The 288,358-nt window shown below is 52.0% G+C and overlaps 1 protein-coding gene and 1 long non-coding RNA gene across 9 annotated transcripts; one reads left to right on the top strand and one right to left on the bottom strand.

The window, feature by feature from the left end:
- Positions 1–121,861: 121,861 nt before the first annotated feature.
- Arhgef10l (Rho guanine nucleotide exchange factor 10 like) lies at positions 121,862–256,037 on the bottom strand. Of its 8 annotated transcripts, none has more exons than XM_029475994.2 (29): positions 256,019–256,037; positions 223,722–223,801; positions 217,852–218,037; positions 217,180–217,213; positions 201,227–201,318; positions 200,197–200,280; positions 198,903–199,072; positions 194,054–194,170; positions 191,134–191,242; positions 188,119–188,225; positions 187,688–187,765; positions 186,530–186,709; positions 185,494–185,610; positions 184,309–184,401; positions 182,594–182,767; positions 177,399–177,544; positions 175,821–175,835; positions 175,404–175,585; positions 172,213–172,328; positions 171,333–171,460; positions 169,899–169,999; positions 160,425–160,546; positions 154,942–155,028; positions 152,423–152,646; positions 151,284–151,438; positions 145,400–145,548; positions 129,434–129,608; positions 124,115–124,237; positions 121,862–122,908 (listed from the first exon to the last, which is right to left on the bottom strand). In XM_029475994.2, the coding sequence occupies exons 2-29, from the start codon at positions 223,756–223,758 to the stop codon at positions 122,367–122,369; spliced, it is 3,843 nt and encodes a 1,280-aa protein (XP_029331854.1). In that variant the 5' UTR covers positions 223,759–223,801; positions 256,019–256,037; the 3' UTR covers positions 121,862–122,366. The 8 variants fall into 8 exon arrangements, with proteins under 8 accessions (XP_029331854.1, XP_021015171.1, XP_085694883.1 ...); XM_021159512.3 differs by lacking the exon at positions 256,019–256,037 and adding an exon at positions 255,681–255,779; XM_085838757.1 differs by lacking the exon at positions 256,019–256,037 and adding an exon at positions 223,884–223,998.
- Positions 124,246–133,497, top strand: LOC110292281 (uncharacterized). The gene is made up of 3 exons (XR_003836431.2): positions 124,246–124,540; positions 125,632–125,798; positions 133,406–133,497. It is a non-coding gene; the product is annotated as an uncharacterized LOC110292281 (long non-coding RNA).
- Positions 256,038–288,358: the final 32,321 nt, after the last annotated feature.

Raw genomic sequence — 288,358 nt, 5'->3', positions numbered from 1 at the left:
TTTAAAGAAATAAGAAAAAGAAAGAAAATATATGTAATGAGCTGAGGAGATGGTTTAGTCCATTGCCATGCTCCCCGGGAACCTGGGTTCTGTCCCCAGCCTTCAGGTAAAAAGCTGGGTGTGAGGACAGAATTAGTCACAACCACCCAGACTGCTTGTCAAGCTCCTGACCAATGAAAGATGCTCAAAAAACAAGGCGGAGAGCTCCTGAGGCGAGATGCCTGAAGCTGACCTGTGCTTCCCTTATGCATGCACACACATGAACATGTATGCACACACATGAACATGCATGCACACACATGAACATGCACTCATATACATGAACACACATGAGCACACACGAACACTCATGCATACAATGAACATGCATATACACACATGAACACACATGCACACACATGAATATGCATATACACACATGAACATGCATGCACACACATGAACACATGCATACAATGAACCTATGTTTCAAGAACAGAAAAAGGCCTTGGAGAGCACCAGCTGCTGTCTTCAGAAAGCAGACCGATCGTTCAGCCCTTCCTGTCTCTGTTTTCTTGGTATAATCTTGGAGAAAGAACTATACCCAAGGGGAAGGTGACTCCCAGACACTTTTCCAAATGCCCTTCTGAGGGTTGGAGGTAAGCCAGACAGCAGATCCCGTGTTTGTGAAATGGATACTCCACACCGAGTAGGTAGAGTTTGGGGGTGACCTGGAGGCTGGGATACTGGGGAAGGCCCAGTTCAGCAGGAGACCTGGGCATGACCAGGTACAGGCAGTGCTGGCTGCCCGAGAGGAACATAGAGAGGAAGGTGCCAGCCATACCAGAGCTAGCTGAGACTGTACACCCTGGGCTTTGCTGGAGAGGCCTCTCCATTTGGCTTTGCAGCAACCTGCTAGGGGCAGCCTTGGGGTGGTTGTGGGGGACATAGGGAGGCACTGAGATGGCTCCTCAAGGAACCATCTTCAGGCTGTGGTGATCCTGACTGGGAATTCAGACAATCCCGTGGGAAGCCACCAGAGCCGTGGTCTTTGTTCTATTTCTCCTTTGACCTCACTGGGTGCTGGTACGCAGCCCACTGGTCAATTCTATTTTTGAGACAGCGCCCAGCTTGTCCTCTGGATGTACCTGTAACAGTGTGGAGGCTAACCCCCTCACACCGCAGAGACAGTCAACTGATGCATGTTCATAGAATTGGCATGTTTTATGCCCCTGCCTCAGCTGTCCATACAGAGGCAGGTACATGGGGATGGGAGTGATAAAAGGTTAAGGGACTCACCCAAGGAAACCAACTCTAACAGTGCTGTTGGCAGTCACCAGAGCCAGCCGAAGCTTCCCCAAGCCTTATTCCGGAGTCTAAAGAACTCTGATCGAAACCTCTTTTCTTTACTTTTGCCCTCGGGTGTTTTGTTATAGCAGTTCAAAATACACAAAGACCTGGGTCTTTGTGTCACGTGACCTGGGACTTGTTCTCCCTCCTCAGTTCCGTGTCTACACACCTCACCTCTACCTCACACCGAGCCTGTCCCCAGCTCCCATAGACTCCAGGAGGCCCCATGAGGGAAAAGAAAAATACTTTAGGACTTGAGAACTCTTCCATTCTAAGAGGCTCTGGGATTCAAACCAGACACAATAACTCCGGAGAAAATGAGTGTCTAGGAACTGTCAGGTGCAGGGCAGCTGATGCCCGTGGGTGGGTACCTGTGGACAGGTGCTTGTGGGGTAGGTTCTGTGGGTGGGCGAGCACATGTAGACAGATGAATGTGGGTGGCTGGGAAGAAACAGGCAAGGACAAGGTGGTCTGCCTGGTCTCAGAGGGGGATCTTTGATGGTTTTAGGGGCTTCAAGTTCAGTGGGTCAACGGGGAAGCTACCGTCAGGGGCAGAAGTGAGGGAGGAATGTTCAAAACAAGACCGTAGCAGTACTGGGGAGGATGCTGGGGTGGCCGACGGTGTTTGTGGAATTTTCATGCATGATGCTAGACTTGAGATGACCAGACAGGGCAGATGAGTAACGAGAGAAGCAGATGCTATTAGGGCAGGTGGGCCTTAACCTTCTCCATCCTCCCTATAGGAAGTGCTGGGCTCTACCAGACATGGAAGGAGGACGCCCCACCCCCCTCCGCCCGCCCTCCTCCCCTCTGGAGAAGGACAGAGTCACCATCATAGCCTTGCTGGTGTTCACCCACTCACCCCAGCCTCATCCTGCTAACCCATCTCCCTAACCCACATTTTATGCACCATCATCTTTATAGACAAAAGCTGCACAGACACAGCTTAACCCCTATGGGCTTGGGCGTAAGAGCTGGACCGGAAGTGCGGTTGGGAAGTGACCGGAAGTGCCTGTATTCAGAGACAAGAGGAGCCTGGGAAGGCAGGAGTGTGGGGAAGGACCCAAAGTTGTTTCTAAACCTGGGGTGATCTGCAGCTGATCCTGGTGACTCCCAGCATGAAGAATGCAGAGCTCAAGGGGAGGGACGCTAAGGTACCAGATGATGGCTCCTCTCCACACTGTCCCCGTGATGGACCAGGCTGCCAGTGGGGGCTCTTAGTCCAGGATAGAGTTCTATGTAAGTGCTCAGTAGAAGTGAGGGGCTATCTCTGACAGTTGAGAAAGGTAGGGCCCAACACCAGGAGGGTAATGAGAGCTAAGAGCCAACTAAAAATACCTGATCAAGGCCCAGATAGAAGGACCTTGGCCAAAGTCATGTTATAGTCAGGCTGCTGTAGAGTTCAGAGACCAAAGCAGGTCACTGTGCCCAGGATAAGGGCAGCCCGCAGTCAGCACCGGCAGCTTTTCTAGGGGTGATTCATTCTTTCCTCTGGCCCCTCCTCCCTAAGACCAACCTTGGCTGTCCCTGGCAGCTGGGAGCAGCGACAGGTGAAGGAGCAGAGGTGATAAACATGTCCCCTGACTTCCGTGAACCTCCATCCAATTTGCTGCCTGCAAGCTGTGCCAAGAGTGTTTGCTAATAAGCCAAATGGACTTCCCAGAGTCCACTTGAAGTGACTGACGGCCTGGGTTGTGAAATCCTGGAGGCGCTCGGTCAGCTTCCCTCCAAGCTCACTGCAGCTGGAGGGAGGGGCACAGAGGAGACACAGACCTCAGCTTCCAGTCTCAGCCTCTGGAAGCATCCTGGCTCCAGGGATCCTCCAAGGTCATCTCATCCAATGCTATCAAGGTATGAATGGGGAAGCTGAGGCAGGGCATTTCGGGTTCCTAGTTCCATCTGGGGGTACATTAGGCCCAGGGTCTGCCGCGAGTGGTAGTGTTTTAATGAGTCCAAGACCACTAGGGAAGTGGGTCAAAAGAGGGGTTACGGTGGGGTCCGAGACTTGGAAGCCTGACATTTCTCAGGGAAGGTACAATGAGATGCAGTCTATCCTCCAAACCAGACCCCAAAGAACAGATCCCACTTTGGGGTAGGTCGAATCCTTTGTCTCAAATGATGCACCCCAAAGCTATCAGAATCTCTGGAGGGACTGAAACCCTGAGCAGCCCTCTTTGACCCTCTGACACCCACACCGAAGCCCCCTCCCTTTTCTCAGAGCATATGTCCCTTTTCCTGAGCCCCTGAGGTCTTTTCTTGATTTTACCCCTTGTCCCGAGACCCAGTGACATGGTCCTCCATGGCAGCACAGAGGACTCTCCATCAACAGCCTAAAATCACCTAGACTTGGGGGATCACTAGCAACACGAGAGCCAGGTCCCCAGCTGTGCCTGAGACAGCTCTCCACAACTCTAGCCATGCCGGTGCCTCCCAAAGCCTGCCCAGCCTCTCTCTGAGCACATCCCAGTCTGTGCTGAGCCATGTGCAGACTCTGGATGCAAATTGCAGGACTAGCTGCAGAATTCAGGTCCTCCCCTGTTCCTCCCAGCCTGTAGTCAAAGGAGAGAGCAAAGGGCAAGTCTCTCCCCACCCGTTCTGGAGGGCGTTGTCTGAAGAGACCCAGGCTGGGTAACACAGGGCTGGAGAGGCATCCAGTAACAGGTATAGCCTGATCCACATGCTGTCTTGGAAACCCAGCAAAATCCAGGTAAGGGAATGGACTTAGTAAATATCAGGTAACCGGGGTCCTCCAAGTGACCTCAACGGGCCTGGGTAATCATATCCCTTAGGATGAGCATCACCCTCTAAGGGACCCCAGACCCCAGAATTTTCCACGTACAGAAGAGGAGAATGGGAAGGGCTCACCAGCCCCTCCTTCTCGCCCACCCACCCCGGCTCCAGCTTCAGTCTGCTTTTATCTGCGTTCTACTGAGAGTTTCCGCGTATGACTCTGTTTGAACAAAGCCGCTCTCTACTACAAACATTTTACAAACCTCTGATCTAGCCCAGCCCCTCATGTTATGCAGCAGGGACTCTCAGACCGACAGCCTGGGGCTAAATCCTATTTTTAGTGCCTCCTAGTGGGATCTCTCCTGTCTGAGCCTCCTCTCCAGGTCTGTGTGACAGAGAGCCTGGAACAGTATGAAGGAGACACACAGTGCACAGTGGGCTCACTGATTGGCTGGCTGGTGGCAGTGTCCTGGGGAGTGGGACAGTGCACTTTGCCAGGGCCATCAAAGGTCTCAGAGTCTTGACTCTGTACAAATGGGGCTGTATGGGCTACTGCACTTGGATGGGGGATCCACATAGGGAACACATGTGCCTGTGTGGATGACTGAAGGATGGATGAACACATGGATGAATTCACGGGTGGATAGATATGTGTCATGCATCCATCATCTATCCATCCTTCCATCAGTCATCCATACAGGCATGCATGCATATATCCATGGACACATATATATCTGTCCATTAATCCATGAATCCAGCCAATCAACCAACCACCCATTCATGCATCCACCCAGCTATTCATCCATCACCCATGTACCCATCCATCATCCATTCATCATCCATCCATCCATCATCCATCTATCCATCCATCATCCATCTATCCATCCACCCATCCATCCATCCATCCATCCATCCACCCATTATCCATCCATCCACCACCCATGCATCATCCATGCATACATACATTCATACATACACATATATACCCACCTATGCATTCCCTGTCCTCCAGAAAGATGTGGTCTACATGCGATCAGTGTGATTGTTGTACTTAGAAGAAGCACAGGAGGGTGAGATAATAGGGAGACTTCCTGGAAGAAATGATTTCTGAGTAGAAAACTAAGTCAGAGCTGCCAGTGAGAGAAGAAGAAGAAGAAAGGGTGCTCTAGGCCTAGGGAACAGCTTGTGCAAAGAGAGTGTGTGCAGCTCTTTGAGAGGACCTGACAGTGGCCCAGTGAGGCTAGACCCTCCATGTGAAGGAACAGGAGTAAGATAAGTCCAGAGGAGAGTGGACAGGAGTCTGCATGGGGGCATCTTGGGCTTTGTAAAAGAGTTGAATCCTATCCCAGTGGCCATGGATAGAGTCTGCCCAATTTTAAAGAACAGAGCATCCAGGATTCTCATCTCCAAGCCTAGAGGAGCCTGGCTTTTCTCCTTGGCACTCAGCCTGGATCAGATGGCTGTAGAGGTTGCCTCTCCTCATCCTTTGCACACACACGCACATGCACACAGGCACACACACTCACACAGGCACACACACACATGTGCACTCACCCTCTCCTCGCACCTGCCATGATGACAGCGGTGCCTGAACTTGAGAAAGGGTAACTGAGAGGCAGCACTTGAAGTTCCCACTGAGGGTCAAGCTATGTATGTCCCAGGAGGGATCTGGGTCCGGTCAGGGGAAGGGGACGTATCCCCCATAAGAGACGCATGATGTGGACCAGTTCTGTCTGCTTTGTCAAGCCCCAAACCCCAGGACACAGCACAGGGCCACACTTGGTAAATAGGCTTGGAATGAACGGACGGTCGCCAGGTTTTACTACTGTCCAATCCCTGGCTAGGGGAAGCCGGGGTCCATGAGCCAACTCTCTTGGAACGATCATGGCGCATCTCTTAGACATCCCTAGTGCCAGGGCACTGAACAAAAAGTGCAGAGCCCACTTGGCAATCAGACTGTCATCTTGGTTTTCTAGTCCTTGGCCTGTTCCTGCCTCCCAGGTCTCCAGCTGGGCTTCTTAGAGAGTGGGAAAGCAGTATCATTCTTCCTTCATGTCTAGCCCATCCACTGTCCCCACCCATGCCTCCACCTCAGGGCCGATCAAGTTAGGTGTCTCTGGACCATCTTTGTTCCCGTGGAACCGGCTGTGTAGTCAGTGTTACCACCACCATCACTGTCATCACTATCACCACCATCACCATCATCACCATCACCAATGTCATCACCATCACATCTGTCACTGCCACCCTAATTGCCACCACAGCTACTAACCATCAAGCTATACAGAGTGCAGTTCAAGGCAGCTCACACGCCTATCTCCTTTAACCTTTGTGACATCTCATAAAGATGAGAGTCCTCCAGCCATGTCCATTCTGGGTAGATGAAGAAACTGGGGCTCATAAAGACCCAGTCGCTGGCCAAGCCGCTTCTACCTCACTAGGAACAGGGAAAGAGTCTGGATAATGGAAAATTTCTGTAACACAACCTTAGCTCTGCTTGACCTTGGCGTGTCTGGCCCCAGAGGTACCGGTATCTTCACACTCCAGCATTTGATCCTGAAGGTGGGTGCACTGAGCTGCCACTTGCCCCTCACTCCTGCTTCCACCCCAGTCCTGGGCCCAGGGAAAACTCTAGGCCAGCTGAGCTGTCGGGTCCCTCACAAGGAATCCTCCTGCCTCTGCCCTGCTGGGCTATGGGCACTCCTCCTCAGAGGAAAGAAAAGCCTGGAGCCAGCTCAAGGCCATGGAGCGATGGGGGCTCCAGACGGCAGCTCCCTGTAATTGTCCCCTCCCTGGCTCCTAGCACAGCCCAAACCAAAACACAGAAGAGAGCAGCTAGGGGCTGACAGCCTCGCTGGTATCATGCAGTCATTTCTGAGGGATGGGAGGGTCCTGTGTCAACACAAGACAGTTTAACCACCTGTGTGCCCTTCCTCTGGCCCTAAGAACTACACAGATGCACTGGACGATGATAAGCAGAAGCCTAAACAGGTCAAGTTGTGACTTCCAGTCAGACACAGTTCAGCACTTCCTGGGAGGAAACCATCCCTCCTCACACATAGGCTATGAGCCACGGTCCCTCAGCACTTCCAGCTCCAAGAGGAAACTGAGGCCCAGAGAAGCCAAGACTTGGCGACAGATCCCATAGCTTGAAAGTGCTAACGAGCGTCGGGTCAGGCTGCAGTTACACAGCTGGGGGGGGCACCTTATGAAGGTTCTTATCCAGGCCCCCACAACACACACATACACAATCACACACACTCACACTTCACTGTCACCGTCCTACCACCAACTTCTCACACACTCACACATTCACACATACTCCAATGTCACTGCCCCACCAACTTCTCACACATATGACACACTCACACACACACTCATACATACACTCACATACATGCTCATGCTCACACACTTATACACACACATTCACACACTCACATATATGCTCAGACTCACACACTTATACACACACACCACACAATACTCACACATGACACACCCATACTCACACACACTCACATACACTTATACACACCACACACATATGCACTCACACACATGGCACATTCACACACACATTCCACTGTCACTGCCCCATCGACAACTTCTCACACATGCACACTCACACACATACATACACCCACATACATGCTCACACACACACACATACACACACAAACATCACATACATCCCACACACACTACACACACACACTCACCCCTGTTACTGCCCCACTGACGAATCCTCACCTTCCCCAGCCTCTGGTGGGTGAGTCTAGAAGGGGCTCCAAGAACAACACACTTCACCTTCCCTGCCTGCAGAGAACGCTCCCTGGGCCAGGAGGATGACAGGCCGGGAAAAGCTCTGCCCAGGGACTAACCATCAGGCCACACCTTCGGACAGCTTCATCTGCAGTCAGGATGACATCTGCCCTCCTTCTGACCGATCCTGACACCAGCTCCTCTCTGGGTTCCAACCCTATTATCCCTTAAGCCCCAGTAATTACAAATGCATAAATAAATGAATACATTTGCTTTGCCTATTGGAATCCGTTACCTGCTAAATATATCCCATTACAAAAGCAAACACTGCTATCCACCCACACTCGCCTCATGTCCATTTAATGACAGAGAGAACAGCGTACAAAATCGCTGCTCTGTTTGCAGTTGGCACACCGCCAATGCCCAATGTGTGAGTTACGCTTGTCCCAAGTCTCACGCTCATGGGCCCTCACAACTCCAACATGGCCAGGAAAGCCATCAGTGCCAGCAAGGTAAAATGTCTTTCTAAACACACACCTGACTAGGGGTGGGTTAGCACCTGTGTGGCTCAGTGCACCCAGTCCCCCCACCCCTGCAACCAATATCCATCGGGAGCCTCAGAATGCAGCCTATTTGACAACCTGAATTGCCAGAAACCCAGGTGAGAAGCCAGGAACAGCGATGCTCATCTGTAATCCCAGTGGTGTCAAGATGGTGGAGAAACTGTATAGGAACGGGATGGTACCCCTGCCAGCCAGCCAGCCCCAAAGATTGCCAGGCAACCAACAGTGGGTAGAGCAGGTAGGTCTGTCCCCTAGAGGCCCTGGAGAGAGTTCAGACATGTTAAGGAGATGGAGGAGCTAGTTTGTGTCATTTGAAGCCCTCCAGTCGGCCACCATGTTAGGGAGGCCTCAGGAAACCTGGAGACTCAAGATTAGCCACACCCTGCCACCTCCAGGCAAACTTCTCTGCCCACAATTTGGGTTAGAGTCTACCTCTTTGTGGGGGCTACAGGAAGAGGTGCGGGGTGTCAGACATTATTGGCTGACAGTCAGTGGGCATCAGGGGACACAGAGAACACTCCTGGCTTGCCCAGCCCGGCAGTAAGAGTGCAGTTGACGATGACAGGGATCTTGCTCTGAAATCTTGACACCACAGCCTCAGCCTGTGCGACCAAAGGCCAGTTCCAGCTCACATCCCTGAGCCAGTGAGATGGGGTCCTCACAATGAGTGGCCCTCTTCAAATCCAGTGATGTTTGTGCCCACGCAGAGGTGTGAGTGCCTCTGCACCTCTGAAATGTCAGACAGCTGCTTACTGGGAAGGAAGCATGGCTTCTGCAGCATCCATCTCTGTGTCACTCCCTGCTCACTCACAGGGATAAAGTATTCTAAATCAAAAGCTACTTAAAGGAGAAAGGGTTTGTGTTGCGTGTAATTTTTAAAAAGCACAATACCTCCTTGCCCAGTGCTGTGGCCAGCACTCTGACCTCTCCCGGCTCCCTGTCCCCCAACCTGAGTCGGCTGGGAGTTGCTGTCTTCGCTCCACCAGCTACCTTTTCCTCCCAGCTCGCTTCACCAAGCCGCGATCAACCACCGTTTCTTCTCTCTTTCTCCTGCCAGAAGAAAAACACTATAGACAGTTTTATTATTTTAAAAGTAGCCAGATAACACAGTTGCTGGGTGAAGAATCTCCAGCCCTAATCTTAGCAGCTAACAACTAGCTCCTGCCAACCTCCTTGTACGCTGCCAGAGACAAAGGCTGCATGCCCTAGGTGCCCAGAGGGCTTACATGGTTGTTCAAGCCTCTCCTTCCAAAGCCTGGCAAAAGCCTCTCTCTCCATCCTCGAGTCCTTTCTCTCCCTCCCGAGACCCAGAAATCCCACCTTTACCCTTTGCCCAGCAACTGCCTCTCACCTTCTTTATTGACACCACAGCTACAGGTTTACTTCGGCTTATGTTTCCAGAAGGTTGAGTTCCTTGTGGCAGAGAAAGCATGGCATTGGGTGGCCCGAGCGGGAAGTGACTTGACCACTTCCCAGCTGTACCTAGGAAGCAGAGAGCAAACAGTAGATAAAGTGAAGGGACTAGAGAGGGTGGCTCAGTGGTTAAGAGCACTGACTGCTCTTCCAGAGGTCCTGAGTTCAAATCCCAGCAACCACATGGTGGCTCACAACCATCCATAATGAGATCTGACGCCCTCTTCTGGTGCGTCTGAAGTCAGCTATGTATACGTATGAATAATAAATAAATCTTTGGGCCAGAGCAAGCAGGGACTGAGCAAACGGGGTTAGGAGAGGTCCTAAAAATTCAATCCCCAACAACCACATGAGAGTTCACAACCATCTGTACAGCTACAGTGTACTCACATAAATAAGTAAATAAATAAATAAATAAATCCCTTTTTTTAAAAAAAAGAAAAGAAAGTGAAGCTATAAACCCTCAAAGTCCATCCCCAATGACGTACTTCATCCAATAAGCTTCCACCCACTTAAGGCTCCATACACTCCCAAAACAACACCCCCAGCTGGGGACCAAGTGTTCAGAGCCTGTGGAGAACATTTCTCAAACCACCATGCTATCCTGCCCCTCTCTCTCTCTCTCTCTCTCTCTCTCTCTCTCTCTCTCTCTCTCTCTCTCAAGTATTTTTTAATTTATTTTTTATTTTATGTACGTTGGTGTTTTGCCTGCATGGATGTCTGTGTAAGAGCGTCAGACCACCTAGAACAGGAGTTACAGACATCTGTGAGCTGCCATGTGGGTGCTGGGAATCGAACCTGGGTCCTCTAGGAGAGCAGCCAGTGCTCTTACCACTGAGCCATCTCTCCAGCCCCTATTTTTTTTTTAAGACCTGGTCTCTTGGCAGGCTGGCCTCTAGCTCTCTATGTACCTGCATTGGTTACCTTGTGTCACTTTGATGAAACACCATAACCAAGGCAGTTTATAAGAGAAAGGTTTTATTTGGCCTCGCAGTTCCAGAGAGAAGAGTCTGTGGGGGTTTGAATATGTTTGACCTAGGGAGTAGCACTATTGGGAGGTGGGACATTGTGGGGGTGGGCTTTGAGACCCTCCTCCTAGCCATGTGGGAGACAGCCTTTTCCTGGATGCAGTTGGATCAAGATGTAGAACTCTCACCTCCTCCTGCACCATGCCTGCCTGGAGGCTGCCATGCTTTCTGCCTTGAGGATAATGGATTGAACCTCTGAACCTGTAAGCCAGCCCCAATTAAATGTTGTCCTTTATAAGAGTTGCCATGGTCATGGTGTCTCTTCACTCTAATACAGAGCCCATCACCATCATGGGGAAGTGGAGGGCATGCAGCAGGCTTGTCTGGGGCAGGAAGCTCAGAGCCCACGTCTTGTAACACAAGCAGAAAGCAGAGAGCGCACCCTCAAAATTCTGCAAGTCTTTGAACTCTCAAAGCTCTCTTGCATTGACACATGCCCTCTGACAAGGCTGCTGGTCCCCACACTGCCACCACCTGGGGGGGGGGGAGTAATGTCCTAGTCTCTGGGGTCATCTCATTCAAACCATCACACAAGCCAAAGAAGACTCTGCCTTCCTCCACCTCCCAAATGCTGGGATCACGGGTGTGCACCACCCCACCTGGAGGCATGTGCACCAGGCAAGCAGTCTACCGACTCAGCCGCATCCCCAGCTCCCATGCCTTTCTGTGTGCAGAAATAGTTCCTATAAAACTGTGAGAGGCAGAGAAGAGAGGGTGCATGGCAGTTAAGGGCAGGAAGGCACCGCCCTGGAACCCAGACAGACCCCAGCTTCTTTGAGGACACAGAATCCTCCTCAAAGGGTATCTTGACTTTCAAACAGCTAGAGACACAAAGGAGAAAAAGGCACAAAGGACGAAGATGCTTTTGGATCTGGTCTGGAAAACCTCACCACCCTGAGCTAGCAGATAGCTTCCTCCACCTCGGCTGCCAGCCTGGGCCATGCCAGGGATGGCTCGACAATGCAGAGACTTGTCTGAGGTGCTCTACCGATGCCCCTACCTGCCTCCTCAAATAGAGTGTGGAAGAGACCTATGAGACCAAATAAGAAACATTTGAAATCTGTTCAGGTGCCTGAGCCTTTGGGCTACCGAGAGAAAGGAGGAAGAGAGACCTACCAAGCACAGAACTGAGCAGAGCACCCGGCTAGAACCCATGGGTCACACTGGGCAGCCCTATCTCCAGGACAGGGCCAGGAGTGGCTCCCAAAGTCTCCCTCCTGGGAGCACGACTTCACTATGAGTCAGAGTACAGGGGAAAGATGGATATGGTTGGATATGGTTGCAGTGGTCCCTCAGGGACTCAGGGGAGCCCACCCCTGTGGGTCCGGTACTACTTGCCTGGGTGGTTTCATTCAGTCAACCCTATCACCATTTATCAAGTACACAATAAGCAGGGCAGAGCGTTAAAGCCAGGGGTATGGAGCCAGGCAGAATAGTCTGGACCTCAATAGCACTGAGCCTCTGTTCCCTCCTGTCAAATAGAAGTAATAAAACAATTGCCTTAATTCAAAGAGGGCTGGGCCAGCAGCAATGCCGGTCATACACGGAAGCACTCTGAAGGGCCTCAGTCTACAGTAGGTGCTCTGTAAGTACAACATGAGGCTTTAGAAGAGGGCCGAATGGAGCAACGGCTGGTATCCTAACATCTGCCCACATAGTCAGTCATAGCCAGAAAGACAGGAAAAGCCTTAGGCACGGCATACAGCCTAAATGCTGGTGTAGATCCGAAGCCCCAGAGCTAAATTCCAGAGTCATTTTGCCCTTAATCATGATGTGGAGACACTGACACACAGCTCCACCCTGTCCCTCCTACCCCCACTTCCAACAGCCAGGAATCCAGCCCATAGCTTGGTAGATACTGAATGAAGGTCAGGCGGTGGTAAGCACGCCTCAGATCCCAGCATTCAGGAGGCAGAAGCAGGAGAGCATCCGAATTCGAGACCAGCCTGGTCTACATATATTGAGTTCCAGGCTACCAGGGGCTACACAGTGAGACCCAGGCTCAACTAATTATCTAATTAATTAAAAAGAAATAAATAGAAACACATTCCCGGGCTCAGTGGGTAAAGTGATTGCAAGCAAGTATCAGGACCTGAGTTCGAATCCCCAAAGAGGGGCGTGCAGGCATAGGGGCACTGTGGTGCCTGTCTGTAAGTCCAGCACTGCTATGAGGAGGGAGAGACACCTCTGGAAGCACTTAGGCCATGCAGCCATGAACAACAAAGAGACCCTGCCATGACCAAGATGGAAGCCGTGGACTGATACCCGAGGTTGACTTCTGACCTCCACTGTGGCGCCTGCACACCAACAGGCATGCACAGACTCACACACATAGACCCAGAAGATTTTTAAAGTTACAGATAGATGCTAGACGGTTGTGAGCACAAAGATAACAGTTGAAATTCCACCCTTGTGTTCCTCCTTGTATGACCTTGGTCTTGGGACGCTGTCTGTCGTGTGTCAGTTTCTTTATGTGCAAAAGTGTGGGTCCAGTTATTCCATTCTCAGGGCCGCTTGGTGAAAAGCAAATTAGACTGAACTGCCAACGGCCACAGCGGGGTACCTGCCGGTTAGCCCACATTAAATAAATGTCATCTTGATTTGATTTGATTTCCTAGACTCTGCTCGGCTCTACCCAAGGACCTGTGGGGAACGCTGGAGCAGACTACGCATTCTTGCTCTGAAGGACTTAACATGAGTCAGAGGAGGAAGAAATGGTTCTCTTACAGAACCAAACGCAATTAGCTACAGCAGCAGGAGTCATCCCAGAGCCCAGTGTGACCCAGACAGCTTGGAGGGCATCGAGGAGGAGGCTTGTGTGACAGAGCTCTGGTGACCCTCCACACTCAGGGCACTTTATGGGAGTATTCCCGTGAGGCGAGGCTGGACCAGTTTCTTGGTGAAGATGTGGAAACTTTGCTTCGGGGTTTGAAGCAGCGGCCCGGAAGCAGGAGCGGTAGGCTCTGATCAAAGGGTCAGCATGGCTGCCGAACTAACCTGAATACCGGCAGCAGGCGAGACGGAAAAGCAACGTTCAAAACCCCTCGTGTCGGGCCCTAGCATTGATGTCTTTCCAGGAGATGTCACGCACAGATGTGAGAGAGAACAAAAGAAGAGGCAAGCAAGATGCTCCGAAGAGAGAGCCAACCCAGAGCCCAGGTTAGCAGACACCACATGGAAGCCTGAGCCCGACCAGATCTCAGATCCGGGCAACAGTCCAAGGTCACTTCTCATTAGAAACCCCTCCCACAACCCCCATATGCCCAATCCCCTCGTTGAATATCAAAGGACTCGGTAGCCAGGGAGATGATGAGAACCCGACACATGAAAGGTGATAGGCTGATGCCCGACACCCAGCCCCGCCCCCTCCCACCACCTGGGCATATGGAACCAGGCAGGTGCTGCTGGCTGACCCTGGTGTTCCCCGTCACATCTGGGCACAGTTGCTCATTTTGGAGGACATCCTCACAAGTAGGCAGCCTGGAGCTTTGGTTAAACTATTACTTAAATTTTTATCACATTAATTTACTTATTTATGGTGGGGGGCAGGCACGTGCTGCAGTTCATGTGTGACGGTCAGAAGACAGCTTGCAAAGACCAATTCTCTCCTTCCCCTTCCCCTGTGTGATCTCCAGGGGTTTGTCCTGAAGCTTGGTGGCAGGCACCTTTCCTAATGAGCCATCTCCCTCATTGCCCCTTATCAAACAATTAAAAGAGGGCTACATAGTCCCGCTCTGTTGAACATGAGCCTGGGACCCTCTGGCATGCTTCTTGGTCTAGCGTTGCCTGTAGACATTCTGTGTAAAGGAGGGATGTTGTCCACAGAGAATAGAGTAGAGGAGGTGGCTAGAAAGAGTGGGCCCAGGAACAATTAGTTAAGGCCACTGTAAAACAAAGGACCCCAGATGTCAGTAGGGGGGTTCCCAAATGCGTTTCTTGTTCTTCAAGAGGTCTGACATGGGTCTTTCCGGTGACTCAGGACCCAAGATCCTTTTATCTGGGCTGCTTCACACTTAATGTCCTAGGATGGTCCTTACAGGAATGCGAAGGGAGGTGATCTCCCTCTTGGTTCGATCCCATTCCATTGGTGAAAGCTGGCTACACTTAAACGCAAAGGATCCTGGAAATGTAGTCTCTGACTGGGAGGGCTGAAAATCCAGGGAACCTGAACCCTGTGTGGCCAGCCAGCTACCTCCATCTCTGTTTCATGGATGGTCACCTGCAGATCTGTAAAGCTGGTCTACCCACCAATCTTTTTAATTAATGTAAAATTTCAAATACATTAAATTTCTCTCTTTGTCTCCAGTTAGGTTTTTTATTAATTCTTTGAGAACTCCATATTCATCCCCAACTCCTCCCAAACCCACTCTCCTCACCCACCAACTCAATTTTGTGTACTTTTTTTTTCAACCATCAAGTCTGATTTGTACTGCCTATATACTCTGGGATATGTGGCCTTCCACTGGAGCATGGTAAACTTACCAGGGCCTACACTCTTTTATTTTTTTTTTTTGGATTTTCGAGACAGGGTTTCTCTGTATAGCCCTGCCTGTCCTGGAACTCACTCTGTAGACCAGGCTGGCCTCGAACTCAGAAATCCACCTGCCTCTGCCTCCCGAGTGCTGGGATTAAAAGCGTGCACCACCATGCCCGGCTCAGGGCCTACACTCTTAAGGACAACTGAGCAGGGCAGTGGTGGTGCTCACCTTTAATCCCAGCACTTGGGAGGTAGAGGCAGGCAAATCTCTGAGTCTGAGGCAAGCTTGGTCTATGGGGCTACAGAGAGAAGCCCTGTCTTGAAAACACCACAAATGGATGGATGGATGAATGGATGGATGGATGGATGGATGGATGGATGGATGGATGGATGGATAGATGGGTGGATAGATGGATGGATGGATGGGTGGATAGATGGATGGATGGATGGATGGATGGATGGATGGATGGATGGATGGATGGAGGATGGATAGATAGATGGGTGGATGGATGGATGGATGGATGGATGGATGGAGGATGGATGGAGGATGGATGGATGGATGAAGAAAAGTGACTCTCCCTCTCCCAGAATCTATCAATTTGCAATAGCTCCTCAGGAACTCTCTGTTCAATTCCCCTTTCCATACTAGGATTTGGAATTTGGTCTTATTTGTGTATGTTGTTCACAACCACTGTGAGCTAGAGTGCTTGTGCATGTGTGTGTGTGGGGGGGGTGTCTGTGTGTGTCTGTCTGTGTGTGTGTGTAATGTCTACTTCCACTTCTGATGTCTTCCTCCACCTCCATCTTTGTTTTTGTTTTTTTAAGACAGGGTCTTTGGCTGAATCTGAAGGCTGGCTAACGAGCTTCAGGAATCCTCCTGTCTCCATCTCCCCAGTCCGGAGGTTATAGATACACTCCACCATGCCTGGCCTTTACATGGGAACTGGGGACTCAAACCCAGGTTCTCACGCTTTGGCATAGGGCACCTCCCCACAGGGGCTTTCCGCCAGGCCCCGGAAATTTGTGATTTCAAGACAGCAAATGCTGGGTCTCTTGTTACACAGTATCTAGTGCTAATGCTGAGGCAAGGCCCTCTGCCCAGGTGGCACCTTGGAGCCCGTGGGTGTGGCTTGTGTAGAAAAAAGAACAGACTGTATTGGTTACTTTTAAGTTATATAGAAACACATAGTTCAGCAGGCAGAAGAGTTTATTGGCTCGAGGCTGCAGAAGGTAAGAGTCCATCGTGGCTGACGGGCAGGATTCTGAGAGCTCACGTCTCCATCAGGAGCCAGATGGAGCCAGATGTGGGGAGAGACCGCATGCGCTCAAACTCCACCCCATGACTGCTTTCTCCCCCATATGATCTTGTGGACGGACAGTCTCATCCAAACAGCTACGAGTTCTCGCCTCCAAGAACAGGAAGGCATAGTTTAATTCTGCAAACAAATCTGAGGGATCAGGGCCTGGCAGCTCAGGGTTAGGTTACCTCAAACTTTCCCTGTTCCAATGAGGTCGCAGTTTCATAAATGTTTATAGTCACAGAAGAAAGCAAGCCATAAAACAACACTCACTTTGCACACACTGGTTGGTACCTGAGGTAGGTGAGTTACTGAAACATGGAGAGACTCAGTTATTGGCTTTAGATGCTGTCTGACATATTCACAGTCCTCTGGTGAGAACCAGGGGTCTCTTCATACATTCCAAAGGATTTTCCTAACAGTCATAAAAGATGCCAAGTCCCAGCAGGAGCCTAAGAGGTGGGCCTGTGCTGAGCCCCAGCCAGAGGCTAGCCTTCTGAGCTGAAGCCAGATAAGTCAATCCCCAACCAGCAAGCCTGGCATCGTGAAGATAGGCACTCATTAGCTGCTGTCTGACTTTCCACATGACCTCTTTGGAGGCCTAGTGATGACACTAGTCGGTGACTTAGTGTCAGCAAGATATAGCACCTCAACCGACAGAACTATCTGGAATCCTCTACCCTCTGCCATACTCAGTGGCCATGCCCAACAGTCTGTAGGTGCCAAGCAACTGGGCATACACTTTCCAGTCTGAAGGAGAAGACAAAGTCTAAGCCACCAGGCAAGGTTGAGCTTCATTGAGAGCCCGGCTCCCTGTCATCTCCCACAAACCCTCATCTCAGCTCATCTCTGAGCTGAGGATCTCCCCTTTGATACCATCCAAAGGATGAGACGCCTCTGGGACGCTGGTGGCTTGGTCTGGAGCACCCATGGGAGCCTCCCTCTGAGAACATGGCCTCCTCTGCTCCCGGGGTGTCAGCCCCTTATGCGAGGACGAGTCTGTGTGAGGTAAGCAAACAAACCTAGCAGGCCACTCCTCAGACATGGACGGGGGAGCTCAGTGGAACAGGATTTGCTCAGCAGGTGAGGTGCCCAGGTGCCATTAGCAGCACCACAAGAGCAAAGGAAGACAGCCTGATGCGTAGCTTGTGGCTCCACACATGTTCTGTGACCAAAGGAGAAAGAGACAAAAGAGAGTACCATGCAAACCTGGCCTAGGAGGCTCTTCTGTAGAAACTGGATGCAGAACAGCCCAAATGACTCCAAAATGAAGTAGACTTGGAAGAGACGCCAAAACAGAGGTGGAACGTGTGATGCCTGGCTTCATGGTCAGCGTGACTGGATTTACAAACACATAGGAGACACAGCTCCTGGATATGTCTCTGAAGGAGCTTTTGGAGAGATGAAAATGAGCAATGATAACCCATCCTGAATGGGCAGCACCATCCCAGGAACCAGACCTGGGCTGGGTGAAAGGGAACAACCAAGCTGAGCATTAGCGTCCCTCTCTCCACCCCCATTCCGACCATGGATGAGCTGCGACCAGCCACCTCCCACTCCCGCCGCCATGCCCTTACCCACCATGACAGACTGATCCTCAAATGGAGATGCAAGAGAAGTCCTCCCTCCTCGGGTTGTTTGTGCTTTGTCACGGCTGTGAGAACAAACAGTGACCAGTCCAGAGCAGTCCTGATGTAGTGTGACATCAGAACGAGATTGGGATCCCCAGAACGCAATGGAAAGATCAGAAGTGAATGGTGACATTCATGGTCAACTGGCAAAGGTTTAGCAAAGGTCCTATAGCAGTCATCTGAGCGACAGTGACGGTGTCAACTACCAGTTCAAGGAAAACTGGAGATCCATATACTAAAAAAAAAAAAAGAAAGAAAAGAAAAACTAGTTAGACTTGCATAAAATAAATCACTTGAAATGGACACACACACACAGCAAAACTGAAACTATAAATCTTTAGGGGAAGAAATGTAAACGAACTCTCCCTAACCTTGGGTTGACAAGGATGTGTGTCTATGACAGCCACAGCATGGTTGATGGAAAGAAAATATTGATAAATTTAACTTCATCAAAATTCAAAAACTTTTACACCTTAGGGAACATTGTTAAGAAGCCACAGTGACAAGCCACAGACAGGGAGAGGGTATTTGTAAATTACACTCTTGGTGATAGGCTCGTACACCAAATACAAAAAAGCTTAGACGACCCACAAGACAAGCCATTGGAAGATGGGTCAGAGAGACACTATGCTAGCGAGCATAGAAAACATGAGAAAATCTCAGGGCTGACAGTGAGAGAGGCTCCCCTCAAAGGCAGACACTGCCTCGGGCTAAGGATGCAGAGGAGCTGGAGCCCTGGGGCTCTGGTAATGGAAACTGGAAACTGTGGGCAGTGTGTTACAGAGAGAAACACACTCATCAAGACTCAGGCAGCCTGCTCCAAGGAAACTGCGTAAGAGGAAAGAAGATGTGTCCAGGCGAAGATGCACACATGCCCAAACATTACCGGTCATAGACCAAAACTGGAAACTCTCTAAAAGCCCATCAACAAACAAATGGTGTGGTACACCCATACAGGGGAGTGCTACTAAGCAACCAAAAAGGAAGGACCACTTGGTTAAGAGCATAGCATAGCGTTAAGTGGAAGAACCCAAGAGAAGCTGTAAGTATTCTATAATGTAAATGAGCTCACAAGGAGATTAGTAAAAGGCAGATTGTGCTTGCCTGATAGTGGGTGGGATGTTAAGTCAAACTGGACACGAGGAAATTTAGGGGATGATAAAGTGGTCTGAAGTTGTACCATAGGCAGAGGTGACGAGATCGTCCAGTGGGTAAAGGCGCTTGCAGCCATGACTGATGTCCTGAGTTCAATTCCCTGGTCTGTCCCAGTGGAAGAAGAGAAGACAACCCCTCAAGCTGTTCGCTGACCGTTACACATTACGTAATTAAGATTTTTAAAACTGTATTACGGAGTTTGCTGGATATGTCAATATCTTTATTAAAACCACCAAGGCATGGCTCAGCTGTGCATTTTCCTTTTGGAGTTTGCTCTCCAAAACTCAGGTAAAAAACTTTCAGGGGTGGTGCACAACTGTCCTCCTGGCACTTTTTTTTTTTTTTTTAGTTTTTTGAGACAGGGTTTCTCTGTATAGCTCTGGCTATCCTGAAACTCACTCTTGTTGACCAGGCTGGCCCCGAACTCAGAAATCCACCTGCCTCTGCCTCCCAAATGCTGGGATTAAAGGCATGTGCCACCACTGCCCGGCCCTCCCGGCACTTTTTATAATGAGATCAGAGACAGACCCAGGAGAGCGGCCCAGAAGCTCGGGGGCCAGATAGATGGCAGTATAAAGAACAGCAGAAAGGACAAGAGCAACTCTCCCCCAACAATATAAGAGCGACCTCCTCACCTCCGCACACACACCCTTTGCAATAATCCCAAATCAGGTGAAAATAGACAAATAAAAAAGACCCTATGCAGATCTGTCCAGATGTGGTGCCATCTTAACCACACTTTCTTAACTGATCCACTCTGTCTACCAGGTCACCACCTGCCCAGTGGACACAAAGCCTCTGCACCAGCCAGTGAGGAAACGAGGAGGTGTGGTGACCGAGCAGGAGATCTCCCAGGCCCAGGCGAGTGATGACATACGGCAGCTGACATCTTGACTCAGACAGTTCGTGATGAACTAAATCACACTGATAAACTGCTCCTGTGCCCCCCGCCTCAGGAACAGCACAAACTGTTGAAGCATTGATCGTTTCCTTAGAGGCGTTCATTTTAGAGTCATTTGCTCCACAGCCACAGCTAAGCAATGCATGTTATCTCGTGGCGATCATCAAGACCAAAGTTTTGAGCAAATATCTGAGACCCCACGTAGAGGTGTGGAGACCCAGAGTCTGGTGCATAATTTGGAAGCTATTGAGAGCGACATTGGGCCTAGCACTCAGTATGACTCAGAACCATGCCTTTCTATGTCACTTGGCACCTGAACCACGAATTGTGGGAGACACCAAGGAGGGAGAGGAGTTATCCCTCAGCTTTCAGGAGCTCCTAGTCTCACACACACACACACACACACACACACACACACACACACACACACACGACACCTCATGGGTTTCCCTGCAGCCCCACAGCTGCTGAAGTCTTTCCGTTCAGTTCTGCCGTGAGCCCGGCTGGGGGCTCACGCTGCCATCTGCAGCGGAGAGCAGCAAAATTGGACAGTAATGTGTTGTCGTTCAAATGCTTCGGCTGCAGCCTGGGTGAATTATGACGCCGTCCCACTTTATCCCGAGGAACATCTTTCATAAGAGCCATGCCTCAGAAGCACTTTGCGGAAGGAAATAGTAAATAATTGCCAGGGGGAGCCAAATGGGAGATGAAAAGCTTGAGGCTGGAAGGGAGGAGGACGAAGAATGGAGCTAGCTGCACTGCTACGGTGTGACAGAGGAGGGCCGGCAGAGTCTCGGGCGGGAGGGCTGGGGCGTAGATACTCCTGGCACCTGGGAAGGAAGCCACAGGGTCATGATGACCCTGAACTGTGTCTCTCCAGAGGAAAATGAGCCACTGGGGAGGGATTCCGGGCCCCCTTCCATTCAGATAGGCCCTAAATGGGCAGCCCTGACTTCAGGGGTCCTTACTCTCTCTGCTCTGAGCCCTCAAGAGTCCTAGTCCTGTTAACACGCACGTTCAAGGACTAGGATACATGAGCCAGATTCACTAGTGACATAAGTCGGTCCAGCTTCCTGGGGCCGAGTTCAGGAAAGTAAGGATTAAATAACTGAAATATGAGAGAAGAAAGCTCTGAGATTGGTGACACACATCTCCTGGGGTTGGGAGTGGGTGGATGGATGGATGGATAAATGGACAGATGGATGGACAGATGGATGAGTGAATAGGTAGGTGAGTGGAGAGATGAATGGATGGACAGATGGATGGATGGATGGATGGATGGATGGATGGATGGATGGATGGATGGACGGACGTGTGGACAGATGGACGGATGGACAGACGGATGGGTGGACAGATGGATGGATGGATGAGTGTCCACCGGTGGACAGGACGGATGAGTGGATAGGTCATTAATGAACAAATATTGTGAGCTCCAGGTAAGATGTACCAGACTAAGGCACAGAATCAATTTCAATTTAAAAGACAACAGGCACCCACCCCTTATAATGAAACAAAAGACTGTGCTTTTATAGCACGTGTCCTTGTCTAGAAGATCATCGGCGTCAGAGCTGCCGTTCCCCATCCAACCCCTGCAGTGCAGAAAGCAGCTGTATCCAGACAATGAAGATGATGGGAGCCACTGAGAAAATGCCAACTGGCTGCAATTCCGGCACCGGAAACTGAGGCTGGAGAATAGTAAATAAATAAATAATAAAATCTGAGACTAGCCTGAGCTACATATGAAGTTATAGATGAGCCTCAGCTACATAGCAATACTCAGGGGGCAGGGAGAAGAGGAGAGGGGAGGGGAAGAGGTGAGAGGGGAGGAGAAGGAAGGGAAGGGGCCTACCGTTTGACAAGTGTCATGTCAGAACAACACACATAAAGTCTTCAGCAGAGAAACATTTTTTTGGTGTGGTCTCATTTACTCTGGCATATAGCAGGTGCTCAATAAATGTCTACTGGCTAAATAGATTCATTATCTCCAAAGGCTCAGAAAGGCTGAGGCATACTGCTCAGAGTCACTTCATTACCAAGTGGTGAAATCTGAATTGGAACTCAAGTCAGACTGTGCAAAGCAATTCTCCTGCCTCCCTCCCACCTGAGCCATTCGGGAAAGCCCCGCTTTTCCAGCTCTCCGGGATGGTGGTGACTCTGTCAGCCCTGCAGGTCACTTGCCTTAGAAAATGTCCATCCTAAACTAAGTTCAGTCAAGATGGCCTCTTGTTTTCCCAGCTCCCCTTTCTGCACCAGACTCTTCCACACCTCTGCAGATATGTGCCGTGGCAACAAATGTATCTGAACCACATGAAGAGGTTTGCTGAGCTGGCCCGAAAATGTTTAAATCTCAGGATATTTGTAAGTTGGTGTTTAAAGACAGCCGTTATTAGTAAGGTGTAGTAACTTCCCAAGGGAAAAAAATAACAATAAGAACAAAGATGGTAAGCATAGAAAACCAATCTCTGAGAATCCATGTCTTCCTGTTCACTCTACAGTTTGTCTGCCCAGATCTCCATGATGGCATCTTCCAGCATCCTTGCCTAACCAAGCCCATGGGTAATGTCATCACCTTGGTGAGCTGGTATCACCTACAGTGGAGGCATTTACATCAGGGCAATGGACAAATGCTAGAAGCCAGGAGCTGCTTTAAAGATCTCCCCAGAGAGGATACCATAGCCATCCCGGATCGTCAGCTCTCAAGCAGTTTATGCCCCAGGATAGGATCACAAATCAGAGAGCCTGATGGTACGGCTCTCCACTGTGGGCTCAGTTGGTAGAGCGCTTGCCTGTAATCCTAGTGTTTCAGATCTTTATCCTAGAGGGCTCCCGCTAGAGTTTCCAGGCTCTTTGTTCCAGAGCAGAGAACTGGATCAGAAACGTGCTTAGAAATAGAAATAAGGAGCCAGCGAGAGGGCTCAGTGGATGAAGGTGCTTGCTGCCAAACCTGATGACCCAAGTTCAATCCTCAGGGCCAGCCGTGGTAGAAAGTGAGAACTGACGACTTCGAGTTGTCTTCTGAGCTCTACATGTGTGCTGGGGCATGTGCATGACACCCCCCCAACACACACACACACACACACACACACACACACACACACACACCACAAGAAGGTAAATAAATAATTGTAACTTTTTTAAAAGGAAAAGGAAATAGAAATACAAATGGTTATTTACACACTCCTGAGGAGCAGAGTGGGGTAGGAGCTGGGGAGAAGCTCCGAGACTGCTGGGCCGTGAGCCCCATGGACATTACATTTATCTGCCTCCTGTGTGCTTGTTGCTTTTTTCAGCATGCTCTGTTTGTTGTGCGAAGCCCAGGTGGGAAAGTCTCCCAGTCTTCCTGTGTACGCTGGCTTCTTTCCCCTATTGGTCTGCATCTCTGTCAGTCCCTAGGCTCCTTTCCATGCCGGCTTTGATTCCCCAGCACCTCATGAACTGGACCTGGTGGTTCAGGTAATCCCAGCATTTGGCGGGTGGAGGCAGAAGGATCCAAAGATCAAGGTTATCTTGGGCTAGATTGACAAGTTGGGGGCCAGGCTGGGCTACACAAAACTGTCTCAAATAAAACAAAACAAAACAAATAAAGGAACCAAAGGATTCCCCACCAGGCCCCCATCCTGCAGAGAATAGTTATCCCGTCAAATCATCCATCCCACTGGAAAGGACATCACATTACAGATGGCAGTGCTGGCGTTGAGCCTGACACAGCATTCTATGTCAGTGCTGTCCTGTGGGACAGAGACTTGTCTCTGGGGAGATCCCCTTTGAGACCTGGTGCCCTGTTCCTCAGCAGGGAGCCCCTGTGACCACAGACTCTGCTCAGGCCTACATATGCCAGAGCAGGTCTCCTGCTGCTAATGAGCAGTTAGATGCCAGCAGTCAGGTCCTAGGTCCCTGCTGGGATAGAGTTGGTTTAACCATGTCCTGCTGTCTACACTGCCTGTCCTCGGATTTGCTTTTAATATCTCCGAAGTATGTGACAGTGGTTATAATGGAGGTCCTGCCATTTAAAACAAAAAAACAAAGCACAATATGCCATCCCCAGAAGCTAGTCTGTCCCCACCGCTGACCTTATCAGTGTCCCTCACCCATACTAGGGAGCTCTCATCCACTCTTCATGTCCTCTTCAGTTGAGCTTCCCATGAGTTGAGTTTACCTGGATGCCGTGTGTGCTGCCAGACACTGGATAGGCAATCCCACTTCACCCTGCACCCACCACAGACAGAGACGCTATTAATCCTTGAATAGGAAGAAGTCTCCCCTGTACACCTGAGGACCTACCCTGACTCTGCTGGAACTCCCATCCTCCGGTTGAAGACTTGTGTCTATGTATGGTATAGATAGCTTGCTAGAAGCAGAGATCCTAAAATACACCTCAAAGAAGGACAGACATCAACAGGTAAGTTTCAGCTGGACCCTGGGAGCAAAGGAGAGGGCAGAGGCAACGTGATGGGCTGTCTTAGGGTTTCATTGCTGTGAACAGTCACCATGACCAAGGCAACTCTTATAAAGGCAAACATTGCATTAGGTCTGGCTTACAGTTTCAGAGGATTAGTATATTAACATCATGGTGGGAAGCATGACAGCATGCAGGCAGACATGGTGCTGAACGAGCTGAGAGTTCTACATCTTGATCCAAAGGCAGCCAAGAGGAGATGGTCTTCTGCAGGCAGCCAGGAAGGGACTCCATTCCACACTAGGTGGGACTTGAGCACTAGGAGACATCAAAGCTTGCCTACACAATGACATGCTTCCTCCAGCAAGGCCACACCTATTTAGCAAGGCCACACCTCCTAATAGTGCCACTTCCCATGGGCCAAGCATATTCCGACCACCACATGGGTCCAGGAAAGATAGGGTTTGTGGGAGCAGTGAGAGGGAAGGACCACATGGGAACCATGGCCTTTCATGGATAGAAGGGCACAGAGACCAGAAGTGAGTGCCAAGGAGAAAGTAGGAGGGGAGAGAACCAGGAGGAGTGGGTGGAAGAGTGGACAGGCAGAGGCTGAGCATGAAGTACTGATGGGAAAACAAGTGGAAGAGATGAAGGTGGAGATGCAAAGAGCTGGGAGAGGAATGTGTAGAAGGGAAGGGGTGGGTGGGTTGGCTAGTGATAAATAGGTAGATGGGGGGATAGGTGGAAGAAAGGCTGAGCGGTAGAGGAAAGGTAACACGTAGGTAAGTGATAGGTGGATGAGTGATGAGCCAATAGGTGGTATGTGATGAGGAAAAGGAAAGGTGATGGGTAAATTGTCAAAGGATGAATGGTGGGGATGAGTAGATGAGCAGGAAGTGGGTTGATGATGGATAGATGGATGGATGATGGATGGATGGATGGATGGATGGATGGATGATGGATGGATGGATGGGTGATGGATGGGTGATGGATGGGTGATGGATGGATTGATAATGGATGGACGACAGATGGATGATGGGTAGATGACAGGTGGATGGATGATAGATGGGTGACAGACAGATGGGTGATGGATGGATGGATGAATGGATGGATGATAGATGGGGATGGATGGATGATAGATGGATGATGGATGGATGGATGGATGGATGGATGGATGGATGGATAATGGATGGATGACAGATGGATGATGGGTAGATAACAGGTGGATGGATGATGGATGGGTGACAGACAAATGGGGGATTGATGGATGGATGATGGATGGGGATGGATGGATGATAGATGGATGGATGACTGTTCTGTGATGGTGGGTTGGTGATAGCTGATAGCTGATGTGTAGATAGATGTCTGATGGGTAATGAGTCATCGGTTAAAGTGGATAAATGATGGAGATGGATGATAGACAATGTTTGATAGGTGCACAGTAGACAGTGGTGAGTGACATGTGGGCAGATGGCTTGCAGTCAATCATAAGGCTGAAAATGAGAGTGCATGAGTAAAGAAGGGGGAAAAGGAAGGGAAGTGAGTGAAGACATACTGCACAAATGGCTCCCTGAAAAGGCAGCGAGCACATCCGGTCCCGGAGAGGAAGGTGGAGAGTAATGGGATGGGTGGATGAAGAAACACGGGAGGTGGCATCGGGAGGTGGCATGCAAGGCTGAAGAGAACCCTGTTGGAGGTTCTCCTAGGGTTCTAGATCCTAGTGGTAGACTAAAAGATGGATCCCACACAGTGATGGGGGGGGAGTGGAGGGTCATGGGTAGGCAGGTATGTGACACAGTGGATGGCCGTGAGCATGTGAAGCCATGGCATTGGGAGGAGAGAAGAGACAGGGAGAGGAGAGGAGAGATGACCGGGCTGCCAAGGACGAGGCCCCCACCACATTCCCTGCAGAGACACAACATAAAATCTGGCCAAGAAACCACCAGAGACAGGGCTTCCTGGGTGGCTTGGGGACCAGCGGCAAACCTTTCTCCAGGGACACAAGCCTTGGGTGGTCCCAGAGGAGTCACTACTACAGAGCTAGGTGATGCCTGGGTCGCCCTCAGCTTCTCCTGTTCTTTCTACCTGTGGTAGCGGCTACTCAGCAGTTGGTTGCTGAGGATCAGTGGGATTCACCATGGCCTTCTCTGTACTCAGATGTGATTACTGTTGTCCCAGATAATCACTCGGAAATCGTTGTGTCATTAGGAATCTTTCTGCCACTTTACCCATTTGGCTGTGAGCAGCCTATTCCTGGGAGCTGAGCCTGAGGCTTGGAAGGATCTCTCTCTCTCTCTCTCTCTCTCTCTCTCTCTCTCTCTCTCTCTCTCTCTCTCTCTCTCTCTCTCTCCCTCCCTCCCTCCCTCCCTCCCTCCCTCCCTCTCTCCTTCCCTCCCTTTCTCCCTTCCTTCCTCTCTGTCCCATGTGAAGATATTCTACCATGTATGTTGTGTCTTTCCTGGCCACTGCTCTAGTCAACACAGAGTCCAAAAATTAGGACACCTAGGCCCTAGGGTTCCATGAAATCTGGTACTGTAGTGGGCAGGATATTTATTCTCGGGTTCTGGGGTGAGAACGGGTGGGGAAGGCATCTATGGTCAAAGGGAACAGAGGGGAAATCAAATCTAGGCCCAGGAGGGAGGCCCAGAGACAAGTCTCACATCAAGGATGCTTGTAGGGCTGAGCCACTGGGGACCCTATGCTGGATGGTGGAGGAGGCACTGGTTGGGTTCCTCCTCCTGGCCTTCAGAACTGGTCAGGTCTGGAGCACTCGGAAGCACAGAGCCAAGGCCGATAGACAGAAGAATGAGCTGGACCTGGAAGGTTTTTCTGGGAGACAAAGGGTGACATCTGCCAACTAGATGACCTCATCAGCGGTGTTAGAATTAGATCTGCCGGAGTGAAGATATTATCCTTATAAACCCTGCCCGAGGAGAACACTCTTTCCCTGGGTCTGGCCTCTAGATCATGAGCAATGACGTTTTTCTGGGAGCGATAGCCCCACCCTGCCCTGCCTGTGGGGTGCTCCTGGATCCTGCTCCCTAATACACCCCTTTCCTCATGACGACCTGGCATGTGCCCGATTGTAACGGGGCTGCACCGCAGAGCGGCTAAGGAGTGTGACTCAGCCTCTGAGAGCCCTGGGTCCCTCAGCTCAAGTGGAGATCTGATTACACCCTCACCTAGGGTGGCTGGGAAGACGCCATGTGATGGTGCTCACAGAGAGATGCTAGGGACAGCACACTAGGTGACACCCCCACCTACAGCTCCCACTCCTGGGACTTCCCTCCTGCAGCACAGAGCTTGGGTCACTCCAAACTCCCGCTGGTTTCCACTTGACTCCATTTGTCCCACAATCAACATCGTGTATAGGGCAGGGAAGAGGGGTGTGTGTGAAGTTCTAACTAACCAGAGGGAAGGAGAGGCCGGAGGTTCAGGCAGAGGTCAAAGCTGGAGGAGCCACTGGGGGAGGTGACCCAGCATTGCCAGCCACACTCGGAGACCCAGAGATTCATGAGCTCCACCCTCCAAGTTCCCACCCACCACTCTCTCAGTGCGGGCTGTGAACACACTTGTCTGTATTGTGAGACAGGTCCCTGGAGAGGTGAGTGTGGCTATCAGTGTTCAGGACTGAGGAGAACAGAGTCACTTGTTCACTACAAACACAAACTGGAGCCTCCAGGCTCCCCTCGCCCTCCCTCTCCCATCTCACCCAGCCCAGCAGGCACTGCGTATTCCTTGTCCAATCCCCGACTCCTTCCCAGACAGTTTGGCTCTGCTCTCCAGGACAGATATAAGAAGAGTATGTGAGGCCTGTGGTGACCGAGGCCACCCCCAGGGAATCTGGGAAGAGACTCCAAGATGTGATCCAGGCTCAGGCTCTCCTGCAGTAATCATCTGGCTTCAGACCTACCCAAGTTCAATTAGTCTAGGGAGTGGGTGTACCATTCCACAAACTATAAAACCTGTACTTAGTAACTGGGCTCAGAGAAGCAAAGAAAAGCAGACAAAGTCCCACAGCTTGCTGGACAGGGATTCTAATCCCTGTGACTGCGGGTGAGGTTTTCCATTGTGCCACGCTGCTTGTCACTTCAGGTCACTCCTGGGTGCCGTGGCCACTCTTAGTATTTCAAGCATGACTTTATCCTTATCTTCCCCACAAGACCTGGAGGTCCCAAGGACCAGAAATGCCAAGCGACAGTCACTTCAGACTCCAAGTTCCTTGGGGTTGAGGCTGAAACCGCCTCCTCCCTCAGACTGGCAGGTCCTTGTGCCTCTTCCATCAGACTAGAATTCTCTTCTGTTCCTGTGTTGTGCCTTCCTTGCTGTACCTCGGTCTATCAGCTGCATCTTTGCTGGGTCCCTTCTCGTCCAGGCATATGACCCTGCACTGTTTCCCCAGTCTCCTCCCATGGCTCTGTCCCCTCCTGGCAAAGAGTAAATCCATCATGGCCTTAATGGGCACCCTTCAAGATCCACTCTCTTCTTGACTACAGGAGCAACCAGGAGAGAAGGGAAAGAGGGACAGAGGGACAGCTCAGCTGACCTCTCCTATTGCAAGATCTGCCCCAGGCCTCGGACAGAGTAGAGAGGTTTCCTATATCTGCTCCATCCTCAAAAATGCCTGGAGTCTTCACTCTTTGTGCACCGTGACCTCCGATGTCAGACTCATCCCAGGTCTCCGTCACCAGTGACCTGGGATTCCTGTCCTCCCTACCTAGAAGGTGTCCACTGTGGATGGACAGAGGCCAGGGTCCCGTCACCATCATCTGTCTGATCTTTCTGGGGCTTTCTGGGGCTTTGGAGTCAGACATATTTAGATTCCAACCCCGCTTCTGGTATTTATGAAAACACAAGTCATTTGTGACCCCTGACCCACAGCCCTGCTTCCAGAATCGATCCTCGGATGGAAAGGTACCGTTACCCAGGGACCTTCACGCTGCAGAGGCTGTGGAGGCGTTGTAAGAACAGAAACCTTGAAATCCGAGAGGCATGCATCAAAGGGGGTCAGGCTGAATACGCAGAGCACCCAGCTACAGAAACTAGAGAGCCATTAGCAGAAAAAACTCACATCGGTCTTGTTGGCCTGAAACACTCACAGTGGAGAGGAGAGTGCAGCGGACACCGGGCAGGAGGGGGAAGCTGCCAGAGTGTGGCAGTCCCCATGTCTCTCCATCATGTGTCTCTGTGTATCTATCTATATATGTGGCTATCTGAGGAAGGGGCAGTGTGGGGACAGGGAGCCTTTACCCCTGCAGCTGGCACTAACTCCTATCAATCAGATTCTCCCTGCATATAGCCACCGAGGCCTCCGTCCTCCCTTCCCCAGCACCTCGGGGTGCTGGCTGCCTTCCATTGCTCTGCACTCTGAACAGTCTTCACAAATGCTCCCTTCTCTCTGAGCCTTGTTTATCCCTCCTGGGAAAAAGCTGGTGCCTGTCTGGTCAAGTCACCAGGCCAGCCCGGGCAGGGCTTCTTCAGAACCCCTAGATGTGGAGGGTGTGTTGGCAGAGGCAGAGTTCTTGGGTATGATGCAAAGGCTGGAGCTCTGGCCTGCAAAGTTCACCCTTGAAGTCTGAAGCCAGCAGAGGGATCTGATGCTGTCTGCAAACACAGCTTGAGCAATGCTGCCCCTTGGGAATTGGGGTCAAAGTCTGGGCTTCTGCACCAGAGTGAGAGATTTGCTGGATTCTAACAGAACTGGGGGGGGGGAGCAAGGGGAGGAGGGAGGGGAAAAAGGTGAAAGGAGAGAGGAAAAGAAGATGAAAAGGAGGAAGGAGGAGAGAGAGGAGGGGGAGAGAGGAGAAAAGGAGGAAGCAGAGGTCGTGGGGCAAAGGTAAGAGGAGACTAGGGGGAAGGGAGGAGGGAGGGGAGGAGGATAAAAAGAATGGGAGCAACTAGAGGGGAGGAGAAGAGTGGAAAGGGAGAACAAAGAGGGGAGGGAAGAGAGGAAGCAGAGAGGAGATACAAGGAGCTGGAAGGGGAGGAGAAAGATGAAAGGGGTAGGAAAGAAGATGAGCAAGGAAGAAGGGAGAAGAAATGGAGGAAGAGAAGGAAGGGGAGGAGGAAGAGAAAGAGGAGGAGGAAGGGAAGGAGGAAGAGGAAGAAGGGGAGGAGGAAGAGGAGGATGAAAATGAAGGAGATAAAGGATGGAGAGGAAGGAAGAAGTAGGGGAGGAGGGTATGGAGGAAGAAGAACAGAGAAAAGGTGGTGCAGGTGAGGAGGACCAAGGGAAGGAGGGACTGTAGAGGTGGGGGAGGAGGGACTGTAGAGGTGGGGGAGGAGGGACTGTAGAGGTGGGGGAGGAGGGACTGTAGAGGTGGGGAGGAGGGACTGTAGAGGTGGGGGAGGAGGGACTGTAGAGGTGGGGAGGAGAGAATGTAGAGGTGGGGGAGGAGGGACTGTAGAGGTGAGGGTGGAGGGACTGTAAAGGTGGGGGAGGAGGGACTGTAGAGGTGGGGGAGGAGGTGATGGAGAGGTGGGGGAGGAGGTGATGGAGAGGTGGGGGAGGAGGTGATGGAGAGGTGGGGGAGGAGGGACTGTAGAGGTGGGGGAGGAGGTGATGGAGAGGTGGGGGAGGAGGGACTGTAGAGGTGAGGGAGGAGGGACTGTAGAGGTGGAGGAGGAGGGACTGTAGAGGTGAGGGTGGAGGGACTGTAAAGGTGGGGGAGGAGGGACTGTAGAGGTGGGGGAGGAGGTGATGGAGAGGTGGGGGAGGAGGTGATGGAGAGGTGGGGGAGGAGGTGATGGAGAGGTGGGGGAGGAAGCCTCCTCTAGTCTTAGTCCTGAGAGACAGACATAAAGCACACCCTAACTCCAGGAGACCAGAGAGGCACCTTAGGGAGGAGCTGGCTTGGCTTCTGTCCATCTGCAGAGGCTCATGGGACACAGGCTGAGGTTGACAGGTAGGTGCACTCCCTGCAGGTGTGGGGCTTTCTTGGACTTGCCCACCCCCACAGCTGAAGGGAGGGAACTCCAAGTCCGCCTGGACTGAGCTTATGCTGACATGACTGAGCTCTGCTGGAATTGTGTGAGATTACATTTCCTGCCCTCGGGCGGAAAGGGAGCTGGAGACAGAAATTCAAACTCCCGGGTAGCAAAATGAAGTCACAACGCTTGACACTCCCGAGTACGTGGTGGGAACGTTCATGCTGACTAGATCCAAAGACCCCGAGCAAGAAAATAATACAATGAGCCTGTGGGGGTGGGAGTGCCCTGGACACCATCTACAGAGCCTCCCGGTGTCCCACCACAGGACACCCAGGATCCCTGCTGAGGACAGGACCCCCACACACCCCCTCCCGGGTGGCTTCTCTCCCCAAGTCTAAGGTATAAGCAAGAGGAGACCAAGCCTGGAGACAGGTTTGGGAAGTCATATCCACAAAGAGCCTTGTGGATCTCCAAGACCTGGAACAGAGGCACTGGGCCTCCTCAGAGAGCTTCCCAGCCTGGCACACTGTGGGGCTCAGGACAGGGTGGCTCTTTGTGGTGGTGGTGATGGGGTGCATCCTATGCCTTGTATGGCTTAGCAGCTTTCCTGGCTTCAACTCACAAAAGGACAGACGCTACATCTTATTCCTAACTATAGGGCACAAAAATGTCTCCACCACTGTCAAATGTCTCCTGAGGCTCTGTTGCTGGGGTTTCCTCCCTTCGAGATAGTATCTGAAGGCTCTCCAGGCCCAGCTGTGACACATGCGTGGGCGGGCGGGCGGGCTTTTCTCTGCCAGCAGTGGTGAGGATGCGCCCACCTGGCCTAGACATCTGTTATGATGGTTAATCTTGTCAGCTGGCAAGATTTTAGAATCACCATAGAAACAAGCCCCTGGGCCTGCCTGAGAGGGAGTTTCTACATGAAGTTAACAGAGATAGTAAGTTCTGCCCGGAATGTGGGCGGCGCTATTCCCTAGGCTGGGGTCCAGGACTGGACAGAAAGGAGGAAGTGAGCTAAGCACGTGAGACCGCCACGTGACGGGCCGCCTCTGCCTCATATCCCGGCAACCACACGTCCCTGCCAGGATGAACTGTGCCACCCTCCGACTGTGAGCCAGAATAAACTCTTCCTCCCTTTAGCTGCTCTTGCCCGGTGTTCTGTTACAGAAACAATGAAATAAGCTAATAACTTTATTCTGGGATCCTTACATGAAACGCCGGGATCTGAGCCCAGAGTGACAGAAGTGGTTAAAGGCAGAGGAGACAAACACAACTTAGTGGGGGGGGGGGGGGGGGGAGGATGCAAAGAGCCCTCGCCAGGATGCCTGTGACTTCTCAGCCTTGGTTATGTGCCATGATCCTGGTAAATACTCATCTAACAATTGGCTAGACCTGGGGTCACCGGGTGAGAGGAGGGACAGGGAGCTGTTGGTGAGAGGACAGCGCCAAGTCTATCTCAGTCTTGATTCGTCGGGTCTATCTCAGTTCTTTGGGCATGCTCCCTCTAGGCTGTACCTCAGTCTCAAGACTATCTGCTGACCTTGCTGGGTCACCACTGTGGGCCAAACCGTGTGCACTCGATACTTGGAGACTAGACATCACAAGGTAGGACTGTAATGGGAGTGGGGGCACCACCCACTTGACCACAGCCATCCATTCTGTGCCGTGAGACAGAACAGCTTCAAAGCTGGCAAGGGACCACAGCAGCAGAATCAATTAAAGACAGAGGGGACAGATACCAAAGTGCCCCAAAAGTGGCTACCCCAGCTCAGGGGAACCACCTTCCACCCTGGGCTCACAGCAACAATGATTCCTCCCCTCCCTGTGCTCACCCCGGCACCTGGCTCTCCACCCACCTCTTCTTCTCTCTTCCTATGCCTACCGGGAGTCCAGGACGCTGCAGACCTCACATCTCCCTCCAGAGATCTAGGGCAACTGCTCCACTGCACCTGACCTGTTAGCAGTGTGAGATGGAGCCGGGTTTTCTGTCCTTCTCAATTTTCTTATCTTTGAAATTAGCATAATGATAGTATGACCTGTAGGGAGGACTCAGTGAGTTATTGTGGAACTGCCCTTGGCCCTGAGCCTCCGATGCAGTAAAGGAACAAGCAATTGGTAATTGAGCTTCTCCTCAGCCCCCACACTCTCCTGGTGATATGCCTTTCCAAACCACCAGCTTGACCTTCAGCTCCAAGGTCAAGGCACCCACCAGGACTCTCTTTTCCCCACAACCAGCTCAGCAAAGGCTTGTCTCTGTCATCAAGTGCTGCATGACAAATGACACGGTCACGGCGCTAGCTTAAAACCAGAAATCCCGCCTGCCTCGCTGAGGTGTGAGTTAGGACACAGAGAACAGCCTGTCCGGGTGACTATGTCCCAGCCATAGCTGTTTCCAGACTGGCTTAGAGCTGAAAGAGCAGCTTCTAAGATGGCTCACTCGTGTGGCCTTTGGCAGGAGACCTCAGAGCCCCACTGATGCTGCCAGCAGGCCTCAGTTTCTCCCACAGTTCTTCCACAGTGTGATCTAGCATAGCATCTGGCTCCCTCAGAGACCCCTGATCCAAGTGAGGAGCAAGCCTCAGGGCTTTGTCGAAGCTAGTTTTAGAAGAGACAATCCATCCGGTTTCTTGTCATTGCTTTCCTTGAGCTCATGTAGCCCAGGCTAGCCCTGAACCCATTATGACCTTGAACTCTTGATCCTTCTGCCTCTGCCTCCAGAGTATTGAGTATTGAGATTCATATGAACCATAGCAGGAGGGGTCTACATAAGACATAATGCCATTATGGTGGGTGACTGCCACACTTTCCCAGGCCAAAGCTATGCCCACCTCATGACCATTCAGTTAAGGGTGTTTGGACAATGGGCATCTGTAGTCATCTGAGGCAAGCCTTTGAGCCTTTGCACACACTGTTCCCTCACATGCCAGAATGTCCTTCCCCACATCCCAGAATGCCCCTCCCCACATCCCAGAATGCTCCTCCCCACATCCCAGAATGTTCCTCCCCACATCCCAGAATGCCCCTCCCCACATCCCAGAATACCCCTCCCCACATCCCAGAATGCCCCTCCTCACATCCCTTCCTACCTGTGTGTGAGGCTGAGGAGGGTCTGCAAAGCTTCTCCAGCCCTGATGGAGCTGAGGTGTGCGCGTCCCTTGCCCAGGCAGTCACAGCCACCGAGCAGCCTACAAGGCGATGACAGTCGTGACTGCTACCCAGAAATTCAGTCATGTGTTTCTGAAGGCCTTGGGCTGCCCCTGTAGCTCCCCAGTCACCGCCCTTCAGGATGGAAGGAACCCAGAGAGCTCCTGAAGAAAACTTCCTGAGCCGCTGAGGAGGGACATCTGACAGCCTCGCTCCGGGTTCAGGGGAGACCCTGTGTCAAGGCAATAAGACATGGACATGTGCAGCACACACACATGCACACTGCATACACACACACATGCACACTGCACACATACACATGCACACACACATGCACACTGCACACATACACATGCACACACACATGCACACTGCACACACACACCATTCACTCACATACATACACATCATACACACATACTGCACACTCATACCACATACACATCACACACAATCACTCATATGTGCATACTACACATGCACACATGAATGAACACATCACCTACACACACACACGTGCACACAACACACACTATACATATACCACCCACATACACATGCCCTCTGCACATATACACACACACACCATTCACTCACACACATACACATCATATACACATACCCCACACACACATCACACACAATCGCACACACTCAAGTGCCCAGACACATGCAAACACACATACACACAAACAGGCACACATGCACAGCCAAAGTCAGCCCCAGCTGGCTCTCATAAATACATACAGTGCTAGGTCTCTTGGACCATAAATTCCTCTCCTGTTCCTAGTTCCAGGGGCAGCCTGGTCCATGGGGAAGAGATGAACAGTAAGAAAGTGGGGTTGGGAGGGAGCACCAACCTGAGGCTGGCCCACCAGGTCTGCCACAGTCAGGCCTTCAGCCTGTTCACTGAGCGCCTCCTCTGGCCAGAAAGGGAAGCGCACCCTGCCTCACTCACCCATGGCACAGGGTTCCTGCAGCCTTGGGGCACAGGCCTTTAATTTTTATGTGTGCTTAGCCACTTGTCCTAGTGAGGAAATAATTTAATTAACTCTGAGAACTGTAATTAATTTTAATTGTTCATGGTAATTCATTGCTGAATAGTCTATTAATAATTATTAAAATCTCAATGCCCAGTTACTGTCCTGTGATAGAATAATTAAACGCTTGTGTGGGGGACACTTCATTTCAAGTACCTCCTGTCCCTCCATCCTCCAGAGCTAAGTTTTCTACCCTCAGCCAAGTCCCCTGGGGGCTCCCAAAGGTGGTGGCTTCTCTCAGGCCTCTGGGAAGGATGCTGTGGTCATCCACTCTGCAGCAGGCAGAGGAGAGAGTAACCACCACCACAGCACAGCTGCCACCGGAAGTCCTGTGTACTTGTCTCTTCTGACCTGACCTCAAAGTGACCTTGAGAATGGAGGTTAGTTAGGTCATCACATTAGTCGACATTCACCACATCCTCTGCCCACACTAACTGCTGACGCAGGAGCCATTCTGGAGACACGGACAAAGTGCTGACCCCCAAAGGTAAATGCTAGTACTTGGAGTTAAGCCATGGGTGAGTGGGTGGATGGAAATATAGATTGACAGGTGGAATAAAGATGAATGGTGGATGAATGATGGATGGATGGGTGATGGATGAATGATGAATGGATGCATGGATAGATGGATGGATGCATGGATAGATGGATGGGTGGGTGGTGGATGGGTGATGGATGGATGGATGCATGGATGGATGCATGGATGGATGGATGCATGGACAGGTAGATAAATGGATGGATGGATAGGTGGGTAGACCCAGGTTCAGTTCTCTGTAACCACATGGCAGCTTACAACTGTCTATAACTCCAGTTTTAAGGGATCTAATTCTCTCTTCTGGTCTACATGGGCACAGCGCACACACACACACACACACACTAACACACACACACACATACACACACTGCACATATATAAAGGCAAACAAACACGCCACACATAAGATAAAAATAAATCTTTTTTAAAAGTTGGAGAGTGGCCTGTGTGAAGGGAGACTGTATGATGAGCTTCAAGAGCCTCTCACAGACGAGTGAGGCACTGAGCTGACTGCCTCAGTGACACAGTGCTACCTCAGCAAACATGAGGACCTGGCTTCGATCCCAGAGAAGGTGGGAAGAGAAGGTGTCGGAGGCCGGACACCACTAGAGCTGTGCGGCAGGAACGTCAGAAAGCCTTCCTGGAAGGCGGATGCCTGAGCTGGCATTACACAGAGTTTTAAAACTTGAACAGGAGAGAAAAATGGTCTCCAGACTGAGTGTATCATGTGCAAAAGTCCCTGGGACAGGAGGGAGTATGTCGTGGTTTGAATGAGAATGGCCGCCCTAGACTCATATATTTGAATACTTAGTCAACAGTTAGTGGAACAGTTTGGGGATGACTAGGAGGAGTAGCCTTACTGGAGAATGTGTGTCAGCAGGGGTTGGGCTTTAAGGTTTTAAAAGCCCACACCAGGCCTAATCTTTCTCTGTCTCTGTCTCTCTCTATCTCTCTCTTTCTCTGTGTGTGTGAGTCTGTGTGTCTGTCTCTGTGTGTGTGTGTGTGTGTGTGTGTGTCCTCTCTCTGTATTTCTGTCTGTCAGGATGTAATGCTCTCAGCTATTGGCTATTGTATTGGCTCAGTCCCATGCCTGTCTGTTTCCTGCCATGATGAAAATGGCCTCAGCTTCTGAAACTGTAAGCAAGCCCCCAGTTAAATGATTTCTTCTATAAGAGTTGCCGTGGTCATGGCGTGTCTTCATAGGAAAAGAACAGTGACCAAGACAAAGTGTGAGACACAGGGCAGGAGGTGGTCCAGGAGAGCAGTGGGACATAGATCCAGCAGGCAGGGAAGGGTTGACCCTCACACAGAGGGAGCCATGTCCTACAGTGTGAGCCAAGTTGTACTACATAGGACAGAAGTCCATCCGAGGTTGGCTGTGTGAATGGGTGGCACTGTCTCTGACTGCCTCAGACACCATAGCTCGCTGGCCAAATCTCAATCTTAAATCTGGGAGCTGAGCACACTAGGAGCAAACCAGAAGAACTAGGCAGGGGGCAGCTTGAAGAAAGGCATCCAGAAGCAGCTGGAACTGTGGTGAAGTCGGGGAGGAGGGCAAGTCAGAAGGAGCAGAAATCTCCGTGGGCCTCTCAGCTCTGAAGACATCCCTAGAACACTCGCTCAGACATTCCAGTCACATCTACTGAATAGCTAAGGCATGTACAGCAGCTGTTAGAAGAGAGACCTCCCTGTGGGGCGTTTATTCCACTCAAATGTGCTGAGCCTCCAGTGCTCCAAGAGTGTGGGCTGCAGCAGAGAACTTAACAGGTGGCCTCAGTTTCGTCACCTGCTCAACACCTGGAAAGCAGAGCACAGCTGGAGCAAAGGTCAGGTTACTCTCAGATTGTGTCACCTGTGATAACTGACTTTAGCTGTCACCGTGACCAGGCTGTGGGTCCAGGTGTTGCGACAGTATTATATCCAATAGTGCTCTGTTACTGTAAGAAAACACCTGAGACAGTCAACTTAAAGAGATGAAAGGTTGTTTTTTTTTTTTTAGTGCACAGTCTCGTAGCTTTCAGTTGTTTGTTTGGAGACCGTCACAAAACAGCCCATCGCGGCATGGCAGAGGCATACATCAGAGGAAAGATGGTTCACATCATAGGATGTGAAACATCATAGACAGGATGAGAAACAGGAAGGAGGAGCAGATCCAACAACCCATGACCCTCTTGAGGACACACCCTCCATAACTAAAATCCACCACCACCTCCCAAGAGTGTTGGACAAAGCCCTTATAACATGAGCAGGAAGGGTACAGAGAAGGTCCAAACAGCAGTAGGCGTTCAGGGAGCCCTGCTTCGGGAAGATCTGTGGGCCCAGAACATCCCATGAGCAGACAGCACTGCAGCTCCCCACCCCGACTTCCTCCTGGACTCCTCCCCACCCCCAGAGCCTCCACTGCAGCCCCCAGAAGAGCTGCCAGTATTCTGCTCATAGCTCTGCTCCCTGGGCCTGGTCCCTGGCAGGGCTGAAAATGGCTTCTATTTCCCACAACCTTGGTGAAGGCCTTTTGGCACTGCAGACAGCAAAAGAAGAGTGTGGAGCACCTGGGGCCCCGGCTCCAGAAAGAAAACCACAGAAGGCAAGGCCCTCACTCTGCCTGCTCAGCAACAGTGAGGCAGGTCTCAGTCTAGGGCCAGGAAGCAGCTGGGAAATTTAGAGGGGTGAGATACCTGTGTGCCCAGCCCAGGAGAGGCCAACTGTGAAGTTCTCAGGACAAATGTTCTTGCCCAACCCCCTGAGAGGCACAGGGACAGCCCAGCTTCAGAGAAGAACACTGCAGGATACATACATGTGCATAACTACATACATGTATACATGCACCCACACACATATACACATGTAATTACATGCACAATTAATAGACATACATGTATACAAAGACATAGTCTATGGGTGTACATGTGTGTATTTATGTACATGTGCACACATGTGACTACCCATCCACATACATGTACATGCACATGTGAGCATACACTCAAGCATGCACATATATGCACATATGTATACATGCATGTGCACACAGAATGCATGCTAGTCAGCTTCACTAAGAGGTCCAGCTTCTTACACATTTTCCCAGGGGACAAGGATGGGTCCACAGAGATGACAACTCCATCTGTTGCCACCACCCACCACTGAGACAGTTCAGTCCCATGAACTCTACATGTGGCTCCCGCATTCTGTTGCAGTGACATGGGGACAGGGTGGCTGTCAGGGTGTAGGTTGCAGGTAGGGAACTAGGTTACAGATGAACTGAAAACTCTATCCTGTGGCTCCCAGAATCCAGAATACACAGACAGACAGACAGACAGACAGACAGACACACACACACACACACACACACACACACACACACACATGCATGCACGCCATAGGCTCTAAGCAGACAGGCTGGGAGAGTGGACTGCAGGCCCCTGGGCTTCCACCAGGATGGACACCATCTCCCTAGACCCCAGACAAAGGAGCCAGGCATCCTCCTACTTAACAGTACCCCCCCTAGAGGAAGTAAAGAGAATCTGCAGCTTGACTCAGCGGGGTTCACACCTATGGAGCTTGTTCATGAACAAGACAGGTATGGCTCAGCCCTTATGGAGATCCATAAATGCCTAATAATGCGCTTTTCTATCCTGCATGCACAGCAGTTATAATAGGTGGCGAGTCCTGAGGGTACCTGGGGAAAAGAGGATGCAGGTCCACCCTCCCTCTGGTCTTGGCCTTTGGAGTCAGGCCAGGAGAGGTAACTGAGGACTGCCCTCTGCTGCCCTCCCTAGCTTGAAGCATGAGGGAAGGGAAGGGAAGGGGAGGGGAGGGGAGGAAAGGGGAGAGGAGAGGAGGGAGCACAGCACATGACACTGAGTGCCCTCCTATCCCTTCTTGCTCTTCTCCCCTCCAGCAGGAGCTGCAGACCCGAAGCCCGGCCCCAGCACCCACAGAGAATTGCCGCCGCCCCTGGACCCTCAGTATTTAAATCACCCATTGACTTAAACAATCATACCCTGCCTGGGCTTTGAGAATAAAGTCCCCCACCACCATCCTTCCTTCCACTGTGGGTCTTCCCAGCCTCTGAGTGCATCCTCTTTGTGAAAGACAGGAGCCCCTGGAACCCCAGCAGGCTGGGCCCCTAACTCTGGTGCAGATGGTGCAAGCAGCTGTCCTTGAGCAAGCCACACTTTATGCCCTGGACTTTTCCTCAATACACATGGTCCCAAACCCTCAGTCCTTCAGGATTTCCGATCTGTCTCTTCTGAATTCGGCATCCTGCAGAATCTTCTAGAAGCCGCACTAAAAGTAACTTCCAGAGGCTGTTTGTCCTTGGGGAACACAGCCCCCTTCTGTTGACTCCAGTGTAGAACAACATTCAGTTCTTCTTTCCCTGCGCATGGCCTGGGCCAGCTGATCCAGGTTCTGAGCCAGGCCCCTCCCCTCTTGACTGGGTCACTCGGGGATGGTCACTTAACTTCTCGGAACTCACGGTAGGAAGCATATGCAACTTCTATGCCCCGCCCCACACATCCTTCTGTCCTTCTGCTCTCTCCCTCCCTCCCTCCCCCTCCCCCTCCCCCTCCCCCTCCCCCTCCCCCTCCCCCTCCCCTCCCCCTCCCCCTCCCCCTCCCCCTCCCCTCCCCCTCCCCCTCCCCCTCCCCCTCCCCTCTCCCTCTCCCTCTCCCTCTCCCTCTCCCTCTCCCTCTCCCTCTCCCTCTCACACACACACACCTGGTTTTAAAATATTCAGTGCAGAAATGAGGGAAGGGAGACTGCCTGTGTTCTGAGAGTCTCCCCATCAGGACAGATGGGTGGGTGGGGTGTCATCCCCTCCCTCCAGCTGTCAAAGGACTTCCATGCAATTCCTTACAGAACTAGATCTGCATTCTGCTGGACACTTGGTGGTCAAGCAGAACAGGGAAGGGTATAAATCAGGGCAGAGTGGCCCAGGATCAAAGAGAAGTGGGGAGTGCTGAGAGGATCCCAGTGGGACCTCGGAGACCTCAGCCGCAGAAAGGCAGCAGAGGAAGCCCCTAAAAAGAGCTGGGCTCTGAGGAGAATGTGAGAGACCCCCCAACCTGTGCTAAGCCGGAGAACAAGCGTGGCCTTTCCACCGAGCAGATCTCCTCAGGCTCTGCCAGCTTCCAGCTTCTGGCTTTCCCACCCCCAAAACCCCAAGGGCAGGACACTGGGAACTATTGCTGAAGGAGGCTGGCAGAGTAAGCTGGGAAACTGAGTCCCAGGCCCTGCCCTCGCAGCTTCCACCTCAGACTCAGAGATGGGGCAGCCGAGAATGGGAAGAAAGAGGCAAATGTCCCTGCGTGTCAATGTGGCCAGAGCACTCCAGTACCCAAGGAAGCCGCGGGACATGCTCTAGACATCCGAATGGCAAAGACTGGGCAGCATCTAGAGCCTGTGGGAACAAGACAGGGGTGGGAAGCCCGTGTGTGACTACTGACCCCATCCATCCAAATCCCCACCAATGGGGCACAAGAGCCCGGATCATGGTCAAGGCTGATGCATGGCTAAAGCACAGCCACATGAGATATTGCCTGTCAATCCTGGGTGTCTGTGAACTACCCAGGGCTCCCTGTCGGCTGGAGCCTCCATCTCCATGAGGCAGATAAGACTTGCCAGCAGGAGTCATGTGGAGGGCTAGGAAAAGGACTTCTGCAGGAGCATTTACATTCAAGGCTAGCCTGGGCTACAGGTGACAAGGTAAGACCTAGGAATAGAGGTCAGCGGTAGAGCGCTTGCTTAGTGTGTGCTAGCCCAAGATTTGGTTCTCAGTATCAAAAGAGAAAAGGTGCCCTTGACTCCTTCAAACCTCTTCAGTAGCAGACAGAGCCTCTGCCTTGGAGGAAAGGGGCTGAAAACTGGGCTGGGAACAAAGAAAGGGGGAGGGGGTGATGCATGGGTCCTGGGGCACAGCCCTGGGGCACAGCCCTGGGGCACAGCCCTGGGCAACAGTTGTCAGAGGCAGTTGTCACTCCTGGGAAACACAGCCACTCATCGCCAATCGCAAGCCTGGCACAGGCCAGGACCTTCCAGGGTACTTGGACACCTCTCCAGGGAACGGCCCCGTAGGTGCTAGGACTGCAGCTGATTCAGCAGGAGCTACATTCGGCCGGCAGTGCTGGGCCCGCAGCTATACCAGCTGCCCACACAACAGTCTTTGACACTGGCTGGTTCTGGCTGGGGCAGGTCAGGCTCCTGCCAGTGCTGTGAAGCCAGGCACTGAGATTTTGGCCACCTGCTGCTGTCTCTGGCTCCTTCTCCCCAGGGAGCATCCATGCGTGAATCGCCACAGCTGCCCATGGGTAAGAGGGACCTTCTTGCAGGAAACACATCTGGAGCTGAGATGATCCTCAGAGCAGAGCCAAGGCACAGCCTACCTCACAGGAAGCTCACTGGGGCTCTCTGAAAGGCAAATGGCTGCTCTGTGGCCACTGGCTGGCAAGGCCCATGCAGAGCAGAAAGGAAAGCAGAAAGAGTGTTTGTCCTTGGCTGCTCTCAGGCAGGGGTGGGTGGGTGAGGGAGTGTTGAGCTGAGCTCTTGACCTGCTGGCTGGCTAATTGACTCATGTCCTAAGACTAGCTGAACCCAGCTGCTGCTGTGGCTGTTGGCTCTGACTTCCCTGCTAGACCAGAAGCTCTGCCCCATCTGGCTGGAACGTTTTATTCACAGAAATCTCCCTCTTGGAGGTCCAGGCCTGACCTCTGTGTGTTTGGACTAGGTTCTATGTATGTGTCCATGTGGCATAGGTCAGCGTGCACACACGTGTGTGTGTGTGTGTGTGTGTGTGTGTGTATGTGTGTGTGTGTGTGTGTGTGTGTGTGTGTGTGTACATGTGTGAGTATGTGCCTCTGCCTGCCTGTTACCAGAGGTTAATACCGAGTCTATTCCTAGATTGCCCGATTGCTCTTCTCTTGTTTTTTGAGACAGTCTCTTGCTGGCCTGGAGCTCACATATTGCCAAGGCTGGTTGACCAGGAAGCCCCTGGGACCCTCCTCCCTCTACTTCCCCAGCTCTGGGATTACAGGCAAGTACCATCTTTTTACTTGGGTGCTGGGGACCAGAGCTCAGGTCCTCCTGCTTGGATATCAGGCCCTTTACCCACTGAGCCCTCTCCTCAGTTCCTACCTCTGTCATTTTTTCTCCCCTAGGTTGTGACACCCAGAGGGCTGAGGCTGGCAGGGAGCACTTGGAACTGGGTGAACAGACAAAAGCAAGGAGCCACAGGGGTCTCAGCTGCAGCTTCAAGAGGCCCAGGTTGAGAGGGGGACACAGTCTGGCATCCCTGGGACTCCAGCATCTCAGCACACGCTCCTTGAGCTATTCTTGGTGGTTTGGCCAGCCCCTCCCTGCCCCCCTTGACAAGTGGAGTTTAATTATTTACAACAGCACTTTACCACCGTGGCTGAACCCACCGGAACGTATTTTGTGAGAGTAATGAAGGCTCAGTAATGCGAGACCTCTCCGCAGCTCCTGTCACTAAATCAGGGTCCCGAGTCCCCTGGACTGCACAGGCGTCTTCCCACCCTCCCTCTCAGAATCCAGGGCTGGCAGGCAGGGGGAGGGGACTGCACAGGTGCGTCTGAGACATTTTTCCTCATTTGGGGGAGAAGGACGAGGTAGGTTTCGTGAAAAAGGAGTTCCAGTCTTCCAAGACGGGACCAGAGGGTGCCACACAGCCCCGAGGCAGGTAGGACATGACCGGTGGTGTTCGCTGCCACCACCCCCACCTCCAGAGGGCACAATGACCTGAGAGAAAGTATGCCTGGGAGTCATCAACTCATGTCTCTGCAGGGGTGCTCTGTGCCTCAGTTTCCCCATCTGTAAGCTAGGGAAATTGGAGATCTTTCGCCTCTATTTCTTCCTACAACCTCTCTGTGTCCCTTGCAGCAGCAGCAGCAATGAGTCACACTGTGTCTCACACTTGCCCTTGAGCCCCTGGATTCCCCACAGCCCATGAGCCAGGAAGAGAGCCTGTGGCTCCAGGTGACACCTGTCACCTGTCCTTACTAAGGACAGGAGCTTGGATGGGCCTCCACATCTGTGCCTCCTCCTCTCCTCAACCCCACTCATTAATAAGACCCTGAGGATCCAAGTGAGCCCGGCTTTGTCCAGGGCACCTGCTGCCAAGACTGGAGGGAGACTCTTATAGCCATGGTCAAGTGGAGGGAGACCAGGTACGGGCATACACACACACACACACACACACACACACACACACACACACACACACACACACGCCAAGGCTGGAGACATGCTGGATCTGAGAGAGCAGATGGGGGAGGTGACCTCCAGGTGCTGAAGGAAGGAGACCGTTGCAAGGAGCACATGCCTGGGACGTCCCAGCACAAGGGGATCCGGTTACCCAGGATGCACTTGGGTTGATGAGATCAAGGACAGACAGGGCTGCGGTGCAGCAGTAGAACACCAATGCCTTGGTAAATGAGAGCGAGGTGTAAGGTGAGCCAACACTGGAAGCTGTGGATGACCTTGAGGCATTCCCCTGACTTCCAGCTTCTCCCTTCTCTACATTCAGAGGTCTGCACACAACCAAGGACTCTATCAGGCATCAGGTGACAGCCTGGAAACCTCCCTGGGCATCAGCTCAGTCAATGTAAACACAAGACCCTGCTGGGCTCCAACCAACAACCTGGAAAGTCCTACAGGAGCTAACCTCGATATACACTGCTGTGTGGAGGAGCTTCGAGCTTCTGACGGGCCCTCAGAAAGGGCTGGCTGCCCAATTTCTAGATAGAGACCTACTCTGGGGAGAAGAAAGAGTCCATCATTCAGTCACTCAGCAAACGTATCCCAACAGGCCCTGGACTTGAAGAGCAGGCACAGCCAAGCGCTGTTTTCAGAGAGCTTACGTTCTAGCGGAGAGATTACTCATAGACAAGAAGAAATGAAGCTGAGGGAGGGGGAGTAGATGTGAGGCCGTAGCTTTACAGTGGGGTAAAAGGACCAGGGGGGTCCCCTCTAGGAAGACCAAGCATGATGACACAAATTTGTAATCTCAACTACTCTGGAGGCTGAGGCAGGAGGATCACAAGCCTGAGCAAGTTAGTGAGACCCAATCTCAGAAAGTAAAAACTGAGGGTGGGGCTGTGGGTGAATCTCTGGGGCAGAGCGCTCTAGAGGCCTGGCTTACTAGGAGTCCTGTGTTCAATACCCAGCACTAGAAAAAAAATTACTTTTTAGAAAATGATGTGTGTATGATGTGTGTGCATTTGTGTGGTGTGTCTATGTATGTCTCTGTGGTGTCTGTGTGTGTGTGTAATGTGTGCATGTCTGTGTGTGTGTGTGTGTGTATGTATTGTGTGTGTGTGTATCATGCCTGTGTATGGGTATGATGTGTGTGCGTGGTGTACATGTGTTTGTGTATGGTATGTTTGTGTGTGTGTGTGTGTGTGTGTGTGTAATGTGGGGAGGTATGATATGTGTGTCTGTGTGTTGGGGCAGTGTGTGGTGCATATGTATGTGTGTTTGTCTGTGGTGTCTCTGTGTCTCTGTGTGTGATGTGTGTGCCTGTGTATGTGTGATGCCTGTGTGTATATATATGATGTGTGTGTGTGTGTGTGTGTGCGCACGCGTGCGCGAACGCATGTTTGTCTGAGTGTGAATGTGGACATGCTACCCAACTGGAGTGTGGAAGAACTTTCTAGAGTTTCTCCTCTCCTCCCACCGTGGGTTCCAGAACTCAAACTGAGCTCCTCAGCCTGTGCAGCTACACACACACACACACACACACACACACACACACACACACACACACGCCATTTCACCAACACAGACATTTTATTAAAGACTGACCCAGCTGAGATCAGAGAGTAGAGGGAGAGGGAGAAGAAACGGAGTGGAGCTAACAAAACAGAACACACACACCCCGGGGTGCAGGACCCTCCCACAGGACCCCCTCCCCAGCACGGCTGCAGCATTGGCATTGGTGAGGTGTAGTGGATCCAAGAGTCACTCCAAGCTCAGGAACCACCAAGGTGCCATGTGGCTTTTCCCAGGCCCTCTGTGACCTGTGCATTGAGAACACTGAGCAGGATAGTCAGGCAGGAGATCCTTGCAGCCCCCAGAGAGAGGTGGTGGCCTGGCCTGCAGAGCAGAGGGAGGTGGGGTCAGCTGGAAGGATGGGTCTCTGAAGGTCTGGATTTCCCAAGGCATCACTGACAGTCAGGGTCCTGGTCAGCATGTCAATGGCTGTACAAGAGTCTGGCTGACACAGGCGTCTAGCTGTCCTCCAAAGCCAGCAAGGACGTGGCTCCCACATGGGCCCCAGAGCCTCGGGTCAGGGGAGCTAACTCTGCAGAGCCCCATCTGAGGTATGCTGTGCAGCTCCTGGGGGTGTCAGGCCTTCCTCAGTGGGGTCTTATTACATTTGCAGCACAGTTAGCACCCTTGCCAGCCTCCAGGCAGCCCATAGTAAACACTGCAGGGCTAATGCTGGCTGGCGCCCACACTGGAAAGAAAAGGGTAATGCAATCACCGCCAGCCACACCCCGAGGAGTAACTCCATCAGCCAGACAGCTCCAAGGGCTCCTCAAGACAGGCTCAGTGCTCAGCATCCTGTGTGCAGCAGCTTTTAAAAAAGAAAAAAAAATGGTATTATGATTGTTGTTGTTTTTATCATTGGGGGTGGCGTCTAGTCAAGACCACTTTGCCAACATGGAAACCAGGGCTCAAAAGGGTTAAGGAACCCGATTATAGGTTGCACAGCCTGGGGAAGGAGCCATCTCTGCAGCCTGTTCTTTGGACCTCCAGTGGCTTGGAGACAGACAGTGACATTTGAAATGACAGTCTCTTAGCAGGTCAAACATCACCTGCAATTTTGCTGTGGTCTCCTTCACAAACCTGGTTCTTTCTCCATAAAGGACACAGCATCCCTTCCTTATCAGGATCATCAATGGCCCAGTTAACCCTGAACAAGCTGCCCCCAGATTCAGAGCACTTCCTGCAGAAGAGCCATCATGAATCCAGCAGTGCTGTGGGGGAGGGGAAGCACACATGCCCCAGAAACACACACACACACACAGACACACACGCAAAGACACACATACAAAGACAGACAAACACACAAATACACACATACAAAGACACACAAACACACAAAGACACACATACAAAGACACACAAACACACAAAGACACACACATACACACAAACATACACATATACACACATACATATACACAGAGACACACAAAGACACATACATACACACATACACACAAAGACACACACATACACACAAACATACATATACACGCACTTGCACACACACATACATACACATATACATAGACACACACATATACACAGACACACACAGACACATATACACAGACACACACATACATACATATACACACATACAAACACACACACACACACACACCACCACCACCACCACCACCACCACCACCACCATCACCACTAGCAGCAGCAGCAGCAGCTAAATGCCCTCTGCCAGGTCTTTATTAGCAGCAATAAAAGACAGAGAAAGCAGTGAAGGGCTTTCTACTCCCAGGTGGGGGCTGCGGTCCCAGGATTTGTCATGTTTTGACTGCTAGAGTTATAGAATTTATAATGCAGGCCCTGGAGAAATTAAAGGCGGATTATGGCCAGCCCTCCCCTTGTTGAATGTCTCCATGGGGAGCAGGGCTGCAGGGTACATCCAGAGGCTTATAGTTTTCTGGGTGACCCTCAACACAGGGGGTCAGAGGAGAAGGGTCCCCTGTCTGCCCTCTTCCAGGTCACCTCACTCCCAGCCTGCCCCTTCCTGGGGTCATCTCACTCCTAGAGGCCTCTATGTCCCCACAACACCTCGCTTGCGTTCACAGGGTTCATGCCTGGTCCCCTGCCATCATTCTGGGCTGATCATGGCTCCCTCTCTGGAGGGAAGTGACATTTTGGAGGTGAACCATGGAAGAGGGCAGGATATGACCTGAGTTGGCCAAATGCAACAACTTCATCTTAATGAGCTTCTCTGCTGCTCTGATTTCAGGGCCTCTCTAAAGTCTATTGGTCATGTCCATGGTCATATCTCAGGACCCTGGTGCCTCCTGAGAAAGTCAAGTGTGAGGGCAGAGCGGGTGGAAGCCATGCTACCTGCCTCCCTGAGCTTGGAGTCCCAGAACCTCAGGGAGCCTTACAACTCTCAAGAAAAAATTAACTGTAACTGAGCACTGGCTCTGTGTTAAGAAACTCCCTAGACTGGAACCTGATATAGAACCCAGAGCAGAGGGAATGCAGGCTGAATATTGAGAAACAATAGGGCCTTCATTCCCAGAGTACCCTCAGGAGAGAAGAAGTGCAATCCACGTTAGAAAAGCGACAGAACCAGACAGGGGCAGTTCACCACCCTAGGTAACAGGGATGCTCCCAGATCTAGCTGAGTTCAGCACCACAGCTCTGTCCCCTTGCCAGCCAGAACTCTGCCATGAGTGAATGGGCCAGGTGGGAAGGCTGGGAGCTGTCCCAGTGCCGGGGTTCTGAAAAACGAGCCCAAGAGATGTTGCTGAACACAGCTGTGACAGGGGCAGGGCTGGCCTTCTACCTCCCTTCACCTGACTACAGTGGTCCCCAGCTCCGCTCTCTCACCCATCTCCTGGCATCACTCGGACCCCATGCACACCACAGCCACTGGCAGAAAGATCTACTGGTCCCTCCCATTCACTCTGGACCCTAAACACCATCAGCACCAAAGTCTTAATCTACTGATAAGAACCGAATAGAATGTTATGTTTAGCTTTCATCTGTGGGAACAGCTGTCCCCCTTGCACCATCAATGACTGGCCCAGGCCCACTGTCAGCCATTCTCCAACTAGACCTGGACCCTGGTTCCTCCAGTTTGTGGTTGTGACAGGTCTCCCTACAACCGTGGAGACAGAGGTCCCCACACCTTGGTGTAACACTCGAGGTCCTTCAGGGATCATAGGTGCCAACCTCCACCTTCACCTCTCCTTGTTTTCTTAATCTTAATCATTCTATCTAACGGCAGTCCTGGGATGGGGCAAGGACAAGCATCTCACACAAGAGGAACAGCATGGGCAAAGTGCCACTCACTGTCCAAAGCCGTCTTGGGCATCACCTTCTACAAGGACACCTCTGCTCTCCACCTCCCTATGCAGCCAGACACTATCCAGCCCTGCTTGGATATAAAACATGATTCTTCTCAGTCAGTCAGATAAGGAGGAATCGCTCCACAGGGCCGAAGCAAGACTTCAGCACACAGCTCTTTCACGTTTTTCTTTCATGAGCACCTAGCTGCCTGTGAGCTGGGAGCAGAACTGAGAAAAGAGTGCTAGATACAGACACCAGGTGTGTTAACACACAACTGTGATCCCAGCATGCGGAAGATCACGGGTTCAGGGCCAGCCTAGGCTGCATAACAAGTTCCATTGCAGGCCAGCCTGAGCTATACAATGATACGATCCTTTATTTTTCTATTTTTATTTGTGTGTGAATATATGTCACATGTGTGCAGTACTCTTGGAGGCCAGAAGGGAACAACAGATCCTCCCAGAGCTAGAGAGCTACAGCCCGTTGTAAGCCTGTGCCGTGGGCTACACACTGGGAAACAGACTCTGGTTCTCTGTGAGGGTGGTGTGTGGCCTTAACTGCTAAGCCATCTCTCCAGCCCCAAGGCTACCTTGTTTTTCTTAAAAGTGTGCAAAGGAACCCAGGCACGATGCTCCAGGAACTCAGATAGACCTGGGAACATCCCTGGAGAGACTGAGGCAGGAGGATTGTGGGATCAAGGCCAGCTTGGAGTACATCACAGGTTCTATGCAAGGCCAGCCTGAGCTTCAAAGGGAGATGGTCTAGAAAACACATTAAGTCAATAGCTTATATGCTGCCGCCCAGGCACTCAAGGGGATGTGAGTTTGAAACCAGCCTCTGCTTCTACAAAGACCCTTGCTGTACCCAGCACTGGCTAAGTGCTTTATAAAGTGTGGACTCATTAAAGACCATAAAGGAGGCACCCTTAGGACACTCCTGTTGCAGATGGGGAAACTGAGGCACTGGGAGGCTAGCAGAGATGAAGCAGAGAGGCAGGGATTCCAACCCAGGAGCTGGCTTAGAGCCTGGGCACTTCCTCACCTGTCCATCTGCAAATCTGCTAGCTCAGTACTCAGCATCAACAAAACCAGGGACATCTCTGGATCCTGAGTCTCCAAACCCATTAATTACAAGTGCCAGGGTGCCCACCGCCTGGCCTTGCCCATGAGAACCAGAAGTGCCAACTTCATACAACCTGGGCTGGCCTGCCCAAGGCACCCCTATTTATCCTCCTTTCAGCCCTATGCCATCCCCCTCCGGCTGCCAGGACCCCGCCTCCTACCCCTGCACCTGGCTGCCCTGGCAGACAGCCCCGAGCCCCCATGGAGCATGAACCTCCCCCAGTTCGAAGCAGCTGCCAGGCATTGCTGGAGCTGGCAGACATGTTCTGGGCATCGCATACCGCCTGCCCCACCAGGATGGGTGGTGGAAGCTCGGCAGAGGTTGATGGCCCTGCATAGCCCTGCGTTGTTGCTATTTTTAATTTAATTGGAGAGTCGGAGGAGAGAGATGGTAACCAGGCCAGGGAGGTTTAAAAGCTTTCTGGGAGCAGGCATAGGAAAGTTGGTAATTGCACTCCAGGCAGCAGCGTGAATGCTTGAACAGAAAGGTTAAATGTTATACTGTGGATCAAATGAGAAAACGGGTTCTGTCGGCAGGTGCCCAGAGATAAATAAGAAAAACACCCCCCTATCCATTTCTTCCAGACCCTCCTCTCCCACCACTCACGTCTGAGTTTCTTGCATTCCGCCCTTGGAGGCTCAGGGGCACAACAAATACAGTTGAGGGTGACATCCCTGCTTACAAGGTCAAGGCGTGTCTAGGGGGCTTTAATTGTCAACTTGGCACAGCTTAGGGTTACCTGAGTCTAAGACTGTTTGAGGAGTCGTGCAGATCAGACTGGCCTGGGGGTGTGTCTGTGGAGTAGGCATACCTCGTCCCTGTTGCCAAGGAAGAGGTACGCCCACTATGGGTGGTGCCACTCCCTAGGCCAGCAGTCCTGGGCTGTATAAGAGAGCCAGCTGGGCGAGAGCCTGTCAGCAAATGAAAAGCAGCAGTCCTACCTTGAGTTCTACTCTGACTTCCCTGGGCGATGGACCATGGCCTGGAATATAAATCCAAATAAATACTTCCCTCCTTTAACTGCTTTAGACCAGAGTACCTTATCACAGCAACAGAAATGAAACTATAACATCTCAACTACCACCCAAAGCAGCGTTTAGACAAGCCTTGGAAAACATCATGTCTCCCTCTCTCAGGCCCCTAAAGAATTGAAGGGCCCATGAACAAACACTGAAAACCAACTCCCTCAAGACCTGTAGACCTCCTCTTCGCTCAGGGAATGAAACCCAGTGACACCCGGTGACACACTCCTTCTGAGAGACCAAATCTTGGGTTCAGACTCCATCTTAGGAAACCTGACCTAAGGTTGAACTCGAGTTAACCAGCAAGCCTGCATCTAGCACCAGTTTCCAGGCTACTCCCAAGCAAACCTGCGCCTGGCCGTTCACTTCCTCTTAACCACCAATCAGGAGGAAAGCAGAATTAAGTTCATGGTTTGCCTCCTGGCACCAGCCAATTATTTTAAAGGGCAGCATAATTCCATAATAGCCCCCTAATCAGATGTGTGCCAGGCTGGAAACCCCCTTGTTTGTTTGCTTGTCTCCATAAATGCTTGCGTGAAACTGGGCTCGGGGCCTCATCTTTCTGGCAGCTCCATCAAGGTCGGCTGTGAGCCCAAAGCCCTAGTGTGATTGCATCAGAATCGGCTCCTTGGTGGTCTTTTGAGGCTCGTGAACTGGCACACTTCCACCCTTCATGATCCTTCAGGGAGTATAGAGGTGACGTGTGGAACTTCCGCAGCTATTTCTAGACAATGTCTAGAGCATCTACTAGGCTAAAGGAAAGACAGGAGGGTTCCTCTGAGGTACAGGACCATCATCCGGGACATGATTCTGTTGCAGCATTGTGGGGCCAGCTTTCTAGGAACACCAAGACCATTACTAAGAAACTATTTATGCTTGACTTCAGGCTTGGGTGTTACAGCTTTCTTGTTTGAAAATGAGGATAAATGTCACTCATTTCAGAGCATATGCTAGCCCACAGATCTCGCTCTCCCTGCAATCCTGGCCAGGCAGCGACAACCACAATTGATATTAATCACTCCTAATTAACAAGGGCTGTCATCACACTGTCACACTTGCAGTCATGGTTTTCTGAGGCAGGGTCTCACATAGCCCAGGCTGGCCTCGAACTCATGTAGCTGAGAATTATCTTGAGCTCCTGATCCTCCTAGCTCCACCTGCTGAGTGCTGGGATGACAGGTATGGAACACCACACCCAGTTTATGCAGCACTGGGGATTGAACCCAGAGCTTTGAGCATGCTAGGCAGGCACTCTACTAACCGAGCTACATCCCAGCCCCATGTGGGCACATGTAGGTAACTGTTTTCAGAAGGAGCGTTCTCTTCCCCACTTCCCCATATCACAAGCCCAGGCTCTGAGAGGGGAGTTACTCTCTCACCCCAATAGCTTGCCTATATGACCTAAGCGAACTACGGGCTGATATGGAGCTTGAGACCATGGCCTGTGCCAGGCTAGTGCTACCCAAGAGTCAATGTCTTAGGCTCCCTCTCCTTCCCCCAGGGCTCAAGTTTGGAGGTAAAGTCGCAGCTAAGCAATAATGCCTCATGCATTCAAAGACAAGCTGAATGAAGCTCTCTTGCCCGCAAGCTCTCCCACCCGCTCCTGAAGCTTCCTTGAGATTCCATCAGAACTATTGCATGAGTTATTCAGCACTAATTCTTAATGCTAGCAATTGAAAGCCCCTTCCAGAAAGGGTCAGATTCAAGGGCTAAACAATCCAGGCTGGGTTCAAGCACAGGGCTGCCCTCTCAGCAGGAAAAAAAAAATACTTATAGCTTCTGACTCTGTATTGGTCAGTAAGCAAAATGACTGCTGTAACAAGCACCCCCAAACTCCATGGCTGGATGCAATGGAGTAAGAACATAGATTCTACCAGCACCTCCTCTTCCTCCCCGTTTGCCACCTCTGTGGTGTGTGCGTAAGTGTGCAGGTGTGTGCATGTCTGTGCAGGCATTCAAGTGTGTATGCAGGTGTGTGTGACCATGAGTGCATGTGTGTGGACCTCAGACTGATGTTGGATATCTTCCTCTATTGCACAGAGCCTAAAGTTCACCATGGCTGGCCAGCCAGCTCCTGGGGTCTGCCTGTCTCTGCATCCCACCCCTGGGGCCACAAGCATGTGCCACCATCATGGTTCTAGGAATCACACTCCGGTCCCCACGCTTGCAGCTTCAGCTACCCTGCCATCCTTAAGAAATCCCAGCTTCCTGTGGGACTTCTGATGCCCACGGGCTCATTAGGGATGGGTTAACACTCAGAGCACACTGAACTGGCCAGAAGTCCATACAGTATACAGTAACCCCTGTATACTGCCAAGGCACAGTGTGAGGAAAAGGAGAATCTTTTCCTCACAGTGTGTAGGCGTCTCTGCCCAGCCCAGCCCACCCCACCAGAGGTAGCCACTATGCTTCCAGCCCAGGTCACGCCATCCTGTTACACGAATCTATTTCATCTTCCATAGTGTGAGATACCTGTGGTCCCTATATCCTAGGTTCCCCTCTTCCATGGACTCAGAAAATTCTTAGAGTTGTTTTTTATGGGCAACATAGGCAGACGTCTTTCTTGCTTCCTAAACAGTACAGCTACTCACGCCGCATTATCAGTCATCGGAGATTATTTTTAACTTCTCGGGAGGATGGAGCTCGCATGCATGAGGTGAGGTATGCCATGCCACTTCATCTAAGGGACTCAAATACTCTCAGATGCGAACACCCTTGGAGCGCCTGGAATTTACCCACCAGGAACCCATCTTTTATTTCAAAGCCCAGTGCCTGTCATGCTGCCTAACACACCGTGCCCATTCACAGCACAGCTTCTCTCCATAGCCCCGGGCGCCTCAGAAACAACTGAAGTCCCACACCCAAGCTTGGATGCTGCCACCCAACCCATCATCCACCAGAGGAGTCAGCAAGGCTTCTAGAATGACTGGTTTATTTGAATGTATAAAAATATGAAACAAGTTCCAACATGAATGCAGGCCTTGCTTGTCCCAGGGAGAGACATCCTGGCCAGAGAGTATGCAGAAGTGGTGAGCCTGCATCCACTCTGGCACATAGCATGGATGCTTCAGTATCTCAGCAGCCACCTTCATCTAGTACAGGTTGGCAGAGTCCTGGATCCCAGGGCATGAGCTCTTCGAGGGAAAGATGAGAGATCCTGCCTGGTAAACTCCAGGGTCTTTCTGCAGGAGGGCAGGGAACAGCCCAGACAGGAGGACTGTGCATGAGTCAGGCCAAAGCCAGAGTCCGGAACCATTCGATTTACATGCCCAAAACATACAGGGTCATCTCCAGCTGGTGACAGAAGCACCAAGGACATGTACAGTGACTCAGACACAATCTGCACAGGGAGATGACACACCAATTGCCAGCCCCAAACCAGGCCCTCTTCCCCTGTGTCTCTCTAGAACAAACTACATTCTTGACCCCCACAAGTGGCTCAGTGAATGCTCAGGCTGGGTTCTTGGAGGACACTCTCAGGATACCGGGGGACACTAGCACAGACCTGTGGGGTTCACACTATAAGGGTGAGCTAGGGAAGGGTCTAGAATGCCCCAATAGGCGCTGAAGCTGTTCTCAGAGCCTGTCCCACCCTGGTGATGGGTGGAAAGACCTGTGGTCCAGGTGCTGGGACTGTCAGCCCTGTGTGCACCTGGGGGATGTAACCAAGTGGAATGTAGCCAGTGCGGTCCATGCAGCGTCCCTTCCACTGCCATCGTAGCTGGAAGAACACCTTCCAAGAAGGAACAGGTGTAGGGCAGTCATCACTGTACCAATGAGTGGAGGAAGCGAGAAGGGAGCCTGTCTGGATGCCGAGCCCCCCTCCTTTCTTTAGATGCCTGCTAAATACCAAGGCAGAGCTGTAAGGCTGACATTTCCAAGTTTGGCAAACTCACTGGGACCATTTTTAAACCCAGTTTAAAACCAGTTTAAACCCTTCCCACATCCCTAGCTAGGGTATGGCCCTGGGTCATGACACACAGAGATAAAGACACTGTCCCAGGTCTCTCAGGCAGAGGTGCTGCCCAGGCCTGGGTGTGACTCCTCTCACTCCCCTGCTGATTGGGACAGTGGTCACATCTCACTCCCTACCCTCCCCCACTCTCACCCATCACACCCCCAGCTTAGCCCACATCATCTGCTGGCAAACAGAAGCTCAGATATGACTTCCCTGGTGACTCAGCGGGTACTCCCAAGAGCCTCGAGTTCAGTCCAGCTGGGGTTTGCAAGCATTTGCCGTAAAAGTCCAACCGTGAGGACAGCTGTGCTAACCAGCACAGACTGGATGAAGCAAATGCACGCTAGGCACTGTCTGAGACACAGAGGTGCTAAGGTACTGTATATGTGTGTATGTGTGTGTACAGATGTATGGGTGTGTGTATGTGTGTACGTGCTGTATGTGTATGTATGTGTATGCATGTGCATGTGTGCACATGCATGTGGAGCCTACAGGACCTCAGGTTTCATCCAATTGGTTCAGTTAGTTTGTTTGAGCTTTGTATGTATATGCACTGCATGCGTATGTGTGTCTGTGTATGAGGGCATGGAGGGCAGAGGCCGACATCTTCCTCTATTCCTCTACTGTATGTTTTGAGATAGTCTTTCATTGACTGTGAGGATCACCAGCCACCTAGAGCGGGTGGCCATCAAGCCCACGCAGTGATTAGTGGAGTCTTCCTTGATCATGCCAGCCTGCTTCACACCCTCTACCTCAGACTCAAACCTTGGGCTTCATTCCAGGCTTGTCTGTCCCATAGGCCCCTGTGTAGTCCTGATCTATGCTACCCACCCCAGGCCTGCCCTCGAGGCTCTTTCTTCACACTGTATGCATGCTTAACATGACATCCTCATATCAGCTCCACACCAGCAAAGCCTGAGGCACATCGCCTTTGCAAATCCTTCAAGATGTTTGTCACACAGAAGTGCCTGGCTAGCACCAACTGTCTGACCACAGAACACTGGGCACCTGAAACAGCAGCCTGGAGGATGATGTCATAGTGAGAGCAGCCTGGAGGATGATGTCATAGTGAGAGCAGCCTGGAGGATGATGTCATAGTGAGAGCAGCCTGGAGGATGATGTCACAGTGACAGCAGCCAGGTGATGATGAACAGAAAGGAGAAGAGGAGGAGGAAGCACAGGAGGAAGATGAGGAGGAGCATTAAGAAAAGGAGAGAGGAAGAGAAGGAATGGAGGAAGAGATAGAAGAGGAGAAGGAAGAAGAGATGGAGGAGGAGATGAAGATGGTGATTAAGAGGAGGATGAGATGAAGGATAGGATGTAGAAAGAGGAGAAGAAAGAAGAGATGGAATGGAGGGAGAAGGGGCAGAAGAGTTGGGGAGGGCACAAAGCAGGGTGCAAGAAGGAAGAGGGAGAAGAGGGGCGAGGAGGGGTGTGGAGGGGAGGAGAGGGGTGTGGCATTTGGGTCCCCAGCACATTAGGAAAAACCTAGATATAGAACTCAATGTCTTTATTATCTGAAAAGGTGGAGGCAGGGGGATCCCAGGAACTCAGGGGACAGGCAGTCTAATTGGTTAGCTCCTGGTGCAGTGAGAAACCCTGCTTCAAAAAGTAAAGCAGAGAATGACTGAGGAGCAGTTCATGTTGACCTCTGGTCTGAATGCACCTATGTATACACATGCACACACATGCAGACATACAGACTTACAGACAGACTGACAGGCACACACACACACACACAAATGCACACACGCATGCACTCACACACAAGTGATTCAGAAAAATCAAAGTAGATATAGGGACACCCATGAATGGAAAAGGGGCTGTCACGGGGAATAGTGACTTAAGCTTGGACACAGGCACTTCCAACAGGGGATGCTGCCAGGAAGTCAAAACAGCAGAGGGCTGGGCTCTAGGCTGTAGCCTACCAGCTACACAATCAACTTTCTTCTCAGAAGTTGTCACCTCTGCCAATCATCTCCCAGTGCACAGCCATTGTCAGGCTCTAGTCAGTGGCTCCTGCTGTCACCACCTTCAGGTAGACAGGAGGTTTCCCTGCCACTAACGAGCTCTAACATGATAGGCAGAGCCAGGAGGAGGACAGGGGATGGCCTGTCTTCATCTACCGGCAGGCTGAGTGATGGAGTCCCAAGTGGAGTCAGCCATGACAACAGTCATCAGCGGGGTGCCAGCATGACATCCTATGAGTTCTGCTATTGCCACCCTCCTGCGCACAGCAGAAGCGGGATGCCTGATAAACTCCTTCCCCAGCCTGACGCGTGGGTTCCTAGAAGAGGCTGGCAGAGTGAACGCGGCCTTGGCTGTCCATCAAAATCCTTACTGGGCACTTGCCAGCCAAGACAGAGCGGGATCGGTAACTCAAAGCCAGCCTCAGCTACATAGCAAGGTTGAGGCCAGCCTGGGTTACATGAACCTATCTCAAGACTAGGAAAGGGTGTTTGATGGGGTTGACAAGGAAATGGGGCATCCAGGCTGGTGGCCTGAAGACAGAGGAGAGAGGCAGGGACACCCCCAATAAAACTGTGACCATAAGAACATTCAGCTGTATCCACAGAGCTACATCTAGACAGGGACACAGCCCAGACTTTCACACAAGATTTTTTCTGGCAAAGCCCTAAGGAACCGCTGTCCCTAAGTATCTATTCCAATAGGCCACCAGACAATCCATACCATGGGTACTTCACTTCACAGTGGTGTGATGCCCAGGAGGAGGCCAGGAAATAGCGAATGCAGGTGTTACCACAAGACGCCTCTCTGAAGGGTGATGGCTAAGCAGACCTGGAACAGCTTTCTATGTTAAAGAAACCACAAAGGAAGCCGGGCGTGGTGGCGTACGCCTTTAATCCCAGCACTCGGGAGGCAGAGGCAGGCGGATTTCTGAGTTCGAGGCCAGCCTGGTCTACAAAGTGAGTGCCAGGACAGCCAGGGCTACACAGAGAAACCCTGTCTCGAAAAACCAAAAAAAAAAAAAAAAAAAAAAAAGAAACCACAAAGGAAAGGCGGTGGGGGGGGGGGGGCGTTCCAGGACAGCTGAAGCCACAGCATGAGGGAGGGGACGTTGATAACTTAGCAGGGTTTGAGAGCCTCTAAGGAGACAGTCTTTAAAGATCTCCAGTGGGAACCAATGGGAAGTGAGCTGAGATCTGACAAGAGTCACATCACAGTCAGCTGGAGAAAGCAGGGCAGATGGAGCAGGACACAAGTGAATGGGGAGGTGTGTAGGGAAGGTGGCCTCAGTCAGTGACTGTCACCTGAGGAGGTCACTGATGGTGATCTGAGGTCATCCAGGAGACATCTCAGTGGGTGGGAGCACTTTCTGCTCAAGCATGAGGTCCTGAGTTCAAATCTCCAGTTGCCGCATAGAAAGGCAGGCATGGTCACACATACAGCTGTAACCTCAGTCCAGTAGGGGCATGGAGACGGGAGGGTCGCTGAGGCTGAGTGGCCGTCATCTCACCATCTAGGCTCAGCAAGAGATGTTGTTGCAGGGGGGATGCAGAGAGTGACAGACAAGACACACTGTCCTCCTCTGACCTCCCTGTGCACACCCACACATACACAGGTGTACACAACCCAAAGTGGGGGAAAAATGACAAGATCGTTTCAACAGAAGCAGTCCCGTCAATATAGCCAAAAGCTGACTCAGACAAGATCAACAAAACAAAGAACATGCCCAAGAAAGAGGCGAGCCACAGGGCTAACAAAGGACTGCACAGGTAGGAAGAGGTAAACTCAGTGGGGCGCCTGTTTGCCTGACCACGAGGGCCAAGCTGATCATTTCCTTCGGAGCTCCCAAACTCCAACCCGAGGGATTTCTCTGGATAATTCCCTACTAAACATTGAAAGAAGAAATAATGCAGCTATCGAGACCCTTAGCCAGAAATCAGAAGTGGGGTGTGTGTGAGTGTGTGTGTGTGTGTGTGAGTGTGAGTGTGTGTGTGTGAGTGTGTGTGTGTGTGAGTGTGTGTGTGTGAGTGTGTGTGTGTGTGAGTGTGTGTGTGTGTGAGTGTGTGAGTGTGTGTGTGTGTGAGTGTGTGTGTGAGAGTGTGTGTGTGTGTGAGTGTGAGTGTGTGTGTGTGTGAGTGTGTGTGTGTGTGAGTGTGAGTGTGTGTGTGAGAGTGTGTGTGTGTGAGTGTGAGTGTGTGTGTGTGTGAGTGTGTGTGTGTGTGTGAGTGTGTGTGTGTGTGTGAGTGTGAGTGTGTGTGTGTGTGAGTGTGTGAGTGTGTGTGTGTGTGAGTGTGTGTGTGTGTGTGAGTGTGTGTGTGTGTGAGTGTGTGTGTGTGTGAGTGTGTGTGTGTGAGTGTGTGTGTGTGTGTGAGTGTGTGAGTGTGTGTTTGTGTGAGTGTGAGTGTGTGTGTGAGAGTGTGTGTGTGTGTGTGAGTGTGAGTGTGTGTGTGTGTGAGTGTGTGTGTGTGTGTGAGTGTGTGTGAGTGTGAGTGTGAGTGTGTGTGTGTGTGAGTGTGTGAGTGTGTGTGTGTGTGTGTGAGTGTGTGTGTGTGTGTGTGTGTGTGAGTGTGTGTGTGTGTGTGTGTGTGTGTGTGTGTGTGACATAGTCCAACTACTCTGTGAGGCCATCATCATCCTGACCTAAATTTAAAGGAAAAGGGAAAAACGGGAGAAAAATAAAGAAAACCACAGGCTGGGGGCATTAGTGAGGATGGTTATAAACTAACATCTGATAAAATTTTAGCAAACACAGAAGTAAACTAAGGTACAATTGTAGCAAGTGGAGCATTTATCCCAGGCATTCAAGACTGGTTCAACCTCCCAAATCAATATAAACCAACCCATTAACAGGAAGGAAGGAGAAAAAAATCACATAAGCATCCCCCAAAGATACAAACGATCAATAGATAAAGTTCAAGATGCAGGGAATTTTCTTTACTCAATAACTAGAATCTACAAAACTGGACAGCCAACATGTCCTAGTAGAAAAAAAGGAAGGTTTCCCTCCTCTGAATGGGAACAAAATAAGAAGGTGAACACAGGGTATCCCACACAGGCTCTGCAGCAGATGCCCAGTCAGCTCTGGCTGTGTGTCCCTCATCATCCTGCAAACGAGTTCTCACCAACCAGAACCTGCCCCATGCTCCACTGAAGTCAGAGCACTGGGCAGAGGTGTCCCACCCTCTGATTCCCTTCCCAGTTGATTGTCACCACAGAGCTACGGAGTCCCCGCACCACACAGCCCCCCCCCCATGACTTCCCCAGCATACCTCTGCAAGGGACCCCAATCTGGCTAATACCTAGGGGAAACGGGCCATGGTATGAACCCAAGAGCCTGGCCACACCATCCACCTCTTATTGATGGTGTGAAAGTGCTTGGAGCCCAAACCCTGGAACCCTTGACTGTGCTGGGTCACATGACCAGAGGAATGGCACTTGCAGGTTCACAGGTGGCAACATCAGATTCAGAAAAGCCCAGTGGAAAAGGCGGACTGGGGACCAAGGGATGCCGCCATCCACTGGAAGCTAGGGCAGGTAAAGAAAGGACATCTTCCCACCTACCCCCCTCACCAGGAACAAATCCGTGGGGCTCTAGGGCCTGGAGGCAAAGCCCCTCCGCAGGCCTTCCCTAGGGAGTCCCTGGGGCCTCCTGGGTATTGTCCTCCAAAGTGTAACTAGGTATTTTGTCCTGAGGCGAGACTGGATGTAGCCCCTTGAAAACCAGGAGCCAAGACAAGGATCAGAGAAGCCAGAGCCCAGCAGTCAGCCTCCTGAGTGCCACAGTCCTCCTGACAGCTCAGTGGATCTTCTCCCAGCCCTGGGGAGCGCACAACAGGGCTTTTCTACCAGTGAAGGCCCAGGTGGGATGGAGCCTCCTGGAAGTACCTGCCTTCAAAAGGAGGAGAGAGAAAAGAGGAGCAAAGCTGGGAGGGGGAGGGGGCGATTGCAAGTGTGTCATCAAATTTGCATGAGGGAATGGGTTTTAATTACTCTCTTCTTTAACCTCATTGTGCCTGGGGTGCTTTACCCTCGACTCTCCCTGGCAGAAAGGATGGATTGATTGTCTTCTGGCATTCAGAAACCCTGATTAATGTAAAACTAACCAGTCATTCTGAACTCTAGGGGATTAATCACTTAGATGTGGGAATTACTCAATAAACCGTTCAAACATCCAATAAACCAAGCCATTAAAAATTAATCGCTCGACATCCTGGCCGTGTAAACAGGGCTAATAAGAACCTGGCAGCCTTGGATGAGGAGAAAAGGAGGTGGAGTTCAACGGCCTTTAGCCAGCTGCTCGGGAGGCCAGAGTGGACACACCAAAGTCAAAGGCACGCGTCGTAATCGGTAGGGCAGAGCCATCTGGAACCTTGGCCCAGGAAAGGGCTAGCGAGGGACAGGATGCCTCACTGAGCTTGGAGGAGGAGGTGGCCAGCAGGGTTCATGATTAAAGCGGTAGCTGGTGAGAATGCAAACTTGTGAAGCCACCACGGAAATCAGCATGGCGGTTCCGCAAAAGAAAAAGGAAAGAAAGAAAGAAAACCCAACTACAACAGCTACACAACTCTACAGCTCCAAAGGACTGAGACCGCTTACCACAGAGAGACCTGAACATCTGTGATCATTGCTATATTCACAATAGCTAGCGAATGGAACCAGCCTGGACAGCCATCGACAGACGAACGGTTAAAGAAATCCTGGTATGCTTATGCAATGGAATGCTATGTCGGCCATAAAGTAAAGTGAAGTCACGGCATTCTCAGGGAAATGGATGCACGAGAGATCTTTATGTAGATTAAGTCAGACTCAGAAAGACAAATGTCACGAGCTCTCTCTCTGACCTGAAGCCCAGATTTAAATGTGTGTGTATCTAGGTCATGGAAGGAGAAAGGAGTTAGGACAGAGAAAGAGGGAGGGGCGAGGGAGTGAGCTGTAGGGGAGTAGAAACGGACTGGGAGAAGGGCACAAGTCAGGGAGGGGGACTGACAAGAAGCAGCCAGTTCACAGACATTCACACTTGGGGTGCAGGGGAAGGCTTTGGTGTTCCCATGAGTCTGAGGCACAACGAATGTGCTCATGTCAGTGATACACATTCACACAGGACTTCATCCACTCCCTACAGTGGCACCTGTCTACCCCCCCACACACACACACCTATACACACACTAAATCAATAATAGATAGATAGATAGATAGATAGATAGATAGATAGATAGATAGATAGATAGATAGATAGATATAGACAGATGTAACTTAAATAAATAAAAAGGAAGGTGAAAATCCACAGGAGTCTAGCAGAGCTGAACTCTGACCTTGAGCATTGTCAATCCCAAAGCCTTGATCTGCGTTATATTAATTATATTATCACTCGCCCTCCCTCTCTGGTAGCTGTAAAGTCCTGGGGACTTGTAAAGTCTCCGGGTAAGCCATCTGAGAACAAGTGTGGCTCATTCCCTGTGAGCCCTAGCAGACAGCCTTGTTTTGTTTTGGTGGTGTGGGATGCAGGGAGGCCATCAGGTATCTTTACCTTACTCTCTGAGACAGGGACTGGAGCTCACTCATTGAGAAAGGTGGGCTGACTAGCCAGCCCCAGCCAGCCCCAGCCAGCCCCAGCCAGCCCCAGCCAGCCCCAGCCAGCCCCAGGCATTCTCCTGACCTTCCCTCCCCTGCCCTGCCCTTACCAGAGCAGAGTTACAGACACATACCACTATGCTCAGCGTTTAACAAGGATGCTGGAGGTGTGAGTGCAGAGCCCCACCTTTATGTACCAAGCACTTTACCTGCTAAGCCATCTCCCTAATCCCTTGGTAGGGTTTCTGAAACCGAGTCTCACTACACACCCCAGGGTAGCCTCGAACTCACAATACTCTTGACTCTGCTTCCAAATGCTAGGTTTCAAGGCGTGTGCCCCCTCTACCCAGCTTTTAGCCACTGCTACTTGAGAAACCCATGCCTGTAATGCTAAGAATTGGTGTGCAGGACTGGAGAGATGGCTCAGTGGTTAAGAGCACTGACTACTATTCCAGAGGTTCTGAGTTCAATTCCTAGCAACCACATGGTGGTCAACAACCATCTGAAATGGGATCTGATGCCCTCTTCTGGTGTGTCTGAAGATAGTTACAGTGTACACATATAAATAAAATAAATAAACCTTTAAAAAAAAAAGAAGTGATGTGCAAATCTCTTCATACTCTTCTGGACAATTCTAACATGGGTGGCCACTAATTCCTACCACACTAGGGCAGTGAGGCACATGGGTGATGAGTCACTGTCCCCTACCTGCCCTGCACTGCTTCCCCAAGTGTCTCTCAAAGGTCCACGTGTTTAAGTCTGGTCTTCCCACTCACACTGCAATGCCCTTTAAGGCTGGTGGAGTCCCTAGGAGTCAGGGCCCAGCTGTGCATTCTTTGGCCACTGGGGTGTGTCCTTGGAGGAGATCATGGGACCCTGGTCTCTCCTTTTCTCCTCTCTGCTCCCTGACGTCCCCTGAAGTGAGCACCTTCTTCTACAGCACACTCAATACCACAACACCAGAGTACTGGCTACATGGTGACCTCCCCCTTAGAGGTCCAGAGTGACAGAAAGCTACCTGACACAGAGATAAGGCAGGAGTCACCAGAGAGGTAGAGGGCAGTTGGGCCCCATGGTAGCAACCCAGACAAGCCTTCCAGGACCATGGACAGCACAGGGGTCATTTGACAACCCAGAGAAGCCTTCCAGGACCATGGACAGCACAGGGGTCATTTGACAACCCAATACAGTAGTGCAGGAAATATACTAAATACCAGTGTTGCAGAGGGTTTGTTTTGTTTGGGGTTTTTGGCTGAGGGGCTGTCTGTCTCTCTGTCTGTCTGTTGTTTGTGTGATCCAGAGTGGGAAAACCGGCTCCATGGTTAAGAACACCTTCTACTCATGCAGAGAGCCCTGGGGTTCATTTCCCAGCAGCACACAGAGCAGGGGACTCACACTTGCCTGTAATTCCAGCTCCACGCAATTACAGGGCCTCTTCTGTCCTCTACACTCATGCAAACACACCCACACACAGACCCACACGGTTACATAGAAATTAAACATACAACAATACATTAAAACAGTTGCATAAATTGAAATGGTTTTCAAAGCCACCACTACCTTGGAGGCTGGTGGCTTCATAGGCAGATGGCAAGCATGAAATAGATTCATCGTAAATTAAACAATGAGAAAAGACACTCACAAACCCATTTCAGAGCTGAATCCAGAAACAAGTAAGATAGGCAATCACAGACCTACGCCACGGAGGAGTGTACTTGTGAGCTGTCAGGTGGCCAGGCAGAAGAGTCAATTAAGACAATGTGTAGGGGTGGGGAGATGGCCCAAAAAACACTTACTCCAGGGCCAGGGAGAGACCCTGACCCAAAGGAACAGGCAAAGAGTGGCAGAGGACACTTGACATGCACGGCTATGTGTACCTATATATACATGCATGTGTACACATGTGTGCACAGACATGTCTCTGTCTCTCTGTCTCTGTCTCTCTCTGTCTCTCTCTCTGTACACACACACACACACACACACACACACACAGAGTTAAATTTTGGCTTTTCTTTCTTGTTTATGTTTTGAACCAGATCTAACTATATAGCACTGGCTAGCCTGAAACTTGCTGTGTAGACCAGGTTGGCCTCCCACTCAAAGAGATCCACCTGCCTCTGGGCCCCGAGTGCTGGGACTAAAGGTATGTGTCACCATACCAGGCTTACAAAGTTAAATTTTTTTTCAGTGAAAAATTAGAGAGGGCCCTTGGCCAAAACAAAATGTCAGAATGACACGAGCTGTCACTGGTGACAGAAACGTAGAGGGTTTGTAAAGGACAGCTGCTTCAAGTTGGAAAAACATGTACAAAATGAGTTCCATCTTGCTGGGAGAAGTTAGGACTTCATGAAGCCAACTGGATGCCAGAGGAACTCCTCGGGCCTCCTCCCTGCCCTCTTGGTGTGCTGGGGATCAAAGCTAAGACTTACACAAGCCAAGAAAGTGCTCCACCCCAGAGTCACACACCTCTATTTCCATCTTGCAGCTGGTTCCTGCAGAACATTCTGGGGGAGGCCTCGGAGCTGATGTGCTCAGGAGAGGGGTGCTTAGCCCCGGGCAGCCGTGGTCTCCTAGGAGACACATTCCTCCTATCGCAGCAAATAGCTACTAGGTGCCAAAAGCTGTTGTCACCTCACCCCTAACTGTCACAGTGGCTTAGGAGGAGGCAGTGCAACCTGCCTGGAGAGGACCAGAGCCTCAAAGGCTGTGAGGGCTGTGTCCACCTGCTGGGGAGGGGGCCCCAGGGCATCTTTCCCTCACTGCCTGGTGGGAAGTCTGTGCTTCCTCCATGAACCAAAGGCTCCCTAGAAACAGACATTCCACATCTGGCCAGGAGCACAGGGCAGGGAAGACGGCTGCCCAGGTTCCAGAGCTAGCCTGAGCACAGGGAGCTCGGTTCTGCTCCACCACCTCAGACCTCAGGGCTGGGTCTGGTGCTGCATCAGTGCACGGGTCTGCAGATGCCATTCTGTAAAGCCCCAGCTCCAAACCTGCAGAATCCAAACTCAGCCAAGTCCGCTCCAGCATGTGGCCCTGGACTCTCTCTCTTCACTGAACACACGCTTTTTTTTAATTAGCATATATTAATTATACATAATAATGCATTTTATGACATTTTCATGCATGTCCATACTTAATAGGTTTCTATCACTGTTACCTCTCTTGGCCTCTCCACTCCAATTGGTCTCCTTTTGTTACCATTAAGTCCTATTTCTGTTTTTTGTCTTTATACAAGAGACAAAGCCTATAGCTTTTGTGTAGGCTGTGTGTGTGTTTGTGTGTGTGGAATTCCATGTGTAATATGTGTAGTGTGTGCATGTGTGTGTGCATTTCTGTGTATGTATGTGTAGTGTGTGTATGTGTGTGCACATGTGTGTGGCATATGTTGTGTGAGTATAGTGTATTATGTGTATATGTAGTATGTGTATAGTGTGTGCATGTGTGTGAGATGTGGATAGTGTATGTAGTGTGTGTATATGTGTGCATATGTATACATGTGTGTGCACATGTGTGCGGTATATGTGTTGTGTGTGTAGTGTGCATGTGTGTGTACAATATGTGTTGTGTGTGTAATGTGTGCATGTGTGTGTGGTATGTGTGGTTTTTGTGTGTGCATGTATGTGGTATATGTGTTGTGTATGTAGTATGTGCATGTGTGTGTGGTATGTGTGTGTATAGTGTGTACATGTATAGGATGTGTGTGCATGTCTGTGGTATATGTATAGTTATGTACATGTGTGTACATATGTGTGGTATCTGTATAATGTATATAGTGTGTGCATGTGTGTATGAATATATGTATGGTATGTGTAGTGCGTATAGTGTGTGCACATGTATGGTATATGTGGAGTACATGCAGGTGTGTGCAGGTATGTGGTATCTGTGTAGTGTGTGCATGTGTGTGGTGTGTGTAGTGAATGCATGTATGTGTGGTATGTGTAGAATGTGTGTGGTATATGTATAGTGTTTGCATCTGTGTACATGTATGTGTGTAGCATATATGTAGTTTGTATAGTGAGCTCATGTTTGTCTGAATGCATGTGTGTGTGTTGTATATATGTGTGACCCAATTGGTTTCGCTTGGAATGCTTACAGGAGTAGTGGCTACATCACTGAGGAAAACGCCCTCCAACATCAACTGCCTAAAGGTGGAGGAGGAGTGAGCACCTCTCTACTCTCCATGGGTCATGTTCCAAGCTAGAACACAGCATCACAGGTTGGGATGACATGGGCTCTAAGAGATCTCACAGCACAGGAGCTGGGGTCCTGGCTCGGGAGGCAGGAACTTGACAGTTCCAGGATTCATTATGGCAGGATTTGCACACAAGTGCATACATACAGGCATGCACACACATATGACCTTCCCCTACCTTTCACGGAATCAAAGCCAACCTGAAGCCATCCCTCCCCTAATTAAACCTTACCCACAAAGAACCAAATCATACCCAGTGCAATTCATCTGAGCATGCTCAGTTACCAGATGGCTTGGGGGGGGGGGGCGGGGACGGCAGAAGCCCCACAGCTCCACTGCTGACTTCAGCATGTACACCCCAGGAGACCCCAGGAGATATCATCTCCCTCCAGTCCCCACAGAGCACAGTGAGCCTCCTGCTGGGCTCCTCCTGCACCAGCTCAGCTTTTGAAAGCCCCAGAGGGGTTTTGGGGGGTTCAGCTCTGGCAGGAAGGGGTGTCAGGGGAATGAAATGCAGCGCAAAGATGCAGCACAGGCTGCACCCCATGCTGGGTTTCCTGCCAGCAAACAGGGTCAGAATTGCCCGGGTTCATCTGGAGGGTGGAGACAGCCGCTGTGAAACCATCTCTCCATGTATGTATCTATCGGGTGAGGCACCTTGAACTTGGCAAACACCATCACCGAAAAAGCTTGCAGTCGAAGGTCAGCGGGGTCCTTAAGAGGGCTCATGGGCCAAGAGTACACGCACCTCTGACACTAAGGGCAGCAACGCCCCTTTTTCATTTCTGCTTTGCAGGGAGCTGAAGGGATCGTGGGCCCCCGCTTTCTGTGTCCTCAGTGTTCATTCTCAGAGCATTCGTGTTTATTGTTTCCAAATCTTTCCTAGAGTCACTAAAACTCCCCATCCTGGTCCCAAGTAAGGCAGGGAAGGGAAAGCTAAAAATAGAAGGAGATTTACACGTGTGAACACCTGTTATGTTCTACTACATTTTTATTTAATCCTCACGAGGGCCCTAAGAGGTGGTTCAGAGAATAGGTGCAAGCACACAAAACGGCAACTGTCCCCTGCCTCCCTCAAAGCAAGCCCTGGAGTATGACCCTAGAGTGTGACCGTAGCTCATGGGGACTGAGGAGGACCTGGAGGGGAACAGAGCCTTTCTCTGCTCCCCACCCCTGGCCCTAGGCTGTCTGAAATGCAGGCATGATGGGAGTTGTCAGGGATCATCTGAGAACACTGGTCTTTTTATTTGGGACTGGAAGCTATTACACAGTCATAAAGAGAGCAACACCAGGCTTCCAAGACCAGGAAGCCAGGGCAGACCCTTCTCCAAGCAATTGGCTGTGCTCGGCTCTTCTACCAACCAGGACCCATCCACAGGAAGTGATCAGGACAATCCCCCACAGACACGCCCAGAAGCTTGCCTTCTGTATGTTTCTACATTGTGTCAAGTAGAGTATCAGAAGTAACCATTACTGGGGCTGATGAGATGGCTCAGTGGTTAGGAGCACTGACTGCTGTTCCAGAGGTCCTGAGTTCAAATCCCAGCAACCAGATGGTGATTTGTAACAGGACCAGATGCCCTCTTCTGGTGTGTCTGAACACAGCAACAGTGTACTCACATACAAATAAATAAGTAACCATTACAGAAACATACTGCCCAGAGTTCAAGGCCAAGGACCAGAAACTGAGCATTGTCTGTTGGCCCACCTGGAACTCTCTGTAAATGGAGGTTTGCATACATCAGCTGAAACCAGACATGGACTAGAAAACACAATACATCCTATAAGTCAGCCACAGCGGGTACCTCATTGACTATAATCCCAGCACTCAGGAGGCTGAAGCAGGGGGATTACCCTGATTACAGAGTAAAACTTGTCTCCACAAACAAAACCAAATGACTTAAAATGTGAACAGAGAAATACCCATGATGCCCTGTTTAAAAAGGAGGGGCCAGACTTCCCAGAGGGAGCTTGTGTATACAGTAGGGGCCTGACTACTTTTCTGTTGCTGTTATAAACCACAGCAACAGATGCCAATGACCTACAGATACAGGAGTTTATTTTGGCTTAGGATTGCTTGAGGTTACACGTTTTTCACGGCTGCAAGGACAGCAAACGGCAAGCCTGGTGCAGGAACAGACAGCTGAGCATTCACATCACAACCACAAGCAGGAAGCAGAGAGCCAGCAGGAAGCTGGGTGAGGCCATGGCCTCTCAAAGCCCAGCCCTCGTGATGGACTTCCTCCTGCCAGACCCCACCTCCTAAACCATCCTCCAGCAGCCATCAAGGGAGAACCAAGTGCTCGAGTGTCCTACAGAGGACATTTCTCACTCATGCCACTGCAGGCCTGAGAAGTGCTCGCCTCGCCCCTTTCTTGAGCTACCAAACACCACACCAGCTGTCCTTCCTGGCTGAGCTGCCTGGGCTCCCTGCCATCCGATGAGATTTTCATCCCCACTTTCAACGTAAGTATATTAAGAATCACCATAGAAGCACACCTCTGGGCGTGTCTTCGGCAATGTCCCCGGAAAGGGAGAGGGAAGGCAGATATCGGCAGTACCATGCTCCAGGATGGGATGTCATCTGGGACTAAATTAAGAAGAGACAAAGTGAGCTGAGCAGTAGCACCCTTCCTCTGCTTCCTGGCTGCAGACGCAACGTGACCAGCTGCCATGCCCCTGCCTCCACGCCTTCCCGCCACGAGAGACTGTGCACCCTCCAACCGTGAGCCACAAGCCTCCCTTCTTTAAGCTGTCACAGCAATGACAATAACAAACACAAGGAGGTATAAGACACCGAGTGGGGGCTGGCTACAACAGCAGGCCCTGACTCCGGTGACACCGAGGCAGCAATGAGGTGTCATGGGGGCAGGAACTCTGGGTCAAAGCAGCTAGGAGCCTCTGGCTTCTCAATGGCATGGCAGAGACAGGAGAGGATGAGAGAGACACATTCAGGGGGAAGGACTTAGTCGGGCTGGTGTGCACTAGTTTTTCCTCGTGCCTCAAGCTCATGACAGTAATCAGAGATCCGTCCCCTGGGAGCTAGCAATAATGATTAATAGGGTTAAATATAGCCAGAGACTGCCGGGGCAAAATTAGGAACCATGCATAAAACATCACCTCCTCCTCGGGCAGACAGAGCCACTGGGCTGGTACCCAAGGAAGACGCCCGCCTACCCTTGGGCGGCCCCATCCACCCTCCTCGCCACACCGCCTGTCTGCACGTGGGTGCGTGCCAGGGATGCGTCCCCTTCTGTTTGTGCCTACGCATACCCCTGGATGCCAGAGCCATTATGGGGTCCCTGAGCCGACCCAGGAGGAAAGCAGGGTTGGTGAGGCGGTAAGAGGAGGTGCTGCACAGGGCTCACCCAGGCCTAAGCCTCCCGCTCAGCTTTTCTATCCTCTGCTGGGTGGCCAGGGGCAGGTCACCGCCTACCTCCGGACTTCTGTTTCCTCTCCCATCATCCGACTTGGTCCTCAAAGCTGATGGGATGATATCAAGGAACAGTAAGGGCCAGCAGTTGGTGAACATTCAGAAAAACCTCAGCTCCTTTCCCCACCCCCACCGCCCAAGAGCCTTGTGACCTGGAACAAATCGTCCTCCTCTCTGAACCCAAATCTCTTGCCTAAAAGATGTAGATATTAATGTCTGCTAGAGGAGATAAAAATAAACAGCATAGGAACATTGCCTAGCATCGTTATCCCATCCCATGTACATGACACTGTGGACGGGCGGCACTGACCAACTTCATGCTGGATGCCAGAGAGATGCTGGGACGGTGCAGACACTGGGCCTCTGGTCCCGGTTCTTAACGGTGTCTTCAGTCTCGCAAGCAACACAGGAAAGATAAGCAGATGAAAAAGCTATGCAGTTTAAGCTGATTTTTAATAAAGAAAACAGGGGTCTGGTGATAAGGAGGGATTTTTCCAAGGAAGTGGCGAGAGTCAGAGCCCCTGAGGCTAAGGGTCCCTAGCAGCCATGCCTTTCCCTGGTTCCCCCCCCCCCCCCACATCTTGGTCAATCCCTCCCTCACTGGGCTGGCTGCAGGTACCAGAGGGAAGTAGACCAGGATGAGAGCAGTAAGCTCATCCCAAGAGCCCAAGAGCCATGTCCCCATGTGCATGTTGTTTATGTATCTCTTGATAATCAGGAGTGAGCCACCTCCCTCGCAAGGTGCACCCTATCAGGAGAATGGAAATCTGCCCTGGGGGAGGGGCAGGACTGAAATAGACTCATGAGTCTGATTCTGCATACACCCCTGGGAACAAAAACACCCCATCCTCAACACCGAGTCAAAAGAACCCAGCAGCCCCAGACACCCCTACAAACCACAGAAGGCCACAGGGTCCCACCTCACCGAACAAACAGGGACATGTATCAAGTCCATTGGTCCATGCGGCAAGGTCGTACACCTCCCCGGTCCCACCTCTTCCTGTGGCCATGTTGGGATTCGTCTGCTAGGACAGGCTACCAGCCACCATCCTGTGGGTCTCTTTGCCAGGACCTGCGCCAGCACACACGCCTGGCACATCTGGCTCAGGCCTAATGTTTGGAGGACATAAGCCATCCCCTGGGTACGGTGTATAGACTCCGAGGGGTACTGTGATCTGGTATGCGCCCCTCATCCCACTCTGTGATGTTTGTGGTCCACCCTGACCACCAGCTCCTAATCCCTAGCCCTACCCAAACCCTGCAATCCCGGCTGTCTGAGCTGATCAAGTTAGCTCTAAGAACCCAGGAGAGCCAAGCTCATTGAGGTCCCCAGTGTACCCCAAGCTGTAGTGTCTATTACAGGGCCTACCATGAGTTCTAGAAAATGAAGAGTTAAGTCAGTCCTCAGCTAACACAGGGCTCTCCCAACAATGGAAAAGATGGGGCTTTCAACCACATAATGAGCCAGAACTTTGTACAGCCAAGGGTACCACCAACAAGTTAGTAGGGGGCTCATTGCCTGGGCTACATAACTTCTGGGCAGAAAGCAAGAAGGGGGTTAATGTCTGTGCTGGGGAGAGAATAGGGAGGGAGGGCAACAAGGGACAAATTACCCCCGTGGGGAAAGCTCAGAATGGCAGAGACAGCAGTGAGAGTGAGCCCCACCGGCCTTCAGATGACAAGCTGCGCAGGGTGACACTCAGGGAAATGCAAATTAAAGTAATGAGGAGCCTCACTTTAGATCCCCTGCCCACCAATAGGATCACTCGCTAGCAGCTAGAGACTGGGAAGCGGATTCTCTAATTACTGAGGCAAAGGTGAGAGCCCTGTCCTCGAGGGAAATCAAGCTGACAGTAGCTATTAATTAAAATTAAAATACACAAACCTCTTGACCCGACAACTCAACTCCTCTATTATCCCCAGAGAAATAAGTGACTGGTACCTAAGGATACCTGTGTGGGTGAGGAGGATATGTGTGTGCAAGGAGAATGTGTGTGTGCAAGAAGGGCATGTGTGTGCGATATATATGTGCAAAAAGGATACGTGTGTGCAAGGTGGATATGTGTGTGTGAAGAGGATATGTGTGTGAGAAGAGGATGGGTGTGTGCTAGGAGGATGTGTGTGTGCCAGGAGGTGAATCTTCATCCTATTTCTGTAGTTTAAAGCAGGGGGTGGGCTGGGGAGAGAAAATGAATGTCAATCAGTACGGAAAACTTCAGCTTAATTATGGTACAAACATGCTCTGAAATACTATACAGTTGTGAAAAATAATGTACCAGGATTGACAAGATGCTGTAAGGGGCCAAAGTGCTTGCCATGGAAGCCTGATGGCTAGGGGTTCACGCCTGGGAACCCACGTAATGGTGGAAGGAGAGCACCAACACCGCAAAGCTGTCCTCTGGGCTCCACAAGTATGACATAGTATGGGCACAGGCATGGAAATGGGCATGCACATGCCACCCCCACACCCTGCTCACACCCTGTCTCTGTCTCTCTCCATGTCTCTGTTTCTGTGTCTCTTTCTCTGTCTCTCTCTGTCTGTCTGTCTCTCTCTCTCACACACACACACGCACACACACACACACACACACCAGACTCTCCTTACTGGTGCGCCTTTTCATACTACGTAACCCACTGAGAAAGACCCAGACATATTAAAACAGTCACTTGTTTGTGTTTGGCCCTAGGATCCACAGAGGACGGTGTCTGGACTCTCTCCTCCAGATGCTCAAATTTCAGGATGTCACGTCCCTTGCATAAAAGTGCCCATGGATACCCAGAATAATCCCCAAATACACCTCAGAGCATCTCTAGAGCCGCAGAGGCCACCATAGGCGCATCTGCCATCCCTGAAGAGGATGCTTTGAACACGGGACTCCCGTTTCCATGGTTTAAGTTATTAGACTCCAGGCTGGACCGCCCAGTTGATAGAATGCTTGCCCAGCAAGCACCAAGCCCTTAGCTCGGTCCTACTGCCCAATCAGGTGTGGCGGCACGTGCAAGGAATCCCAGCACTCAAGAGGTGGAAGCAGGAGGATTAAAAGGTCAAGTCATCCTCAGCTATATAGTGAGTTTGAGGCCAGAGTGGGTTGCATAAGATCCTGACTCAGAATTAAATTAATTAAACTCACTATGATCGACATACTTAAGAGGAAGCCCTTCCCCCTCATCTCTCATGGTGGAACCCTCTCCAGAAGTCACAGAGAAACAAAGCATAATACTAGAGACTTTGCAGCGCTCCCACCCTCAGTCTCTCATCCTGTGGAATGGGAGAGAACGGGTGTTTATCTAATGAATGAGTTCATGTCTGTGCAGCCTTCCCACAGCGCCTAAAAAGGGCCATTCAGGAAACTTCCCTAATGCCAGAAGAGGGCATTGGGTATCCTCTAGCACTCCCTGCCTTGTTACTTTGAGGCAGGGTCTCTCACTGAACCTGGAGCTCATGTTTATCCTCTAGGCTGGCTGCCAGCAAGCCCCAGCAGTCCTCTGGTCTCCACCGTCCTCGAGCTGGGGTTTCAGGCATTTGGGGAGACCACTCCCAGCTTCAAGCAGGGGCTCAAATCTGAGCTCTGTTCCTCACACTTAAGCGCATACACTCTTGAGCTCTGTGTGCCTTCTCTCCAGCCCCTGGGAAAGTCAGACTTAAAGGTGCCTATGACCCCTGGGAGGCTGAAACCTCTGTCCCATGTCTTCTGTTCCTTCAGGTTCCTTCATGGGCAGCCCACCCTCCAGACCCTTTTTATCTGTGCTCCGTGGAACTGTCATCCAGGTCCTAGAGTCTCAATGTGTCCCGAGTTGGGTAGGCTCCCCACTCCCACCCCTGTCTATCTCTAACACTAACTCAGGCCTGACAACACCGCCCAAGCCCTGAGCCTCTCCATCTTTCTCCCCTCCCACGCTCTATTAAGAAAACAAAGCAAAAATTAAATTACTCCTAACACACCCCCCAGTCTGCTTTCAAGAGGGTTGGATGGTTTGAAATTCTAATTTGTTTTTACAAGGTCTTAAAATAATCTCACCAGAACCCAAGAGACACCGCCTCCCCCACTCCATCCCTGCCCACGTGCCAGAGAGGGAGACCAGGCTGCGGGATGGCTGCCTGGCGGAAGGACCAGCTTTTCCTGTGGGTCAGATTCCATCCTGAACCTCAGCTTCACTAAAATGTCTATGCAACCTGAGGCTGGTCAGTTGTCTGGACTCACAAGCTGGGGTACAGTCCCTTACCTGTATGCATGCAATCACCCCAGCTCTAGATGGGCCAATGAAGCCCTTCCTGGCTAGTTCCAACCCATATGAGCAAGAAGGGACCTTTCCGAACTAACACTTCATTAAAGGTCAGTTGCTATTTCACACTCTGCAGCTTTCAGCCCCCTGCTGGGAGGCTGAAGCCCTGATCAAAGCTTCTCTGAGCCCTGAAGCCATCCTGGAGAGTCCCAAGAGCCTTCAGGCTGTGCTTGATATGGTATTGTCACAGCAGTGTATAGCTGTCCTACCAATGGCAAAGATCAGGTCTATTTGAGGGTCTCATGATGGGGGCTTCGGCCACAAAGACCAATTCACATGATACAAATGGTGAGGCAGACACTAAACCCAGAAAGTGGGGCAGGAACCAGATGGCCTCTAAACACAGGTGCAAGCTCAAGAGAGAGATCAGAGAGGCTTGCACACAACAGTGCTGCTGGAGACAAGAGGCTAAGACACAGAGCGCCATCACAGGGCAGAACCAGGAAGCAGCGGGTCCCTCAGCTGGGAGGAGGGACTGGGGAGGTAGAGACCAGCCAGGGATGGCACCTAACCTGGAGGCTACTGATCCACCTCCCAGCCCAGCATGCCCTGTACAGATTGGCGGATCATCTGCCCCTCTCGGTTCCTGGGCACTCTACCCACCACCTTGTGTGCCAGTCCCCAACCACAGCTCTCCAGGCTCTGGAACATTCCACCCCTGCAAGGCTCCAGCCAATCAGATACAACACAGCAGAAAGGATCCCTAGACCTCCCCCTCACTGCCTCTCCTTGCACAGAGAAGGGAAATGGGCCCAGAGTAGGGAAGAGCTTGCCCAAAACTACCAGGTAGCTTCCCTACCCTGTCCCAGCCGTAGGACCCTACCCAACTCGGAGTTCATAGTAGAGACTCTGAAATTCTGCCCTGACCTCCACATGTGTGCTGTGGTACCCACCCATATACTAATAATAGTAAGTATAATGTTTATGAAAAAGGATGCTGCCCAAGCCCACATAGCTCACACAAGGTCAGCCGCACCATTACAGCCCCACCTCTTCTTGTGGCCAGTCTGCCCCTCCTCCACTTCTATAAAGTAACTGGGAAGGAGCCTGGAACTCTAGAAGCCTGTTCCAGAACCAAAGTGGCTCAACTCAGCCTGCCCTGAGGGTATTCACAAGAAGGAAGCTAAGTTGTTAGCCCCTGCCTGGAACCAGTTGTTTCTGAAACCTCATCTCTCCCTGCGTCCCTACTCCGAGCAGCCTCACCCCCACGACCACCACCAGGTCACCACACCAGTGGCCCTCTCTCTCATTCTGATCCAGCAGGGACCAGAGGAGCAGGCAGCAAGCCTATGCTCACACAGCAAGGCACGGTGAGGGGCAGGAGACACCTGGAGATGCAGTCTGGAGTCCTGACTCCCATCCCAGCACTCCCCGACTTCAGCACAGTGATACCCACGTGCCCTCCTGAACAAAGAGAAGTTCTGCCTTCCCCAACCGCATAAACCAAGACTCTAATCCGTGTTATTAATGTAAATAATATTTCCGCAAAGCCAGCAAGCACCCTGCTTTCCCCCGGGGCCGTAGGCTTAGGTCTGCAGTGTCCCACACAGCAAGGACAATAACCAATTGACTCTTATTAAAACTCCAATAACGCTGGCACGATGGCAGCTTTGATAAGCGCACCCCTGCGAGCGGGGGGTCAACCGTATTAGGAAAATGTAATTAGACTAATAAATTCCAGGCAATCCTATTTCCTCCTCTTTTTTCCTCTGTTGCTCCAAGGAGGGGTGCCACACGTAAGACCTCATTACCCAGGCAGTGGCCCTGTCGTGGGCTCTGCTGTAGAGGGAAATAGGTTCTTAGTCCAGCTCTCTGCAGTCCTAGAAGACCACACACACACACAAACACACACACACACACACACACACACACACATGTCCTAGAGCATGCAGAACTCGATGGCCAGGGAGTGGAGGCTCCAGCAAGCTGGGACATCAATGAACACCACTGTTCTAGGTCCCCCCAAATGGGGCCCTAAGATCCCACCCCAAAGTTGGTTACCCATAGCTGCAAACTCCTCATAGGCTGCTATTGGGTGAGGATACAGGATCCCATGTGAATTGATGGGGGCGGGGAGGCAGGGTGACAATCCTGGACTGTGTTGTCCCAGCCCTCCTGTTATTCTACCTGGCCAAGGGACAGAGGGCAGCACCCATGTCTGCAGGAAAGTAAGTTACTTCCAACTCTGGGAACAACAGACTTCCCTGCCTGGTGTTTCCAGGCACCAGGATGAAGCCCTGACCCAAGGATGTCTGAGCAGGCTGGGCTCCTCCCTCAAATTCTCCACTCCATACATAAGAAGACCAAGGCTTCAGAGAGATCAGGGACTTGTGTGACCCAAGTCACAGAAGCACCAATAACAGAGTAAGGATGTGCTCTGTGTGTATGTGTGTGTGTGTGTAGGACAGGGTCTCTTGTAGCCCAGGCTAGTCTCAAACTCCACATGTAAATGAAGGTAAGGTTGAACTTCTGATCTTCCTGTCTCTGCCTCCCAAGTCCTGGGACTATAGGCAGGCTTCACCGTGACCCACCATGCCTAGATCATCCAGTGCCGGAGATGGAAGCCATAATTTTATGGATGCTAGATGTACTGGCTGGTTTTATGTGTCAACTTGACACAGGCTGGGGTTATCACAGAGAAAGGAGCTTACGTTGGGGAAGTGCCTCCATGAGATCCAGCTGTAAGGCATTTTCTCAATTAGTGAGGGGGAAAGGCCCCTTGTGGGTGGGACCATCTTTGGGCTGGTAGTCTTGGGTTCTATAAGAGAGCAGGCTGAGCAAGCCAGGGGAAGCAAGCCAGTAAGGAACATCTCTCCATGGCCTCTGTATCAGCTCCTGCTCCCTGCCCTGCTTGAGTTCCAGTCCTGACTTCCTTGGTGATGAACAGCAGTATGGAAGTGTAAGCCGAATAAACCCTTTCCTCCCCAACTTGCTTCTTGGTCATGATGTTTGTGTAGGAATAGAAACCCTGACTAAGACACTAGACAAGCGCTCTACTGACTGAGCCACATCCTCAGACCCCAGCGCTGGGATCTGAATGGCAGCGAGCTATCCCCCAAGCCAAAGCTACCTCCCTAAGGCAGGCCCAGCTCGCCGTTGGCCTCAGCTGCAGTGTGGGATAACATGATGGCACACATCCCTGGACTTCCTGAGATGCCAGGCAGAGGTGAATTTCCATGAATAGGAAAGAGATCATGGAGGACAGGAAGCTACCCTCCTGCTGTGACTGGGGCCATATACTGTAGACCCAGAGAGGAAATCTTGCCTTCTCCAGTCCCCAGCCAGAAAGCAGCCCCTGCACCATCTCTCTCAAGCATGCTCGTTCAATGCTCATAGCCACAATGGCAGCCTGTTCAGCTAGAGGGCTACCCCAGGCCTCTGCCAAGATTTCTGTCGCTCAGTTTGAGAGGAAAGGAAACTCTTCAGACATCAGGTCATCCCCAAGTCCCCTGCCCAGCTGCCTCTCTTGCATCCAAGCCTTGGGTTTCTGGATTAAATAGTTCACAGCCTTCAGCCCATCCTCTGGATGAACAGAACACACTAGAAAGTAGAGGCCCGGAGACCCAGGAAAGGACTCTCACGCCTGGGGGAATCCACGCCCTGCCTGCGCTCACACAGCCCGAGAGCCAGGAATCACTCTGCAAGCAGTTACACATAACTAGAAAAGGAACAGAAAAAGACAGATCTGGTGACATCTGAAATGGAGACGAAATTCAAATCCCAGCATCTATAAATAAAGATTTATTGGCACACGGCCACACCCACTCATTGACATATCGGCTAAAGTTGGTTATAGCAGCCAAGCTGAAGAGTTCCCAAGGAAGCAGCCCACGGGCATCAGGGTGGGAGATCTGGTCTCTACAGAACACTTTGTTGTTGCAGGAATCTTTCCAATAACCTTTACAGGCCACTATGACCTCTATTCTCCCTTTTCAGGGTCTGTAAACCCCATGTGCTCTAGATACGAAAGAAATGCGCCCACAGCGCCCCCCAGAGGGGACAATTAAGAGAACAACAAATTCAGAACAGTCACTAAACCCTGCTCTGGCTTCAGTCCAGCCTGGGGGGCCAAATGACTAATGCTGACTTAAAACTGGAAGGACCCTGGATGGCTAGCAAGTTATGAAAACATTATGGCCACGCCCTCCCCCTCGCTCTCCTCTCTGCATATAAGGCACAAGAGGATCATGCTCTGTTGCCATAGAAACAAGACTAGGCTAAGTCTGCAGCAGGAAGGATTAAAGGTAGACTTTGGAAGATATAAGTAAGCCGGCAGGAGAGACCGAGGCACACAGATTGCTAATCCTTGGTTAAGGCTCAGCTAAGAGCTTCCAACCCGCTCTTTATTAATATTGAGTGTGGGTGTATGGCATTAAAACACAGACCTCATCAATAAATACCAATCAATGTACCCAGAAGACAAACCCTTGATTGCATTTATACACATATTAAGTGTGGCTGCATCTTACCTACAGACTTGGATCCAGACATTGTGAACTAGAAGAACCTTGGGCCAGTTTGAGTCTGGGGACTCAAACAGTTAGTGGCCAGACACTTCTTCCAGATATTTTATGGAGGTGGAAGGGTTAGTATATTGTGAGGGGTGGGTATGGGGGCGTGTGTGGGTGGGGGGAGGGAGAGTACATGTGTGTGCAAGTGCTGGTGTCTATAGATGCACATGCGTGTTCATGCATGTGGTATCAGGGGTCTTCCTTCCATCTCTCTCCAATTTATATTTATTTCACATATATGGATGTTTTGCCTGCATGCATGTCTGCACACCCTGTTTGCTTGTCCACAAAAGATACCAGACACCCAGGAACTGGAGTTAAGGATGGCTGTGAGCCACCATGTGGTTGCTGGGAATTGAACCTGGGTCCTCTGGGAGAGCAGCCAGTGCTCTTGACCACTGAGCCATCTCTCCAGCTTCCACCTTACCTCTGTAGACTGAGTCTCTGACTGAGCTCTGAGATCACCCACTGGACTAGACTAACTAGCTAGCAAGCTCCAGGGAGCCTCCTGTCTCTGTTCCACCATGCCCAGCTTTTACATAGGTGCCTGGTCTCAAACTCCGCAAGCCCTCCACAGACAGCCATCTCAATAGCTGACACTCCATTTTGAATATTTTAGCTTTCTGTAAAAGCAGCTGCTGGCCCAAGCAGAGTCTGGCCCTGCCACAGTGTCTGGCCAGCATTAGGCCAGCATTCCCCATACCCCATGCCTGACCCCTGTCACACCTCTGCCTTCCTAGGGGAGCAGGCATGAGAGATGGCCGTGCCCAGGAGAAGAACGTGAGGCTTATAGCATCTGGAGACATTCTATCTTGGATGTGACAGGTTTCCCAGCAGAGGTTTTCAGATACCCAGAGCAGGACGCAGCGCAGGGCTGTCTAGAAGGAAGGCCTGGAAGCTGGGTGCGTATCAGTCAGACACAAATGTGTCCAAGGTGAAAATTAGATTTTTTTTCTGCTGACTCCTATTTTGCCAGCTTTGCTCCAGCTCTTTTCAGGGAGGGCAGGCCACAAAAGGAAAAGATACAGAGCCAAGGAGAGAGCATCCTCACCGTATCCTCACATACCTGATGTGCCCACCAAATTACCTCCCTCTTCCAATGTCTACCTTTAATCCTTGCTGCTGCCATCTTAGCCTAACCTAGGCATCACACCTGCCTGGTTCTGTATAAAACTTCAGAGAAGCAAAGGCTGAGAGCCATTGCCAGCAGGCTGCTCTTGTCTCTCCTCAGCTGAGAACTCAGGACCCAGATGAAAGGAAAACAAAGACCAGACTTGGGGGAGGGGGTCCCATCTCTTCACTACTACAGGTTGCCTTGTGACCCTGGCCAAGTCACTTTACCTCTCTGAGTCCAGCTCATCATTTGTATGGCAGAGGTAACCAAAGCATCTCCCTGGTGGCACTACTATAAAGATTAAATCGGCTATCTCGAAGCACTTAGTATGGCATCAGGCACATAGTGGGTGCTCATCAATGCATGCCTCTACTCTGGCTTTGCTCACCTTTAGGCTTTGGTAGGCAAACACACCTCTCTCTGCTGCCTGGCATTCAGCTGGCCTCCAGCCTGCAGCTGCAGCCACAGGCCTGCTCATCACCTACAAGCCAACAGCTGGTCCCTCACCTGCATCAAATCCATCCTCTGGCTCTCTGTCTGGACAGAGAGCTCCCAAGCACTCCACCCCATATTCTGCTCCTTCTTGATGCAAGGACACCCAGCCCCCAGGGCGTCCTGCACTTCCCCAAGCTCAGGACCTTTTCTTCACTGGGAACCCAGCTCCTTCAGTCTCTCAGAGGAACATAGCTCTGTTCTCCAATGTACAGTCTGGTCACTCAGCACTCTACAGGGTCAGAGGCAGCCCGGGCATCTTGGAGTCTCTCTGGGAACGTGGGTCTTAGAAGTTAAGCGCCTTACTCCGTTTCCTCGGATGCTGACACACTGACCTGTCCAGGAGTGATTGTCCCACTCCCCCACCTCCAAGCACAGGACGTCAGAACAGGAGACCCTGAGCCAAGGCCAATGCGACCATCAGGTCTCCTCCCCTGGAACAGCATAGATTCTCTCTCTCAAGAGAGAGCCTTTGGGGCTGGGGCTGGGCTCCTTCCTGGTCTGTCAAGCTAACCTTGGGACTCCAGGGGATCTATGCAAGCCAGGCTTCTGAGGCTGGCTAGAGCAGAACAATGGAGAATTGTAGAGATTTAGAGACCCACAACCAGCCCCCTCCCACTCTCCACCCCAACCCCAGCACCCAACCTCCCAACACCTGCTGGGGGAAAAAAGTCCCAGCTCCCTGCAGTGAACAGGCAGCTGCTGAAACCCCCATCCCCCTGTTGACAAGAAGCAAGCTGAGCAGCCAACTGGGGGGTGTCGCATCTCATTCAAAACAAATAACTGATGGGAACAATGAGATGTAATTGAGCCGATTACGGAGAGAGCAGGTATGTCTGCAGATGCCAAAAATAAGAATAAACCAGGGAGAGGATCTACGCTCATCTTCATCCGTCACCCCAGAAGTCACAGGTGGGGAGAGGCAGAGACAAGACCCCGCAGAGTGACACAATGCACGGAACAGAGCAAGCCAAACCCTCTCCCCGGGGAGCATAGAAAATGGGGGCTCAGAATCAGCAGTCCTGAAAGAGAAGAGGCTCAGCTGCCAGGAGCCCTCTGACCTGCCCTAGTCTGCACAAGGGAGCTGAGTCACATCTTCCACCCGGGACCCTGCTTTCTCCCCACCCACAGTGGCCTGCCCCCCTCGGTGGAAGTTAGATAGAGTCCCCTCTCCTCACTCACGCCCCGCCCCTTATCATTCCAATGCCATCTCCACCCGACTCCCCGCTGCGTCCATGCCTGGCACATTCCACCACAGGAAGAGGGTGATGGAGCCCAGGAACGCAGAACCCCATGATGCCCTTGTGGCTTGCCCTTCTTGTTTCCCCTCTGTATTAAATGGTACCTAAGTGCTATAGCCAACACCACCTCCTTCCACATCCACATCGCTCACACTCTCTATCCACAGAGTGCTCTCAACATAGGCTGCAGGGCTGTCTAGGGTTTGTCTTCCCCAACTAAATGAAGTCCGGTGGGGCAAGAACTGGGTCCGATTTGCCCAGAACTGAATCCCCAGCTCCTAGAGATGCTAAGCACATGACAGGGAGCTATGACCTAGGAGGTGGGCCTATGGGGGTGTCTGTGGGCAATTACCTAGGTTACATTAACTATGTGGGAAGACTCATCTTCAGTGTGGGCAGACCCATTCCCTAGGCAAGGGTTCTGTGGGCGGACCCATCCCCTAGGCTAGGGCTCTGTGGGCGGACCCATTCCCTAGGCAAGGGCTCTGTGGGCGGACCCATTCCCTAGGCAAGGGCTCTGTTCTGTACAACATAGAGAAAGCAAGCTGACCACTCCACTTGCATGCATTCACGTCTCTCTGATTTTTCACGTGGATGCCATGTGACCAGCAACATCAAGCTCCTGCTGCTGCGACTTGTCTGCCGTGATGGACTGCACCCCGAAACTGTGAAGCAAATAGACACTGAAAAAGTTAAGGAGAACCTTAAGGTGCTCTTGCTGGGGTGTTTATCACAGCCACGAGGCAGTAAAGACACTGGCTTTCTGAGCAGTTCCCATGGGAATGCTCTCAGCCTGGCCTCCAGAGCCAACCTGAATGCCTGGCACTCCGGGGCCCAACGGGGACACCAGCTGACAATGAAGTGTGTGAAATGGGATCCAGAGCTGGGTGATTGTGTCCCTGTCACTCATGCATGCAGCTTGAGGGAGCGCCTCACCTCTGTTGACTACGTCAGGGCCTAACCTGAGCCCAGCCCCAGGCAACAGAGTTAGTGAAAATGACCAGAAATGGAACACAGCTTTGATGGCTGCAGGGTGAGCCACAGTCGCTGTCAGAAGTCACTGTTGTTTATGACACAGCCACAAAGCCACACAGCTGGGTTCAGAGGTGGTGCCCCCCAACCCCCGCTGCCCAGCACCCCGACTCCCTTTGTGGGTGGTGCCTGTGCTTTTGAAGTGTCACTTACAACAGCCCAGATTGTCACAGCTCCTTGCATTTTGGTCACAGTATCATTCAAAGCCCAGGTCACGTGGAAGAAATTATAGTCATTACCCCACAGAGGGCGGACTACGTGACTTGGCTGCTCCAGAGAGGGGTGTGTCCCTCCCGGGAGTGAGGAGATCTTTGGGAATCTCAGCCTCACCCAGACTTGGCAAAATGATACCAATACTGGAGTGGGGACGTCAGGGCACTGTGGAGCCAAGCAACAGTAACATGGCCACACAGGTGTCCCAGGAGCCATTCTGATGCCCCGCGCCTACCAGAGCCCACACTGCCTTCAGTGCCTGGCTCCAGCATCAGACAGCTCATGTGTGGAGGTCCAGGGCCTGGGCTCCGGGCTTAGTCTTCTGGGAACTCCAGCAGATAAGCTTGCTTGGAGTCAAGGAGCAGAACAAGCCGTCCTCCCCTCCCCAGGCTCCCACACCCCACTCAGTGCCTGGTGTGCCCCTTGATGCTTGATAGAAGGAAACCCTCATGGCTGGCACTCTTTGTATTAAGTGCCCAAGGTACAGTTCAGGGGCCCTGGGCAGAGCTCTGCCTCCATTCCCAAACACTGCAAGGACAGGAGGAATCCCACACCTCTGTCCTCTCCTCTTACACTTACCTGGTGGCCTGGTCACACCCACCCTCTCTGCCCACAGAGGTTTGGAGACCAGAAGCAAGTCCCAGTAAAGCCACTGAGAGCAGAATGACCTGCCAGAGTATGACACACAGTAGGTGCTCACCAGAGACTAGGCTCGCACAGTAGGTGCCCAGCAGAGCAGAGAACAAGCTGCCAGCTTAAGGCCTGCTGGGTCTCCTCCCTAAGGTCACCCATGCACCATCAGCTGCCACCAAGCAAAACATGAATGAATGTCTCCCAACCTAGCCACCTACATGACATGGGAGACAGGAAGGTCCAGAGATGTGGGCGCAGACCAGCTTGTCCCTGATGCTCACTGGAGTGTCCCCATCCTCTACCGCAGACTCAGAAGAGCCAAGGTTAGAGAGGATAGGGACCTCAAAGATAAGACACTCAGGGACTATCTGGCCCAGAGCCTAATACATTGACCACCAACATCCTGCAAGGGCATGCCGAGGGGTTGCTCATGCCCCATTAGAAACTGTACCGCCCCACAAGGCCAACACACCCATTATGAGGTGCTTGCTTTTCAGGCCAGCTCTGTCCTTTTACTTCACAGAGAAAGGCATGTGTTTCCTGTGATCAAGGAAGGGTCACGGGAAATCAGTGGGAAGTGACAGGAAGATGGCTCCGTGGGTACCAACCCCAGTGTGGGCACCTCCGGAGTGTGACCTTGGCCTGGTGACCCCTCAAATATGACCTTCTCCATTGTAAAGTGAGGGAGGTGGGAGCCCCATCCCCCGCCCCGCTACCCCCCTCCAGCAGCTAAGGACGTGTGGAAGAAATGAGAAACTCAAGGCCCGGAACACACTGTGTCCTGAGGGATGTCGCTCTGTCGCGGAGAGACAACCAGCTACATGCAAAACTGAGAGCTACCAGTAGACAGACATGGAGCCCCTGGGAGGCTGGGGCCAGGGCGCTGTCTCCCCCTTCCCTCATAGCATAGAGTCAGGCACAAATGAGAATGCACTTCAGCTTTGCAGTCCTGCTGCTAAGGGCCACTGTCAACAGCACAGGAGCCCACACAAGATGGCTTCTCCCAGGGAAACCCACCACCTGACATCTAGCCAGATACAGGGTGATGGGTCAAGGACCACCTAGGGCTGTGGGACAAGTGTGGAGTGTGAGCACAGAGGCCATGTTCTCCATGGAGGAGGCTGAACGGGGTGAGGGAGACACTGCAAGCCATCAGCACTGTGCCATATTAACTCCACATGACTCCCTCAGAGCTGCAGGCAGATCACAGGCGTGAAGACCTCAAGGCCTGCGGAAATCTTTACAGATAGGTTCAGGGGGCTGGAGAAATGGCTCAGTGGTTAAGAGCACTGACTGCTCTCCCAGAGGTCCTGAGTTCAATTCCCAGGAACCACATGGTGACTCACAACCATCTGTAATGGGATCCAATGCCCTCCCCCTTCTGGTGTGTCTGAAGACAGCTATAGTGTATTCGTATACATAAAATAAATGATTCCTTTTTTAAAAAAAAATAAAAAGCACATTCAGCTATGAGAACCCAAACTCTGTGTGGCTTGGTGGTCCAGGAGGCCTGCAACTCAGCTATCTGACGCAGGAAGGTAATGTGTTCAAGGGGATACCAATTAAGTCCAAGGTTCCTTTTCTCTGCTTATACCAAAACACCTGCAGAAGCAACCTGAGGAAGGAAGGTTTGTCCTGGCTCACAGTTTGAGGGCGCACAGTCGTCATGATAGGAACGGCTTGGTGACAGCAGAGTGAGGCAGCAGGTCACGTGGCATCGGCACACAGGAAGCAGAGAGAGACGGATGCTGCTGCTCTCTCCTTTTGACTCCCCAGAGCCCTATGAAGGGATGCCATCCAAACTTAGGTTAGGTCTTTCCACCTCCGATGACCTTCAATTTGAAACTCCTTTACACGTGGCCAGAGCTATGCTCTGGTCCAATGGGAAGCTCTCATAGTGGTCACTTGGTTCAATGGAAAGTTCTCCTCATCAACTTGAAACTGCCTCCCCAACTTAACACAGACTCTCACATTTACTGAGAGCCACCAAGTGCTATGCATGGGGTTTCTCAGACCGGCACTGTGGGCTTCAAGGCCAATTTCTATGGTGGATGGTGCTTTAAGGACCCTCAGCAGTTTCTCTGGCCTCAGCTCACCAGACCCCAGCAGCATCCACACCCCTACAGCATCCCTCCACATCCCCAATGCTCCCAGAAACAGAACATCTGGGCTAAGAGATGATAGCAATGACCCTCCAACCTCCTACAGCACCTATGTCCCGTGGTGTGGAGTCTAAGTCTAAACACTCAGGACCAACATCCCACGACTCTACCATCTCAGCATCCCTTAGTCCCGACCCACGCTCAGCCTTCTAGGCACAAGGATCAGGTGAGCCCTTTCTCAGAGGAATCTCTGTCTCCTTGCTTGTCCTTCTGCCAACTCCATCCTTCCCTGGCTACTGTCCATACTGCTGCAATGTCACCTCCTCCAGGAAGACCTCCTGACTGTTCCTCAGCCCCTAGGGTCAGCCCAGGGTCCTATACTTGCAGGCCCCAAGGCTGACTATCATGGGGAACATGTAGACAGGATCATACCCCAGTCATCCAGGTCCTATGCCATCTTCCTTCTCAATGTCACAGTTAATACTTATTGTCAATTTGATAGGACATGGAATTTTCTAGAAGACAAACCTCTGGGTATGTCTGAGAGGGCATTTCTAGACTGGGGAAACTCACCGTGGAGGGCTCCATCCCATGGACTGGAGCCCTAGACTCCAGAGTAAAATGGAGAAAGTGATCTTAAAGCAGCGTCCATCTCTGTCTGCTTCCTACTGTGGACAGCGTGACCAGCCACCTCGCACTCCAGTGATCACGCCGCAGTGTCATGATGGGCTGCACCTCAGAGGGTGAGCCACATAGAGCCTTTCCTAAGTTGCCTTTGTCACATCAATGACAAACTCAACTAACACCCTCAGAAATGTCACCACCAATGTGACTCGGGAAGCCTTCCCAAGGCCACCCTAATTCTTCCCTTACAGCAGCCTGTTTGAGCATTTGCCGTGTCTCTCATAAGCCAGGCTGTGAGCTGGCTGCCCATGTCCACGTCTCTGGGTCAGCACCTGGCACAGAGGGTCCCAGAACAAGCGACCACGTCACTCCACACACCAGATGGTGATGCTTTGCCCACCTAACTCTGAATGCTGTGGCTTGCTGGCAGACACAAAACCACTGACCTAATGGAGCCTCATGGGAACAGAAGCTGCCTCGCCTCTGCCTTGCCCCAGCAGCCTGGCCATCCCGGTGAATGTTCTGGAAGCTGGGCTCACTGCCTGGGCACCTCCCCTCAACAAAGCTCTCAACCCAGAAAAGCAGGCTTAAATACCCAGGACTTGGCTGTCAGCAGCCAGTAAAGTAGGGGCTTGCTTGAATTGTGGACACACACACAGTGTAAGCTCCTTTAAGCATTACTGGAACCATGCAAGCCCATTGACAAGGAGGAAAACTGGGGCCCTGGAGCTCCAAACAGCCCCAAAGCTGGATCCCTGAGGACAGATCCGTCCTCCATAACTACTTTCCACACAGACATGACACTGAGGAACCACAGACCTGAAGGACATGGGACCTCCCTCACAGCTTGAGGGCAAAGGGGTCATGTGAGGTGGGCTCATTTCATCTCTACCCTGCTCCAAAAGCCTGTTGTATATTCCGGCAAGGATCCCTCCCATCAGGCTGGCCCCAGCTGCCATGTTTGCCTCAGCCACCCACAGCTTTGTTCTGGGGGTGGGGAGGCAGGGTGGGGTAAGGGAATGGGGAGGGCAGGCTTTTGAAACCACATCCTTCCAAGAAAGTGGAGCATCAGGACAAAAGGGGCTTCAGAGGTGCCTCTCCGACCTCTCTGGGGGTACAACCTCTGCCCCCAGGTGTGATGGCAGCAGATCCAGCCAGCTGAGCATAGGACCCAGACAGAGGCTCAGAGCAGAGCAAGGTCTGGCCTCCTGCTTGACCCTCCCACATGGTCCTCTGGGGATGGATGCTTCGTACAGAAAAATCTGTAGAGGTTCTGACAGTCACACCACACATAAAGGCCACAAGGACAGAAGCCTGCAGCTAAGACTGTCACCTTGCCTGCATGCAGCAGCCTGGCTTAGTCCCCAGAAGAAGGGAGGAAAAGCAGAAACATTCATTCATTAAGCTCCACAGCTTGCAAAGTTCCAGATAGCTGCCCCCCACCCCACTCCATCCCACCTCCCACAGCCACTTCCTGGTCCCAGGCACCAGCAGGGACCCTGTGACCTGATATTGAAGGCGCTGCTGCCCAGCTCAGCACCGGGGTTCTCAGCCTTTAGATCCATCCTTCTCCTCGGGTCGGTTTTATAGACAGTAATAACGCTCGTAAATTCCCCCGCAGATGGGATTTTTATCTGCTAATCATGGCAATTTGGCTCGCTTCGGTATCGCCACTCCGGCCCTGGATTGGCAGGGGCCCAGCAGAGGTGACTGTCGAGGGACCAGGCAAGGAGCCCAGAGCCCACCACCACCCTAAGACTGCATTCCTCATGGGGATGTCGCACGAAGGGATTAGAATGGAGCCCCTGTTGCATTCCCAGAGCCACTAGGCTGAGAAGCCCCTCTTCTAAAACACAGTACACTGATGTCTCTCCTCTTCCTCCTCTCCCTCCCACAGCTGACAACTCACACAGAATCCTACCAGCCAGGAAAACACCGACCCCGTCCTCCCCACATCCATCTTCTCTTCAGTGCCCTCCCACATTCGAGGGACCTAAAGCCCTGGAACGGATGTACCCAAGAGGGGCAGACATATAACAACACCACAGAGCTGTCACTCAGGGCTGTGCAGGCCAGGGGCCCCCTGACAGTTCAGATTAGGAAGAGAATCATGAACTGTGGCTACCATACGAAGACATCGTCCTTCCAGGAGGGAGAACCACACAAGGACCTCTCCAGGATGGATGAGCAGAAAGCCACCCCACAGAAGGATGCCTGCTCAGGACACTCAGAGGGCACAGCAGGGTCAGGGTGGGGTCTCTTTCTTATTCGTTAGTGATAGGTGCTCTTGCTTTAGGAATTTGGCTTCTGGTGTTTTGAGAAAGGGGTTCCTGTAGCTCAGACTGGCCTCAAATCCACTAGGTAGCTGTCTTAGTTAGTTGTACTGCTGTGAACAGACACCGTGACCAACTCTTATAAGGACAACATTTAACTGGGGCTGGCTTACAGGTTCAGAGGTTCAGTCTGTTATCATCAAGGCAGGAACATGGCAGAGTCCAGGCAGGCATGGTGCAGGAGGAGCTGAGAGTGTAGAACTTCATCTGAAGGCTGTTAGTGGAAGACTGACTCCCAGGCAACTAGGATGAGGGTCTTAAAGCCCACACCCACAGTGACACATCTACTCCAACAGAGCCACACCTTCTAATAGTGCCACTCCCTGGGCTGAACATATATAATCCATCATAGCATGTGTACACACGGATACATGTGTGGGTGTGAACATCTGTGCATGTGGGTGAGTGTGCGTGTGTGAACATGTGTGCATGTGGGTGCATGTGTGGGTGTGAACATCTGTGCATGTGGGTGTGTGTGGGTGCATTGTGAACATGTGTGCATGTACATGCAGAAGGAAATGTTGGCTATCTTCTCTGCCTGCTTTCTACCTTATTTTTTGAGACACGTCTGACATGGAACCTGGTGCTCACTGACTTAGCCTCTGCTTTGAGGAATATTTACAGGAAGTTCCCACAGCCATGACACAGGCTTTATTATCCAAGCGCCCCGGCTTCTTCAGAGTCCCCAGGTCTGGAAACCAGCTGAAGGCTGAAAGTCCACAGTGGTGACTCAAGTCAGGTTTGGGACCAGCTTGAGACTTCCCGTGTCATAGGAAGCCCTCTCCTGCTGCGTGCGTACCCAGCAGATGCATGTCCACATCTCAAAGCACAAAGATCAGTTCTGGGGGATGTGCTTCGGTGGGTTGAAAGCTCACCTAGCATGCAGGAAGTCCTAAGTTCAAGCCCCAGGGCTGCACACAGTAGGTGTACTGATGCAGGTCTGTAATCCCAGCACTTGGGAAGCAGAGGCAGGAGGACCAAGAGTTCAAGGTCATCTCCTGCTTCCTTTGACTTGGTGGTCAGACCTTGCTTGAAAACACAAAATGGAACAAAATCCCCACAGGTTTGAAACAAACAAACAAACAAGCAACAACAACACACTCATCCTTACTGAACACTCCGATTCTGTTTCTGTCACTGACTCCTGGGCTGTAGAATGAATAACCCCTGTGACAGTCACACACTGGGTTTGGCTATTGTGAGCCGTCTAGAGTTGATTCGGCCTTTCGAGAGGATGTAGGTGGGTTCTATACAAATTCCAGGCTGTTTTGGAGCACCAGCTTGGATGTTTAGAGATTCTGAAACTCTCAGGGGGTCCAGGAGCCCCTCTCCTGGAGATTATAGTAGGAGCTACCAGGAATCTTGCAATTCTTTGGGGCTCTGCTACTAACTGTTCTCCAGGGGTCCAGAGAGCTCAAAGCCCCGGAAGTCCTCTGTGAGCCACGATGTCCTTTCTGCCTGTGTATTCCCAACTGCCTCCTCCCACCCTGTGCACCTTGACCTTGGCAGGGAATGGCTGCCTCTTGTCCACAGAACTTTTCAGGTTAAGACAGGACTCCTGCACTCACGATCACTATATGCCTGTGCTCTTTGGGCAAGGGAACATAGCTAGGCTCAGGGGAACGGACAGCACGCTGTATAGCCCAAAACTTCCATCTCCCGGAACCTTCACTTCCTTCGATCCCATCCTGACACCAAAGCCTCATTAACTTGGGGGTCATGGTCAAGTCCAAGATTCAGCTGACCTGCTGAGCAAGTGGCGAACCACTCCAGCTGGGCCACCGACGGTCAGACGCAACCCCTAAGCCCACTCCAGCCTGCACCTCTCTCCACAAGCTCTGCCAGATAATGTTCCCCCGTGTACCCTGGAATTCTGCCCACACAGATGAACAGAGGCTTGCCCTTCTGCCTGTTTCCTCCTGGGTCCTCAGGTGGAATCAGCACCAGGCAACACGAGAAAAGCGGAGTCTAGGGAGTGCAAGGGAAAGCAGGGGATTGTGGGAGGCCCTAGGCAGTCTGTTTCACAGCACATGCGCATGTGCTGCACCGCTCACCGCTAATGGGACATTCTTAACAAAGGAGTGGAGTCTCGGGCCACGAGGCAGGAACTTCCTAAGAGCCAGACTCAGGCCATTTGAGGCACTGGAGGCATTTCACCTGTGTCCCCATGTTCCAGGACCCCATTCAATCCCAACCCTTTTACCACGGTATAAATTCAATTCTCATCAGAATGCAGCCAACAGCACCATTTTTAAAACTGTTTCTGCAGTGCGAGGGATGGAGCCCAGGCTTGACCGGAAGGAGGCAAGCCCTCTTTGCCCAAGCTCCATCTGCAACTCAGAAGCATTCTACTGGAGTGTGGTCTGCAACCCGCACAGCCCTGTGGCACAGATACAAGGCCTTCCTTATCAGCTGACCCACTGACCCGAAGTTAGAGTGTCATTTGCTCTCAGTAAGTGCTGGAGAGACCTCTATCCACCCATCACCCAGCTCTGGGCCTTAAGGACCTGTGTTGCTGTCAGGGTCAGGCGCATCATCTCATCACAAAGTGTCCTCGGGGTGTGTCTCAGCGTGTGCCTCAGTCTCCCCTCCCTGCAGGGTGTGCCTCACAGTACCCTCCCCTTGCCAGCTACAAGTGAGAGCCAATCCTGGTTTTCCTTCTGCTGCTGTGAGAAAAATTAAAACCAAAAGCAACTTGAGAAGAAATGGGTTTATTTGGATTGCAGGTTACAGTCCATCTTCTAGAGAAATCAAGGCCAGAACTGGAAGGCAGGAGCTGAAGCAGAGGCCATGGAGGGGTGCTGCTCACTGGCTTGCTTAGTCTACATTCTTATGGAACCTAGGACCACCTGCCCAAGGGCGGCAGCACCTACAGTGAGCTGGGGCTGCCCACAGCAATTGTCAGTAGGTGGTTGAAAATGGTCCCACAGGCTTGTCTGCAGGCCAATCTAATAGGGGCAGTTCCTCAATGGAAGGTTCTTCTTCTCAGGTGACTAGATTGTGGGAAATTGACAATAAATAATTAAATGATTGATTGATTGATTGATACATAGATACATTGACAGATAGATGATTGATTGATAGATGGATAGGTAGATAGATAGATGGACAGACAAATAATAGATAGACAGACAGATGATAGATAGATAGATAGATAGATAGATAGATAGATAGATAGATAGATAGATAGATAGATAGAAGGAAGGAAGAAGAGGGAGAGAGAGGAAGGAAGGAAGGAAGGAAGGAAGGAAGGAAGGAAGGAAGGAAGGAAACCAGAGCAGGGCCTGCCTGGCTATTGTGCCACCACAGGCCTCTAGTTACTAGACACCCACTTCCCATTGGTAAGGAACTTGAACACCACACTGAGGTCCAAAGTTACCAAAAAACTTGTCCCCAAGGTCCCCAGGTGCCACCTTTGCAGGCTTGAATCCAGCATCATTGTGACACGGGTTCTGTGTCAGCCACAGTTCTAAGCAGTCCACATAACAAGGCCACTAGAAAAGTTGCTTTGGTGTTTGTTTGTTTGTTTGTTTGTTTGTTTTGAAAATGTTAAGACAAGATCTTACAACCTGGGCTGGACTTGAACTTTGGTCATCAGGCTTGTGTGACAGTACCTGTACCCTTGAACCACCTCAGCAGCCCACAAGTGGATAAATCTTTAAAGGCGTCACTCTGAGGGAAAGAAAACAGAAATAAATGCCCCACCGGCCCCCCTCCTAAGTGTTCCTCCAGGAATGCTCAAGAACAGATGATGGTATGTATCAACCAAAATCAAAGCCACAAGCCAGGGTAAAGGACAGGTTAAGTGGAGGGGCATAATAGAATTTGGGGTGTGTGTGAAAGTGTTCTCCATTGTAGTGGAAACTACAGAGGAACACCCTACTTCAAAAAGGAAAGAAAGGAAAAGACATAGTAAAAAAATAAAATACCACGAGCCAAAATCCATGTGCTCTTTGATTTCCTACCACAGAAATCAAAGTCTTCATCAAGGTATGTCAATTCCAAGTCACACCTCGCGGTGGCTAATATTGTCAATTTGACAAGATCTAGAATCACCTTGGAGATACATCTGCGGGCAAGTCAATGAGGCAGCTTCCAGACCAAATTAACCCGAGGTGAGAAGATTGATTCCAGATGTGGGCAACACCATCCCACGGACTGGAATCAAAGGGAGAAAGCCAGCAGGGCCCCAGCATCCATCCCTCTCTGCTTCCTGACTGTGGATGCCATGTGACCAGATGTCTCACAACCCTGCCCACCATGCCCGTCTTTCTTCATTGCTGAGACAAAATTCACGACAAAAGCCACTTAGGGAGAGAAGGGATTACGGGGCTCACAGTTTGAGGGAACAACACACTGTGGTGGAGAAAGCTCGCAGCAGGAGTGTGAGGTGGCATCACATCTGCCATCGGGAAGCAGAGAGGTGGACACTGGTGCTCAGCTCCCCTCTACCTTTTTGCAGGGAGGTGTTTGGTCGTTTGTTGGTTTGCTTGTTTTGCTTTGAGAGTTTCATGCTTCCCAGTTGGCCTTGAACTCTTGAAGTAGCCAAGGATGGCTTTGATCCTCCTGGCTTGTCAGTGCTATGATTACACACTCAGTTTATGTGGTCCTATGGAATGAACTCAGGACTCTGTCCATGCTAAGCACTCACTCTAACAATTGAGCTACATCTCAACCTCCCTTCTTCCTTTCTATTCAGTCTGGACCCAGGCCCATGATGTGGTGTCACCCCATATTCAGGCTGGGTCTTCCTGCCTCATTTAGACCTCTCTGGGAACACCATCTCAGACATGGAGGTGTGTCTCCATGGAGATTATCAAACAAGACCAGTTGACAACCAAGGTTGATCATCACACTGACCCGGGTGTGCTGGCAGAAGATCCTTTACCCAGAGGATCCCACACACAAGAATATTCTGGCCTGTCTTTCATGGGTTCCCAAGTGCACAGTAAGGACACATAGGTTCCATCCCTACCTCTGCCACCATGTGCTATGTGGTCTACACTGTTCCCAGAAGCTCTCTGTGCCCCCATTTCCACATTTCTGTAAAGAACAATCCATGAACCATCGCCACGGCTCGAGGCATGGACTTCCTGAGAAGGTTAGGAAAAGTCTGTGGGTAAGCTTACAGGAACAAGTTCAGTCTGCAGGGCCCAGCAAACCTGCTCTTCCTGCAGCAATGGGGCTGAAGGTTCAAAACCTGACCTCACCCCTAGGCCTTTCCTAATATTCTAAAATAATTAAATGTGCTCAGAGAGAAACCTTTCAAAGGACCTGCCCCCTAATCTTCTCTCTATGTGGCCTTGGGGACACGAGGTGTCTGGGTTACTCCAGCCCACTCATTAACCGTCCCTTTGTTGCTATGGCTTTCCCGAGTCTCTCGTGAGCATCATCCAGAAAGAGAGAGCAACTAGGCTAGAAGGGTCTTGAGAGGTGGCAGAGCCTTGTATCACATGTACCTCAGCCTTGTCCTTCATCCCCTAAAACACTAGCTAGTCCCCATCCCCATCACACCCTCCTCTGCCCTCTGCCTCTGCCTCTGCCTCTCCATTTCCAACAAGGCTTTCTGTACGCACCGAAGCCAGGAAGGCTTGGGGGACAGGAAGGATAAAAACTCGGCTGCTGGGCCAGTGAGTAAAGGCGCTTGCCACCAGTCCTGACAACCTGGATTTGATCCCAGGGATCTTTGTGGTAGACAGAGAAAGGGACTTTTACAACCTGTCCTCTGGCCGACACACAGGCAACATAGCACACACAATAGATAGATGTTAGAAAGATAGATAGATAGATAGATAGATAGATAGATAGATAGATAGATGATAGATAGATAGATAGAGATAGAAAGATGGATACATACATACATATATAGATCAGTAGATACATACATAGGTAGATACATAGATATATTCAGATACATAGATATATAGATACATACATACCTAGCTACATAGACAGATACATAGGTAGATGGATAGATACATAGATAAATACATGAATAGATACCTAGATAGATGGATACATACATACATATATAGATCAGTAGATACATACATAGGTAGATACATAAATAGATACATAGATATATTCAGATACATAGATATATAGATACATACATACCTAGCTACATAGACAGATACATAGGTAGATGGATAGATACATAGATAAATACATGAATAGATACCTAGATAGATGGATACATACATACATATATAGATCAGTAGATACATACATAGGTAGATACATAAATAGATACATAGATATATTCAGATACATAGATATATAGATACATACATACCTAGATACATAGACAGATACATAGGTAGATGGATAGATACATAGATAAATACATGAATAGATACCTAGATAGATGGATACATACATACATACACACAGATAGATGATTGATACATACGCACATAGACAGGCAGACAGACAGATAATTCCAGGCAGTTGAAAGTGACAAACCCACCAACCCCTCTGAGCATGGGTCCCCAGGGCCACATGATCATTATTTGATGCGCTCATGTCTGTTTCATTTCACAAAGCCTTTAACATGCACTGTGACCCACAGAGGGTTAACACAAATTCAATCCTAACTCAGACCTCCAAAGAGATGACCTGTCCACGCTGCATCCCTCCCGTGTAGCGCATCCCTGGGCACAGCCGCTGGGATCAGCAGCTGCCTGGGCTGGGGAGTCAGAATGAACTGCTGAGCAGCCTGGGTATGCCTGGGAGACGCTGCTTGGGCGGGGCTACCCATGGGCGGGGCTCACATGCAATAGGAATGTGGCCTTCCAAGTGATCACTGAGCAGCTGCACGTGGCTCCTCTGCAGGCAGGCCTCTGTGAACTGCTGTGGGACTCAGAGGGCAGCAGTTGACCTCAGTGAGCAGCATCAGTTCCATCGCTGTGACTCTGAAAGATTAGGCGGTTCACGCAAGATCACACAGCCAACGGAGATAACAGAGAGATTTGAACTCAAGACTGTCCAACTCCAACAAAATCTCCCCACACATTAGAGAGAGGAATTAGATGGGGAAAAAAATGTTGTGTTGTTAGGTTTTCAGTGTTTTGAGACTGGGTCTTGCTGTGTAGCCCAGGCTAGCCCAGGACTTTAGTTCTTCCTGCCTCACACTCTTCAGGGTACATACTACTATACACAACCTAAATGGCATAATCTTTGCTTTTCTTTAGAGTGTTCTGAGACATGATGAGTAGGGCCTGACTTTTGGACATGGGAGACTGCCTCCTGGCCATCGGCCACCACACCCTGTACATAGCCACACAGGAGTTTCAGTCTGGCTGGTCCGTTTTACACGTGTAAAAGTAGTAAGTGTGAGTCTAAATCTCAGTAACTTCCAAGAGTGGGAGTGGCAGAAGGGTAGACAAGGCCTGACCATGATGGAGAAGATGTTGATAAAGATGATGTTGATGCCAAATGATGGAGACGAAATGATTGGTGATGATGATGATGGTGGTGGTGGTGACAAGGATGATGGTGATGATGGCGGTGATGTTGGTGATTGTCGTATTGTTGTTGATGGTGGTGGTAATACAGATGGAAGTCATACACACACACACACACACATACACACACACTGAGACCTTCCCACCATGGCAAGAGCTGACCTGGTACTCTGCCCTCAGCACCTTGCCCTCCAACCTGATGTCCGTGCATCAACCTTGTGGTTGTCACCTGACCTGCTGGGAATATAGTCACTCCTGTCCCTGAGTGACCTCTGACTCCTGTCCCTGGGTGACGGAGAGGCCAATGGTGGCTGCTCACCACCATCTGGAAAGGGAAGTGGTTTCTGAGTTAGGGAAGCTGAGAGGCATAGAGATGTATTGCAGCCAGCAGGGAAAGCGTATGCACTCACCTGGACCCCAGCTCTGCCCGTCCTGAGGACAGGGTGGCTGCTCCCCTGCTCCTGTGGCCTCCCACTTCAGACATCATCATCCTGCTACCAAGGCTCAGAGGCCACCTGGAGAACAGTGACCTTGTTGCCAATTACTCCAGGGGAAGGACACTCCAAATCAAGAAACAGCACTCTGTACCGCAGCGCGCAAACATTCCCGAAAGAGGGGGAAATTAAGTCTTTGAAATAACATTAATCATGATAACTCTGGGTTGGTTTGCTCCTCCAGCCTGCTTGCTACATTTCCTCGACGTTGGCTTAACCCTCCATAGCCCAGACGCTTGAGACGTGCCCAGAACCACTGCTCCCTCTCCCTCCGTCCAGGCTGGTACCGCAGACTGGAGGCTGTCTTCTCTCCCAACAAGCTGACCCCATCCTGGCATCGTTCTGTAGCATGGAGACATGGACGCCAAGTGACAAAACAATCCAGGAAGGACTGAGAATGCAGGCAGGATGAGAGCGATCCACTGTCCCTCTTTGCCATTCTCAAAACCAAAAGTCACTGAGTGTGGTGGCACACACCTGAACCCCAGCACTTAAAAGGCTGAGGCAGAGGATAGGGAATTTGAGGCTAGCCTGGACTACATACTGAGACAAAAGTATACTGGATGGATGGATGGATGGATGGATAGATAGATAGATAGATAGATAGATAGATAGATAGATAGATAGATAGATGATAGGTATATAGATACATAGACATATACTTAGATAGACATAAATATATAGATAGATATAGATAGATAGATAGATAGATAGATAGATGATAGATAGATAGATAGATAGATAGATAGATAGATAGATAGATAGATAGATAGATACATAGTTACATAGATAGATACATAGATAGATAGATACATAGATAGATAGATACATAGATAGATAGATACATAGATAGATAGATACATAGATAGATAGATACATAGATAGATAGATAGATACATACATACATACATACATACATACATACATACATACATACATAGATAGATACATACATAGATACATAAATAATAAATACTGCCCTTCCCACATCCCAAGAGCTCTCTTCATGCTCAGGGCATGAGGCCTGGCATTAGGGCTAGGTGGTATCTTGGCAGTAGAACACTTGCCTGACATATGTAAGGCCCTAGGTCCAAACACTACTATCAGTGCACACGGTGGGGGGAGGGGGTGCAGAGGGTGAGACCTGGAGTGGGAAGTGGGTAAGCTCTGAGCTGGTGATGTGACTCAGTTGGTACAGTGTTTGACGGGGATGCAGGAAGCCCTAGGTTCAACCCCCCAGATCGCAGACACCAGATGTGATAGTGCACACCTGGGATCCCGGCGCTGAGGAGGTGGAGGTAGGAATTCAAGGTCATCCTTAGCTACATAGGGAATTTGAAGCCAGCCTGGGCTACATAAGACTCTGCCTAAAAGAAAAAGAAGAGCCAGGCTTTGGCCTTGGATTGTAAGGCTAGAGGTAAAGCTACCGCTCTGAGCATGGGATCCTGTCGCCGCCCGCCTTTCCACTTTCCCAGGAAATTGAAAAATCACCTGTTTTCAAATACTGACTGCTAATTAAGACAAAAATAATATTTATGGGCACGCACCACAGGCTCCTTCTAGCTCCCAGCCTGGAAATGTTTGCTCTTAGAGAGCTGCCACAGATCTACTTCAGTTTCTCCCGTGCCAGTCACCGCTGGCCAGTCTTCCCTCACAACCTCAGGCTTCGGAGATGTGGTCAAAAGGCAGAGAACATGGAAGCCCAGCAGGGATTTGGAGGCTGGCGTGCAGGCACTCACTCCACAGACAGCACCATATACTCAGAGAGGCTCAGCGCACAGCCAAAATCACACAGCAAGCTGCATCAGAGCCTCCTGGACGCCCCCCGCGTGCCCCCCCCCGTCATCCATCACAGTAAAGTCCTGGCTGGGAGCCTGTTAGGCCTGTCCCTCCCCCCACCCTGCCCAGCACCCCACCTCACCCCCGGCCAGCCAGGTTCAAGGCTTGCCCTGGTGCTGCAGGTGTGGGGCTTGCCTTGTCTTTTCTGTGCTCCTGGATGTAGTGTGGCGGCCTTCACAGCTGAACCCACCTATAACATTTTGAAGTCCCCCCACCCCCAGCCCCACCCCTTGGTGAAGCCTCAATTTCTTCATCTTCAAAGAGATGAGGCACAGCCGGGCATGGTGGCTCTCGCCTTTAATCCCAGCACTTGGGAGGCAGAGGCAGGTGGATTTCTGAGTTCGAGGCCAGCCTGGTCTACAAAGTGAGTTCCAGGACAGCCAGGACTATACAGAGAAACCCTGTCTCGAAAAACCAAAAAAAAAAAAAAAAGAGAGAGATGAGGCACAAGCATCCCCACTCCAGACGGCTGTTGGAAAGAGAAGCTGCCCACAGACAGTAGGCTCTGTATATAGGCTCTGTATATCTAGAAGGTCCCTTCTAGCCCCACATTGCCAGTTCTGTACTCGCCAAGAGATACATAGCACACACAGAAGCCTCTGTGAAGGAAAGGGGTGGGGGTGGGGGTTTCAGTGGGTTCCAGACGGAGACAGAGAAGATGCGGCTGCAGGAACACACTGGAGATGAAACATCACAGAAGGCAGAAGGACCAGGGACAACGAAAGAAACAAGAACTGTCCTAAGATGGGCGCTCTGGGGCCCCCTCGTGGCCTCAGCATTCCTCCTGGGATGGTAAATGAGCGGGTAGGCAGGCTAGCCCACCCACTCCTGCCTGGCACACCTTCAATAGCACTCAAGGCTGTGTGCGCTCCCATTACAAGCCCCTTGACAAAACCACTGTGATAGGAACTTCTGACCCAGTGTTGTTATTGTTTTTTAATTACACTTTTTTTTTAACTCCAGAACCAAATTGGATCCAACCAACCTGAAATTAATCTGGGGCAGGACAGGGAGCTGTAGGAAACGGGCCAGCGCTGCTGTGGAGAGGTGAAGAACACCAGTCAGAGAAGCGTTGGGGCTCATCCGTCTGCGCAGCTAGTCTGCCCGTGCGTGTGCACAGGAGCTGCCCTTCATTAAAGGCCCTCTATACACTGGATCTTCCCACTACTGCTTCTGAGCACCAACTGGATACAGGGGGTGCTGGGCGGCATGACCACAGGCAAGATACAAGCTAGTGAAGGTGCCTGGCTGAAAAGCTCTCAGCTTGCCTCACTGTGATACAAAGTAGCAAGTCCCCAGAATCCTTGTTATGAAAAGAGCAGGAACAGGACTAGGACATGGCTCAGCTAGTAACTAGACGCTGTGCAAGCATGAGGCCCTGGGTTCAAAGCCTGGAACCCTCACTTAACAAACAAACAGCCACACCTATAATCCCAGTGCTGAGAGGCAGAGATAGGTGGCTTCCTGGAGCTCAGTGGCTCAAAGTTGAGCTCTGAATTCTCATGAATGTACATACATATGTGCATGCACGCACACGTCACATGGATATATGCACACACTCAAGTCTCATGTGTACACGGGCACACACACACACACAAGCATATAAATTAAAAATGACCACATAGTTCTCATTGGGTCCAGCACATTGTAAATTGTCTCTGGCAATATTTAGCCAATATTTGGCCATTTTGCATGTGGCATGGTTCCAAAGGGCCAGGTCTTGACTGTGAGTAGGAAGAGGTGAAGTGTGGCACAGATTTGGGTGGGTGACACTCCCACTCCGGTGCCCAAACCTCCACCCCTGGGTAATGCTCCTACCCCTGGGTGATGCTCCTACCCCTGGGTGATGCTCCTACTCCTGGGTGATGCTCCCACCCCTGGGTGATGTTCCCACTCCGGTGCCAGAGCCTCCACCCTGACTTCATCTCCAGACTGCTCTCCCTGCCTCTTCCCTCTTCCTTCTGACTGACCACATTGCTGTTGGGAGCAGACCCTTCTCCCAGGAACCAGGGCTGAAGAAATAGCTGTTACTTTGGGAAGCACACCCTTATCTCAGGGTATCACTAAGTCACTACGTTTTAAGGGGCAGAGGAAGGACCAGTGCCCCCTCCCTCGTGCGTTTGAGGCTGTTTCTATAAATGACAGATCTGAGGCCCAGGTAGAGGGATTCCCTAAGAGCCAGGACCCTGACTCCTACCCCCAGCTGGGTTCAATGTAATATCTGCATCCGCCTGACCACGATGCATTCAGCCAGGCACTCCTCTCCCCAGCTCCTCTCCTCTTTCCCAACATCCACATGCCCATCTCTGCCTGGCACCTGCCTCTCTGAAAACCCACCTAGGAGAAAGAAGTCCTCCATCCATCGCCAGCCCTCTGGGCTTCAGCCACTTCGCATGCCCTGAGCCTGATTTCTCAACGGCCTCCAGATTTCCTCCAAGCCAGAGTCAATTTACCACTCAAAACCTAACAGCCTCGGTAAACACAGTCCGCAACGAGATGGCCTTTAAAAGGAACACCACGTCAGCAATGAAGTGGACGCAGCCGTTAAGCTGTGAACTGGGAGACGGGAGAGATGGCCACACACGACTGTCCCTTTCTGCCCTGATATGGAATTCTAATTTCTGAGCTACAAGCAAACATGACTTTCCTAATCAGGGGAAGGAAATTGAGTTGGTTTAAAAACAGATGAGAGCCAAGAATATGGAGTCCTCTACAAAACCCGAGTCTGCAGCCACTGCCAGCGGGCGAGGTCCCCTCACACCCTGCTCTGCAGAAGGCACATCCACCCGCTCATGTGGCATCTTCCGGAGTCAAGCCTATGGGACAGAATCCTAGGGTGAATCGCAGACCTCATTTCCTTTTGGGCCCTGGACATAATGCTATGAAGGGAATCCCTAATGCTATGAATGAAATGTTAGCAGCCCAGCCCAGGCCAGAATCTTCCAGTATGTGAACAGAGTAAGAATCTGGATTACGAAGAACTCAGTGACAATTCAGTCCATCCCCTGCCTCTGCTTCCAACAGAAGCTTATCTCTCTATCTCTGTTTCTCTGTCTCTGTCTCTGTCTCTGTCTCTGTCTCTGTCTCTCTCTCTGTCTCTCTCTCTCTCTCTCTCTCTCTCTCTCTTTCACACACACAAACGCACAAACACACACCCTGAAGAACAGTGTAATAGCTGGCTTCTAATTGAGAAAATCCTTCATTAAATCTAACACCCTCTAACCTTCAAGGCTCAGGTCTCAGACCCTGGGTCCCAGCCAGCTACTGTGTCAGGAGCTTTCTCAGTGTCCCGACAAGGGCACTACAGGACCTCAGCCATCTGGAGGGTAGGTGGCACCCAGATGAGCAGTGGACACCCAGCCCCCATGTCCCTTTCCTGGACTGCGCCCATGCAGAGGTTGGCCCTCAGAGTCACCACACCAGCATTAAGAGAGAGTCAATGGCTTTAAAGGCGATTGGCACCACTTCTGGAAGAAATGGCAACTTCCAAGCTGCATAAGCACTCGTCCAGACCGTTCCGCAGGGTAAATGAAAATACAGAGTTCCTGGCTTGATTTATGTCATCCAGGGGAAGCGGGAGGAATTCATTTCCCTCCAAACGATCTTCTCCGTCTCCTAAATATTCAATAATTCTCTAGCTGGGAAATGGATTTCTACCCTGGCCCTTACAGAGGCTGGCGGTCCTGAGCGACACCTGTGGGCATGAAGGCGAAAACTCCAAAGCAGCCACCATCCTGCCCCTGAAAGACAGAGCAAGAGAACAGCACCGCTTGTGTGGTCCCCTTCCCAGCAAGACCTAGTCACCCACATCATCAGTCACTGCTTGATTGGTCCAGGGCTGGACAAGGGCTTCATGATGCTCTGGCCCCATGATGGCACCAAGCCAGCTGAGAAGGCAGGCCTGCCCTTGTGCCATTGCTGGTTGTCTCCTTCTTGACCATGGTGATTTTTTTTTTTTGAGGCAGAAACTGTCTCTAGTTAATCTGCATGTTCCCAGGCCAGAGTCTGTGCTGATGAATGAATAGACATAGAAGGTATGCTGAAGTGACCAATGAATGAATGAGTGAATGAGTGAGTGAATGAATGAGTGAATGAATGAATGAACAAGTGAATGAATGAATAAATGAGTGAATGAATGAATGGGTGGATGAACAAGTGAATGAGTGAGTGAGTTAATGAATGAGTGAATGAATGAACAAGTGAATGAATGAATAAATGAGTGAATGAATGAATGGATGGATGAACAAGTGAATGAGTGAGTGAGTGAATAAATGAGTGAATGAATGAATGAACAAGTGAATGAATGAATAAATGAGTGAGTGAATGAATGTGTGGGTGAACAAGTGAATGAGTGAGTGAGTGAATGAATGAGTGAATGAATGAATGAATGAATACATGAACAAGTGAATGAATGAATGAATAAATGAGTGAACAAGTGAATGGATGGATGAACAAGTGAATGAGTGAGTGAGAGTGAGTGAGTGAGTGAGTGAGTGAGTGAGTGGATGAATGAATGGATAGAATTATGGATGACTGCATCTTAAATGCTGCTTGTTTGGCGGCCATATCACTGTCCAGTCATGCCTGAGGTGTAGAGGCTCCCAGGGTGGGGGCGGGAACAGGGAGGGGGGAGAGGAGGCTGCTCATTCAGTCACTGAGCCCTCATCAGTGGCTCTCCTCAAGTGGAATCATGCAGACAAGAGGCTGATGGAAGGACAGACAGACCTCGTCCCAGACTGGGTCCTGGAACTGAGGCCCAAGTGCAGCCAGTAGCAGAAGCTTGAGGCTTCTGGGGGACATTCCAGACCTGTTGGGAGTTGGGAGGGTGTCTCCCAAGCTGGGTGGCTCCTTGTTATGCACATGGGCCTGAGTGTCAGGCTGGCAGGCCCAGTGTCTGCAGCAAAGATGCAGAATGCTATGCATCTTAGGACAGACCAGCACCCTGACTGTGAGTCCTATGGCTGCCCCAGAAAGGGGCCCTGCGGTCAGCACTTAACAGCTTCCAGGGCACTGAGGGCTTGAAACCTCATCTCCAGCCCCACTGACTGTAGGGAGAAGACTTCAGATGAGGGCCAATTGCAAATGCAAAATGCACGGGTTTGGGAACCCCCCCCCCCCCACAGGGCACCCTGAGGGCTGCAAAGGGAGGCCTGTGCCTTTAAGGGCCATATGGCGATTATAGAGGAACGAGAGTTCCGGCTGGACACAGGACCCAGAGGGAAAGGTGTGGGCAAAGCTGAGGTGGGCCCTGGAGGAGGAGGACCACGCTGTCCTGTGAGCTATGAGGCTGTCTGTCTGTCTGGTCTGTCTGACTGCCTGTCTGGACAGCAATGGGGTGACACGGTGGAGAATGGCTTCATCCGACTCCTGGATTCTCAAGGAGCCTGGCTCAGCCTTGCAGAAGATTCATGGCACTACTGAAAGACCCACAGGACAGAGCTGTCCCCTGCTGCTCACCCAGGCATCAAAGTAGGAATCAGAGGTGAGAGGCACAGTCACAGTGACAGAGGGAACTTAACCCAATAAGGCAGATGACAAAGGGCCAGAAACCTCACAGCCCACCTCTGTGACACCGGCTCCTCCAACAAAGTCACACCCCCTAATCCTTCTCAAACAGCCCCACTCCCTGTTGATTAAGCATTCAAGTATATGAGTTTATGGGGGCCATTCTTATTCAAACCACACCTACTGTCCCTCGTGGACCAGCCTGCTGCCTAAGTGCTTCATCGGGGCTGGTAATGTGCAGTGATGGACCGTGAGTAGAAAGCCATTTAGGTCAAGTTCCTGGGCTGAGCTTACTGAACTGTGGACTTTTAGGAGGAGCCTCCACAAACCCTCAAACCCCCCTCCATCCCTGAGGTGTGATTCAGATGGCTACAATCCGTGGGTGTTCAATAGGGGTTTGTGGCACCTCCTGGAGCTCCGTTGTATCCAGGCCCAGGGAGCCGGGTGCGCTCCGGGCAGAGCACAGCCTCACGCGTGACTTGTTTGCTCAGGCATCTGTCTAGTCTGTGACTTCTTTCATGTTGCCAGGTCCTCCGCTGGCCTCCGGGTCCAAATGGAGCGTCCACAGCCACAAAGGCCCCATTTATCAGGCGTGTTTGATGGAATGTTCTTCCTGGAGGAATGGCACTCCAGACACTCTTCCAGCCAGTGAGAGTCTTTGAAACTTAACAGCGTGTTCTTTAAAGGGACTGCAGAGGCCCGCCGCATCCGGAATACGCGGCTTTGAACACGTCAACATTAATGGAGGTCACCGTCACAGGGGGACACGGGCCTTTCCCAGAAATAAATCAACAGCCTGTGCCTCAGGCTAACGATTCGTTTTACTTGAATTTCTTCCTAGATGATCCACTGGTGCTAAGGAGGGGCTGGGTTTTGGAGGCAGGGGTAACCGAGCCTGGGGACAGGTGGGGAGAAGGTCCTGCCTGAAAGGGCATCTGGCCTCCCATCTATGCCGGATGGTGACCCCCAACTGCACGTGACTGCCTGTCAGTAAAGTGTGGGGCCAACTGGAAGGAGATGTGGATTTCTGACCTGTAGACTTATTGGTCTGAGCAGCCTCCGCTCCAACCCATCCTCCCAGGGCAGGGCCATTGCTCTATGACCTAAATACATATTGTGGAGTTTGTGACCAGGCTGCCTGGTTCTAATCTGAGCTTTGCTGCTTGCTAGCTCTGCAGCCTCAGGCGAGCAACTTGACCTCTCTGAACCTTGGCTTGGAAACATTCTTTGTTGATGGTTGGAAAATAAGCCCCCCTCCAGAAGGCATTCTTCGCATTGTCATGGGAAGGGTCACAATCCTTCCCTTCCCCCTCCTCACAGTCCCAGCCCCTCTGAGTTCCCAACTCTTCACTGTGTGTGTGCACCAACCAGGCCCAGAAGGGCTTGGCCCCACCCCACACGCAAAGGACCTGCCATCCCTGATATTCATCTGACCACCCAGCTACCATAAGATGCTTTCTTTCCATCATTACTCAGTTACTAATTGTTTTATCAATAGTGTTACTCTGTGGGAGACCAGTGATTTATCTGGCTCTGCCCCCGCATCGCTGGGTGGCCCTGGGCAGGCCATTCATCCTCACAGGGCCCAGAAGATGCAGGGAGGGGCCTTGAAGCACATCCATCCCTGTTGTTCAGTTCAGATATTGACAGCGGGAAAAGTCCCAGTAACAACTAGAGCAACCTGGGGGAGACTCCTCATACCACACAACAGACCCACACCCCACAGCAGAGCCTCTGCACCAGACAGCCCTAGTGACCCAAGATTCCTTCCCACTTAACCTCTGATTGAGCAGGTCACAGGCTCTGGCCAGCAGGACCTTAGCCAGCTGAAGCCAAAAGGAATTCTACAGATGCTTGCTGGGGGAAGGAGGGGGGCAACGTCTTTCAAACAATCCCTCTCAGACAGGACTTTTATCTCTGGGATTGCAAGGAAGAAGAGCTATAGAGAACTTGAGAGAGAGCCCTAGTTGAACCCTCAGACTCTGGTCTATACCAACTGCCAGAAATGGAGTAGAGCAGATGGTCCACCTACCCACCACTACCAGTGCAACCCATCCAGATTACAACCAAGATGACCACCTCCACACACTTGGGATAATCACTTTGGGAAGTCTCTTTGGCGTCTGGGTATGACACACCCTGATCTCCACTAAGCACAGAGGAAAGTCAACCCACAGAGATGAGCATGCATGGCAGTACACATCTGCAATGCCAGTACTTGGGAGACCAAGGCAGGAGGATCAGGAGTTCAAGTACAATCTTGGCTACCTAATGATACTACCTCTACATATGAACGAACACACAGTCGGCTCATGGACTGGGAAGACACAGATCACAGGCTCCATGTTTGTCCAGCACTCGAAGAAGCCCTCAGATCATTTCCAGTGCCGCCAAAATGTCACACACAAAGAAAGAAAACTGGCCAGCCCGTGTAAGAACACCGGGAAGAACATCTGCCCGGGATGTTCTGTTATGCAGCTGCCGCTAGCTAAGACAAGTCTCCAGAATGTAGCACACCCAGGATTCATCCTATATGGAAGAATTTTATATCCACCCAACTGTCCTGGAAGAGAGTTTTATTCCCCAGTGAGGGAAAAAATGAAGCTGTAAAGGGCAAGAGCTGCTGGACTGGGCTGGACTCTGCACGTGGAGCGAGCAGAGGCTGGAATGTGCTGTAGGAGAGCCCTAGTGTGTTCGAGGCCCTGGGATCCTCTCCAAAGTAGCTGTGAATTGACTCTTTTGGGGTGTCTGCATCAGTGACTGAGTGTCCTCTTTAATACTGTGTGACAAACACCTCCAAACGAGTGTCGTGTGTGTGTGTGTGTGTGTGTGTGTGTGTGTGTGTGTGTGTTTATGTGCCTGTCCATGTGTCTTCATGTGTGTGCAAGTTCACGTGTCCACATGTATGTACATGTAAGCAGAGGCCAGAGGCCCTTGGGCATCATTCCTCAGGTTCCATCAACATTTCTTTTTGAGATGCAGTCTCTCCCAAGCCTAGAGTTCTCCAAAGACTCTCCATAGGCTCGCCGGCCTGGCCAGTGAACCCTAAGAATCCACCCTTCATCTCCCCCTAGTGGAACCTAGTGGAACAAGCAGGAACCATCACAATTCCTTTCTTCTTAAAGACTCTGGAGTGCAATCCATGGCCTTGGGCAAGCGCTTTACTAACAGCCATCTCCCCAGCCCCAAGTGATCTTAAAAGAATCTAGTGTGGATCCGAGGATGGTTCCGGATGGGTGGCCAGACCAGTTACAAAGGATAGGGAGTGACTCCTGCCTATTGACTAACAGCAGCCACCGGATCGCACGGCAGAGTCTGGAGGAGGGATGGTCACGTGATCCGTTTATCCCAACAGTCTTCTGGGAAGATTGCTGACAAGTGATTTCTCTAACCAGCCTTACATTAAATGACACACACTATTATCAGTGTATTATTCAGGGTTCTCTAGAGTCACAGAATTTATGGAATGTCTCTCTATCTTGAGGGAATTTATTGTGACAACTTACAGTCTGTAGTCCAACTAACCCAGCCATGGGCAGCTGTGAATGGGAAGTCCAAGGATCTAGGAGTTGCTCAGTCCCACGAGGCTAGGTGTTTCAGCTGCTCTTCTGTAGAAGTAAGTTCCGACAGGTGGGCTGGCCAGTAAGTGCAAGCAGTCGAAGAAGAGTGAGTCTTCCTTCTTCCAGTGTCCTTATATAGGTCTCCAGCAGAAGGTGTGGCCCAGATTAAAGGTGCCTAGATCTGGGACTTGCTCTGTCCCAGGCTGACTTTGAACTCACAGATCTCCTTACCTCAGTCTCCTGGGATTACAGAAATGTACTACCTTCCTGGGTCTAAGATTTTCGTGGCCACTATGCCTCAAGGTCTCCATGCCAAGATCCAGGTCAGAAACTTATGTCTTCCAGCCTCAAGATTTGGATCACAGGTGAGCCCTCCAATTCTGGATTGTAGTTCATTCCAGATATAGTCAAGTTGACAACCAGGAATAGCCATTAACAATGAGTCTCTGCATCCCAGTTAGGGACACTGAGTCCCACATACCTTAACTGACCAACTCAAGGTCACAGGGAATGGAGCCAGAGTTTAAGGCCAAGGCTGGTTTACTCCAAGCCTATGTCTTTAACCACTGAGCCACCTCAGTGGCTGAGCCTGGTTCCAGCCCTGACATTCTAGGTCTCCAGAGGCTCCACGGGCATTGGGAACCTGATTCCTCCCTATCTGGATGTTTCTGCTGATGCTGCAGGAAGTCTCACGCACAAAGATGAAAGCCCCTTTGTTGGGAGAGGCAGCTCTGCTGACAAAGAACATGGCTCCTTTTGAGTGAGTCATCCCAGAGGAGAACGGACAGGATGCAGGGAAGAGTCCCATCCCCACCCACAAGCCTGCAGATGCGAATCCACAGGCTCATCTGCAGGAACAGACCCAAGGCCAAAGAAGCACAGAGTCACCAGGCTTCTCAGGCGGGTTGATGGCATCTCATGGGTACACTGAGGTCCAGAGAGGGACAGAGACTTGGCCAGGTCTCAGCCAAGTGGAAACTTTGGGGCTTTCAGAAAGGGGGGCTCTGCCTCCCGCCTGGGGCCACACAGGTGATTCTTCAATGCAGGGAGGCTTCCCAGACACCCCCAGACACTCCCAGAAACATCATCAAGGACAACTGCCACCAATCAAATCTCACCTCTGCCTGTGACACCCCGGGTGATCTTGAACACAGCACATGACCTCACTCAGTCCACCAAGAAAGAACATGGACTTGATTAGAGCTGTTTAAAGTATGTTTCTGAGATTCTGGGATTTCTCACTGTCACCCTAGAGGCGCCTTGAAGGAGAAGGGACAGGAAGTGGCTCTCGGGCTCCAGCTGCCACAAAACTAACTAGTCCTGCTTTGATCTGAGCGACATGCCCAGAGCCTGTGTCAGATGACATTCCAACAAAGGCTCTGGCTGCTTTTAAAGAGTCTACACCAGAGGACGGGGCATCTTCTGGGATCTGGGGGTGAGGGAGGGGTTGGGGAGACAAGATTCGGGGGGCTTCTAGCTACTGGTGGGGAAGGGCAGGGTCAGGACCCAGCTGGAGCACAGACCTGCCTGGCACAGTGCCAGTCCCCAGCCACTCCCGGACACTCACTAACCATCGATCAGTCTTCCTCACCCAGGTTTCTCTCTCTGGAAAACTCCTTATTTGGTCCTCAAGGAGAAACACTGGCTGGAGGGCATCAAGAAACAGGAGCTGGGATGCAGAACCTGGAGGACCTTAAAGCTGGGACAGAAGTGAGGGACAATGCCCCCAGCCCCCAAGCCCCATTTGTGATCATTTCATTTGAAACAACCAGAAACACAGGAACACCTCCAGACCACAGCACGAGAGAATGGGATCCAAGGTGCTGATTCTCCTTCAGAAAGAAACCGGCCAGACTGTGGGTCAGTAGTGTGGTACCTGTTTAGCATGTGGAAGCCCTAGGTTCAACCCCCAGTTGCTTCCCAAAGAAAAATAAATAAATAAGAAAGAACAAAAAGAATTAACCTCCTTCTGTAAGGGGGGGTGGGGGGAAGTGGCGCAGGAGAACCTGGAGGAGAAGCTGTTTCTCGGTAGAGGTAGAGGACATCGGTAGAGGACAATCACTTGGCACTGTGAAGACACCACCAAGCAGAGAGGGGGTCTCGCATCCCGAGCCCTGCAGGATGACACCTTAAATAACATTCAATGGAGCCCTAGGTCTCCTGAGCCCTAGGGTGGGAGGTGTTCACTGCTGACTGAGGGTCCCATCTCCATCAGCAAATGCTCCGCCTCCCTCATTCCTCCTGCCTCCTTCTGCTGCAGGCCAGGAAGCTATGCTGCCACCTCACCCATGAAAGGCATCCCACCCACACGCAGCATGGCTTTATGATGCTGTGGCCCATGAGTCGAGGATGGGGCTAGGTGGGGGCTCTGCAGCCACAGCCCTAATCAAGTGCTACCTCTAACTTTGCTAGCTGTTCGCTCCTGGGTAACACGCTTGGGTTTGCTGAGCTGCCGTTCTAGCTCCTTAAAACAGACACAGTGACAGGACAGTGCCTGCTGGGCTAGAGTTGTTGGGAAGGGTGTGGCCCCATCCTGAGCCCTCTACCATGAGCTCACAGTTATTGATGTGTCTGTAATTGTTACTCCCTTTTCACGGGTAAAGAAAACAGTTCCGCACCCATAGAGGCACACCCTGAGCTTTGGGAGCAGGGATGCATGCATTCACTGACATTAGACTAAGACAGGAGAAGCAGCCAATGAGATTAAAGCAGAAGCTGGGCTTGTCACAATGACACAGGGGAAGCAAGGCCTTGAGGACTTAAGAACAGAAAGAGAACAGGGTGGTCACAGAGTCAGGTGGAGACTGTGTGACCTCTATCCATTGAGAGGAGGTCAAAGACCTTGCAACGTGGGAAGGGGTTTCTCTTGCAACACCACATGTATGCAAAGACCTCCTGGAAAGGACCCCACTTTGTGAGATGAAGGAAATTGCAGAGGAAGGGAGAGGTGTCTGCTGGGCCTGGGCTAGATCCGGGCCTCCATCTCTTAGAGGCTACATGTACGGTACATGTACTTGGTCAAAGGAACCGACCTTCCCTAGGGCTCCAACAGCATCAGAGTAGGGACAATCACGAAGCCACCAAACCAACTGGGCTAAGACGTGAAGTCAGCTCTCACTGAATCCACATTATCACCCACATTATCACCCATGTTATCATCACCCACATTATCACAAGTGAATAAAGAACCTCTGACTTTTTGAGCCTGGCTCAAGGTTTGATGGATCTCGATGTAAACAAGCGTGGAACTAAATCCCAAGGAGGCTGACTGCTTGCTCTGTGGGAACATAGGTGAGGTCTGCTTGTGCAGGCGTTTATTCCCTGTATAGGGCAGTGTGTGCACAGAAGTGTATGTACCATGTGTTGGATGAATGGGTGGGCAGATGGATCAATGGGTACATAGATACATACATGCATAGACGGATGCATGAGTGCTTGAATGGATGAGTGGGTAGGTCGATGGGCAAGTTCGCAGACGGGAGAATGGATAGATACGCCAATGGAGGGGTACATTGATCTGTCAGTCAATTTTTCAATCAATGAATATGTGGGTGGGTGAGTGGATGGATGGGTAAATGGATCAATCTATGAATTGATCAATGGATCCTTGGGTAGATAAGGAATGAATGGATGAGTGGGTGGGTGGATGGAGGAATAGATGGCTGGATTGATTGATGGATTTATGGATGTATGCGTGTGTGGGTGAATGGATGGATGAATGTGTGGTTAGATAGGTGGGTGGGAGAATGGGGGAATGGATGGATGAAGGGATTGTAGATGGATGGGTGGAAGGATGAATGAAGGGATTGTGGATGGATGGATGGATGGATGGATGGATGGATGGATGGATGGTGGATTGCAGATGGATGGATGGGTGGGTGAATGGGTGGAAGGATGGATGAAGGGATTGTAGATGGATGGATGCATGCATACATGGATAGGTTGCAGATGGATGGCTAGGAAGTGGAGGGGTGGAGGATAGGCAAAGCTAACTATCTCTGTCTCATGTACAAACCAGAGACAAGGAAGCCATCCCTGACTCTGCCTCACTGACCAGACACATACTCCCTTAATGAGAGCCTCTGCCTTCTTCCCTGTTGGAGGCCATCTTCACTGGCTTGCAGAGCTGCCCAGCCCCTAATTGGCCTCCTAACTTCCAACCCCAATCCCCTGACTAAAAACAATAAAAAAAAAATCTAACTTACAGAAACCAAGTTCACCCTCCAAATTGAGAGCATCCTGCCTCAGGACTGGATCATTTGCAGGTATGGAGATCTCCATAGCTTACAGAATTAACAAGAGGACGGACCCCAAAACATGGGTTCCATCTGACAGCCTGGGGCACAGGGCCAGGGCCCGTCATTGTCCATACCCCCTTCCCTGCCGTCTGCAGCAGGCTCAGGCTCAGTGTGGGGTGTGCAGGCAATTACCCCCTGGTCATGCTCTGACACCTCTAATCCCTCCTCACCCCAGGGCACAGGGAACCCAAGTCCAGCAGCTCTGCCTCATTAAGCAGCCAACACAGGGCCCTGGGAAATGTCTTAATTAGGTGGCCATAGTAGCTGCTGTAAACTAATTTGATAAAGATAACAAAACTCAGTGAGCAGAGCGGCTTGTGTGTACAGGAACAGCTGCCCTGAGACGGGAGCTCTGGGAGATAGACCCGGGAGGAGACTGAGATTGCAAGCTGTACCTTCGGGTGCAGCAAGCTCCAGTTAGCGGCATTTCCTGGTGAGGCAGAAGGACCTACAGACCTCTTATAAGCTTTGGCCATGTGTCAAGGGAGTCTGGTTAGCAGGCTGCTAAGATCCTCAGTTTCAAAAGCTGTGAAATGGGTTGTCAGCTGACACCCTGCTTCCTAGCACTGGTTAAATGCATAGAGCAGAGTGTGGGGTACCCCTCCCTCCCAGCAAGAAGCAGCAGGCTTTGGAGGGAGAGGATACTGGAGATTAGATTCACATCCTCACACAAGCTAGGCACGCGCTCTGCATCCCAGCTCTCTTGTCTCTTTTTTTTTCCTTCTCTCTCTCTCTCTCTCTCTCTCTCTCTCTCTCTCTCTCTCTCTCTCTCTGTGTGTGTGTGTGTGTCTGTCTGTCTGTCTGTCTGTCTGTCCATCTGTCTGTCTGTCCGTCCATCCGTCTGTCTGTCCATGAAGGATCCCAGCCTCGGCCATGCTCCCCTGGACAAGAACTAGCATGTGGTAGATGACAGTGTGAGGCTGAACACCCCATCCCCACGCTGTAAACCCGAGAGAGGCACCGAGTGTCTAATTAGTAAAATATTCGATAATTGGTGTAATCTGGTGCTGCTCCCTCTCTGACAGCCCCTGCCACCGTGTCCCATTTCAAGCTTGAGTTGCCGTTCGCATCACGCTGATAATTGTAATACTGAGAGGGAAAAATCAAATCGGAGTCATCGGAAGCTCCCATTAAATTGATTTAGGACACAAAAAGTTAATGGGATTCCCGCCCCTACTCCTCCTCCCCCGCCCCAACCAGTGCCTCACAGACTGGCCACATAGAGAGGGCATCAGTGGCTTCTGAGCCCTGAGCCCCTCCCCTTGGCCTCTGACCTGCTCCATCCTGTGCTCAAGGGCCCTGGAAGCCGACGTGAGAGGTTCCTCCCCTTGTCCCCTGAGAACCTCACCTTAGAGACAGAATCTCAGGTCTGTCTGATGTCTGGGAGGCTAGACGTGAGCTGGCAGGAAGCCGATCCCAGCAGCCCAGGTGGCAAAACCCAACTCCAACCAACCAGTGGACACACCAACATGTCTGGCTCGGGGAAACTGGAAAAGCCAGAGGGAGAACTGGCCCAGAGTTCTCCCCAGGCTGAACAGAACCCCTGAGCACCTGTCCTGCAGCCTGAAGAGAGTCAGGTCAGCTCAAAGGGTGGATGGGGTTCACCCGCTTCATTTTACACAGGCTCAGTTTGGGCCTTTTTGAACCACATACAAGGGAAACATGCAAATAGATGCAAATGAGACCCTGATTTATGCAAAACAGCCTATAAATGCATGTCCCTGAATTTGCCAAAGGAAAAAAGCCTTGTCACCTAATTTAGCAGAAATAACAGTGGTAGAAGACTGTCTATCCCTGTGTGGGGCTCAGGCCAAGAAAAACTTATAACACCTTCTGGAATGGAGCTGAAGGACCCGTGGACTTGAACTTAGAACCTGCACAGCCTTAGCCTTGTCGAGAGAGACCAGCTTCATGGTGGTACCTGGTCCCCTTGCAGCTGACCTTAGGGTCTTCCTTCCCATCAGACAGGGCTCTTTAATTAATTGTATATATTTTATTTTATGTGTGTATTTTATTATATGAATGTCTACCTGCAGGTATACCTGTGCATCGTGTACATGCCAGGTACCTGCAGAGGCCAGAAGAAGGAGTCAGATCACGGAGAACTGGAGTCACTGACAGCAGTGCGGGGTGCTGGGAATCAAACCCTGGTCCTTTGGAATAACCAACCAGTGCTCTTAACCCCTGAGACATCTGTGCGGCCTCTCAGACAGAGTTGTTTAAGAGAAGTCTTCTGGGCCCCAGACTCTGTCCATGTTTCTGGCCCCACCCACAGGTGAGCCACTCTGACAGTCTTCACGGCTTACAACCATGATCCCCAGGCCGTGTTGCCTTGCACCAGGCCTAGCTGAGCACTTCCAAGCGAGCACAGAGCTTTTACATAGGGAAAGACAGGCCAGCTGGGACAGCGCAGCAGGAGAGAAGCCACAATCCCATGAGGACAAGGCTCCTGGAACCCTCTCCTTTCCAAGCTGCTTGAAAGCAGGCTCAGCTCTCAGAAAGCAAGGGCCTGCCTCTACTTCCCCTGAAAGTGTAAGAATATGCCACTGAAGTCGGCTTTTCCCACATGGGCTCTGGGATTCGAACTCCGGTCTTCAGGCTTGCAAGGCAAGCACTTTCCCCAGAGAGCTATCTGCCCCATCCCCATTTTAAGTTACACCAAGAGGAGCATCTAGGAGCATGGATACACCCCTGGCTCCTACTTGTCACAAATTAACTTCATTCATTATAAGACTGCCACTAGCCCCATGGAACAGAGAGCCCAGCTAGGGCTTTGCAACTGTGCTGATCCTCCTGTGTGCATGTGTCCTCACAGGGATCTTCTCCCAGCAAACAGAAACGGTGGAGCTGAGAAATGGGCTTTGTTTTATGACCAAAAAAAAAAAAAAAAAAGAGTCGAGGTATCGGTAATGAGGAAAGATGCATCAAATCTGAAATTCTGGGGTCCTCCTCTGTGCCCTGACCCTAGACAAGAGGGTCACTCTCTGACCTGGGTTTCCTCCATGAAGCAGGGTGTGTTGGTACCTCTCTCTAGGAACATAAAATGGTGAACCGAATGCCTATGTCGGACTGATTCGAATTTACCCAGCCTCAGAGGCTTACAAAATCATACGGCCAAGGGAGACAGAACCAAAACTAAAGCCAGATCTCCAGATGGAAGTCCCAGTGTCTGCTCCACACCAAGGTCATCCCCTGCTCTTGGGAACGCCCACAGGACCCTGCGGGACTCCGCCCCTGCAGGGGAGGGGCTAGCCCTCTGCGGGACTCCGCCCTCTGCCCGGTTGCTGGCTGGGAACGTAAGGACCAGCTCCTGCCACTCACTGGGAGAGGTCCAGAGCTTCTGTTGATGGGGTAAGCTGACAGGAGCTAGCTCGGGTAATTATATTAATTTCCTCAATTTGCACATTCCTGCTACTTTGCCATTTCCCCGGGAAGTGTAAATGAGGAACGCCAGCAGCCAGGCCTCTGATTAGGTTCAGGCTGCTGCGAATGTTGCGTGTCTTATTATCTTGTATCTTCCACGGCTGAAGGGCTTGTCCCCTCTACCCCAGACTGGAACTCACCAAGGACTAGGGATTTGTCTCCTTTTCAGCCCAGGGTGTCTTCCCCTTAGGACTGGAGACTCCTCTAAATGTGCGCAGAGGCGATCTCCTCCGTCAGACTGGCATCTCCTCCTGAGCAGAACCCAAACCTTCCCCTGTCAGACCAGGTGCTTCCTCCTTGAGCTGAGTGACAGGGCTGTGGCTGCCATCAGATTGGGAGCTCCAAAGAACAGAGCCCTCCTCTAATCCCAGCAAACTGGGAATCCTCCAGGTCTGTGATCCCTGCTGGTCCATCACCTGCAACTTTTTTACAGACCAACCACTCACATGGCTGTGTCATCCACCAGGAAACATAGGCCATTGCTTTAGAATGTAAACTGTCCATTGGGGAAGATCTGATGGGAAAAGAGCATGCGCCACCAAGCCTGACTAGTTGAGCTCCATCCCCAGATGGTGGACAGAGAGACCAGACCCTAAATTTTAGCTTGACCTCTACCCCACACCATACCCCCAAATTTCACATACACACATATGCACTCAAAATAAGTAAAAAATGTAATACAAATAATTTTTAAAAAGAAAACTACTTGGAGCCACAGAAGACAGGCAGTGAAGGCTCTGCTATCCCCACAGGACGCAGGAGTCACACCTTCACTGGGAGGTACATACTAGGCTAGGAACAAGCCAAAGGCCATGTGTTAGTGGCAGCAGAGCCATCCCCACCCAGAGGGCTTGACGTGGCACTGGCCCCCAGGAGGATCACTTAACCTCTGCCTGAGCCCAGGGTTTGGAAGCAGGCCAGTGTGAGAGGAAACACAATTTCACTACAGTCCCTGCCAGGACCAGAGTTCTGAGCCACTCAGCGTGGACCAGTACTGTCTATGTGCATCTACAGCGTGGACCAGTACTGTCTATGTGCATCTACAGCGTGGACCAGTACTGTCTATGTGTGTCTACAGCCAGGACCACTAAAGTCTATGTGCCTACAGCCTGGACCACTACTGTCTCTGTGCTTCTACAGCCTGGACCACTACAGTCTATTTGAACCTACAGCCAGGACCACTACAGTCTATGTGTGCCTACAGCCTGGACCACTACTATCTCTGTGTGCCTACAGCCTGGACCACTACTGTCTCTGTGCTTCTACAGCCTGGACCACTACAGTCTATGTGTGCGTACAGCCTGGACCACTACAGTTTATGTGTGCCTACAGCCTGGACCACTACAGTCTATGTGTACCTACAGCCAGAACCACTCCAGTCTATGTGTGCCTACAGTCTAGACCACTAAGGTCTAGTGTAGTTTTTTTCTAGCTCCCCTGCCTCCCTTTAGTGTCTAAAGATGTGCTGAGACAGCAGGGCTCAGAGGACCCATGAAGACAGCCTCCTTGCCTGCCTATTCAGCCGGGGACCTCTGGACATTCTGTAGTTTGTTCCTTGTCAAAGGCCATACTCAATGTGTAACAGAGCCAAGACTCAGTCCCAAATCTGAGCAGATCAAAACCTGCTGAGCCAGCCTGGCTGCCTCCAAGAAGTTTGCTGCAGTTGGTCCTGCTCCTTAGCACCGCATCCTGCCTCCTCAATGAGTATGGCCCCTGAATGAGGATGGTCCCATGACAACAGGGACAAGACCCAGAAAAGAGATAAATTTCAGGGTGTGTGTGTGTGTGTGTGTGTGTGTGTATGTGTGTGTTTGTTCATGTGCATGAAGGAACATTTGCATGGGCAGGTGTGTGTGTGCTTTTGTGAGTATGCTATTGTGTGACACTATTCCTGGGCTGATGCGAGCATGTCTACTCACACAGACCGAAGTATGACTACCTTCAGAGTCCAGCTTAGTGAGCCAGAGAACTTTATTGTTGGGGGGGGGGGGCACTTACAGAAGCAAAAATGACTCAAAGACAGCTGCATCACCAAGGCCCACCCAGTATGGGTGACCTCTCAAGAACTAGGAACCTGGAGTACACTGCACAGCCTGCAGGCAGCTCAACAGGTTAGAAAGTGACCTTTCCAGGAGCTCAGCTGGTCTGAGAACCTTCCAGGCAGCTCTGCTGGTCAGTCTCTGCTTCTAGAAAGCTGTGCTTATCTGAGAGTGTCTCCCAGCAGCCCTTATTTACATACTCTCTGGGAAGGAGGGACCTAGTGAATCTGCTTGGTTTCAGGGACTTCCTGAAGCTATTTTTTGAGTTGTTTACTCCTGTCTACAGGGCATGTGGGAAAACTACTGTACACACAATACATGCTCTCTCTCTCTCTCTCTGTCTCTCTCTCTCTCCGTCTCTCTCTCTCTCTCTCTCTCTCTCTCTCTCTCTCTCTCTCTCTCTCTCTTTCTCTCTCTCTCTCCCTCGTGTGTGTGTGTCCATGCATGCATGCATACACATGTGTAAGGGAGAGTGTGAGTGTATAGGGGTTTAAATGTTTGAGTGACTGAGTGTATTGTCTATCAAAGGGTTTTGAACTTGTGGGTATTTGTGTCAATCTGTGAGTGGGTGTGTGTGAGTATAGGGGTTTGTATGAATGAGTGTGTGAGGAGATGTGTATGTGTCATTGAATGAGTGTATATGAGCGTGTGGGTTGTGGGTACGTGACTGTGTGTGTTGCACAACAACCTACAAGAAACTACATTGTGGCCACAGTTCATGTTCCCTGAGTTCCCATGGGGATCCTATGACCCTGTGTGACAATACATGGAGGTGGGACCCTTGGATTCGCCTGACTCTTAGCACTGGACAGACCAACTCAAACACCTTCCCTGGCTTCAAGTTCCCCACCTCCTCATTCCACACTCTATGGTTTATGTGCAGGTCCTTATAGGTTGGCATGTTGGTGGGGTGACATTATGGGACATTTTAGAGGAGGGGCCAAGTAAGATGCAGTTCAGTCCTGGGAATGGATTAATGCTGTTCTCACTGCCGAGGGTCTGTAACAGTGAATTATTGCTGATACAGGCACCCCCTGAGCCCTCCTTCTGCATACACACCCACCCTGCAATGTCGTCAGCCACCACATCCTCACTAAGCTGGGGGTGAAATAAGCCTCTTGCCTTTACAAAACGCCCAGGCTTGGTTAGTTTGTCAGCATGACATGAATGGACACACCGGGCTAAGGCTTCCCAGCCTTCCTCCTGCTTACTGTTCACCTCGCAGAGCTCCTGAGACCTGCTGTCTCTACTGGAAAGTCTCGAATCTCCTCCCTAGCAGCTACTCACTGAGAGAGCTCAGTCAGGCTGGTCCCCGAGTATGGCCACGTGTCCCCAACCTAAACTCTGAACCTAGAATATGGCACAACCCTCCCCAAGGTTCCTGGTCCCAACATTCCCCCAGACGCCCCAACAAGGATGGCTGGAAGATGGCTCAGACACAGTGTTACTTGCTCAGAATCCTAGTACTTGGGAGGCTGAGGCAGGAGGATTGCAAGTTTGAGGCCAGCCTGGGCTTCATAATGAAACTGGTCTTAATAAATAAATAAGCAAACAAATGCAAAATAAGTGGATGAGCAAAAGAAAACAAAATCAACTTAAGACAGATCGGTCACTCCGATAGCTTTAATGGTGAGCTTAGCCTTTAACAGCTAAGCCTTCTCTCCTGCCCAGAAGATCGCTCTCAACTAAAACTCTTCAGTGACTTTGATGTCACCAACCTCTCCTCATCTGTCTTCTATGCCCCTTGCTCCCCCCACAGTAGGCTCACCCCTACTTTGTCTTCCGTTCTCACCTGGAATGTTTTAGACCCAGAATGCTCTCCTGCCCTTCACTTCCTTCTAGGTCTTTGCCCAAATCCCCCACCCTTCCTATATGTCTTCCTACCAACCCTGTTCAATGTCATGAGCCCCATCCCCACTGATTCAGTCCTTGCCTCTCTGCACCTCCTCTCTGGAGCTCCAACACTTCCTCTGTCCCTCTGCACTGGCAGGCAGAAGGGGAGTCACTGAGACAGGGCCAGCATGTATCTTGTTCACTACACTCTACCCTGAGTATGTGCTGAGTGCCGAGTGAAGTTGAACTTCATGACAGAATCCAAGGCCTGGAGACCCCTCTGATGAGATACAGAAAGGTTAAGGATCTTGCTGAACATCACACAGTGAGGGAGAAAGCAGAACTGGCTCACTCAGTGCGGTCTGACTGCCCGAGTGCGAAGTGTCTCTGCTGGGGGAGTTATGCACTCCGCTCACTGAAGCCCCAGTGTTGAGTGACAGCAATTCACAGCCTATTCAATCTCCAGGTCTTCTCCAGATGAGCAAGCTGTAAGAAGATGGGACAGGGCTCTTGGCCACCAGCTCCTTCACAAAAGGGGAGACTTCTGCCACAAATGCCTGGGACAAGGACATGGGGACAATCACACAGCTGCTGTCGGAGGCTACAACAGCGCTTTCCATAGTCGCAGCACTGGGAACCCTCGACCAGGCAGTGCCCGTCCTGATGTCATAGATGAGGAAACCAAGGGCCATGCTGAGAGCCACACAGCAGGCGCTGGCGGAGCTCACCTGGAGTCCAGGCTTGCTCTTTGTCCTATACAGCTTCTCCTCGCCCGTCACATCCTGGCCAGCACTGGCCAACAGGCAGAAGGCACAGACATGGGGTCCCATCAAGTCAGAGGACATGAAAATCAACATGACAAACCGAAAAGGGAGTGCTTGTCTCTTCCACCGGGTGACAGGTGCACAGCGGTGACTCTCCCTCTAATAGAAAACGGGAAACTGAGGCCCAGAGAAGACTCCCATCAAAGCCATAGCTTCAGGGTGGGAACCAGGCCCTTCCACTGAATGATTCCTGGGAACCCAGTGTCCTCTCTGCCCCATCTGGAGACCCACACTGGACCCCTGCCCTCCAGGAATGAGTCACCTCCTGTGGCTTGCTTGCTCCACTCCTTTGCAGAAGCCTCGCTCCGGGTCAACCTGAAGACCACACACTTCTGGTGTGTCACCTCCACGGCCCTACCAACTACCATGGTACCTGGCATGCAGAAACTTGGGAAAGGCAAAAGGAAGAGTGAATGAATGAATGAATGAATGAATGGCTCTATTGAAAGTTAGATCTTTCCAGGCTTTTACTCTGGCTTTTCCACTAGGGTCCCCAGCCCTTCAGAGGACAATTCTCAGTGCACTTTGTGGGCAAGCCTCATTGAGAGTTCACCTCCCACATCCACAGAGCTCTGCCTCACGTCTCTCTGTACCCGGTTCGGCCATCCCTAGTACGGAGGGAAGACCCACGGACAGTGGACAGACACACAAGCAGAGGAGAGGAAGATAGATGTGGAGGTGGAGGGGCGGCTGCCCTTGCTGGCAGGGGCTTTCAATGTAATCCCCCTGCCCCCACCGCAGCAGGTGATGCACTCTCAAGATGGGTCCAGCCAGGAGAGGTAAGAGGCCCCATTATTGTTCCTCTCCTGCAGCCTGCCGTGGGCGCGCCTGGTGTCCATCAATGTCTCCAGGCTCAGGAGCTGCCCCTCCCTTGGACCCCAGCTGCTGAGGAGGCCACGGGCTAAGCTCTGCTCACTGCTTCAGACACCAGATGCTAGGATCTCTTAGAGCAAGGTGACCAGCCTTTCTCTAAGAGGCCTCAGAGAGCACCCAAGAGCCCCTCCTTCAGCAAGCAAAACTTCCTCCATGATGAAGACGATGGTCATGGATGCTCCCTAACCCGTTCACAACTCGGCAGGGCTCTTCCGGACACACCCGAAATGTGGCCAACAGACTTCAGACAGAATCGCTAATATGCAAAGTAAGTAGCTGATAGTAGCTATCGATTACTGCCTTGGAAAAAGCCAGAGGGAATGTGTTCTTGAGTGGCCTCCAACCTGGCCCCGGCTTGGTTTCAGTCCTTCATGTCGGAGCAGGGCAGGCCTTGGTCCCCAACGTCCCCTGCCTATGACCCATCCCCACGACATCCCATAAACCCCACAGGGCCCACATATAACTTGCCTTTTATTCCAGCATCTCCCAGAGACCCATTATGTACAGATCATATTTATATACATATAATATACATCGTATATACGTATTTATATATATATATTTATAGTCACACGCGCAGACACTCACACATACACTCCTCCTGGAGGGGCCCGCCCACCTCGGAGCCTCACTCAGCCCCAACAAAAGGTTCTAGGTTCAGCAGGCAGTGGTGAGGTTTTATGTTTTTTGCTTCAAAAACAAAACAAAACAAAACGGCCATATTCTCTGTGTGTATCCTTCCGTTCCCCCAAGACTCTAAAAAAAACCCTTCCCCAAAACATTCTAAATTTTTTTTCCAGAGGTTTCTCCTCTGCTCTTCCAAGGCCTCAGTGGAGAATCCAGGCCTGTCCTGTGGCCTGGGCAGGTCCCTGAGGGAAATTCAGGTGGGCCAAAAGGGTCCCAGCATGTCCGCAGTGATCCAGCTGCCCTATGACCTCCAGATGGGCAGTGTGGACAGCTATAGAGCCAAGGGCACCTGCCAGATGAGAAGTGTGCTGTCTGTCTCGCTGCATGGGGCCGCCCGCCCACTCAGGCCACCTGGAGCACCGCCGAAATGGCGGTAGCCTTGTCCACCAGAGATGATAGCCACAGAGCAGATCTCCTTGCGGTGGGCATCACGGGCACAGGGCCGGCTCCGGACCCAGACGTCAGGGTCATCGGCCATCTCGTAGATGGACCCGTCCTCCTCACTGTGTTCCAGAGCCGAACCATCAGCAGGCGCTGGCTCCCGCACAGACAACAGGGGCCCAGGGAGGTGGGCCGTGGAGCGCAGGCGATATTGGAGCAGGATGCCTTTCTTGCGGGTCAGCTCCCGAGCTGTGTGGCTGTCAGGCCCAGGCACGGTTTCATGAGCCTGCCCATCTGGCTTGTCCTCCTCGGCCTGCGGTCCCTCGGCCTCTTCCTGGTCACTCCGCAGGATGTCAGGGGCCAGGATGCTCATGGCCACAGCTAGGAAGGCCACAGGTCCACAGTGACCATTGAGAGACACCATGCCTTTCCCTGTGAGAAAGAGGAGAAGGCCCAAGAGACCAGGGTGTTCGTTAAGAGAGACACCCAAGGACTTCTGAAGAACTTTCTGGGGTTGGACATTTTCTTCTGCTGTCTATGCTAACACCTTACCAGAGGCCATGGGATCTGTCTACACCATGTTCCATAGTATGACTCTACAAAGTGGAGGCATTCTCCATCTCCAAGGTGAGATAGCCTCACTGATAACTTCCTTTCAGCTCCAGGAAACCAAGTTTTTTTTTTTATTTTTTTTATTTTATTTATTTAATATATGAGTACTCTGCTGTCTATACATCCGCAGGCCAGAAGAGGGCATCAGATTCCCCCTATAGAAGGTTATGAACTACTATGTGGTTGCTGGGAATTGAACTCAGGACCTCTGGAAGAGCAGCCAGTGCTCTTAACCACTGAGCCATCTCTCCAGCCAGAAGCCAAGTCTTATGTCAGGCTCTGCAGCTCTTCCTTCCGGCCAAGCTCCAGCAGCCACAGGGCATCCTGACTGCATCCTTCCAAGGAACCTGGCACTCGGTTACTCCTTAGTCTCTCTCCACCACAGCACCCACCACTGCCCGGTCCACAGCTGTCCTGGTCATGACCTGCCCCCTGTGTCCCACCCCAGCCTGGTGCCTCTTTGCATGCAACCACTGATCTAATAAGTGTATCATGAAGACAGGATGCCTAGAAATCTCAGAGTCTGGAAGAGGGCAAAGGTCTGGCATGGTGGCCCAAGGCTGTCTCTTCCCTCTTACCTCTGTGCTCACTAGCAACTACAGACGACCCCCATCTTCCCTTTCAGGGCAGAGACAAAGGGGACCAGAGCTCCACTGTATAAACACCAGGGCTTCCCCCTGACCCTGCTTCTGGGCCTAGGGTTACAGATCAGGGCAGACTGGCTGCCATATCTGATGTGGGCCCATCTCCAGAGCCCACACTTACTTCTACCTATAAAGCCCTTCAGGGCCCGCAGAGCCTCTGCCATTAATTGGGTGTCTCAGACAATCCTCAGATTCTTTGGCCAGTGTGAGCTACTCCACCCAGATCAGGAAACTAAGATCCATTAGGTAGGAGAAGACTGGGATAACCATTTTACTATGTCCTGGCTAAGGTGAGAGGGACAGAGTGGCTGGACTCAGTGGGAAGTGCAGGGGTCTAGACCCAGTTCCCTCCCCCATCCCTGAAGCAAGGCCCCACACCCACCTGTGATCTTGGGGATGCCCTCCAGTCGGGGTACAGGCAACAGGACAATGACACCCTGGTCAGTGCCTACCCAGAGCAGACCCTGGCAGATGAGGAGGCTGGTGACACATAGGTGCTTTTGGCCTGCAGAGAGAGGAGACACAAGCTTAGTTCATTCAGATGGGGGCACTATCCAGTCCAGATTTCCCCCAAGACAGGGTAGATGGTGTTGTGGTTAGAGCGTGGGCACCCAGTCAGACCTCAGTTCCCCATGTATAAAAGGGACGTTTGTGAGGACACAGTAGGGTAATAATGCCATAGTACATCATGCCAGCCCCGTGTGGGCTCTGTGTGTAGGGGCTCAGTTGCCTGGCACACAGGGTCAGTTAGTGTTCATGCAATGGCCACACACAGCAAGCCAGGCTGCAAGGACCCAGTGAAAAGCAGGTGGGACGGTCTGCAAAGGACAAATAGAAGTTGGCATCAGTGCATGCATCTTGGGGACCAGGGCAGAGCCTGTGAACAGGCCTGCTACCAACAAATGGGTGGATGGGTAGGTGGATGGACAAATAAATAGATGGATAAGTGAGTGAACGGAAGGGTACATCAGTCAGTGGGTAAGTGGAGGGATGGATGAACGGTCGGACAGACAAATGAGTGGGTGGGTGGGTGGATGGGTGGATGGATGGATGGGTGGATGGATGGGTGGATGGATGGATAGATAATGGATGGTTGGATGGATGGATGGGTGGGTGGGTGGGTGGGTGGATAGATGGATGGATAATGGATGGGTGGGTGGATGGATGGATGGATGGGTGGATGGATGGATGGATGGATGGATAATGGATGGGTGGGTGGATGGATGGATGGATGGATAATGGATGTGTGGGTGGGTAGATGGATGGGTGAGTGAGTGGATGGATGGGTGAGTGGATGGATGAATGGGTCGGTGGGTGGATGGATGGAGGGATGGATGGATGGATGGAAGCATAGATGGGTGGATATTGGATGAATGGGTGGGCAAATGAATAGACAGATTGGCAAGTATGCAAATAAATGGACAGATGAATGGATTATCCAATTGATCAGTGAATAGATGGCAGAGAGGAAGGATGGATGGATGGGTGGAAGGCAGGAAGGAATGAACGAGGGAACGAAGGAAGGATAGATAGATAAGTATACGGACAGACAGATTAGCAAGTAGCTAGATGGATGGGTTTGTAGATAGATAGATAGATAGATAGATAGATAGATAGATAGATAGATAGATAGATAGATAGACAGATAGACAGATGCATAGATGGGTGGACAGATGACTAGAAGAGTGGGTAGGTGAGTAGATGGGTAGATACACACACACAGTTAAGCACAGCTTGACCATTGGACCCAGTCACTGGAGATAGAGTAATATTCATAATTACTTAAAGGCTCTAATGTGCTAAGATCAGCTCCATCCCAGTTACAAACCCAAAAATAACAAGGTCAAGACAGGGAGCTGTAGCTCTGCTGGATCCCACATGCCCCTTCCTTCCCATAAGCTCCTGAGATTCCAGGGACCAGCAGGAGGTGGTACCCAAAGCATCCACTCCTGAGACCAACCCAGGGACCAGCAGGATGTGGTACCCAAGGCATCCTCATCCCAACCACAGCAGAAGTTGATTGACAGGTGGAAGGAGAGTGGGACAGAAGGCCAAACAGACAAGAGGTGAGAAACGGCTTCATCTGCAGACCTCGTTCTGGGGCCCCTCGCCTCCTTCCGCCTCAAGGAAAAGAGTGAGACACTTCACAAACAGTCCAAAAGAAAAAAATTCTAATGGTGGATAAATATTTGATCATAGAGACTTAACACACAGGGCTCTGCTCACCATAGCCGCCTATCTGGAGATATACAACTTTTAAAAGCTCAGGCTCTCGGAGAACATTTTATTAATGACCTGTCTAGTTAAAAGGAGGAGGGAGGTTAGGTTTTTTTTAAAAAATGCATTAATACCAGTCGGGTACTCGAGTGGAAGGAAGGGTGGGGGAAGGAAGCGTGATAAATTTTTTAACACACCCTAAAAAAATCCACACTTAGACGAAGAACAAATTTATTACTAATTATGCAATTATTTCATTTGGTGGTGTGGGGGAGAGGAAGAAATACTTAAAAGCCTGTTTTAAATATCTCTAGTAAAGAGTTTTAAAACCCCATTCAGCTTTTTTTCCTCCAGGGCACCATGTGGGGTGGACAGGAAGCCACCCTCTGCCCTCTGATTCCTGCCACTGTGCCTGGCTCCAGCTCAGCTTGGGGGGCAGGGCCTCTCTCAACTCAGCGCTGTTAAATACCCAGCTTGGCTAAGCAGGGATGGCCAGGACTAGAGAGCGGAGTCTGTGTAGGGCTCAGACCCAGGAGAGCGCCCCCTGTCTGCTCACACACAGGTGGCACCTTGAGGAAGACACTGACCTAGAAACTCAAGAGAGGCAAAGAAGCCCTGAAGGAGAGACCTGGCGATAGGCCAGCGTAAAGGGACATAAAGATAACAGTGAGGATAGCAAGAATGCTGGTAGTAAATATCCCTGTCAGGAATGAGACTTCTCATGACAAGAACTCCCGAGTGACAGATGGGAATGGAGGAGTTGACCACCATTTCCAGGTAGAGCATGGGATTCAACAAGAATCTGAGGTACAGACCAGTCAAGCTCAGACTCAACCCTTTGCATCCATAGAGAAACTGAGGCTCAAGAGAAGATGTGCCCACCACCTGGCCAGCAGAGTGACAGTGGTCAGGCTTGGAAACAACCACATTTACCCGTGGTGCCTCCCCTCTAAAAGCCAGGAATACAGTGTATGGGGTCCTCAGGAGTGTCAGCCGTGGGACCCAGCAGGGCTGTGCTTCTCCACCCCCAGCCTGGCCTCTGACAACTGAAGCTGCCGCCTCTCACTTTCCTCTGCCCCAACTAGACAAGACACCGGGGATTTTCAAAAGCCCATAAGATTAACCATTTTTCCCATTGTTCCATTATCTTGAAATAATTTAGCTATCAAGATAAATGCAGAAGTATTTCTATGATACGGAGAATTTTTTATTGTGTTGTATAATGGATGAAACTAGTCCGCCTCCCACCCCCGCCTTTCGGGAAATAAGAGTCAAACTGGAAGAAGGGAGAGGAAAAGGTGGAAAGAAAAGGACCAAGAGTAACACAGGGCTCTGATGCAGGGGAATGGTGCAAAAGGGAGCTGTCCCCATCTCAGTCGTGTAAAACACCAGCCTTGCTATGGGATTTCACCCTCAAAAATCCCTCAGGACTGCACCCCAACAATGAAGGGACCAGAGCACTCAATGGCTAAGCCAGGACTAAACTCTGAGATTGTGTATATGTGTGTGTATCTGTATGTCTGTGTATTTGTGTGTCTGTGTGTGTGTCTATGTATTTGAGTGTGTGTCTGTTTGTATGTCTATTTGTGTGTGTATGTGTGTATGTGTCTGTGTGTGCCTGAGTATGCCTGTGTGTGTGTCTGTGTGTCTGTGTGTGTCTGTATTTCTCTGTCTGTGTCTATGTGTGTCTGTGTATGCATATTTGTGTGTGTATGTGTGTTTATGTGTGTCTGTGTGTTTCAGTGTGTGTGTGCATCTATGTGCATGTGTCTGTTTGTGTGTCTGTGTGCATGTGTCTGTATGTATTTGTGTTTCTGTGTGTGTGCCTGTGTATGTTTGTGTATTTGTGTGTCTGTATGTATGTCTGTATGTATCTGTGTGTTTCTCTGTGTGTGTGTGTATGTGTGTTTATTATATATGTCTGTGGGGGGGTTGTGTGTGTCTTGTGCATGTGTCTGTGTATTTGTACATGTGTGTTTCTGTGTGTGTGTGTCTGTGTATGTTTATATATTTGTGTGTCTGTATATATCTGTGTATTTCTGTGTGTATGTATGTGTCTCTGTGTTTATGTATGTCTGTGTGTGTTTTTCTCTGTGTTTGTGTGTCTGTGTCTGTGTGTGTGTCTGTGTATCTGTGTGCGTGTTTGTCCCTCACTCCCTATCACACAGTAGGACTCTGAGCCACTGCACCACAAGGCATAGAACCCTGCTGAGGACAGCTATGTCCGCATCTGTAACTTGGGGACCATCTACAGCTTGAGGGCTTGGAGCACAGTGGGATGTCATCAGCAGAGCTTTGTTCAGCATGGGGCTCTGGCAGACTGGCAGCGCTCGGTGCTGCCACAGTCATTGCTGCTACCTAGCTTGCTAATGGCCAATCAGTTCTAGGCAGTGCCCTGATTGGGCAGAGTCATGGCTGGAGCTAAAGATCAGATCTCAGGAGAGGACACTGGCCCTCAGACCCCAAGGTGCTGCCCAGCAAGCCTTTCCTAAGTCTGCGAAGGTTGGTCCTCAGCTCAGCTCAAACCCACCCCCAGCCTGCCACAGCCTGTCTGCCAGACCCTGGGGACAGTGTCACTGTTTCCCTGTCCCCAGAGCTCGTCCAGTTTCCTAGCCAACAAACCCAGCTCTGCCTAAGGTGCTCAGATGGACAGAATGGTCATTCTCCTTGACTAGCCCCAGGTTGAGTGGACTGGTAGAAGCTGAGACAGAGATAGTAGGAGGGGAAGCCAGAGCCTGAAGCTCCATGGGTATCCCAGAAGCGAGTGGAAGGGAGAATGGGCCAGGGCCTCTGGGTCTCCAAAGCAGCCCCTTCATATGGGCAGCAACACTGTGAAACAATGGAAGTCAACTCAGAGATTTCAGAGGGGTGAGGTGGGGGTGGTATGAGCCCCAAAGGTAACCCTTCCTGCCTCACCCCCTCATCTCACGGACCGCTCTGGAAGAGGGAACAGAAGCACACTCCCATAGGCGGCCAGGAGTAGCCACCCAAACTCTTCACCCCCAGGGTGCCCCTAAACCTGATGAATCACAAATGTACAAAGGTACGTATGCCTTTCTTCAGGAAAGGTCTAAGGAACGAGACAGATCGGGGTCTCCTTTCCTGTCCGCAAGCTCTGAGTCAGAATCAGGCTTTGGTCACTCCAAGCAGAAGGACAATATAGACAGCCTGGGTCCCCCTGCCCAACATGGGGTTTTGGTACCAGCTCCTGGCACAGGAAAGCCCACCTGGCCTGGAGCCCACCTCCTGAGGATGGCACATGCTCAGATGGCACAGGGAACCTAGAGGGTCAGGAATCAGCACGTTGATAGGACAGGCCTGTGTATAAATCCCAGTCCCGCCACTTCCTGTCCACCATGAACTGGTTTTCAAGGCTGCCCAAGGCTGCCCTGGCAGTTAATGAGCTGGGATGGCCACTACACAGCCCCCTGTTGGCACCCATGAGTGTCTGTCCCCTCATCTCAAACTAGGTGTACAGCCTCACCTGGCAGGAGGAAGGTGGTCCTGGTGGCGATGTTGATCTCCTGAAGGTGCTCCAGAGTCTCCGTGTGAAAGAGGCGGATGGAAGAGCCAGAGGAGAAGGCCATCCAGACACCGCTGCCGGCTTTCACCATGTGAGTGACACTCACCGCCTCATCCTGGTGCGCCTCGAAGCTTTGCTGCACACAGAGGAGATGGAGGTATCAGGCCGGCTGCCACCCTGCCTTGCCCCCCGAGCCTCATTCTCCAGGGTCAACTGTTCCCACAGTCTTCAGGAGCACAAGCTAAGCAAGGCTCTGGCTGGACTCCTGTCTGCACCAGGCCTTCGAAGCCCAGTATGCTGCACAGATCAGCGCCTATGACAAATCAGGTTTCTAATGCTGACAGATTGTGACGGTGTAAATACTCCTCCTGACAGGAGTGACTACAGACAATCAATGTGACAGGGACAGAAGCCAAAGGCGCTCGAATGGAGACCCAACTCCAACACACATGGGGCTCCTTTCAGGGGAAGATGGAGCCACCACCTAGCGGAAGCTGATGCTACATGCGTAGTTTTTTTTCTTTGAAACAGGATCTTGCTATATAGCCCTGGCTAGACTGATACTATGTAGCCCAGGCTGGCCTCCAGCTCATGATTCTCCTATCTAGGACTCCTAATTGCTAGGATCATAGGCCGCATCCAACTATATATATTATTTAACGTAACCATGGCAACCTGCAGACCCAGCAGGGAAGAAGTTGCAGGAGTGAGTCAAGTCCTCATCTCTCATAGCGCCGTGAGGGCAGGGCAAGTCAAGAGATAATGTTCAAAATCAAGAGAGCAAGAGCTCTGGAGGAGACGGGAAGGAGTGTGGACTGAAGTCAGAGCAGGAGTCTCTTCTTCTGAGAAGCAGGACAGGGAAGAGCAGAGGAGAGCTACTCCACACCACTGGGTTTGCTCCTCACAGGCAGGAGTCTCACTGATCTCCACTGAACAATACAACAAAGCCCGCCAGGATACGGGCTGACCAGGTGGCTCAGGCAAGTGAGGTGTGCACCGTGCAAGCGTGGGTGTGCACCGTGCAAGTGTGAGGATCCAAGTTTGAGCCCCAGCCTCTGTGCTTTTATAGTTTTGTCTTCTGTGGGTTTTCCCCCTAGGCTGCTATGATACTGTGTAATACAACGCCACCACTGCAGAGGCGGAGACCTGGAACTCTCTGGCTACTCTTCATTTTCAAAACCAGTGAGAGGCGAGGCACGGTCTCAAATGGGAAACCAAAAAAAGGATAGAACCTGAGGAATGACAGGCACGGTCTCAAATGGGAAACAACCTGAGGAATGACATCCGAAGATGTCCTCTAGCTTCCACACAAGCATATCCGTACACAGTGCATGCACACACACACAAAACCATGCACATGCATGCATGTGCACATACATATACACAAATGTGCACATACATATACATATACACAAGTGTATGCACATGTGCACGCACATACACAAAACCATGCACGTGCATGCATGTGCACACACACATATACACAAGTGTGTGCATACATACACACACGTGCATGCACACACAAATGCATGCACATGCATGTATGTGCACATGCGCACAAATATACACAAATGCATGCACATGCATTCACACACACATGCATGCATACACACGCGCACATGCACACACAGAGCAGAACTGTCTGACCTTCAGACAGGTAGGGTGCATGGTCTCTACAGGGTGGGGCATCCCCAGGATGAGGAAGGGAACTGAACTATCTCCTCCCTCAGACTGGGGGTTCTGTCTGAGCATTCCTGAGGTGCATGGGAGGGGCTTCTCAGGGAATCTAAGCTGACAGGGAGCCAGGCCTGGGCCATGCAGTACACAGCAGGGACACAGCAGCCCTGACACTCAGGGCCTGCAGCCCATCTCTGCTAAACCAGCCCGGTCCTTGGCTTGAGTTATGTTGCTTCCAGGAAATCCATGAGTATGGGTGGTTCCTGGTTGCCAGGTCTGATTGAAGAAGTCCACAGTGCAACCCCAGCCTTGTTTCCCTAGAGGTGGAACTGGTCCATACTGGGCCCAGTGGACCATGCAGGCCCATGCCAACACACAGGGACAAGACATGTTGCAGGCAGGGAGTGGGGGATTTACCTGGGGCTTCCCCAGAAACTTCTGTTCATGCCAGAAGACTGAGTTCTGGAATACAAGCTGATCTTAGCCTCCTAGCTGAGTCTCCTGGGCCATAGGGAGAGAGTAGGTAGGGACAGAGAATATGCCAGCATTCTGGGCCCCAAGACAGCAGTGTCACACAAGCTTCAGTGCCCTTTGGCCACCACTCAGTGCCAGGGAGCTATATAGCTGTTGGCTTGGTAAACAAAACTTTTCTGGAAGCCAGTCCTGATCACACAAGAAAGAATCTAGCCAGGCACCCTGGCACAGCACCCTCTGACCATATAGGTGTTGGTCCTACTTAAGGACAGAAAAGATCTGCCAGCAGATACTAAGCTTTCCCCGGCAGGTTTAGTGTCAGTGGAAGGGACACCACTAGTCTAAAAAGATGTCACACAACCGAAAGAGACTGCATAGGTGGGAACTTGATGGTTTTCCCAAGCACCGTGCCTGAAGAGACACCAGAGGCGACAGCACTCAGCAGGCAGCAGTAAGCACAAAGCCCCGTCCTGGTTTCAACTCCTGCTCCCTCTGGGACACCAGGGAGACAGTGGGTTGGGGCAGGGAAAGCAGAGGTACAGCCCAGAGCCTCTCACAGCTTTGAATGCAGGGAAATAGTGAGACTGTTGGGGTGGAAGTGGTGGTATCCACAGCATCTGGGACCCAGATCAAAGAGGCCCAGGGCCAATCCAAGCAACGCTGGGTATCAAACTAGTTATGAGGAACCTGGATCCTAGTGTGCTGAGATTTTTGTTTTTGTTTTTGTTTTTTGTTTTGTTTTGGTTTTGTTTTGTTTTGTTTTTGTTTTTCGAGACAGGGTTTCTATAGCCCTGGCTGTCCTGGAACTCACTCTGTAGACCAGGCTAGCCTCGAACTCAGAAATCCACCTGCCTCTGCCTCCTAAATGCTAGGATTAAAGGCGTGAGCCACCACTGCCCAGTTGTGCTGAGCTTTCTAACGGCTCTAGGGAGCCGGGTGGAGAGACTTGTCCCTGTCTCCTGGTACTCAGTAAACTGAGGCAGTTCAAGGCCAGAGTAAGCTACACAGTGGGATGCTGGAGAGATAGCTTAGCAGTTAAAAGAGCATGTGAATGCATGCGCACACATACACACACAGAGAGAATACATGCATTGCATGCATGCATGCACACACACACAAGAGACATGTGCATTACATGTATGCATACAGAGAAACATACATGTACTACATGCATACATGCACATACATAGAGACATACATGCACAGAGACATAGTGCATTACATGCATGCATGCACACACAGACATATGTGCATTCCATATATGCATGCATACGTACACACACACAGACATGTTTTTTACATGCATGCACACACACACATACACACAGATACATATGTACATTACATGCATATAAGCATACATACACAGTGACATGTGTGCACTATATGCATGCATGCACACACAGAGACATACATGTATTACATGTATGCATGCTTGCTCTCTCTCTCTCTCTCTCTCTCTCTCTCAAAGCACCCAAGTTCAGCTCACAGTCACCTGTAACTCTAGCAGCAATAGATCTGACAGCCTCTTCTGGCCTCTGGGGACACTTGCACGCGTGTGCGTGCGCACGTGTGTGTGTGTGTGTGCACACACACACAATTAAAACTAAAACAAATCTTTAAAATACAAAGTGGGAGCACATTACTAAATAGAGAAAGCAGGCCCCAGGAGGGCAGGGTCTCAGCCCCCGTGACTAACCTAGTGTTCTCTTCTCTTTGTGTATATATATATATATATATATATATATATATATATATATATATGCATATATACTGGGACAGAAAGAATCTGCCTCTCGGGGTGCTGAGGACTCAGTGGAGAAGGAATGTGTCACACCTTGAGGGCCCCTGCATGCTGCTGTGTAGAACCAGCGTGATGCAAGTTCCGCCCCCACCCACAGTGTCTGCCTCCACAGCCTCTGGACACCCAGCCAGGACCACCCACGCTGCCGGTTCCAGGTGAGCGATCTTCCGAAAGGAGTGCTGACACAGTCAGTCTTGTAATATTTATGTGCCTCCAGGTGACGCTTCTGCGCCGTTGCCATAAATTCCCAGGGTGATGTGCTCAGCACTCGAAGGCATTAGAGCCAGAGATGACGTGAGGGGCCGGGAGGTTGGCTGGGTGGGGGAGCTACCCAGGAAGGGTAGGCAGTAGCTTAGTGTTTATTTCTTTTTACCAACAGGGCACACCAGGCCTCTCCGGAATCAGGCAGGGCACTGGACACAAGTACCCCACTGACACAGAAAAGACAGCAAACAAGTCCAGAAAAGGGACCCAGATGGGTTGAGTGGGGCACAAGTGAATTCCATCTCTTCTGCCCTCTCTCAGAGGCTCAGAGCTCAGCCCTAACATTCAATCAAGGTCGGGGCTAAAGAGGTTCTTGCCTCTTTAAGTCACCATGAACCAGTTGGTCCTGAGAAGCCTGGTCATGGGCCCAGGGATGGATTGCCCATGAAACACTGGCCCACGCCTCAACAACACTGCCTCCTCCAATCCTTGAGGACAGCCACAGGGTGGGCACCATCTTTCACTATTGTTTAAGGCAAAGCCAGTGTTCCAGGCAAACCATCGTTCAAGGAACAATAGGGTGTCCTCGCTCCGCTGGCCAGGGGACAGACTGAGAATTTCGGCTCCAGACTGCTGGGCCCAGTGTGCAGAGAGGGCATCTTGTAGAAGCTATCATAAAAGTGCCTCACCTCTCTTAATCTGCTCCGTTCTTATCAGCCCTTCACGGCCAGCGCAACAGAAGGAAACACTAAAGTAGCATTTGCAAAAATGGATGGCTGAGAACGGGTGGAAAGCCACACCCCTAACCTGGGAGACCACACCCCTAACCTGGGAAGCCACGCCCCAAACCAGAATAGCCAATTCACTGTGGAACCTTTCATCATGGGAAAGCCAGGGTGGCTGGTCAGTCAGATGAGACACAGATCCCATATTCAGGCTGGTGTGATGTTTCTGCCTTTCCTCACCTGGTTGAAATCAAGGACTCGGCAAGAAAAAAACAAAAACAGAACAAACAAACAAACAAACAAAACGTCATGAAGGCTTGAGATGTAGCCGCCTCATGCTTAGCAGAGTGGGAGGGGCACCATGCTGCTCTACTGAATGGCAGACACCCCCCAGCTCGGGGTACCGCGGGGACAGGCAATCAAATGGCCCCACCAGCCACTGTTCAGTTTGGAAGGAAATGTCAAAATTTAGCATTGTGGAAATATCTTTCTAGAAAGAAAAAAATGGCCCCATCTTTTCTAGTATCTCAAGAGTCTGTCTGACTGCTGCCCCCCCACACAATGTTTAAGATTCCCACCCTATTCTTTAAGGGTATGACCCCTTGTGGGTCATCATGTTCCAGTGACGGCCCCCACATCACTGGACTTGGTGAGTTACTTTAAAATAAAATAATAATTCAAAAAAATTTGGGCATGAGGTTGTCAGAGGAGTGGACCTGGGGGGAGTTAGGGGGAGAGTCGGGAATAAATATGATCAAAATACATTGTATAGACATATTAAATTCTCAAAGAATAAAAATATAGAGCGGTTAAGAGCAGACTGCTCTTCCAGAGGTCCTAAGTTCAATTTCCAGCAACCACATGGTGGCTCACAACCATCTGTAATGTGATCTGACGCCCTCTTCTGGCACACAGGTGTACATGCAGATAGAGCACTCATATACATAAAATAAATAAATATTTTTTAAAAGAATGAAAATATATTTTAATAAGATAAATAAAATTCAATAAAACTCTGGGCTGGAGAGATAGCTCCGTGGCTGAGGGTGTATACTGTTCTTATAGAAGATCCAGGCTCATTCCTGGCTCCCATGTTGGACAGGCCATAGTTGTATGTAACTTTAGCTCCAAGGGATGCAAAAATAGTCATACACATAATTTTTTTAGATTAAAAAACATAATTTTTTTAGATTAAAAATATTTTTGAAAAAGCAAATCCTATACCAGGGCTAGGGCTGTGTGGCTCAGTGGCAGAGTTCTTGCTTGCCGTGTGTGAGGTCCTGGGTTCAACTCCCAGTGCAGAAAAAATAAGTAAGTAAAATTCCACACCAAGTCTTGCTTGTTGCTAAGTTGTCAAGCTGGGTGCAGATGCTTACGGTGACCTCAGTCCTGAGTGACAGCCTAGACTAAGACATTCAGAAGGCGCCACTTGCAAAGATGTGTGCCATGTGTCATGGCTGTACCAGTGTTTCTCTTACAACCGTAACTCAGATGAAGAACACCCACTGGTGCATGTGGCTCCTGTGGAGATGCAAACTGTGAAAGGCATCTCCAGGCAAGGATGCTGCTGTCCCCTCCCAAGTCCTATTTAATGTCCTCTGGTTTTCTGCCATTACAAAAAACCAGGCTAGCATTCCCCTAGCATAGATACCTGAGGAGAAGGCTCGGGCAGCGTCCACCCGGGGCCACCATGCACTGGTCTGATGGGTCTAGCCCTCGAGCCCTATCCCAGCCCTGCCCTGTACAAGCAAGTACCAATACTAGGCTAAGAGCTGGGGTCTGCCTCAGTCTAGCAGTGCAGAGATCACAAGGAGGGCAGCTTGCCCCTTGCTGCTCCATACACCAGGGCTGGGCTCAGCCCAGTTGGCTCACCCTGCGAAAGCCAAGGTCTGAAGGTTGGACTCGGCCAGCATAGGGCTCTGACCAGCCTCAGGCACCATCACTGTAACTCAGTGATGGGGACCAAGGTTTTGCCCACTCATGGAAGGGGCAGTGTACTGGCTATTTTTGTGTCAACTTGACACAGCTGAGTTATCACAGAGAAAGGAGCTTCAGTTGAGGAAATGCCTCCATGAGATCCAACTGTAAGGCATTTCCTCAATTAGTGATCAAGGGGGAAAGGCCCCTTGTGGGTGGGACCATTCCTGGACTGGTAGTCTTGGGTTCTATAAGAGAGTACGCTGAGCAAGCCAGGGGGGGCAAGCCAGTAAAGAACATCCCTCCATGGCCTCTGCATCGGCTCCTGCTTTCTGACCTGCTTGAGTTCCAGTCCTGACTTCCTTTGGTGATGAACAGCAGTATGGAAGTGTAAGCCGAATAAACCCTTTCCTCCCCAACTTGCTTCTTGGTCATGGTGTTTGTGCAGGAATAGAAACCCTGACTAAGACAGGCAGGTTACTAAGTGACAATGCCTCTGCTGGGCCCAGTGCCCACCCTGGGATGTAAGGATAGGCACATCTGTGCCTCCTCCCCCTCTGCTCGTTTCCTCGTCTGTGGCCCCTTGCTCCTCACTCCGCCTCCTCCCTCTGTCTGACTCTGATCCTCCCATGGCTCCAGGTTATCCTGAGCTGCTGCTCAACCATGACATCCCTGTAGCCAAGGAGCCATGGCAGATCCAAGAAAAGAGAGGTGAAGACAGACCCAGGGAGAAGTCTCCCACCACAGCTGCTGAGACCAGACCTGTGGCCAGCCCAGGTCCAGCAAGGTACACAGTAGACACCCTGTATGAGGAGTCCATCTACTGCGGAAATTGACGGCTGGCATGTGGGTGGGCTCTATGCATGTGTGCCCAGACCCCTGCCACCCATCTGAGGACTCAAGAGGAAGCTGGACAGCGTCCCTCCTCACAGCGACCTGCCATCCCACGAAGGACAGTGAGACACAAGGTGTGGAGAGGACAGGCCAGGGCTCTGGAGGAGAGCCATACTGCACTCTGTGCTGGAAAGCCCCAGCTCTCCGAGTGAATCTCCAGACTGCAGAGGACCCCTCTCCACTTTCTCCCTCAGTCAGCTCTGGGAGCTGAATATGCAAGGTGCAGCTTGAGTCCCAGTGGGTTCTACAACCGTCCCTGTCCTTGCAGGAGGGAAACTGAGGCACTAATCAGCAAAGACAGTGGAGCCAGCCAGCTCGGCTCTGAGTCACCAAATCTAAAATCCAAGCACATGCCAACAAGGTCTAGAGACCAGTGGGACACCTCTTACAGAAGTCCCCATGGAGCATCCCCCACCCCAGCTGCCAGGCTTACAGACAACTAGAGCCTCAGCCAGACCTGATGCCAAGGGACCGAGCAGCAGGTGCAGGCCTAAAGCACTACACATGAGACTCAGCCCTCCAGGCCATCCCGAGAGAGGGGAGGGGGGGGGGGAGGCTGTGGGATACCCAGGGCCTGAAGCCATGTGGTCCCATGCCACTAGCTAGGCTAGCCACCCAGTGTACAGTGCTTGTGGCTTTGTGTTCCTGCCAGGTCCTAGATGGCTGGGCAGCTGCCCTTTGGGTCCCTGCCTCCTCTCTCCCTTTGCCATAGGCTCAGAAACCTTGGAGATTGGCGGAGGTGGGGGAGGCCCAGGGAGGGAAGACAGGACCCCGGCAGTGATGGGAAGGTGGGTTCAGGGCTTGGTCAACTACCTGTGTGGTATCTGACCCTTCCTCACTGCCATCTGTCCCCTCTCCTCTGTCTTCCACCTCCCAGCCATGACCTTTCACCTCCAGTTCCCATCCCTGCCTGAGCCATCTTTTCTGATAAGTCCCAGAGCCAGTGGCTCTAAACATGTTGCAGAACTCTGAAAATCTTTCTATTGGACCAAACCTTCCCATGGGAGGGCAAATACTGGGCCGAGAGAGTTGAGCTCTTCCGGGTGAGAAGACTCTGTCCCCCGGAAGCTCCTGCCCAGAGGCCAGAAGACGGCCCCTTGCCCTAACAAGCACCAGGCCTGGGCACAGTCAGCTGAACTGGCCATCAACTGGCCATCCCTCATGGCTGACTTTTTGGCTCTGCCATGTATCCTGGGAAGGGAACAGCAGAATCGCCCAAAGACACCTTCCCATACAAAAACAAAACAAAACAAAACACCTCCCACACAAGCAGTTCTTCTGCCAGTCTAACCTAATCCTTGCCGCTACTAAGAAACGCTCGTTTTGAACTCCTGGGAAGTCCCTGCTATCTTTAGCGAATCGACCTCTCACGGCTTGCGCGCCAGCTCCTTGTTGATAAGACATAAGAACAGTGAAACGCTGATTTAAAAATATATATTAAGATAAAACCAGACTGAGCTGACTCCACGGAACCATAGGACTCCAAGACCCCACGTGCTCCAGGGACCCAAACACGGGGCACTCCACTGAGTGGTCCCTAGGTGCTACAAGAACCTGGGAATTCATTTTGCTCTCCGTGCCAATTTGCATAGCATTACTGGGAGAAGCCGCATGCCTCGATTTCGGGTTTTTTTTTTTTTTGAATTCCCACCCGTTTTGTGTCATAAATAAGATGGGAGACGGGAAACTAATACAGCCCAGCGATGTATTATTCATGCCATGTCGAGAGCTGTGACGGATTTACAACCGTTAATGCATGCAAACGAAGTTTGGGCGATAACATGAAAATTAAGGGTTGGGGGAGAGACCTGGGGGCATGGGGTGTACAGAGAGGATCTGAGGGGCTGTGGGGTGTCCAGGAGCCCAGAGAGATCTCTTCTCTGTCAGGCTCAATGGTCCAGGGGTGGGGTCAGTACATGAGCAGGGTGGACTGTAGACTACCAGGGCACACGTGGCTTCCAGAAGGGCCCACGTGCTCTCCAGCTGGGAACTTAAGTCCTGAGTAAACTGGTGTGCTCGCCCCCTGCTGCTCTGACCCTCTATCATACACCTAGGCACTGGGGACTAAGGAGACAACAGGAGGAAGACCCCAGGGCCAGGCATCCAAGGGATGGGGGTATAGCTCAGTGGTACTGGCACTTGCTAGGCATGTGTGGGGACCCCAGCTCCATTCCCAGCAAGATAAAAACTATACCCAAGCCACTGACTGAGCTCTGGGCATCGGAGCTGAGGTAGGAACCCCTAAGGCTGGTGCTGAGGCAGGTCTAGGGGGCCCCAGGCCCTTGAGTAGTACATCTGTCAGTTCCTATGTCCCATGGGCATGCAAACCTGGATCGAGGGTACAATGCCACCGCCACCCTATGGGCGGGGTCTATCTTTGCTCACCAGGAGACCAGCCCCTCATTCCACTTCCACCCTCTCTTGGTGTGTCCTCACCTCCTTGGTCTCACACTTCCTCCTAGGATGCCTGGGTTGGCCCTTGGCATCTAAACCTCCCCTAGCCCACATTGTCACCTCTTGTGCAGAGAAAGTGACCACAGCCGCATCACACTGGCCTGCAAGCTGCACCTGCCCTCAGGAGCCCCTCCATGAAGCCATGAGCCTCTGAGCCTGCTGTGCCTGTGAGAGAGCAGAGGGCAAAGGCAGGCAATGGGAGGAGCCAGACCGTAGGGAGGAGTCGGGCTGTGAGGAGGAGTCAGGCTATGGGAGGAGCCGGGTTGTGGGAAGAGCCAAACTGTAGAGAGGGGTCGGGTTGTGGAAGGAGCCAGACTGTAGGGAGGAGCAGGAGCCGGGCTGTGGGGAGGAGCTGTCCTGTTCCAAGGCCAACAGAGGGTAAGTGGCTGGGTGGGCAGGTAAACTTTGGAAAAAAAAAAAAAAAAAAAAGAAAAGCATAGGGCCAGCAAGATAGCTCAGAGAAAGTACTCACTATACATGCCCGATGACCTGATTTTAAACTCTGAGACTCACAGAGTGAGTAGAGAACTGAGTACATGGAAGTATTCTCTGACCTCCACACACACACACTGTGGCGCATGCCCCTGGCCTGGTAATAATAAAATTTAAAAAGAAGAGTGGGGGAAGAGAAGGAAGAGGAGGCAATGGAGGGGGAGGGAAAGGAAGAAGAGGAAGAGAAAGAAGGAAAGAGGAGGGAGAGGAAGGAAAGGAAGATAAGGAAGAAGAGGAGGGAAAGAGGAGGAGAAGAGAAGGAAGAGTAGGATGGGGACCCGCTGCTCTTCCAGAGGACCCAAGTTCAATTCCCAGCACTCATATCAAACATCTCACCACAGCCTTAAGTCCAGCTCCAGGGGGTCTTCTGGCCTCCACAGGCACCCACACCCATGTTACACACCCGTACAAAAGACACACGTGCATACACATAATTGAAAACCTTTTAAAATACAACAGGAGAAGAGGGCTTGCTCCCGACTGATACCCATCCGATACACACCAAGCTGGTTCATCTCTCAGCAGCAGTATACAGATCTAACAACTCAAGGATATCCGTAGCCCTGCCCTGACTCCACCGCCCTCCCTGTCCCATGAGCAGGAGGCAGAGACCCCAGGCCATGCAGGCTTGCCTGATACCCCACCTCATCCCAGGAGAGCACACCCAGCATGCCTCAGGCCTGCTGTCCCCAGTCGGGCTTTTTTTTTTTTTTAATTAAGATGCAACAATCACCCCACAGCGGGCTCTCCCTCCAGCGACAGCTCCGGAGTGAACTCCAGACTGACTGGATTAGACTTTGAAGGTGACGATGCAGATAATGAACACAGAGAACGCCGTGTTGACACAGGCCCTGGCGAGCCACATTATTATTTAACAGGCCTCGCTTCTGCCTCTGCTGGGATCAAGGAGCCGAACAAGCAATCGCTGGTAGGCGTAAAAGCCAGAGGCAGCAGTGGCCCAGCTCCACGGGGCCTGAACCGAGCAAGGTCAGGGCGGAGGCAGGAACCCAGCCAAGTGGGCGATGGAAACGACCCGCATTCAGAGGCCTCTTTCCCACATTGGCCCCCTCTGCCCTGCCACCTGGTGCGCCTCCAGCCATCCCGATCTGGCCTAACTCTGCTGCTTTTTTCTTAGTGAATAAAACCTCGTTACTCTCTTCTGTGACATGTCACACATGACCTCCCCAACCTAGCCCAGCCCTCATCCCAACCTTCCAGCTCCTGTGTCCCCTCTAGCTAGGGCTGACACTGCTCCTGCCTCCCTGTGTTCCAGGTACGTCACTACCTCACCATGTCAGGTAACACCATAGCCCTGGTGTCTCTCCACAGCAGAGTCTGAACTCCTGAAGGGCAGAGGCCAGGTCTCAGTCATCTTGGTCCCCTGAGTGCCTTACACTGAGGACACGGAGATGGGTGACATACTCTGCACCCAACACCTGCTCACTAGGACCTGTCCGCTAATGGGCATCTGCTGTCACAACCAACGAACCAGACACAGGGTGACCAAGGTGCAATCCTTGACCTGGAAGATACAGGCACAGAATCTGGTCCCCCCCAGGGTGATACGTGGGTGCCTCCCGAAGGAGATAGAACCTCCTTTTGGTTGAGACAGGCAGCCTGGGAATTAAGACCCATGAGGCCTGTGCTCAGACCCTGACTCTGCCTCTCTCCAGCTGTGTAACCTCGGGTGAGTTACTTAACCTCTCTGTGCCTGTTCTCACATCTTTGAAGTGAGAACAGCACTCTTCTCAGAGGGTGGCTTAAAGAGGAAATGAGTTTATATATGTAAAATACATAAGTCCAGGCTGGGTCCAACAAAGTCCATTGTCACTTCCTGGGGATGGAGACAGCGAGATGAACCCTGGTGTCTTCACCTCATGCCCCAGCCATGGAGAACCAAGAATCACACAGCCAGGTCTCCCAGCTGTGACACCCACTCCCAGCTGTGATACCCACCTAGCTGGCTGCCCACTCCCCGCAGCCCTCCTGAAGCCTGGGGGAGCTTGCATGAGGCAGGTGACACAGAAGGCTCTCCTGGAAGCCTGCACTGTGTGCACGCTCTGGAGGCTCCACAGGACTGGCTAGTCCCACCAGGGACCCATGGGCAAGCCTGGCGCCAGCTAGCCCAGGGCTGAGTCTGCGGTCATTAGCAGCAGCCAGATGGAGCTGGCTCCAGCATACAATGCTGGGGTGGACGGCTCCCCTCCATCCAGGCACTATTAAATATACATGGTGCGACCTTGTAACTGAGCCACTGCTGTGCATGCGGTACGCAGGGGCAAGCGAGATGCCACCCATCTGCAGAGAAGCCTCCCGGCTGCCCAGGAATGCTCTCCCTCTGGCTCTCCAGCCCCTGCGGCGGAGACCTCCTGGCCAGGGGTCCAGAGCAGGTGAAAGGTCAGCATGCTGACCCTGCCTTAAGAGCAGCTGGTCCAGCACTAATCTCAAATCATGACAGCCTCTTGGGAGCCAGGAGGTCCCTGGAGCCCTGGGACAGTTGGCCAGAGGCAGACAACACTGGCTGGTGAGGGACAGAACTCAGGGAGAGCAGCCCATGCCAGCTCTACAAACCTCCCCTGTGCCCAGCCTACACTCCTGGGTCAGGAGGGGATGGAGTTTCTTCCCACGAAGTGAGAGGGGCCCACAGGCGTGTACTGCCTATGGAGGCTGACAGGGCCCACACCACCGACATCTGCACCCATGCAAGCAGTTTGACCCACTAGGCTTCGTACAGCCAAAAGTCAGGGAACTGGGCAAATAAGAAGAACCGTGCACAGAGAGGTTCAGAGACCTACCCAAGGTCACGACGCACAGCTAAAACAAAGCCAAGGTCCTATCTCAGCTCTCCTCACAAACTATTCTTCCTCTAAGGGGGGTGGGGGTGGCTACTGACAGGGATGGAGCAACAGTGGCTGGGCCAGAGGTGGAGCTACAGCTAGTGACAATCCTGCCCACTCTCCCCTCTAAGCCTCCATTGATCAAGTCTACAGGACAGTCAGGGAACCTGTGAGAGGAGCCTAACTTCCCCATTTACAAGTCCGGTCCCCAACTCCACAGCAGCCGCCATCCTCAGCTCCCCAAACTCTGTCCCTGAAAAAGCCTTCTGCAGGAACGGCTCTTGGGGACCACAGGACCCTGGCGTGCCAGCTAAGCTTGTTCACCGTCCTTTTATGAGACAGAAGAGGTGAGTGCAGGGCGTGGTGGAGCACACCTTTAATCCCAGCACTTGGGAGGCAGAGGCAGGCAGATTTCTGAATTCAAGGCCAGCCTGGTCTACAGAGTGAGTTCCAGGACAGCCAAGGCTACACAGAGAAACCCTGTCTCTAAAAAACAAAAAACAAAAAACAAACAACAAACAACAACAACAAAAAAAAAAAAACCAAGGCCTTGGAAGGGGCATAATAAGGGTGCCCCAGGGCACATCAGGGGGCCAGGAAGAGGTCTGTGGTCACAGCCACCTGCTTCTCTCCCCACTCTACCCCTCAGTAGCTCAGGAAAGCGGGGCTCTGTTCTCACTGGCCACACCACCTGGTCACTGTGGCACTGCCCAGCAGCACCAGGGAGGTCACAGGTCCTCAGTGTCATGTCCAATTAGCTCTTGAATGGGACAGACCCCAAGGTGACAGCCAGGAGCCCCCAGCAGCCTCTTTACAAAGGACAGCATGGGGCTTGGGAGATGGTGTGGTACATAGACATGAATTCAAGTCCCAGAACTCGTACTTTAGAAGGGGAGTCACATGCTTATATCCCAGTACGGGGGTCAAGGTGGGATGGAGACAAGAAGATCCCTGAGGATCACAACCAGCACCAGCCAGTCTCGCCTAGTTGATGAATTCCAGGATCTGAGAGACTCTGTCTCGAAAAATGTCTCGAAAATAAAGGTGCATACAACCTAAGGAGTGACCCCCAAGATTGCACACACACGCACTAACACACACACACACACACACACACACGTACACGGACAAGCGTCTCACAACTTGCCATGTGGCTCACAAGACAAAGCCTCCCCTGCTAAGGAGCTGTCACATGGTCAGTCATCCAACTCCTTCATGTCTGCTACATCCCCCCACCAGTGCGGGCCTACACTGTGGCTCCTTCAGCACCGCTCACTCAGTGTTACCTCAGACAGTCACCTGACTGAGCCACCCAGTGCCCAGGTGTTTGGTCACACGTGACTTTGGCTGTGTCTGGTAGGAGGGGAGATCTGAGCTGTAAGCAGCAGAGTCACACAGAAGGCTTCCCTCCCGCGGTCCAGTGATCACCTCGGCACACAAAACTGAGAGAGGAGGGTTTCTCTCTGCCTCCGTAACTAAGACAGATGGAAGGTCTTGTCACCCCTGGAACCAGGCAGAAACCCCAGCGCTTTGGGATCCTGGGACTGCCAGCTTGAAGCTGGCCTTTGCTCTAGTGCCTCCCTGGTTCTCAGGCCTTTGTGTCAGACCCCACACTGGCTCTCCCAGGCCTCTGGCTCCTGAGGCTGTCTCAAGTCTCCTCACCGAGGTTACCTACAGACTTCTTGGTTCTGCCTCCCACAGGGAGTCACAGGACCCAGGGAGTAGCCATCCTTCATGCACTAGAAGCCAGTATTCCCATGGGGTCAGCCTGAAGGCGCTCATTGGCTAACAAGGACTAGCCACAAACTCATGTGGCTTCACTCACCTCTAGCCTTCAGGAAAAGTAGGGACATAACATACAATAAGAAGAATGCAGGTCACATCTTCCAGGACTTCTAGTGTGTGTGTGCGCGCCTCAGTTTCCCCCTTTTCCAGTGAGGTTTGAGTCCTCCAGGCCCCTTCCCTGACTACCTACAAGCGAACAGCACCAAGCTCTGCCTAGCGCCTGAGCTATCAATCATCAGATTAGAGGTGCCCAAGGCAGAGAACCTAACAGAGACAAGAAAACAACCCGCACGTGGGGGCATGCCAGAGGAGCCTTCCTGTCTGGGGACCTTTCCAGGCTCCCCTCTAGCTCTGGCGCCATATCTGATCAATCAATAACCCAAACGAATCAACAATGGCAAATGTCACCAAAATACCATTTGGGAAGCCACTGAAGCTCATATCAGCCACTAAGGAAAGAACATAGGATGTAGCAAGGTAGGGTCGATGAGCTTAGCCGGCCCATGAAGCCAGGCCCTCATCCCAACAGAGACAACACAGCTTTGCCTACAACTGGGTGCAACAGGACCCAGGGGCCTCCAGCTACACCTCTGTTTAAAGGGCAGAGGTCACAGATGGGTGTGTCTCCACCCAGCAGTGACAGACGAGGCCTGGGTATGGGTACCTGAGTTTGCAGAGTGGCAGCGTCTAGTACAGTGACCCTCGGCCCGCAGCTGGCCCATGCAGCATCTTCCAGGCTCAGCAGTGTGCGAATCGGCCCTGGGCCCACAGTTATGCACATGGGAGGGCTCTCCAGGTCCCAGGGAATGTCACCTATGGGAAAGAAGGGCACAGGTCAGTGGCTGGCTCCATACACCCTTCCCCATGGTCTTTCACCCTCACTTTACTGGGGTGCCTGACATTATCCCCCCATTGCTCCGGGACCACCCTGCATGTCTCTTCTTCCCGCTTGGTGCTGAGAACAGGCAGGGGCAGGTGTAGGCTCTGCCCTCTGGGACGCTGCACTGGGTAGAGACAGCAACGGCCAATCGCTATGAGCTGATATGCCAAGCACTGAGGGAAAAAATTAGAAGTGGAGGACAGAGACACAGGGGTTTCTGGGAGAGGCAACGTCCACGTTAGTACCTGCCAGGAGGCAAAGGATCGTAGAGTCCAGGGACTTGTGACCAGCATGGCCTTGATTCTAAGGAGCACACCTGCCTAAGCTTCTCAGAGTCTTACTGTCCCCATCCGGATGGGGAGGGACTTTGCCAAGACCACAACTCATCTGAAAAGCGTGACGATTTCCTTCAAACCCGAGACCTTTTCCCTCCACAGATGCTACCAGATACAGGGGGGCTGGAGGAGAGGGGAAAGGCCCTGAGAGTGTGCAGCCCCCACTGCTGATGCTAGAGACCAAAGCATCAGCCTGGCCTGAAAAGAGTCCCTCCCCCACCCCACCCCAACCACGCCCCCAACCACGCCCAGCTCACTGAGAACCACTCCCTGGCAGACACAGCGGCTGGACAGTGCCTTCATCTCAAGACACATCCCAAGTCGTACCATGCCCCAGTGGCTGCTCTGGGTTGTCAGATTGCTGGGCAGGAAGGAGGTTTAAGGGGAGCTGAGACCCAGTGAAAGGCCTGGAGGGCAGGGATAAGACGCCCTACGACTCAACCTTCCTGATGCTGCACCCCTTTAATAAAGTTCCTCGTGCTGAAATGACCTTCCTGGCCACAAAAATCATTTTCCCTGCTACTCCATAACTGTAATTTTGTTACTGTTATGAGTCATATTGTAGATATGCAGGACATCTGGTATGTGACCCTCTGTGAAAGGGTCATTTGACTCCCCAAAGGGGTGGTGACCCACAGTTGAGAAACGCTGCCTTAGAGCAGTGGGCACAGTAACTGGGGCCAAGGAGAAAAGAGAGAATTAGCTGCTGGGTGCCCCGAACCCCCTCATCCTCCTGTAGGTCCCCAAGAGGAAAACAAAGCACTCGCCACAGGCATGCCCTCCTGGGCCCGCTGCTGTGTGGCAAGTGTGAGAACGGCTGTCCCCAGAGATGTAGGAGACCAGGTTATACGGGGAAGCCACCAAACTCCTCGCCTTGTCCTCTGGCCACATGTGTTCAGCATGCCCTCCAACTCTAGGCTCCCCTGAACGTTGCTTCTATAATCCAAGCCTAGCTAATAAATTAAGAACTGGGGGCCTGGAGAGATGGCTCAGTGGTTAAGAGCACTGACTGCTCTTCCAGAGGTCCTGAGTTCAATTCCCAGAAAACATAACCATCTGTAATGGGATCTCATGTCCTCTTCTGGTGTGTCTGAAGACAGTCTCGGTGTACTCACATACATAAAATAAATAATTCTTAAAAAAAAAACAAAAACAAAACTGAGCCAGGCGTGGTGGCGAATGTCTTTAATCCTGGCACTTGGGAGGCAGAGGCAGGCGGATTTCTGAGTTCGAGGCCAGCCTGGTCTACAGAGTGAGTTCCAAGACAGCCAGGGCTACACAGAGAAACCCTGTCTTGAAAAACCAAAAAAAAAACAAAAAAACAAACAAACAAACAAAAAAAAAAACTGGGGAGCCCTCTCCGCAATACACAATACCACTCTTTCCAGCTCAGAGTATAAACATATACAGAGCAAGCTAGCCAGGCCAGAGCAGTCTGTGGCTCTGAACTTCCATGTCCATTTGCACAGGGACTTGACCTCTTTGAGCCTCTGTTTCCTCGTCTCTAAAATGGGTATGATGACCATGCACACCCCGCCCCAGAATGCTGTAAGGAGCCAAGGGGGTGTATATGCTGACCCAACACAGAATGGGGCACCAGTAAAAAGTGCCACTGGTCAACACTGAGTCCCCTCCAAGTCTGTGCCTGTCGCTCTGCCCATGAACGAATTCTTTAACTCCCACAAGCCTGCACGGCAGATACTGTCATTAGCCCTGACTTATAACTAACATACTGTCAGTTCAATTACCCAAGTCACAGCTACACAGCCGTCCCTGCTCGCTGGCTCCCGACAGTCTACAGAAGCCAAAGCTGGCACCATTTAATTAAAGGTGACAACAGAGGCCCAGAGTAGTAAACCTGAGCGAGTTCCCCCAAGGAGTGCCGGGCTGGGCGAAGCAGTGTTTAAACCCAGAGCTAGGTCTGGCCTGGCCACATCCATGCCCTGCTACCAGTTCTCCTTTGGGACTGGTGTAGGTGACCAGCAGGCAGCAGGGCCTCCGTAGAAATGGGACCCTGGACCAGAACACCCGATTCAGGGAAATGCAAGGCTTTTGAGCGCCCCCTAGTGACAGGAGTTGAGGCGTGTCTGTGGCCAGCGGCCAGAGCCTCTGCCACTGTGACTCAGGTGGTGGAGTGGAAAAGACTTGGGCAAAGGATGCTGGGGTTGCATCTCGGAGGCTGGCAGTCATGGTCCCTCCAACGGCGCAGAAGCAATGGCTAAGAGATCCTTGTGTATGCCACCCAAGGACAGTTCGTCACTGCGGCTAAAGTCCTGAGGGTCATACCTATACTGACAGTCCCAGCTTCACAAGCTGGTGTCCCCAGAAGCCCTCTAAAGCAAGGAACTGTGGTAGGAATTAAATATAAATTTCTATCAGAGTGGACACTGGCCAGGAGCCCCCGCCAGAGCCCACAGGGGGCACCCTGACCTTGCTGGGACTTGGGTTTTCTTGACAGATGGTTCTCTGAGGTCCTTCCAGCCCCCATATACCAGCTTCACAGACGACAAAGGTAATCACTGAGCCTGGGCAGGGCTTGAGGGGCTGTCCCCTCCACTCACCCTCCCTTCCTTCCCAACCCTCGGGAAGCTGTAAGCAACCACACGCGGTCCAGAACCTGCGCTCCCGGGCCCACACCCGCCCCTGGGTGACAGCCCATTTATCTAAGCTGCATAGCCGGTCAGCAGAGACGAAAGCCTGTCTCAACAAAGGCACCTTCAGGGTGCCAGCATCCTCCTCCCCCAGCCTCAGGTGACACAGCCTATTGGGCTTCCACAGGGGTCCAGCTCTGGCTGCTGATGGGAAGCAGGACACAGAGTGAAAGTCATTGAGGCTAAGAGGGGTCCACACTGGGGACATGGTGGGGTATCCATTGTAGACACCTGGGGAAACCTGCGTATGGAGCCTTCTCTGTCTACACCCCCAACCCACAAGGGAGGAGATTGTCACTTCAGCATAAACATCTCATCCAACACCAGCTCCAGGATGAAGCAATTCACATCCCAGACACCCCAGGCCACCAGGGGGACTCTGGAAGGGGAACTTGAGGCTGGCCTAGGGGCAGCCCAGAGAAAGCCCTGCTCCTGAGCCCAGGGGACCCTGAGGCCTCTGTTAGATCACACGGTGCCGTGGGTTCTAAGAGCTGCTGGGAATCACCTCTTAGAGGCACCACAGGGTGGCTGGGGACCCAGGGAAAGAAAGACTTCTCAGAAGCCATGACAGCCATAGCCAAACCAGACATGAGGAGAACAGGATCCTAGAGAGGGTGTGATGCCAGGCGTACCCAGCCTCCTGCCAAGGGGGCCAGTGCCTAAACTCTATAATGCTTCCCTCTACTTCCCAATGGGCTGAGACAAACTCAAGGCTCTTGTGAGCAACTATTCACCCCGGAACCTTACCTAGCTCTCTGCGGGGCGGGGCATGATGCCAGCCATGCTCCTGCCTCTGGCCTTCTGTTCTAAATGCTGTTGCCTCGACTTGTCACTTGCCTGGCCCTCACTCTCTCAGTTCTTAGCTTCAGGATCTACCTTTTTGGATAGGCCCCAGCCACTCACCCCAACCTATGAGGTAACCGGACACTAACAGGGACTCTAATCATACCTCAGGAGTCCTTCCTGCTTGGTGACATGGCTATTCTGACCTTCTTCTGTAGACTTTAAACCTCACAAGGGCAGGAGATATGTCTGTCTTGTTGGCCAGTGTATTCACAGCATACAATAGGTGTTTATGCATATCAGGGGGAGCAAATGTTTGCAGGGCAGACTCCCTGGAAATGAGGTGGAAAACCCCGCAGAGTACTCTGACAAGCTAGCAGGCTCCATCCTCAGGCTGAAGACCAATGGCTAAATCCAAAACTCCACCAAAGACTGTACTGTGTCTCCCCCAAAATCCACCCAGCTGCAGCCCTGACCCTGTACTGATCCCTCAGAATGTACTCCTCCTTGGAGACAGCAGTTGCTACAGATGTAATTAGTGGACCTGGACTGGTCCCTAACCCAGAGCGGCAGGCATCCTTGTAAAAAGGGAGATAGAGACCCAAAGGTGCGTGACCAGGGAGACATCCTCCTGAGGACTGTGAAGACCCAAGTGGTGTCCCCACAAGAGGCTACAGAGAGCCTAGCATGGGCCTTGATCCTGAACTCCCCGCTGTTTGAGCCACTGCTGTGGTCCTTAGCTACAGCAGCCCCACCCCCACCCACCTAAGCACTCCCCTGCGTCATCAGGGCTGGATGAAGCCAGAATCACGGTGTCCTGGGTGCACGCGAGGGTGGGTGGTCCCTCAGAACCTCCTGTCTAAACCTGAGCACATCTGAGCCAGGATTTACATTCACACACACGCTCTGCTCCGTCTGATGGTAAGAGGGATTCTTTTCCCTTCTTCCCCCTTTAATTAAAAACTATAAATGCCTTATCAAAAGCTAATTAAAAATACCAACATAGTGCCAAGTAGGGGGAAGAGAAAAAAAAAACCTCATTGCAAATATCCGTTTATAGCCCTGCAACAGGCTGCTAGGATAACGCAGCCTTCAGATCTGAGCTGAGCTGGCGCGAGGGAGGGGGGAGGGGACAGTGCTGTGGAGCCCTGGGGCCTCCTTGCTTGCCCCTTGGGATTGACTGAGCTTCGGGGGCTCAGGGACCAGGCATGGCACTCACAGGGCTATGAACAACCTGTGCTTCTCTTCCCTACCCCCCTACCCCGCCTCCTGCCCCCTGCCCCCAGGCTCAGTACACTGGTGCCAGGAACAGAGGTGACTCTCCAGGGTACCATTGAGGCTTGAGATGAGGGGACATCACATGCTTGACCCTGTTCTGGGAGCACTGTGCACACACCACTGCAGCAGAGCACTGCTGCCCTCCCACTTCAGACTCAGTGACTTAGCCAGCAATGGCTCTGCTAAAAAACAGCTCAAAGGTGGTGCCTCTCCTCAGCACCCATTCCGGCCTGGGCCAGGCCCACTCTGAGCTGCTTCAGTTAGCCAGAACCAAAAGAGGGGGCACCATTTTACAAAAGAAGAGCCCAAGGTGCAAAGAAGGGACACGGCTGCCACAGGGAGGAGCCTGAGCAAGAGGCCAGGTCTTTTCAAGACCACCCCCAGTCTCTCTGCCCGTGGAGCACTGACCCCCAGGTTCATTTATGGACAGAGAGGTAAGCATCCTGTTCCTACGGGGATTCCCATATGGGAAGATCAGGTCTCAGAACCCCTCCATACTGAGAGGCTGGCCAATTCCAGCACCGCCTCCTTGGTGTGCATTGTTTAATCTCTTAGCAGAGGATCCAGGTTCAACCTGGTGTCCAGATGCAACCCCATACCCACCCACCCACCAGTTCTCACCACTGGTCCGAGGATAGGCAGCGAGGGTCCCGTCCTGGAGGCCGGCAAGCAGGTAGAAAGGGCTGTGACGAAGGCAGAGTACAGGCTGCGGGCCTGGGCTCTTGCAGGTGGCCAGGCACTGGGTACCCGTGTCCACACTGCCATACAGCAGGATGCTGGAAGGAAAGATGGTATCACTGTGACTCACGGGCACCAACCTGCGTGGAGCTTCACTTGCCTGGCCTCGTTTCTCCTACGGGAACCCTGGCTTCTGTCACAGGACACATTGGAACTCGTTGTACTTGTCCTGGAAGGGCTAGGACCTCAGAAACGGGTCACCATGTCCAGTTTGAGGTTCCAGGGATGGAACCCAGCCTTCATGTCAGCTGTGCAAGTGTTCTCCCCACTGAGCCACACTTCTAGCTCCCCTGAAATGGTGTTAATTTGTATTACATTTGTATTGAAATTTATCTTGACTCAAAACTAAAATTAAAGGTATTCCCCAGACCCCCCTCCCCCACGAAGTCCAGGCCCTGACTGGGCACCAGGCTACAGCCCCAGCCTGGACTGCAGGGAGGTCAGTGTGTCTTTCTACTACTTCTCCTCGGAATGCTGGCTTCAGTTCCTCCTTGTGTGGGAGAAGGGGGTAGGGATAGCCCCCAGGCTGCAAGGTCACTATGAGAGATTCCCTCAGCATGTGTGAGGCACACAGTAGGTACTCAGAAGACACGCAATCTCATTCTACAGGACACAGCGAAGAGCAGAGATGCAAGGAGATTCTCTTGGACAGTCTTCTCATGATTAGATGGGACTGGCCTTCTTGTACCTACACAGCCTGCACTGGGACGGGCTTGGCGGTGACCACTAAGCCTCACTGCCTACAGGAACCTGAGACTCAACACCTCGACAGGGGGAGCTTCCCCTCAGACAAGGACCTGACTCAACATGGCGTGTCTAAGGACACACAGCCTGGAAGTGGTGTCAGAGGTTTGGGGGGCCGTCAGCAATGACATAAGCCACTCCTGACACATTGGCTGTCTCCAGTCCCCATCCTCCTGGTGACACTGAGCTGGGGAAGGCTGCTTAGGTTAGCGGCCCACAGAGCTGGACTTCCTGCAGCCATCTACCTGGCAGGGCAAGCTGTCTCTGCTCATCCTCACCTGCCATCCTGCAGTCCGAGGCAGACAGTGGGATGCACTGTGACCGAGGGATCGGTGGCTGCCCGGCTCTCCTCTGCACCCTCAGCCTCCTCCTCCGGATCTGGAATATACTCTATGCAGAGCACAGGGGCTGCCACTGGGAAGGACTTGACCGTGCGTGGTGAAGGCCGGTTCAGGGAGAAGATCTCCACCTGGCCACCAGCACCCTCCTGACCACCGCCAACCTAAAAGCAGAGGCCCGGAGAAGCTGTCAGGCTGCCACACAGACTCATATACACAGACACACACACACAAACACACACACACACAGATACACAGATACACACACACAGAGACACGGAGATACACACAGATACAGACACATACACAGACACGGAGATAGACAGATAGACACACACACACACACACGGAGATACACAGACATGGAGATACATACACACATATACACACATACAGACAGACAGACACACATATACAAACATATACACATACACACACATAGAAATATACACACAGACACATAGACAGATATACACAAACACATAGATACACACAAACACACATATACACAGATACAAACACACACACATAGAGATGCACACAGAGACACACACACATACACAGACACAGAGATACACACACACACATAGATATACACAGATACACACACAGATACAAACAGACACAGAGATACACACACAAACAGATACCCATACATACACAGATACATAGACAAACACATACACATGTACACAGACACATATACATACACACATAGAAACATACACACATACACATAGACACATAGACACACAAATACACATACACACACAAACACAACACACAGTTCTGAGGGATACACGCACAGCACACCTACACAAAGATACACAGACACACACACACAACACACAGCTCTCAGGGATAGTGATGGAGAGGAACTCTCTCTTTCCTGTCCACACACACACCCTGCACTGCTCCCAGCCACAAGGAAACAAATTAGTTTCAGGGCCAAAGGCAACCAAGCAGCAAGTGCTACTGTAAAGTGGGTGCAGCCCACACAGCTCCCAGCTCCCCCTGCAGAGGCCTCCCAAGCAGTATCCAGTGAGCCCCTGGTCTCTTTAAAGTAACCCTCTGCCCTGCTCAGTTTCACTTTTGTGTTGAGTTCATGGTCCACATCCAAGCAAGGTATACCTGTCAGGGGAAGGACAGGTGCATTATGCACGCATGCATGTGGTGGTTGGGTCAGTGGGTGTGTGGAAGGATGGATGGATATATGGATCATGGATGATGGATGGATGGATGGATAAATAGATGGAAGGATGGATGGATGGATGGATGATAGATGGACGGATGGAGGATGGATAGATGGATGGATGGATGGATAAATAGATGGAAGGATAGATGGATGGATGGATGGATGGATGGATGGATGATGGATGGATGGAGGATGGATGGATGGATGGATAAATAGATGGAAGGATGGATGGATGGATGGATGATGGATGGACGGATGGAGGATGGATGGATGGATGGATGGATGGATGGATAAATAGATGGAAGGATAGATGGATGGATGGATAGATGGATGATGGATGGATGGATGGATGGATAAATAGATGGAAGGATAGATGGATGGATGGATGGATGGATGGATGGATGGATGGATGATGGATGAATGGATGGATGGAGGATGGATGGACGGATGGAGGATGGATGGATGGATGATGGATGGATGATGAATAAGTGATAGATGAGTGATGGAGGATGGATGGATGGTGGGTGGATAGATGGATGGAGGATGGATAGATGAATGAATGCGTAGGAAGATGGATGAATGAACAGATGAAAGATGGACAGGGTAAGTGGATGCACGCATAAATAAATAGATACACAAGGCGCTAGATGATAACTGGGAAACAGTGAGGGAAAACAATCAATATTTGTACTGCAGTCTGAGGTTAAGACAAGGCACAAATGCACAGAGATGGGAAGGAGTGTGCGCTGGAGCACGGCCAGGAACTATGAAGCCAGACCTCAGACAAGAGGACACACACAGCCAAGGAGCAGAGAGCTGAAAGTCAGGGTTTTGCTGAGAACCTCGGAAACAGAGGAGTGAATGGGAGCTCCACTAAGATGAGTAATAGTGCTGGGGGATGCCTGGCCCCTGGGTGAGGCCAGGAACCCCGGCCTCCTGGGACCCCGGCCTCCTGGGACCCGGGCCTCCTGGGACCCGGGTCTCCTATGACCCCAGCCTCTGAAATCCCGGCCTAAGCCCAGCTTCCACTCTTCTATGTCCTGGAGGTCTGGTTACTTGCGAACTCTCCCTGAGTTCCGTTACAATGGATGAGGCTCTACCACCCACCTCCAAGCCCCAAGGTTCCTAGAAGCCTTTGATGGGGCTGCTACTTTCTCAGAATCCTTCCTGGGTGTCACCTTCTCTGTCCCCATCCTAAGGACAGGCCACCACCACCACCACCACCATCATTGCCACCCCAAGCTGGGCAAAGGGCACTACTCACCCAAAGGTAGCCCTGTGGAAGGGAAGTGCTGACAGCTGAGAAGCCCAGCAGGGGAGAGTTAACAGGACTGTGGACCAGACCCCCAAGCTGTGGAGACAGAGACAGTATAGTTGGGTTAATCGGTGAGGTTACCTGACCTCTGACAGGCTTCTGAGCCCATTGGCCCCCAGGTGAGAATGTGACACAGGCCACACCCAGCTCCCTGTGCTTCATATTGGATCATCGCCCTTCTAGAACCTTCTGTCCAGAAAGGGCCTGACTAGTGCTCTGGAACCAGGCAGCTTCTAGATAAGGTTTGTTGAGAGCCCCTAAGCCCCCTCCCTATACAGGAGGAGAGTGCCCGCTCCTGTACCCCCAGGGGCCTCCTGCAAGGTTCCATAAAGCTGGGGGGGGGGGTGTGAAATGTGAGGAGCTGGAAATCTGCATCAGTATCTGTCAGGAGGATGCACTGGGACAGGGGCCTGGGCGGCTTGCCTAGGGAACCCATGGAAACCAGAACTTGGTCGGCAGTCACCTATCACTGAGTGCCACTGGCTGCTTACGTTCCCTCCTGCTGGGTGGCCTCTCAGAGCTTTGTCTCCTGAGCTGATCTGGAAAGCCTGGCTCTCCAGACAGTACAGAGAGGGCGGTGAGCCAGGCTGGAAGGTACTGTATCAAGGGACACACAAACATTGGGCCTTTTCCCAGACAGGTGCTGCCCTCTGCTGGTGAAGAGTCTGCAAGTCCGGCTCTGCTGGGACACTCTAACCAAAATTCCTAACCATCCTGGGCGAGAGAGCCAGACCTCCTCATGTAGCAGTCAGACGGAAGCTCAGAGAGGGGACAGGGATGGCTTGAGGTCACACAGCATGCTATGGGCAGAGGCAGGACTAGAACTCTCTCTACCTGGAAGTCCCAGGACAATGGCCTCAGTGTTACAGTGTCCCACACTGAGCGAGAAGCAGCCAGAACCTCTGCGTCCATGTCTGTGCTGGCTGACAATGACGTCATAGCCCAGACGCAGGCATCGCCACGGCAATTCCCGTGGGCCAGGTGGGTGGCAGAAATGGGTCTGAGATGGTGGTGACAACCATGGACTTCCTTAAGGGACACTTGTCCAGACCTCAGGCTTGCTTGTAACAGGAAGCCGACTCTAGGAAGCCAGGCACACGAGAGAGGCAGGGTACTAGCTGGAGAAAGGAGGCAGGCTTTGCATGGAGCTAGCCTCGGCTCCAAACCTACACCATATACCAGCTCCCCGTATGTAAGTGGGGACCTGACATCTGGCTGGGATGCTCTTAGGGCCTGAAGAAGTTAGCTAAACAACATGGAGCACAGGCCTGGATGCCCGGCACCCAGCAGCCCGGAGGCTCTCAGGGCCTGCATTGAATTCTTCAGCCCTTTGCATGAACCACAGCTGAGTGACTACACAGCCAGCAGGTCAGCGGATACAGCTTGAATGGGTTCTCCAGAGGCCTGTGTGCTAGGAGCCTGGTCCTCAGGGTAGCAGTGCAAAGGGGCAAGACCTTTAAAAGGCAGGACATAGAGGGAGGTGATTAGATGCTGGCAACATCATCCCAAGAAGAGATGAATGCAGTTCTCATGGGACCCCAGTTCATTCCCTTGAGAGTAAGCTGTCACCCAACGAACCAGCCTGACCATGAACCCTGCCTTCTAGTCTCACCAAACACTGGCCTCCACATGTGATGCTATCATAATGCTATGGCCCTGAGACCTTACCAGGGAAAGGACTGGGGCTGTCTGAACTTGAGCTGTCCAGCTTCCAAAACAGTGAGGCAAATAAACCTCTTTTCTTTTTACAGTGTCTAACCTCAAGTATTTTGTTATAGCCAGAGAAAACAAACTATTACCAGTTCTGGCTAATGTAGGCTGGTGGCCATCAGAACAGAGGCTCTCGACCTAGGAATCTGAGGACTAAGTCGTCTGGCTATATGCCCTCTGTGGGGCCAGGCTACAACCCCAGTGCTACAAGGCACTCAAGCCTCAAGCATCTCAGAGAGCCTGAGAGATGGCTTGGCAGGTAAAGGGGCTTGCCGCCAAGCCCAACAACCTGAGTTCAATGCCCTAAACCCACGGGGGAGAAGAAAATGGATACCCAAATGCGCACCATGGAAAGCGCCCCCACAAGTAAATAAATAAATAATGTAATTTTAAAAACTTAAAGCATTTCAAAATGGACACACTCTACCCTCCCAAACCTGTGGCCTTCAGACAAGCCTGGTTTGTGGCATGTCCTCCCCTGACCTCCCGCTGCCCCTACTTTGGAATGGAGTCAAGAGCCCAAAAAGAACCCTCAGACACTCCAGTGGTCCACAGCCTGTGGGAACCCCCAGGGGACCTGCTGGGATGTTCACCTCTCTTCCTTGAACCTTGAGTGCATCGGACACAACTGCATGTGCATATGTGTGCACAGAAGTGTCTGAAGGTCAGAGGTCAACACTGTCAACACTGGGTATCTTTCTCAACTAACGTCCACCTTCTTTTTTGAGACAGGGTCTCTCAGTGAGCCTGGAACCCCACCTGTCTCTTTCCCCCACCACTGGGATTGCTACAGGTTAACAGTACACACCGATCTCTTTTATATGAGTGCAAGGATCAAGTTCTTGTTAGTGTGGGAAGCAGTTACCACTAGGCCATCTCTCCAGACCTTTAACCATACAATTTAATCCTCACTGTGACCCAGTCAGGGGGGGCTCAACTGTCTCTCTGGTTGGTACTAAAGACGTGATGTTACACTATGAACTACAATGCTTTCCAGTGTCACACGACTGGGGCATTCCAGGCCAGGAAACAACTCTGGCAGGAAGGCTCCCAGTCTTCGCCCTTTTCCAATGGCCAGCTCCTCTGAGACGGGGGTCTGGCACAGCCCAGCATGAACACAGCTGTCCGCTCTGAGGACAGCATTACTCTCAACCCCAGGAAAAGCAGAATTCAACACACACTTCACCGAGCACTTACAGGCCAAGGTCTTGTCTGCCCAGGAAAGAAGCGAGGCCAGCAACTCCCTTGCCCAACTCCAGCCTCCTCAGGGGAAGAAATGGGCTGGCTGCCCACTCCTGTGGCCACCTGAGAGCCCGAGTGAGTGGGAGAGAAGCTTGGGCAGCCGCCTGCATGCACATCTGTTCCCTCAGTAATTGGACAAGGCTGGCAGTCTCCGCTCTAATTCATCCGGCTGCCAACGCAGCGCTTGATGGGGCACAGCTGTCTGGGCTAGGTAGGAGGCGGGCTGGGCTGAGCTAGAACAGCCCAGGAAATACGGCAAGACAGGCTCTGGCGGCTCCCCCAGGAGCCCCTTCCTTCAGGCCCATTACCCATAGATATTCATGCCTGTCTCTCTCAGCTGATGTGGGGCTCCTCTGCCAGCCCACGTGTTCTGGAGCCCTCTAGCTCCAAGTGAGGAGACACACGGGCCCTCACTCATCCTCCCGGTTCTAGACGGCAAAGGAGACAGAAGTCTGCTCGGGGACTCCACCATCTCTCTCTGACCTATGACAGTTCACTTGGGTGTGGCCTGTGTACCTGCAGAGGCCACACCCCAGGGCCACCCTTGGCTAAACAATGCAGGATCGACCCAGACAATCTCCCCTCCACGGACACTGGCTTCCACTCCAAGGCACACAGGTAAGCCCCACTCTTTCATTATTTCCCTTTAAAAAGGCCCAGGCAACCCATACTCTTCAGGATAACTTTCCTTTTAACGATTACATGGGAGAGTGGAGAGATGGCTCTGCAGATCCGTTAAGGACACTGACCGCTCTTGCAGAAGAACTGGGTTCAGTTCCAAGCACCCACACGGCACCGCACAACCATCTGTAACTCCAGCTCCAGCTGCATCTGATGCCCTCTTCTGGTCTCTGTGGGTACTGCATGCATGTGGTACACACACAGAGAGCATGCCAGCAAAATGTCCATACACAGAAAATAAAAGTGATCAAATCTCAAAGAAGAATTAGATAAACTTTAGGTATTCCGAGGCTTTATTCTTTATCCTGATTGGGTGGGGCTCGCTCGGCAGCAGGAGCAATAGCCTTTCTCAATTTCCCCTGCTCCCAGCCCTGGCCTCCAGGGCCCAGGCTGGGCCAGCCTCTGGCAGGGCCCCTGCACTGGACTCCAGGCCTCCTCTTCTATGCACAAAGCCCCCCTCCACGGATTCAAATCAAGTTCTAGATGACACCACTGCCTGCCTTGGGTCCATAGGGACTCTGGGAACGAAACACTACAAGACTCTTGCTGTCTCCCTCACCCAAGGGGTAGCCTCATCACCCAGAGCCAACAATCCCCGTGTCCCCTCCAGAACTCACATTGGAATGTAACGCCCACCATCACAGGACTAGAAGATGGCTCCTTTAAGAGACAATTAAGCCAAGCTCAGTCCTATTCCCTGCCTTCCCTTTTTGATTTGTCTGCTCCATATTGATTTGGCCACTTAGAATGTGGGTCCCCAGGGCCCTCTGGGGTGTGTGTCATTCTTGCTATATGGATCTCTGTTTAATGCCACCTCCTCGGGGGCCTCCCTGAACTTGCTAACCGCGTAGCCCCCATTTCCATGCCTACTGTGTCTCTTCTCTATATTCCCTTCAATTCCCTTCTGCGTGCTGAGGTCCTGCCCATCTTTGTCCACTAGTCTGAAGGCCGCATGAGGCGGGGACTTCATACGTCCCGGTCACCACTGCACCCCCAGTTCTAGTATTCAGTAGGTGCTCAGGGATGACCCGTGAACAGACAGATGAACGGAGGAATGAACGATGAACTTACATCGCCAAGGTGCTCTGTCAGCTCTTAGCGCCCCAGTCTACAGCCCAGCCCGCACGGCTCCTGCGACTATTTATCTGTGCTGGGTCCCACGCTCGCTCGCCCGTCCCAGAGCTCAGGGTCCTCATCTGCTTGGGAGAGGATAGACAACGGTTGCTCCAGATGGAGGGGCGGGCTCTGCCAGGACATAAGGGACAAGTGACGGCTGTGGGGGCGAGCTTCCTGGTGGTTAATACCATGGAGACTGTCATCAGGTGAAACCAACCCCTTACTGACTGTCATTTTGGCTGGGCCTTCGTCTCCTGTGAAATGCCGTTCTAACCACTATTATAAGAAGTACAGCTAACACAAGAAGAATGCAGTGGGCAAGTGAGAGGGTATAAGTGTCACAGAGCATGCCAGGATGAGGGCAGTCCCACCAAAGCAAGCCCTTTGACCTGGTGGCGTCGGGCACAGTCCAAAGTCAAGGCTTCAACAGATGAGGTTGCTAGTATCCACTATCACAAAATAATGGAATTTTCCACCCCGTGACCCATGCTGGTCATTCTCACACAGACCTCGTTCGTTCAGCAGAAAAGCTAGCTCACAGAACAAGAACAAATGGCTTGGGCCCCTGGGTCTCTTAGCTGGACTGAGACACTGGGCGAGCCTTTCCAGCTGTGACAACTCTACCTAGACACTGGTTCTCCCAGGCAGGGCCTCCACAGCTACCATGCGCCGGGTCCACTCACCTGCAGACTGAGGGTCCGGGAGGAGAAGGCGGGGACACAGCAGGCCAGGATGGGGCACCAGAACGGGGCTTTGCTTTTCTTGTCCTCATCGGGACACAGCCATCCTGGCTGGTTCTCCTCCCCTGCAGCGAGAGCAAGTGGGTATATGAAACTAGTCAGGGTGTGAGCCCCAGCAATAGCGACTGGCCCTCAGCCCTGGGAGTCATCGCAGACCTCAGCAGGCTAGGTCGCACGGTGACCTCATTGCTCTGATCAGTCCCCCACCCCGCATGCCGGTTGGTCAGAAATGAAGCTGAGCATTGGGCTATGAACCGGTCTATGGACCACGGGCAAGGGATCTGGGAAACCGGAGGGCAGAGTCCCAGCCTGACCCTACCATGGATCAACCTTTGCAGACACTCCAACCCCCTGAGTCTCAATTCCTTTGCCAGTGAAAGGGTGAGTGGGCTGGGGAGACGGTCAGTAGGTAAATTGCTCACTGTGCAAGCATGAGGGGCTGATTCAAATCTTCAGCACCCCTGTGAATGCTGTGATAGTGAGTACCTGTAACCCCGGTGACAGCAGGTATAGACAGACAGACCTTAGGGGCTCAATGGCCATCTGGTCTAGCCATAAGCGGGGTGGAGATGAGATTTAAGGCTAGATCTAGATTTATGGCGTGGCTCCATCTATGGAGCATTTGCCTAGCATGCAAGAGTTCCTGGGTTCTATCCCCAGCATGGAATGAATCAGGTATAGTGCACACACCCGTAGTCCAGCCCTCAGAAATGGAGTCAGGAGCATCAGAAGTTCAAGGTCACCTCTTAGCTCCACAGCAAGTTCCAGGCCGGGACTGGACCAGGTGAGACCTGTCCACTGAGTGGAACGGGAGTCTTTGGAAAAGGCTAAGCAAAGGCTTTGGACTTAACAGTTGGTGATACGGGCAGATCCACACCAGCAGACATTGCTTTCTCATTCGATGGGGAGGCTCTGCTCAAAGGCAGCCTCCTCTGAGACGCCCTTCCCGACCACTCTGGCTATGATAGTCCCTCTGAGTGTCACCGAAGCCTGTCCTGTTTCCCTGGGTGTCTGTATGCCCATCTGAATCAGTGTCAGCTACAGATCCGGTTGTGACCTGTCACCACAGGTCCTTCGGTCGGTCGTAAGCTGTGAGCCAGGGTCTGGGTTACGGCATTCACCACTAACCCTGCAGCAGCATCCGGCACAGACTAAGAGTTCAGAACACACAGGCTCAAAGAATGAATGGCAAGGGGACTGGAGAGATGGCTCAGAGTCTGAGAGCCCTGGCTGCTCTTCCAGAGGACCCAGGTTTGATTCTCAGGACCCACAGGTGGCTCACAACCGTCTATAACTCCAGTCCCAAGGGATCCAAACAAGGCACAAACATGAACAGACATTTCATGCAGACAAATACTAATATACATAAAAAATTTTAATATTTTCATGAATGAATGAGAGGAAGAGGCAGAAAGAAACTAATATCAGCCCCAGAAATTCTGCCTACTAAAAAGCCTTCCTTTCTTATACACCAGACCAAACAGCCATTCAATGTGACACATGTGTGTGTGTGTGTGTGTGTGTGTGTGTGTGTGTGTATGCCCCTGTATCAGGAAGCACCAAGGTGTGTTGGTTAACACCGAGTGCAACTTACCAGCCTCTAGAATCACCATGGAGACAAATCTCTGGGCACATCTGTGAGGGAGTTTCTAGCCTGGGTTAACTGAGGAGGGAAGACCCACCCTGAACATGGGCAGCACCATCCCCTAGGCTGGGGTCCTAGGCTGAACTCAGCTCACTGTCAGTGAGCTCCTCCACACCTTCCTTTCCTTCCATGGTGGAATGCACCCCTCAACCTATGATCCCCCCAAAAACAAAAACAAAAAACCTGGCCAGCATTCACAGTAATAAAATGTGGATAAAGTGCTCATCGCCATAGAGGTGACACTGAGGGACTGGGAAGCAAAACTAGGTCCTGACTGACATGAGGCAGGACCCACACGGGGACTTGGGGCTTCTAGGCTCCAATAACCAAGTTCTTCACACTAAATCTGCAAGAACACAAGGCCACACCCCTTCCAACATGGCCACACACCCCTCAATATGGCCACACCTACAGGGACACACTCCAACGAGACCGCGCCTGCTCTAACAAGGCCACACCTACTTCAATAAGGCCACGCCTACTTCGATAAGGCCAAGCCTACTCTAACAAGGCCACTCTGAGAGTCCCCAGTGTGCTGTCATAGACCAATGCTAGCTCTGTCCGAAGATGCCAACCTTCAGGGAGCCTACAGCTCTGGGGTCATGAAGAGGTCATCAACTGTTGGGACAACAGCCTCCCTAAGTCCCACACTCCTCCTTGGTGGAAAACAGGAAGGCACACTTCTTTTGGATGTGTGAACGGCACTCCACCCAGCCTCCAGAGCCAGTCCGTAACAACTCCACAGAACCCCATTGCTCCCTATTTGAAAATACCAGTGGCGTCCTGGTCAGCTTGGAGTAAGGCCTAGACTCTTCTAGAAGAGCCACAAGGACCACCCTCCCTCCCAGCCACATCTCCTGGTCACCAGGCTCCACAATTGTCAGCAGTTGCAGCACGCAGCTCTTGAAGTCCCTTTACGGGGAATGCTGCCCTGCTACCCCAGCCGTTCTGCAGCGGGCTCCTCTCCTAACCACTCCTCCATTCTTCCTTCTCAACAGAGTTCCAACCCACCAGAACTGTCACATCCCTCATTACTGCAAGTGTCTCCAGGTTGGGGCGACTCAATTTTATGTCCATCCACTTTGCAATGGTGGGAAAGCCGGAGACTAGCCTTGGATTCTGAGCGTTGATCTTCCCTGGACTGGCACTAGGTGGCGCCATCTCTCAGGATGCTGGACAGCCAGCCCCAGGTCACCCACCTCAGCACACCGGGCATTTCTGGAGGTTGCCTCTTTGGATCTTGTCACATTTCCCAACCCCCACCTGTGTATGGTTTCCACGTGTGCATGTATGCACGTGTGTCCATGCATTCAAACTTGGTTTGTCCTCATTACTAAAGAAGGCACCCGGGATATTGGGCATGCCTGGGCAAGCATTACAGCCGAGCTCTATCCCAGCTATTTATATACATGGCCTACACACACTTGATTAAGCACACACTTCGATCCTGGGCTAATGGAAATGACCCAGGCGTGCTAAAGGTCGGCTGGGCTAAGCTGTGCTGTGTGGGAGGTTAGGGGTTAAATGTGGTTTTCCCTTCAGATGAGCCTATGAGGCATAAGGTATTATAACTGAAGGAACAGGGTTGGCTCTGCTCCTCCACGGGCTTCTCCATTCCAGTGTGCATGCAATGTGGAAGCAGGAGGCTCTCTACCATGCCACTGGTCCGTGGGGGCCAAAACTATCTATCCACGTGTTTTCTATGCAACCACTTACAACAGTAGCAGCTTTTACGAAAGGCCAAAGAGAAAGGCTGGCCTGTGTAAGAATGAACCACTCCTGAGAGAGGCCCAGCCCAAACGCCAGCTGAGCCACAGAGACTGGAGTGGTCACATGGGTGACCGACCACACTGGAGAAGCTGTAGGCTCCCTATAATGCACAAAGGCTGGCCGGGGACCCTGATGGCTCCCATCCTTGTCTGAAGCCCTCAGCAGTAACAGCATTTCCTAATGGGCCCCAGAAGTGGCCCTTCACACTCTGGGCCCTGGAAACTGTCCCATAAAACCTATATCCCTGTCACGGAAAAGAGGGGAAAAAGCCAGCATGTGAGCTAAACACGACTTCCGCACATACATACGAGTCGCCCCATCGGGGAACCGCAGTAAAGAAAGTAAGTCACTGGGCCGGATGTACATTACGCTCAGGCCACGGTGGGAAAAGGCCTGCCCTGCTGCCTCTCAGTTAAGGCCCAGCGGTAAATAAACACGACCCAATTTAAGATACTATCCCTGCCCAGGGAACACTCACAGCCAAAGCCGCCATGCCAGGCAGGAGACCTGTGACACTCACCCACCTGACAGCCAGATAGGTGAACGCACAGCACCCACCCCACAGCTCCCCGCAGCTCCTCCCTCTGTCCCCCTGCACGCCCCCAGCCTATCAGACCCTGGCATTTCATCACCATATATATTTTTAACGATCTGACCTTCTCCCTCCAGATGGTGCCTTTCTTGGGTGCAACTGGGATTGCTAAATGAAAATGGAGTTGTGGGCTCCCCATCTGCTGCTGCCATTGTCCCTGTCACAAAACCAGAGCGGCTGAGACCCGATGAGGAGGCTGTGGCCACTGAACATGGAAAGCCCACTGGGGGTAGGTGACATTCAGGTGACGCACCAACGGCACAGCGGTGATTTCAACTGACACTAAGCGGAGGCTTATTTAGGGTCGTGTTTGTCAACGCTCATGGTGCTCAAGAGCCATTGCGGCACAGGAGGGAGCTCTAGGGATGGAAGCCTTCCCCCTCTCCCACCCCCTCCCCCTCCCCCCTTCCCCCAGCCTAGGAAGCATTTCCTCAAACCTACTAGAAGCCCCCTAGGCACCACCTACCCCAGCCTTCAACACACTGTGTGACACTGAGCCTGTTGCCCCATCTAGAAATCAGGACACAAATTCCAGTCATTTGGAGTTGTTGGGGAGCCTAGAAAGACCATCAATGAGGTCTTAACAATATGAGGAGAGGCTGAGCCACTTCTAGCCCTGCTGTGTGCTCGGCCTCCAGGGTGAGGTCTTCACCATCACAGACCTCTGTTCTCAAAATTCCCACATCCGCGGCCATCTTCAGGGCTTCCTCATCAGCCAGCCTGATGCAGGGAGACGCTACCAGTCACAGCCAGTCAGGGAGATGCCACCAGTCACAGGCAGTCACCAGGCCAAGCATCCTTTCCCTAAGCGCCCCCCCCAAGACGCTCAATGCTATCCACGGAAGCCAGCTGAAGGCCACAGCTTCCCAGTTGGAGTGTAGGGCCTCGTACCCCTTCCCAGAGAAGAGGGCCACCATATTCAGGGAAAGCTCAGGGCAGTGGTTCTCAACCTGTGGGCCTCAACCCCTTTGAGGAGCGAATGACCTTTCCACAGGGGTCAGCTAAGACCAACGGAAAACAAGGTATTTACATTACGATTCATAACTGTGGCAAAAGTATAGTTATGGAGAGACAGCTGAAATGATTTGATGGTTAGGGGCCACCGCAAACCCGAGGAACTGCACTGAAGGGTCATGGTACCGGGAAGGTTGGGGTTCTCCTCAGTTCTGCAACACCCCAGTTCTCGAGACTCTCCTGACCCTCCCATCCCCAGGCCCCGGAGAACCCTTGGCTTGGGGGGTCCTAGCACTGGGGAGGTCTGCAGAGTTCGTGAGATTTAGACCTAGCACACAGTCAGGCTTCCCAGGGCGAAGGTTGCAGGCATCCGGACTGAGTAGACATGAAGACAGAGGGCTGAAGGCTACACCAGAGAGGAGACACGGGGAGACCCATAGGTTGTGTGCAGCCTCCTGCCTGAAGCCCCTGAGGCTCCTCCTAGTGTGGATGTGACAAGGGCCTGCCATACCCAGGCCTTCTCTGGAGAGCAGTCAGAGGGAAAGGTTCTGGGGCCTGGGGATAGGAGGGTCGGGGAGCAGAGTCTTAAGAACTGGGGTGGGGGGTGGCAGCAGAACTCTGAGAGCCCCGACCTTTCCTTCCTTCTCTGTGTGTACCCATAACCAAGCCTCTATGTATAGAGGCTAGCAGCTGTGATGGGTGGGGAAGAGTCTGGCCCAGCTCTGCACTGCCATGGGAGGCTGAAACTCCCGGGTGCAGGGCTGCCCTCCACACCCAACGCCCCAGTTCCCTGCACTCCCTGTGGCCTGAAGCACCTGCATTGTCCCTATTCTCTGATTTCCCCCAGAGCTGGGTGCTAACAGCTGGCAGGACAAAGCGGCCTAGAAGCCTTGGAACTATGGACCAGTGTCTTCTAGCTCCAGGTTACATGGTATAAGGCCTGCCCCAGGCACCTGCTGAACCTTCCAGTGCACCTGAGACCGTACTGCAATAAGCAAGGGCCCTTAGAGATCCAGTCTGGTCACAGATGGGGAAACTGGGGCTCAGGAAGGAGGTCTGCCTTTCCCAGGATCACAGGGCAATGCCAGTGTTTAGAAGGGATCCCCTTCTAGGCCAAAGCTTTCCTGTCCCTCACTCAGTCTTTGGGGGACTGCCATCATGACTCACTGATGCAGAAGGAAATTTAATCCGATAAAGGACTGGCACATCTTTAGCATGGTCTTGCTCCTTGCACATCACACACACATATACTCACACATACACACACACATGCTTGTGCACACACACTTACACATACACACAAACACACATATATGTGCATGCACACACATACATATACTCACACTTAGACACACTCACATACATACAAACACACACATGCTCGTGCACACACATATAAAAACACACATATATATGCGTGTACACACATATGTATACATATATACAATATGCATACACATACACACATACATACATACATGCACACATACATATCCACACACACATACACACGTATGCACACACATACATATATACAAATACATACACACATAGAACATACATGCACACATATGCATACACATACATACATGCACACATACATATCCACACACATATATACAAATACACACATAACACTTACATGCACACACATATGCATACACATACATGTGCACACATATGTGCACACATACACACACACACACACACACACACGACACTGCAGATGAGAAACAAAAGCAGCCAAATGAAAAGCACAAGTTATTCAAGCCCCAGGGGACCTAGCATTCAAATATAATTTCAAACAACACTCCTATTAAGGTTGCTGAAGTGACTCTGCGTGGAGATAAGACAGTCCACGGGCCCAGCAGAACCAGCCCAGCTCCACAGACCGTCCAGGTTCTACTAGGACACTGCCTGAAAACCCAGCCTGTGATCCAGGTACCTGGGAAGCTGATGTGGAAGGGTGGTGAGTTCAAAGCCTGCCTGGGTGACAAAGTAAATTCAGCTCAGGGAGCGGGGGGGCGCCCCCCCCTCCCCAGCCTCAAAACAGAAAGAAAAGGAGAACTGAGAGTGTTAGTCAGGCAAGAGCCTTGCCGAGCATGTGTGAAGCCCTAGCTCCATCCAGACGGTAGAAGGGAAGGAAGAGGGGGACGAGGAGGAAGGAAGAAGGAAACAAAAAGGAAGGAAGGAAGGAAGGAAGGGAGGGAGGGAGGGAGGGAGGGAGGGAGGGAAGAGTGGGGGAGGTAGCAGGGAAGGGAACGAGGGGTACGGGGGAGGGGCAGGAGGGCAGGGGTAAGGAGGCAGGGGTGCGGGGAGGCAGAGAGGGGCTTACAATGGGTTTAGGCATTGGCCCACCTTGTCTACATAGTTGGGAAGGCAGCATGTGCCTGCCCCCAAGGCCCAGCAGGCGGCACCACCTTAGCCTTCCAAGGGCCAGAATCTCCAAGTCTTATCTTAAAGCCTTCTCTCCACCCTCTGAGGAGCTCAGGTCTGGCAACACCAGCCCTAAACCCACTTCACCCCCTACACAGTCCAGCACTCCACTTAATGTCCGTGTGTCCATCCCAAATTCAAGTTCCTCGAGAGCAGAGAGCCTTCTGAGTTTTGTCAGGGCCCTTTATGCCTAAAATTACCAGGGGATGGGGGAAGCAGAGGCAGGTGGATCTCTGTGAGTTCAAGGCCAGCCTGGTCTACATAGTGAGTTCCAGGACAGCCAGGGCTAAATAGGGAAAGGAGCAAACAAAGCTGGAAACGGTCACCTACGCCTTCCATGGCATGCAAGTGGTACACAGACATTTGTGCAGACAAACACACACGTGGTCTTGGCTTTTAAAGTAGATGGTGTCCGGGGAACACCTGAGGCTGGCCTCTGGCCTCTAAATGAGTACGCACACATACACACACACACATGCCGTCACACATGCAGTCACACATGCATACACATGCTCACACATGCACAGACACACACATGTACACACACATGCATACATGCTCTCACACACATACACACACATACATGCACTCATATATGCATATACACACTCTTATTCACATACACACACACTCACACATGCATGCACTCACACATGCATACACACATACACACACACACATGCATTCACACATGCATACACACCCTCTCATGCACATACACACACACTCACACATGCATGCAATGCTCACACACGCACAGACACATACACACACGTACACACACATGCATACATGTTCACACACACTCACACACATGCATGTACATGCTCACACACACACACACATGCACTCACACATGCACACACACTCTCTCACACACATACACGCATGCATGCTTGTGCACACGCACATGCCTGCACACACACATACATATACACACTGCTATATGAGACAAATGAAAAGGGTTTTTAATGAGTGAAAGCCAGCTGACAAAGGCCTGACTCCTCATTCAGGAATGTTTTTTAAACCTATTGGAGGAGCTGGAGAGGTGGCTCAGTGGTTAAGAGCACCAGCTGCTTGTCCAGAGGACCCACATTCAATTCCCAGCACCCCACATGGTGGCTCACAACCATCTGTAGCTCCAGTTCCAGAAGATCTGATGCCCTCTTCTGGCCTCTGAGGGTACTGTATGCATGTGGAGCAGATACACATGCAGACAAAACACCCATATATAAAATAAAAATTAAAAAATAACTCATCCTTCTATAGAAAGATCACACACACAGTCAAGGTAAACAAAGATGCTCCCAGTGTCAGCTAGACCTCTACCATACAGTCCCGACTGTCCAGGATGCTAGCCATAAAACAAACAGATAAAATCATTACAACCCAATGCATGTTAATCTGGCGGGGTTGGGACAGAGGCAAGTGAGGTGGCGGAGGCCCTGAAGCACAATGCCCAGTGTCTGAATCCTACATCTTACCCTAACTGCTGTGCGATTTCATAAAAGTTACCGCACCTCTCTGGGCCCGAGTCCACAATGATTTTTTTTTTTAAGTTCTCAAAAGACCTACCTCAGGGAGCTTATGAACAAAGATGTACCTGGGATTTTGCAAGCATCCAGCCTGGTATTTATTTTACCGTACTGAGATGTGTATCAGTGGTGATTAGGTACCACCAGCGTGTATTCCCACAGATGGTTAGCAGGCAGGTAGGAATCACCTCCCCCTGGCAGCTAATTCAGTTTGTGTCAAATCCCAATAACTCAGCAACAAGAAAGCCAAGGCTTAGAGAGGGAGGGAGTGGTCTGAGGTTGAGAACTGGGAGTTTCTGCATGGTACCACCTCCCTCCCACGGGGGGGGGGGGGGGGGGGGGACGGACGCACCCTGCTCTCTGACCACCGAGAGCTCATACCCCCAGCCTCTCTCTTTCACATGGCTCTTGCAGGAGCCCTGCTCTGGCTCTGCCCCCAGCCTCTGTCCTGCCCCGCCCTCACTCTGCCCCCAGCCTGTACTCACTTAGTCCAATCTTTGCCAAGTGTAATCTGTTGACCCAGGAAATCTTGCTCAGGGGGTTCGGGGTGATGAAGACCACCATGAAACTGATGGGCCGGCCAGACCTGTGGACAGAGAGACAAGGCAGGACCCGTGAGTGCCTGGCATAGCAGCTGAGCTCCACAGAAGGCCTTGGAAGGGGCCTGTGGCCTGGCAAACTCCACCCCCTTGGGGAGACCTCCCTCCACCCTCTGTGATGGGCAGGGGGCACCTGGGCCGAGAAGCTAAGCCATTCTTGGCAGCCCAGTCCCAGCACCCCCAACACCCCTGGCTTTATGCCCAGCTAAGCTCCTGGCACCACCAGCTGCCAGTGTTTCACTGGCCTCCAGAGCTAGGGGAAAGGACTCCATACTGTCTCTCCCCAACGGCTGGTGGGCACTCACTCGGAAAATGACTGCAGAGTGGACACACATGCAGGAAAAGAGGAAGGAGGGAGGGCAGAAAGGAAAGAAAGTGGGAGGAAGGAATGATGAGAAAGAGGGAGGGACGGAGGGAGGACGGAAGGGTAGGGGTGGGAAGGATGGAGGGAGGGAGGAATAGAGAAGACTGGAGGTCACCTCAGAGCAGCAGGACCCCTTTAGAGTCCTGTGAGTAAGCCCACCCCCCGGAAGTGGGCAGGGCAGTGGCTCTCAGTCTCTAGGTGCCCAGGAGAATAAGGCACAAAAGAGGAGGCAGCAGAGGAAGGGGCAGCAAAGGAGGGGCACCTTCGTAAGCTCAAGCTACAGACGCCCACATTCAAACATCAGGGTCCTGCTCTCTTCTTGAACCTCTTTCCCGACCTCAGAGGCCCACGCTCTGAGGAGCCAAGCAGCGAGCAAGCATTTCCCTGACTCCCACGGCTCAGACCCCACCTCCTGCAGAGAAGCTCACAAGCAAAGCTCAGGGGTCCTGAGCCTGGCCCCACTTTCTTGTTTGTAAAGTGAGGATACTCAAGTCCTACAAAGCTCTGAGAGGGCCTTTCCCTGTTAGTCTGCCTGCCTGCCTGCAGAGTGGGCCACTCACTGCCTCAAGACCAGGGAGGGGCCCCACAGCTCGTGTGGCGAATCTTGTGAGCAGAGGACCTGAAAGGGGCGGCTGGGTTTATCTATGAAGATCTGGGATGTCACAGGCTGAGGTGAGGGAAGTGGGTATGACATGGTAGGCCCGGTGAGTCTGCCAACAAAAACCAAGCTAACCCAGGATGTCAGCAAGATGACCGACCCTTCAATCCCAGCTCATTCCTAAGTACCTACTTAGTGCTAGGTGCCATCCTGGGCATGGCCCATAGTAGATGTGCACCGTCTCTCTCTTATCACAGCAGTTACAGCAAGCAGGAGGAGGTCCCAGGCTCTCTCTCTCTCTCTCTCTCTGACTCCCCCCACAATGGGGCAGCCCCTCCCTCCCACACCCCCTCCTCACTTGTCTGGCTTCCCGGGCAGCAGCAGCCTCAGGCGGCACTTGTTGGCTGAGTGAATCTCCTCCTCCTTCACCCGCATCAGTCTCTGCAGGGCCAGGCACCAGTCTTGGGCCACAGTCATGTTCAGATTCTAGTGTTGGGGAGAGAAGGGGTCACCACAGTCTCCTGGCTCCCGAGGAAAAAAACCACAGGAAACCTAACATAGTCACGGCACCGGGGCACATGGGATAAAGCCTTCAACAAGGCATTAGTCACACGGGAGGCAATCCCGTCAATATACAGGACCTCCCAAGCCTAGATGAGAGCCACCCCACTGCTGCTTCCTCTCAGAGAGACACCTGAGAGGATGCTCTGAAGCCGGGACAGAGGCCAGGGAGGAACTGTAGGACCTCCAACTAGTGCACAAAGACAGATGTAATGTTTTGTACATGCTTTGGCCCAGGGAGTGGTACTATGAGGGGTACGGCCTTGTTGGAGTGGGTGTGGCCTTGTTAGAGTGGGTGTGGCCCTATTGGAGTGGGTGTGGCCTTGTTAGAGTAGGTGTGTCACTGTGGGTGTGGGCTTTAAGACCCTTGTCAAAGGAAGTAGGACTCTCAGCTCCTCCTGCACCCATGCCTGCCTGGAGGCTGCCATATTCCTGCCTTGATGATAACGGACTGAACCTCTGAACCTGTAAGCCAGCCCCAATTAAATGTCCTTCTAAGAGCTGCCTTGGTCCTGGTGTCTGCTCACAGCAGTAAAACCCTAAGATACCAGACATATGCAAAGCTTTCTGAGAGGGTCGGTGGTCCCAGCCTTTACAACTGCTCCCTGCTCAGAGCCAGGGCACAAAGGGGCACCATGCAGGGGCAGCTCCCTCACCACCCCAGGAGTCACACCTACCTGGTAAGTGCCATGCAAGGTGCTAATGAGGAGGGTGATCTGCTCCACCACGGCCAGGTCCTTCTGCAGGTCCTGCAGCTCCTGGAAGAGGCGTGGGGGGCCCAGGTACACCTTGTCTGGTAGAGAAGACACAGGGATCAGCCTTGGGGCTGCGGAAGGCGTCCTGTCATCAGGAAGCTGACAGGGATAAATCAGCTGTGTCCACAGAGAAGAGCCAATGGAAATGCTGAAGAAAATGTGGGCCAGGGTTTGGGACGGAAGTCCCAGCAGAAGGAAGGTGTCACACCTGGGATGGTGCCATAGTCGGTCTGTACGGAGGTTCACAAGGACCATAAAACTAAATCAGCCACGCTCGGAGAACTGAGGAGCCTTCGACGGGCCAGAATGTGATGGGTATGGGCAAGCCAGAGAAGAGTATGAGGCTCCTAGCAGCCTGTGAACAGCACACTGTTCAGTGACTTATAGGGGGGCCTGCTATGCAGGGCAAGCAGGGTCCCTGCTCTTATGGGACTCAGGACCCAGAGGGTTGGGCAGACAGTGGGGGAGGGGAGTGAATTAACCAGATGGTAGAGAATGCTTGGGAGGAAGGTTCCAGAGCAACAGGCCAGTGGTGGGGAGTCCAAGGCAACGGGCCAGTGGTGGGCCAGGAGTGGGCAGGCCTAGAGCTCAGATGTTGATACAAATACAGGGGACACGGGGGACAGGGAGAGACAGAGTGAGGGGACAGGCAAGATGGCACAGAGAAAAGTCCTTGGATGCCACCTTGGGAACAGGGTGGTGCCCGCTAGGCCAGGGTTTCTCAGGCTGGCTAAGGGAGCCAAGGCCTGTTTCTGGATTTTCACTGTGTGAAATTCCACACCTGTGTGACTTTAGTGCCACATTCTTCCTCGTGGAGTCAGAGGTTTTGAGGATTTAGGAGCTGACTGAAGCTGTGTCACGGTCAACGGGAATCAGTACAAGGGTACACGGGATGGTAAAGTCGCACTCACTAACAGAAAATGCTCAAGGAATGGACGTTGATGGGAAAATGGGGTTCCACAGAAGGCGCCCTATAGGATTTGGGGGGGGAGCCACTCATAGGAAAGCACACAGTGTCTATAGTGTGAGCAGTTCAGGCTCAGTGAAACAAAACAACTGTCACCATACATTCGTACCGTGGACGGGAATATTATTTATTGTCCTGTAGTGTTATCCTTCTTTTCTTTTCTTTTCTTTTCTTTTCTCTTCTTTTCTTTTCTTTTCTTTTCTTTTTTGTTTTTATTTTGGTTTTTCGAGACAGGGTTTCTCTGTGTAGTCCTGGCTGTCCTGGAACTTACTCTGTAGATCAGGCTGGCCTCGAACTCAGAAATCCACCTGCCTCTGCCTCCCAAGTGCTGGGATTATAGGCATGTGCCATCACTGCCCAGCATGTAGTGTTATTTTTATCTAGTTTGTGTTTTGTTTGGATTTTACTCCCGCTCAAGGGCTAAAAGCACATGTGTTCATGGCAGGGAGCCGTCTCTGTGTCCTTATTTGCATAACAATGTGATTAAAAAATAATCTAAGGCCAACCAGGGATCTACAGAGCCTCTCGCCTTTCAAGGGGGTCAGGCTGCAGAGGGAGAGAGTCAGGGACACAGGGGTCCCCAGAGCAACAGTCTGGGAGTAGGCAGAAGAAGGATATGAACTTAGGCTGAAGGGACCTAAGAGGGACAAAGGGACTGGGGACGGCCCCTCTCTCTGGAAGGGGGCACAGTGGTACTGCCTCAGAGGGACTGAGCATCTGTCGCAACCATGCCTCAAAATTTCCAGGGTTTGGGGCCCAGTGAGGCAAGCGCCCAGGCAGGGCTGTGGGCAGAGCCGCGGTGGGGAGGGGAAGCGAAACTGGAGCTCTGGTCGCTAATGGCAGGTGCGGCGTGCAGGCGTGCAGTGCTCCGATCTGCCGGCCAGGCCTGCGGTTTTTGTCTCTGGGCACCAGACCCTGGCTAAAACGGAGGTTCTGGGAGGCCAGCCGTCAGCCATTGTCGTTAACACTGTCAAGTCTATGGGCTCTGGAATCGTCTGGGAGACACACTTCTGAGCTCCATGAGGAGCTGCCAGATTAGTGGGAACCGAAGTGAGAAGAACCTCTCGGAAGGAATGTGGGCCCTGGGCTGAACTAAAAGGGACCTGACCACTGCCATGCACCTCTCTTTGCTTTCTGACTTTGAAAGCAATGTGAGCAGCCACCTCACACGCCTCCTGTTGGGGCCTCCCAAACTAAGCTTTTCTTCCTTAACTTGCTTTTTTTAAGATATTTTATCACAACAATGAGAAAAGTAACAACAAGAAAACTCAGCCTGGACGGGGCTTTGGCCCAGGCTCAGCTCGGAAGATCGGCTTGGAGACAGTGACTAAGGATGCCCTCTACTCAAACAACGAGAAAGGGCCCAGACTGGGGAAGACCCTGCAGCTGAAGGCGCTACACTCCCGGGCCAGGACCCCAGGAGGCCAAGGAGCCACATCAAAGGGTGGGAGGGAAGGAGGAGGCAGGCAGATGTCCCCAAGATGGCCACGCAGGCCTGTACCCCAAGACATCAGACCACTCAGGTGGTGATGGCATCCTACAACATACATAGGCCACACGTGAAACGGACAGTTCTGGAGCAGGTGGAGGGGACTAGGGGGACAAAGAGAGGGAGGAGAGCAGCCAGAAGCTACTGCACTGGTCCACGTGCACAGGAGTGGAGACCATTTTGCAAGTAGAAGACAGACAGGGAGATGCTACCAGGCACGGTGCTCCTGTCATTAGGCAGAATCTAAGAGATTGGGTCAGGATGAGGAAACAGGGACCCAGGAAGAGACAGACAGACAGACAGACAGACCTGAGTTCCCTACCACCCCTGTAGGTCAGGGTGTAAGTTCCTCGCTGTACCAGGAGGCACACTAGGTACAGAGAGAAGACCTGTCCAAGAGTCCACAGGAGGCAGTTAATAGCCAAGTCACACTTGGCCTGTGTCCCTGTAAGGGCGTCTAATTCAGGTAGGGAATGTGTGCAGGGTGTGCGGCAGCCATGAGACCACAGGGACATGCATGTGCAAGGGAAGTCACAGCTCTACACTGAGCTACAACAGCAAGACTCTCTCGGCCCAGGCCCCACCAGCCTGTGGTCCCTGGCCCCCGTTCTACAACTCACGGGTGACAGACAGCAGCCAGCAGCCAGTGGTACTCACTCTGGGCCTGCCCTGCAGCGGTGGCCTTCTTGGCTCCAGCATGCTGGATGAGCAGATTGTCTTTGTCATAGGCGCCACCATCCTGACCCACCTCTACCACCTGCACCTGAGGCAGAGCTGTGTTCCACTTCACCACGTACTTGGGCCCCAGAGGTACCAGGCTGCTGATCTCTAGCTGGCCCCTGTGGGATAGAAGAAGAGCGCTGGAGAGCCTGCTGCAGCCCAGCCCAGAGGCAGCAAAGCTCCAGCACCCAGCACTAGCACCTTAGCCAGGCACCAGGCAGCACAAGCTAAGACCTTAGGCCCAAACCCAGCCAGGCCAGGCAGTGCAGGAAACCCACACCAAGGCATTACACCGGGGAGCCAGGCCCAGAATCAGAGTCACATGCCTGAGTCCCCAAGCCACAAGCTACCTACCTGTGGTTGGAGGGCCTGGAGAAGAGACAAAAGGGGTAAGTGTTACTGAGACTGTGCACTCCTGTGAGGCTGAGGACTCTGGGGGTGAGCCAATGGCCTGGGCAGCAGGCATGGAGGGAGGGACAGCTCCAGAGTGGAGACCCCGCCACCTAGGCCAGGTGTGACCAGATGGCAACTATCCAGAAGGCCTCGCTGGGACACAACCCGCCCTCCTCTCCGATTCTGACAGCAACCTCCCCAGCCACTCTGGGATCCAGAACAGAAACTCAGCAAAGTTAAGTGACTCAGCCACATTGACAAACCAGGGTCCCCAAACTTGAGCACTTACACCCATTCCTCTCATATGATCAACCCTGAACACTGTAAGGCCGAGAAGGGCGGTGGTGATGCTCCCACCCCTGCTGCTGGGTATCTGGATATAATGAAATATAAGACTCACAGTGCCAGGGACTGTGCCGGTGGCTCAGTGGAGAACGGAACTTGCCACCAAGCCTGCTGACCTGAGTTTGATCCCCAGGATACAAATAATGAGAGGAGTGAGAACTGACTCTAAAGATTGTGCTCTGACCTGTGCATACACATCTACACATGCACACATGCACACATACATGTACACACATGCACATACTCATACACACATGTGCATATGCAAATGCACACACACATACACAAACATGCACATACGTGCACACACACACACATGAAAACACACATGTGCACACACACACATATACACACACATATGCACATATACATACCTGCACATGTACACACACATGAGCACTTACACACACAGACAGACAGACACACACACACACACACACACACACACAGTGAGTACCCAAGCTGGGAGGTAGGAGAACGGGCCTCGGTTGACAGTCAGTGAACACTTCCTGTGAATTCCCCTGCTGAGTGAGGTCTGGGCCTGCTGAGTGAGGTCTGGGCCTTTAGTCCCGGCCCTGCTGAGTGAGGTCTGGGCCTTTGCAGAGCGTGAGTCCCGGCTCCCATGGCCTGGGGCAGGGCAGCCCCAGCTTGTTACATCACCCGAATAGTCAAAGGTCTCGACATTTGTGTGAATTCCTGTGCTAACCATATGTGAGGTCCCAGCAGCAGCCACAGGCCACCTTCCTCACAGCCCAGTTCCTTCTATCTCAGGCTAAGCCCACAGCCCAGAGCTTCAGCCTCCCATGGGCTGGCAACCATGCCCTACAGGGCAGAAACACACTCCTCTGGGTGGGCTCTGCTGGATACCAGCAGCCCTGAGACCCCAGAACCCCATGTGAGTGAAAAACACAGGGACCTGGGGTAGACACAAAGAAGAGCCTCTTCAGTTTCAAGGCTCTCAGGCTGAGGGATGAAGGGCAATCTGCAGCACACAGCCCTGGCCCGGGAGTGACAGTAAGTCTGGGGTCAGAGATGCCCCTGGCTAGGACAAAGCGGGGCGTGAGGGAAGTAGAGGAAGGTGAAGAGTCTGAGACCTAACAGGGTTATGGTGGTGCAGTGACGGAGGCTGGGGAGAGGGAACCAAACAGCAAAGGTCCCTGGAAGGGGACGTCCCACCCTGTGCCAGGCTCTTACTTGAAGTTGATGTTGGCGCAGACCAGCATGTCATTGAGCAGGAAGACCCTGCGCTCCTTGGACTTGATCAGCTGCCCTCGGTCTCCATACACCGTCTCCGTCAGTGTCTCACACAGAAGCAGCTGCCGCTGGCCAGAGGTCAACAGCTGGAGAAGGGAAGGAACAGAGAAGGTCAACACTAAGGGCGTGATCCGGGATGCTCCCCAGACAGTCAGGCCAGAGGTTCGGAACCTCTCCCACCTTGTAGAAAAGAAGATCCAGGATTGTGTATGGTAGGTAACATATATATGCCTACAGTAACTGCAGCACTCAGGGAGTGGGGGGTCGGGGGGGTACCATGAGGCTCAGGCCAGCCTGGACTACACAGGGACTACACTATCTCTAAAGTGGCAGAAGGCCCGGGCTACAGCTTAGCTGGTGGAGTGCTCACCCTTTATACACCAAACCCTGGGTTCCAGTCCCCTGTACCACATAAACCAAGTGTGGTAGCACACACCTGCGATCCCAGCACTTGGGAGGTGGAGGCAGGGGGATGGAGAGTTTAAGGTCATCCTCAGCTACACAGGGAATTTGAGGACAGCCTGGGCTAGAGATTCTGTATTCAAAACAAAACAAAGATGGTGGCTGGAAGAGGTAGAGGACCCCGAGTCAACATCTGTCACTAGATAATAAGGCACACTGGACAGGGAAGGCCAGAACACACACACTGGGTTCTCTGTTCCAGGGAGACGGAGGGGAGCCTGGGAAGCCACTCTTGCCAGAGCAGAACCCAGCAGCAGCCTCTTTCCCAGATGAGCTGGCTCCTGCCATCACACACACACATACCACACACGCACACACACACACGCACACATACATACACATACCACACACCACACACTCACTACACACATCACACCACACCACACACATACACACACACACACATACACCACACATACACAACATATAACACACACCACACATATACAACATATAACACACATACACACACACACCACACATAAACATATAACACACACACCACGCATACACACACACCACACACACACACCACACACACATCACACCACACACACACCACACCACACACCACACCACACACCACACCACACACCACACACACACACACACACTACACCACACCACACCACACACATACACACACCACACCACACACATACACACCACACCACACACACACACACTATACACACACACACCACACCACACACACACACACACTACACCACACCACACCACACCACACACACACACACACACACCACACACACCACACACACATACACACACACACACACCACACCACACACATACACACACACACACCACACCACACCACACCACACCACACCACACACACACACCACACACACCACACACACATACACACACACACACACCACACACATACACACACACCACACCACACCACACCACACACATACACACACACACACACACACACACACATGCCTTAGGATCCTGTAACCACCTTCAACAGGTACCTCCACTGCTCAGGTCACACAGTAATGAACATGGTATCTACTGAGTGTAGCTAAGAAATTCACAAAGCCGTTATACCAGGCAAACACAGACCACGGTTCGAAGGCCGCAGCAGAGCACACTGAACAGGCAGGCCCACGGCGCTCCTGAGTGTGGCCCTGGGAGGGTATAGCACGCCTTGCTTTAAGCGTGCAGTGGTCACCCACTGAGGACCCTGTTGTTTCAATGCCAATGTTTAAGACTATCTCTGTCATGGAGAGACATGGTTTTTCAGGGACACTTGACCTGGAAGTGGCCCACACCATCCCTTGAAGAGGATGAAAAAGAGTAAGGGGATGAAAACGGATCTTCCAGTCAACCGTGCCTGTTCTAAAGAAACCAAAGGCTCTCAGAGCCCAAGCACTGAATCAGCGCACCCCACTTCACTTGTACCACCCCCAAAGCATGCCAATCCCTCTGAGAAATATACTTTTCCTTATAGGGTTTTATAGGGGGGCAGGGGACCCTGTGAAATCTGTTACCAAACAGTGTGATTCTGATTGTCTTGGTCCCAACCTCGCCCTGCTGGCCTCCCTCGGAGAGGACCCTGCTTCCCTGAGCACTCCTCAAGGAGACACACCAACTATGCTCCTAGCGGCACTGACCCTGCTGCATGGTGGGCACTGTGGGACTCAGAAACATCCCACATGGACTTCACCTGCTTAGCGCCCCTAAGGTACAGATTCTGCATGTGCACAGCGCCTACAACGCCCCGACACCCAGCCCCCACACAGGAGAGACACCCTCTGCTTTGTCTCCCTGCATTGTGTGGCAGTGTCCAGCTCTGCCACAGGAACTGGAATGGTTACGCCGTTCCCACCTTACGGAAGCCTCGAGGTCCCCCACGTCTCCCCCACAGTGTCCCTAAGCAAGTCAGACCCAGCTCATAGAAACACAACCCAGCCCGTGACCTTCCGCCTCCACCATAGCAGCCCCAATTGCCAGGACCTACACTGACTGGGAAGAGGAAAGTCCCTTGGGCATCAGGCCTTCAGCCCTGTCCCTTACGCAGATTTAAAAAGGGAAAGAAAGCCTCGCTGTTGCCCCAGCGTCCCTCTGGAGGCTCCTGAGTCGGCTGTTTAGAAACAGCTCACGGGGCTCTTTCTGCCCACTCCCAGTTTCATTTCCGCTTCTCTCTGGGTGATGGACAGAGGCCAAACACTGATCCGATCCTCGACAGGACCAGACTGTCCAAAGACGCCCCTGGGCGGGAGGGCACAGCGTGCAGCTGACGCCCTCTCCGCATTAGCATCCACACATGGCCAGCTCACCCTTCACACAGAGGGGGAAACTGAGGCTCAGATTATCCGGCTCAGATTATCCATCCCCTAGCCTGATATCAAACTGGTCTCCCTAGCTACCTCCTACTATGTCTGAAGGCGGGCAGGCATGCATGCATGCATGCAGCAGAAGAGAATAGAAAGCTCTTCCCAGGGCAGTACCAACTGATGTCCCTCCCCCTGGTGGGCATTATCCACTGTTGGAAAAAGCAGCCTCTCCAACACAGAGGCCAGCACAGGGAGCTTTGGGAATTGATGCCCTCTCTCCAGAGACATTCCAAAACAGCAGGCTTGGGGCACTGGGGAGTCAGTACTGTCCGGGGAGGGGAGGCACTGATCCCAGGGAAGCCATCCTGAATGGGAAGCTCCCCAAAGAAAGGGCACTGTTCCCCTTTCTCCTTGCCACACACGCCAGATTCTGGGCTCCCAGAACAGATGAAGCAAACCAGATGCCAACACGTACCCTCTGTGAGAAGTCACAGTGAGATCAACTGGAAGTGGGCAGCCAACCTCAGGTGAAAGGAACCACACAGGTCAGGTGGCACGCCAGCTCTTCCAGCCCTTAGGGAAAGTTCCTCGAATCTGAGGCTCATGCATGGCATGTCATACTTTTTAAATGCCTCCAATGGCTTCCAGTTTCTTAAAAGAACAATGAGGACCCAAGCGCGCCTGCAGCCTAACTGTGGCTCAGATGGGCCATGGCATGGGAGTGCCTGAAGCTCAGGACTTCAGGACCTCAGGTGACCCAGCCCAGCCTGATCCCATGACCAGTCCTGAAGGTCATATACAAAAGTCAAAGACTGCGGTCCTAGCTATCGAGCTCACCACACAGGCAAGTGTGGTGACAATAAGGAGCAGCCATCTCCCAGGCCACCCTCCTGGACAATCTTTCCACACCCCTGAAATCTCTTCCTAGCAACAGCCAACCATCAGCCTCTGCTCTGCCTTTGGGAGTCCCCAGGACATCAACCATTTCCTGTGACCTCACACCATGTCTCCTCTCTGGAAACACCCATCTGGTAGGCCCTGGAGAGGTCACCTCACCAGCAGACCATCCCTGTCTACCTCATCCTACAGTCAGTAAGCGTAGGGTCTCCAGGCCTGCGTGGGGCAGTGAAGGACTCACACCAAGCCCCTCATGCTGGCAGGAAACAGGACTGCAGCCCACAGCAGCTGATCTTGTCTTTTCTTTTTTTTCTTATCTGTAACCTGGCTGGCCTAGAACTTCCTATGCAGCCCAGGCTGGTCTGAAACTCTGGCTCTTCATACCTCTGTCTCCCAATACTAGAATCACAGATGTTCACCAGCACGGTGCCTGAAAACCTGCATTTCGACCTCAGTGAGGAAAAAGCACTTGCTTAACATGCATAAAATCCTTGGTTCCATCCCCAGCACTGCAGAAACTGGGCATGGCGGTACACGCCTGTAATCCCATCATGGGGAGGCAGAGGCAGGCGGATGAGAATTTCAAAATCCTCCTTTGAGTAAGTTTGAGGGCAGCCCGATATACACGGGAAGCTGTAGAGATAATCTTTTATGCGATGAATGGAAGTTTCACCTCTTAGAAGGTCAGTAAAAAAGCCTGTGGCCAATGAGCTAAGGCAGGATTAGAAGGTGGGGCATCCAGCAGAGAGAGAGGATTCTGGGAGATAGGCAGGCAGGAGATTCGCCCCAGACAGAGAAGAAGATGGTCGCGTGAACTGAGGACCAGGTAACCAGCCACACCACATGACTTAGACTAAAATGAATAGGTAACTAAGTTATGAACTAGTCAGGAAATACGCAAAGCTTATTTATTTTCGCCTAGGCATTTTTAATGAAATATTAAGTCTCAGAGTTGTTATTTCTGGGAACAAAGTGGACAGGTGAAAAATCACGAGGTTACAGATGGCTTTAAAAAGACATTGTCCCATTATATATCTTTTTATATATTTATATGTATTTGTGTGTGTATGAGTGTGTGTGTGTGTGTGTGTGAGAGTGTGTGTGTGTGAGTGTGTGAGTGTATGTGTGTGTGTGAGTGAGTGTGTGTGTGCGTGTGTGTGTGTGTGTTTGTGTGTATTACATGAAGACTTCTCAGATCCATTCTCCTAACTATATTAGTAGCCTATGGTTTCTAGTTTCTGTCTTGGTAATGAGACTAATACCGTGAATCACAATGAATGTTCTATCCAGTGGATCAAGCTTCCCTCCCTCAGAGAGCACTGCCACCTAGTGAGGGACCCCAGGGAAGCCGCAGAGGTGACAGGTGACACACAGCTAGCTAGCTGCAGGAGGGACAGGTGACACACAGCTGCAGAAGTAGCAGGTGACACACAGCTGCAGAAGTGACAGGTGACGCACACCCACCTTGTTGAGGCTGCTGCGGTCACTGACACTCTTGGTCAGCTGCTGGATCTCAGCCACCTGGTCGGCCAACCGCTTCTGCTCATTCAGCTTCTCAGCCAGTGTCTCCAGCTCCGTGAGGGCTAGCTGCAGCGACAGCCTGTCAGGGTGGCCCCGGGGAGTGTTCTTCAGCATGTCCTGCCAGGGCCAGAGAGAGCATGAATGAGACGTGCAATAGCATGTACACACACACACACACACACACACACACACACACACACACGCAAGCATGCAGCACCTCCCTCTACTCTGGAGTCAAAGCCTTGTCCTCACAGTCTACACAGACCAGGCCTGAAGCCTGCAGCTTGCAATGAGACCAAGGAACTGGACATAGAAGGTAGAGGCTAAGGCCTAGGGAATAAAGACAAAATGACCATGTGGTTTTTTTCTGGGCACACACACAAAAGAACTTCATTAACGACGTCTCCAGGAGACACTTGTTCACCCAAGTTTATTGCAGAGCTGATCACAATAGCCCGGTGAGGAGGTAACCAATACCCGAGAGGGTGGGGACAAAATGATAAACAGTCACCCCTGGGCCTTGGGAGGAAGGCCACTCTGGCCCAGGCTACAACATGGCTGAATGTTGAGGACACGACATCATCAGAGTCAAACACTCTGCAATTCCATTAGAGGCAGCTTCTAGAATTATCAAATCTCAGAGACAGAAAGTCAGAGGGAGGAGTGGCTGCCAGGGGCTGAGGAGGTGGAGGAATTGAAAATTATCGTCTACTCCATCCAGGGTTTCAGTGAGGGAAGTTCACAGATGGACGGTGGGGCCACCTGCTCAGTGGGAATGTGCTTGACACCACAGCCCTGCACACTGAGAGGCACAGCCCTGCACACTGAGGGGCAGTGGGCCGAGAGCAGAAGTCTCCGTGGACACTCAGTACTGACTTGGTAAAAGATGTACTCGGCTCAGAGCCCACACCCACAGCGCAGCATCTCTGATGCAGAGGCAAAGACGCTGCCAGGTCCTCAGCCTGGCAGCTGCCTCTCAGAAGCCAGGTCATACTGTCTGAGGACTTCTGACCACAGGGTCGTACATGGGGTTGACACTGCTTCAGGCATCCTGTGTTCACGTTTAAGTGACATCTGACCAAGAGAGGTTGGCTGACAGCCGGCTAAGTCCTGAAATGCTAAGCCTTGTTCCCCTCCTGTGAGAGCAAGGTGTAACTCATGCTGACAGGCTGAAGACATAGCTCAGCAGCTAAAGGCATTGCCACCAAACCGGTGGACCTGAATTCAATCCTTGGGACCCACATGGAAGAACATAACTGATTCATGCAAGTTGTCCTCTGACCGCCATGTGTTTACTGTGAAAACACACACACGCACACACACACCTACCTACTGACTAGAGAGATGGCTCAGTGCTTAAGAGAGCTTTCAGCTCTTGCAGAAGACTCAATTTCAATTTCCCAATGTCCATCTCAGGTGGCTCAAAACTGTCTGGAATTCTAGCACTATTGGATCCAACGTCCCCTGCCTCCAAAGGCACCAGCATTCACTCCCACAAGCCCACACACAGACACACATCCATACACATATTTTTAAATAAATCTTTTTTAATGCTACTGAGCACAATGAGCTGCGGGAGGAATGGGCTATGGATGACAGCCACCTTAGCCTTCTTACTCACACTCGTCCCCTGAGCCTTGGGGAGCCCCAGGCAGTACCTGGAGCAGGAGGATGAACTGTGGAAATCTCTGAACGGGTTTCACCATCAACCCATAGAGGGTGACTCGGTCCGTACTGCACACCTGCCGCCGCTGTGGGGACAAAGTTATATGTCACTTGTCCATCGTCAACAGCAAGGGTCCAGACCTTGTCCTTGCCCCAGGAACCTCTCTCCCTGGGCTCCACAGTCAGGGATGCTCCCATCATGGTACACCCTGTTTAAGCCACACCCCCAGGGGACTGGAACAGCCACTGAAGGCTTCCCAACCAAAGGCAAAACTGGAAAACCCAACAGTTTGCTCACTGCTGTCTATACGGAGCCATCGCTATCATCCCATCTGTGTAAATTAAGAACACAAGCCTGGGCCAGGGTGAGGGTAGCCATGAGGGACTTCCTGTCCTGCCTCGTGTCTGCCTGCTTGCTCTACCTACGTGTCCTGTGGGTCCTGGCCCATGTCCCTGACAACCCCATGGCTACCCTACCAGACTCTATCCCAGTTAAAGCTCTTCAATGGTTCCTCAATACCTTAAATACCAAGGCCCGAAGACCCAGAGAAGCCCAATCTAAACCACACTGCCTGCCAGAGCATCCTTACGCTCTTATCTTGAACCCCCAGAATCTTTCCAGCCTTGCCTGCTCCCTCAGTCCTGCCTCTGACCCTTGTCAATATTTACACTGGAAACAGCTGTCTCCCTAAGACCCGTGTCAGACGGCTCCCCCCTTAAGAGAGCCTTCCTGGCCCGCGCACATCCTCTTCACTGGGGCATGGGGCTCTTTTGCCAAAGCCCCAACATCTCATCTACTTGTGTCCTCTTTTGGACACAGGTCCCTGCAGGCAGAGCCATGCCCTTCATCCACCCTGCCACAGAGGATACAGGAGCCTAGCTGCAGTTGCTCAAGAATTCTGCAGCTTCCCACACCCTTGAACCTTGTGCTTGCAAGACCTGGGGATGCTCATGTCACTTCACGAACAAGGAAGCCACCGCCCGTGGGAACACAGGCCAATAGTGACACTCACCGTACAGATCCACCTGTGTGCCAGGTTTGCCCCAGAATCTGGGGTTCCTAGATAATCTAGCCCACAGCCATGACACCACAGAGGGTGAGACAATGGTCCTTCTCTCCTGAGGCACCTCCCCCAAGTCCATCCCTAGGGATTGAAGAGTACTTGGCCCCAGGCTACCTTGAGGAACTCAAGGAACGCAGGCTTGGTGAGACAGGCCTTCTTGATGATGGACATGGCATTGGTGAAGTTGTTCACATAGTCGCTGTATACATCTAGGACCATGGACTTGGAGAACTGTAGGAAACAGGAGCGGGAGCTACATCAACACAGGGAGGAGAAGCAGCCACACCCACCCTATCATGCTCTGACACTCTGCTCAGGGAAGAAGAGGCTCGGAGTTGGGGAGGCAGTCAGGGTCACAGAAGCCAGAGAGTCTACAGCAACTCGGAACCCATAGGGGAGAGAAGGCAGCCAAGGGCAGGGATGCTGTCCAGGCTCTATCTATTCCCTTACCATGCCCAGGATATGAAATGTCCCCAAGCCATGCATCTACAGCTATACTACAGAAGGCAGAAGTTAGCCAACCTCTCACCATGGCCCCCTGGACACACCCATCTGAGATGTCCCATCTAACGTCTCCCAAACACTGTCATTCTTAAAACCATCCTTTCCGGAAACAGAACCCAGAGGCTCACAGCCAAGCAAGGCTGGCTTGGCCGCTTCTCACCACCTCCCCCTCTGAAGTCTGGGGGTTTCAGTTTGACGAGCAGGAATCCAGCACACCCCTCATTCCAGAGGTGTGGAATCTGAGCCCAGAGACATCCTTAGACCTGCCTGAGGTTGTGGAACCAGGACTCCTGGACCACGAGCTAGGGCTCTTCCCCCTACATCCTAAGGCTTTGTCCTGGAGCTCTGAGTGCACCCTGGGCCAGCACATGCAAACCCTCACTGATCACACTTGGTATGTTTAGAAAGGAACCCACACCCTGTCAAACCACCCTGAGGCTGCTCTCCAGGCAATACTGCCACCATGACCCGGCTTTAACACCATCTTGGCCTGGCACCTCTTCTGGGACATCAAGATGCCATCATGCTCAACCTGTCGTGCAGGACATAGTGACTGGGGGGGGGGGGGCTCTGACGTTGTTGATTTTGATGAGGCAACCCAGTGTGGGTGAAGGCTGAGCCATTAAATCTAAGTAGAAACGCCTACTGAAGCCACAAAGAGGTCTCCAATCTTCTCTGTGGAGTCCCACTCGGCCACACGGGAGGACAGAGCGATCTGGAACATGGAGTGACAATGTAGAATCTCCTTCACGCGGAAGAACACCACCTGACACTTGCGGGCGCTCAGCGCCTTGGGCTCCATCTCCATTAGTGGGTTACGGTAATCCTGCCAGGATGGGTGGGGGAGGGGATGAGACCAACGATCTTCAAGACCCTCTAGACAAGGCAGGCCGAGAACCGGACAGACACCCCACCCCACCCCACCCCACCCACAGCGGAGCCTTCCCGGCACAGGTAGAAGCATCCTGCATTCCTCGTAGAAGTTTCTAAAAGGTTTTCCACGAATGTGACATTTTTGCCCTGGCTCTGTCACTCCATAACCCCCGGAACTTCTATGCTAAGCTGGTTTGGGAGCCAGAGAATCACTTCTACACGATCTGTGTGTGTGTGTGTGTGTGTGTGTGTGTGTGTGTGTGTGTGTGTATGTGAGGACTCTGGGTAGGAGGCTCGGTGCCAAGGCCGGCTGGTGGGGAAACTCAGAGCCATCTGTGTGACTGAACAGCGAGGTCCCAGGTCACCACAGTTTCCTGAACTCTCAAAGCTAGCGTACCCTCTCCAGTCGCCTCCTCTGATGCCTATGCTCCCTCATATGGGTCCAAAACTGACCCCACGCCAGCAGTTCACTTTGCTGGTGGCCTACTCTGACATCCTTAAGGAGTCCAGGTCTCAGAGGCCCAAACCAGACAAGAGTAACACATACGACATGTCACTCAAGCATCTGCTTAGTGCCCGCCCCCCAGGAACTCCAGTGTGAGAAAGAGGGGTCACTCATCCCCTGCTCCCTTGCTTTGGAGATTATCTGAATGGCCAGGAAGACACAGCCCACTCCAGGCACAAAAGGGAACATGGCCTCCATGCTCGCATTTCTGAGACCCCCCCCCCCAATTTTACTTCAAAATACAGCTTTCCCTGTAAACAGAGGCCATGGAAACGCCTGGTGTCCCACTTGGTTGGCTCTTCCTAAGAAGCAGGCCTTTGCTTTAAAACTCCGGCAATCCCCAAATGTTCTTTATAAACCGTCCTCCTCCAGGGCCCTTCCTGCCCTCATCCCACGAGACCAGGAGTCCTCCGAAGTTGCAAATACCTGGAGTATCCGCTTCAGTGACTCCACATAGCTGCCTTCGCTCTGCACGATGGAGCCCAGGATGTGTCTCCGGACCACCTGCTCGGCCCAAGAGTACAGTCAGCGTGTGGGATCCAAGGAACAGAACCAATACCTAACGCGTGAAGGATCCCAAAGGCAAGAAGGGGACCCGACAGCTACAGGAGCCCCAGAGCCACATGGGACACACCGAGAGACACACCTGTTCTGATGGTCAGAGGTCAGTGGGTCGTAAGCAACCCAAACATACCTCACCATCCCCAGCCACCCCCCCCCCACTGCATGGAACACAGTGTCCAGTTCCCTACCAAAGCCCACCCTCATGTCCATAGTCACTCAGGTTTCTAACTTGCATGGCCCCAGGCACCAGGCTGGGAGCCTCTCCCTGCCGACCTCCCCACATCCCCACAGACCTGCTGAGGACTCAAGCCATCTGGCATGGGGCCCAGCTCTGGCGCGGGAGGTTTGATGTCTGTCACACCAACCTCCAGGAGCCCCATATCTTCTTCTTCCGAGTCACCTGGAAAGACAAATGGGAAGATGGCACAGCTCAGGTGGGGACCAGATGGCATGGAACGCTCTGCTCAGGCCCCAGGAGATGAGAACCAATCAGGAAACCCCAATCCCATCTGGAAACAGCTGCCCCTGAGCCAAATGGGTCAGTTCCAACTCCAACTCTCAGGCCCCACAAGAGGGGCCACTGTCCTTGCTGAGACCCGCCTGCTCCAGCCAAGCATGGGCCAGCCACTCATGTCCCCATCCCTAGGCACTAAAAATAGTTTTCATCTGGATGCCAAAGGGGGAAATGAGAAGACAGAGCCCTACAGGAATCAAACCATCAACTTTGCACTTCCATTTTTAAAAAATTACAAAGATGCCCAGAGAGAGGAGGCTCAACGGGGTGTGGCAGGGACTCCAGTCCACTGCGGCTGGGCTTAGCCTATGGCAAGAAAAAAATGCCCAACAACAGCCCAAGCCCCTAAGACAAAAAGGAGGCCCGGTGGGATGCAGAAGGACCATCCTTCCAGGCTTCGAGTCCCCCATGAGAGGCTCAGCGTGATGCCCTTGCTATTCAGTGGCTCCGGAGCCCATGGCAGCCACAGATGGCAGGAAGCGAGAGACGGAGAAAAACGAGAAGTGACAGCCAGTCCAGCTGCTGGAGAAGCAGTTCACGAAGTCAGGCCCTTACCTGAGCAGGACACAGAGGAGGAGGAGGAGGACGGACAGCGGATGAGCGCATGGGGGTGAGGGTGTGGCTGGCGAAGACCCTCCTGCCTGGCCCACATATTGCCTCGGACATCACAGCGCACCCACCCCAGTCGCTGACTCCGTGGCTTCCTCTTCCCCCATGAGCTGCTGGGTAACATTCTTGGCCTGTGATCCGAGCCACCCAGCTATTAATAACGTCCCTGGGGGAGGGTCATTTTAGGCCCAGGGCTAGTAGGCGGAGTGGAGAGGGTGTCCCAGAAAGAGTCCCCAGCCTCCAGGCCTGTCTACTCCCTGTCTACTCCAGGCTGTCTACCACTGGCTCTCTCCAAAAGGAAGGAAGAGAATGAACCCTGAGTACCCCGCCTCTGTCCAGCCCACTTAGCACAGTACTGAGTGTGTGAGGCAGCGATCAGTTCGGCCGGTGTTACCCGTTACCTCTGTGAGAACTGGGTGAGATCCCAGCTGCGAGACCATGGAGACTGGATGGGACCCAAGTCAGCATGATACCATCCTGGCACCAAAAGCCACCAGAGCTGACCAGCCTCAAGAATGACGCCTGCTGTGCAGGACTCTTTCCGTGTGCAACACGATCCACACACATTAACATGGCCTCAGAGGACAGCAACCACTGTCAGCCCCAATGCACGGAGGAGAAAGTAAGGCCGGAACAGAGGCTCCCAACGGAGGCTCGCAACGGGTGCTCCCTGGCTTGGAGCCATGTTCCTTCTAAGCGCTGGTCCATGTGTGAGACCGGCAACAGACACTCCCCGGATGAGGCCTCCTCCCATCCAAGGAGGCACCCTCAGAATTCTGCCAGACCATCACTAACCATTAACCTACTGCCCTACATCTCTGTCCCTGCGTCTTCTTGTCTGTTGTCACCAAAGACAACACATCCCAGGTGCTGAGTCTTGCTGGGAACCCACTGAGGGCCCCGGTCTGAACAGTACCCAGAAGAGGGGATCAGTACCCTGGTGGGATTTGGACACTTGGGGGGAGGGTCAGAGAAACTGGGTTCTCTGGGAAGAGTGGCCAGGGTAGAGAGAAGACCAAGACAATGGCGGGTGAGCATGAGGACAGAAGAACCTTCACCTCCTGCCGGTAGCTGCTCCCAGGTGAAGCCTGCACTGGCAGGTGCAGGAGCTGCCGGCCTTGTTGGTGCCTGCAGAGCATGAAGGCCCAGACAGCTGAGACATGAGCAAAAAAAAAAAAAAAAAAAAAAAGAGGCAACACAGGACCCTCTCTCCACCTGCGTCATTTCCTCACGCAACCCTCCCCTCAACCACCCGCATGACTCACCCCAGAGGGTGAAATGCCACCTCATCAGAGGATTGCAGGCTCTCAGCACACACACCCCATCTTCCTCCTCTGCACCCTCCACCACCCCGCCCCGGCCCCTCCCCCATCCCCAGAGCTCCTGTTGTGACTGAAGGACATCATACTACCCCATTTCTCACACCTTCATCTCTCGTTTGGCCAGAGCATTGGCTTTTCCAGAAGCCAGGGCAGAATTCCTAGCCACTCTGCCCACAGCCATATCTCAGGACTGTGGGGTCCTATTCATAACAGCCCTTAGTGCACAGCTTGTTGAATAAATAAATGGTCAACTGACCGAACCCAACCATGGGACACTTCTGTCTAAAACCTGGGTGACTCTCTGATGTCTTTAAGGTCAAGAGCAAGCATCCAGTGGGCCCTTAGAGCTACCCAGACCTCCACCTCCATGCCTGTGCATCCTTAGGAAAGTCTACTACCTCTCTGTACCTGTCCCCTCATCTGCAAATTGGCACATGATACTCCTACCCCTAAGACACTTCGAAAACATTGACTTCAGCTCCCCAGCATCTCATGAGCCACCCTTCCCTATTTGTATATTGCCTTCCCGCTGCACCCGGAGCCCCAGGAAGAAATGCTGTTAAGAGTCACTGAGGACAGTGTTTGGGAGGCATTCAATAAGTACCGGTGAGACAAAGATGGACAAAGAACATTCTAGAAAAGGCCAGGTAAACCAGGAGACAGGAGGGCAACAGCTAGGGCCACACACTGACATGAGGCCCCAAGGCTCTCAGAAGAAACCAACCATACAGGTCAGAGGTGTGGGAAGCAAGCTGGGACTGACCCAGACATCTGGGGTTCAGTTCCAAAGAGGACAGACACCAGTGGTATCACCCCCAGCACGCCCCACCCCCAGCACGCTGCTGAGCAAAGCCCCTGCTCACCGAGGACATCTTTCCTATGCAGAAAGGAGACTTTTCGCATGACGGCCATCCGGGTCTTCTCCAGCCCATCCCTGGTCCCGCTCTTGGCGGCCTTCATGAGCTGGGTCATCTGGGTAAAGGCAGAGGGGGCTCGTCAGAGACTGAGGGGAACCGGCACGCCTGCCTCCAAGGGACCTCAGCCCAGACATCAGAGCCAGCCAGTCCTCTTCCATCCCTCACACGATGGGTGAGCAGCAAGACCAGGAGAGTCAGGGAGGGAGATGTACCCATGCCCCAGGGTCCCCCAAAGGACAGGAAAGAGCATATAACCTCTTTCCTCCACTTAAGGAGGTGGCTGGATGGCGAAAGGGCCAGGTCTGAGTTCAATTCCTGGCTCTGACACTCGTCAGCAAATGGACAGGTCACTCCATCTCTCTGAGCCTCAGACTGAAGAGCCCAAGCTACCCTCCCAGATTGGGCAGAGAGGGAACAGGCCAGGCAGATCTAGGAAGGTCACTAAGGTGACCTACTCCCCAAGCTCTGTCCCATTGATTCATCTGCTGAGACAGATAAGAAGCCCCACCCCTCTTTCCCAACAGCCAGGTTCCATTCTGAGCCTCTGCCCACAGGGAGGGAACACTGAGGCCCCAAGATGCAGAAGCCGCACCCTGGTGCTGCCAATAAAGCCAGCCAAACAGGCCTTGAGGCAAAAGGAGGGTGATCAGAGTGGGAAGCAGATACCCGGACCTGACAGGAAACATCTGCCCCTTTGCCCTGTTCCTACCCCAACACCAGCAGCATTAGCTACCATGATGTTCCTCAAGGGTGGCCCCCGTCCAATACAAGGGCCATGTGTGGACTAGTGGGCACTCTGGCTGTGCCTGCCGTGTGACTAAGAATTAGAGATTGTGATTTCGTGTCACTGTTAATGGGAAGAGCCCCACAGCCACGCCGTGCATGTTCCAGGAAACCCCCTCCTTCCTCAGGCTCTGATAGAGGTGAGGAGGCAGATCTGGGAGACAGGGTCCTCCTGGGTTCAGGGCTCTCACTTCTACCTCTGACAGCTCTTTGGCTCCCAGCTGAAGGGAGCTACGCATTTCTCTTCATGGGGGTCTGAGTGAGGATGGACCCAGAGCCTGAGGGTACTGAGAGCCTGAGGGTACTGAGAGCCTGTGGGTACTGAGAGCCTAGGGGTTCTAAGAGCCTAGGAGAAGCTGGGAGAGCCTAGAGGTACTGAGAGCCTTGGGGGGGCTGAGACCCTAGGGACTGAGAAACTGGTGGGGACCTAAGAGCCTGGGGGCACTGAGAGCCTGAGGGTGGGGGGGGGGAATGAGAGCCTAGAGGATCTGAGAACCTGGGGACATTGAGAGCCTGTGGAGAGGAGGGAGCTGAGAGCTTGGGGGAGGCTTGCTGAGAGGGGGGGTGGGAGGGGGCTGAGACTGGAGAACCAACACAGGGTAGTGGCTTTTTAGGAACAAGACAGGTTTTCAGGAAACAGGAGAAAGGGAAGCGGGTCCCCACCCCTCCCTGTATCCACAGTCATGATTCTTGGTCTCTTGGGAGGAAGGATCATAAGTACCTTTGGAAATCTAAAGGAGGAACAGACATCAACCCCAGAAACTGCCTCTCTTCTGAGACACAATAGACTATGGCAGTTATATCCCTAGATGGAGCCATCAATGGGTCTAACCTCAGAATCGTTCAAGGGGCCTTCAGGAGTCACCAGAGCCCTTCCTTCCGCTTGGCATCTTAGAGCACAGCAGGTGAACACCCCAGAAGGCTCCCCAGGCCTGGCATGTGCGCCCTTCCACACCGTGCAAGCTTCCATGGGCTCCTGCCTTCCTCTCCTTGCTCCCTTCATCGGTCACAACCTCCAGCCATGTCTGCTGGGGTCCCTCCCTGTTCTGTTGCTGGCCCCAGGACTGACAGCATCAGAGCCCGGCATGCCCAGACAGAGCCCAGCACTGCTGCTGACTGCTGGAGTGACCACCAACCACTGCCTACTTTCCTTATGCTAATCACAGTGGAAAGGCAGGCATCGCTGGGTGCCCCGGGGACAGTAACGGTAGCCACCATCACTAAGCTCATAGACCCAAACGTCACCAAGTACCTTACAGGCTTCACATTCAGTCCCAGCATCTGCCCTGGGGTTGCTGCTACTGAGGGCAGAGAAATGCGTACCTAGAGGGGTCTGCTGCCCAGGGTCATTCAGAGAGGAGGTAGTGAGGCTGAGGCTGGGACTGAACCCGGGTCCATTGGGCTCCATGGCTCATGTTGTGTGGTGCACAGTTAAGGCTAGCTACTGCTGTCAGCAGCGTTACCCAGAAGCCTAGTCCTACTATGTAGCCCACACTGGTCTTGAATTCCCAATCCTCCTGCCTTAGCCTCCCAAGTTAGAATTACAGGTGTGTGGCGACCTGGTTCTGGCTAGGAACCTGAATTAAAAAGAAAGAGAGGGCTGGCGCAATGGCTCAGCAGGTAAGAGCACTGACTGCTCTTCCAAAGGTCCTGAGTTCAAATCCCAGCAACCACATGGTGGCTCACAACCACCTGTAATGAGATCTGATGTCCTTTTCTGGTGTCTGAAGACAGCTACAGTGTACTTATGTATAATAATAATAAATAAATCTTAAAAGAGAGAGAGAGAGAGAGAGAACCCCAGGTCATTCTCAAGGGGTTTAGTGCAATGCCACCAAGCATTCTTGGGGCTCATTGGCACCCCTCTGGCAGGTGTGAGGCAGGGCGGGGGTGGGGGGCAAAAATGAGGAAGTGGAAGGAACAGCTGGCTCATAGCTCTGCCCTCCTGGAGTGCAGATGTGAAGGACAAGGAGGTGACACATCTCGAGGGCAGACTCCCCGGGCTCACCCCCCCCCTCCTCTGTGGGCCAGCAGAACACCCCACCCCCACCCCTGGGGCCAGGAGCAAGGGACGTGACAGTACCTTACAATCGCACTTGAGCTTCAGCTCCTGCATGTCTCTACCCCCAACTCTCAAAGCCAAGATGTCTCTCTTAGTCCTGACGTATCTCTCCTTTAGCCTAGTCAGGTCTGGAGAAAGCTGGGGCCCCAAGCGGCCAGGCAGAAGGAGAGCAGGCGAGAAGAGCAGGCGGGACAGCGAGGACACAAAACACAGACAACAGGGGAAAAGGAGACTCAGGTCACATGGCAGACGGACAATCGGGGCAGGCGGACAGGATAGCAGTCTGGGTGTGTCCAGCTGGGATCTGCACCTACAGCTTTTAGCTCAGCATGCCAGGCAGCTGAAACTGGGTCTCTACTGCAGGAAATCCCAGCTGTTGGGCAGCAGAGTGGGCAGGGAAGTGAGCCCAGATGTCCCTCTCATGGCGAAAGGGAAACGATCCTTAGATACCCCAGGTCTGACGATGGGGCTTACAGCATAAGAGTTTGTGAGATGGATGGCTGACAGGGCGTGGGTGGGCTGAGTGACAGGGTAGGGACAATGAACAGTTATGTGGGCAAATGTAGAGAAAGGGATACGTGGTTAGAGGATAGCTGGACTGATGAGTGGACAGCATAGACAGATGGATATGTACAAGGATAAACAGATGAACAGGTGGGTGGGTGGGTAGATGGATGGATGGGTGGGTGGGTGAATGGGTGGATGGGTGAGTGGATGGGTGAGTGGGTGGATGGATGGATGGATGGATGGGTGGGTGGGTGAATGGATGGGTGGGTGGATGGGTGAGTGGGTGGGTGGATGGATGGATGGGTGGGTGGATGGGTAGGTGGGTGGGTGGATGGATGGATAGATGTATGATAGGTGAATGGACAAATAAACAAGCAATTGTCTACATTTGGGTGGGTAGCTCCAGCTGGGCAAATGGATAATGGCCAGACAGCTGGATGTCCAGAGGCAGTGCTGAGCTAGTAAATACTTACCAACTGGCTCTTGGGGATACAAGCCCTGAGTCTTGGTGTCTCCACAGTGTGCAAACCCTCACCCTGGCCAGCCAGGTGCTATCAAAGTAACACCATTGAACATGGACTTATAATGCAGACAAGCTAGCCCAAGCTGACCCTGGTATTCCCTGGAGGAAATGGTGAGTGAATCGAGGTTGTTGGAGGGTGGGGGGAAAGGGGAAGTGACAGAAGGAAAGAAAGGAGGGATGGGCTACAACATGGAAGCATGAACAGTGGGTGACTGGCTCACATGCTATCTGGAGAACACTAGACAGAGAAGCAGACATTTATGCATGACTGAGATGCATACGTGTCTCCGCGTGTCCCATGTAGAGCCTGGAGCTTAGTAATGATTCAATGCTGGGAGCCATAGCATACCATCTATTACTACAGCCTCTGGGTTTATTAAATGGATGGATGCATCAATGGATGGAGGAGGGATGACTGATGGCAGACAGACAGAGGGATAATGTCTTCTTACCCATATATAAAGCCGAATCCTGGCCTTGCCAGTCACTGGCTGTTGTGTGGCCATGTCACCTCCTCACCTCTCTGAGCTTCACTCATATAAATGAAACTGTTCCTGTCAGCAGCACTGCCCGCTTACCCCCAGCACACTAGGCAAGATAGGCTCTACCCTAAGCCCTGCTCAGTTATAGAGAGAAGCCATCAAGTCCCTTGGCCTCTGGCTCCTTACCTCTCTAAGGGTCAAAAGAATAAGGATGCATTAGAGCCAGGGTCACAGGCTGAACTGAACAGAATGGGACCTGAGGTCAGCGTGGGTGTTTCAGTAATGAGCCCACCCTTCCCAGACTGCCCTGGGTGGGTCACAACGATTGCTTATAAAGGTCACAGGCAGAGAGAGAGGGGGTCTCACACCCAGCCAACATCTGTTGACCATGGTGGCCAATAAAACAGCCACTTGGGGACCAACAAAGCTCAAGGCAGATGATCACATCTGAGACAGTAACTTCTAAGGTCCCTTTAGAGACCCTTCGATCAATTTTTGGGAGCTACAGTTGATCAGCCCGGGCATTTTGAGGTAGGGACTCCACTAGCTAGCTTGGAGCTGGGGTTCTAGTCAGAATCCACGAACAGCATTCAGTGCTTCCTCAGATGCCTGCCACCCAGAGCCTTGCAGCACACACAGCACACGCAGCACACAGATGCAAGCAACAGTGGCCCCGAATCACACAGTGGCTGCAATGCCAGGCAGAGAGCGTGGACCCCAGCAGCTCTGGAGAGGAAAGTCTTACAGGCAGTGCTTAGCAGCATCCCTCGGCAGAGAGGGCAGAGAGGAAAAGCCACACCCGCCTTCCCATCTGCCTGAGAACCAGCCATTAGAGCCATTAGGGAGCAAACCGGCCTTAGCAGATGCATAGAGAAAAGACCCTCCTGTTAAAAACCCCTAGAACTGCATTGGGGGACGAAGAGTGCAAAACCCCATCCAACCCTAGCCCAAAGTCCCTTAAGAGGCACAAGTTCCCAATAAACCAGATATCTAGCACTACTTAGGGCTATGTGGGCCATTTGCAGCCCCTGATGAGTTAAAAGGCAAACTCTGATTTAGAGTCCCTGGGAGGAAAGTCCCCGGTATCTGTGATGTCATCTAGCTCTCAAAGGCTAAGGCTGCCGTTGGGTGGCACAAGTCTGCCATCTCCACCTCCTGCAGGTATCTCTCAGGTTCCCAGCAAGAAGGTGGGAGGGAGCTAGGCATAGTGGTGCCCACACCTTTAATTCCTGCACTAGGGGGGGCATAGGCAGGTGGATCTTTGTGTTCAAGGCCAGGCTAGTCTACATAGAGAAATCTTGTCTCAAAAAAAAAACAAAGAAGAGGAAAGGGGGCGGGGGAGGAGGGGGTACTGCCCTGGGTGATGAGGAAGGACCATAACATGCCTAAGGCATCGAGTCTCCATGTCACCATCCGGAGCAGCGGGTGTATCACCTCTTCTCTAAGGGAGCATAGAACAGCCCCTCTGAAGACAGGAAACCGTCACAGGCCTGCCTGGGCTGTCTCTCCAGCCTGCAGGCACCAGGAAATCTTCTTAGGCTTCAAGAATCCTGCCCCAGCTCTGACCTGGCTTTGTAAGTCCCCGGGCTTGTCCCATTGGTCCCCGACAGGTGCCAGGCACTCATAGAAACAAAAAGGGTTTCTCTTTCTCTCTCTCCCTCTCCCCACCCCCTCTCCCTCTCTCTCTCTCTCTTTACAAAGATAGGGTCTCGTGTAGCCCAGGCTGACCTCAGGCTTCTAAGCAGCAGATAGCAGTCTTGAACTTCTGACCCTCTTGCCTTCACCAGCCCAGCGCTGGCATTAGAGGTGCGCACCGCCAGACTTGGTTTACGAGGTGCTAAGGATCAGAGTCTCATGCACTCTGGGTAAGCACTCCACCAACTGAGCCACATCCGGAGTCCTTCTCATCAATCTTAAACTGTATCATACCCAGCATCTCCTCCTAGACCATAAAGGATCGCCTGGGTCAGGTCTTCCTGGTCTCATAGTATCCTTCCTATGACCTATGACAACGCTCAACAGGGTCTGAAGAAGTCTGCTTTATAGGGCTGGAGAGATGGCTCAGTGGTTAAGAGCACTGACTGCTCTTCCAGAGGTCCTGAGTTCAAGTCCCAGCAACCACATGGTGGCTCACGACCATCTGTAATGGGATCTGACGCCCTCTTCTGGTGTGTGTCTGAAGACAGCTGCAGTGTACTTATTTATAATAATAAATAAATCTTTGGGCCGGAGTGAGCATAGACTGAGCTAGCGGGGTTAACCGGACCAATGGGAGCGAGCAGAGGTCCTAAATTCAATTTCCAACAACCACATGAAGGCTCACAACCATCTCAATGTACTTGTATACATAAAATAAATCTTTAAAAAGAGAGAGAGATTGACATTTAAAGGGTGATTAAACTATTTTTAAAAAAAAAGAATTCTGCCTTATGGTTGGCGAGCATTAAGGCCCTTCCTGTGACCTATCCTGAGAAGTCCTGGGTCCAGGCAGTTGGGCTTGGTCACCACAAGGCTGAGTGAAGGCTTTCTGAACTGTGCTAGCTAGCACACCTCTCCCAGGGGGCTCCTGAGACCTAGGAACAGGCAGGAATACTGTAAGCCTCCCCAGGTAGTCCATGGGTGCAGCTGGAGCTAGTCACTAACCCCAGCCAGCCTGTGCCCCACCCCACCCCCATATCTAAAGGGAGCCAGTGGGTCACCTCTGGTCAAGCAGGACCCTTCAGCTTTGCCTGCAGAATCTCAGACTCCGCACGGAACTCGAGAGGAGCAGGGACGGAGCAGGAGAAGGAGAACCAGATCTCCAGCCCAGAGGCTCCTTGTGTAACACACAGGAGAAAGGAGGCTGCGTGAGGTAGAGACAGCCAGAAAGCACACGCCTGGCCAGAGCAGCTCTGATGTGGCCATCGCTCACACACCACCATCACCTGTCCACTCCCCAGGGCAAATGGCACTGTGTGGGTCTGAGGATGTACCTGGCAGGACAGGAGAGCTACGTTGAATGAGCCCACGATCCACTGTACACATTTAGCTGGGCTTTGCGGACCATTGGGTTAAGAAGAAATCTAAAAACCGGCCTGAGCCCATGAACATCATGAGCACCTGACCTAGTCTGCACAGAAATGCAGGGGGCAGGGGGAGCGCCTGTCTCCAGTCCAGGTCCTCTGTGGCCAACAGCGGATCCCAGGTCACTTCCTGGCTCAGGATAACCCAATGATCTTACTGATGGCACATTCACTCGCTATTATTGGAAATGGATGGTCCCCAGACAGGGGTCTAGTGCCTGGTCCTCACCACCCACATCCCTTCCTGAAAGAGTCTGGGTGCCCAGACTTTGAGAAATGTCCCCCAAGCTCCTCACCTTGGGCTGGAAGGACCCTCGGTGCTTAGTGGGCTCGGCCTCCGGTTTGGTCTCCTCCCCAGAGTCCTCGCTGTAGCTCTCGAACTCACTAGAGCTCCAGCCTAGGTCCTCAGTCTCACGCGGTGCTCCAGCACGATGCACATCCTCGTAAACGAGGCCCCGCTCGACCCCTGCCAGCCAGCAACAATCTGGTGAGTCCGAGGCCCCAGCTACCCAGATCTGGAACCCCAATAGGTAAGGCATAGGAAAGGGAGGGAAGATGGAGCAGGTGTGCTGGTCTGGCCCCAGACTCAGTTCCTCTTCCTCAGAGACTATGCCAGCATGTCCCTCACCTCTCTACAGGAGAAGGGCCTGAAAAACCAGGAACACAAGAGAAATACGCCCTACATGGAGGACTCCTTAATTCCCTCTTAACACATCCCTCTGAGAACAAGATCACTCTCAGCCTCCTTGGCATTTTTTACGGAAGAAGAGAGGAACCATCAGAATCAAGTCCAACTGGAGCCCTGAAAGATTTCTAATGCATCAATGGGAAGACACAGGAAGGGGCGGGACTTCCTCAACCATCCCATGTGGGCCATGCGGTCCCTCTGGGTCTGCAAGTGTCCAGGAGGGGGCGCACCCGGCATAGAATCCAGGAGGAACCCTTACTTTCAAAGACAGCAGAAAATGCTTTAGAATGGAGGAATGGGGACAATGAATTGAGTGTCCTCTCTCTAGAGGAGCAGAACCAAACTGGGCACTTGCGGGGGACGGGGGGGGGGTATGCCTCAGGAACTGTCAGGCTTGCTTTTTTAATGTAGCGCTCTCCTGAGGACATGAGGCTTGCCAATTTGACCAGGCGGGCTGACCTGAGGTGGCTCTTATGTGGGCTCTGGGGATCAAACTTAAAGCCTCCTGCTTGGTAGCAAGCACTTTGCCTCCTATCATGGGGCAAAGTTATTTTTATGCCAAGATCTAATGTCTCTAGGGACAGAGCAGCAGACCACATTGGATGTGACCTTGAAGGAGGGGCTGGCTGTGCTGTTTCTACATTGGCTATGCCGGCAGCTATTGCCCATGGAAATGACTTCAGATACTGAGGATGCCCAGAGGAAGATGCACTGTGCCACCCGAGGACGGCAAAGACCAGGGCAGGGTCATCAGCTGCTTGTATATCTGCAGTTTGTGAAAGGTGGGGACAGAGAGCACTGGGGACAGAAGGAGAGGAAGAGGACCCCACACCACCACCTAAGCATGGCTCTCCCTTCCCAACCCAGAGAAAGGCCAGGAAAAGAGCCACAAGAGGCCATACCGGGCTGATGGGCGTCTGGGCTCTCACAGGGGACGTCGTCATAAATCACATCTTCCTCCAGGGCAGGGAAAGTGAAGCGGTCAACTGTAACCGAGGAGAGAAAGGTCACCCCAAGGGGTATACGGTGGCAGCCATGGAGGACCGACCAGCTGGCAGCCATCCCTGTGTCCTGACTTTCATCATTGCGGATACAATTCACTGCTTTCCTCTAGCCCACCCCCCTTCTCAGTGCCCGCCACAGACCCCACCTTGCCTCTCTTCCTGCTACATCTTGACCACAGCACCTGCAGAGAATCCATACACTGATGCTAGCCCCAGGACGGGCAGAGTGAGTGCTGGGAAATCTAGCCTGACCTGAGCCCTGGGCCTCCTAGAAAGACTCTAACCTCGACGGGATGTCTTCCTGAGTCCTGCAGCATCCAGAGCCTGGCCAGCCTTTGTCTCTCATACCCTCTTCCTCCTCCCATCCATCGCACGCTCCAGTGGGTTGAGACTGACCGACCCTCCTCTGGAACATCACGACTCTGACCCCTCCCCTCCTGGATGGTGGGGACAGTCCTCAGTGGCCCCTCCCTTTCTCTTCTGTCTTCCTCTCACCCACCCCCTGAAGAGATGAGCCCCAAATGCCACATCAAGTCCATTGGCAGAGACCCTCGGGGGAGCTGGAGAGCTGGCAGCCTGCTTCACCTCTAAATGCACCATTCTAACTTGAGGCACTTGGAGCATCCCCTGGAGCCAGGCATCCCCTGGACACTGGCTTTTATAGAAGCTGCTATTCTGTAAGGGGCTTCTCCTCCCAGAGCACCTGTCCCAGTCACCAGGGAGCTCACTCTGACCAGCTTCTTGGCAAAGCCTCTGAGAGCAGATGGTTAGCTGGATTAACGATCTAGGGCTCTGGTGAGCAGTGAGCGGGTACTCCATCACAGACAGCCACCAAGTCTGTGGCAGCTCTTAGCCTGGAGCCTAAGAGATCATCTTGGTTCTCCTTGCCCGGGGGGGGGAGGGGGGGAGGGGATTGGGGGCAACTTACTGCGACGTGAGCTTTTCCGCTTCCAGCTGGAGCGCCGGACCCCAGAGATGGCTGCGCCCACCGCATCCCCATTGCTGACCACAGTGGGTGCCCTGCAGAGAGATGGCTCAGTGAAAACTTCAACCTCCTTACCAGACTGGAAGGATGTGGAGGATGGCCAAATGGTTAGGGCCTCAGGTCAACTAAGCTGGCAGAAGTAAGCCTCGGCTCTGATTCAGGACTGGTTGTTACAAATTGCAATGTTTCTACTGCGCATTTTCCTTGATCTTACAGAAATACTTTGTTTCCGGCTGGAGAGATGGCTCAGAGGTTAAGAGCACTGACTGTTCTTCCAGAGGTCCTGAGTTCAATTCCCAGCAACCACAGGGTGGCTCACAACCATCTGTAATGAGATCTGACACCCTTTTCTGATGTGTCTGAAGACAGCTACTGTGTACTTACATATAATAAATAAGTAAATCTTAGAAAAAAAAAGAAAAAAAGACTCTGTTTCATTATAGAAAGCAGATTTACTCCAATCCTCATTCCACAGCCGGTAAATCCCAAACTATTCTGTCTTTAAGATTGGATTATATATTTGAATGTATGATTTTAAAAATCGTTGAGTTGAATTTCATTTAAATAAAATCACGAGATGAATTCTGACCTGGGGTAATCTTTTCACAGTCCCTGAGAGGCTTTAAATGTCCTTCTGCTGTTTGGTACTAGATATCTTCGTGAGACAGAGGAGCGTTCTCAGCACTAATGAACATAAAATCAAAACGGCTGACCTGAGACTCAAACTCGGGCCTGTGTGCTGCTACATCCAACATTTAACAGAGATGTAAACCTTTATGGACAGTTAAACAAGCACGCCCACCTCATCAGTATGCACATTTGGTTTTGTCTTTATAAAAAGTGTTTTAAAATAAATGTCTTAACGATTAAATTCGTGGTTTGTATACCTATTTTATATATCCATGTATCTGAGGTTGGATATGAGTTTCTTAGGTTAAAAGAAGGTCACAGTTTGGGAAAAGTTTAAGGAGTTTTATCCCAGTCTCTGGGCTGGGAACAGACTCCCTCAGTTACTGAGATCACTGGCCTGTCTGCTGTGAGGGCAGTGTTCTCCCACTATTCAAAGGCAGAGGTGGGAGGCAGGCGAGATGGCTCAGTAGGTAAAGACACTTGCTGCCAAGTCTAAGGGCCTGAGTTTGATTCCCAGGGCCCACAGAGTGGAAGGTGTTGGCTTACAGACAATGCTCTAGACTCCTCCCAACAGTGACCTAGCAACAGTGACCTAGCAACAGTTACATCATCTCATCATCACCTGCCACCATTGCTCACTGCCCCCTCCCTCCCTCCCTCCCTCCCTCCTTCTCTCTCTCTCTCTCTCTCTCTCTCTCTCTCTCTCTCTCTCTCTCTCTCTCTCTCCCTCTCTCTCTCTCTCAGGTCTGTTGCACAGTGTGCTTTCTCAGGGGGACACCTGGGCATGGACCCACCAGGTACCTCCTTACCTGCCGCTGCCGCCGCATTATGTTTCATAACAGAAGGAAAGATCCAACCTTACGTTAACCTTCAGACACACACACACATACACACATGCACACACACATACACACCAAACTCACACATACACACATGTACATACACTAAATAAATAAATAAATATTTAAGAACATTTTATTTTGTTTTTGTTTTGTTTTGTAGGGTTTCTCTGTATAGCCCTGGCTGTCCTAGAACTCACTCTGTAGACCAGGCTGGCCTCAAACTCAGAAATCTGCCTGCCTCTGCTTCCCAAGTGCTGGGATTAAAGGTGTGCGCCACTACCGCCTGCTTTAAGAACATTTTTTAAGCTGAGGCTTGCATTTAAATCTTCACACACACCTCGGGCCCACAGGGCCTATCCTACCCGACCTGCTGCGGTGGTTTGAATGAGAACGGCCTTAATAGATAGGTTCACGTGTTTGCATGCTTACTCCCCAACTAGGGAGTGTCAGGAAAGAGTTAGGAGGTTTGACCTTGTGGAAAAGGTCACTGGGGACAGGCTTTGAGGGTTCAGAAGACCATGCCAGGCCCATTTTCCTTCTCTGCTGTTGCCTATGAATCAGGATCTGGCCCTTAGCTGCTGCTCCAGCGCCTGCCTGACATGAGGATAAGAGCCTGACCCTCTGAGGCTGAAAGCGAGGCCCCAGTCAGCAAGGCCCCCAGTCAAATGCTTTCTTATGTAAGACTTGCCTCGTTTATGGTGTCTCTTCACAACAACAGAATAGTGACTAAGACAGAAGTAACAGGACCGGGAGTGTTGCTGTGACAGTCCTGACCAAGCAACCGCTTGGTGGTTGAATGTGGACTTTGGGACTTCGGACTGGAAATGCAGTTGAACGTTTTAAGTGGGACTTCCTGAGAAGCCTAGCAGGGGCAGTGCTGAGGGTGATATGGACACTGGGAACCTGGCATGAAAAGATATTAATAAGTGGCCTAGTGACCATTCTAGTGATATTTTGGCAAAGACTGTGGCTGTTGATTGCCCTTGTCCAAAAAAAATCTACCAGAGGCTAAAGGGAAGTGTTTTGGGTTGATGGTGTTGGCAGAGGAGATTTCAAGACAGTCCAGGATTGACTATGTCATGTGGTGATCTCAAACAGACCTACAGTGAAAAGACAGAAGCCAGTAAGCAGTGCCCTCCATGGCCTCTGCATCAGCTCCTGCCTCCAGGTTCCTGCCCTGCTTGAGTTTCTGTCCTGACGTCCTTCTATAGTGAACAGTGATGTGAAAGTGTTCAAATGAAGCTACCAGCAACCCCTTCACCCTTCCACCTTGAGAGTTCACAAGAAGGCAACAACTGTCTGTAAGTGAGAAAATGGCCCCCAGCAGACTCTCAGTCTCCCACTGCCTTGATCAGCACTTCTGCACCCTGAAGCCTCACACCTTGCACTGAAGACAAAGGCTGGCTACAGTGACACCACCTGGCCTGCACTTGCCTGGACCACTCCACCAGTGCAGAGGAAAAAGGATGGGGAGAAAGCCAGAGTGTTCGCTCTCAAAGAGGCATTCACACAGGTCAGAAAGTTCCAGAAGAGCAGAAGGCCACCCAGCATGCCTCCATGCCATAGAGCCCAAAAGCCTCGTGTGCTCCCTCCTCCTCTCTCACATCTTCAGCCCCACAGTAGGAACACAGTGCCCAGGATCCAGAGCTGTTTATAAGATACCCCTCGGGCTGGCAAGATGCTTCAGCGGGTAAGAGCACTGACTGCTCTTCTGAAGGTCTTGAGTTCAATTCCCAACAATCACATGAAGGCTCACAACCATCTATACAGCTACAGTGTACTGATATATATAAAAGTAAATTAAATTAAATTTAAAAAGAGAAAAATTCATTATAAGACACCCCTTGCCCCTTCTTCCTTCACCCTCCTACCTCTCTCTCCTTCCTTGCTTCCTCCTTTGTGTAGGAAATACCACCCCATGCCTTACACATGCCAGACACTCATTCCACCACCATGCAGAACACTCAGGTATTGCTTCATAGTAAACCAGGCTGACACTGCCCAAGAAAAGGCCTGGCAGCCAGCTCAAAGGCTATCACGTCTTGGCTATCGACAGGTCCTGCGTACACTTTGAAGTTGACCTCAAGGTGAGGCCAAGCATTACTGGGTGAGGCCAGAGGCATTACTGGGTGAGACCAGGCATTACTGGGTGAGGCCAGGTAGCTCTAGAGGAACCAGTAAATGCCTGGAGCACGCTGCAGCACACTTCAGCACAGGAAGGCTGAGGAATGAGCCTCCTGGCTGTGTGTTACCAGGGCACAGGCAACGTCAAGCACAGGTCCTGTTCCTGAGACTACCAGTTGGGTGGAAGGTGTCATATATACGCAGGTTCACCTTCCTGTCCACCTCCACTGCCCAAGCCTCCTGGCCATGAGAAAGAACACAGCTGAGACCTGAACCAGGCTGTTATTCTGTCAATGCTTTTGACTGCTTGTTTATTTTGCTTATTTTGGGGGGAGGGAAGTCTGGGGGTGGTAAGAGAAGGTCTAGCCCAGGTTAGCCTCAAACTCATTATGTAGCAAAGATGACTTTAAATTCCTGATCCTCCTGCCTCTGCTTTCTCAGTGCCGAAATTATAGGTGTGCACCATGCTTGGTTTCCTCAATGCTGGGCATGGAACCCAGGGCCTGGTACATGCCAGGCAAACATTCCACAGCTGAGCCACATCCCCAGCCATTCCTGCAAAGCCTTGCTCCAGAGGTCAGCTCTTCAGTCCAGAGACTAAAGCCAGAAGTCCCAGGCAGGCAGACAAGCAGGAAAGGATTCTCCAAATGAGGTAACCCACCTAGCAGAGGTTCAGACTCAGGGTGAGTATGCAAGGAAAACATGGCAGGAAATGAGCCCAAGGCTTCTCCTCCCTCCTGCTTAGCCTGTGCCCATAGGGACAGCCCCTCCCAACGGCTGGCCCCCCGGAAAGCTACCCAGATCCTGACATTGCCCAATTGGAACAGACCACTCTCCCTTGAGCAAGCACTCTTGAGCTTCCTCCAAGACTCCAGATAATAACCACCATAAACACCCACGAGAGGCTCATTACCTCAGCTCAAGTGCACTTCCCCACTCCTGAGGCCTCATGCCTCAGGATAGGGCCTGACTACAGTCACAGCTCCTGGCCCGCACTTGCCAAGCGAAGCCATTTATGCTGAGGGTGAAGGTGAGGAAGAGGCAGGGGAGGGAGATAGCAATCAGAAAGAGGAGTTCACACTGACTTCCCAGGATGCCTCAGGTCTCCCAGCATGCCCCAAGGCCCACAAGGCCCAAGGCCCTAGGTTTTCCTCCTTTCTCACAGACCAGGCTAGCCTCAACATATGTTGAAAGGATCTTTTTGTTATTCTGGTTTTCATCTTTTTGTTTTGTTTGTTTGTTTTTGAGACAGTCTTTTCTCAGTGTAGCCCTGGCTGTCCTGGAACCTACTTTGGAGACCAGGCTGGCCTCAAACACACAGAGACCCACCTGCCTCTGCCTCACAAGTGCTAGGATTAAAGGCATGGGCCACCACTGCATAGCTCATTTTTTTCTTTTTCTCTTTTAAAGATAGTATCTCACTGTGTAGTCCAGGCTGTCCTGGAACTTACTATGTAGCCTTGGCTGGCTTCTACCTCAAAATCGTTCTGCCTCAGGACAGGTGAGATGGCTTAGCAGGTAAAGGTGCTTGCCACCGAGACTGATGATCTGAGTTCCATTCCTGAACTCACATGGTGGGAAGAGAGAACCAGCGCCAACAAGTTGGCCTCCACATACATGGCATGCACGTGCATGCACAATAGATAAATGCAATTGAAAGATCCTTCCACCTCTGTCCCTTGAGTGTTGGGGTTACGGGTGGCTTTCTTGGCCACCCAACAAAGAGCAGCTGGCCTTTATGCCAGGGAAGGAATTCAGTTGGCAGAGTTATGCAGCATTCGTGAGCCCTCCAGACCAGACCAGACCAGACCAGCCCAACACCAGCCCAGTCCAGCCCAGTCCAGCCCAGTCCAGCCCAGACTCATCTGAGCCCACCCCAACACCAGCCCAGCCCAGCCCTGGCATCCCAAATAAAACTGAGCATACAGACTCAAGCTTGCAGTTCCCATACCTGGGAGGCTGAAGCAAGAGAATTGTGAGTTCAAGGCCAGACTGAACTGTACAATGAGACTCTGTGTCAGGTCCAAGGCAGCCTTTGGGTGACTGGAGTCACTCAGGAGCTCCTAGCTCCCAGGCCCAGAACCCCTGCCCTGGACACTGATCACTGGCCTAGAGGAGGGGCTTCTACTAGTTCCAATGAGCAGCAGAGTTGAAACCCAGTGTGCACGGGTCAGAGGCATGCTGGCAGCGCACACCAGTCCCAACAGCCTGAAGATAAATCCTGCCTCTGCCATGTGGCCCAGACCACAGGGACAGTTGCTAAATGTAGAACCAAGAGAATCCTCACTGCCTTCCAGAAGGATTAAGGAAGAATGTGCCATGAAGCACACGGTGTGGCTTCATGCCTCAGTTTCCACATCTGTAGAATGGGCCATGAGTCCTCCCTCTGATAAAGAGAGAGGTAGGCGGCAATGCCTGCGAGGCTCTGGCCCATGGCACACCACCTCAGGCCTTCCTCTGCCTCTTCAGGTAAAGTGTTCCCTCTAACATACTCCGATCAAGGTTCCTCACATAGAGATGGCCTCCAAGGCACAGTCTGTCCTGTACCTCCTACAACTTCCCACACATGGACACAAGTCCACATGCACAATAAATGATGTGCTGAGGGACCACACACAGAACATCAGGGGAGCAGGGGGTGCTTCCTACTGACCTCAATAAGGGTCCTCAACAGGGACTGAGTGTTAGGGACACCAGAGATCCATCTCCCATAGCCTGACCCCGCAAACACAGGTGCCACCCCAAACCCAGCTCCTGGCTTTCTTCAGGGGCTCCTTTGCATCTGGAGGGTCTGGCATCAGCAGTCAGACCCAGACAGGCATCGAACCCTCACCGATAGTGAAAGGAGAACCACATGGGGAATTGTTGAAGAGCACATGTTCCCACGGGAAAATGTTCACTGTGTGTAATTAGGTTGAAAAAAAAATTAGCGAGCCATGAGACAGCAGGTGCAATAAAACCACCGTTCTGCCACAACCAAGCCACGCACTGCAGTGTGCACCCAGAGGGGACTCGAGGCCGCACACAGCACACATGAAAGGCTAAGGCACAGCCTGTCATCTTCTCTCTTAGATGTTTCTCTCAATAAACATGTATGACTTACTGAAGGGAGGGGATGACGGGGTAACAGAGAAGGAGGAGACTGATTCCGGGGTGCGGGGTGGGGGTGGCTCAGCAGAACATTGCCTAGCAAGACAAAGCCCTGGGCAGCACAAATAAAGCGGGTGTGGTAGCTCACATTTGTAATCCCAGGACTGGGGGGGTGAGGGGGGGCGATCAGAATTCCAAGGTCATCCTTGGCTACAGAGCAAGTTTGAGCCTGGACTGGGTGACTAGAACTTGTCTCCAGAAAGAGAGAGAAAAGGAGGGAGTGGGAGAAGAAAGGTGGAAGGAGGGAGGGAGGCAGGAAGGGAGGGGAGAGGGAGGGAAGGAAGGAAGGAAGGAAGGAAGGAAGGAAGGAAGGAAGGAAGGAAGGAAGGAAGGAAGGAAGGAAACCAATTCCCAGGGGTCACTGTGAACTCAGTAAGGGTTCTTGCTGCCAAGCCTGAAGATCTGAGTTTAATTCCTGGGACCCACGTGGTAGAAAGCAAGAACCAACCACACCATGTTATCCTCTGATGAACTCCATACATGCACTACAACACCACCATCTCCTACACAAAGTAAATAAACCAAAAAAAAAAAAAAAAATTACATTTGAAACAGGTGGAGGTGCCCAGGCTGGCCTGGAAGTCACCGTGTCATCCAGCACACCCTGGGCAGAGCAACTGTGTAATCCCCGTCCCCTCCTCCAGAGCCCGGGAATTGCAAATATGCACAGCCATGCTCAACGCAGAACACGGCTGCCTGGGTTTGAGCCTAGCTCTGCCTACCTCCCTCTGTGACAGCAGGGTGGTGGCCTGCCCTTCCTGCACCACATGTATAATAAGTGGTTGTGGCAGAGCCCCGCCCACAAACAATTGTGTCATATGGACTGATGGGATAAGCAAGGTGACATTCTTGGCACTGGGCCTGACCTGTAGTCATATACACATGGGACATTGCATACAGCTATAGAGCTGTTACACGTACCACTGGCTTGCCCAGTATTTCAGCATCCCAGCCCGGGCACTCAGTAAAGAATGATGAGAAGCTGGGGGGAAGGGGGTGAAGAAGGACAGGAGAGCCCAGCCAATCACAGAGTTCTGAGCCAGAGCTGTGAGGATAACCCGGACACACACAGAACACTGAAGTCCAGAGTCTGTGGACTGCCAGCCAGCCTGCCTCCTCCAGTCAGGTGTTCCACGTCTCTGTCTGCAAAAGGAGACCCACTGTGACTTCCCTTCCAGAGCTATGTCTCAGTCTCCTGCCATTGTCAAGACCGACTATCATAAACCCAAGACATTACAAAAGAATACGAACTTGTTATCTTAGAGTTGTGGAGGTCAAAACAGTCTGAAGGTGGCAAGGTGGCAGGCTACACTCATCATGACCCCTTTTGGGGGTCGGACAACCCTTTCACAGGGGTCACCTAAGACAATCTGAAAATACAGATGTTTACAAAGTTTACTGTTATGTTACAATTCATAACAGTAGCAAAATTACATTTATGAAGTAGTAGTGAAATAACTTTATGGCTGGGGGGGTCACCACACCATGAGGAACTGGATTGAAGGGTCTCAGCGTTAGGAAGGCTGAGAAACACTGTGCTAGAAGAGACTCTGCTTCTAGAAGCAGCTCTCATCCCTTGGTTCAGGGCCCCTTCTCCCACCTCCACAAAGCTGCCAGCGTGGCCTCTTCTCTGATCTCTGGCCTCCTGCTTACAAGGACCCTGTGATGACATAGGTCACCCAGAGCATCCAGGATCACCTCCCCATCTCTAGATCGCAAATGAGAGTCCCTTGGCCACTTACGGTGCCAGTTCAGTCCCTGAGACTGGGGTGTGGACAGCGTTAAAGGAGCTATTCCTTGGTCACCAGAGTTCTGTGGGGCAGGCTGAGATGTGCCCAGACTGTGTGAGTATAAGGGACCTGTGAGTATAAGACATAGTTCCAGTCCTTCATGCTGGGTGCTGGGAGTGGAAGGGTTAACAGGGCTGAGTACCATTGCAGTGGGGACCCGGGGACACCCTCACAGACTCCACTCAGGCTCTTGCATGGACAGCCTCACACATGCGCACACATGAATCTGAGTAGCTTTTGCCCGGCACCATCAAAGGGCCTGAGGTCTGGAGGAGTCTGATACAGAGAGAGAGAGAGAGAGAGAGAGAGAGAGAGAGAGAGAGAGAGAGAGAGAGAGAGAGAGAGAGGCCTTGAAACTAGAGACAGAAAGAGAGAACGGGCTAGGTGTGGTGGCACACACCTTCGATCCCAGCTCTCTGGAGGCAGAGGCAGGCCTAGTCTACATGGAGAGTTCTAGACCGGTGAGGGCTGACAGTGAGAGACTATCTCAAATAGGAGGAGGAAGCTGGGCGGTGGTGGCGCACACCTTTAATCCCAGCACTCGGGAGGCAGAGGCAGGCGGATTTCTGAGTTCAAGGCCAGCCTGGTCTACAAAGTGAGTTCCAGGACAGCCAGGGCTATATAAAGAGAAACCCTGTCTCAAAAACAAAAAGAAAAAGGAGGATGAAAATGGGGAGGAAGGGTAGAAAAGCAATCAAGATTTTTTTTGTTTTGTTTTTTTGTTTTTTGTTTTTTGTTTGTTTGTTTTTCGAGACAGGGTTTCTCTGTGTAGCCTTGGCTGTCCTGGAACTCACTTTGTAGACCAGGCTGGCCTCAAACTCAGAAATCCGCCTGCCTCTGCCTCCCCGAGTGCTGGGATTAAAGGCATGCGCCACTACACCCAACTGCAATCAGATCTTTTAATGTAACAACTGGCAAGGGGGCACAGAGAGACTCCCATGGGAAAAGAAGTGTGACACCCATATCCTCACACACAGAGTCTCCAGGGCCTCAGGCCCTGCCCTGCCCTGCAGTGTAGAACCCAGAAAGGATTCAGGAACCATCCAATACAAGAGAACCCCAGCACTGCATACACCTCCAGGTTAGGTCTGAGTCTATAGAGAAAACCTTAAGCATGCCCTCTACAGACTAAGGGACACCGCTGGCCATGCTGGCCTGCCCCCAATGCTCGCTCCCAGGATCCCCACACCTGGGAGCTCAGAAGCATAGGCTCCACCCTCAATCCTGGTCCAGTGTGGCGGGGAAAGAGCAGGGTCCCCAGGCCCTCCGACCCCATCCCAACTTCTCAGAGGCTGCAGGCCTAGGTGAGGAACCCCAGGCAATGGGCAACACAACCTAACTACCTGATCCAAATGTACCCAGGAAGGAGAAGACAAAGAAAGCGGTGAGATATCAAACCCTGAACCACCAGAAAAGGCTGGGGTGGCTGGGAATGTCTGTGACCGAGGCAGGGAAAACAAGCAATGCCTGGGGGGTGGAGGGGGGCAGGGTTCAGGCACTAGGCTTGGCAGGCAGAGGTGTGGGGCCCTGTCCTGGAGAAATGGAGGACAACAGTGGTTCTCAGCTCACTGATGCTGCCTCTGCGTGTGCTCAAGGCTGCTCCACTGGCCCCGATTCCCTTAATTAGCACCTACAGGGAAGAGATTGGGAGTGGACAGGCTCCAAAGTCCACCAGTACTGACCAAACCCACAGACTTCAAGGGGACAGCCCCGCCATCAACTGCCTCAATAAGATAACTTACTTCCGTTACCTCAGTTGTCCATCTGCAGAGTGGGTGTGACCAATGGTGCCTGATTATAACACAGGAATGTGATAGCTAAGAGTGTAGCCACCGGCCACTCAAGTCTCCTTTCCTCTTCCCTCTGGCCTCTGGCCCCATCAGAGTCTTCCTCATTTCCATGGAAACACCTGGTCCTTCCCCCATCACCTCTTCAAGGATTGCCTTCCACTCTCCCCTGTGTTGGGAACTGGGGTAAGACCTGGACCACAAACAAAACTTAACCCCCCAAGAATGAGTCCCTGTCACCTGAGAGCTGGCCTGCAGGTAGGAGACACACCCCATGGCCTTCACAGGAGCTGGGGGAAAACAGACCAGGGCTTTTCTCCATCCCCATTTCAAGGGAAGGGGCCTCACCTAGAACACACCAGGCTTTAGTGCCAGGCACTAGGGAGGCTTTCCAGGCAGGGTCTACAGAGCACCTGGGAAGCTACTGTTCCAGGAGCTAAGAGCTCACCTCTCAGCAGGTAACAGCTCTAAAACAGCAGACTGAGGCCAGGGCAGCCCTCCCAGGAGGACCCGCAGTCTCAGGCCCTGGAGCAGGGGACTCAGCTATAGTGTGAGCTCCTGGGCTTCGAGCCAACGGGGCCTCAGTTCCAGTCTCTTTTCAAAGGAGTGTGAGTATGTGTGAGGGTGCATGTGTGTCTGTGTGTCAGCATGCAGATATGTGTCTGTGTGTGTGAGCATGCATATGTGTTTCTGCGTGTGTGAGCATACATGTGCATTTGTGTGTGTGTGTGTATTTATATGTGTGTGTGTGTGTTTCTGTGTGTGTGAGCATACATGTGCATTTGTGTGTGTGTATGTGTATGTGAGAGAGAGAGAGAGAGAGAGAGAGAGAGAGCATGCATGTGTCTCTTCATGTGAGACAGAGCCTATATTCCAGAGATGGAAAGATACCTTCTGCCTTCAGCTGTAAAAGCCTGGTGTTCAGTAAAAACTGTCACTCTAAGCTACGTTAATATTGTTAGTGTCTGCTAACAAATCCATCCCTGAAGAAAGTGAATGTACAATGCTCTGCATTGCCGGCAGCCAAGCACTCTAAGGCTTGCCCGCACCCAGCATGAGCTCCTGTGCATCCAGACAGCCCAACCCTAAAGTTACCCCTGTACCTCCCAGGACACCAGCTGCTCTGCCCCTTGGCAACCTGCTGCTTCCACACAGTGGGCTGGATGAGGACATGAAGAGACAGAGAGGTCTGCAGCCCTTCAAGCCAGAGGCAACAGGTCACCCATTCATCCACTACTGTAGCCACTGGCAGTATGGTATTATGATGTGGGTATGATATGTTCTCCCCAAAGGGGCCCGTGTTGAAGGTTTGGTCCCCAGCTGACAGGCTATGGGGGCACCCACTTCATCTCTGGCTCAATTCATTGTGTTTGGTTTGAATCGGAGACAGGGTCTCTACCTGAGCTGGCCTCAAACTCTGATACAGGAGATGAACAACTGATCTCCTTAGCAACAGCTGAGAGTCACCATGCCACTTACTGATGTGCTGGGATCAAGCCCAGGGCTTCTTGGATACTGGGCAAGCGCTGTACCAACTGGGCTGGACCCCAGGCCTGACTCGATCCAGATGAATTCATACTGAATGCACTTTTAAAGAGATGAGACCTGGATAAAAGTCTCTGTGTCTCTCTCTGTGTGTCTCTCTCTGTGTCTCTGTGTGTGTGTCTCTCTCTCTTTCTCTCTCTCGCTCTCTCTGTCTCTCTCTCCTGCTCTCTCTGTCTCTCTCTCCTGCTCTCTCTTGCTCTCTCTCACTCACTCTATTGCTCTCTTTCCCCCTCCCCCCCTTGCCCCATCTGCTGTATTACGAACCCTCTCCTATCCTGTGCCTTCTTGCCATCATGTCCCTGCCTCACACAGGCCAAGAAACAAAACCATGAGTCAAAATGAATCTTCCCCTTTAAATCGCTGGTCCTGGGGACCTCATCACAGCAATGGTAACTGACGGACTCGTCTGGCCTGTGTGTCAGCTACTCATAACTCTCCACCAGGCAGATGACGCAGCCTCCCTGTGCAGACAGGGCATGGGGAGGTAGGAAGGGGCTGGTCTTCGTGGCACAGCCAGTACGTGAGCACAGATGGTCAAACCGCAGGGTGGGGCATGACCCCAGCAAAGGGCACAACTGGAGTAGCCAGCCATCGAGGTAAACATGTGTCCCTTTGTTCTTCACTCTGCCCACCCTGTCCCCACTTTAGTGATGGGAAAAGTGAGGCTTGGCCACTCAAGCCCCTTGCTGTGGAGGAGCAGAGCCACAACCTGGGACCAGCAAGATGACTCAGTGTGTAATGGTGCTTTGCTGCCAAGCCTGATGATCTGAATTTAGACCCCAGGACCCATATGGTGTAAGTAAAGAACTAACTCCTACATTGCCTGCACACACATGCTACAGCAGCATATGTATATGTACATACATGCTACATACATGCTACATACATACATACATACATACATACATACATACATACATGTGAATGCTTCTCTGTATACACATGGCAGTCCTGGAACTCAGAGAGATCTGCCTGCCTCTGCCTCCAAAGTGCTGGGATTAAAGGCCTGCCCCACCATGCCTAGCAAGCATAAATTTTTAAATGCCCCAACCTGAAGTCAGAACCACTTCTTCCCCCCAGAAAACCCCACCTCAATCCACACACACCCCTACCTAGCCCAGCTCAGTGTCCCTGACTCCTCTCTCCATCTGCGATTTCTGCGCCCTCCCCTCCTCCCACCCCAGCTATGGACTGAGCGGAAAGAGTTGCTGTCGTGGTTTGAATCCAAGGTGGACCTCCGCATGAGAGAATTGTTACGTAGCAGAACCTGATCACCTAGGAGACAACCCACTAGGCCTGTCTGTAAGGAAGTTTCTCAAGTGGGTCCGTTGAAGTGGGAAGACCCCTTTACCTGATGTGACCTCATCCCAAGGCTGGAGTCTAGGGTAAGCAGAGATCTGAGCAGCTGCCTTCACTGTCCTCCGCTTTCCTGGTGACAGATGTGAGCTGTGTGGCACGGGAAATGCAGGGGTTGCCCTCACACTGGAAGCCCCCCCCCCGTCTGCCCCCCCTGGCTGATGCCACATTCCAGGCACAGTCAGGAGAGGCGAGCACTTCTCCCCAGCCTGTCTTGTTCATAGGTAGTTACAATCATCCCATTAAATTGATGGGGAAGTTCGGCTTCAGAGGGGTTCCCAGGCAAACTCACACGGCTAGAGCTCAGCTTTAAAACTGGCCCAGGACCACCAAGAGAAGATGTTTAGAGCAACAGAGCAACTGTCTCCAAGGCTAGCTTTGAACAGGAAGCAGGACAGAATGAAGGCTGGGAATGAGAAAGAGGAGCTGGGCCCCTCACGTCCAAGCTCCAGCCCACTCTGAGCCATCTCGCCCAGCCCAGCCAAGAACTAGAAACACAGAGACAGCTCCCGGGGTCACTGGACTATTCGGTCTCAGCATCAGCATGATGCCCAACGCTGACCTGACATGTGATCTGGCTAGGGTCACTGAGGCCGAGCTAAGGAGTCACGTCCCCAGGACACAGCAGGTGCACTGGGCAGGGGGTAGAGAGAAGACATGGCAGAAAGATCTAGAAGAATGCAGCTACCACATTCCAGCCCTAAACTCAGGCTCAGGGAAGGAAATAGAGCAAATAGTCCGGCCACACCCGAGGAGGAATCTTGTACCTCACACTGCTCCAGGAGAGCCCTGTCCATCTGCCCAGGGACTACTCAATCTAGACATTTGCTCCGCCCTGCCCAGCCCTGTATGAATTTACACTTGTGCTCAGGAAGACCTCCTGATGACACAGAGCCCTTCCCACTATGCCTCAGAGCCCTGGCTGTCCATCCATGCTCTATTTCATCCTGTCTCCCAGACCCCTGACTGAAGTTCTCTTCAACTTAGTACTCTGGTGTGCTTGTGGGGGACAGACGGAGCAGACGGACAGGCGATACAGAGGAGCCACCCTGATCCAATCCAGCTAATCACAGAGGAGAGGTGCCCACACACTGAGATTGCTCACCCACCTCGAGTCATGCAGAAACCCTAAGTGTCCCGCCCACTCAGCATGAGCAGTGTGGATGAGGCCCAACCTCCCTTGCCAGGGCATCTATCCTGGAGACCTGGGGCCATCTGCCTGAGAACCAGCCTTCAACTCACCCAGGGAGACAAAGGGTTCCTCCCCCCTCCTCATATCAGGAGAGCCAGGATCTCAACTCAGGGTCCCAGATGCCATGAACTATCACCCCACCATCACAAACACACACACACACACACACACAGGAGTTCAGTCCCTTCAACTCACACGGCAGGCAGGAGAGAACCCATTCCTGCACATTGTCCCCTGGCCTCCATTTGTGGGCCATGACACACAAACCCATGGGCACAAACACACTTACATACTACGTAAATTAATATAATAAATTTAGGTAGCCACTCTAAGTACCACTGACTGTGAGTTGAGCTAAGTGGAGGAAAACAGAGTCCAGAAGGACTTTGGCTTCCATATGGCCCCAAAGTTAGTACTCGGATGGGTTAACACAGGCCCCAGGATTGCGGCCTTAGCCACCAAGGTGTCCTGTTTCCTGGGAGCTGCCAGGCACAAGGCGCAGAGAATCCCCAACAACAACCACAAAGTGAGAACAGAGCCAGGGCTGGTAGCTCACACCTGTAATGCTAGCATTGGGAAGCTGAGGCAGGAGGATTGCCATTAGTACAATGGAAACAAGATCCTGTCTCAACCAAAGAAAAAAAGAAACAAAAGAAGAATTCTTTTCAAACGGGGGCTAAGGATGTAACCCAGCAGAGTGTTGGCCTGGCATCCCAAAACCCCGGTTTTATTCCCCAGAACCAGGCGTGGTGGCATGTTGGCACATGCCTCTAATCTCAGAAGTAGAGGCAAGAGCGTCATGGTCATCGTCTGCTGCATCGTGAGTTCAAAGCCGCCCTGGGCTAGGTGAGAACTTGTCTGCCCCCTCCCACCAAAATAAAATAAAATAAAGACTAGCCAGCAAGATGGCTTAGCCGGTGAAGGTCTTTGTTGCCAAGTTCAATGAATCCCCCAGGACCTACATGATGGAAGGAGAGAACTGGCTCCTGCTAGCTAGCCTTTGACCTCGACGCACAAACCATGGCATGTGCACACATGCACTCGAACACTCAAACACACACACACGTGTGTGCTCACACACACAATAAATATAAAATTTTGTAATTTAAAAATATGAAAAAAAAAAGGACTGGTATCAGCAGAAGCAACCCCACAGCATCTTAGTTCCCAGGGGTAACTCCAGGGGAGCGAGTGAGTCTCCTCTCCCTTCCGTTTCAAGTCAGAACACAGGAAATCTGGGAGAGTCTGTGAGTCCACTAAGGCCACATGGGTAGGGAGAGGCCTGAATGTGGGTCTGGGACCAGGCAATGCAATGCACTCCCAGGCAAGGGAGAAAAAGAGGCCACCACAGCGAGCCTCGGGGCCAACGTCGTCTAGGCAAAGGGTCTTAACAAACAACAGTATTCTCTAGTCACTGTCCTACCCTGTCCCACGCCCCTGTTGGGCTCTACTCTTTTCCCAGTGGACAAAGCTCACTTACTCTGTCTGGGGTGGTGCAGCTGCTGGGTCCAGGTCTGTGGGAAGAGCAAAGAGAGAGAGCTTGTGAGGCAGAGGTTGTCCCCAGGAACTGAGCCTATTCCCACCCCCTGTTCCCCGCCCCTCGAAGGAACCAGGGTGCCTGTAGAATCCCTTGCCTTTCCTTGGCCACTCTCTAGTGAGTAAGCTCCCTACCTGCCCTGCCTGCCCCACACCGCCCCCATGGCCCAACCTCAGTCAGAACTAGCACCCTGTCTACCAGGCTTCCACCAGCTCTTGGAAGGGTTGCTATCTGCAAGAAGTTCCTGCTGATCCAGTCTCTGGTAAGATGACAGATCTGAGAGCCCAGCAGCTGGCATTTACCGACAACATGACTGGACCCTCCCACCCCTGGGGTGCTGGCTCACCATGCAGACAGATGGGTTCTTTGGAGCCATGGCTGGACGGTTACAAGAGCTTAGGGCCCTCGCAGAAACTCCAGCCAAGCGCAGAGTGCAAGCCAGATGTTGCAGGAATGCTAGGAATTCCTTTCCCAAGAGAAGCAGGATATAGTCTCTTCCCAGTGGCTCCCTTTCCTGCCTACTGGAGACCCTAGGAGCCTGAGATTCCCCACCAGTTCTGGGGGATTTGCCTGCAAACCCCACTTGCCTGGTGGAGACTCCCAGAGACAGCTCACCTGAGCCCGGGACAGTGTCAAAGCAGATCAGCGAGGGCTCTGTGTCCCTCTCAGGGGGGAGGCCAGGGACAACCAGGCCAGAGTTGGTGTCCTCCTCCTCATCACTGTCATCAAACTCAAAGGCTTCTCCGGAGTCCTCCTCCACCTCGGGGGCGGGGCCTAGAGCGCTGGGAGCCAGGGGATCTCCTGGAAGAGAGGAGGGGTTAGTGGGCTATGGGACAGGGTCTGAGGCTCACACTGTTCAAGCCAGAGGGTCTGATGTGTTCCCAAAGCATCCTGGGCCCTGGGGCGGGTCTCTGAGGAGAGGGCTCTGCGAACAGTCTCTCCTTTCAGCCTTTTGAGACTAGGCCCTGGCTGGCCTGGAGCTCAGAGATCGACCTGCCTCTGGTTCTCCAATGCTGGGATAAAAAGTGGGCGCCACCATGCCAAGCTGATTTCCCAGTCCTTTTAAATGCACGGGGAAGACACCTATTTCTGTCTGTTTCCATGTTAATGCTTTTTTGTGAAAGCAAGCAAGTTCTTTATTCCATATTTAGGTGTAAAACAGCCTGTTGGTAACACCGTGGGGTGAGGGGAAGGCCGACCACAACAAGGCACTGGGGCAGGGCTAGCTGGAGCTAGGTGTAAGACCTGAGTTCCTAACACAGAGGTCTCCAGTAGGGCCTCACTTCCTGCTCCTCCCCTCCTGGTTTGTTCTCTGGCCCCTTCCTCATTCTTCACAGCTCAGCTTGGAGGTATCGCTAAGCTCACTGACGAGGGGCCTCCCTCTGCTCCAGCCTCTCGCTTGGCTCGCCCTGGTCTTGCATGGCCAGCTCGGGCTTATTCTGTATGGCGTGTAATCTCTGCCAATTATGGATCCCAAATACCTTAGCAGACTGCGCCCTTTACTGTTAGGGCCTGATTGGGCCAGGCTGTGGCTCTGCAGTTTTCGTCTAACTACTGAAGGACTGGGGTTTCTGTCCATCGGGGTACACTCCTGACTCTGAGGGTCCTCCTGAGGCAGGGCTACCTAGCTGAGAGTGGAACCTCACCAATGCAAGTCACATGGCTCCCATTGGGTCCCTCCCCTGTACAATGGAAAAGAAAAGCAGAACTCCCTAGGGCTGGCTGCAGGGCTTCAAACATTCCTCAGCCTCAGCGTCATTGGCACAGAAAGGGACAGTACCACCATGGCTCCTTCCCATACACCATAGGGGCTCAGCAGCACCCCACTCTAGAACGGTAGCTCCCTACTGATATGATACCCCAAAGTGTATTCAAACATTGCCATATGTTAGCCCAGGGAGCAAGTCCCCACTAGTGAGGAATTTCTAGGAGACATGTTGTCCCCAGCACAGCATTGATTCCCTAAGGTCTGTAACTTGAGTGACAGACATGGAGCCTGCCTGAGACCCCCGAGGACGTGAGTGGTGGGGGAGAACAGGGCAGAGAGCAGAGTGGACGAGCTAGCAGATGGACACACGGACAAACGGGTGGCTACCTCCGGTTCCAATTCTCTCGCCCACCCAGAAGATTCCGCTGCTCCCCGTGGTGGCCAGGAGGTCCCCAGGCACGCCGCTCAGGGGTGCGTGTGGATGGGAGACTAGCTTTCCTGACTGTTGTGGTACCTGGCACCTGTCATCCCAGCACGGGAAGCTGAGGCAGGAGGACTGCAGATCTGAGGTCAGCCTGGGCTACAGAGTGAGATCCTGTCCAAGCAGTTGGGAGAGCTTACGGAAAACCTGCGCTTAGTTTCCAGCCCTTACATCACCACCTGTAACTCCAGCTCCCGGGGACCCAATGCCTCCTCCTGACCTCCAAAGACGCAGGCATAGGCACCCAAACTCACATACACGTGAAAATAATCTTTTTCAAAAAACAAAAAACAAAAACCCTCTGGGCCCAGAAAGATAACTTGGGAATGGTGAAGCCACCCATGGCCCAGTGGCGCCAGCCTGAAGATCGAGTCCCACAGTGGAGGCCACGTAAAAATGTAAGAAGACACCCAGCTCCACAAAGCTGTCCTCTGACCTCCACAGGCATGCTGTCATTCACACATACAATAATATGACATTTTAAACAAATGAATCACGGAGACAGAGTCAGGCAGATCTCCGAGTTCAAGGCCAGCCTGGTCTACAAGTGAGTTCAGGGGGAGGCAGGGCTACACAGAGAAACCATATCAACAAAAACAACAACAACAACAACAAAAAAAAAAAAACAGAAATGAATCACTTGCCTCAGACATCTAAAAATATATAATTACTACACAACGATGTCCATAAAACCGCATTTGGTGGTACAACTCCAAATACAATCCACTAGGCATCGGGTTGATGATTTCAGATATCTTAAGGATTTAAGTTGGCAAAATAAGATTGGGCACAATTTTTTAAAACATTTATTATGGGATTTTTTTTGTATATGTATGTATATATAGACAAAGTGCCAGGGCACTCTGGTGGGAGTCAGAGAACAACTTTTTTATTTTTCAAGACAGGGTTTCTCTGTGTAGCCCTGGCTGTCCTGGAACTCACTCTGTAAACCAGGCTGGCCTCAAACTCAGAAATCCACCTGCTTCTGCCTCCCAAGTGCTGGGATTAAAAGTGTGCGCCACCACTGCCCAGCAGAGAACAATTCTTGGTAATCATTTCTCTCCTTCTGCCATGTGGGTCCCGGGGAATCAAACTCAGGCCTTTCAACTTGGCAGCAATCACCATTACCCAGCAGCTAGGCCATCTTGCCAGCCCATAACATGCACAATTTTGAGCCTATTTTGACAATTGTGTCAACTATATATACAGTGTGTATATATGAGTCTGTGTACACGTGGGTGTGTGCGTGTGTGTGTGTGTGTGCGTGCGTGTGTGTATGTGTGTGTATGTGTGTGTGTGTGTGTGTATGTGTGTGTATGTGTGTGTGTGCGTGTGTGTGTGTATGTGCGTGTGTGTGCGTGTGTGCATGTGTGTGTGTACAGAACCTCCATCATCCCCCTTTTCTCTCTACTCCAGCCACACTGGTCTTCCTGCTGTTCAAAGCTCCTACCCCAGGACCTTTGCACAGGCCGCTCCAGGGCCTGAGATGTTCTTTTCTCACATAGCTTCCCTTGTTTCCACCTTCTCAGGCTCTTATCTGTCACTGTCAGTAGGGTTGCCATGGAGACCCTGTGACCTCCCCCCCTTCCCCTCCCCCATTTGATTTTTAGAGACAGGGTCTCATGTAGCACCAGCTGGTCGCAAATTCACTCTGTAGCCTAGAATGACCTTGAACTTCCTGATCCTCCTGCCTCCAGCACACTGTGGTGGGAGGGAGTGCTTGGATTAGAGACATTTGACACCGCACCCGGCTCTCAAAATAAAATTTCAATCCCAGAGTAAATGTCCACGCAGTCCCTGTCTGTTACTTGGGGAGTGTATGACACAGACCCATCCTGTTTCACGGATGCCTAGCGACTCAGTGTCTTCTGTCTGTCTCTCCCATGATTCCATGCATAGGTGTCACCAGTGACTAAGATCTTAAGGCCCCTGCTCAGCCCTGAGCATCGCTGTAGGGTGAGCATGGAGGCACCTGACCTCCACGATTGGCTTGGCTTCTGCTCTCAGGAATAGGGTCACAAGGCTCCTGGACTTCCAGGACTGCTTGAGGAAAGACAGGCTAACACGGAGGCCCCTGGTACATGGCTACACTCAGTGACCACCAGATATTTGCATGCCAATGGTGCCAGGCATACTGCTATCATTAATTACATCATGTTCTCCTGACTCCAGCATGATTATAACTATTAGTACAGCCGGATCAGAGTCCCATCTGTGTCTATGGCTAACATGAGCTGTCTCTTCCAACTCACAGGCCAGCCCAGGTCACGCTGACTGCCCCAGGGGTTGTCAAGAGCTCAGGTCACTTCTGCACCTCCTTCCTTCAAGAGTACCAACAGCCTCAGCTCTTCTCATTGGTGTCACCATGAATCCAAGCAGCTCCCAGCAGCCCTGAGCCAGTGATTGTGGGGAAGTTAAGACAGTGGCCTGAAGCCATGGCACACGCCTTTAATCCCAGCACTTGGGAGGCAGCAGCAGGCAGATTTCTGAGTTCGAGGCCAGCCTGGTCTACAGCGTGAGTTCCAGGACAGCCAGGGCTACACAGAGAAACCCTGTCTAGGAAAAAACAAAACAAAAAAAAAAAAAGACTTTGGCCTAAGGTGTCAGAGCTCACTGAGGACCATGTGGGGAAGAATGCACTAGTAGAGACAAGGCCATGCCCAAAGGGGAGCCAGCTAATGCTCACCAGGGCCTGGGAAAGGACCAGGCATGGGACTACTCTCAAAGAGCCAGAAGGATGAAGAAAACACGTGACATACGTGCTTGGAAGGGGAGTGGGTGCTGCCTGCTGGGGCAGCAGGAGTCAGTGACCAAAAGCAACACCACACACCACACCCCCAGCACACCACAGACATGAACCATGGGGTGGATCAGTATAGGTCCAGTATCTGAGGGCACCCCTTCCACAGGAACTGAAAACTAGACACAGACAAGGGACCAGTCCAACAGGTGACAAGAGAGCCAGGAGCCAGCTGTCAGTCAAAACCTCAGAAAAGAAGTTCTGGTCTGGGCTGCTTTCATTCTTACTTCCCAACCAGTCTCCTCGCAGGGTAGGAAAAAGAGAGCCGGGGGGGCCCCCGATAGCAGGAGCCAGAGGAATCAGAGGCCCCTGGCACAACAATAACAACAACAAAACCCTCTCCCCACTGGCTACCCTCCAGGACACCCCACACCTGCTCTTTATCAGAGGGAAGATCCAGTGACCCAGCCCAGAGTGACTGGAAGCCCAGCCCTCTCTCACCATCTGGACAAGTGGCATGATAGGTGCCAGTCACTCATGGCCTTGACAGACACACCCAGTCCTCAAGAGAGCCAACCTAAGTGAGTCTAGGAAGCAGAAACCCTGAGAGCCACCATTGCGGTTAGAAACCAATCCTCTGGGAAGCTCACCACGGTGGGACCGAAAAACTAGTAGGTTCCTCATACTTCACAAAGGAACGTTCTGGAGGGAAAGAGCCTCATCTTCTGGCCCCACCAGGGCTTAGACACTCAGGGAGGATTCACGAAGGCTATCCACACACCCTTGGATGACGAACACGCCTGTTCACTGAACACCGGTTGCCACACACAGTTCTGTATGTATGTTTAAACCTCAAAACGGTACTGAAGAGGGCGTTATGATCCTATGTTTATGGACACGGACACTGAGCTGTAGAGACACCATGTCCCGTAACAACGCTCACAGTGTAAGTGGCAGGCAGGGTCAGGATCTGAACTCAGTGACTGGGTTGGGAGCCAAGGGGCCACTGCTGTAGCAGATTTATACACAGGGTCGAGAAGAGGTAGGGGGAGACAAGAGGGCAGGAAGCTGGGCTTGTGGGTAAAATAGCCATGGTCATGTCCATGGGACAGGGTCCAGATGCCACCCTGCGGTAGCTGGGGCCCCACTGAAGGGGGTGCCAAGTAAAACACAGGAAGCTGGGTTAAATTCCAGGTCAACAAGTGGTTTTGTTGGGTAAATATTTCTTTTTCTTTTCTTCTTAAAACAGTCAAGCCTGGGATACCTCTAAGATCCAACCTTATGGTCAGACCCTTCCCCCTCAATCCCAATTGGCACCTTCAACTGACCCGCTTGAACCCCAAGTGCCCCTCAATCCCAGTCCCCAAACTGTCCATCCCTGCAGGTGATCTTAGGCAACAGGTAAACCATCAGAAGATGGCTGGTGTTTACTGGAGAGACACGACTCCATTCTGTGGACAGGGAACCTGAGGCAGATAGAGACAGTGCGCATAGCCAGCAGAACTCAACCTACCCCCAGACCTCAGCCTTGTCACCGGGGCCCTGGGATACAGTACCTATGGCAGGCTGTGGAGGAGGGTTCGAGGAAGCCATCAGACAGGGTCCAGCTCAGTCTACCACCGTCCCTGCTGCTCACCTGTGAAAAGAAGGCCAGAGACGGTCAGATAACCTGAGGGAGGGGCAGCAAATGAGCCGTGCTCCGGCCTGGCCTCACGCACGTTCTTCCCGGCAGCCCCAGAAAGGGCCTGGCCTCCATCCGGTATAAATCATTAACTTATAGAAAAACTGCCAACTGCATGGCAGAAATCCCCATCTTCCCAGAAGTCACTGCAGCCACAACCTGCCTTAGCCTACTGTCAAGGGGCTGGTCCTTAGGAGCCTGTGGGCCAGCCAAGAAGATCTGTCCCATGTCCTCTAGCCCAGGGTCTGGGGTCACACTTGAAAAGCTGAGTCCTCAGGCTCTTGAAACCATAATGCCCTGGATTGGACAGTCACAAATACAGGGACACTTCCTCCTCATGGTGTCCCCAACACCACAGGCTGGCTCCTGTGGCTCTGACTTCTCACCAGGCCTCTCCTGTGCCCATGACAACAGGCACCCTCTCTCATGTTGCTCACTGTCCTGCCCTATGGGGTTGGCCAGCTGGCAAGCAGCCACGGCCTAGGTACACAGTTATAGGAAGCAAAGGCTACAGAGAGGCGGTTGGCACAGGACAGGGACAGAATCCCAGGTGATACAGGTCACTCCTGTCCCTTACACACAGAGCAAGGCGGGCCAAGGGGGATGGGCTCTCCAGGCTCTGGAGCAAACTTGCCAGATGTCCCTGACAGAGCAGGGAGAGGTGCCCTGTGCCTCTGATCTGGTAGCTGCCCTTCTAGACCTCCCTCCAGGGAGGGAATCAGGCCTGAAGAAAGAGCGGAGAGCTCTGTCGTCGAGCCTGACCATGTCACCAGCTGGCTGTGGACCTGTTTTCCTTTTGTTTTCACCAACTAAAAATAGCTTTTATTTTTACTAACTGAGCAAATAAAAATGGAATGTGCACGAGTGACAGAAAAAGATTGTGGCGGGGACATTCATGGAGCTTGTGCGGCTCTGGAGGTCACCCCAAGCCTGTCACAAGCGCTTGTATAGACTGGCATGTCATAATATGAAAACGAGGTCCAGAGTATGCCTGAAACTTGCCTAAGATCACACAGCTAGAAAGAGGCAGGATTCGAACCAAAGACAGACATTATTTGTGCTCCTTAAGGAACCATTCTGGGGCTGGAGCGATGGCTCAGTGGTTAAGAGCACCAGCTGCTCTTACAAAGAACTCAGGGTTGATTGCCAGAATCCACACACGCGGCTCACAGCTGTCTAGAATTCCAGTTCCAGGGGATCTGATGCCCTCTTCTGGCCCCTGTGGGCACCAGGCACACAAAAGCACAAGCATGCATGCTTTCACGCTTGTATAAGGACATGCAAGTAAGCAAGCACACTCATGCACGCACACACACACACACACACAAATTAAACACACACAGAGGCGGAGGCAGGAGGCAGGAGGCAGGAGGCAGGAGGCAGGAGGCAGGAGGCAGGAGGCAGGAGGCAGGAGGCAGGAGGCAGGAGGCAGGAGGCAGGAGGCAGGAGGCAGGAGGCAGGAGGCAGGAGGCAGATCTCTGAGTTTGAAGCCAGCGCTGGTCTACAGAGCAAGTTCTAGGACATTAAGGGCTACACAGAGAAACCCTGTCTCAAAAAATAAAAGTGTTTCTCTAACAACATATTCACTAGCCGTCAACTTGTTCAGTTGTCCCCTCCCCCCATTCATGATACCATCTTCTATTTCAGCCACCCCAAAGAGCGTGTCACCATGGCTCTCCTCTTGTCTCCTTGACCACAGGCTAATGCTCTGCCATGCTCCCACATGACTTGGGGTACTGGGCATCTCATCCTAGGGCAGTGAGCCATCTCCCTCCTCTCCCCTAGAGGGAGCAGAATGCCATGAAGGACCCTGAGGGTCAAAGTCAGGGGGTTGCCACAAATATTCCACCTCCTTGCTGCTCTTTATCATTAATGTTTTATGCTGACTGGGGTCTTCACTGACAGCCCTGTTTCCAAAGCTTACACACAGCTAGGCACTGTCTGGGGATGTCAGGTGACCCCGGGGATCGTGAAGCATAGTCCTTCAAACCCAGGGACTGCTGACCACCGCAGCCTGTTCACACAGAAGCACACGGACCTCTGTGCTGTTACTGTTTGGGTTTTGGGTTTGTTTAATTCTTTTTAAAAAAAAATATTTATTTTATGTATATGTGTACACTGTCACTGTCTTCAGACACACCTGAAAGGGGCATCAGATCTCATGACAGATGGTTGTGAGCCACCATGTGGTTGCTGGGAATTGAACTCAGAACCTCTGGAAGAGCAGTCAGTGTTCTTTACCACTGAGCCACCCCTCCAGCCCCTTTTTTTTTTTTTTTTTGGTTTTTCGAGACAGGGTTTCTCTGTGTAGCCCTGGCTGTCCTGGAACTCACTTTGTAGACCAGGCTGGCCTCGAACTCAGAAATCCGCCTGCCTCTGCCTCCCGAGTGCTGGGATTAAAGGCGTGCGCCACCACGCCCGGCTAAGCCCCTTTTTGTTTAATTCTTGTTGACTTCAGAACGGTGCACATAGAAATGGGATTTTATTTGCTTTCTGGCACTGGGTTAGAACCCAGAGGCTTGTGTGTGTCAACTTCACCTTAAACATATTATCTTTAATTATGTGTGTGAATATGTATGTGCATATGTGTATATTTGTGTGCCCAGCAATCCTCTTGTCTCTACCCTCCCACCCCACCCCACCTCACTGCTCTACCCACCCACACACACAGAGCTAAAGTTATAGGCATGGTTGTGGTCACATCTAGCTTCTTGCATGCTGGGGATTTGAACTCAGGTCCTTGTGATCACACAGCAAGCACTCTGACACACTGGACCATTTCCTAGCCCGACCTCCCTTCTCCAGCAGCACATAGCAGCGTTGTCCTTGCCTTAGACAATACCACAATTCACTCTCAAGCCATCAGGCCTTGGCTATATAGGCAGAGGCTGCCCTGGTCCCTTGATGTTTTGAATATGACAGCAGTGGGTATTCGGCTTCCCTGCCCCACCCCCACCTGGGCCTTCCGGAGGTGAATTCACAAACCATCAGGGTTCACCCCTAAAACAACAAGTCGACAAAGATAAATGATCGGGAAAGGGGTGATGTTACCCCATTTGCAAACTGAAGCTGTCCTGCAGGGCTCCTTCCAGGGGGCTCAAGCCCTCCGGATCTTCCTCAGGAGTGAGCGCTAGGACCCAAAGGCAAGAAAACAAATGCCCATTGCAAGAAGGAAAAATGGAGGCACCATCACCCAGCCTCGCAAAGATGGCGTGATAACAATGACATTCAGAGCCCTTCCCCGCCAGGCTGAGAAGTCCCATGCCCTCCCTCCCCTGCTCTTCCTTCAGAGCCTAAGGTTTCTCTGAGACAAGAAAGCATGCGACAGTACTTACGGAACAAGAAACTTCCTCCATGTTTGCCATCTATGCTCACTTCACCCCATCATTTAGAGAGAAGGAAACTGAGGCCAGAGACGTTAAGGGTTTGCCCCAGGTCACAACACACAACCGAGGTGGGCAGCTGACAGAGCAGGACACAGCCCAGGGCTCTGATCCCAGGGACTGTGCTCAACACTCTAGCTACACTGCTCCCCTGGACTTAAGAGTTGGACTTTGGAGGCACGGGATCCAGGCTAAAAGGCAGGTAGAGCTGGAGCCTCCTCCGAGCAAGGACATATGCTAGTGAGCCATATTCACACTCACGGGCTTGTGGCTGCCACTCTGCACAAAGCTACTAGTTTCTGAAGGATGTGGGGAAGTGAGGGGATGGGCTCAAAGCTACCCACGGTGCCTCTACAGGCCCCCGTGGGCAACAAGAAATACAGAGGACACAGAAACAACTTCCAAAGGGGACTCAGGGACAATGCTCTCTGCCAGTAAGTCTTCTATTTGCTAAGACATAAAACACGGGCTGTGACGACCAGTTTGTTTTGGAGTTGGGGCCCAGGCTAGAGTCCCATGCGACCACTGCCCAGTCCTGGTGTCTGCATCTAGAGATGATGATCTAGGACGTCGATCCTCTGTATTTTCCTGAGCTATACAGGCTCTGGAAGCTTCCGAGGTGGGAGCTGGAGCCCAGATGATTGTGCTGTGAGACAGGGCCAAGCTAGGCTTTCCCTGTGGCCAGATCTCTTGAAGGGGAACACATAGCATCTTAAAGTAGCTAGGCAAGGACAGAGGTCAGCCATTCCAGAACCTTTCTACATTTCTATCCCTCTCTTCTTTTTCTCCTCCTCCTCCTCCTCCTATACCTCCTCCTCCTCCTATACCTCTTCCTCCTCTTCCTTCTTCTTCTTCTTCTTCTTCTTCTTCTTCTTCTTCTTCTTCTTCTTCTTCTTCTTCTTCTTCTTCTTCTTCTTCTCTTCTCCTCCTCCTTCTTTTTGATTTTTTTGCTTGGTGGTTTGTTTAGAGACAAGGTCTCATATAGCTAGACCAGGCTAGCCCTCAAGCTGTGTAGCTGAGGCTGACTCGGAGCTTCTGATCCTTCCGTACTCACCTCCCGAGGGCTGGGATCATAGATGTGCACTGTAATGACCAGTTTATGCGATGCTGAAGGCTGAGCTCAGGGCTTTGTGCAAGTCTGGCAAGCACTGTGTACCGAGCCCTGTCCTCAGCACCCCTGGCTATATTTTGCAAGTGCAGGGCCAGGAGGGCAGAGCCAGAATAAAACCGTGATGGGCCAGTGAATACGGCGGGGAGTTCTTCCTCCCCTCAGCCCCTGTGCAGTGAGCACTGGGGAGGGAAAGACAAAGAAGCCGGGTGGTGGTGTTGCACACCTTTAATCCCAGAACTAAGGAGGAAGAGGGAGGTAGATCTGTGAGTTCAAGGCCAGCCTGGTCTACAGAGCGAGTTCTAGGACAGCCAGGGCTACACAGAGAAACCCTGTCTCAAAAAAGCAAAAGAGAGGGGGCTGGTGAGATGGCTCAGTGGGTAAGAGCACCCGACTGCTCTTCCAAAGGTCCAGAGTTCAAATCCCAGCAACCACATGGTGGCTCACAACCATCTTGTAACGAGATCTGACTCCCTCTTCTGGAGTGTCTGAAGACAGCTACAGTATACTTACATATAATAAATAAATAAATCTTTAAAAAAAAAAAAGCAAAAGAGAAAAAGAAAGAGAGAGGGCGGGGAAGGAAAGAAAAGAAAAGAGAAAAGAAAAGAAAAAGCAGCCACACAGTGAAAACTATCCACACTTTCTTTCTGACACTAAGGTTGGAACCCAGGCTCAGGACCACAGAGCACACCCTCAGCCAATCTACTGCCATTTTCTTCTTGTTATTACTTAAGACGGAATCTTATGTAGCCCAGGTTGGCCTCAAATTTACTATGTAGCTTAGGATGACCTTAAAATTCCAATCCTCCTACATCTACCTGCCAAGACCCTCAGCACATCCTCAGAATTAGAAATGGACTCCAAGGTGGCACTGCTGCCAACCAGGTGTGGAAACCAAGTCCAAGGAAAGGGACGGACCTTCCCCCGTGGGCACAGCATAAGCCAGGCAGTGACTGTAAAGGCCATGGCTCAAAGTAGAAATCTGAATCTAGGCATTCCTGAGCATAAATCCCAGTTCTGGCCGTGCCACCCAAAGCAGGGAACACCTGCCCGGAGCAGAAAGAAGTCCTGAGCTAAGTAAGAAGAAGAATTGGACAAGGGACAGCCCAGCCCCATAGCCAGCGTGGCCACCGTTAAAATCGAAACACTGACCACGTGACATTCTGGTTGTATGATTATATATTTGCTCCTCTTGCAGACATCTTTTAAAAAATAAGACTGACAGGCAGGTGGACCCCAGAGCTGCTCCTTTTCATACCACACTGTTATTTGGGGTGACCCGCAAGCAGAAAGCCTGGGCTCGGGGGTGAGGGGAGCATGTAGGCCTATGGTGTATAGGCCGTGTGGAGTTCAGTGACCAGACCCCAGAGAGGAAGCATCCAGCAGCCTCACAGCGGCTCACTTGACATGTCTTCCCTCCCAGCTAGTAACTCAGTCAGCTGGCCTGTGGGTTTCCCTGGGCTTTCCCCTCCCTCTGGATTTGAACCCTAAATACAGGTTGGTGGTGGTAGTGGCAGGTCTCACGAGTTACACTCAGTTCCTAGGCACTGGCCTATATGTGAGTAACTCTCTGAGCGGTTCTCATCCCACTTCCTCCCTCGTGAACCCCAGAAAACACTCCCTGGGGGACTCAGACTTCAGGAAGGACTGGGAGTGAAGCCAGACACTGACAACAGTGGAGGGGGGTCCTGGGGAGAGGAGGGAGCAGAGTCCAGCTGCACTGTCTGCACCAGACAGCTTCTGGCCATCCTTGAATGACACAGGAAGCAGGCTGTGGCCCAGCCACCAGGCTGAGGAACTCCAGCCTCTGAGGCAGCAAGCTGTCTGGCTTCTGGATGCCAGAAAAACAAACAAACAACAAAGCCAGTGGAGGTGGAGACCGGAGGGGCAGGTAGCAAGGAGCTAGGCCTGGGGCCACTGTCCTCAAGTGTCTCTAGCTTCCAGCTCTCATCAGATAGGTACTTGGCTAACTGGTCTCCTGCCTCAGGAACCCCAATGACTCTCCCACAGCTTGACAACGCTGGTCAGCTGCTTCCTCATCCAGGCCCTAAGCAAAGCCCTCCCATATTAGCCCTTACCTGTCCCCTCCTGTCTCAGGTCTCAGTGGCTCTTGGCCTGTCCTGGAATTTCACTGCCCGTGACAGCGGGGACCCGATTCAGACCTCTGGGCCTTGGTTCAGATGGTTTGTTCTCTCCAGATGGAATCCTCTCTCAATCGGCAAACTCCTACTAAACCTTCAAAACCCCACTCCCACTTTCTCCATTGAGACCCTTCCCTTGATTCACCTCACATAGTAGCTTCTGGGCCCTGGCTGCAGAGCTTTCTAAAAAAGACACATGGAGGTTCTGACTTGGGGTGTGGCTACTCCTAAGCCAGCCAAGAGGTTATTTTCGAAACAGCACAGGACACACACAAGGTTGGTGACACAGCCCCTATTACAGGGGTCTTGCTCACTAGACCAGAAGCTCTGGGACACACTGGCTGCACTTCATCTCCAGGAATGGTGGTCAGAGTGTGGCCTAGAGCAAGTGCCTAACAGCTGCCCAACTAAATACAGAGCATGTCCCCGCTTGGGGGTAAGGGCACAGAGCTGGGGCAACTGTAGGGACAGGCTTCAGGTAGAGGGAAGGGAAGCATGCACTAAAATCCCTTCACAGGGGCTCTGCTCCAAGGGTTCCATGCAGGAAATGGGGCTGAGTCCCAGCCGGGAGGGGGCACCAGGGCTACCTTGCGAAGTCCAGCCCTTGGAATTCCTCTGCACCAAGGGCCACCTGGTGGAGAGTCCACGCAGGGATGGCTCACAAAGAAACTGAGCAGAGAGCAATCAAGAGGCACTTGAGTGATCACGGTGTGGACCTGGCCTCAGCGTAAGAGGATTGGGATAGCACTGGGGGGGGTGGGGGGAGTGGGGGGGGACACTTCAGTTCTTCGTAAATGCCCTAACGGGGAGATTATATTTCACAAGTGGCTCTTACAGCTCAGGACCAGCCAAGGGGCAGATAGGAAGCCAATCCCAAAGTCGCCAGTCGCTATTTGAATTCCTTCCTTCCCAGAAGAACCAGAGACTGAGAGAAGCAAGGGACGTCCCTGAGGTCTTCAGGCCACTGAGCTTGGAGGCACTGGAAGAGAAGGCAGGGCTGTCCCTCAGCTGCTGCCTCTGGAGGAAGGGACATGCTGGGGATAGAGAGAGAGCTCCAGGCGGAAGAGTAAACCAAAGAGACAGCGGAGGGCCCTGGCTCCTCCCTCCCCTCTGAGCCTACAAACACTGAGCCTCTAGACATTGGGTCATTCAGGTCCTTGTCTCTTCTTAACTTCCTTTCTTTGCAGGGAACAGGGAGGGAGTCTCTCCTCCCTGGGGTGGGCGAGGCTTGGTCAATGGAGGCTACCTAGGAACAAAGGATCCCTTGTCCCCAGCTCAGGGTAGGTGCCCGTCCCACCCCAAATGATCTCCTAGGCCAGCCCCTGGTCAATGAAGGAAGGGTGAGGGGCACCGCCCCCTGGGCCTCTGTGGGAAGGAGCCACCTCACAGGCAGGCCAGAGGGGACTCTGGGGTCTGTTGCCCTGGAAACCAGAGCCCTTTGGAGAAGCTGCTGGCTGGAGAAGAAGCTGGCTGTCACCAGACTCAGACTCCCTCCCCCTCCCAGTCCCAGACACATTAACCCTGCTGTCCCCAGGGTCCAGCCAGGCTGGAGTGCATATGAAAGCCTCCTCCAGTCCAGCAGCTATACTGTTCCAGCTTCTTCTCTGGGGATCCTGGACTCCCAGCCATATCCCAAATTGTGACCGAGAGAGCAGAGATGAGTGATCTTGAGACATAGGCTTGTCCCCATCACTGCCTTGGGCCAAGTCAGCTTCCCTACCTGGAAAAGGAAGCCACTTTCCAGGGGACAAGTGCCAGGCTAAGAGGGAGTTTTGCCACCCTTATTTCTGAGAGCAGGAAAGTCGTGGCATAATGAAGTGACTGAGCTAGCATCACTGGGAGCTTGAGATGGGGACAATGGTCCAGACAGGCAGGGGAAGGGTGGTGGGCTAGAGCCAAGGGATCAGCGGAGGGCATCTTAAGGGGACTCTGGGATACGGCGGGAGATGCACAGACACAAGTCCCACGACATCCAGCCCCAAATGTCAGAAGCTTCCAGAGTCCATGTGTGGCCTCAACACTGAGACAAGGTCACAACGTTGGCCATGTCCCTAGGACTCCAATTCACATGCCCTGACCTCCACAGGGTTAATCTCACCCCTCTTCCCTCGCACCCCAAATCTCTCACCCCTATACCATTCAGTAAGCACTTTCATGAGCACAGTGCCCACTTCCTGCCAACCTAGCTGCCAGAGGAACCCAGGTACCAGTCCTCAGGTGGCAGGCACTGGGTGCAGGTACAGGCCCTACATCATGGTAGGACTGACCCTGCCCATTCTGACAGGTGGGTCTCTGGATGGGATAGATGGCTATTGCAACCCACCTCCAGGAAGATGCCGTGTGGAGCGCTCTGGGACAGAGCATCCTTGGAGCTCACTGTGTCCAAGCTGAGCTAACTCCCCTGCGTGAGTAAAGTGGGTGCTGCGTGTACGCTGAGCACCTGAGGCTCCCAGGGATGGGGTGAGGGATGAACTTGGCCTGGGACCTGACCAGATCTCACCAAGGGATCTCACACTAAGAGGCCACACGGCTGCAGGCTCAGCACACACTCAGGTGGGCGCTAAGCTGCACACCATCACCTCCCTCCATGCCCACAGAGCTTCCCACCATAGTCCAATGGCGCCCTACCCAGCAGGGCAGCAAGGGCTACAGTGTGACCTAGTACAAGGTAACCCTCTCTGAGGCCCCTCCCTGTGACCTCCAGTCCTCCAGGTCAGGCGGATCACGCAGAGATGTCTGCAGGCTAAGAATTCAGGTCGGGAATGTGCTAGGGTTCAGTAGGTGACAGTGCTGGCCCTGCAGGCTCGACAGCCTCCAGTCAGTCCCTGGAAGGCACACAGTGCAATGCAGCATCACACCCCTGTGATCGCAGCAAGACAGAGGCAGGCACAGGAGAAGCGCACAGAAGCCAATGGACCAGTTATGCTGCGGTGTGCAGAGCTACCGCAGGTAGAAAAGACCCTGTCTCAGCAAGGTAGAAGGAGAAAAGTGAGCTCCTAAAGTTGTCCTCTGATCTTAAACACACCACACATCACACATACACACAATTACACACACAACACCACATATACACCATACACACCACACACATATACCATACCACACATACCATACATACACCACACACATACACATACACACATACACACACACACACACACATACACACACACCACACAATCATACACATACATACCACATACACCACACACATATCACATACACCATACACACACCATATACACACCACATATAACACAATCACACCACACCTCATACACACATATTACACACATACCATACACACCACAACACACACACACTCACACACGAATGAAACCCTGAGGGCCTATTCAGCAGGAGCACCTGCCTGGCCTGTCACTGCCTTCACAGCATGTGACAATGCATGTTGATGGGCAGTGTGTGACACCAGATTGAGGTAAAACTTGAGGTGCCGAAGGAAGACTGAGTAGTCTGGAGCAGAGCCTCTCCCTGGGTCAATGCTGAGGTCAGCAGCATACATCTTAGCTCACCTTCACGGCTATGTGACTGCCCACCTTAAAAACACAGAGACATGCCAGACAGGGTGATTCGAGCCTGTAACCCAGCACTTAGGAGGCAGGGACAGGGTCACCATAAATCGAAAGCTTGACCGGTATACCTTGAAAGTTACAGGCCAGCCAGGGCTACTTATCAGACCTTGTCTTGTCTTGTCTTGTTTTGTTTCATTTTATTTGTTTTTTTTGAGACAGGGTTTCTCTGTGTAGTCCTGGCTGTTCTGGAACTCACTCTGTAGAACAGGCTGACCCACAACACAGAGTTCTGTCTGCCTCTGCCTCCCCTAGTGCTGGGATCAAAGGTGTGCGCCACCTCCACCCAGCTCAGACCTCCTCTTTAAACAAGGCTGAAGCTGTAACTCAACGAGTCGGGTACCTTGATGAGCTTGTGCAAAGCCCTGGTCCAACTCTCAGCACCACATAAAACCTGGCACGGTGACACATGCCTGTCTCAGCTCTCTGGAAGGTGCAGGATAGAAGATCAAAAGTGCACCGGGCATGGTGGCAGACACCTTCAATCCCAGCACTTGGGACACAGAGGCAGGTGGATCTCTATGAGTTCAAGGACAGTCTGGTCTACAGAGTGAGTTCCAGGCCAGCTGGGACTACAAAGAAAAAACTGTCTCTACAAACAAAAAAAGAAAGAAAGAAAGAAAGAAAGAAAGAAAGAAAGAAAGAAAGGAAGGAAGGAAGGAAGGAAGGAAGGAAGGAAGGAAGGAAGGAAGAAAAGATCAGAAATTCGAGTTTACTTTTGGATACACGACAAGTCTAAGACTAGCCTGGGCTACATGAGACCCTGCCCCTGGGAGAGATGGAGAGAGGAAGGAAAGAAAAGAAGGGAGGAAGAAAAGAAAAAGAGGAGGAGGAAGAGGAGGAGAGAAAAAAGATTTCCCTCACCCTGTATCTCCTCTACCTGTCACCCCATTCCTTCATGCACATCTACAAAAGGCTCCTAAGAAGCAAGGCTGTGTCCAGCTCTCCTGTTCTCTCCTACAAGAAATTACCTCAGTTCACCACCCCTGAGCGGGTGGATCCTGAGGTCACCAGAGGCTCATTCCACACACCCGCGGCTCCCTTCCTCTTCTGCCTCAGCTGCTCTCATCCACCTTTCCTGCCTCCACCCCTAATTCCCACCTCAAGCCTGGATCCCAGGCTCTGTCTCAGACCAGACAGTCTCCCCCTGCCCTCTGCTCCAGTGATCTCACCCACTCTATGGCTCCCCACCCCACCCGCTGCTGTCTCCACACTGATGGCCCTGGCCTGACCTTCTCTTGCACATCAGCTCCTTGCCTGCTGTCTGCTCAGCACCCTGACTCCGTTGTCCTTGGAGTCTCAATTTCTGAGTCCATGGCAGACGGTGGCCCAGCCCTCCTGATGGCTGGCCACCTGCTCCTCCCTGCGGGCCATCTCACTTGATCTCACAATAGCTCTGCTCCCAGCAGTGCCTGGGGTAATTCCTACCCCACCACACACACACACACACGCACACGCACACACACACATACACACACACACACACACACACACACGCCTATCTATCCACAACCTTGCCGTCTTTCATTTAGGCATGCCAGGGCCTGAGCGCGTCTCACCAGCTGGTTCAAACCATGAGCATCACTAACCTGAACTATTATTACAACCTCATGGGTCTCCTACCCCCTCCTCCCTGTACTTCTGTGGTGAACACAGGAGCCATATGAATCCTCTGCTTGGGACCTTCACAAGCTCCTACCTCATCTTGGCCCACGAAGCCCTCATGACCTCCCTGCTTCCGCCCCCATCTCTCCCTGAGAGCTCACCCCACTCAAATCACGGCCACCAGGAAGTGCCCTCATCTGCATGCATGCACCTCCCTCTGTCTAGAATGTTCTTCCTACACACATCCACATGGCTGTCTCCCTTTCTATCAGGGCTCTGCTCCAAGCTCCTCCTGTGAGAGTGACCTGCACAGGACTCCCAATGTGGCCCTCATGCTGTCTGCAGCCCAGCCCCCCTGCCTTCCTCCACAGTATTCAGTACTTCCTGACAGCTTTGCTGTGGATTTTAGGCCTCTTCCTCCTCACAGAGACCAGAGACGGGCATTGGATCCCCTGGAACAGGAGGTATAGGTGGTGAGAAACCAAATGTGTGTACTGGGAACTGAATCCGGGTCCTCTGCAAAACACAGCAAGCACTCTTAACTGCCGAGCCATCTCCCTGGCCCCTCGTTTGCTTTTTTGAGATGGGGTCTCATGTAGCCCAGGCTGGCCTCAAACTTGTTACATAGCCCAGGATGACCTTAAATTTGCTAATCCCCCTGCCTCTACCTCCCAAATGCTGAGATTACAGGGTTGGGCTCCCATGTGTGGTTTATGAGTCCTGGGGATCGAATCCGGGCCTCTGTGCATGCCAGGTGAGCGGTCTGCCTCCTGAGCTACAGCCTCACACCCTTAGGTGTCTGCCCCATCCCTTCCCCCTTCCTAGCCAGTGATCACCACAGAGGCGGGCATGATGGCTGTATAAACACTACCCACAGCCCTGGGAGCGCAGCCCGGCACTCAGAGAAGCTAGGGGGACCTAGTGAGTCAGGGGTGAAGGAAAACTCCAGAAAGACATTGTCTTTCTGCAGGAGCTGACTGGCTGATGCAGGCCTGTGGAGGTTGGAATGTTACCAGTCCAGAAACTGATTATCTAATCTTGGGCTAAGTTCTGGCCCTCCAGAGATGCCATTTCTTGGCCCCCTAAGATAAAAACTTTTTTTGCCATCTATTAATTCAGCAGGTGACTACCTCTCCCCAATCGGAACCCTAAGTGTGTCGCCAGAGAGCCTCTTGGGCCTGAAGAGTAGTTCTCCCTCCCCTCACCTTGCTGTACCCGCTCTCTAATGGGCCCACCAAGATGCTTTCAACTCGCCTTGATTTGTGACCTTCGTTTGTTGTTCTGTAGAGCTACAAAAACTTCCTAAAACTGCTTCCATGTTGGAACGTACACTGTGTGGAAACTTAAAAAAAAAAAATCTGTGTTCTCAGGCTATGGTCACTCAAAATGGCTCCAGAGTAAACCCTCTCTTATTCCCTTTATGATGAAAGCTGTGGTTTTCTGCATCAACTGAAGGAAGGAGGGAGGGAGGGAGGGAGGGACGGAGAGAGACAGAGGGAGGGATGGAGGGGAGGTTTCCTTGCCCCCAGGCAGTTTCCTGGGGAAGAAGGTAAACACAGCACCCACTCTTAGAGTAGGCCTCCTCCTCTTACCTCAGCCTGCACCCGCATACTTCATCTGAGAGAACCTGCTGATACCCTCACCATGCCCTAGGCTGCGCGAGAGGCAAGGCACCCCCCAAACCAGTGTGGAACGAGATCTCAGTCCCTCTCCAGGGACTGGTCAGGAGAAATGGGTGGGGCAGGGCTGAGAAGGACTTGGGCTATTTTTAAAAACTTCTCCCAAAATACCACATTCTTCCTTGGATGAGTCAGAAGCACGTGGCCCAGTGAGGAGGCCGGGACCCTGGACCGCTATGGTGGCCACCGTCAGTTCTGTGGGCAGCAAGTGGGGACTGGGATGTTCATTCGGCTTTCCAGGGAAGAGACGAGGCTGGACGTGGAGAGCGGAAGGCGCTCTGAGAGCCACCCCTGCTCTAGTCTGTCACGGATTCTTCCTCTCTGACCTCAGGGAGCGAGCGCTCGGCAGGAAAGTGTCTGTAAAACTCAGCTAAAAACAGCTTGGCTCACCCATCCATGGTGGGGGCAAGCTGGGCAGCAGAGTCTGCGCCTCCAGATAAACACAAGGTCAAGCCCAAGGCACTCGGAGGACCTGGGGCCACCTAGCCTAGGAGAGCCCTGGCTGAACTCTCAGAGAGATCAAGCTGTGCCCTGTGTGGGGCGCTGTCCCTTCCCAGGGAGCTCAGAGTGGCCTTCAGCTGCTCTCAGCACCTCTGGAGCGAGGCGGGGGAGGCTCATATACTCTGACCCTGCCCCAAGCCAGACTCTGCCTGGCACCACCATTCCACAGAGGAAACTGAGGCTCAGAGCCGCCCACAGTCAAGTTTAATCAGAGCGAATCCATAGCTGAGCCCCAAGGCTGTCTGTTCCCAGTGTCCAAAGTCTCCAGGAGCTGGCAAGATGCCCCGGGATCGGGCCAGCACTTTCACCAGACTCCCTTACACTTGACTTCAAGAAAAGATGCTGTCTGTCTACCTGGGGTGTGGAAAGGACCTGGGAAAGCTGGATGGACCTCTGAGTCCTGAAGCCCCACTGTCTTTGAACAGAGTCAGGACCATGACCTTGGCCCAGGCAGGGAACTTCCCCAAACTCCTACTCTCTTTCATAATCAACTGACAAAATGGACTAGAGATGGCTATCCGAGGCATGCCTCAGGAGACTCCTGGGGGCTGCCTGCATGCCAGGTGATGTTCTCTGCTCTTCCACATCCCAGTTGATGCTCCCTGCCACTCCCATTTGGTGCTCTCCGCTCTTCCACATCCCAGTAGATGCTCCCTGCTCTCCCACCCCAGCTTCCTTCCCCACTATGTTGAAATCACAGAGCCCTAAGCTTCCGCCCACCCTGCCTGTGCCCTGCTTTCACAGTGGCGAAGGGAGGCCACCACTCCTGGCCCTTCCTGCTCTGAAGCCACCTCTGTCCTACCACATATCTTTGTAATGCCCTGTGTGCTGCTGTCAGACTCTGGCCACCATCTTACGAAGAATGAGTTCTGCCACCATATGTGTAGGTTCCATGTGGCCCCATGAGCAGGGCAGGACCCTGAAGCACACTAGTTCATTTATCTGATCCTGGCTTCCTCTTCCACTGAGAGCCCTTACCACACAGGGCACAGGAAGAGTTAAATGAGCTGTAGGACGCCCTAGCACTGCAAATAAATCGACAAATCAATAAAGTAGCCATTCCTATAAAATGCCTTGGCAGGAGCCTGGACACAGTAGGTGCTTAATAACTACTTATTGAATGAATAAATAATCACATAGTTCCCATACTACAGTGCTCCGCCCTCCCCCTCCCCCCCCCCCGCCCCAGCCCCTCATTGCCCTTCCTGGGAGAGTGAAGGGTGTGTGTTGGCCAGGCCTCCCTACAGTGTCTGGTCCACAGCAGTCCTCACTGTGGGGAATGAGAGACAGCTAATGCATCCTGGGATAGCCACTGTGGCCCAATGGTGAGCTAACCCTTAGCTCTCCAAGCCTCCTGTCCTCTTTACAACTGTGATTCCAGGACAAGGGGTTGAGGACTCAACAGGAGAGAGGCAGAAGTTGAAATCTAGACAGCAAGGTGGTCTGTCTTTCATTATGTAAATACAGCAATGACCATGGTCGTGGGGTGGCAGGGAGAGGACCTCCAGCCCTTGAGCCTGCACAGGCTGCACTGGGTCACCTGCAGAGCCACAAGCCCAGTACCCATCCCCAGCGAGAGCCACAAGCATGGGGACCCAAGCCTCCACTTCCTTCTCAGGCCTGAAAAATAACTGGCTTGGGCTGGCAAAATGGCTTAGCGGGTAAAGGAGCTTGCCACCAAGGCTGACAGCCTGAGTTCAATCCCAGGGACGTTCTACATGTAGCGTGCATGCATATACATGTGCACATGTGTATAGATGCACACACAAAAAATAATTATACAAACATACACACACACACACACACACACACGGCCAGCAAAGTTTGCTAACGTTTGGACCAGCAAAGTCCCTTCGGCCAGCAGACCCACTCAGGGACATGCACAATGCCCGAGTGATCTGTCAAAGACCTGTGGCCTGGGCAGGAGAGATGGACAGCTCCCTCCCCATATGCTGCCAACACCCAGAACAATTTAAACTAAAAGGTGTTGGAATAGGGGTGGTGCCCAGATCACCACACGGATGCTACCTGCCACGACTTCATAGTACAGTTGCATCCAAGGTTGCCCCATAGCCGGTGGCTCTCGCAAGGGACCAGGACGCCATCGTCCAAGTCAAAGGATCAAACCTGGCAACCGAGGTCAGTGATCTTATCTCTCATTTGGATCTGCGTCTACTCAGAGGAGCAGCAGGAAAAGCCGGCCTCCCTCTTTGACTTTCAGCCACCCAACAGCCACCTGATTATGTGCCAAGGACTACAGAATAGCCAGACACGGTGGCTCATGCCCATAATCCCAGTACTTGGAAGGCAATATGATCAGGCATTCAAGGTCAGCCTTGGCTACATAGTGAGTAAGGGACCAGCCTGGACTACATGAGATCCTGTCTTAGAAATCAAAGCAAAATGATGATGAAGGTGGTGATGATGGTGGTGGTGGTGATGATGATGATGATGATGGCTCCTATGACCCAGCCATGACATGAGGCTCTGGGAAGATGCTGTCATGTGACACAACCTTTGGCCCTGTGCTCACAGGAGCCATAAAGTCAGTAAGCATTCCAGGGCTTACTGAGGCTCCAGCAGAGCGCCTTCCCATCCCCCATTCCAACTCAACTCTCCAGGTCCAAGGCTCCTCCCTGGTACTCCAGGTCACAGCTGATGGCTGCCCACTGCATCCATCAAGAGGACAGGCAGACGGGGCAGAGCTCCAGCCGACCCTGTGGAGCCCTGGCTTCCTGGGGACCCTTCACCTCACAGATACCTGCAAAGCATCTCCACAGAAGGACTATGGGAGGGTGGGGCTCCTCTGGTTCCTTTGCTCCTCCCAGGGGGTGGGGATGGAGGAGAGAGGGTCACAACTGGGTTCCAATGTGTCCCCTCCCCTCAGTTCAACTGGGTTCCAATGTGTCCCCTCCCCTCAGTTCACACATCTGCAGGTTTCCTGTGCATCCAACCCAAAAACTGGGATTTTATTTTGAAAGTAGAGAGGTTCAGACCTGTTCTGGCTGCGTAGTCCTAGCTGGGCTCAAACTCACAGCAATCCTGCCTCAACCCTCATGCCTCGGCCTTCCAAGCACCAAGGCTGTGAACACACGCTAAGATGCCTGGTAAGCCCTGGTAAGCCGCTGGATCTCGTGGGGGGGGGGGGGTTTGAAGCCGCAACTGGGTGGAGGAGGGGGTGATTCTAGCACCAGGGGAGTGGGGGCCGAACACTCCATGGTACACAGGATGGCCTCCCAGCGGATGCTTGCCCAGCCTCGGTACCATGGTGTACAGTTGTAGCAGTATGGCTGGGCTAGAACAGTCAGTGTCCTTTTACCGCCTTTGCTCCGGCCACTCCACCCAGCTGCCCTGCTCCTCACTTGGGGTGAGTGTATTGCCTGGAGTCCAGGTCCCTTGCTGGGGTGTCTCCCTCCCATCCCAGCAGCTCCACTTTCCCCTTTGGAACACCGAGGAGCCAGGATCATCACTCCTGTACAGAATACTCCCTGCTCACAGCGTCCTTCCTTCCCCAGGTCCCTGGCAATGCAGATCGAGCCCTCTCATCTCTCCCTGTGTGTCTGGCTGCCTCCCTTCCCATGACAACCCAACCCCAGAGGGTGTTGCCCAGGAGGCCCTGTCCCTGTCCTTAATGCAGCAGACTCCTCAACTCAGAAGTTGGCTATGCCGGGAGAAGCACGACCCCTGGGATGAGACACACCCAGCCTGCAGCATCCTCACTGGGAAAGCCAGTGCTCAGGATACTCAAAGCACTGCCCTGAGCCACACGGCCTCCATCTGGCTGGCCAGGGACAGTCCTCCATAGACCCTTACATAGGCAGGCAGCATCTTCCAGGGGACGCCTCCTGCCAGGTTTTCAGGACAAGGCACCCAGCAAGGGAAAGTGGAAACCACAAGAGACCATATTAGGGTGGGAATTGCAGAAAGTGAAATGAAGACTGGTCTGTAGAGGAAGGCTGGCCTAGTGACTCATGTCCCTGAGAATATGCCATGCGGAGCTGGCTCCAGCTCATGCCAGAAAGCCAGGAAACCCAACCCACCCCAAGCCACATTGGGACCAGTTGGGCCTCATGTTGGGTCATGTGCCTTCGCCACCAACGCCCAGCAGCTATGGCATGATATTGGTGACCTTGGAGTTCTGATGTGACCCCCTCCCTGTGAGATGGGAGTGAGGACATTCCTGAACAGGGCTACTGGGTCACCTCTGACTGCAAGAGCGTGAGCAGGCAAAGCCAGCGTCTCCGTTTGCCTCCGTGAGCAGGCAAAGCCCAACTCCTCTCCCCTCAGGGCCCTTTAGTGGACTGACCCCTATCTGTCCCATCTACAGCAGCCAATACCATGGGGGAGTAGACTTAGGTATCTCAGGCCCAGTGTGGCTCTCAGCCATAAGGAGTGACCACTGAGAAACTGGGTAAAGTTGAACACACCTGCATGCACACACCACACACATACACACACACCACACACACCACACTCACATACATATACACCACACTTACACACACTCATACATATACACACAAACAACACACACATACCATACACATACCACAAGCACCTACTCTTATGAGTACCCATCACTCGGTCCTCACACCTCTTGGACATGGGGCTCTGTTCCTGCCTCTCAGAGGATCCCCTCACACTGAATGTGACAAAGACACAAGAAAAACTCAAGAGGCTGAAGCCCAGGTACCAGAGACCCAAGCTGCACGCTAGCTGCGTGCATGTAATTCAACACCTGGGTTCTTGCGGTACCCAATGAGTGACCTTCCAGTGATGCCTGGTTGACTAGTTTGAGGGGAGGGGGGTTACTCCTAGGTCCCAACCCAGACTCAGGAGAGCCCATGGTGTTCCACCATGAAGATGTCCTGAGCAAGCCTAGCACCACCTCACATCAGCATGGCAGAAGGCCAACTTCAGGCATCACTCCCTCAAGGCATCCTGGGATAGGCCAGACAGCCAGGATGCTCCAGGTCCCAGTGACACAAGCAGGATTTTGCAGGAGAGCCAGGCCACGGGACCACCCCCACTGCTGTGTGACCCTGAGCTAGCAGCATCCCTGAACAAGGTTAGATCCAGAACATACTCCCTAGTACAGAGTAGGTGCCCTTTCCTCCCTGGCTGGCCTGCAATTCAGCCAAGTCCCCCAAAGCCAGTCCAGACAAGTTTGTGATGGAAGGCAGATATATGGGTTAATATTTACCTGCAGTGACCCAGATCTCGCAGCGCATCAAGCATGCCCCACCCACCCATGCCCTTCTGAGCACCTGAAATTCAGAGCCAACCTAAGAGTATGGGCCAAGCAGGAAGTGAGGGAGAGGGGGATAGAGTGTAAGCCCATGGAAGATGGTAGCCAGGGCAGCACCCCAGCCAGAGCACCCAGCTGTGAAGATCTCAGGCACGTGACACCGTGGGGTGGGGGTGGGGGCATGAGCACATGAACTATAGAGACCACAGCTGACCACAGTCTCTAAGGTCACTGCATGACCCCATGACCCTTGTCAAACCCAAAGTTCACTTTGCCTGTTTGGCCCTGTGTTTTCCAACCTCAGGGAGAAGCCACAAAGCAAATGAGTCAGACACTAAGGCTCCTGGCCTCTTGGGTTGTCTCTCCCCAGACAGATGGGAAACCTGAGCTCAGAGCAATGAGCCAGCTTGCTAAGAGGTCTTGGTGTCAGTCTGAGGTATAGGTGGAGTTTGGGTCTAGTCTTCCCTCATTGAGACTGTTAATACCAGCCACAGAGGCCAGGCATCCTGCAACCGTCACTCCGTGCTAACTATACTCTGAGCATCATCCATATGACTCTCTTAGTCCTTGCAACAACCGCTATTACCCAAAATAGAAAAACTAAGTCGAAATGGAGAGAGGCTGAGACACTTAGCCCATGACACACATGGCAGAAGTAACTGAAGAGGCTCAGGGTCTCAGCCATCACCTCTACATGACCCACTCATTACACATCCCTCACTGTGCCCGGTGCATGAGAATGCCAAAGAAGGGCAGAGGAGGAAGGGAGAGGGCTGGGACCCCTCAGTTTGGTCTGCGTAGTCAGGACAGCGTGTAACAGTGACATTCCCCGCCTCTACCCAGCTCACGGCCCCACAGAGCCTAGCTCCTCCATGTGCCTCAGAGGCTCTGTTCTGACCCAACTGCTGCCCCCACCATTTGTTGGCAGATCCTGTGGACCAAGCCTTGTGGGAAGGGAAAGACAAAGGTAGCTTAATCTTAGGAATGAAAGAGATGCCCACCTGCCCAGCCCCCAGGGGCTGGACCCTCCGTCCAATCTAAGGCTGTCCCCACCTCATCTGCCTGTGATCCTCCCACTCACTACCTCTCTCGAGCCTCAGCCCAGGCTAAACGCTTCCCATGATGACCACAGGCTAGCCAGCACATGCCCTTCTGAGCACCTGAAATTCAGAGCCTCAGCCATGTGCTTTGTTTTCTGACCCCCAGAGGGAAGTGATTATACTTCCTCTCTATCTGTCGAGGTCTCTGAGGGTCCCCAGCACACACTGGGGAGCCAGAGCTGGGTGGGTTGGAGGATGGAGGATGAAGGATGGATAGACAGGTGAGTGGGTGAGATGTATGGACTGGAGGATAAATGGTAAATGTGTGGGTGGGTGGATAGATGGGTGGGTGGGTTAGATGGACAGGTGAATGAGTGTCTAAATGGATGTGTGAATGGATGGATGGGTGGAACAGTGCATGGTAGATGGGTAGATGGATCAGTGCATGGATGGAAGTGTGGGTAGGTGAATGAAAGGGATAGATAGTAGGGGGGTGATAGGTGAGTTGATGGATGGGTTTTGGATAGGTGGGTGGGTTAAAGGGTGAATGGATAGATGGGTGGATGGATGAGTGGATGGATGGACAGATGGGTAGATGAATGGTGGATGGATGATGGATAGATGAATGGATGGATGGATGGATGGATGGATGGATGGGTGGATGGATGGATGGGTGGATGTGTGGATGGATGGATGGATGGATGGATGGATGGATGGATGGATGGATGGATGTGTGGATGAATGGACAGATGGGTAGATGAATGGTGGATGGATGGATGGATGGATGGATGATGGATGGATGGATGGATGGATGGATAGATAAGTAAACAGCTGCATAGGTGCCAGGGCAGGTGAATAGTAGAGAAGATAGAAGAACAAGTGGATGAAGAAATGACAGGAAGTCATCAGAATTGTTTTGGAACTCTACTCCAACCTGGAACTCAGATCCCCAGGAATCCCTGCTGCCTCCCCATTTTTCAGTCTGACTCCGATATCTTGCAGGCACCTGTTTCCCACCCCGGCTTACGCCATCTCTATGACCACCTGTGCCTATCACCAACACGTCAGGCTATGACTGCAGACGGTTGTGTTCTCGGGGCCACCCTTCACAGATCTCAACAAATGTTTCCTGAATGAAAGACAAATGAATAAGCCAAAGTCCCAGGAGCTTAGTAGAGCTAGGCCCAGCCAGGTCTGCTGGCCTGGGCATCTCTACAGATGCAGGTCAAGCACCGGCCTCACATCCAGAGACCTCCCCATCAGGGTGGTACCAGTGACCAGGCACATAGCCAAGAGGAGCCTCAGGGGGCTGCGGGGAGCAAGGGCAGCTCAGAGCGGGGCCTCAAAGGGCTCCCCCTCACATGGCAGCCACTCCGCCAAACATTTCTAGCTCTGAGCATCTCGCCACCTTTTCTGAGCCAGTCCCTAGACTTCAGACCCATCAAAGGGGCTTCCCATGAAGACTCTGGCTGGGGCTGACCTGTGTGGTAGAGCACTTGCCTGGCATGCACCAGGGCGGGAAGGAAAACAGACCCTGGGTTCCAATCCCAGTAAACCCCCCCAGTTCCTCCCTAAGAGGTTCAAAGATGGGCATTCTTAGCTGACTGCCCAGGGCCCCATCTGACACAGACTCAGGTCAGAATTCTGGCTCGTGGGTTCTCCAGGACTCGGGACCGTCTGCTTACACCTACCACCTTTGCAGACACTTGGCCCCGCTTAGAGAAAATCCCTGATGCAACATCCAAACCTTCTAGGAATTGCTGAGTAAGTCCTCCCTCACGTGTCCTCCCCCCTTGCCCAAATGTCTGCCTCACCATGAGCCAGGTTGCCCCGGCCATCCCAGCCAGGGTGCAGTCACATGACCCACGTTCAGGGAAATGATATCCGACAGTCAGGGTGTGGAAACAAAGGGCTGGGAAGGGGAGTCTGTGGATCGCAAGTTGTCACAGCTCATAGGGATGTCCCCAAACTCCACTGGCAATAGGTGTCAACAGCCCTGAAGGGTCAAATACAACATCTATGTGACAGGCTACTTCTCACTTGGGGAATAGAGGCATTCAGAGGTCAAGAGCAATGGGGAAACCATGGCAGAATAATTAATGCATATGTTAAAGTCTCTGAAAAGTCCTGCAGTACCAGACTCTGGCGAGCCAATGAAGACAAAGAGACCTGGCGTCCCTAAGTGGGCAAAAGCCCCACCCACCAAGATCCTACCCTGGTAACATGCCAACAGAAGGCAACATGCCGAGATAAACCGAGGCTGACAGGGACTCTCAGGGTTTCAAGGGAAGGCTCCAGAGTCACACGGGACAGTGCTCACACCTAATACGCAACCGTGCGACTTTGGGCTGACTGCTCACGTTTGCCCGTCTCATCTGTACAACGAAGATAAATAAGCCTGCGCCTTACATACAAAACAACTAAACCAGATGGTGGGCCGCGGTGCCCATGATGAGCCGCGGTGCCCACGGTGGAACGCGGTGCCCAAGGCGGGACGTGGTGCCTGTGGTTAGGACTCCAGCCCTGTAGGCCCCGTTCATGTCTCCCTGCTTTGGGGCTCTATGGGGCATGGCTTGCCCACAGAGGCTGTACTCAGAGTGGGCGGGTCCTTGAGACCTGCCTGACATCTCGTCATCCCCACATGAGATGTGGGCTTGCCATCTCTGAAACACGGCTCCCCATGGGGCAGCCTCCCTCCATGGCCTCATGTGACCCGGGTTAATCAAATCCTGGACCTGACCCATGTGGTTTTCCGGGACACTCCAAGAAACTGACGCCCTGAAAGCTTTCAATCCGACTGAATAAGTGGCTCCCGGAAGACCCATGCCCTGCTTCTCATCACCAGAGGCCCCTGAGACTACAAAGACAAAGTTCAAGGCTGAAAGATCTGTCCTGTGAGCCCCTCCCTGAGGTTACTCAATCCCCTGCTTCTGCACCTGAGAAAGCATTTGTTTCATCTACCCTCTTAGGCTCTGTGACCTTGAGCGGGTTGCTTAACCTCTCGTGAGTCTCTGAAATCCTCCTTCATAAAAAAATGAACTGAGCAAGGCTCGTCCTCGGGGGCTTCAAAGGGTTTCCTGTGTCTCCTCCTCCTCCTCCTCAGCCAATAGGTCCTCAGGACGAAAATTCTGATTGTGCATTCCCTGACCCAAACACTTGAACGGCCCCAAACCCTTCCCGGTGACTCGGAGGTCTCCCATGAGTGGTCAGAGTCCTCCCCCAGCCTCCCCTTGCTCTCCTACCCCTCCCTCATCTGAGCTAACTCTGCCACTTGCCTGCTTCTCTGGGCAGTGGCTTCCCTTTCCCCATGTCAGATGGAGACCTGTCTGCCTCCCCCAGAGACTGAAGGTGTCCACCTCCTCCTCAGCTGCGAATCTCTGCTCTGCACTTGCGCCTGTATCCAGAAGGCGCTAACTAGACAGGCGTCAGACAGATGAACCACTGCACACTTCTGGCAACCTCTTGGCAAGACCGAAGGAGGTCACCAAGGTCACGGACACGGTAGCTTGCTGCCCTACCTCCCTTTACACAGCTGGGCATTGTGGGAGCTTCTCCTGGCTACACAGCCAGAATAAGGCTTGCACCTCTGACTTAGGGTTGATCTTCCCAGATCCCAACCCTAGAACTGCAGGTCAGGTTCCTCACAAGTGGGCTCCAAGACTCTCATGTGGCCCCTGCGCAAACCTCTAAATGTGACCTCGTGCTGAACTAAATCCTGGTTCCCCCGCTAAGCCATCCCTCAACTCCCCCACAAACTGGCTCCTTCACTAACACTGCCACCCAACCATGTATACCAAAGAAAAATCTACAAGTCACCTGATTTCTTCCTCCCTCCACCCGCCCTCTGCATAAAGACTTAGTTTGCAATTCTAGCTGATTCTATCTCAGACACATAACCCTGGTCCCACGCTTATCCAAGCTCCCTGGCACAACCTGAACCTATACCCTGGTTCCCCATGGCCCAGGGAGCCTACAGCCCCGCCCAGCAGATTGCTAAAATCTTCAAGTGACTATGGCAACTCATGGGGACGGAGGTAGGTGGAGCACAGAGTATGTGTGCCAGTGTATGGCTCAAACCTTCCTGAACTCCCACGCTGTCTCCATCCATTTATCCCCTCCACTGACTAGGAAACTATGGCCTCCCTACCCTGAGTCTGGCCCTCAGCCCTGGATACCCAGGCAAATGCCTCCAAGTCGTGGCCACTCAGTCCAAGAGTCTCAGATAAATTATCTGCAGACAGGCTACTTCTCAACAGATCACAGAGGTTGGGAGGTGAGATCTAGCGGATATCCTGAGGTGGTTGATAGCCTGCCCTGGGAAGAGACTGTGAGAACTCAGTTTTCCCCAGTTTCCTTCCTCTCACAAACACTCCCACCATTACAATGCCATCTGCCATCTGTTGTGAGCCTGTCATCAAAGTTCAGTATGCCAAGGCACTTGTCACCAAGCCTGACAACCTGAGTTCAATCCCCAGGACCCAAGTAGTAAAAGAAAAGACTTGGGGCTGGTGAGATGGCTCAGCAGGTAAGAGCACCCAACTTCTCTTCCAAAGGTCCTTAGTTCAAATCCCAGCAACCACATGGTGGCTCACAACCATCCGTAACAAGATCTGACTCCCTCTTCTGGTGTGTCTGAAGACAGCTACAGTGTACTTACATATAATAAATAAATAAATCTTTTAAAAAAAAAAGAGCCCAAAAAAAGAAAAGACTTGACTACCACAAGTTTGTCTCTGACATCCACAAAAGCATCAAGACACACACACACACATACATACACTAAAGAAATTCATGTAAGGCATAAGTAAAAAGAATGTTACCTCAAAATATGTCATTCTGGTGTAAGAATTCTTTGGAGCTAAAGGCCCTGCGCAAGCAGGGGGACAGCCCTGTACAAGCAGAGGGGACAGGAGTGTCTCTGCCTGCTCCCTTCTGTCTACAGGCAGGGCCAACATTTCCCTTTGTGACAGGGACATAAATCTCTCTCCCTTAAACAGGAAGCAGAGGAATGTTGTCTGCATAAGAGGCCTACTGAACATGTGTGATGGGTGATCTTGATGTTCAACTGAACAGATTGCAGAGAACCCTAGGAGCCCTATTTCTGGTCCATCTACGAGGGTCTTTCTGGAGAGGCTGACTGAGGAGAGGACACACACACATACACACACACACACATACACACACACAAGATCGTGGACTCCCCCCCCCCCCATTGTGGGTGACACCATCTCAGGGGCTCAGGTTCTAGTCACCAAGGAAAAGGATAAAATTGAGCTGAAAACCAGCAGCATCCCTGGCTTCCTGACTGTGGATACAGTGTAACCAGCTGCCTCTAGCTCCTGCCTGCAAGCCTTCCCACTGTGATGGACTGTGCATCTTCAAACTGTGAGCCCAAATACTGTGCACCTTCAAACTGTGAGCCCTTCCTTTCCCGGGTGCTTTTGCCCCATGTGTTACAGCTAACACAGCCTCGCTTCACTGCCGTTTTCTTTTTTTTTTTGGTTTTTTTTTCGAGACAGGGTTTCTCTGTATAGCCCTGGCTGTCCTGGAACTCACTTTGTAGACCAGGCTGGCCTCGAACTCAGAAATCCGCCTGCCTCTGCCTCCCAAGTGCTGGGATTAAAGGCGTGAGCCACCACCGCCCGGCCACACTGCCATTTTCTAGCCCTCTCCCAGGACTGACAGTCTTCTCCCTTAGCTGATCACTTCAATTTCATCATCCTTTGTTAACCTGGGTTGTTAACTTCTTCAGAGATCTCACTACTCCCACATGAAGCCCCAACTCAACTTTTTTTTGTGTGTGGTTTTTCAAGACAGGGTTTCTCTGTACAGTCCTGGCTGTCCTGGAACTCACTCTGTAGACCAGGCTGGCCTCGGACTCAGAAATTCGCCTGCCTCTGCCTCCCGAGTGCTGGGATTAAAGGCGTACGCCACCACTGCCTGGCCCTACTCAACTTTTAAAACTTAACATTTAAAATAAATAAAGCTTTATGGGGCTGGAGACAAGGCTCAGTCGGTAGTGTGCCTGTCTAGACCCTACAAGGTCCCAGGTCCCATCTCCAACACTGCATAAAGCAGGCATGATGGCACACACCTGACATCCCAGGACCTGGGAGGCTACAGGATCAGAAGTTCAGAGTCACTCTAGGCTAGTGAGTTCAGTTCTAGACCAACATGAGCTCCAGAAGACCCTGTCTCCAAAATCTAAGTTAAATTAAAGGCTAGGCTCAACCTAGCATTCAGGAGGCTGGGGCAGCAAGATTTCTATGAGTTCAGGCACAGCCTGGGCTATATGATGAGTTTCAGGTCAACCTGGACCATAGAGTAAGGCCCTGTCTCAAATAATACGTGGGGCCAGCAAAATGGCTCAGTGGGTATGGGAGTTTGTATCAAGCTTGGTGACCAGAATTCAATCACCAGGACCCACAAGGTAAGAGACAACTGACTCCTGCAAGTTGTCCTCTGACCTTTACATGCTCAACTTAGTACACACACACATGCGCACAGACACACACACATGGACACACAGATGTGCATGTGCACACTCAGGATAGATAGATGATAGACAGATAGATGATAGATGGATAAATGATAGACAGTTATATGATAGATGATAGATAGATAAATAAATAGATGATAGGTAAATAGATGATAGATGGATGGATAGATGATAGACAGACAGACAGACTGGTAGATAGATAGGTAGATGATGAACATAGGTAGATGATAGATAATAGATAAATATAATAAAAGTTCATAGATAAAGCATGCATCCCTTCTCTTTATTAATCTGTCTTTTGACAGTTTAATTCTCTGGCCTCAGGACAGACCCAGTTGAAAGTGCAGAGCAGTGTTTTTTCACCCACATAACAATTACCCTAAACCTCCATTCCGGGGGGGGGGGGGGCCCCCGCAGCCCCGCCTCCCCCCCCCAGGCACAGCCCAGGGCACCTGTGCTTCTGTTAGGTTCCCCAGCCCCTGAGCAGTCAGTGCTGGCTTGATCTCCACTTTGCAGAAGAGGAAACAAAATCAGGCAAGTGAATTACTCCAGGGTCAAGCACTGGAGCCTCCCCACCAGAGCCAGCATAGACCTGGTGCACTGTGGGTTCTCCAGAGCCTAGGCAAGGGGCAATTGAGTGGCTGCATGAGGGTGAGACACGCCTTCCTGTGCAGAGGGCGTCTGGAGCTGGTATGGTGAAGGGCTATTTCGGGCTTCTTCCAAGTTTGTTTGTTTGTTTTTAAGTGGCCATGAAATACATGTGTCATTAAAAGTAAAATGAAGGGTTGGGAGAGATGGCTCAGTGGTTAAGGGCCCTGGCTGCTCTTGCAGAAGCCCCAGTTCTTGTTCCTTGGTTCCCAGCACCCACAGGGCAGCTCACAACCATCTGTCACTCTCCAGTCCTAGAGGATCCCACACCCTCCCCTGACCTCCGCAGACAGTACACGTGGTACACGTGGTACACATGCATGCAGGCAAACACTTACACACAAAATAAATGAATGTTTTGACAAAAATAACCAGGTATGAGGACAAAAGCCTTTTTTTCCTAGCGCTCAGGAGGCAGAGGCGGGAAGAATTATGCACGTTCCCAGCCAGCCGGGTCTTCAGGGAAGCCAGGCCAGCCAAGTCTACACAGTGAGACCCCCTATCTCAGAAAGGAAAATAATCACAATAGAATGAACACGTGAGTGATGAGCCGCTCAGGGGGGTCTAGGGCGATCAGTTGGAGATGTTTTCTCTTCTCCTCCAAGACTCTTATTTTTCTACTTGATTTAACCATTGTTTTCTTATGGAAATTGAAAAAGAATGGCCTCTGACAGCTCCTTCCCTCCACCCACTTCAGACAATGAAGAGAGAAAAGTGTGAAGGAGGAGGGGGAGGAGGGGAAGAAGGAAGAGAAAGATGAGGAAGTTGAGGAGTAAGAGGAGGGTGAGGAAGAAGAGGAGGGGAGGAGGAAGGGGAGGAGGAAGATGAAGAGAGTGAGGAGGAAGAGGAGGGAGGGGAGGGTAAAGAGGAAGAGGAAGGGGATGAGGAAGAGGAGGGTGGAGAGAGGGGGAGGAAGAGGAAGCTATCTCTGGTGGCTGGAATTCAGGATGCACACCAAGCAGGGGCCTTCTGGGATGGACTTTCACTGAGAAGCACTGAGGAAGAAGGGCTCACCTTAGGCTCCCCATGGCCGGACGCCCAAGGAACTAGGCAAATCCAGAAGAAGGCCTGATAGCTTTTCTTCATGGATGCCCAGGAAACCCCAAAACCATCTTAGACCTGAGGAAGGTCTGCTATGTCCTGCTGCACCATGGACCTGGAGACCTGATGCCAGAGCCACACTGAAGCCCTGTTGTGTCTGCTGAACCTTTGCAGATACGGTCCCATGGCTGTTCCTTCTCTGTGGTGTGCTCCACACATTGCTCCACCATAGTCAGCCACAGTGTCTGTGTCCTGATGGTGGCTGTGTTAAAGGACCAGTTTGAACATCTGCAGAACTCAGCCATGCCTTCTATGTGTTGACACAGCCGACCCCAGCAGCCACAGTCCAGGACCTGGCCCAGACTCAGTAAGCTGCCGTTCCTGAAACCCAACCAGAGGTCACAAGCCATCCAAAAGCAAGCCAACTCCTCTCCCTCATGTGGTCCCAGAATCTGTGCAGATGGGATGTGGTCACCAGGTGCCTAGGCAGCTTTGGCCACACAGATGGCCTGAATGTCACCATGAGATCCCTGACTTGTCACCTGGACATCTTGCTCTGCTTCTCAATGCCTGGGCCATTCCCCCTTTTCCTGGTCAAGCTGCTCTCAGTAAATGAAGTCTCCTTGTGTCATCCCTCATCCCGTCTCATCTGAGACAGGATCTGGCTGGCCTGAAATCAGCTCATAGACAAAGCTGGCCTCAGACTCCCAGAGATCCACCTGCCTCTGGCTTGCAAGTGTTAGGATTCAGGCATGCATCATCACACCTGGCCCTAGCTCATAAATTTTTCATCTTTGTACATATGTGTTTCTGTGTGTACGGATGATATATGTTTGATCATACCTGTGAAGGCAGGCAAGCACATGCCACAGCATATGTGGAGATCAGAGGACAACTTCAAGTGTGGTCCTCATCCGACATTTACTTTGAGACAGGGTCTACTGCTTCAGACACTATATACCAGGCTAACTGGCCACCTAAACCTTGCCTGCCTCCCTCTACCTCTCACGGGGGTTCTGAGGATTCGAACTCAGATCCTTAGATCAGGGCAGCAAGTGCTTTACCCCCCCCCCCCAACCTCCCTCATGACTGAACAATGGCTGTTTAACAGTCAGCTCCTGAATCTCAGCCACCAGCTCAGCTCTCACACATCAAAACACACTAACTCTGGCACAGCACTGCCCAGACAGAGCATTGCACAGGCCCATAAGGACAGACAGACAATGCCTGTCTGTCTGGGGACACCAGACAAGAAGCTGGGCCTGCAGGAGTCTAGGGAGATGGCAAGAGAACCCTAGAACACTCACTGTTTATGAGTTCGAATCTGCCTGGACTGGCCAGACAAGAGACTCCTTGGCCCCATGGGACAGGGAAAGAACAAAGAGGTGTTGCAGACCAGCTTGCAAAGGCCAGCAAGGATGGAGTTGGGAAGCCCCAGCTGGATCTAGGCTCCTCCACTCACTTAGCCTCAGGCGGCCACTTCCTTGAGGCTGCTCAGCTTCCTCATCTGTTAAACAGATTGTCTTCCCTGCCTAATTACCGGAGTTGTTGTCAAACAAGAGATAGTGGCTGGCTGTGAACTACAATATAAACCTAAGCTGTTATTAGCAGTCTATAGAACCATCCTCTTGGTCTTTTCAAGTTGATCTAAGAAGAGTATAATCCTGCAACTCTGTACCTTCCTCCTGTAGAAGCTTCCAGGGCTCGGAGCTCCCGCCCAGCCCTCCAATGATGCTATGTCTGTGCAGAGACCCTTCCTCTTCCCACAGCCTCCTACCCAGGTACGGGAGGAGCCCAGCAGATTTCCCCTCTGTGTTGGTTGTTTGGTTGTAGAACAAGAGATGGAGCCCCAGGCCTTGCACATGCCAGACACGTGTTCTACCACTGAGCTACCTCCTCAGCCTCCTAACATTAAAACTTAAAGAAGCAAAACATAGAAACCAACAGTTTCCGGCATCTATTAATTGAGCACCTACTATGTGTCGGGCAGTGTTGCAGGCTGGTGACCAAGAACAGACATAGCCACTACATCCAAAGCCTTCCAGAGGTAAAGGAGCCTCTCTACCCGGGACGGGAAGGCTAAGAGCATGGGAAAACCTGCCCGGCTTGCTGGAAAGGAGGTACCCCAAAAGGAGAACTGGAAGCGGCGAGGTATGGAACCTGTTTGTAGATGAAGCAAGGGTTGGGAAACTGGGGCATACAATGAAAGGGAGGGTACCAGCCTCAGGCAGACAGCTGGGACGGAGGCGCAGCCTGGTAAAAGATAAGAGGTCTCTCGGGAGGCAGAGCCAGGCGGATTTCTGAGTTCGAGGCCAGCCTGGTCTACAAAGTGAGTTCCAGGACAGCCAGGGCTATACAGAAAAACCCTGTCTCGAAAAACCAAAAAAAAAAAAAAAAAAAAAAAAAGAGGTCCTGAGCTTTGCCTGAGATCTCCAGGCTGTGCCCTCCTCTCTCCTCTGTGGAAGCCCATGCTGTGTGGTTCAGCTCACAGCCAAACCCATCGGACTGGCTGCAGGGCAGGGCCTTATGTACTAATGAGCCTGCACAACCTGCTGTCTTCCACTCAGCCAAAGAGGAACAGATGGGACCTGGGGCAGGCTGGGCAGGGGTTTCCCCATGGGGACTCCAAGGCCTTTGAAGCAAACACTGAGCTCCGAAGCCCCTCAGAAATGAGACTGTCCACCCAGTACCATCTCCCCACTTTGGGCTGAGACGGAGTCCTCCGGCTCCTGTGTCCAAATGACTCTCACCCTCAGGAACACAGAGAGATCCAGCCCCTCCCCCACCTGGCTCCCCCTCACAAGCCACCCCCTGAAAGCTATCGCCATCATGTACAGAACCCACTGGACTCATACCTGTCTTCCCAGGGCTCATACCTCTCACCCAGGGCTCTGTGCCTATGGCCTGCCGTTGACCCCTCCCACACCCCACTCAAGCGGGAGACCTGGCTGTCCCGCCTTTGGGCACGGACTCAAGATGGGAGAGCCTGACTCAGAACAGAAGCCACCCCGTGTTACCCGATTCATGCAATCGGGGGACCTCTCAACACTGAATCACAGGGTAGGGATGGGGAAAGTATGGCGGGGGGGGGGGTGTCCAGAACAGAGAGAGAGAGAGAGAGAGAGAGAGAGAGAGAGAGAGAGGGAGGGAGGGAGAGGCAGACAGAGGCACAAAGACCAGTCAGGACTCAGACGGAGGGACACTCAAGGGGCACAGAAGGATCAGAAGGACACGACCACACAGAGGGACCCGCGCACACAGAGCTGGAGACCTGGGAGACCCGGACACACAAAGCGGCCGCCGGAGCACTGGAGCCCGGGAACCGGGGCCTGGGCGCCGCGCACTCACCGTCCCCGCTGCTCACAAAGGCTCCGCGCCACCGCGCCTCCCGCTCCTGCCGCGGGCGCCGGTGGCCGGGCCGAGCCCCGCGCCCCACTGCAGCCCCGGCCCGCGGCCTGCAGCCGCCGCACGGCCCGCCCCGCCCGCCCGGTCCCGGGGCGCGCGGCTGAGGTCACCGCTTAACCCCTGGTGGCCTGGCTTGCACGCAGCTCCCCCTCCCAGTTCCCCCAACAGTGATCCTGGAGGGGGCGGGGCTCGGCTCTCCTCCCCTCCCCTCCTCCTCCCTCTTAGGGAAACTGAGGCTGGGGGTAGAGGGACTCCAGGCGACACTAGGGAGACACACACACCTCCGCTTTCCAGATCTGGCGCCGGGAGCCCCTCTACACCACTGCGCCTCTCCTCTGCAGCCCTGGGAAAGAGTCTGAAGACACCAGGCTCCTTTAAATTCCCCCAGCATGATCTGGAGTTCCCTGCGAGGAGCAAAGGGTGCCAGGGCCTGTCCTTAAAGATATTGAGACAGTGATGTGTCTCCACGCATACACTAGGCCCCTTGTGGCTATCCTACATCCACAGGGGTTGGATGCAGCCTGGCAGCCCCATTTCCCAGTGACTAAACTGAGGCTCAAAAATGGGAGTCGCTCGCCCAAGCCCCTCCCTTCCCCCCCCCCCATCAAGGAGGCGGCAAAGCCTACTCCTAGCTTTCCATCCTTGCTTGCCTCGAGGCTGCCAAGCGCTGGCTACTCCCTCCCAAGATCCCAGAGAGGGCCTCCGGATATGATGTAACTAATTACAGTTATCGGGTCACTAATTAAGATTATCCGTTGTTGTTAAACACTGCCAGTCACCTCTCTACGTGAGAGGCAATTCACACTCAGACTTATCAGCAATTACTCCTGGGTTAGCAGTCATGTCTGAAGGGTTCAAGTGCAAAGCGGAGGCTGAGATCACTGTCTGTTTGGGACCACAAAGCCGGCAGAAAGGTATTTTGGTCGTGGTAATGGTGTGTGTGTGTGTGTGTGTGTGTGTGTGTGTGTGCGCGCGCGCGCTCGCGCTGGTATTAGGTATCTTCCTCAATCACTCTCCACTCTCTTTTTAAAAGATAGTATTCTGGTTTTAAGTATGTATAGCTATGTATGGGTCTGTGAAGTGCCCACAGAGGCCACAGGTATCAGATCCCTGGGGCTGGAGTTACCAGCCTTTGTGAAGCTTATAGCATGGGTTCCTGGGAGTCAAACTCAGGTACCACAGAGCCAGTCTCTCAACCCCCTTTAGCTTATTTTATTGATGGGGGTGGGGGAGTCTTCACTCCACCTGGAGCTTGCCAATTTGACTAGATTGGCTGGCCAGTGAGTGCTAGCAATCCTCCTGCCTCACAGTGCCAGGCTTCCAGGGTCCTGCCTGGCCAGCTTTCTTTTCTTTTGTTAAGATTTATTTACATATTTTATGATGAGGACATTGGATCCTTTTACAGATGGTTGAGAGCCACCATGTGGTTGCTGGGAATTGAACTCAGGACCTCCGGAAGAGCAGTCAGTGCTCTTAACCACTGAGCCAATCTCTCCATCAACCTGTGTTTCTCCATCAACCTGTGTTTTCTGATTCCCTATGTTTGTTTTCAAAGCACTTTACTCACTAGGTTGCCCTTTCAGGCCCTTCATTGGTTGGTTGGTTGGTTGGTTGGTTGGTTGGTTGGTTTTGTATCCTCTGTTGGGGCTGGGGAGATAAGTCAATAGTCAAGGGCACTTGTTGCTCTTGCAGAAGACCTGGGTTCAATTCCCAGCACCCACCTCGCGAAGTGTACTCATATACATAAAATAAATTAATAAATCTTTCAGCCGAGCAGTGGTGGCGCACACCTTTAATCCCAGCACTCGGGAGGCAGAGGCAGACAAATTACTGAGTTTGAGGCCAGCCTGGTCTACAGAGTGAGTTCTAGGACAGCCAGGGCTACACAGAGAAACCCTGTCTGGAGGGGGGGCCGGGGGGGGGAGGGGAACAGAACCAGAAACAGGCACGTGCCCTGGACCTCTGTTCTCAGCCTTTCAGGATCTGTTCCAGGCTCCATGAGGCTCCCATCCCCTCCCAGAACTACACCAAGACCTGGAATCTCCAGGAAGCCAGCCTTATGCTCCCAACACAGCTGTGAACAGGATGCTGATTTGAGCAATCTCTACCTGGTAGGCAGGTGCTGAGGTCCAGGTTCAAAGGCAGAGGTCTCATTCCAGGTCCCCCCTTGTGCTCCCTCCTGGACCTCTGCACAAGGTAGAGGCACACTGAACCCTTGGGGATTTCATGGATTCCAAGTGGGCACCCCCAAACCCTCATCCACTGAACCCCGAGGTTCTATGCTGTAAACCACCAGCTGCTCTCCCCACAGTCCCTCGCAGTTGCTGTTAATGGCCAACACTTGATCACTGGGAGCTTGGCCGTAAAAAGCCAGAGCTCCAAATACAGCCAGGAGCTGGTGATGCCCGGGTCATGTTCCCTACAGCCATTCCTCTGGGGGCAGCCCCTTCAACACAAGCATCTTCCCCCCACCCCCACCCCCCACCCCAGCCAACCCTCTCTTCCAGCCCAGTGCACCCTTGACACCAAGGCCCATCCCCTGTGACTTAGCATTTTAACGTCACTGTCCCTCAGCTCCCTACCATAAAGAGTCATGTCTGGAGTAGTTAGTTCATGCTTGACAAAAATATGAGCCCCAGCTCTCACAAGCCGGGCCAGCACAGCCTTCTGCCTTCTTCCTCCCTGTCACCTCTCCCTGAACCCTCACCTACCTCTTCCCTCCCTCCTCCAGCTCCATATTCTTTTTATTTATTTATTTTTGGTTTGTTTGAAGCAAGATTTCTCTGCATGGTCCTGGCTGGCCTGGAACTCGCTATGTAGACCACACTGACCTCAAACTCACAGAGATCCCCCTGCCTCAGCCCTTTGAGTGTTGAAATTAAAGGTGTGCACCACCACTCCCAGCCTTTCAGGTTTATGAAGCAGGATCTCATGAGGTAGCCCTGGATGACCTTGAACTTCCTGTACAGACCAGGCTGGCCTCGAACTCACAGATCTGCCTGCCTCTGCCTCTGCCTCTGCCTCCCAAGTGCTGGGAGTGGCGGTTCCCCCCCACTCCCATTCCTTTGATGGGGCAAAAACTGCCCATCAGACACGTGTTTCTGCTGCAGCGGCTTCTGTCCTAGGTGTTGGACATGCACCACCGTGCCTGGTTCTTTTTAATTTTTTTTTTTTTTAGGTTTTCAGTTGATTGGATTTTATTTATTTATTTATTTATTTATTTATTTATTTATTTATTTTGATCTCACTATACAGCACAGGGTGACCTTGAACTCATAACACTGCCTCTACCTCCAGGTCTCCTACGTGTTGTGATTACATGTGTGAGACCCTATGAGCAGCTGTTGCAGTCCACATTCTAAGCTCACTGCAGAGACGGTGTACAAGGGAAGTCTCTGGCCCTTTGTTCTTGCTGTCTCTGCACCTGGCTACTCCATGACACGCGGGGCACTAACAGCTTCTTATTATGTGACTTCTTTGTTCCGCTTGCTTTGCTGTTTTATTTTATTTTGTTTGAGACATTGTCTCGTGTAGCCCAGGCTGGCCTTGAGCTCAAGATCCTCCTGCCTCTGCCTCTTAGACCCTGGGGTAGCACACATGTGCCAGTATACCCTGCTTTGCTTTGATGTTTTGAGACCCGATCCTATTTTATGTCACTCAAGCTGATCTTGAACTTGGTCCTCCTGCCTTAGCCTCCTGGGTCCTAGAATCATAGGCAGGCTTGGTAAATGCTCTCTGGTCACCTCTATATCAATAGCAGTTCTCAAATGACTCTTTCCTCTACCCCGTCCCTGGGAGTTCCTCAGCTCCCAAACATCCCAAAGTCCCCTCTAGGCACAGCAGGAAAGATGCTCTCATACCCTGCCCTAGATATAGTTTCTGGAGTCCAGCAGAGCATCCTCCCAACAACTAGAACAGGAGCCGCTGCGGCAAAAACACATGTCTGATGGACAATTGAGGCCCTGGGTTTCAATAACCACAAAAGGAATCGGGATGGGGGTGGGGGAACAGTCTGAGGACTAGAGAGATGGCTCAGTGGTTAGGGCACTGGCTGTGCTCAATTCCCAGCGCCCAGATGGCAGCTCACAACTGTCTGTAACTCTAGTTCCAGGGCACCCTCACAGACATGCAGGCAAAATGCCAAATGCACATGAAATAAAAAATAAGCTGATTTTAAAAAAAAAGAAAAAAAAAAAAAAAGGTCTGAGAATGTTTCCATATTCCAGAACATTCAATTAACCAGAATCACCCACTAAGCCTCCTGGGGGATTTATTGTGTAAGCGGCTCTTACGGAAGATTCACGGAGGTTCATGAAGATTCGATAATGCAAGATCTCCCTCTCTGTCACCCTGAGCTTGAGAGGAGTGCGGGAAGGAACGGGCAAGGACCGGGGCTGGGTTCCTCTTTGACTAAAAAAAGTCTGCGTGATTTTCCCAAGATCAGTAAACAGACTGGTATCAAAGCTAAGAGGAAGAGACAGAGGTCCCGCTTCTGCCTCCTACTCTGATTCCTGATTTCAGCCCCACCTCATCATAGATCAAGAAGAACCAGCAAGATGGCTCACTACATAAGAGTGCTTACCTCTAAACCTGGTTGCCTTGGGTACAAGCATCCCTAAAACCCCACAAGTGGAAGATGAGAACCAGTTCCCACAGGTTGTCCTCAGACAAGTATGTCCTCCATACATGAGCCACGGCACACTCACACCCACAGACATATAAAAATCAATAACTACACAGACTGGACACGGTGACACTCACCTACAATCCCAGCACTTGGGAGGGAAAGGCCGGCAAATCTCTGTGAGTTAGCTGAAAGCCAGCCTGGTCTACAGAGTGAGCTCCAGGCTAGCTGAGGCTACTTAGTGAGACCCTGTCTCAAAACGAACGAACAAACTAAGAAAGCAAAGCAAAGAAAAAGGGTGGACAAGGAAGTGAACTTCCACAGCCCAGCAGCCACCCTCCAACAGCATCCTAAGCAAGGGTGCACAAGAAGCCCTTCTTCTGTCCCGGTAATGAGACTGAGCCCCAATCCCAAACTGGCATCTTCTACAGAGCCTGAGTCCCATCTCAATCACATTAAAACATGGCTCTGTCCAGCCCCCTGCCCTGTTCGGCTGTACAGGCAAGGAAACAAACAGACGAGCAAGCGTTATAACAGCTTACATTCCACAATGGACTACCAAATCAACACACTGTAAAGAAATAAAAAAAGAATAATGTTGAAATTCAAGGTCTCGAGCACTTCCCCCAAACAATGCTTGTTAGCCCCAAAAGGGAAGAAAGCAACTTCACAGCAAATGCACCCAGGTGTCCAGATAGCACTAACAGGACCAGGAAAGGGGTGTTTGGACCACGTGACCATAGAGGACACAGCATCCCTTCCTTCTCAGGATCCCTGACAAACACAGTCAGGAGCAGAAAGCCAGCAATGCAGAATAAGGCGTTCTCTTCTTAGCGTTTTGTTTTGTTTTGCTTTTTGAGACAGGGTTTCATATAACTCAAGCTGTCCTGAGCTTACCCTAAAGCCTCAGACAGCCTTCCACGTCTAATCCCCTGCCTCCACCTTCCAAGCATGAGCGGCTGTGTCTAGTTTATAGAGTCCTGGGTATCAAACCCCGGGGTTTTCTGCATGTTAGGCAAGCACACTCTGCCAACTGAACCACCTACCCACCTATCTATCCTTTCTCTCTCTCTCTCTCTCTCTCTCTCTCTCTCTCTCTCTCTCTCTCTTCCTTTCTAGTAAGAGCCTTGCTATATAGCCTCTGCTGGCCTGGAGCTTGCCAAGGTCCTCCTGCCTCTGCCTGGGATTATAACCCTGCCCCACCATGCCCTGCACTACATGGGTCTGGGATTTCCATTGTCCCTCTTGCCTCAGGCTCCCAAGTGTTGGCATCGCAGATATGTACTGCCAGACTTGGTCCCCACTGTCTTTTAAAGCGCCAAGGTCACCGATATCAAAGACGGGCTGAAGAAACCTCCAAAAATGAAGGAAATTGAAGAGAATTGACAGCTAAAAACATCTTATGATTCAGAACTCAAGACTTCTCTTACGAAGACCATTGTTAGACAACTGGAAAATCTTGATTATGGTTTGAGGATTAGACCACGGTAAGGTATCATGTGAACTTCCTGATTCGGCTCGCTTTGAGGGATGGTATCCTAGTGAGCAGGAAGCATAGTCCAGTGCCCAGGGTGAAAGACCATGAAGCCAGCAGCTTCCTCTTCAGCATGGGACAGGGGCAACGCATGGGAAGTGTGAGCATATCGGACGTGCAATTTTTTTTTTTTTTTTTTTTGGTTTTTCGAGACAGGGTTTCTCTGTATTGCCCTGGCTGTCCTGGAACTCACTCTGTAGACCAGGCTGGCCTCGAACTCAGAAATCCACCTGCCTCTGCCTCCCGAGTGCTGGGATTAAAGGCGTGCGCCACCACGCCCGGCTGCAATATTTTTTGAACATTTGGGGTCATTTACAAATTCAGACAAGGCTGGCAAGATGGCTCAGGGGTAAATATGCTTATAATGAAAGGCTAGTGGGCCACGTCTGATCCCTGAATCCCACAGCGGAAGGGGAAAACTAACTCCTAAAAGTTGTCCTCTGTCCTCCTCATGTGTGACACACACACAACCATCACATACACACACACACACATATCTCACAGACACACTCATATATACACACATACACATATACACAAACACATCACACAGACACACACACACTCGTGTGTATATATACATATATATATGTATATATATATATATACACACACACACACATATCACACACATATATATGTATATATATACACACATATACACACACACACACACACACACACACATATATATATATATATATATATATATATATATATATCTACATATCACACACACAGGGACACACGTAAATAAAATTTAGGGAAAAGGTCAGATGACTCATTCAGGACAAGTCTCTTCCTTCTCTTGGTCTCAGCTCCAATATCTACATGTAACACAACACGTACCTGTCCTAGCGTCATGACCTGGCCCTCACCATCTGAAACAGAGCAGCACAGGACTCGCACGGGATCCAGCCTATTAAACACGTTCTCTGTCAAACAGTGGGGAGGCAGCACACTAGAGCCTCACCTGAGACTGCAGCTGTGCCCTGCCTCCCTCCCTCTGCCCTGCGCCCACCCCTCCCAGCTGCACATCATTTTGCCTCCAATACTGAGGTCTCCAGAATGGACCCAGAGAGAGGACTGACAGGGGCTTCAGGACTCAGCCTTCAGGAGGCCGCCACCCACTCCTGAACTGAACTTCCATGGAAATGTTTCTTTGGTCTGTAATTGGTGCCATGTCTGGAGTGAACAGACATCTCCCCAGGAAAAGTCACATGACAGGCAGTGGTTCCTTTTTTGTTTGTTTCTTCTTCTGATTGTTTTGTTTTGCCAGACAGGGTCTTACACTGTAGCCCCGGTTGCCTTCCAACTCCAGGCAATCCTCCTGTCTCAGCCTCCCAAGGGCTAGGATTACAACTATGTGCCCCCAAGCCCAGCACAAACCCTGACTTTTACAGAACTATGTGATTTTCTTCATTTATCTTGCGTGTATATGGCATGTGCATGTATGTGTATGCACATACATGTACGTATGTGCATGAGAGCACTTGCCTATACACGCCTGTGCAGAAGCCAGAGGTTCCGAGGTCGTCTTCATATTGTGTCTTGGTTTTATAGTTGAGGCTGGTCTCACTATGTAACCCTGTCTTGCCTAGAACTTGCTGTGTAGACCAGGCTAGCCTCCAAGTCAGAGTCCTGTACTCTTACCCCTGACTTCCACATAACACACCAAAATAGTCATGAAAGCCTTGGTTCTCAGAGAAAGCACCTAACTCAGCTCCCGCTCTATTCCCGTGGTAATGGAGCCTCCAACAAGCCTGACCCTGGAGCTGCCTCCTCCCGGCACAGTAGGTCAGATGGGATGGTGGTCACTTGACCCACACTGAGCCCATTGGCTGGTTGCTCCCAGGAATGTGGAATTAGAAAGCCAAAAAGCTGAGCTGGAAAAATGACCACAAAGATTCTCAGAGCGCAGTCATTGTTCACATTGTGAAAAAAAAAAAAAAATCACAACCAAGTTCATGCCGAGGTTCTGAGAGAAAAATAGAAAAAAATGAAGCTGGAGATGTAGCTCAGGTGCGTGGCTTAGCTGGCAGAGGGCGTGCCTCCCCAGTGTGCACAAAGCCCTGGGTTCAGTTCCCAGCGTCACATAATCGAGCGAGGAAAGGCACACTACCATAATCCCAGCACTCAGAAAACAGGCAGTGGGACAGAAATTCAAGGTCATTTTGACTTTGAAGTGAGTACAGTGGGCAGCCTGGGCTACATGAGCCCCTGCCTCCAAAGAAACCAACAATAAACAGACATAAATAAAAATAATGTTAAGGATAATAGCAAACAGAGCAGTGTCTCTCTGCTTTGCACTGCGTGGACACTTGTGTGTATGAATGTGCCCCCCAGCCCCGAGTCCCCACCCCCCAGGTCCCTCTAAAGAACCCTATTCACACTTTACAATTCACACTTTACAATTCACACTTTACAGATGTTGAGGTTGTAGCACAAAGTCTGTCCAGGTCCAGACTTCCATTACTAATGCCGTGAGCCTCACTCTGTCACTGGACCCTTCCGAGAGCATCTTTACCCCTTGACTCAAAGCAGCCTGTGACAAGAGGTAGGTGGCCTTCCTTGTGCCCTGGCCACTGTCACCATGCAGGGTGAGAGGGACACCTGACTGTCAGACAAGAGAACCTGTTAAGGTCCAAGAGACTTAACCTTAAGTTCCTGTGTCTGCTAACAGACAAAGGTGAAAGGTCACCTTAGAATAAATATGAACCAGGGGCCTCAGAGGCAGATGTGGGGATGCTCAGAACTTCTTCCCACCAGCCCAATGCCACAGGCCCACGTGTCTGGGAACCCTGCCTCACCTACAGCCTCTCAGGAGGAGCAGAGGGAGGGGAGCCCTGGGGCCTCTGAGAATAGGTTTATGTGGCTCTGCCCGGGGCCTGGGCACACAGCCAGAGAGGACAGGAGGCAAGGTCTTTTCCTCCGGGCATCAGGTTACCACCAGCTCAGAGTTGCCGGTCAGCTGACAGAGCCCAGAGCCTGACAGAGAAGCCACCACAGGGCTGAAGGGACAGGGTGAGGGGACACTGCTGAGAAAAGGCAGAGCAAGGGAGCCAGGGACAGAATGGGCCCAGCCAGGGGAACGGGGCCCAGACACAAGGTCTCCAGAAGGGGACAACCTCAGCTGGGGAGGACGGTCCGCAGCTGCCAGGCTGCAGTGACACTGGGCACAGTTATGGCCTGGCACCAGCCCCAGAAACCTCCATTGTCCCCAGTTTCACCGCGCGATGCCTGCCCGGGGCTGGGACTCTCTCTCCCCCAGCTCCCTGGTCCCCAGATGAAAGACGCTTTCTAAGAGCCGTAAAACTGTGCCCTCTCGGAACAATGGGCCCTTCTGTGGCTGCACCCTCCTCATAAACTCCCAGCAGCAGCACCCGAGAAGCTGCAGGCCCCCGGCTTTATAGACTGGCGCTCTGGAGCAGCCCCAACACTCATTAACATCCAGTCTCCCAGTCCTTGTGTGAGGAGGCTCTGCTGGGTCACTCCCATTCACAGAGGCTCACTATGCGCCAGCCCCACCTCCCACCCCCTCCCCCAACCCCAGCAGCCCTGCCTGCCTGAGGCTACATAGCCAGTACCCTACCAGTGAAATCCAGAGCTCACGCCCCGGAGAATGATCGGCTACCCTCGCATGCAAGCTGGGCACAGATCCTAGATCCCAGCAGATGGGATCCAGCACATTAAAGACCTAAGGCAAAGGAGAACCAGGATCTTCCACCACTTCAGACTCAGTCACACTGCCACCATCCATTCCCCGAAAAGCCCCCCGAAACCCTTAAAGAACAAGTTTCCAAGATCCCTTTCCACATGAGGAACGGAAGCACAGAGAGGGCAAAGTAGCCTGCCTGAGACACACAGCAGGTACGCCCTACATCCTAGGTCCACCTCTTACCTCCCCCATGAAATTTCGCAAGCGCGGTTCAGCTGCGTGGCTCTGGATTAAACCCTCCCTAAGCGTCACCCAAGATATGTGGCTCACATTTATTTTTGTTTTCTTTTTCTGTACCATGGAACTGAACTCAGGGCTTGCACGTGCCAGGAAACCACACCATCGCAAAGCTGACATTCTCTCTTTCCTGGGTAAGAACCTTCTAAGGACTGAAGCCCTTAACCCTCCACCTGCTGGATAACCCAGTGTATTGCCCGCCGAACTCTTCAGAGGCAAAAAGCAAGCCTGGGAAAGACAAAGTGGGAACGGTCTTCCCCACACTCCCGCAGAGCTTGTCGGTTTGGGCGTCAGCACTGGACTTGCTTCTTGAGAATCACTGTTCTTCCTGACACACCAGTGTGAGAGTCAGGACACCTGCTCCCCTTGTCTGACACATGTGACACGTATGCCCTAAGTGCCAGGCCATCCCCATGCACCTTTCCAGAAACCAGGAGTCTAGCCGAACATGACAACAATGTGTCCCCAGTCCCTCAATCCCAGGGGGCCACTTGGAACCCCTCCTGGCTCCTTCCATATCTGTGTCCTTGACTCCTTGTGCTATCTGCCTCTCTCAAACTTCTGCTGATTTTCTGTCCACCCCTGCACCCTGCAGAGACAGACTGAGGAAGTAGGGTGTGGTGACATACACCTATACCCAGGACTCAGGAAACAGAGACAGGAGGACTGTAAAATCATGGGTAGCCTGGACTACATAGCAGTTCCAAGCTAGCCTGGGGCTATATAGAGGAGGTCCTACCTCAAAACAAATCCAAAGACAAAGAGAAGGGCGACCTATAGCTCCTGGCCTGGTTTCTTCTAACACACTCCACTCCTGCCTGACAGACAGGCAGGCAGCTATGGCATCTTAGGCCCTATAGAATCCCTCAGACCTGATCAACTAGCAGCCATGGCCAGCACCCAGGCCCTATGTGGAGGGGTTCTCTCATGGCCTGCCTAAACCTGGGAAGTTGGCTTAATGACCTGGCCCATGTCACTATCCCCTGCCACCTCTGCTGAGGAAAGCAGCCTTCTCAGAGGAACTCTGGATTCTGTGGTTCATCAGAGCCAGGCCTGAAGTTGGCAGTGGCCTCATCATCACCTCCCATCAGCATCATCCCCTTCATCACCTCCATCACCTCCATCACCCCCATCATCCATCATCCCCTTCACCCCCTCCATCCATCACCCCCCATGACCTACATCAGCACCATCCCCTTTCCAGGCACTCGCTGGTTGCTGGGTGTTGGGCCTTTCCCTGAATGATCCCATCGGATCACGATAACCTCTCGAGGTAGGAGCTACCCCACCATCCTCTTCTACACACAAGGAAGCTGACCAACAGCAACAACCAACCCACAGCACGAGGAACTGTAGCGCTTGCTCAATTATCTCTCACCTCTGTTACCCCAACTCCCCTGAAGGCAGGATCCTGTCTGTTTGGAAGAGGCATATCTCCAGAACATAGTGTCTGACACTAGACAGGCATTCGATAAATGACTTTTGGATGCATGGTGGATAGGTGGGTGGGTGGATGGATGATGGATGGATGGAGGATGGATGAATGGAGGATGGATGGATGATGAATGGATGATGGATGGATAGGTGGATGGATGATGGATGGATGGATGGAAAACAGATGGATAGATGGATAGATGGGTGGATGGAGGATGGATGGATGGATGACAGATGGATAGATGGATAGATGGGTGGACAGATGATGGATGGATGGATGATGGATGGATGACAGATGGATAGATGGATAGATGGGTGGACAGATGATGGATGGATGGATGATGGATGGATGACAGATGGATAGATGGATAGATGGGTGGACAGATGATGGATGGATGGATGATGGATGGATGACAGATGGATAGATGGATAGATGGGTGGACAGATGATGGATGGATGGAAGATGAATGGATGATGGATGGATGGGTGGATGGATGGATGGATGGATGATGGATAGATGGGTGGATGGATGATGGATGGGTGGACAGATGATGGATGGATGGAGGATGAATGGATGATGGATGGATGGATGGATGGATAGATGGGTAGATAGATGGATGGATGGATGGGTGGATAGATGGATGGATGGATGGATGGATGGATGGATGGATGGAGGATGGATAGATAGATGGGTGGATGGATGGATGGATGGATGGATGGATGGATGGATATATGGGTAGCTCAGTGTATAGATACACCTATATAGATATAGAGGTGGGTGAATGAAAATGGATAGATAGCCAGGCGGTGGTGGCGCATGCCTTTAATCCCAGCACTTGGGAGGCAGAGGCAGGCGGATTTCTGAGTTCGAGGCCAGCCTGGTCTACAAAGTGAGTTCCAGGACAGCCAGGGCTATACAGAGAAACCCTGTCTCGAAAAAACCAAAAAAACCAAAAAAAAAAAAAAAAAAGAAAGAAAATGGATAGATAATAGGTATAATAATGGATTAATGGATGATGAATGGAAAGATTGATAAATGGAAAATATATGGATGGTAGCTGAAGATATAGACTGACGGATGGATGGCAAATAGGTTGGTAGAAACGGGTGGAGACGGGCTAGAGAGTTAAGAGCACTGGTCTTCTTTTCCAGAGGACCTCTGTTCAATTCCCAGCACCCCCACAGTGGCTCACAACTCTCCGTTAGCTACATCTCCAGGGGATCCTATGCCCTCAACACAGACATACATGCAGGCAAAACACCGATGTATACAAAATAAAAATAAACAAATCATTTAAAATATTTTTTAAAAAAAGAAATGGGTGGAGAGAAGTTGGATAAATGGACAGATAGACAGATGGAAGGATGGTGACCTAAGTACAACTGAGAACAGAGAGGAAACAGACTAGCCGCTCCCCCCTGCACCCCACCCCGGGGAGAGGAGGAGGAAGGTAGATGCGGTTTCCTTGCTTACTGGAAAATCCCCTGGCAGGGCTTCAAGAGAAGGCAGAGAGGAGTGTGTTGACATTTTTAGGAACAAGGAAATAAGGTGTGTGGAGGGATGAGCCACCTTGAGAAGGCTGAGTGACAGCAATGGCAGAAAGGACCCCACAATCCTTTCCCCAATACCTCCACACCAGGACATCGCACCAACCTTAAGCTCCTGACTCCAGATGGGGCTGGGAGGGTAAGCAGCCATAAACTGTACTCAGCAAAGTGAGCTCCCTGCCCTGTGGCTGCAGGGCGGAGCCTGGGAACAGAGCTGTGGATTTGGTCACAGTCACCTCTTCTTTACCCAGAAGCTGTCAGACCCTGGAGTGGTGGACATGCCGGCAGCCCAGAGCTTGCCAGGCTCGCTCACTTACGATCTCATGTGACCCACAAGCCCTCCCACCGACCCAAGCAGTTTTGGCTCAAGCCAACCAGATTCTGGGGCAAGATAGAGTGAAGAGTTATGCCCTCCCTGCTGGGAGCAGTTTCTCGTTGGTGAGACAAGACTCACAGCAGGGCATCGAGACACCAGACCCAGTGTTCTAGTTGCCAGAACAGTTTTAAGAAATGAAGGGCTGGGCGCTGCTTGCCTGGCAAGCAGGCAATCCTGGGTTTGGTCTTCAGCAGGTTTATAAGGCAGACACCGGGGTGCATGCCTGTGACCCAGCACTTGGGAGGAAGAAGCAGGAGAACCAGGAGTTCAAGGTCACCCTTCAGTAAACAACAAGTTGGGGCTACATGAGACCCTGGGGCAGGGGGAGAAAAGGAGAATGAAGATGGAGGGTGTGACTTCCCAACCCTTAGAGACAGCCATCCTGTGGCATAAATGAAATATGTCACTGTGGTCCAAGGTGGTACCGGGAGGTGTCCTGCCAGGCTGGAACTTGTCCGTTTGTAAGAAAGAAGGGAAGGGTATTGGATCACGTCTATGCACCAAGTGTAGAGACACACTGGGAGAATGCATACCCTCACCAGCTCTGGAAGCCCACAGGATCAGGCAGGTGACTCACCCAGGGAAGGCACAGAGCTGGGATCGGAACCCCAGCCTGACCCCTGAGCCCCACTGATAGATAGGACCTTCACCATGGGGCTGCTCCTCCCCAAGATGAGCACTCAGTGTCCGGGGTTTATCCTAAAAGGTGCAGGCTTGTGTGACCACCACTCCAGTCTCCCTCAGTCCCCTCCCACCAGAGGCCACAGATTCCTACTTCCTTCCTGGCCACTGTGGCTATGCTGGCCTGGGACAGAGGCAGAGCGGCAGGAAGCCACTGGGCCCCTGGAGACCTCAGGGTCAGAGCTCTTAGAATTGATAGAAACCAATGTGCTCCTTTCTCAGAAGGGGAAACTGAGGCCCCGGGAGGACTAGGGTTCCCTCGAGATCACAAAGGAAGGAAGGACAGTGCTGGCACAGAGCAGAGGTGGTGGCCTGTTGGCTCCAGGCCCCATGGCTCTGAAAACCAGGTCCACTGCATCCTCTTTTTATCAGATTGAAGGGATGCTTATCAGCTAACTGGCTCAGGGGAAGAGCTGGGGTAGGGAGGGATGTGGGGGATGGGCAGGGTAGCTGGTCTGTCTGAACCCCGGCTCCCTCCTCGGCTGGCCACTGCCTGGTGAACTGAGTCAGGAGCACGGAGCTTTCACCATCCACACCCAGTTCCCAGTGTCGTCCCACGCCGGAGGAACCTGGGAGTGGGGGTTCCCTCAGCCAGAAGTGGGGACTGAAGGGAGGTACAAGGGCAGGCGCGACACCAGCACAGCTCCTGGGACTTGTTCCCTGGAGTCTGGTTTTCAGGAAACCAGACTCCATTTTTCACATTTTTGTCAGATCTGGTGGCAAACCTGTCTTTACCCACTGAGCCCCCTTGCAAGCTCTCCAAAACCTGCTTCCTGCTCAGCTCCTGAGAGCCCTGGAGACCTCTGCTCTGCTCCCCGGAGAGCTTGCATTCCATTCCAGGCAGGGTACCCACTTCAGGGGACCTGTTTGGAACTCTTGCTCCCACCTACTGGCCCCGTGAGCTTGACTGAGTTCAGCCTCAGCTTCCCCTCCCCCACCCCACCCCCACCCCCCCACCCCCCCACCCCCACATCGCACAACCTGTGATCCTGCATCGAAAAGGGGCAATATCAAGAATCTCACAGCCCAGCTAAAGAGATGGCTCAGCGGATGAGGGTACCTCCCTCCTCATGTGCGCCAAAGCTCACGTTTCTCACCCCCTACCCACGCACACCAAGTAAAAAGAAATGTAACGAGAAATGCTCAAGATTGCCTCAGTCATGAGGGTTAAAGGTCAAGGACCCTCACAGTCAAGGAAGGGCCCCGCAGACCTTGGGTGAGCAGCTGCCTGTACTGTGTGGAGGTTTGGCCCTTCTCGGGTTGTGTTGTTACCATGAGGGAGAAGGGAGCTGCTGTTGTGGAGACAGGGTCTCACACTGTAGTTCAGGATGGTCTCAAACTCACAGCAATCCTCCTGCCTCAGTCTCCTGAGTGCTGGGATCACAGGTACAAGGCACCACACCAGCATTTTGGTTTTCAGTTTTGTTTTGTTTTTTGTTTTTTGAGACAGGGTTTCTCTGTGTAGCCCTGGCTGTCCTAGAACTCACTCTGTAGACCAGGCTGGCCTCGAACTGGGAGATCCATTTGCCTCTGCCTCCCGAGTGCTGAGGTTAAAGGAGCATGTCACCAGCTCCCAGCTTCAGCCCTGTGTTTTAAAATACGCCAGCCGTGACTAGTTAGAGCCCTCTGGGAGATGGGGCTGTCAGCAGAGCTCTGTGTGGCTTACGCTCTGCGCATGGCGGTGCCCAGGAAGCGGATTCTCTGCCACAGAAGTGTGGCAGCCATTATAGCACCGTCACGAGGAGTGCGGAATAGCAGACTCCTCTTATGATCTCCTCCCCATGACTGTCCTCCACACTGAGTGGGGACGTCTTTTTTCTTGATGACAGGGATACAGAAGGGCCACCTTCTCAAACCCCCAAAGTCCTCAGCTCTTGGGGGACAGAGGCAGGTGGGTGAAGGCCACAAGCTGGGCCTCAGTGTACAAGGCAACCCCACCTCTGTCACTTCTACCAGACTCTCCAGGGTCCTCCAGACCAAAACCTGTAAAGATGAGGAGGTCTTCTCCCAGGGAAGGGAGAGACCCTTGAATCCTTGCTGTCTCATAGCCATGTGGCCTCAGGCAGGATGCCTGACCTCTCTAGGCCTCGGCCCCATAACTACAGGGTCAGTCACCACCACGGGGGTGGTTGTTCCCGCCCTGTCCAGTTAGCCAGGCTGTTGTGAGTGCCCTAGGGGGCCAGTAACATAGATAACTTTGTAAACTGTCAAGTACCTTGGTGAGACGCTGCCTCATTGATCACCAGAGTCCCTCCACAGAAAGCAAGAGGAGGCAGGGGACACAGTCATAATGGGAAAGAAGAAGCCGACTTAGGATCGAGGCTCCTCTTGTCCTCTGCCACGCCCACCCTGCCTCCTCCTTAAACCCCAGCTCCCCTTTTCTCGATCCATGAGAGCTTCAGGAAGCTACTTCGCCCCTCTAGGCCTGTGATCAGAATAGCACGGACTCACTGGGGTTACTGAAAGATTAAGCTCGTCACACTGGCACTGCACTGTACTAGCCAAATGAAAGCATGAAACAGGGGCCCAGTTGAGTTCATTATGTTATCATTGGCCAGATGTTGACCAAACAATGAAATAGATCCTTTGAAACCAGTGAGCCGTCCATCACCAGAGGTAGTCAAGCTATGGCTAAATAGCAACCTGTCAGAGACGCAGGGCAAGACTGCCTAGTGACCTTTAAAATGCCACCCAACCACAAGCGGGTACAATCTCTGCCAAGGAAGCTGTATAAACTGTAGTCCCTCCCTTTAGATGTGAAAGGCAGGGATGGGAAGGGACAGGACTGGCAGAGGAGGCCACCAGGGTAAGAACACGGGAGAAACAAGCAGGTAGCCATGGAGCAGCAAGGAAGACCGAGAGAGGATTCACTAGTGTCCAGCCACTGTGCCACCTCAGCATTCTCCGGGGGTTCAGAGCCTCAATTTTCCAACAATAACCATGTTCTGAAGCCACAGAAACCCTTCTCAACCTCCGTAAGCCTAAAAATAGGGTAGGGACCTCCCACCACACACCTGTGCTCCTGGATCCCTCCATGTCCCTCCTCCCACATCGTCCTCATTAGCCCCCAAGGATCAGGGTCCCCACTGAGGAACCATCACTAAGGTTCTTTCTGAGACCCACCCCCAGGCACCTCCAAGCCTCCCTGTCACCTCAGGGAGAGCCGGGAACCCCAGAGCCCAAAGGTGTCAACGCAGGAGACCCTCACTACCTCCATCACATTCAAAGAACCTCTTCCAATTCTGCAAAGAACGAAGAGGGCTTAACTGGGAGCGACTGACCGACCTGGATTGCACACAGTCCAACTGTGGTCCTCAGGGGAGAAGATGCCAGTGACCGGGGCAGGCGTCACCAGCGGGCAAGCATCTGGTGGGGAAGCTGCTGGTGGACTGAGCAGGAGCCTCAGGTCTGACACACTCAGGCTCCTGAGCCAGGCCTGGCTGGGCTTGCTGACAACCCAGCTGTATGAGTCATTAACCCGCCAGACCTGCTGGGCCGGTGCATTGGACATGGAGGCGGGCAGAGGGTGAAGGCGGAAGACTGGAGGACTGGAGGGGGCCCTGGCCTCTACCACCAGGAAGGGTTAGGCTGAGTCAATCCCAACCTGGCTGGGCATATATCCCTCAGCCCAGCCCGGGAGGCCCAGGGAGTTAGCCAGGGTAGAAAGAAGGGAGAAAAAAAAAAAAAAAAAGATGGGTTTTCAAGGAGTGCTGAGCCCAGGGTTAAGCTCTGTCTGCTGTCCCCTGGTAGGATGGGGCTCAAGACAGGACTCCGGGATGGGTGGGGCCCTATATGATCTAGATCCTTTAACCAGGGAAGATGGGAAAGGGCAGGAGGAAAGATCCTTTCCAGGACAGCTGAGTGACAGCTGTGTGGCCTGAGACAAGCGGTCTGGTCTCTCTGAGTCTCAGTTATCTGCTTGTTAAACTGCAGGCATAATAATAGCCTCTGAATGATAGCATTAGGAACGGGGTCACCATCACGGGCTTCTGGCTCCTAGGGACAGCAGCTCAGGTCACCGAGTATGTCTTTGGTGATGCAGGATAGGGGAATGGCTTTGCCAAAGTCATCTTCCTCCTCGCTGTCAGTGTGGATGAGCACAGATTTGACCAACACCTCGCTTGCTCCTCAAGAACACAGGCATCTGAACATCAGAAAAGTCCACTGGCTCTGCCTACTCCTTGAGCCCCAGGAAAGCCCAGCTGGAGACACAAAGGTAGCCCCGCCCTCTCGCACCAAATCCATGCAGATCCATGGTGGTGAGCATGACGGAGCTCATAGTAAAAGACCAAAGCAGTTCTGTGTTCTCGCCTGAGAGAGCCTCCAGAGCCTGAGGTGGTAGACAGGGACAGGCAGCTGCAATCCTAGGGCTACCTCTGGCCTGCCCTTGCTTGCCTAAATCAAGTACGCATGTAGCTGAATGTGATCACTTGTCATCGCAGCCCTGGGGACACCGAGGCAGGAAGATCTCTGGGAGCCAGAAGCCAGCCCCAGGCTGCATGGTAAGTTCCACTTGTGGAGACGCTGTCACTAAAACTCAAAGCGAATAGAAAAACGTGCATTCGATCCTCCTCCTCTCTTTCCAGTTGTTCTGTAGACACCGAAGCCTAGCTGAGTCCTGACAGAGACTGAAGTCCCCAGTAGCCCCAGGGGGTTACACTGGCCTGTTAGGAAGAAAACCTGACAATGGTGACTCCGATGTTGGTGACGATAGTGGTAGTGGTGATGATGGTGATGATGATAATGGTGATGATGATAATGGTGATGGTGGTGGTGATGGTGGTGATGATGGTGGTGGTGGTGGTGATGGTGGTGGTGATGGTAGTGATGGTGGTGATGGTGGTGGTGATGGTGGTGATGATGGTGGTGGTGGTGGTGATGGTGGTGGTGATGGTGATGGTGATGGTGGTGGTGGTGATGATGATGGTGGTGATGATGGTGGTGGTGATGGTGATGGTGGTGGTGGTGATGGTGATGATGGTGGTGGTGATGATGATGGTGATGGTGGTGATGGTGATGATGGTGGTGGTGATGATGATGGTGATGGTGGTGATGATGGTGATGACGGTGGTGATGATGGTGATGACGGTGGTGATGATGGTGATGACGGTGGTGGTGGTGATGATGGTGATGGTGGTGATGGTGATGACGGTGGTGGTGATGGTGATGATGGTGGTGATGATGGTGATGGTGGTGGTGGTGATGGTGATGATGGTGGTGGTGATGGTGGTGGTGGTGATGGTGATGATGGTGGTGGTGATGATGATGGTGGTGATGGTGATGATGGTGGTGGTGATGATGATGGTGATGGTGGTGATGATGGTGATGACGGTGGTGATGATGGTGATGGTGGTGGTGGTGATGGTGATGATGGTGGTGGTGATGGTGGTGGTGGTGATGGTGATGATGGTGGTGGTGATGATGATGGTGGTGATGGTGATGATGGTGGTGGTGATGATGATGGTGATGGTGGTGATGATGGTGATGACGGTGGTGATGGTGGTGATGATGGTGATGACGGTGGTGGTGATGATGATGGTGATGGTGGTGATGGTGATGATGGTGGTGATGATGGTGGTGATGGTGATGGTGGTGGTGGTGATGATGGTGGTGATGATGGTGGTGATGGTGATGGTGGTGGTGGTGATGATGGTGGTGGTGATGATGGTGGTGGTGGTGATGATGGTGATGGTGATGATGCTTATTTTCTGGGTTACTGGGATCCACACATTCCACACACGGAAAGCCTCTCCAAGCACAATTTCGTTCACACCTTACACCCTGGCTTCTCCTTTTTCTGTAGAGAGGCTCGAGAGAAAGTAACTTACTCCAAGTCTCACAATGGACATTTTGAATTAAAATAAAAAAAAAATCCAGAAGTGGGGCATATACCAGTACATACCTTAAATCCCCCAGCACTAGAGACAGAGGCAGGAAGATCAAAGCAAAGACAAGGACGACCTGAGCTACCTAGCAAACCCTGTATCAAAAGAATCAAATAATAATAACAAGTAGGTCTGTTTGAGCCGGTGTGGTGGCACACTCCTGTAGCCTCCCGGCACTCAGGAGGTGGAAACAGGAACACCCACAGTTCTAGGCCATCCTCAGCTACATAGCAAGTTTGAAGTCAGCCTGGGCTAAATGAGCCCTTGTCTTAAAATGACCAAGAACTTGGTCTTGGCTGAGTGAGCCCAAAGCCTCCTGCTGCGCCAGTCACCCGAGCGGGCGGGCGAGTCCTGGCTGGGCTGAGAAGCTTCCCTGCGGTGGAGAGAACCCTTGGATGAGTCACGTTCCCTGGATTAACCTCTGAGTTGGAAACAAGAGGATTGCCACAGATGTGAGGAAGATGGTGTGCTCAGAATGCCCAGCATGTGCCAGACCGGCAGACTCCCATCAAGGCTCCAATGTCCTTGTCATTGCTGCTGGGGCCTGGAGTGAGCCCGAGATAAGAGGCCGTCACTCCCACTCCCACTACCAGGGTCAGCATAGGAAGGTGGCTCCTGGTCCCTGGTCCAGGCCCTTCAAGAAGAGCTGCCTCCTTCACAAACCTGAGGAGGACACTGGCCTGTGGAAAGCTGTACTCCATCTTCAGCTAGCCCTGCTACCTGGAAGAGCTAACCTGGTCTTCTAACTCTTAGATGCTAAAGAAATCAGGAGGAGCCAGGGTTGGCCCTCGGAAAGGCTGACTAGCCCCCAGAATGGGTGAAGAGGCTTCTGGGATCTCCTATCTTGCCCTTCTTCGATCCATCCCTGAGCGCAAGTGGCCTGCATATTGAGTAAGAGGGAGCTTCTAAAAACGAAAAACAACAAAACAAAACAATCAAACAAACAAACAAGCAAAATTTTAAGGGATGGCTCAGCAATTAAGAGCACTGACTGCTCTTTCAGAGGTCCTGAGTTCAATTCCCAGCAACCACATGGTGCCTCACAACCATCTGTCATGGGATCCGATGCCCTCTTCTGGTGTGTCTGAAGACAGCTACAGTGAACTCATATACATAAAATAAATAAATAACTCTCTTTTAAAAATTAAATTTTTTTCTAAATTTATTTTATCTTAGAAAAAATTAATTTTTTCTCTAAAAAATTCTATTTTTGTTTTAGAAAAAAAAAAAAAACAACAACAACAGTGAGTCCTTTCTTTCGTCTTTCACTTCCTTGGCAACAAGACCTCACTGTGTTGCCTGGGCTAGTGTCTTAAACTCCCGACCCCAAGTCCTCATTTTTGTCTTAACCTCCTTTCCCTAGATCGCTTTCTATTGCTGTGATAAAGCTATGACCAAAAGCTACTTAGGGAAGACAGGTTATTTCCGCTTACAGTTCATCGTGGAGAGAAGTCAAGGCAGAGACAGAAGCAGAAACCATGGAGGAACCCGGCTGACTGAGCTTGCTCTCCACGGCTTGCTCGGTTTGCTTACTTCTTTTCTTCTTTCTTCTTCTTCTTCTTCTTCTTCTTCTTCTTCTTCTTCTTCTTCTTCTTCTTCTTCTTCTTCTTCTTCTTTTCTCCTTCTCCTTCTCCTTCTCCTTCTTCTCCTTCTCCTCCTTCTTCTCCTTTCCTTCTCCTCCTCCCCCTCCCCCTCCTCCTCTCCTCCTCCTGCTCCTCCTCTTCTTTCTTTCTGTTTAATGATTTATGTAGCTGGTATTTGCTACTCTGTGGGTTCTTCTTTCTTCCATCTTTCTCCACCCCTTCCCTTTTCCCTCTCACTGTTTCAAACCCCTAACACTAGATACGAGAGGAAAAAGGATAGAGGGGACGGGAGAGACATTATTGTGAGACTGCTTCCTGCTGATTGGGGAGTTGAGTTCCTTGGGGCAGGTTTGATCTTCCTGTCCATAGATCTAATTTCTTCTTCTTGCTGTTTCTTTGCTCATGACTACTTAACAAATTGCAACCAACAACGGCCAACCAACGGCCCACCCCACCTCTTGGAGACCTAGCATTTATCTACACTCTGAAAAGTCTCCAGAATTCCAAACATCACACAATCACAGAAATTATCTGCAGCTGGCAAAATCACGCCTCTGCTAGAGCCTGAGGCAAATCATAGTCACCTCCTTGAAGCAGCCTTTAGCCCAACCTGGGATTAAAACAAAAACACATTCTTATAATATTTCTGTGTTTTTTAAAGAAACCAAAATTCTCACTACAGATTTGCTTATTCTTATTCTATATGCGTTGGTGCTTTGCCTAAATGTGTATGTGAGGGTCACAGATCCCCTAGAACTGGAGTTTCAGTTGTGAGCCACCATGTGGTTGCTGGGAAATGAGCCCAGGTCCTCTGGAAGAGCGGTCAGAGCTCTTAACCACTGAGCCATCACTCCAGCCCCTCAGTTAGCTTTGTTATACAGCCCAAAACCACCACCCTTTACTGCCTAGTGGGCTAGGCTGTTCCAGATCGATAATCATGAAAATGCCCAACAGACATGGCCCCAGGCCAATGGATATCTCAGTTGAGGTTCCCTCTCTCCAGCTTTCGATAACTTGTGCCAAAAAGACAAAAATCTAACAGTCACATTCTGGACTAGTCAGGTGTTGGAGTGAACAGCCCCGCCCCCCACCCACTGCACCTCCAAGCAGCAGCGGGCTAGCTTTGTACCTGCCAAGCCTGCAGGAACAGCCATGCATTTGACCTCTACTTCCCCTCACTGATCACCAGCCATGCCCACTCCCCACACTCAGCACCCACGGTACAGCCAGTAGGCAGTGGAATGAGCACCGTCCTGGAGCTGATCCTGAATCAAAGTCCTTTCGAGAACAGGACAGGAGCTGCCGATGGTGGGTGCTGTGGCAGCCTGGTCCCAGTCAGCACTGTGGCCAGAAGGTTCTGCACCATGGGACCATCCTGGGCTGCATGTGTGATCAGAACCAAATCTCTGCCTCTGGCCCCCACACCCCTGCAGTATCCTCTCTCTGACAGCCTCAGGTGTCCCAGTTGCAGTAAATGCCCTCCGAGTGGCTAATCTGCCCCTGGATGAGACCCCTGCTCACAGTTCCCTTTGATTTCAGCCACCAACTTCCCTTTGGGTTTTTGTGATTGCTGATTTGGTTGGGGATTTTTGTTTTGTATTATTGGTTTTGTTGTTTGGTGGATTTGGGTTGTTTTCTTGTTTATTTGTTTTGTTTTTTTGACAAAGTCTCCAAGGGTTTAGGATGGTCTGAAAACTAAAACATAGCTGTGGCTGGCCTTGAACTCCTGATTTGAGTGTTTCCGCCTAGGTTTAAAAAACCTTTTTGACACAAGCTATCGAAAGTTTACAAGTGTGCACCACATGACTGCCCTCATCCGTGTATTTTATTTTACTTTTTTACATTTGCAGTGTGTGTCTGTGTGTGTGTGTGTCTGTGTGTGTGTGTATCTGTGTTGACTGGGAAGGAGGAGACAGAGCCTTCAAGTTTGGATGCCTGGGAAGCAGGGGGTCTACCCATTGTCCCCTACATCCTAAGTCATCATCTGCCTGTTCGGAGTCTTGAAGGGGTAAAGAGTTGTGGTGAGGAGACAGACACCTTGGGTGATGGTCTCCGGGATGCATGGGTGCACAGTGGGGCTCACCTCCACCTCATCATCGGCTTTTGTAAACAAGGCTGAGCCTCCCTGTGTCGTGGAGACAGATACTGTGTGCTACCTTCATCTATGGGACAAGCCTTTGGGCTCCAACTCTTTCCACCCCTCCTGCTCAGATGGCGGCTTTGCCCAAGGAGAGCCACACGCTCTTCCTCTGAGCCCCGCTCCTGCCCTGAAGTGTCACAGCTTGACTTAAAGAACTCCTAGCCCTGGGTGGAGACAATAACCAGACCTGCAGCCAGGGCCCCTGTAATCTTCCCTGTAAGGGAGAGATCAAACAAACCCAAGTTTGAGTCCAGCGTCTTTACCAGCCACAGGACCCTGCACAAGCCACTTGACCCCTTGACCTCTCTATGCAAGGCTGTAAAAGACCATTGTGCAACGTGAGTGAGCTCAGTCACAGAGAGAAAGCACCCAGGTGCAGAGGAGCATTATGAGGGGACAATGGGAGTGCCCTTTGTTCTGTATATTCTATCAAACCACAAAAACCTTGGACTTTAGTGTGTGGTATTGCACCTCTAATCCCACTCAGAAGGCTGAGGCAGGAAGATGGTGAGTTTAGGGCTAGCCTGGGCTACCTAGAAAAATAATGTCTTTTTTTTTTTATTTTTTTTTTTGGGTTTTTCGAGACAGGGTTTCTCTGTATAGCCCTGGCTGTCCTGGAACTCACTTTGTAGACCAGGCTGGCCTCGAACTCAGAAATCCTCCTGCCTCTGCCTCCCGAGTGCTGGGATTAAAGGTGTGTGCCACCACACCCGGCGAAAAATAATGTCTTAAGAATTAAAAAAAAAAAAAAAGAGACTGAGTGTGGTAGCACACGCCCCTAACCCCTGCACTTAAGAACTGAGGGGTTGGAAACAGGAGGCTCAGAAATTTAAGGCTAGCCTGGGCTACATGAGACCCTAGGCTAGGCTCAATGGTAGAGCATTTGCTTTGTGTCTTAGTTGGGGTTTTACTGCTGTGAACAGACACCATGACCATGATCAAGGCAACTCTTATAAGGACAACATTTAATTGGGGCTGGTTTACAGGTTCAGAGGTTCAGTCCACTATCATCAAGGTGGGAGCATGGCAGCATCCAGACAGGCATGATGCAGGAGGAGCTGAGAGTTCTACATCTTCATCTGAAAGCTGCTAGCAGAATACTGATTTCTAGGCAACTAGGATGAGGGTCTTAAAGCCCACGCCCACAGTGACACACCCACTCCAACAAGGCCACACCTCCAAGTAGTGCCACTCCCTGGGCCAAGCATGTTCAAACCACCATACCTTGTGCGTCCTGGGTGCTGGGATCATGGGTCTGCACCACTACGACTGGCCTTTTTAAAAAAACAATGTGGGGCCTAGCAAACACAGGAATGGATGTTCACAGTCAGCTATTGGATGTATCACAGGGCTCCCAATGGAGAAGCTAGAGAAAGTACCCAAGGAGCTAAAGGGATCTGCAACCCTATTGTTGGAACAACATGATGTACTAACCAGAACCCCGGAGCTCTTGTCTCTAGCTGCATATGTATCGAAAGATGGCCTAGTCGGCCATCACTGGAAAGAGAGGCCCATTGGACTTGCAAACTTTATATGCCCCAATATAGGGGAATGCCAGGGCCAAAAGAATGGGAATGGGTGGGTAGGGAAGTGGGGGGTGCTATGGGGGACTTTTGGGATAGCATTGGAAATGTAATTGAGGAAAATATGTAATAAAAAAAAAAAAAAAAAAAAACAATGTGGGGCTGGTGAGATGGCTCAGTGGGTAAGAGCACCCGACTGCTCTTCCAAAGGTCCAGAGTTCAAATCCCAGCAACCACATGGTGGCTCACAACCATCTGTAACGAGATCTGGTGCCCTTTTCTGGAGTGTCTGAAGACAGCTACAGTGTACTTACATATAATAAATAAATAAATCTTTAAAAAAAAAAAACAATGTGTATATGTCTGTGCACTTGAGTGTATGTGTTTGTAACACGTGTGTGCCCCAGCCTATGAAGCCTGGAAGAAGTCAGAGTTACAGACAATTGTGAGCCACCATGTGGGTGGTGGGAATCAAACCCATGTCCTCTGGAAGAGCAGCCAGTGCTCTCAATCACTGAGCCACCTCTCCAGCCCCATCGCCATGATTAGCTAAATATTGCTATGGAGACAGCCAGTGGGCCACCCTTAACTCTACAGACAAATGTCACCAGCTAAAGACAGCCACAGAAGATGTTGCTCCTCCCAGAACTGGCATGGTCCATGAAGGGCCAAGAAGGGGCATGGGGGTGGGGGTGTGGACCAGAGGGGGCAGCCGTGGGCTAGCACTGGGAAGCGAGGAGGAAGGGCAGGAGCTGGCCATATGAGCCTAACCCCAATCTCACAAGGGCTGAGCAGTGGAGGAAGGGAGGAAGATGGGGTCAAAGGTCACAGGAAGAATCCCATGGGCTAGAGAGAGTGGGGGTGGAAGTTCTCGGTCCTTCCCAGGAGAGGCTACTGATCTGGGTCCCCAGCCTCTTCCAGGGCTCACAGCGACTCTCCAAGACCTCCTGCAATCCAGCATGGAAGCTGCACTGCACAGGCAGAGGCCCATGGCAGAACCCTGTCTCCATCCCCAGCTGGGTCTGTCCTACGCTGATATGCACCAGGCCTTTCAAACTTCCCTCAGCATCCATTTGGAGCTCAGAGTGTATGTTGGAAGGCAGCGGGCTGCGGGGGAGGGGAGGGGGGGACGGAGGTGCAGGTGCGGGGGGGGGGGGGTAGACTGGGAGGGGGACTCTCTGGAACTGCTTCTAGGAGCAGGATGGAAGGGGCCAGTGACTGCTGAGCCTGCATCTCTAATTGTGGGAACCAGTGCCCTTCACTCCTCACTGCGTTTCTGGGAGTGGGGGGAAACAACCCAAGGTCAAAGGTCAGACCACGGATAGGATGAGTCCAAGACACAATCTGCCCACTTGAAAAGGCAGCCCTGGGCTTCCCCATGGGTCTCACCGGCACAGCTGTGGAAAAGCAGTAAGAGCCATCGTTAGCTTGCCACTGTGAAGAAGGGCTCCAGCTCCAGGGTGGATGCGGCTGACAGCACCTCAGTGTCAAAAGGCTACCTCCCCGATGTATCTGGCGCCCCCTGCTGGTCACCTGGAGCACAGTCTCCAGTTCAAAGGTAGGAAGCAGCTGGCTGCAAACAGAAAAAAAAAAGTCAGGGTGGGCGAGGGTGAACCGCCCCTGGGGTCTCACACAGTTCACCCCAGCTCTCATAGCCCTGGGCTGCTCCGTTGACGCCGCTCACCTGGGGTGCTAACACACTCCTACAAACTCTCAGCGGGAAGGTCTACATCTACAGGCGGGCAGACTCCAGACACTGTGGTCCAGGAGGCTGGCTTACAGAAGGCCGTGGGATGCCCTCCGTGTTCATCGGCACTGTCTCTGGTGGAGCTGAGGTGCTAGGCCTGACTACCCTTGGCCACCATGGTGAGAGGAAGCGCCTTCAGCTGAACAAGCCATGAGGGAGTGCTCTGGTCAGCAACGGGACTGAGGCCCCACACAGCTGGCATCAGCTGCAGGGCACGCACGTGTGTAGCATGATGCTTCTAGATGGATCCAGCACCAGCCACCAAGTCCCCAGCCTTTAAATTATCCCCACTGACGACCCAGACACTATAGAGCAGAGGCAAGGTGAACTCACTGTGCCTTGAGTAATAAAACTGTTCATCCTACACCATGATATTAGGGGTGGAGCAGACTCATCACAAAATAAGTAAATGGAGCTGAAGACAAAACACAGTGGGTGAAGGGCTAGCCTTGGATATGCAGAGCACTGGGCTCGATCCCCAGGGCTGCATAAACCAGGGCAGGCACGCCTACACTCCCAGCACTCGGGAAGTAGAGACAGGAGCATGAGGGATTCAGGCTCATCCTAGCTACACAGAAAGTTTAAGGCCAACCTGGGCTACATGAGACCCTGTTTCAAAAAAAAAAAAAAAAAAAAAAAAAGAATAGGGCTGGAGAGATGGCTCAGCAGCTAAGAGCACTGGCTGCTGTTCCAGAGGACCTGGGTTCAAACCCAGCACCCACAATCATCTGTCATTCCAGTTCCAGGAAAGCCTACACTGTCCTCTGGCCTCCACGGGTACCAAGCTCACCCATGGTATATAGATACACATACAGGCAAAACACCCATGTACAAAGCTAGGTAAATAAATACCTTTAAAGCAAGGAACAGGGGCTGGGCAGTGCTGGTACATGCCTTTCATTCCAGCACTCAGGAGGCAGAGGCAGGCAGATCTCATAACACTAGGGTTTGGGAGGCAGAGGGTCCTGGTTAGGGTTACTGTTGCTACTGTTGCTAGAGGAAAGGATTTACCCAGGGAAGGAACTCAAGCAGGGCGGGAACCTGGAGGCAGGAGCTGATGCAGAGGCCATGGAGGGATGCTGCTTACTGGCTTGCTCACCATGGCTTGCTCAGCCTGCTTTCTTATAGAACTCAGGACCACCAGCCCAGGGACGGCCCCCACCACAGTAGACTGATGGGTCCTTACTTACAGGCCTCCCTACTGCCCAATCTTATGGCGGCATTTCCTCAGTTGAGGCTCCCTCCCTTCTGATGGCTAGCTTGTGTCACACTGATGTAACACTAACCAGCACAGAAGCAGAAGGGTCTTGAAAAAGTTCAGGGTCAGCTTGTTCTATAGTAAGTTCCAGAACAGCCAGGACCAGGTAGTGAGATTGTGTCTAAATTATAAAATAAAATTTCTATTTTGTTTCTTTTTATTATTGTTGTTGTTGGTTGATTGTTTTTTGTTTTTGTTTTTGGTTTTTTGGTTTTTTCAAGACAGGGTTTCTCTGTGTAGCCCTGGCTGTCCTGGAACTCACTTTGTAGACCAGGCTGGCCTCGAACTCAGAAATCCACCTGCCTCTGCCTCCCGAGTGCTGGGATTAAAGGTGTGCGCCACCACGCCCAGCTGGTTGATTGGTTTTTGCAGACAGGGTTTCTCTGTGAAGCCCTGGCAGTCCTGAAATGCACACTGTAGACCAGGCTGGCCTCAAACTCAGAGCTCTGCCTGCTTCTGCCTTCTGAGGGTTAGGATTAAAGGTATGCACTACCACTGCCCAGGTTCAATTTTATTTCTTTCCAAAGATTTGCTTTTTTTTTTTTTCAGGAGGCAGAGGCATCTCTGAGTTTGAGGCCAGCCTGGTCTACAGAGTGAGTTTCAGAACAGTCAGGGCTACACAGAGAAACCCTGTCTTGAAAACCTAACAATAACACACACACACAACCAACAACAAGATATATGTACTTGTTTTTATTTTATGCATCTGAGTGCTTTACTTGCAAGTACATAAGTGCACTACACGGATGCCTGGTGCCCTCAGAGCCCAAAAAGGGTGTTGTATCCTCTGGAATTGGAGTACAGATTGGTGTGAGCTATCACCTAGATACTAGGAATAGAACTGAGATCCTCTGGGCTCAGTGGGTAAGAGCACCCGACTGCTCTTCCAAAGGTCCAGAGTTCAAATCCCAGCAACCACATGGTGGCTCACAACCATCCGTAACGAGATCTGGCGCCCTCTCCTGGAGTGTCTGAAGACAGCTACAGTGTACTTACATATAATAAATAAATAAATAAATAAATAAATAAATAAATACTGCTTTAGAACTGAGATCCTCTGGAAACCTAGAGTGTTCTTAACCTCTGAGCCATCTCTCTAGACCCTAAAACACGCACACATGCACGTGCACACGCACACACACACACAAATGGGACCTCACAATGTAGTCCTGGCTGATCTGGAATTGCTATGTAGACCAGGCTGGCCTTGAACTCACAGAGCTCTGATGGCTTCTGCCTCCCTGGTGCTGGGGTTAAAGGTGTGTGCCCTGATGCCTTATATCTAACAACAATGCATAAAACAAAAAGTCTAATTAATAACAAAGCAAAGGCTGTTGATGAAACTCAGTTGCAGGGTGTTTAATCCAGCTGGTGTGAGGCCCTGCATGTGATCCCCAGTATGTAAGTGTTGCAGGTTTTTCCCTGTCCATTTACATTAGTGCAGAGGAAGCCTGTGATTGGACAGGGAAAGGGAGGCAGGGATAAGAGTGGCAGAGACAGAGAGCATCTCAGGGGAGAGAGGAGGGAGAATGGAGGTGGACGTGAACCAGTGTGGCTTGAACCAGCCACAGTTATGATATCATAATTAGGATAAAATCTTTAGCATTATCAACTGGCTCTGAAATTATTGCATTGGCATCTTGTAAATTGTGACTTGACTGACACATAAATCTGATTGATTAACTATAAGCTTTAAGAGTTTTAATTCGAGGGGCATGATAGCACATGCCTTTAATCCCAGCACTCGGGAGGCAGAGGCAGGCAGATTTCTGAGTTCAAGGCCAGCCTGGTATACAAAGTGAGTTCCAGGACAGTCAGGGCTACACAGAGAAACCCTGTCTCAAAAGAAAAAAATTTTTAAAAGAGCTTTAATTCAGGCTGGAGAGATGGCTCAGCGGTTAAGAGCACTGACTACTCTTCCAAAGGTCCTGAGTTCAAATCCCAGAAATCACATGGTGGCTCACAACCGTCTGTAATGGGATCTGATGCCCTCTTCTGGTGTGTCTGAAGACAGCTACAGTGTACTTACATATAATAAATATTAAAAAAAAAAAGAGTTTTAATTCTACTGGATAATTGGGTGCTGTGATGGCTGACCGTGGGGTGCGTGGGCATTGTGTGGTAGCGAGAGAAACTCGAGAGTCCCTGCCGAAGAGTTGGAGAGTTGAGAGAAGCAGGAGATTGGAGAGTTGGCAGGTTCATTTTTAATATTTCCTGCAACATGTAAGTAAGGGGGTTGGAGCATGGGGGTGCACACCTTTAGTCCCAGCACTGGGAAGCAGAGGCAGGTGGATCTCTGTGAGTTTGAGGCCAGCCTGGTCTACAGAGCGAGTTCTAGGACAGCCAGGGCTACATAGCAAGTCAGAAGAAAGAGGAGAAGAGGAAGAAGGGAGGAAGAAGGGAGGAAGAAGGAAGGAAGGAAGGGAGGGAGGGAGGGAAGGAAGGAGGGAGGGAGGGAGGGAAAGGTTCTCTCCTGGATGGAGCAAACCAAACCAGCCCACAGAAGTGAGGTGTGAGCAGGTGTGGGAGGGTGCACCCCTAATCCTAGCAGTCTTGGGATGAAGGCCGCAAGTCCAGTGGTCCAGTATCTGCTGATATCTTCTACCTATAGCATCCAGAATCACAGCAGACACTGATCTTCAGCCAGCCTCAGCTACATAAAGTTCAAGGCCAGCCTGGGCTACATTGGACTCCATCTCAATAAAAAAAAATGGCACAGGTATCACCATCCTCCGAATATGGATGGATCGATAGATGGATGGATGCATAGACAGATGGATGATGGATAGATGGATGGATGGAAAGCCAGGTCCCTGTTATACACCTTTCTTTCCTTCTGACCTGCAGGTGAGACTTTCCCGGGAACCACTGTCAGCTTCAGGCCCAGGTGTGATGATGCAAGCCTGTAATCCCAGCATCCGGAGGGCGAGGAAAGATCAGAGGTACCAGGCCATCCTCGGCTACATAGCACATTCAAGGCCAGCCTGTGCTACGTGAGGCACTGTGCTAGCCTGGTCCGTCCTAGCTTTAATAAATACAAGAGTCAGAGGGGAAGACACAAAACCCCAGATAGGATGTCCTGAGCCCAGGTCCCCAGGTTCTTCACAGCCTGATCTGATACTGAAGGAGAAGAGAGGACTCACCTGGGCCCCCTCCCACTCCAGCAGGACCAATCTGTGCAAAAGCGTGGGGCTCCAGTGCCCCCTGCTGGCGGCAGTGAGAACAACGCCAAGAGGACTTCCCTTCTTTCCTCTGTGCTTTGGGGGTGAGGATGAGGGGTCTGCTGGAGATGCTAAAAAACCCCAGCAGCATCTTAGCCTTGAAAATCTCGTGCTCCCTTCAGAGGAAATCAACCATTTCTGAAAGGATCCCCAGAACAGAGCCAAGGGAACTCACCTAGCCCAGTCTGTCCAGCCCAGGAAGCCTTCCTGGAGGAGGTGATCTGCATCGGGTGACAGATAGTATGAGTCAAGGACTTAGTTCTCTGGGTCCCAAATAATAATTTATGTCTACTTAGCCAGGACCATTGAACAGACCACACTTTCATGAAGCTGAAGGGGGCAGGACATGTTGGCCTGTGCCTTTAATCCCAGCATTCAAAAGGCGGAGGCAGGTGGATATCCGTGAGTTCCAGGCTGTTTTAGGAGTGGGGATGGGGAGGCAAGCAGTAGGCATGCGTGGTAGCTCATACCCATCATCTCAGTACAGGAAAGATGGAGCCAGGAAGATCATGATTGCAAGGCTAACCTGAGCTACAGAGTGAGACCACCAGAAAGAGGAAGAAATGTCCTGTTGGTAGGACTTGAGCAGCCATGGTTTCCCTCCTGTTCCGGGTTTGTGGTAAGAGAGCCAAAAGATGTCGTGCACCATGTCTGGTGAGCAGCAGAGGGAGACAGAGAGCCAGGGAAAGCCGAGCTGGAAGGATGAGTGAGCCAGGAAGGAAGTCGAAAAGGGGGGGAGGGGAGTGTTACCAGGGAGGGAGGGGGAGGGGCGAGGAGGGGCGGGCCGGGGGCGGGGCCGACACTGAGAATGAAAAAATATGGAACCCGGGAGGTGACAGCGCACACTATTAATCCCAGCACTAGGGAGGCAAAGGCAGGCGGGATCTCAGAGGCCAGCCTGGTCTACGGAGAGTTCCAGGACAGCCAGGGCTACACAGAGAAACCCTGTCTAGGAAAAAAAAAAAAAAAAAAAAGAGCCCGGTAGTGCACTTGGGAGGCAGAGGCAGGTGGATTTCTGACTTTGAGGCCAGCCTGGTCTACAGAGTGAGTTCCAAGATAGCCAGGGCTACACAGAGAAACCGTCTCAAAAACAAAAAACAAAACAAACAAAC

Source organism: Mus caroli, unplaced genomic scaffold (genome assembly GCF_978045245.1).
Source record: "Mus caroli unplaced genomic scaffold, Mus_caroli_1 scaffold_6, whole genome shotgun sequence".
NCBI lineage: Eukaryota > Metazoa > Chordata > Mammalia > Rodentia > Muridae > Mus > Mus caroli.
This window is presented reverse-complemented; position numbering and strand designations above follow the sequence as displayed.

Coding starts and splice junctions, on each gene's coding strand:
- Arhgef10l (XM_029475994.2), bottom strand. CDS start 223,758: ATGGCTTCCTCGAACCCTCCTCCACAGCCTGCCATAG. Junction 194,171..198,902: donor GAGGGTCCTTCCAGCCCAAG/GTGAGGAGCTTG, acceptor TTGGGGCCCCAG/CTTTCTCCAGACCTGACTAG. Junction 185,611..186,529: donor GAGACCTCTTTGTGGCTTCA/GTAGGCGTTTCT, acceptor TGTTTCCTACAG/TTCTCCAAGTCCATGGTCCT.